Here is a 243,793-nt window from a genome sequence, read left to right as displayed (position 1 = left end):
CGAAGCATCCGAGGTAGCCAAATTCATCATGGAAGACATTGTATTAAAACACGGTGCCCCAAGGTCGTTAATTACGGATCGAGGGAAAGTATTTCAATCGAATCTTGTGACAGAGATAAACCGTCGGTGCAGCATTACTCATCACATGACGATTGCCTACCATCCGCAAAACCAACGGGCTTACTAAACGCCTTAATGAAACCTTGGCCCACATGCTATCAATGTTCCTCAATGTTGAGCAGAGCAACTGGGATGAGCTGTTACCTTTCGTGACGTTAACCTACAACACCGCCAAACAAGACACCACGGGATTTACGCCTTTTTTCCTGGTGCATGGGCATGAGGCGACTACGAGGTTTGGACACTGTGTTACCGTTACATCCTCATGACGTGGACGACGACTACATCGGCCAGGTGTTAACCAGAGCTGAGGAAGTACGGCACTTAGCTCAACTCAGCACGCTGCAGGCTCAAGAAAATGATCGCCGAAGGTACGAGGCAAGCCACCGCCCTGTTGTTTACCAGCCTGGTGACCTCGTCTGGATCTTCACTCTCCTGTGCGGAAGATTGGGCTCTCTGAGAAACTCCTCAGGCGCTACTTAGGACCTTATAAGGTTCTAAGACTGTTGTCTGATGTTACTTATGAAGTTGAAGATTTCGATCCCGACACAACACGACGACAGATCAGAGATACGGTCCACGTCCTTCGAATGAAGCCCTACAAGAATCCTGCGACCCAGGGTAAATTCGAAGCTCCAGCGACAGCCAAGATGGGGAAAGGTGGTGAAGAGCGTAGTGGCAAAGAAGTTCTAAGAAGATCACCGCCAGGGCGAGCATCAGTCATCGGGAGTCGAAGTATGCAGGACCGATGACTCGTTCCCGGACTAGGAGGACGTAACTCCGAGACGCTGTTCACTTAAGGAGAGAGCAGTGTCGTAGAAGAGCCTGAGTAGCACCGTGGTGTATGATTATGATACTAAACTGTTGCATGAAGGGTCGTAAGTTCAAACCTCACCTGGACTGTACAATCTTAATTTCTATATTCGGTTCGAGTATATTCTAGACGTATCCACAAATGTAAAGCATCATTGTACTGGAATGTTCTGTAGCTGTATATATACTGTATGTATGCTGGCCGGAGGCAGTTCGTTCCACGCTCTTGTATGTGCAAGTGCTGAATAAACCTTCGTTAAGTGAAGTTAGTGTTCGTCATTCATCTAATTACACCTTCTTCTATGTGACAATATGGCCACAGTGCGAAATGACCGACATCTCGTCCCCTTGGCCGTAATGGACAGAACAGCTTCGTCCACAATTTTGATGCCACTATGGAGCACTGTAACGAGTATAGACGTGTCTGCGTCGACGGCTGTCTTCTGCGGGATGGACTGGTGGCACGCATATCATTGCGTCGGCTTGCACCAATGCCGCAGACCGCAATAAGCGTGTGAATGCCAACATTGGCGTGCTGATTCCCGCATCAGCTAATTCTACATTGATAGCTACATACTCTTTCAATGTCCCCGTGGTGAACGCAATCGGGCAAAGTGTATTGTTGACTGGTATAGCGGGCAAACGCCATGTGTGATGGTTTGGGGAACCATTGCCTTTTTGTGTTGATTGCAACCTGAACAGCTACCACTAAGCCAGGGCGGTTTTACACCCGAGGCACTTCCCCTCCTGCAGGCCACTGCACAAGCCATTTTTCAGCAGGACAACGCCCGACTGCAGGTGGCGAGCGATTTTCAAGCCTTTTTCGAAGAACAACAGGCACCACTGCTTCCCTGCCCTGCCCATTCGCCTGGCATGTAGCCCGTCGAACATGTTTGGGATATGGTTGGTCGGCAACTTGTTTGTTCAGATCTCCTGGAACCACAGTTTATACTTTGTGAACACGCCTTCAAACCGCGTGGCAAAGTATTACTCAGCAACATATTCAGGCGCTCTTTGATTTCTTGTCACAAAGTTTAGCGGCTCTGATTGCACACATGGCGGTGCTACCCCGTACTGAATTTCCGCAGTCGCAGTGCGCGTACAGGTCTGTAATGTTAATCACGTATGTAGTGTCAAGTCCCTAATCGGTGAAAAAAAATCCGATTGTGATCTCATCTCTCGGTCTTGGTCTTTAGTGTTTACTAAATAGCGGTGCATAAAAAATGCCAGAACAGTTATATTAAGAATTAATTGAAAAAAGTATTAGAGTTTAAATTCTCGGCAATAGGAAAGGAAGGAAAGAAGCGAGGAAAGAAGAAAAATGAGGTGTAATGTCTCGTTGGTATCAAGTTCATTAGAAATGTAGTCTCTAAAAGAGGAGAGCAGGAAGCGTACACTTCATAATTAAGCAACGATTCCTCCCCTAGTTAGGAGAAACCTCATGAAACAACATTCAGGAATGTCGGACGGGGATTTTAACTCAATCTTTCATTAAAACAAGTACGGCGTAATAAACACTGCGCCTACGTGTTTACTAACATTTAACGAAAGAAAGTTAAAGTTAAGGTTCAGTCTGCACTGCAGTCCTTGCAAGCAGGTGTTATTATTCAGTTCACGACTGAATTATGTTTGACCTTGTTTATGGGGCCATACATCTGGAGTGATTTTGGAACACACACAATCGCAGACGTAAGTTTCAATCAGCTCGTTACTTATAGAAATCTAGTCTCTCAGATAATGCACCATCTTTTTCATTCCAAAAAACATTTCTGAAGCCATGGCTGAAAAAATCTGAGGCATTTATACGGAAGACAGTACTGTCACTGCTCCTTCTCTTCTGACATTCACATTACTGTCTCCATAGTTACGCAACCGCAAGAGACTAGGCTGTTGCGGCTGCTTTCTACATCTGCCTGTATCTATACTCATTAAGTCACGTTACGGTGTATGGCTGAGAATGCTTTGTGTACCACCGTCATTGTTCCCCTTTGCCGTTTCAGTAGCGATTAGTTCGCGGGAAGAGCGATTGCTGGTAAGCCGCTCTAATTTCAACCTTCGGCGAGATCTACGTAGGAGGAAGCAGATTAGTGGCTGACTCTTCTAGGGACGGAAGCTCTCGGAACTATAGTGGTAAACCACACCATAATGAAGAACGCCTCTCTTGCAGCGTCTGCTAGTGGAGTTGGTAGAACATCACCGTGACGCTTTTGTGCTTACTAAATGAAACTGTAACGAAACGCACAGATTTTCTTTTGGTCTTCTCTATTTCCTCTATTAATCGTATGTGGGACGGATCCAACACTGACGAACGATGTTCAACTATTAGTCGAGTGAGGGTTTTGTTAGCTTACTCCTTTGTGGATAGATTATACACTCCTGGAAATGGAAAAAAGAACACATTGACACCGGTGTGTCAGACCCACCATACTTGCTCCGGACACTGTACAAGCAATGATCACACGCACGGCACAGCGGACACACCAGGAACCGCGGTGTTGGCCGTCGAATGGCGCTAGCTGCGCAGCATTTGTGCACCGCCGCCGTCAGTGTCAGCCAGTTTGCCGTGGCATACGGAGCTCCATCGCAGTCTTTAACACGTGGACGTGAACCGTATGTGCAGTTGACGGACTTGGAGCGAGGGCGTATAGTGGGCATGCGGGAGGCCGGGTGGACGTACCGCCGAATTGCTCAACAGGTGGGGCGTGAGGTCTCCACAGTACATCGATGTTGTCGCCAGTGGTCGGCGGAAGGTGCACGTGCCCGTCGACCTGGGACCGGACCGCAGCGACGTACGGATGCACGCCAAGACCGTAGGATCCTACGCAGTGCCGTAGGGGACCGCACCGCCACTTCCCAGCAAATTAGGGACACTGTTGCTCCTGGGGTATCGGCTAGGACCATTCGCAACCGTCTCCATGAAGCTGGGCTACGGTCCCGCACACCGTTAGGCCGTCTTCCGCTCACGCCCCAACATCGTGCAGCCCGCCTCCAGTGGTGTCGCGACAGGCGTGAATGGAGGGACGAATGGAGACGTGTCGTCTTCAGCGATGAGAGTCGCTTCTGCCTTGGTGCCAATGATGGTCGTATGCGTGTTTGGCGCCGTGCAGGTGAGCGCCACAATCAGGACTGCATACGACCGAGGCACACAGGGCCAACACCCGGCATCATGGTGTGGGGAGCGATCTCCTACACTGGCCGTACACCACTGGTGATCGTCGAGGGGACACTGAATAGTGCACGGTACATCCAAACCGTCATCGAACCCATCGTTCTACCATTCGTAGACCGGCAAGGGAACTTGCTGTTCCAACAGGACAATGCACGTCCGCATGTATCCCGTGCCACCCAACGTGCTCTAGAAGGTGTAAGTCAACTACCCTGGCCAGCAAGATCTCCGGATCTGTCCCCCATTGAGCATGTTTGGGACTGGATGAAGCGTCATCTCACGCGGTCTGCACGTCCAGCACGAACGCTGGTCCAACTGAGGCGCCAGGTGGAAATGGCATGGCAAGCCGTTCCACAGGACTACATCCAGCATCTCTACGATCGTCTCCATGGGAGAATAGGAGCCTGCATTGCTGCGAAAGGTGGATATACACTGTACTAGTGCCGACATTGTGCATGCTCTGTTGCCTGTGTCTATGTGCCTGTGGTTCTGTCAGTGTGATCATGTGATGTATCTGACCCCAGGAATGTGTCAATAAAGTTTCCCCTTCCTGGGACAATGAATTCACGGTGTTCTTATTTCAATTTCCAGGAGTGTATTTTCTAATGATGCTTCCGGCGTATCTCAGTATGGCATCTACATTGCCCGCGGGTAGTTACACGTAGTAGTTTCTCTTTTAATTGTTTTAGACATTTTATGGATTTGACTGCTTCCGGTGGTGTTCTGCAATCGTGAAATGATACAATAATAGGTCTCTCTGCCTATTTATGCGCGATACGTCATCGATATTTTTTAATCATTCGGAATCACGTTATGGACAACAGTGGCTCTAGTTTGGCCGTTCCAGATTTCTGAAAGCTGTATGCAAGTGGAAAAAAAAAAACATACGGAAACTGTATATATATGGGCGGTCTTGATGTCACATTTTTAACGTAACGTCTTAAAAGTTTGTCAGAGTACTCTTCCTCTTTCTTTTAAACTGATATGTTGCTCCAAGCGACTACTAAAAACAGAATCGTATGTCATTTGCATACCTTTGTACTTCGTAGTAGTGATTGCTAGTTCTGTACTAAATGCGTGTCTTAAGTAGTGGTATGTCAAACCTCTTTCTTTCTGTGGAGAACCAGGCAATGAGTCTTGTTCCTCAGCTTACGTAATTAGTTTGTAACGGTGTCAGTAGTAACACTGGCAACCGCAGCAATTAGCTTGTTTGTCGTGTGCTCATTTGTTAGCTTGTCCCACGAGCATGTAATCACGTTACGGTGTTGAACGTGGAACCAGTTTTAACAAACGTTGATGGCGTACTGTTTACTGTTTACACCAGGCTTGTGCACATATGACAGTAAAATACCTACTACTGGAATAATGGCTCATTCGCCGGCTTGTACGCTTTCCAACAACGCACGAAAATACAGACACAAAAGCGCACGCACACATACACACACGCACACACACACACACACACACACACACACACACACACACACACACGCACATCAGGAAAGGAACTGTAGGTACACTTAAAATGAAAGTGCGAAATAAGTTATTTAACTTTCAGTACTGGTTCTATATTATTGTGATGAACTTGAAACACATGTCCTTCGTTAGCCCAAACGTCTTTTCTGATGTACCGAAACTCTTCTTGTCACTCCACTTATGGATTTGTTTGATGGAGTCGAATACTTTCTCAGAATCCTCAAATACTGGATATAAAGGTTCTTGAACTTGGAACGGTGGAGATATTCCCTATGTGATTAGGCGCTTGGAGAGGTTGCTAAAGAATAATATGCGAACAAAGACTGTCACTAACAAGACTCAATTTTATCATCATCATCATCATCACCATCATCATCATCATCATCATTTAAGACTGATTATGCCTTTCAGCGTTCAGTCTGGAGCATAACCCCCGTTATACAGTTCCTCCATGATCCCCTATTCAGTGCTAACTTTGGTGCCTCTTCTGATGTTATACCTATTACTTCAAAATCATTCTTAACCGAATCCAGGTACGTTCTCCTCGGTCTGCCCCGACTCCTCCTACCCTCTACTGCTGAATCCATGAGTCTCTTGGGTAACCTTGCTTCTCCCATGCGTGTAACATGACCCCACCATCTAAGCCTGTTCGCCCTGACTGCTACATCTATAGAGTTCATTCCCAGTTTTTCTTTGATTTCCTCATTGTGGACACCCTCCTGCCATTGTTCCCATCTACTAGTACCTGCAATCATCCTAGCTACTTACATATCCGTAACCTCAACCTTGTTGATAAGGTAACCTGAATCCACCCAGCTTTCGCTCCCATACAACAAAGTTGGTCGAAAGATTGAACGGTGCACAGATAACTAAGTCTTGGTACTGACTTCCTTCTTGCAGAAGAGAGTAGATCGTAGCTGAGCGCTCACTGCATTAGCTTTGCTACACCTCTCTTCCAGTTCTTTCACTATGTTGCCATCCTGTGAGAATATGCATCCTAAGTACTTGAAACCGTCCACCTGTTCTAACTTTGTTCCTCCTATTTGGCACTCAATCCGTTTATATTTCTTTCCCACTGACATTACTTTCGTTTTGGAGATGCTAATCTTCATACCATAGTCCTTACATTTCTGATCTAGCTCTGAAATATTACTTTGCAAACTTTCAATCGAATCTTCCATCACAACTAAGTCATCCGCATATGCAAGACTGCTTATTTTGTGTTCACATATCTTAATCTCACCCAGCCAGTCTATTGTTTTCAACATATGACCCATAAATAATATGAACAACAGTGGAGACAGGTTGCAGCCTTGTTTTACCCCTGAAACTACTCTGAACCATGAACTCAATTTACCGTCAACTCTAACTGCTGCCTGACTATCCATGTAAAGACCTTTAATTGCTTGCAAAAGTTTGCCTCCTATTCCATAATCTTGTAGAACAGACAATAACTTCCTCCTAGGAACCCGGTCATATGCCTTTTCTAGATCTATTAAGCATAGATACAGTTCCCTGTTCCACTCATAATACTTCTCCATAATTTGCCGTAAGCTAAAGATCTGGTCCTGACAATTCTCAATTTTATAGTTCATTATTTTTATTTTAAGGGTCAGTTATTCTAGGTGATATTATGAAGATTATGAAGATCTGAAAAGCCTGAAGGAAAGTTATTACGAAACTTAAATTAGCGAGGGACTAAGATTTAATCCATCTGGATAGTTACTAATTACATTACACTACAGCAATATTGCCACATTTTAACAATGGCTACCATTATTGACGTCCGTAAGCCTTGGCGTTGGTAAGATAAGATTCGTGTTTGACGACAACTCTCCGTTTGTCATCGCTATTCAGTGACTGAAAGGAAACTTGGGCACCTTTACAAATAGGTGCGAATCAGTTAGTGATTCCAATAATCAACTACAAAGTTTACTGTGCAGGACTGCCTGCTTGCAGAGTTCAAAGCTCTTTTCGCTAAAGTCTCTTGTCTGCTTGTCGCCTTTTATCGCGGCTGCTAATGACACTTGGCGGGTAGCTCCTCCAGAAACAGCGCAAACGCAAATGCAGACCGTTGTCTTCTAGCTGGCAAAAAGTTGTTTCCCTCTAATAAATTTCTCTTCCAGACGGACTTCAGTTTGTCGAACTAAGATGTTCCCACACTTGCGACAATCTCGTGATAAACGACACTTGTAATTCGCATACAGCAGTGTCATTCTGGTCAAGCGCACAGCGGGGTGCCAATAGGTACCATTTACAGTACCACTGAAGACATAAACAGACGTGTATCACAGCTTAACGATATATCGAGGACGGCAAACACTGTTGTAGAGAGACATCCCATCAGTGTTGTGTCGGCGAGCATGTCGTACTGATTGTTCTGGAAGAACGAATATTAGTGTTCAAGTTGTCTTCCACAAATCCCAGTCTTGGAACCCACAGACACGGTACATGAAGCTGAGTGAATGCTACTCAGAGGCTGGTCTGCAGTTGCACTCACCAATTTACACTACTGGGCATTAAAATAGCTACACCACGAAGATGACGTGCTACAGATGCGAAATTTAACCGACAGGAACAAGATGCTGTGATATGCAAATGATTAGCTTTTCAGAGCATTCACACAAGGTCCGCGCCGTTGGCGACACCTACAGCGTGCTGACATGAGGAAAGTTTCCAACCGATTTCTCATACACAAACAGCAGTTGACCGGCGTTGCCTGATAAAACGTTGTTGTGATGCCTCGTGTGAGGAGGAGAAATGCGTACCATCACGTTTCCGACTTTGATAAAGGTCGGATTGTAGCCTATCGCGATTGCAGTTTATCGTATCGCGACATTGCTGCTCGCGTTTGTCGAGATCCAATGACTGTTAGAAGAATATGGAATCAGTGGGTTCAGGGGGGTAATATGGAACGCCGTGCTGGATCCCAACGGCCTCGTATCACTAGGAGTCGAGATGACAGGCATCTTATCCGCATGAGCGTAACGGATCGTGCTGCCACGCCTCGATCCCTGAGTCAACAGATGGGGACGTTTGCAACACAACAACCATCTGCACGAACCGTTCGACGGCGTTTGCAGCAGCATGCACTATCAGCTCGGAGACCATGGCTGCAGTTACCCTTGACACTGCATTACAGACAGGAGCGCCTGCGATGATGTACTCAACGACGAACCTGGGTGCACGAATGGCAAAACGTCATTTTTTCAAATGAATCCAGGTTCTGTTTGTAGCATCATGATGGTCGCATCCGTGTTTGGCGACACCGCGGTGAACGCACATTGGAAGCGTGTATTCGTCATCGCTATACTGGCGTATCACCCGGCGTGATGGTATGGGGTGCCATTGGTTACACGTCTCGGTTACCTCTTGTTCGCATTGACGGCACTTTGAACAGTGGACATTACATTTCAGATGTGTTACGACTCGTGGCTCTACTCTTCATTCGATCCCTGCTAAACCCTACATTTGAGCAGGATAATGCACGATCGCATGTTGCAGGTCCTGTACGGGCCTTTCTGGATACAGAAAATGTTCGACTGCTGCCTTGGCAATCACATTCTTCAGATCTCTCACCAACTGAAAACGTCTGGTCAATGGTGGCCGAGCAACCGGCCAGTCACAATACGCCAGTCAGCACTCTTGATGAACTGTGCAATCGTGTAGAAGCTGCTTGGGCAGCTGTACCTGTACACGCCATCCAAGCTCTGTTTGACTCAATCCCCAGGTGTATCAAGGCCGTTATTACAGCCAGAGGTGGTTTTTCTGGGTACTGATTTCTCAGGATCTATGCACCCAAAATGCGTGAAAATGTAACCACATGTCAGTTCTAGTATAATATATTTGTCCAATGAATACCCGTTTATTATCTGCATTTATTCTTGGTGTAGCAATTTTAATGGCCAGTAGTGTACACTAGGAACGTCCTGCTCGAATGAAATTCTGTAGCTTTTCCGGTCAAATGTCGCAGCACTTAGGTATTTTTATTGAAGCTCGTTGTCTTATGATCTACCACTAATTTTACTACCAAAAAACTTTGCGTAGACTTATTATACTTAATAATTTTTTCCGTAGTAGAGATTAGTATTGCTTGCATGCTCGTTGACGAAGAGGGAAAGAAGAAGAAAAAGAAGAAGAAAAGACAAAGTAAAAGATTTTGAATGTACAGAAACTACAACAAGAAATGGTAATGAACTACAGACTTAGTTTACGGATTGGGTGGAAGCGACAAGTCGCTTTCAGTATTATCGAATGACTGCCGAGATATTTACATCTCTGCTTGACTTACTTTTGCTTGATCTAACCAGTCAAATCACGTTTTTCAGGAAGGTATTGTCATTCATGCTCATTACACAATTTTATTTTTCAGGAGGGATGAAATGTAAGAGAGCAGAAAAAACTTAGAAATACTGGGCTATCATTACATGACGTGAGATACCTTAAAAATTCCCCGAGAACGAGAGGAGGGCGTATTCTTACATTTGACCGTGAGATTCTATTTAATGATTTATTTTCGTATGAAACCATGTAGAGTAAGTTGCTAGTTTGACAGTCAGAGCTGTAAGAAGATTTAATATTGAGATGAAAGTAATGACAATTCACTGGTGTATTTTCGGCAACAGCAACGCACGTAAAGAAACATGTCATAAGAATAATATATGCAGACTTTTTTATGAATGTGATTATCATTATTCACACGATCTAAAATAGAATTTAAAAATTTCATTCCAACCTCCAGTGATTTTCAGACTGAGATATCTGGAAGTATGGATTCAGTCCGCTTTCAGTCCTAGAACTTTTTTTGTCACTAAGAGCTCATTTCGTCTCAGAGAATGATTTTGTGTTTGTGTGTGTGTGTGTGTGTGTGTGTGTGTGTGTGTGTGTGTGTGTGTGTGTGTGGAACGCAAAGATGAACTCTGGGGCTGAGTGCAGGTTAAACTGTAGGCTCGGAAAGGAAATCTAGAGGTCGCAGGGGGGCAGGGGCATACCAACTACTACAGGACCACGCATAGTAAAGCACTGTTGTGTCGGAAGTTGTAAACAGCGCTGAGTTTGTGCAACAGTTAATTTAAAGCAAATGGATTTCAGGTTGTTATGTGTATTAAGCAGAGGTACGTTATTGCGGCATGCCTGTACCTCAGCCGGCCGGTGTGGCCGAGCGGTTCTAGGCGCTTCAGTCTGGAACTGCGCGACCGCTACGGTCGCAGGTTCGAATCTTGCCCCGGGCATGGATGAGTGTGATGTCTTTAGGTTAGTTAGGTTTAAGTAGTTCTAAGTTCTAGGGGACTGATGGCCTCAGATATTAAGTCCCATAGTGCTCAGAGCCATTTGAACCATTTGAACCTGTACCTCATAGTGAGGCACTGGTTCTGGTTAGTATAGCTGCCCCCTATGAACGATGGATGTTGTGGGGATACGATGCCTTGCGTGCCTCACCGATACCGATTGTCGCATCGTAGGGTAGGTGCAGCCCACAACGGAGGGGGAGGGGGGAGGGCAGCCGGGGAAAGGCAAGACTAACCTATGGCCTATGGTTCCTAAAGAGAGACAGCAGACTTTCCAGTAGTTGTAAGAACAACAGTCTGAATGATTGACTGATACGGCCTTGCAGTTTTAGCCTCAATGATGTTGATGTTGATCTGCTGATATTACGAACGGCTGGAAGCAAGGGGAAAGTAGAGCCGTTATTTTTCCGGAGGGCAATCGGAAGTACTGTATGGTTAAATGATTATGGCATCCGCTTCGGTAATATATTGTAGAGGAAAAATAGTCGTCATCAGAAAAACAAAACAGGTCGGAGCATGTAGTATTAGATCTCTTACTCGCGGATGAAGGTTAGCTAATTTAAAAAGGGAATTGGAAAGAATGACGTTAGATATAGTTGGCGTTAATGGAGTGCGACGGCAGGAAGGACAAAGCTTCGGGTCATGTGAATACAGGGTTACAAATACAAAATAAAATTGGTGGTAATGCAGGAGGATGTCTAATAATCTGTAAGAAAATAGGTATGCAATGAGCTACTATGAATTACATGGTGAACGCGTTGTAGCCAAGATAGACACGAAGCCACAATAGTTCAAGTTTAAATGAGTACTAATTCTGGAGATGAATAAATTGAAACAATGTCTGTATTACCCAGATAGTTAAGGGATATGAAAATTTAATTGTGACGTGGGACTGTAATTCTGCCGTAGCAGAAGTAAGAGAAGGTAAAGTAGTAGGTGAATACGGACAGGGGGAAACGACAGAAAGAGGAAGTCGCCTGGTTGGATTTTGCACAGAGCATAGTTTAATCACTGATAACTCTAGTTTTGAGAAACGTGAAAGAATTTTTTATACGTGAAAGAGACCTTCAAGGTACGGGAAGATTTCAGATAGGTTATGTAATGGTAAGAAACAGATTTCGAAACCAGATTTGAAACTGAAAAATATTTCTATGGGCTGATATGAACTCTGACCATAATTGTTTAGTTTGAACTTCAAATTAAAATTGAAGAAATTGCAAAGCTGTAGGAAATTAAAGAGATGTGTCCAGGACAAATTGAAAAAAAAAAAAAACCAGAGTTGTTGAGAGTTTTAAAGGGAGCATTAGCAACGATGACGGAAAGAGGGGAAATAAATACGATTGAAGATGAGTAGTTAGGTTTGAGAGATGAAATAGTATTGAATGCAGCAGAGTATCAAATGGGCAAAGAAACGATGATCAGTAAAGACCTTTGGATAACACGGGAGACACCGAATTTAACTGAAGAAAGGAGAAAATATTTAAATCCAGCTAGTGAATGGTCTTTTAGACGGCAGATAAACAGGCAAAATGGCTAAGCGCGAATGGCTAGAGGACAAATGCAAGGTTGTAGATGCCTGCACGACAATGAGGAAGATAGCTGCCACCTTTAGGAAAATTAAAGACACATTTGGAGAAGAGATAAACAACTGTGTGGGTATCAAGAGCTCAGAAGGCAAGGTAATGCTAAGCAAAGAAGGTAAAGTTTTAAGGTGGCAGGAATATACACAATGGCTTTGCAGGGAGAATGAACTTGAAGACAATATTATGGAAACAGAAAAGGAAATAAATTAAGATGAGATGGGGGATACGATACTGGCAGGACAGTTTGGTAGAGCACTGAAAGACCCAAACCCTATCAAGTCCCCTGGAGTAGACAGTCTCTCCGAATTATTGAAATCCTAGCGGTGACAAATTTATGTCAACTGCTGCACAAGATATATGAAACAAGTGAAATATCCTCAGACTTCAAGAATGATTTAATAGTTCCAATGATTGTATGTGCTGTCAGGCGTTAATACTACCTAAACATGTTTAATAAATCATGGTTGCAAAGTCCTAACACGAATTATTTACAGAAGAATGGAAAGGCTGACCTAGAGGAATATCAATTTGAGTGCCGAAGAAATGTAGGAACCTGAGAGGCAATACTTCTATTCATGATGTTTATACAGTGTGTGTTTATGAGAGAGAGAATGAGCTGAAGTGAAGAGTGTTTTCTTGTGTTGGGGTGGCGGGGGTGGGTGGTTTGAATTGTATGGTGTTGAATATGAATGCACTAGCTGTTAGCGAGTGGTTGAAATCTTTGGTGAGAGCTGATTTGACTTTTCGTTTTAGTGTTCTGTGGAGGGGTTCGTGGATAAGTGAGTGTAAAGATGTTGGGTGGTATTATTATTATATTGGATGGTATTATTATATTAATCCTCTCTGGGAGCGTTATTCTATTATTTTATCTATTAGTGTAAACAGTGAATTACTTGGCATGTGTACTTGATCATTCAACAGCGTTTCCCTTTCTGCTTTGGTTTTCTGTATGTGGTAATTTTCTTGCAGGGTTAGAAGCGGTCAATTCTCCTTGTGTCCACACACAACAAACACAATAACTATCCATTTCCTACTAAGTAAAAAATTATATAAAATCACTAATAAATTTACTAACTATATTAGTCAGGAAATGATTAAGGAAGAGGAAGAAAGTCTCAAAGGGCGCGGAAATAAAGTAAATAAAGTGGCACATCGCTTACAGTGGCGGAAAACTACAGTACAGAGTTAACGCACTCTATACAAACAATCGAAAAATACACAAACTCTTAAAATAAAAAATTGCTAAAAACGAACAAACAAATAAATAGCTACATAAGAATACTACTGAACTAAACGATGTGTGCATTCTGTATATCAACTGAGAGTTACTGCAGCTGTACCCCGCGCTGCTCTATGATTGGTACTTTGTTATGGCACGAAGCCTGCCGCGATGATTTATGATACTCATCTATAAAAATGCAGTATTATATGTATGTTCTGTCATAGTTCACTGGTAAAAGGAAAATTGTTCAAGTGCCAGTCGTTTACAAGTCCTAACTTGTATATTTATTTTGGATTTGTCATATTTGTTCTCAGTGATGGCACAGCATGTCTACGATCACCATGCCAGATCTTTGACGCTAGTAGCATGTGTAATCAAACAAAATTATGCTTGATAATATATATCGATTCAGTCTATAGCAGTACTGGCTCTGTTTGACTTTGACTGTCAATTAAAATGAATAAAAACTTTTTATAGTAACCGCTACCAGTCATACCTAAGTATATTGTTTATATTTTTGTTAATACAACATATTTCGAGCTGAAAAACGTAATTATCAGGCAAGTAAAACATTTATTTTGTGTACAAATTATTTTTTCAGTTGTATCACTGTCTTGGCGCATGCTGTGGAATGCCTGGGGACAGAGACAATATTTAAGAAGTCGCTCACTTTGCTCGTAGCTACTGGATATCGTAATCGGGTGTACTTCCCATGCTCACCACTGCAGTCGTATAATTCACTAGCAGTAAGGTATTTACTGTACAGGTCACCACTGAGAACTAAAACTAAGATGGCGGACATAAAAGTAGTTATTTTACTTCACTATTGATGTGCCGACGAGGAACGCCTCCCTGTGGTATCATAGTCACAGAACGTGAATTCAGTTCTTAGGAAGGAAGATTAACTCTCTGACTTCCCATCGACGACGGGATCTTCCGAGACGTACCACAGGCTCGGTTTGGGATAACAAGGAAGGATAAGCCATCGTTCTCAAAGATGAGCATCTATACGTACCACCGCTTTATGCTCTTAACCCATTACCTAATCAACCGTCTAATAAAGCTGTAGGAAATTGTCACCGTGCTTGTTCTTTCTTTGGGTAATATTTTTCAGGTAGCCGGCCGGAGTGGCCGAGCGGTTCTAGGCGCTACAGTCTGGAGCCGCGCGACCGCTACGGTCGCAGGTTCGAATCCTGCCTCGGGCATGGATGTGTGTGATGTCCTTAGGTTAGTTAGGTTTAAGTAGTTCTAAGTTCTGGGGGACTGATGACCTCAGCAGTTAAGTCCCATAGTGCTCAGAGCCATTTGAACCATTTTTTTCAGGTATTTTTCTCGATTTTTCTCACTTTCAGTCGTTCCTTCGTATTTTATGTTGACTAATTACAACATTCTGCTGTAACACTACATCTCAAATAACGGCGTCCCCACATCTATTGAATTTAAAGTAAGTATTTTATTTGTGTAATTTTTACCATTTTCTACACTTCTGTAGTCCGTAAGATCTTGCCACCACTCTCAACTCATTGAGTCTGACTGGCGTATTATGTTCTTTGTACCACTATCCGTAAGCAATGCGCAGTATGTCACTGCCATTCGATAATGAACTTTTACAATGCTCAGCCGATGGATAGCCATTGCATGAATTCCCGTATTTTGTTTTACCAAGCGGTAAGCTTCGATGGATGAAACAGAGGTGTTCCGCTTTAAAGATAAGCAATTGCGATTTTTAAATAATAATATGCTGTATTCTTATATATAATTTATTTCGAAAATTTGTAACATCTTCGAAAAAAAATGTTGTTACACATTTGTGAACAAAAATGTTACATTACTGCCTTTGAAGACCTCTTCGGTAATACAAGATGAATTTTCTTCAATTTTGTGAGGTACAAGCAATATCCATAGATTATCACTATTATTTATTGAAAAAATTCGTTTCAAGGCATAAAATAATACCATTCTCATACTTTTTCCCCTAAATGGAAAAAAGTGCTATACCAGATGCTTAGAATATATGCCTCGGAACGAGTCGTCAATAATTTTCTTACATATAATTTAACGAGTGATTGCTGAAATATCGTTGGGAATGCATCTACGCATAATCAAGACCAAATGCTACGGAAGTGCTTTTTAAAGATCTGATAGCGAATTTTTGCCCTTTTCTTTACAGTTACGTAGCATGTTAAGAATACCCGCAACCTGCCGCAGGGGTTCAGCTGTTACATCACCTGCTTCGCATAAATCCATATCGCTATTTGGGAATTGTTTCACGTTATTTGAAATACTCCAAAAGTTTTGCCATTGATTTAGCCAGTAAACAAGTAATTTACGAATTAGTTGCTAGTTATGGATATTACTTGTATTCCCTGTCTTAAGCAGTCACTTTAGGCCTGAACAAAAATGTTCACACTTAAAATTTTCTGTGACACTTTTCTTGTTTTATGATTCTTGCAGTTCTGCGCAGTAGTTTACATACACATGAAATATCACTGTTTTTCATTGTGGTTAAAGTTTTTTTCTGTTTTTCAGTATTTCGTTCGATCCCTGCGATGGTCTGTTCCGTTCGTTTCTTGATCCATAGTGGAATGAAGAATACATCTCTTCCTCTACTTCATTTACTGGTTCCCTACCAAGTACTTTAAAACCTTACTAATGAACTCTCAATAAAATAACAAAAAGGGACAAGAATCGTTGTAAACAAAAATTTCATTACGCTGTGAAATGATAGTTTGAAACGCTCCCAATCATCGTGCCGGAAGCGAAATGCATTGCCAGCTGCAAAAGCGTGTCCGAGGTCTAACATCGCACAAAGTCCAGCATAACTTCACAAAGTCCCCACATCACACATTCTTCTTTTCGCCGCAGTAAGCTTTTCGGTAGAAGTCGTAGAAGAGGACGAACATAAAGGCGTTCTGCGGCACGACGACGTAGCCGACCCACTGCGGGTACCCGCAGTCCCGGAACAACAGCTGCGACGCGTGCACCGTGATCATCATGAACTGCGTCTGCAACAAGGCACCATCACATATAGTACTGCATGCACACGTGGCACGGGAGTCACGCGCTCTTTGAGATTCATTCACTGCAAACATCAATAGTTATTTAAATAAACACTAATTTTTAGTATAAGACGTTTTTAATTAGAACTAAAAAGTATAAAATGATTTTTCCTAGCCCTATACAAATTTCTAACACCATACAGATAATAATGAAAATGTTTGCTTCTGAATTTTTAATAGCATCCATAAATTATGTACTGCATGAGCCCCACGTCTTTCGTTCTAAATCTTGCAAGTATTGTCAGAGCTATTAAAAATTCACAACGACAAATTTTCAGGAGTATCTGTGCGGGGTTAGTAATTGGTGCGGGAGAAATTATTTTATACTTTTTATTCCAATTTAAAAACGTGTAATATAAAAAATTATTTTTATTTACACAAATATTTTTTACTTTTTAGTCTTGTGTGTGTGTGAAATTTTTCAATGGATTTTAAACATTTTAATGCCATATTATGTATTAGCTTTTTATATGTGGCTTCATATTTGTATGCGTATGTCATATATTGCGCAATTTTCCTCCTGTTCTTCTCTCTGTCCATCTCCTCTTCCTCCCTCTCTCTGCTCAGCTGTGACCATTCACTCACATACCGTCTGAAACGCATTGTGACACTACACTACTTCGGTCCTGCAGGACAACTGAGATGTCAGCTGTTACCAAACTTTCTCACCCCCACTCCAATCCTACAGGATAGACCGACAAGAGAGTGAATTAATATTCCATTTTCATGCTGTTCTCAGATATGTTCTAAATTCCAAGGTTCCAGCTTATCAGGAGCTTAGTTTAAAATTAATTGCAAAATTTTTACCAAACAGACAGACTGGCAAGAAAGCAGCCAAATAAAAACATGGTAAAAGGGAGCGAAAAAAGGTCAGAGTTTAATAACTGTTTTCGACGAGATTATTAGAAGCTAGCTTAGTTGTAAAAGGATTGGGAAATGAAGCAGTAGTGTACTTTTTCGGGAATGAGCCCTACATTCTCTCTCTTAGCAATTTAGAAACACATCAGACATGGAAGCGAAACTTCAGAAAATAATAACTTCATGGAAGGAACGTTTAGTGAACGAAATATGCATCACATACTCTCAGAAATGGAGCAGGTTGTTGTGTATGACACGTAAAAAGGTAGAGTTTAACATTTCTTCGACGTCGAGGTTAGTTAGAGTGAGCGTCGCATTGCTGTGCTTGAGAGACTGAAGTCATATTTGAGAAGTTCTGGATGCGGATTCCCAACCTGCATCGAGCTTTCGGTTTTCAGTGGTTTCCCTCGCTCACGAAAGCTGGAATGAGTCTTCAGAAATAAAGTTGCAACTGACTTCTCCATCCTTAACAGATCCGCACTTGTGCTGCGTATATAATGACCTCGGCATCGACGGGACATGAAACACTATCCTCGCTTCCTTATTTAGAGGTCGTTAGAAGCAGGGAGATAGCTCAGTATCGATGAGATGTCTGCCATTCCGTGTAGTCGTCACATTTTCGATCAAGATCGGATAAGTTATTTTATCTTCAGTTCAATGCCATTAGATGCCCATATAGATCGCGCTATAACACGCCATTACACGCTAGCGCAAAACCCTCAAGATTGACGAAGTTTCACAGAAGCTCTAACTGTAGCGCAAACTTCAATGCGAGATGCTTTTAATACTTTCCACAACGAAACTCTGTCTCGAACCCTGGCAGAAAATCCAAAGAGATTCTGGTCGTATATAAAGGACACCAGCGGAAAGACGTAATCAATACCTTCACTGCACGATAACATTGATGACAGAGCCACTAAAGGAGGGTTACTAAATACGGTTCTCTGAAATTCCTTCACCAAAGAAGACGAAGTAAATATTCCACAAGGAGTTTTTCGTTGCGACAGGATATTCTCATGAAATTTCAATCACCAATGTTCTCCTCAGAATGTGAAAATATTTTGTTGGCGACCGGATACATAGGGGAAGAATGATCATCATAATAAAATAAGAGAAATCAAAGCTCACACAGAAAGATTTGAGTGTTCGTTTTTCCCGCGTGCTTTTCGAGTGTGTAACAGTAGAGAAATAACTTGAAGGTGGTTCGATCAACCGTCTGCCAGGCACTTAATTGTGAATTTCAGAGTAATCACGAAGATGTAGATGTAGATATGAGCATACATGTACAGATGCGTAATTCTCAATATGCAGGCTTTGTTGTCATTCTAGTTCGCACTTTTTATTTCACGTGTGTGGCGAGCTTCAACATTGGCTTGGTACGGTGATTCATATCGGACAATTTACACACTGTTGATGACTACACATCACTTTTTTTGGCACCTCTACAGCCTTCTCTATAAAGGTCAGGTGGTGGAATTAGTCAAGTAGAGTCGATTACGATTTGTAGCTATATGAATAATACACCCTATCTAACAGCACCATAAATTTCACTCTGCTTTGATGATTCCTTTGGTCTTTCTCAGTTTCCAAAAATATGTTGGTACATCGCTACTGACTCTGTTACCATGCACCCAATGCTGAACAACAACAACAATCAATGTACATTGGAGGTTGTTGTAATATAGTGATGCAACTATCGAAGGCGTACTCTTGGAATGGCTGTTGGTCTATGTACGAAGTGACTCTTACCGAAGTGGGCCCAAAAAGTATTAGTATGAAACGTTTGATTTCCCCTTTTCAATGATAACAGGTGTTATATACACTGACTATGACAAAAGATAATGGAAGAGAGCATTTTTCTTCAGTAATATTGAGTCGACGTTTTTCTGTATATTACGTGCAAAAGGGATCGCCTTTTTAATTTAGTCTCGTTAGGAACGCGCCATGTGAAAATTGTTGATATAAACCGCAGTTCACACATTTAAAAAATATATATAAATAAATAAATAAAAATAAAAAATAAAATAAAAAATAAATAAAAAAGGCAAACTATAAGCCACCATGACGGCCACATCGTTATACTTTCTTACTACTGATTCCCCCTTCAGAGTACGTTTATAGGACTGTGCAGGCTATAAATTCCCAGTGACTGAAAGACATAGGAAAAAGATCGCGAACAATGAATCACTGGATCTCTAATTTCGATTCTATTAGGTGGATTAATAATACGCATATTTAGAAGGATGAAGATGGTAGATATGTTTTATAGCCATTCAAAGATACAAAAATGCTGTAAAATTTGCGAAATAGGTACAGAATGATCAGTCGTGTTAGGAACGTTCATTGCTATTACTTAAATGTACAATGATTTTACAAAAAATGTGCAATTTCAAATTGTCTTACCATTTGTAGCTGAGTGATATGTTTCTTCCACCAAATTGACTTCTTGTACTCAGGGTTGACAATAGTCATCAGGTAGTAAGTGTACATTATGACATGTACGAAGGTGTTCAAGAAACCCACGAAAGTGCCATGTCCTCCTGAAACAAGATTCATATAGTTGTTAAACTGTAAAAGAAAGGCTTACATATTGACATTTCAGAAAACTTGGCTTGTTGGCTAGGTGGATAAGTTTCGGCCTAGAGATCCGAAGTTTGGGTGTTCAGTACTAGACTGCGCCAAGAGAACAAGAAGAAGAAACAGAAGAACACAAGTCATTGGCGTGCATTCCGTTTGTCGGAAAAACCTCAAGAAAAATCGATAGAATCCTGGGGAAACACAATGTGAAATGTGTATTCCGACCCCCTGCAAAAACCTTGACTCTACTGGATTCAGTGAAAGATGACCTAGGCCTTCGAAAACCAGACGTTTATCAAATTCCCTGACAGTGCGGAAAACCATACATTGGGGAGACAGTCCGCACTGTAGAAGAGAGGTGCCGCGAACACAAGCGCCGTACCGAATTACGCCAGGCCACTAAATCAGGCGTGGCTGACCATTGTATAAAGACTGGCCATACTATGGACTATCAAAAAACAAAAATACTCCATCAATCCTCCTAGTTCTGGGAATGCGTTACTAAAGAGACCATCGAAATCCGACTACAGGACGATCTAATTAATTAAGACAGCGGCCTCGAACTTAGTCACGCTTGGAACCCTGCACTCAGCCTGGAGAGAAAGATGCGGTCCCAGAGATCGAGGACCGCCCCCGACGGCGGCAGCAGGGAGACTGCAGACCCCAGTTCAGACCCAGGCGCCGCTTCCCACACCACTTCCAGTACCCGTCGCGCCGGCCTCACCGAAGACACCAGAAGAGGAACGGTGGAGGGGGTAACGGCTAATATATATAGGGCGCCGAGAGGAACAGGACAGCATTCGTCAGGAACCACCTGAAGATGGCAGCGTGTACGTCTGCCGAAATATTGTGGAGAAATTACGACGCTACCCGGTCGGATACCCGAGAACTGTTCAAATTCAGTACTTTTTACCATTCAAGATTTTGTGTCAACAATTTTTGCTTTTACGTCTGGCAATGATATGCTATTGCCCAAAGTGTCAAGATAAACCGTGGTTCGGAGTCCACGTTAATCTGTAGGCCACCATATAAGTGTCTGGGTATGTCAGTTCAAATGTCGGATGAAATCAACTTTCGGACTGCTGACAGCTGTAACTCTAAACCATAAAATACAGTCTGCATTTCACTAGGATTTATGACCAATACACCAGAAAATTAATAAATACCGGAACATTTATAAAGAGAAAATATCCAAGAGTATGGAAAATGTGTCACAGAATTACGATATCTTATTTAAGCGTACAAATATTAGGCTTTAAAAGAAAAGAGGACAGAGGTAGTAGTTCCTGCAAAATATTAAGTACATTTCTAAAACACAATCAGTGAGTTAGTTTAGCATACTTCAACGTCAGAAACATCGTAGCATAGAAATCTTTCCTGGAAGCTCCAAGATTACCATTACGACACTGGTGTGCCAGTCCTAATAACGAAAGTAACTTTTGCATTATGTTTCATTGCCAAATAATATTGCTCTTTGAAAGTTCGGTCATAGATACAAAGAACTAATACAGTATAGTACAGAAGGTAACTGAAGGAAATATGCAATAAGACGAACGGAAATCACACATTTGTTGTTGTTGTGGTCTTCAGTCCTGAGACTGGTCTGATGCAGCTCTCACAGTAAAGCTGCATGCCCTCGGAAAAATTACGGCTGTAGTTTCCCCTTGCTTTCAGCCGTTCGCAGTACCAGCACAGCAAGGCCGTTTTGGTTAGTGTTACAAGGCCAGATCAGTCAATCATCCAGACTGTTGCCCCTGCAACTACTGAAAAGGCTGCTGCCCCTCTACAGGAACCACACGTTTGTCTGGCCTCTCAACCGATACCCCTCCGTTGTGGTTGCACCTACGGTACGGCTATCTGTATCGCTGGCCACAAGGCTGGATTAGGAGTTGTGGTAGGGCGTTCCGTTCCACCCCCAGCACAGTTGCTCTATCGAACACGCTAGCTTTGGTGGTCCAGTAGGAGGAGCTCCATTCGGCGAATGGACTAGCCTGGCCGTTCCCCTGAGCTAAATCCCATTGAGCATGTGTGGGATGTATTGTGGAGGCATATTGAAGCACTTGTACATGCACCAATGACCATCCAACAGCTTCAAAGCTGTCACTTTTAATGACCTAATTACATATGATCCGTTATATTGACACTTTTTACTTTAAGGACCGTCTGACTACAACTGAATGAAGCACAATTTTCGTGCCATAATCGTTTCGCCTTTATTCTTGCAAGGCATCTTCAGTGACCTGGAATATGTACGTATTTTTACTATTTAGTTTACCTTTTGGAGCAATGTACCTATAGGTTATAAACAGGTCTGGTGGCTGGTTTTTGCTATGATGTAGTAATATATAGAATAAACAACCATGACAAATACCTTATACAAATGCAAGAAAACTTCCACATTTAGAAAGCCATCGCTGAAAACAAACATGTGATAAACGAGCAAACACCCATCAGCACAGGCTCCCTACTACATTTATAAAAGAAGTGACAAGATAAAATCGTCCCTCCCACACATGCAGCCACAAAAAAAGAAGCATACCAAAATAAATATTATTTCACACACACACACACACACACACACACACACACACACACACACACACACATACACACATATCTTTGGGATGTTAGCTCGCAGGTGTGTGCAGTTGGAGTGATATGAGACTCCTGATTCGTCTAGGTACGACTCTCACAGGTGACATGTACATAGGCATCCTGTCTGATCACCTGCATCCGTTCATGCCCATTGTGCATTCCAACGGACTTGGGCAATTACAGCAGGACAATGCAACACCCCAAAAGTCCAGAACTGCTAAAAGAACACTCTCCTGAGTTTAAACACTTCCGCCGGCCACCAAACTCCCCAGACATAACATTATTGAGTATATCTGGGATGCCTTGCAAAGTGCTGTTCAGAAGAGATCACCACTTCCTCGTACTCTTACGGATTTATGGACAGCCCTGCAGGATTCATGGTGTCAGTTCCCTCCATCTCCATCTCAGACATTAGTCGAGTCCATGGCACTTGTGCGTACCTGTGGGGAACCTACACGATATTAGGCAGGTGTACCAATTTCTTTGGCTCTTCAGTGTACTTATATGTGTATTGACGGCACGCACTTTTGCTTTTGTACCAGCAACACAATGACCTACTTGCGCATTTTCTCTGCTACATCGGCTACACTTAGTCCTTGCCCGTGAACTACTGAGGGAGTTTGGCTCTACCAATGAACATTGAGGGCGTGGTCGCATTACTTGGACAGACTAGCTTTCGAAAGGAGGAAGGAGCAGTCAGAGGGTAGAAGTCCGGTGGAGTGTGTTTGTTGTTGTTGTTGTTGCGAGCATGCAGACCGTGTTGGCCAGAAAGTAGTCATGAGAAATTTTATGTAATGGCCAGACTGTTGTCTGATGTATTTTGTTTTATCACTGCTGTGTTTAGAAGGCGTGACACTGGTAAGAAGTGATAATGAGCTTCGCTACAATAAGATGCACTAAAAAGAAGAAAGAGAGCTATGCGTAAGTGCAGTAGTAAGTTCGTATAGAGGACGTGAGAGCAACATGCGTATATCGCTCTTCTTATTTGTCTGCTCAGCAACACAAGGTAATGTATACTTTTTCTTTACGACTTTGCGTGTTACATTGGAGTTTTGCAGTTGCTTACGTTTTCTTGTCAAATGTGTAGCAGTCTGGCATACATGGCTACGATCAGCTTGAGGTGGATCTTGCTCTGTTTATGAACTGAATTTACACTGATGAGCCGAAGCATTAAGACCACTGCCCACCGCGACGTTGTATGTCGACTGGTGGCGTTTCGGCGTGATGCGGTAGAAAAAGTATGTAAGCGGAACAGGTACGGATGAGGGATCGCCCTAGCGAAGATATGGGGTACTAATGGGGAAATCCATTGAAATAAGCGACTTTGGCAAACGGCGGCAGATTATTATTACGCAGAGCTGTGAACGAGTCTCTGGAAAACGGCGAAGCTGGTCGAATGTTCACGTGCTACTGTCGTGAGCATCTACGGGAAGAGGTAGCAGGACAGTGAAACTACACCTAGGTGCTAAATGGTTGGACGTCCACAACTCTTCACAGAACTGGCTAGAAAACAGAGGTTGAAAGGGCTGTAGCCACGTTGCCAAAAAAGAGAAGTTTTAATGTGTTGAAAAATATGAGATAAGTTTTCTCTAGGATATAAAATGTGTATAGATCCTTAAATATTTCTTAAGTATTCTTGAACAGCTCGAAAAAAGACGAATGTATGAGAAGAAGTACAGACAGTAAAACAAAAAAACAAAAATCTATGTTGCATCTGAAACGGGGTGAGCAACAATCTGCGGCTGTTTGCTGATGATGATGTGGTGTACCGGAACGTTTGGTCGTTGAGTGACAAGATACAAGATGAGTTAGACAATTTTATAGTTCGTGTGATGGATGGCAGCTAGCTCTAAATGTAGTGTGTCTCTTTCTTGATTAGTGCTCAGGTGTTTGTGATCCGTTTGAGGTCCGATTAAAGGAAGACAACGAAACAATTCAGGCACAGGCTGCTAAACCTGTTACTGGTAGATGCGGAAAACACATAAGAATTATTGAGATGCTTTGGGAACTCAAATGGAAATTCCTAAAGGGAAGGCGACGTTCTATTCGAGGAACGCTACTGAGCAAAATTAAAGAACCGGCATTTGAAGTTGACTGCAGATAGATTCTGCTGGCGCCAACCTACGTTTCGGGTAAGGACTACGAAGATATGATAACAGAAATTAGGACTCACACGGAGGCATGTACGTAGTCCTTTTTCCTTCGTTGTACTTGGGAGTGGTTCAAATTCAAATGGCTCTGAGCACTATGCGACTTAACTTCGGAGGTCATCAGTCCCCTAGAACTTAGAACTACTTAAACCTAACTAACCTAAGGACATCACACATATCAATGCCCGAGGCAGGATTCGAACCTGCGACCGTAGCGGCCGCGCGGTTCCAGACTGTAGCACCTAGAACCGCTCGGCCACTCAGGCCGGCAGGTATTTTGCAAATGTTCCATGCTCATAGCCATCAGATGGAGATACGCCATGGAGATTGTTGGGAAATTAGTATTGACACAAAAAAATGCAGTCTTTCACTGGGTTGTAGAGAAATGTTCATCTAGCTGTTAAGTAACATCTCACGTATTACGAGGTAAACAACTGTAATGGATGCGCATGACTGCATACATCCTTTAGCGCTGTCAGACATGAAACTGTGCTCACAGCCATCATCTAGGAATTTCTTCTTAGACAATCTGATTTGCCAGAGATTGGTATCGAGAGTAACTTTCTTTAGGCAACTGCCGTCTTTGAAGGCCTTCCTCTCGTGAGTTTCACTCAAGGTCACAATGCCCAATGTGCAACGCGTTATTTCCTGCTGCACTGTACTTCCCCGTATATAGAAAACGTCTACAGATTCTTTCCCCGAAGGTGACTGCCAGAATACGATACAGCCAAACGCAGAAGTCATTTGGAACCGCGCGACCGCTACGGTCGCAGGTTCGAATCCTGCCTCGGGCATGGACGTGTGTGATGTCCTTAGGTTAGTTAGGTTTAAGTAGTTCTAAATTCTAGGGGACTGATGACCTAAGATATTAAATCCCATAGTGCTCAGAGCCATTTGAGCCATTTGAAGCAGAAGTCATTGACCTAAAAAAAATAGCGTATTATAATTTGGAACTGCAGATGTGTAACACCCACGCATGTGGAGCATCCAGTAAAGGTCTGTTTGAGGCCTGCGTCATCAACGTAATTTGCAGAAAATGACATAGTAACCACTGTGCATGAGATGGCCAAGTCCTGCTAGAACGAAGTCGTCAGTATAACAATTATCAGATTCTTAAATGTATTGGTGTGAAGAGATTCTGTCAATGGAATTTCGTTATCAGAGTAGAGAGAGCGCCGCTGTATAATTCTAAGCTGCGCGGGATTTACCGAGCGGTCTAGGGCGCTGCAGTCATGGACTGTGCGGCTGGTCCCGGCGGAGGTTCGAGTCCTCCCTCGGGCATGGGTGTCTGTGTTTGTCGTTAGGATAATTTAGGTTAAGTAGTGTGTAAGCTTTGGGACTGATGACCTCAGCAGTTAAGTCCCATAAGATTTCACACACATTTGAACGTTTTTATAATTCTAAAAACCACTGGGCTGGACTAAATTCAAAAATTTTCCATTTGGCCAGAGCTCCAGATGTCAGCTCTTACACTTCGGCTGGAGCAGGATTCTTTCAGGTACCTAGTTGATCCTCCTCAGTTCCTGCTGTGTGACTTACAACCCAAAAATGTAATACAACGTTCTGAGAAACAGGTCCAAATTCGGAGGAGCGCACCTTTACTATTAACTTTGTTGATAAATCATGTGGAGCTCAAACATTAATTTACAGTTCGTTGATACCTAGTGTGGTACCATACTTGACTCCCAATGGCATTTTCTACTCAAAATAGTAGCTACACTCATGTTCTTAAGTTAAGAGTTCCTGAATATTTGTAATTATGTGTGGACTATATTGTGGCAGGATAACAATATGGTATTAAGGTATGAGGCTTTGTGTGGTTGCATAAGGCCGTGTGATCAGAAGTCTAGGGTATCGTCTTACTGACTGCATGCTGCGTCAAACTGTCACACATTAATAACGTCAACATGTTACGGGGAACATATGTGGATTACATTACGTGTGGACAGGTCATTAGTAGTATAGGCTACTCACAATCGGCATAGGATGAGTTAAGAGTTGAACCTGGGCTGTTCAACACTTCACGGTCCTGTAGAAGGCTTCAAAAGTGGGAAATCACGCAAGAGCAGCGCGAGCTATGTCAACTGTGTGTTACAACCCAGCACCATAAATATTTTCTTGCCTTAATACCTCGATAACATCCAATCAGCACAGCACCTACTCTGCCATAACTAGAGACTTTGCGGAAGCCTTTGAGTCTCCAGTCAGCTTTCTCCTCTCAAAAAATCTAGTAGTAGTAGTAGTAGTAGTAGTAGTAGTAGTAGCTTTATTCATCCGTAGATTTCTTTTTACAAGGATATTGGACATGCCAAAATATTTACAAGTTTAGACCAATTTAAAATAAGCTAATTCGTATACACATACACTTACAGACTTATAGTTAGAGGCAATCATTAGATTTACTCCTGGTATATATACTTTTTTTACAAATAACTTATTACATAATGTAACGCCACACTGTTCACTCATACCTCACTGCCATTCACAGCACACACTACCCACACACATTGTTTCATAACACTTCACTCACTACACACACACACACACTGGTGATCTCTGGGCCATTTTCGGTACCGCAACTTCCCATTTGCTATCATGAAAAAGTGAGTCAGCATTCCTCTATAATGAGTGAGATGTTGAGCTCAGAAAGAGGAAGACGTGTTAGTATTGTGCTATACATAGCTTGGGAGTAAGTTTTTCTAGAAAAGGCAAAAAAGAAGGGAAAAACATAATGTGAAGGTGTTAGGTGGAATACTGGATGTTTTATAATCATTATTATTATTTATTTGTGTAACTTTATTTAACCAGACTCCAACTCTGTTTTGTCGAAGTAATCCTTTAATGTATTAAATTTATTGCGTAACAGGTACTTTTTAGCTGCCTTTTTAAATGAGTGTATTTTTGCAATTTCTTTAATCTCTTTTGGTAATTTATTGTACAGTTTTATTCCTTGGTAGAAAACGCTGTTTTGAGTTTTATGTTTATTTTTTCTTGGTAACTGTAAGTTGAGTATAGCTCTTGTTCCATGGTCATGGACAGAGCTGTTTGTGCAGTAATTACCAATGTTATTATTGATGTGTACAACTGACTGGAAAATGTTTTCACACGGAGCAGCTAAAATCCCCAGTGGTTTGAACAGATCTTTACAATGAGCTCGACTACTATTTTTGATTATTATTCTTATGGCTCTTTTCTGGAGTCTGAAAATTGCGTTCATATTTCGTGCATGAGTGTACATATGAGTAGTATGTAACTAAAAGACGCTGCATGTTACACATTGATGATAGGATTCTAAGGGCATAACATGCTGATGGCATTCTGTTTGCAAGTACCTCCGTGTGTTCACACCACTTCAACTGGGAGTCAATATTCATTCCTAGAAATTTTGCATTTGTTACACAGCCTATAGAGGTACCATCTACATTTAATTTCATGCTGTCATTTTCCCCTCTTCAAACTGAAATTCATGACATTAGTTTTCTTTATGTTCAATGTCACTTTATTGCTTATTGATCAATCGTAAACTTCCTTGAGAGTTTCAGTTGCTTTCTCTGCAAGGAGTTCTCTTGTTTTGTCAGTTACTATAATATTGCTGTCATCAGCGAAGAGAATTTTTTGACAGTGAGTGGCACTACTGGGGAAGTCATTGGTGTATATCAGGAATAGTATTGGTCCTCAAATTCTACCTTGTGGAACCCCTATATTAATGTATTTTGGTTCTCGTAAGTGTTTTACTAAATGTTTAGATCTATTTAAAGTATGCGTTATGTCTATTCTTTGTACCCTGTCTGCTAGGTATGATCGAAACCAGTCATTAGCTACCCCTCTTATTCCTAATGCTTCTAATTTATTTAATAGAATCTTGTGGTCGACTGTATCAAAGGCCACAGAAACATCCAAAAATATGCCTGTGACACACTCATCTTTGTCAAGAGCATCAAGTACAACTTTTGTAAATTCTACTATGGCTGACTAGATGTTTTGGCCACTTCGGAAACCAAACTGTGATTCGCTTAAAAGATTGCATTTATTCAGGTAATTCATTAATCTATCTTTCATAATTGCTTTTATTATTTTTCAGAGTGGTGACAGCAGAGAAATGGTCTGGTAATTTCCTATGTCTTCTGCATTACCTTTCTTAAGCAAAGGTGCAACTCTTGCCTGTTTTAACTGCTCTGGAAATGTCCCTGATGTGAAGGGTTCATTTATTATATTTGTTAAGGAGCCTTGTATAATCTCTAAGCATTGTTTCAGTACACACATTGGTACTTCATCTTTTTTGAACAGTTTTATTGACTTCATTCTCTGTGGTTGGAAGTAACACCATTGTATTTAGTGCAACATTATTTACAGGTGTTATATTTGTTTTGGGGAATTTTTGCTGTAACTTCTCTGCAATTCTTGAAAAATGTTCTTTTACATAGTTTGCTAAGTGTTGTGGATCACTTATTACATTATCCCCCTCCCTTAGCAGTATGTTGTTCTGTGTTTGTTTGCCTCTCCCCGTTTCCTTTTTTATAACATCCCAGAATGCTTTGCTTTTATTCTCTGCATTGTATATTATTTTGTTATTAAATGACTGTTTTGCAGCAATCAGCATCTTCCTATAGATCTTTTTGTATCTATGATAGAAATTTAAGAATTCTGGATCATTGCGACTCTTTTTCATGTAACTAAGGTATTTAAGTGCTTGGGAGGACTTCTTAATACCTGCTGTTATCCGTCTGTTTTTGTGAGATGTTGATACAGACATGCATACTTTTGGAATGCCTTTTCAAAGTTCAATTTAAATAATGTGGAGAACTTAGAGAATTTCATATTCATCCCAGCTTTGTTTTGCTTGAAAAATCTTTTATTTTGATTTCTGATAGATTTCGTTCGTAGGCTTGTAGTTTAGGGACTGATTCGATGCCTGATTTTACTGTCGCTCTGACACATGGCTCGCTGAATGTGGTATCTTCCCCTCAGACCTACCTATTAACGGTTTAGTAGTCTCCTGTTCACTGACCAATTGCGGTTTAACCGGAGGAGTGATTCTCAATGTCTGTTCGTCTAGGTGGCACACTTCTTGCCACTACACTGAAACGGGACCAGTTCATCAGCGTCAGTCTTCTAGCCTTGGGTGGCAATAAGTGAGCAGCACGTGCACCAATGCACCTGCTACTATGGCTACTATAGCAGCTCTTGTCTGTATAGATAACATCCTGCAACGGTATGCGATGCATACGGATCTGGGCTCCATCTGACGGATGTTAATCCATGACGACAGAGGGGTGGCTTGGTGGAGTTCTTCTAATACACTTAGATGACAAAAGTCATGGGAATCTTCCTAATATCGTGTCGGTCCTCTCTCTGCCGGGCGTATTGCAGCGACTCGACGTGGCGTGGACTCAATAAGTCGTTGGGAGTCCCCTGCAGAAATATAAAGCCATGTGGCCTTTATAGCCGTCCATGACTGCGAAACTGTTGCCGGTACAGGATGTTGTGCACTAACTAACCTCACGATTGTGTCCCACAAATTTTCGATGGGATTCACGTCGCGCGATTTGGGTGGTCAAATCGCTCCTTAGAATAATTCATCATGTTCTTCAAACCAGTTGCGAATAATTGTGGCCCGGTGACACGACATCGTTGTATGTGAACATGAAATAGTCTCCAAGTAGCCGAACATAACCATTTCCAGTCAATGATCGGTTCAGTTTTAGCAGACGACTCAATCCATTCCACGTAAATACAGCCTGTCCCATTATGGAGGCACCACCAACTTGCACAGTGCCCTGTTGACGACTTGGGTCTATGACTTTGTGGGTTCTTCACCACACTCGAACTCTACCATCAGCCCTTACCAAAAGAAATCGGGGATCATCTGACTAGGCCACGGTTTTCCAGTCGTCTCTGGTTCAACCGATATGGTCACGAACACAGGAAAGGTGCTGCAAGCAATGTCGTGCTGTTAGCAAAGACAATCGCGTCGGTCGTCTGCTGCCAGAGTCCATAAACACCAAATTTCGCCACACTGTCCTAACGGATACATTCTTCGTCCGTCCCACATTCATCTCCTCGGTTATTTCATGCTGTGTTGTTTGTTTGTTAGCACTGACAACTCTATGCCAGCGCCACTGCTCTCCGTCGTTTCGTGAAGGCTGTCGATAACTGCGTTGTCCGTGGTGAGAGGTAACACCTGAAATTTGGTATTCTCGGGGCGCACTTGAGTTTTTGAATCTTCGAATATTATTCTCTAACCATTTCCAAAGTGGAATATCCCATGTGTCTAGCTCCAAATACCATTCCGCGTTCAAAGTCTGCTACTTCCCATCACGTGACCATAGTCATGACGGAAACCTTTTCACATGAAGTCACTTTGCGTACAAATGACACCTCTTCTAATGTATCGCACTTTAACACCTTGTGTACGTGATACTACCGCCATCTGTATAAATGAATATCGCTATCTCATGAATTTTGTCAACTCAGTGTATGACGATATCATATACCTGGAGTGTCCACTTTGCATCGCCGGCCTAAGACAGACAGAAAAAGCATGGGACACTCTAGGCCAGGGATGGCGGAACTTTGTACATCGTGCTATTTTTTCGAGAGAAATGTTTAATACGGCCATGCCATGGCATCAAACTAATCGTAGAACTAAATTATGATACCGCACATTACCCTTTTTTGTGTTCTTTTATGTATGTTTCTACCTATGATAGTGTATGAATGTATGCATTTTTAAGTTTTGATACTGCATAGAAGTTCTGCGTTGCTGATTAATGAAAAAAAACTAAATATTTCCAAATTAATAATCTTTATTTTCTACGAGAAATAGGCCTTTTATGCAGAAATCATAAAATAATTATTTTTAATTTATCTAGATGCAAGAAAAACTAATGTGATTTTCGCTGTTGCAAATTCGATGCCAAATAATTTATATTAGTTGCATACTTTGTAAGTATTAGCATAATGCAAGCTAAGCTCGAATCATTTGACAAAAAGTTTCTTAGCGAGTCTTTAATATTCAATTTAGAAAATAATGACTCAGAGGCATAGTTAGATGAAAATATTGTCAACACAGCAGACGCCAGTTTCTATAGAAAACTATACTGCATTTGTCTAGAACTGAGTTCCACTTTTCCATATTTTTTCTGTCGGCATGTCACTGGTGGCAAAGTTTGGAGTCAGACCAGACAAATTGTCCAATTTTACGAAACATATATATCAAGAATTTATTGTGCTTGCTAACTAACGCGGTGTGTAATTTGTGTGAGTGGGGAAAGTGATCGGGTAATATTTCTGGGCCGGTGACAGCTTGTTTCACTCGCAGGTGCTTAGCAGGTTTCCACAACCTCTCAGTTAATTTCGTCACTGTAATCATGTTCTTTAGAAGTGTGTGAACTGGACATATATTACAATTAGAGCGTGTCGTAACATGCTGTTCAGAAGCGGCATGATCACTTTGCGGGATAATAATATACAGAGATATATTGTGCAGATGATGACATTCAACATCTGTAACAAGTCAGTTTTGTGTGTCGGACCAGGAATCAAAACAGGATCCCCATTTTTTACCTGCTATGCGCTTTCTGTAGCATTACATACACCATGGGGCCGAGTCAAGGTTTTACTCGTCATTCGTTTCTCTCTGTACCATTCAAACTATGTTAAAGCTCTAGTACCTATAGAAGAAAGGATAAAGCGGGCCATTCGGCTTAACAACTGGTTTGATGACTTTTTTATACAGTTACAACTCGATGAACTTCTGTGTGCCGGACTGGGACACGATCCTAGATATCTTTGACCCTGTAATTCTCAGCTGTCCGGGTTGAGATCCAGGTCAGGTACATAATTTTAACGTCATAAATGTCCATTGCAGAATACTGTTAATCAAAGCGTAAAAAAAGTACATCTCAGATATCGACGTAGTTTCATCTTTCAAAAATACGAATTGGCTGAATGGCAGAATCATAGTGTGAAGCACGCTGTAGCACCGGATCATACACTATCTCATCAAAAGTATCTGGGCAACTGTTAGTGGACGTTATATGGGTGTACCCACCCTTTGCCTTTATAACGTCTTGAACTCTGATAGGGACACTGTCAATGAAGTGTCCGAAGATCTGTGGATGTGTGAAAGACTATACTTCCTCAAGAGCCGAGACCAGAGAAAGTAGCGATTTTGGACGCTAGCTTCTGTAGCGAAGTCGACATTGAAACTCATCCTGGGGTTTCCGCTGGGTCCACATCGGAGCTCTGGCCAGGTTAGTCTATTCCAGGAATGTCCGCAAACAATCGCCTCCCAGCCTACATATACTGATCCATAACGTCCATCATGCATTGTCACGCTGACACAATCAACCATCGTCTCCCAAATGCTCCTCTACTGTCCCGCGGTTCACAATGCTGGAAAATGTGTTCATATCACTCCAATATTTAGCATTTTCTTAAGCGCAATAACGGACCACGCACTCATCACGAAAAGCACCCGCACACCGTAACACCGCCTTCTCCGTAATTCACTCATGGCATCTACATGCACATCTACATGGACACCATACTCTGCAAATCACACTTAAGTGCCTGTCAGGGGGTTCACGAACCACCTTCACAATAATTCTCTGTTATTCCAATCTCGAACAGTGCGCGGAAAAAACGAACCCCAATATCTTTCCGTCCGACCTCTGATTTCCCTTATTTTGTTATGACGATCGTTTCTCTCTATGTAGGTCGGCGTCAACAAAATATTTTCACATTTGGAGGAGAAAGTTGGTGATTGGAATTTCGTGAAAAGACTCCGCCGCAACGAGAAGCACCTTTTTTTAAATGATTTCCACCCCAAATCCTGCATAATTTCAGTGACACTCTTTGCCCTATTTCACACTAATATGAAACGAGCTGCCCTTCTTTGAACTTTCTCGATGTACCCTGTCAATCCTATCTGGTAAGGATCCTTTATATATATATATATACATATATATATATATATAAAGGAAATGTTACAAAATACTCGAAAAGCTTTTACTGTAATTAACATTTGGACGGTCACAAGGTATGTGTTTTTAACATATATAATATGAAAATATATAATTAATATTGGAAGGGGAACGTTGATACCAAGAATTTCGAAAAGCCTCAGATTTTTACACGATACTCTAATGAACATTTGGACAGACATAGGCTAATTTTTTTACAATACATGTAATGTATAAATATAGCCTACATGTAATATATAAACAGGAAACGTTGTTACCAAACGTCTCGAAAAGTTCTTATCTGATCGACTTCAAGTTTTTACGAGGGCTATTCGGAAAGTAAGGTCCTATGGAGTGCGAAATGGAAACCACAGTCAAAATCAGATGACGCTTTGCACAGATGTATTGGACAGTGCCTCTACTATGTCCGTCGATCGCGTCACGTCGCTTTTTCAGTTCTGAGCACACAGTAAGCACGCAAAAGTGCTTAGAACAATGATGCCACCCGCCAAGTATGAGGGCCTGGTGTGAGATTTCGCCTGATTTCGTGCAGCCCACATAACATAGCTGTCATGCGTTTCCTCTGCATGACAGTTCTCGGTCGCACTCTGCAGGGGCAATGAAGATGCTGCTGCTGCATGTTTGATCACCCACAATAGAGCCCGTAATTGGCTCTCCCTGAGATTCGTCTCTGCTCACATGAACCGCTGGCTATGAAGACAATGTTGTGGCACAGACAACGAGCTGTAGACCAGTGTAGAGAATTGGCGGGAAGCACAGGTGGCTGCCTTCTATTGGAAAGTTGGTACAACACTACGACGAATGTCTAAATCGGAGTGGCAACTATGTAGAGAGGTAGCTGGCAGGTGTAGCTAACTGTTGCAAATAAAACATTTTTGATTTTCGCGGTGGTTTCCATTTTGCGACCGATCGGACCTTACTTTCCGAACAGGCCTCGTATGTGATACTCTTATGAACTTTAAGATGGACATAGGCCATATATTTCTTAATGTATATAAATATGCTTGTAATAGAGGAATGGTAAAAGTTCTAAGCAAAAATTTTGAAAGCCAATGTACTTCAAATTCTACACGATACTAAATAAAAATACAAGCAGACATAGGCTATATGGGGTGATCGTTATTAACGTTTAAAAAACCCCAAGTGACGTAGATGACGCTCAGACAAATAAATGAGGCCGAAAATGTCGGGAAATGCCGCAAAAGCGGATGACAAATGTTGAACGTGTGACGTTACCAAATGGCGTACCTCACTGCATGTGCAGCGGTGGAACCTATCGGTCTGTGTCACCGGATTATCCCCACCCAAGGCAAATAAGTATTCACGTCGGTGTCGCTCTGGTCCTATCTGTGCGACTTTAGCATGTGGGGCTCAAGGTTCGAGCCTTGCGTTTAGCAGTATCTTTTTTTTTTCCTTGCGTTAGACAATTATGTGTTTATATTGAGGTAAGATTTATTCTTTTATTTACTGCTCTCGCATTCTTCGCTAATTAACTGTAAATCACAGTATAGCAAAAACCTACCGTATTGCGTCACAAGTAAACAAGTATAAGCTTCCGAATCGTATCGCTAGCAGTAAATGACCTACATGTTCTTTCTAAATGCTGCCTGTAAACAAGAAAACAAGGGACAAAAGGAAGGAAACCCAAAATTAGAACAGCTTTTGCTTGATTAAGCACTGACAATAATTTTGTAACTTCTACGTCTACAATAGATCACATTTACACAAGGTATTCGAAAACAGAGTAGTCTAGCGGAGAGAGGTGTAGCAAGTCCCTTGCCGGCGAGTGAAAGATCGACGAGTCCAGTCACTGCACGTACAGCGAGATACGTCATCTGGGGACTTCACATGTTCAGCATTTGTCATCTACTTTCGGGATATTTCCTACTTTTGCGGCCCATGTGCCTTATATGAAATTACTTGTCTCAGTGTCATCTACGTCGCATCTAGGTTTTTTAAACGCTAATAAGAATCACCTTGTATATATTTTTTTTAAAATAAAGATGTATGGATTTGCTGTTAAAACTTACTGTGTGAAGGAAAATGCTGTGCTGTGCTGCGTTAATGTAGGTTTCATTTTCTTTCTTGTAGTAAGTTTCAACAACAATAGCAATGCATGCAAACCATTAGGTGAATTTTTCTCGCATAAACAGGGAAACATTAATAAAACCTTATGTTTTGCAGGCTGTGTGCTTGATGCAGCGTACTTTAAGGATTACTGGCGACAGAAATCCCATAATTGTGATGGTCTGCTGCAAACATTATCAACAGAACCTTCCTGATGAGGGAAATCCGCTACTGATAGTCCTTGCACTCGTTGCAAATTATAGGGATAGCAGCGGTTGTCATGCAGGATATACATAACCATACTTAGACTTACACCATGTTAGCGGGCCATATGTCTGGAGCTTGTACGCTAGGGTTCGTCTCAGTATTCTGTAGAACCCCATTCAAATCCGGTGTACGCACAGTCCGTTGCCTCCATGCGCGTTCGTCTGTGTGGAAGGATCCATCACACAAACGCCCAAAAAGGGCTTGAAATGTTCTGTGATGTATTTGGTGTTTGTGAGGGTACTTGTTTTGGTAATAGCCGCGCTGCCTGTCGACAGTTTCCATCTACTTGGCCGTACACGAACACCGTCTCGTCTTGTTCCCGACATGAATACCGGACCATTCTGCTGCTTACAGTACGCTGCGTCAATCACGCAGTCTGCAGCACACATGGAACACACAGCACTTGGCCAGCGGAACTTTCATTAGTGAACACCATCTACCAAGCCAACGAAGCATTTCCAGACGCATGTTCATAAGACCATTTTTCCTCCATTTCCAGTCAGAAATCCGTCCCTACAGTTTGTCAGTTTTCTTTATGTTCACCCTCTATATTCTTTCTACTTATATACAGGGTGAGTTACCTAACGTTACCGCTGGATATATTTCGTAAACCACATCAAATACTGACGAATCGATTCCACAGACCGAACGTGAGGAGAGGGGCTAGTGTAATTGGTTAATACAAACCATAAAAAAATGCACGGAAGTATGTTTTTTAACACAAAATTACGTTTTTTTAAATGGAACCCCGTTAGTTTTGTTAGCACATCTGAACATATAAACAAATACGTAATCAGTGCCGTTTGTTGCATTGTAAAATGTTAATTACATCCGGAGATATTGTAACGTAAAGTTGACGCTTCAGTACCACTCCTCCGCTGTTCGATCGTGTGTATCGGAGAGCACCGAGTTACGTAGGGATCCAAAGCGAACGGTGATGGACCTTAGGTACAGAAGAGACTGGAACAGCACATTACATCCACATGCTAACACCTTTTTATTGGTCTTTTTCACTGACGCACATCTACATTACCATGAGCGGTGAGGTATACGTACACACGTGGTTTCCGTTTTCAATTACGGAGTGGAACAGAGTGTGTCCCGACATGTCAGGCCTATAGATGTTCAATGTGGTGGCCATCATTTGCTGCACACAACTGCAATCTCTGGCTTAATGAATGTCGTACACGCCGCAGTACATCTGGTGTAATGTCGCCGCAGGCTGCCACAATACGTTGTTTCATATCCTCTGGGGTTGTAGGAACATCACGGTACACATTCTCCTTTAACGTACCCCACAGAAAGAAGTCCAGAGGTGTAAGATCAGGAGAACGGGCTGGCCAATTTATGCGTCCTCCACGTCCTATGAAACGCCCGTCGAAATTGTACGTCACCCGTCATGGTAATGTACATATGCGTCAGTGAAAAAGACCAATAAAAAGGTGTTAGCATGTGGACGTAATGTGCTGTTCCAGTCTCTTCTGTACCTAAGGTCCATCACCGTTCCCTTTGGATCCCTACGTAATTCGGTGCTCTCCGATACACACGATCGAACAGCGGAGGAGTGGTACTCAAGCGTCAGCTTTAGGTTACAATATCTCCGGATGTAATTAACATTTTACAATGCAACAAACGGCACTGATTACGTATTTGTTTATATGTTCAGATGTGCTAACAAAACTAACGGGGTTCCATTTAAAAAAACGTAGGTTTGTGTTAAAAAACATACTTCCGTGCATTTTTTTATGGTTTGTATTAACCAATTACACTAACCCCTCACCTCACGTTCGGTATGTGGAATCGATTCGTCAGTATTTGATGTGGTTTACGAAATATATCCAGCGGTAATGTTAGGTGACTCACCCTGTATAATTTTAAAACAAAAAATGTATACACAACAGTGTGCTGTTTTGTTGTGCTCCTTGTCGTCGGTTTTATAGGAAAGGTGTATTTGTGGATTATCAGCTTATGACTAGGCTACTGATAATCTGAATCGTACGAAACTTTGTAATCCTACCCATTCGCAGTTTAAAACTATGAAAAATATGCCACTGAACTTGATATCCACTGAGACTCAGCAGATGGAGGGGTCACTCTCATATCATGTTTGCCAATGAACCCAAACAATTTATTTTAAACAACACCAATTTCCAATAAAGATTTAATTAGCAATAACAATAAAGGAGGCTCAAGGTCAGAGAGAAGGGTAAGAGGACAGAGAAAAGTGGGAGGAGGAAATGGATAAACAGAGGAGGGGAAAGAGGAGATGGACAGAGAGAAGCGGAGGAGGTGATGCACACTGAGAGGGAGGGGAGGATGATGATGATCATGATATCTGGTTAGCGGGGCGCTCAACTGCGCAGTCATCAGCGCCCGTACAAAGTACCAATTTTTACACAGTCCAATTTTTACACAGTCCAGTCTAGCCACTGTCACGAATGATGATGGTGATGATGAAGATGATGATGACAATGAAATCATGAGGACAACACAAACACCCAGAACACAGACAGAGAAAATCCCCAACCTGGCTGGGAAGCGAACACGTGATCCCGTGATCCAGAGGCAGCATTGCTAGCCACTAGACCACGAGCTGCGGATAGGGAGAGGAGGAGGAGATGGGCAGAAGAGAGGAGGGAGGAGGAGGAGGAGGAGGAGGAGGAGGAGATTACGTCTTATATCCAATTCCCATACATATTTGTCAATTGCGAACCATTGCCGTGTTCGCTAGTGTTCTTATGAGTTAATTGTTGAAGTGAATTTTCGAAATGCTCGTGCTCCTTATGCAGAAGGTAAATTAGGCAATGCCATCATTCAGACATGCCACAGCCACAAATTATAGCTCAAAATACGCAGTTTCGTGAGTATGTAACGTCGGAAATGCATATCCTTCTATTTCCATCTATTGTACTACAATTTTTTTCCTTGTTTTGTTACCTCACGATGTGACATTTCTGTGTCTTTATATATTGTAATTGTTTTACTGTTTGTATATATATATATATATATATTTATGCATTTATGTTGGTTTTTTTATGAATATTATTTGTATTTATACGCTGGGTCTGGCCTAGGGAAAACTATGCTATCAAACGAATACATCGATAGGTCGTGTGGAGAACCGAAGTGTTTAGGATCTTTGGTAGTGTCAACTCTGTCGCGTGGAGCGCGGGCAGAGAGAGAGTCTGGCTGGGGTGGTGTAGTGGAGCAGGTGTGTTGTGTGAAGCTCCCGCGAGTTGCCGTGCTTTCGGGGTTTGGCAGAATGTAATTGCGCTCGACTTGCGATGGTAGTTTCTGACATGGTGTCGCGGACGGGAAGCATTAGCTGGCGCACATCAAGAGCCCGTTTCGTCTGGTGACCGTGTCGAGAAGAAGGTGCGCCAACATCCAGCAACAGCGACGGCCGACAATGAGAGACTGTCGCCACCTCCTCGATCGACGGCTTCAAACCTTCAATCAGCCAACAAGGAAGACTGGGAGCACGTAAAGTTTTAGAACTGTATGGCAGACCTCAGCTTTTCAAACTTTTAAAATTGTTGCATCACAAAATTACAGCAACTTAGCATGAACGTTTGTTGCTCATTGTCCCAATTGCATTACCAAGCAGGGTCCCTTCCTTTTCCGGAATGAACCCGAGTGTCGTTGAAATTCAAACGCCAGCATCATTCGATTTCACTGCTTTAATTTCAAAGTTCAGTTAAGGTATTCATAGCTGGCTACAATATTCAGATTACGCAAGCACAAATTAAGAGTGCGAGTTTTGTTACCGTATTTTAGCTTACCTGTGACTGCAGCTCAGCTTGGTACGTACTAAATTTTACTATTGTTAATTGTTCAGAATCATTTAATTCAAGTTCAAAGTTAAATCTCTTATTTCTAAATTGCGTAGATTCAAGTAGCTTTTGAAATGATTGTTGAGGTAGTCCAAGACTAACCGTATTTTACTGAATTTCGATGTGCTTCAGAAAGAAAGCTCACTATTAACTTCAGTCACTAAATTAACTTTCGATTTTCCTGTTTTATTAATTCTTTTGCTAAATTAAGTCAGAGTGTAGCGAAATTTATTACTTCTGACAAACTTTCAGTTTTCACACTGCACGTGTCAACCTTCAGTTGCCACGCTTCTAGTGCATATGTGTAATAACCTTTCTTTTTCAGTTACTATAGTAATTGTCCTTAGGACTGGCGACCGTAATTTCCCCCAAATCTCAAATATCTAATTACCACTAGTTAATTGTTAACGTAACGGCCGCACATTTACTTTCTTTATTAACTTTACCCCTTTTCAAAATTAATTTCCACCTGTTTCATTAGCATTTTTCCTTTCATTTAGATGTAACCCTTTCCTCTCTCTTTACCGACAGATTAACTTCGGTGATGATTGCTTTTCCCAAATTTCCATTAGGTACACGCGGTTCAATTTTTCACTGTCATTAAGGTCGATACCGAGCGGGGTGGCGCAGTGGTTAGACACTGGTCTCGCATTCGGGAGGACGACGGTTCAATCCCGCGTCCGGCCATCCTGATTTAGGTTTTCCGTGATTTCCCTAAATCACTCCAGGCACATGCCGGGATGGTTCCTCTGAAAGGGCACGGCCGACTTCCTTCCCAATCCTTCCCTAATCCGATGAGACCGATGACCACGCAATCTGGTCTCCTTCCCCAAACCAACCAACCATTAAGGTCGATAAGTGAGGGGGAAGTTACACGTGGCGACCTGGTGACAGGACAATCTTCAAATTTGAGGTTGTTCTGGACACGAATTTTGCGTTGTGCAAATCTCGTAACAAAGTACTGGTTACGAAATGGTCGATACGTCAGCGAGAATATTAGTGTGAGGAATCCTTATTAGATTTGAGATTTGGCATTTATATTGAAAATTATTAAAATGAGTGAAGGCAACAATTGCCAAAATTTGGTAGACTTGGATACCGAACAATCGGTCGAACAGTGGGAAACGCGCTCCGCGGTACCCATTGCTCAGGGGCAGGCGGCTAGCATGAAAGACGCGACCGCCGAAACGCAACAAAGAGCAGAAATGGAATTCCAAACTTTAGAAAATGTTCGGGAATCGGAAGTGAAAATCAAATCTGAATCCCTTGATGACGAATACGGGGGGACAATTAAAGAGGAAGCCGCTACGGAAGTAAAACCGGTAGTTTCCGGGAATTTAACTGATTTATTGAATGTTTTGATTAATGAAATCAAGAGTCAATCGGCAGAAATTAAAGCTCAGGCTGTCAAGCAAGAAGCTCAGGCTGAAAAATTGAACGGAAGCTAGATAATCAGAACAAAGCTGTTAAAGTTGTTAACAACAATGTTGGAGTTGTTAACACAAAAGTTGATAAAATGAAAGAAGATATTGTTGTAATTAATACCGAAATCGGTAATCTTAAACAGGAAATGGTAAGCGTTCAGGCGGAAATTGCGAGCATAAATACTCGTTTTAATTCCGAAATTAGCAGAATCGAGAAAAGTGTAGGAGAAGCAGTTGCTCCGATCATCGAGAATAAGGTGATGGAACAAATTCAATTAGTGAAAAAAGAGGATCAACAGAAGGTGGAAACTTTAAAGGCTTTAGTGTCCAAGGTTGATGCTAAAGTGACTAAGCAGGCTAATACCTGCGAAGAAAAAAAAAAGGGAAGTAGAAACGCTTGCGACAACCACTTGCCTAGTAATTACGAGAGTGTCGGAATTAGAAAAGAAACTTGACGAAAAACAGAGCTATGTGCCAATCTGTGCACATAGTTCGGAATTGTTGACGAAAGAGTAGCGGTTTGACCTCTTGAAAAAAGGCGGTATACACACGACGGATTTCATTAAAAATTGTGAAAGAGTTTTACCCAGATCATGGACTAATGAGAGAAAAATTAATGCGGTTATTGATGTGTTGGCTGGTGATGCCAAACGTTGGGGCTTAAACCTCCACATTACGAAGCTGACTTTTGACGAGTTTAAAAATTTGTTTCTGGCTGAATACTGGTCAGAGCAAAAACAACAAAGTGTCTGGCGCGAATTTGTCGTATCGACGCCTTTCGATGCGAATTCGCGTGGCACGATGAAGGAGTTTTGTGAGGGCTGGATCCGCAAGTTGGAATATTTGCGTGATCGCTGCACGGAATCCGAAATAGTCTGGGAACTCTACAAGAAGCTTCCAGATGATACAAAATGCTACGTAGGAAGCAATTACAGGACAATCAATGATTTCCTGGAAAGAGTTGAGGACGAGGACAATTGGCGCAATAATCGCGACAGTGGTAGAGGCCGTGGTAACAACAACGGGTACCACAGCAACCACAACAACGATAACCATGGGAATAATGCATACCGCAACCATGGCAGCAATAACAATAATGGTTCGGACCGTAATAACAATCGGTACAATGCAAATAATAACAGGAATGACGGAAACCAGTATCATACTAACGTGATACGGGCTTCACGGAATAGTAGTAACGCCAGAGGGTGTGATCAGCCGCCTCAGCAGCATCCGGGGAGCGTATCTGCTGGGACGAGACAGGGAAACCATTAGCCGCGCCGGTAAGGGGCCGACCGGGCGTGGAGAAATTTTGGAGGCCCAATAATAGGAGAAAACCCAGGTGTCGTCGTTATGAAAATTCCGTGTGGAATAATCAACGGCGGGAGAGTGTGCCAGTGTTAGGAGAAAGGAGTGCGCCCACAAGTAGTAGATCAGCTGTATACACGGCAGTAGGAAGTACATTCACTGTCAGTGAGAACAATTTAAGTAGTGTTCCGGAAATCGATTATAAAGTGGCAGCTGTAATACCCACAGCGGAACTGGAGATTGAGTTTAAGAATGATTCGCCAGTGTTGAGAGAAGATCAGATGTCGGATAAAACGTCCGTCATCGAGCGAGGGGATGCAGAGAGGGATGAGGTCTGGTTAAGGCAGTTCGGTCGCTTATACGACGAACTAAGAGATTATAGGGGCCTGTATGGGAGAATTGTTTATGGGGAGCGTCTGCAGGATTTTCCGCGTCTCGTCCCGCAGGAAGATAGTGTTTGTGAAATGATAGAAAGTTCTGGCCCTAACCGGCAGACTTTGCCAGAAACAGTTGATGTTAATGGGGAGCACGAGCAAGATTCGTCGTGTTTCGTCCCGCAGGAGTTAGATGTTGAAGTAGTAACGGAAAGTTCTGGCCCTGACCGGCAGACTTTACCGAAAGTTATAGTGGTAGAAGTGGCCGACCCATCCGACGCAAAACTCCAGTTTAAACATTGCGAGAGTATTAAGGAGAAAGATTGCGAAAATTTTAGTGATAGCCGGACACGATTGGTAGAAAAGCACATAGATTACAGCGTGTATGAGGTTAGAGCTGACATTATACGGTCAGACGATAGCAGTGTGGGTTGCGCAGATCTAGAGGAAGTAATTGCAGATACTACTGGGCACATTCCTCCAGGTAGATTGGCAGATGAGATCAATCTGACCAAAGAGGAATCAACGAAGGTGACAATTAGTTATTGATAGCAAAGCAACACTCACTAGTTGACGAATTACAGGAAAAGGTTTCGGTATTGGAGGCGAAGCTACAGACTAAGCCTCAGGACAAACGTGCTGAAATTAAAACTGTATGTGAACAGAGGCTGAAAAAGCCACCAGATAAGCCGGATTTACGATCAAAACTGGAAGGTTTTTTCTGGAATGACCTCGATATAGATGAGGATTTACTGTGGGAAAATAAAGAAACAGTCGAGGACAAATGTAGACAGATAGTAGTGCCTGTTAATATGCACGACCTACAACTAAACGTGTTGATTGACACCGGTGCAGTATTGAGTGTTGTATCTGGGAAAATATTTGAGTTACTGAAAGACAGACCTGGCATCGTAGTTATGCCAGTAACCGGAGTGAAAATTATCGGTGCTACTGGAAAGGCCAGTAAACCGGTCACAAAACAGATTTTTGTCAACTTCGAGATATGTGGGGCACGATATGAACAAGAGTTTGTCGTCGTGCCAGACTTAACTACGGAAGTAATTATCGGGTTAGATTGGCTATTAAAGTACCGTGCAGTGATTAATTGCGAAAGCAAAACTTCTAGACGTACGTCACAAGATAAAACAATAGTAGTTAGCTTTGACGGGGCAGGAGACAGTGTGCATAGGCAATACCAGCCTATACACATTGTTAACTGGCCGTATGGTATTGATGTAGGTATGAATTTGAACTACTGTAATGTGAGGAATCTCGACATTGACAATAGTGTAGAAAGTGAATTGGAAAGTATTGTAGACGGTGTGTCAAACGTAACACATGAACAAAGACGAGGCCTGTATGAAGTGATAATGAGGAATTAGAGTGTGTTTTCAGACAAACCGGGACTTGTGGAAGAAATAATCGAATTCCCTCCACGGGTTGACATTAGTGTTGGTGTGAAAAAAGATCGTTTGCGAGAAATAATGAAGCTAAAAGCCGATGCTCGCATACGTTTTGCTAAGTTTGCTAAGTTTGCAATCGGAGACTTAGTACTTGTAAAAGCTCATGAGAAATCGAGCGAGATAGACAATGAAATCTCTAAATTTAAGTTTGTTTATAATGGACCATATAAAGTCATTGGTACACCTCACACAAATGCTTATTGCTTAGAGTATCCAAGCTCTGGAAAACTATTAGGTATACGGAACATTGTAGACTTGAAATTGTACCAACCTAGGATTGATTAATACCACAGAATGGGTAATTTGTACAGCACGTAAATATAGAGTGTAAGTTTTAAGGATTTGCTAGGTTGCCATGCTTATGCCTGACCAAGAGGTCATTAATCAAGTTGTAATTAATAAGTAATTAATTTTGAATAATCAATTTAATTTTGATAAATCAATTGAAAAATCCAAGCTGCTAGTTTAAGTTTTCAGCTGAGTCACAGTAGATTAAGGAATGTAAATACGATTTTGTAACTAGCTGTAAGATTTCATGAATATGTGTTTCACTAGTCATTGCCGATGTACTTAGACGCTGTTTTAAGTTTCAGGCTAGTACATGCGTGTGATGATGGACAGTGTGGAGTTATCCACTGTGATAATGTTAATGGACTCCTTGAGATTACTCGGGAGTGAGTTTTTCCGAAAGAATTCAGTGAAACGGACGTTCTGGAAATGCCGTTACAAGGGCGAGTGAGATCAAGCGTGCCGCACAGGCGGGCGCAACAATAATGGCGAGGCGGGGCCGCTGTCGGCTCTTGTGCCGCTGTCGGCATTCTTTCTACTTGCGAGTACGGAAGGCGGAGTTGTTTTTCTTCCCGGACAGCTGATGTGAAAGAATTCTGCTGTCAATATTTATGTTTTTGTCGATCTGCTGTATATTATTTTCTTGTTTAGCGTTAAGTGGACTTTCATGGCGAGAGTATTAATTATGAAAAGGTTATATAAAATGTGTATTCTGTGTAATTAATTATTAATTTGCGTATTTTGATCTACCTGTTTTTATGACCATGTACTCTGATTAATTTTGTAAATAGTATTCCATTTCTTGATAGTGAATTTTGACGATTTTGGAATAGCTAAACCATTTTCTATGTTTTCTATGAATTTTAATATGTTGTCAACCTGTTTTATTTTGTGCAAGATGACAGAGTGGAATAAGATTAGGAGTGTCTCCACTCAATTATTATGGTCTAAAAACTGGTTTATGGTTAATCAGCCTATTGCTAAGTGTACTTGATGTTTTGAGCATATGCATTTCCGCTGTTTTTTTCCCTTTTGGGACATTTTCTGAGTCTGTTTACGTTACATGAACATTCTCAGACAATGTGGGGCACGTGTAACGCCGGAAATGCATATCCTCCTATTTCCATCTATTGTACTATAATTTTTTTCCTTATTTTGTCACCTGAAGATATGATATTTCTGTCTCTTTATTGTAATTGTTTTATTATTTGTATATACATGCATTTATGTCGATGTATAATTGGTTTGTTTTGTACATACTATTTGTATTTTTACGCTGGGTCTGGCCTAGGGAAAACTATGCTATCGAACGAATACATCGATAGGTCGTGTGGAGAACCAAAGTGTTTAGGATCTTTGGTAGTGTTAACTCTATTGCGTGGAGCGCGGGCAGAGAGAGAATCTGGCTTTGGTGGTGTAGTGGAGCAGGTGTGTTGTGTGAAGCTCCCGCGAGTTGCCGCGCTTTCGGGGTTTGGCAGAATGTAATTGCGCTTGACTTGCGATGATAGTTTCTGACATGGTGTCGCGGACGGGAAGCATTAGCTGGCGCACATCAAGAGCCCGTTTCGTCTGGTGACCGTGTCGAGAAGAAGGCGCGCCAACATCCAGCAACAGCGACGGCCGACAATGAGTGACTGTCGCCACCTCCTCGATCGACGGCTTCAAACCTTCAATCAGCCAACAAGGAAGACTGGGAGCACGTAAAGTTTTAGAACTGTATGGCAGACCTCAGCTTTTCAAACTTTTAAAATTGTTGCATCACAAAATTACAGCAACTTAGCATGAACGCTTATTGCTCATTGTCCCAATTGCATTACCAAGCAGGGTCCCTTCCTTTTCCGGAATGAACCCGAGTGTCGTTGAAATTCAAACGCCAGTATCATTCGATTTCACTGCTTTAATTTCAAAGTTCAGTTAAGGTATTCATAGCTGGCTACAATATTTAGATTACACAAGCACAAATTAAGAGTGCGAGTTTTGTTACCGTATTTTAGCTTACCTGTGACTGCAGCTCAGCTTGGTACGTACTAAATTTTACTATTGTTAATTGTTCAGAATCATTTAATTCAAGTTCAAAGTTAAATCTCTTATTTCTAAATTGCGTAGATTCAAGTAGCTTTTGAAATGATTGTTGAGGTAGTCCAAGACTAACCGTATTTTACTGAATTTCGATGTGCTTCAGAAAGAAAGCTCACTATTAACTTCAGTCACTAAATTAACTTTCGATTTTCCTGTTTTATTAATTCTTTTGCTAAATTAAGTCAGAGTGTAGCGAAATTTATTACTTCTGACAAACTTTCAGTTTTCACACTGCACGTGTCAACCTTCAGTTGCCACGCTTCTAGTGCATATGTGTAATAACCTTTCTTTTTCAGTTACTATAGTAATTGTCCTTAGGACTGGCGACCGTAATTTCCCCCAAATCTCAAATATCTAATTACCACTAGTTAATTGTTAACGTAACGGCCGCACATTTACTTTCTTTATTAACTTTACCCCTTTTCAAAATTAATTTCCACCTGTTTCATTAGCATTTTTCCTTTCATTTAGATGTAACCTTTTCCTCCCTCTTTACCGACAGATTAACTTCGGTGATGATTGCTTTTCCCAAATTTCCATTAGGTACACGCGGTTTAATTTTTCACTGTCATTAAGGTCGATAAGTGAGGGGGAGGTTACAAGTACTTTCATGTAATGTGTGCGTGGGTAGGGCAAAATTTAAGGTAGCGTAAAAGTTGTCAAATACGGCACAAATCCTGGAGTATGATGCTCAACGCTCACGAAGTTCTCTCAGCTCTTACGACAATTCCGGTGTAAGTTTCCTTGTCTGAGAGCGTACAGATCTCGAGAGATGGAGGTTGTCGTCTGCACCATGGGCCTAAACTCGCAGAGAGCGACTATCTGAGATCTTGCCCCACTCAAGGGCACAGCTGGCCAGCTGACTCTCGGCGCTGTTTACACGACTCATATTACTCGCTGTTAGCGAAACACTCTCACGTGTACATTTAGCTTAAGCCTGACTTTGATATCAGTTTTAGCAGAACTAAGGTGTTTTGACAAAACAGTGCAAATAATTAAGACATGAAAATAACATTCTTCGTTTTGGTAGAAAGATTAGCAACCTGATAATGTGTGAATAATATCTGTTCATAAAACCCCCATGGGATGACAATTAGTAAAACAATTAAAAAACATTTTGGCGACCCCATCTATGTACTGAGCAATGGCCATCGTAGTCGAATAAGAGAAATCAGAGCTCACAAGGAAAGACTGAGGTGTTCCTCACGCAGACCTGCATACCATTCAGCGGATGATTTACTTGATCGCACTGAATTGTTTAGGGGGCAAAAATATGAACTTAAGGTCAAAGTTGTTTCTGGATTCAGAATCTTCCTAGTAGATGGAACTGCAATACACAGATAAATTCTACAGATATATCCAGCTCACATGGAAATATTTAGGCGTTTAATACATATTTTTCCACGTGTTATTTCATAATGAAATGTCTGAGAAATGAGAAATAGTCTGCGAATCCTATGCCAATAACTTGAATGTGAACTGCAGGGTAATTTGCTACAGTTTTGCTGTAACATAGCGATGTATGGAGGAAATTTTCATAAGTTTTTTATTAGTTCTTCCAGGTGTTGATTCTGCAGTTGTTTGTTGAATTAACGAAAAATCACTCCAGCTACTGTTGAGATCTTCACTCAGACCACTACTGGTTTCAGCCTTTGCATTACGCCATTTTAAAATGGTTCTGGAAACTGCGATAAATATGATAGATGTATAGACAACGTATATAACACAAGATAAGAAAACAAGGTTTACATGTGCACATTATACAAAATGACCTTGCACCTTCATAGTGTAATCGCTACATAGCAGGAGCGTACTTTGTATTTAAAAAAATGAATTCCAACACATCCACAGAGAAATTGTTACATAGCAAGAGCGTTTAAACAACGAACCTCAACACCTCCACAATGTAATTTTTACGAGGCAGTAGTGTATTTGGTTTAAAAAATTAACCCCAAGACCTCCACAGTGTAAATATTATACATTAACCCCGAATGAGATTTTAACTCTGCATCGGAATGTGCGCTGATTTGAAACTTCCTGGCAGATTAAAACTGTGTGCCGGACCGAGACTAGAACTCGGGACCTTTGCCTTTCGCGGGCAAGTGCTCTACCGACTGAGCTACCCAAGCACGACTCACGCCCCGTCCTCACAGCTTTACTTCTGCCAGTACCTCGTCTCCTACTTTCCAAACTTTACAGAAGCTCTTCTGCGAACCTCTCCACAATATCCTTTCTTTCAGGAGTGCTGGTTCGCAGAAGAGCTTCTGTAACGTTTGGAAAGTAGGAGACGAGGTACTGGCAGAAGTAAAGCTGTGAGGACGGGCCGTGAGTCGTGCTTGGGTAGCTCAGTCGGTAGAGCACTTGCCCGCGAAAGGCAAGGGTCCCGAGTTCGAGTCTCGGTCCGGCACACAGTTTTAATCTGTCAGGAAGTTTCATTATACATTAAGTTGACAAACCAGAATAACTCGAAAAATAAGCTTCACTTGTGTTAACGTGCCACAGCAATGCCTCTGCGACGTGGTTACCGTCGTCGCTGGCGGCGCAGCGTACCTGTGTATCGCAGTTTGAAGGCGATTGATACTGACTTGGCTGGGCAGTTTAATAAACAGCAATTGATTGGAGGTCCAAATGTTTTTCGTGGACTCCATCTGAGGAAAGTTGATTATTTTCGAGAGGGACATCCGCTGGTGCTAAAACGAGCCCGCCACCCCAGCCCCCTGGAGGTGGGGCGGGAGGCAACTTTAAAATTTCAGCTGGAAATCCCAATTTTTTTATTGCAGAATAAGATTATACATAAAAAACTACGTAAATTTTGTCTTAAACATTTGTTTTGATTCTCGGTAGTTTGCTCTGTAATTCAAGTAAATCCATGTGCCCATTTTTGCGTGGAAAATGGTTACGGATAAATAAAAAATACTTCTTTACTTCGTAGGATATATGGTTAGTTAGTTAGCTAGACAGATGATTTGTTTGATAATTAAAAGTTGTGTGGCCTCATGACCAGAAAACAAACAAAACTTATCCGAATCTGAGGAAAAAATCAATATTTGGGTCAACACCTGTAAAACTAATTCCTCTCTCTCAAACCCCACCCTATGGGGAGAGAGGGAGAGTTTTAGTTTTAGCGAATCAAAATTTTCGAAGTAAATAAGTATTTTTTATTTATCCGTAACCATTTTCCACGCAAAAATGAGAACACGGATTTTCTTGAATTCAGCGGCAACTACCAAGAATCAAAACAAATGTTAAAACGAAATGTACGTAGCTTTTTATGTAGAATCTGATTCTGGAATAAAAAAATTGGGGTTACCATTTGAAATTTTAAAGTTGCCCCGGGGGGCTGGGGTGACGGGCTAATTTTAGCACAAGCCGATGTCCCCCTCAAAACTAATCGACTTTGCATTCTACACATTTTTTCGTGTGAAGTTTATTTTTCGAGTTATGCTGGTTTGTCAACTTAAAATTTACATCCCGTATAGCAAGAGTGTACTTTACTTAAAAAAGACGACTACACACATACCCTTAAAAATTGCTGCAATGTGTTACATTGCACAAAAACTTTTCCAAATATTTTTGTAAATAGGCCATGTAATATATAACTGTCAAAGAAGGTATTTCACGTGGGGTCTTTTTGAATTTCCTGGAATTTTACACTAGGTTATGTCCACTAGGGACAAAAGTTTTTGGGCAGCCACATTCGACCCTGGCTGGCATATTGAATGCTATCTTAGGTAACAAATTATAATAATTGTGTAATAAATTATACTAATTTGGTAACAGATTACAACAATCAGGATAATAAGTTGGATAATACGTTGGAGCCCAAATAAAGACCCTTATCTGCCATCCTGCCAACAAGATAATAACCTGCCATAATTGGATAATAAATTACAGTGATACAGATGGTAAATAAACACCAGTTCCAGAGTAATAAAGTTACCTAATTGCTTAATAAATAATAGCAATAAGTTTAATAAATTGGGTAATAAACTGGATCCTAAATAAAATACTTATCTGCCCTCCAACCAACTCTATACCAACACTGAGTAACAGCACAAGTGGCCTAAAGGGATGGCATTGAAGGGTGTGGTAAGGGGCAAGGGGGAGAGGAGGGTGTGACCTATGTATGATAGGAGGGAGAGGGGCTCATAAATCATTATGCTCTTTCTCTCATAGTTCAGTTACTTATGTGAGTCCACAGAACACCATATGTTCAAGCCAGCTTCTCTTCTATATGGAACAAAAGACAAGTATGGAAACATTTAGAAAAATCAGAGCTCCTACGGAAAGATATAGGTGTTCATTCTTTCGGTGCGCTATACGAGATTGGAATAATAGAGAATTGTGAAGGCGGTTGGATGAACCTTCTGCCAGGCACTTAAATGTGATTTGCAGAGTATCCATGTGGATGTAGATGTAGCCAAATCACGGATGAGAGAAAAAAACGGATAAATGTGAACGACATATTTACAATGCGATTCAGAGAGACCAAATACATACAAGAATTCGTAATTAGGAACATAATGTGATGGAACCAGCTTCTGTTTACTACAAAACAGAAATAAATGCGGAAAACTTTAAATCACTTGGTAAGAGAACGATATGAGTAAGTACTGGTAAATTTGTAGCACTCCAAGTGGCCTGGCAGCAAACCAAGGTGGTGTTACTGGAAGTCCCTATATGAATTCCAACCCCCTGATTATATAGCTCTGTGATAGATCACATGTCATACGGGATTACACCAGCAGAGAAGGTCCCTCGCTTGTGTGTGCCGTTCTTTTGAAATATACCATGCAGTAATGTTGACATGGACTTTTCTTGTTTATATGTTCATGGATGGACTTTCCTCGTTTCTTGGACAACCTATGCTGTTGTAAATCGTATTGGATGTATTAAGTATCCGGCAGTGGTTCTAAGTGCATGTTTTGTTGGAGTTACTGTACTACACTATGGATTGGCCTCTGTATTTATTTTTAGCTCACTAAATTAATTTGGGAAAGTGGCACAAAAAGACGTAAAACTAAACTATTCGCAATTGTCTTGGTGAAGGAGCTACATTTCCTGCTATACTCTTGTGTCTTTATAGACTCTTCTCTTTGTATTGACTACAGTTCTCGAATTTGCAGGACTCATTTACTAGGGCTATTCGGAAAGTAAGTTCCGATTGATCGCGAAATGGAAACTACTTTGAAAATTAGAAATATTTTATCTGCAACAGTTAGCTACAGCTCCCAGCCACTGCTCTACATAGTCACCATTCCGACTTACACATTTGTCGTAGCGTTGAGCCAACTTTCCAATACCCTCGTCATAGAAGGCAGCCGCCTGTACTTCCTGCCAATTCTCTACCTTCATCTATAGCTCGTTGTGTGTGCGAAAATGTTGTCTTCATAGACAGTAGTTAATGTGAGCAGAGATGAAACACAGAGGGAGTCAATTACGAGCTGTAGTGCGGGTGATCAAACACTTCTCATCGAAGACGCTGTAGGAGCATTTTCATTGTCCCTGCACATTGCGACCGAGAATTGTCACAAAGTAGGAACCGTATGACAGTTCTGTAACGTGGCTGCATAACATCAGGCGAAATCTCTCAACAGGACCTCATACTGGGCGGGAGACACTATTTTCTACGCATATTTATGTGCTCACCATGCGCTCAGAACTGAAAAGAGCGAAGTGATGTAACCGACAGGTGTACTAGAGACACTGGCGAACACATACGTGCAAAGTTTTATTAGATTTTCACAGTGGTTTCCATTTCTTGACCGATCGGAATTTACTTTCCGGATATCCCTTGTATTTGGAACACGAATTACAGCTAGGTAAGGTCTTTCGATGACAGTTTCATAGCCAGTGATTGTTTTTCTTGAATAAAGGTAAAACATTAGTCATAAATTATTAAATAATCCCACCGAATCCATACCACAAAGAAGATATGAATTACTGCGTATTCGCAGTAACCATGAAGTTTACTCAGTTCTTCTCTCATGTCTTGATTCTTGTAAACAATAGTTAATAATAACCTCCATCAGTATAATCCAATACAGTATTCTGTATTTGAAATTATTTACTACTCGTGAAAAAAGAGGGAATTCTTGATAGTGTGCTACCAAGCATTAACTTGGGACAAGAATATTAAGAATTATTTGGTGCATATAAGATGGCGTCATGAGGACTACTGCTTATCATTAAATATAAAGAAAACAGGTTCTTCGTCAGTCACTTGTCAAGTGACTGAGCAGGAAATTATTTTATTTCTATTGAGAGAAATAAACTTTTAACGGGGTCAAAAGTGGTGCAGTTTGTCTGACCATGTCTGTCACAGCTGAAAAATGTTTGTATTTGCAGCACTGAGATCTGGATTGTTCTAAGCAATATTCTACAACATAAGCTGCATTATGTAGCGAATGTGTGTTTGACATTCCCATTAATGTTTTATAGATAGTCTTTAATATCTTCATGAACGTTATTACCCAATTTGTATATTTGTTCAATGCTATGTACTTTAATACTTTCCTCAGTCCTGTGAGTCAAGCGTGTACCTGTAACTAATGGTTTGACTGTGATGAGTGTTACTTAATGATACTCTTGTGGTATGAAGGGTGATTATGAACGTAGTATGAAAAGTAGCAGTTTGACATATAGCATGACAACAGAACTATTCCTTGTTCAGTACATGCTTTTGTCATAACACAAAAAACAAACTAGTTCGCATGTGCAAGATGCATAAATTATTCCTGTGGATACAAAACAGATATAGAAAACGCAGTTTAGGTGCGGCATTGAGAACCATAGGATCATTGAGTATATAGTGCAGACATTTTTAAAACGTAGTGAGTGATCCTTCCGTGCTAGGCTTTGTTTCTGATGAGACATATTGTCGTCAGGTGACACATTGTCTGCTGCAACAGGAGATTTCATGAGATAGTGGCAGATGAAATGGTAAAATATCTTAAAACTTCTATGCACACTACCCATCTCACTCTTAAGCGTTCATGAGGATGTTATAGTGATGGTGCAATGTGCAATGTGGTTTGTATGGTTCAATAAGTATAGGATGAACTGAGTATTAAAAACCCAAGACACTTATACTTCAGCTGTATGTCTATAGTGGTTCAAACATACTTTGACCTTTGTCTGCATGCAAAGACATTGATGTCATCAGTACCCTTGAATGTATGATGACAAAGTGGTGGGTGGTGGGATATTTAAAAATCCAAGCTGCCATTGATGGTTCATTTCATAATACAAGATACCAGGAAATTAAAAAACAAATGAAAAAATCCAAGAGGGTGGAACTAGCCCAGTTCTGCTTTATAATAGCTCCCACTACGCTCCTCACATCTCTCCTCCAATCAGAACCAAATACTTCACAGACCATTAAAATGAAACAGCCCATCACAGTGGCACCAGCTTAGATGAGATCAAAAGTATCTGAAAACTCTGAATTTTTGCATCATAATCAAAAGTATTTATCCAAAAATTATGTAAAGGGTGTAGCTTGCATTATTTCCACACCTAAAATTACTCCACAGTATTGAAATTAAACAGGCAGTCACAATATAGCCATCTTGACAGAGCTCAAAAGTATCCAAGCTCTCTGAAATTACTTTTTGCTATGTTCAAAAGTATTTATTCAAAAAATTACTTAAATAGTCTAACTTGCAGTGTTCCAACTTCTAAAATGAAACATCAAAAAGCAATGCTCCATCTCTGCATGCTGCATTGCAGAACATACAAGGCACTACTGATCTATCTTACAGCTTAAAGCGCACTTCTCGATGTTAATGTCCAAAGTAAACAATAATATTATAATACCTGATTCATCGAAAAAACAGTCTCTAAATTTGATATCAAAGTCAGTCAAACATTATAGTGACCGTATGCTAGATATTAGCATCATTTTGCAGTTCAAAAGGTTTGTTATGTTGTGCTGTCACATAGTGGAAACTACATGACACGTCGACAAAATAGGATACTGAAGGTTAGTAATAACAAATGCGTATAGGTAACAGAAGAAGGTTGCCATGTTTCCAAATTCAGCAAAACATTATAGTGACTCCATAGAAGGGTATTAACTTTATCTCGCAGTACAAAATAATTTGCATCTTCTGCTGACAATGCCACACTTTTCAGTAGAGTAGTAAAGCACGTTCCTATAGAGCTGCTATGCTTTCAACAGTCCACTTGCAATGTCAGTCAAACAACATGGTCGCCCCATTGTAGGATATTAACTTTATCTTTCAGTACAAAATGTTTCTCTGTCTGTCTGTCTCTCTCTCTCTCTCTCTCTCTATCTCTCTCTCTCTCTCTCTCTCTCCAAAGTTGAGTTTTACTACAACTGTTATTCTGCAAAATTTCAAACTGTGAAATAAAATCAACTACTGATTTGTACTGGGTAAATTGGTAAATGTGTAACTGGTAGATGGGTAAATGGTAATGGGCACTGAATAAATGGGTAAAAGGTAAATAGGTATATGGGTAACAGGTAATGGGTAATGGGTGTTGGATCCATTATCATTTATTGTTTACCATTCGCCATTTTTCTGTTTACTTATTACCCATTACTTGTTACCTGCTTACATATTCCCATTTACCCAACACCTGTTTACCCATTTATCATTTACCCATGTACACATTAACCAATTTACCCATTAGCCATTTACCTATTATCGACTTTCCCATGGAACCATTTACCTATCACTCATTACTTGTTTCCTGTTACCTGTTTAGCCATTTCTCCATTACCTTTTGACCTGTTACCCATTCACACACTCACACATTTACTGGGTTTTAGATCCCAATTTAATAAATATGTATGTGTATGTGTGTTTGTGTGTGTGAGTGCATGAAACTTGTTGTGAACACTGCATTTTCTGTTGCCGACGTATTTTTGTAGACATTTCACACTTGTAAGGAACATTATAGCACTTGATAAACGTCACAGAACAGTTTAGATGCGGAAAATCATAAAGCAGCAGTCGATTTTATTTCGCATTTTGAAGACTTTTACAGTAGTAGTTGAAGAGAAAGTAATATTTGTCTACTATGGATTTCTAATTCATTAAATTACATAGCATAGACTAATGTTCGTTTTTAACAATTTATGGACTGTATTTTGTATACTAATTTCATATTCCAAGGAAGTTAACCTGCCTATTACGCGTGTTATTTGTAGCCACATTTGCTTAGACATGAAAAAAGCAATTGGACTCCTATTTTAGAGTTTACAATTACCTTTCAGGCATAAATTCGACGGATATGTGTGTGTGTGTGTGTGTGTGTGTGTGTGTGTGTGTGAGAGAGAGAGAGAGAGAGAGAGAGAGAGAGAGAGAGAGAGAGAGAGGGAAACGTTTAGTATTGCAAGACAAAATTAATACCCAAGCATGGGGTCATGAGAAAATTTGACTGACTTTGACAGTCAGTTGAAAGCATACCAACCCTCGATTCTTTGCTGTTTGACTCTGTATTACTACTGCACTGAAAAGTTTGGCATTCTCAGCAGAAGATGGCAAACGTTTTGTACTGCAAAATAAAGTTACTACCCCAGCATGGACTCGCTAAAACGGTTTGCTGTCTTTGAAAGCACAGCAACCCTCGTTTCTTGTACCTACTGTATAAGCACATACCATACCAATGTTCAGTATCCCAGTCCATTGAAGTATCATGTAGTTTACACTATGTGACAACAGAAGATCACAAACGTTTTGAACTGAAAGCAGCAACAGCAACACTCCGTCTTCAGGCCAGAAGTGGCCCATCGAGACCATCCGACCGCCGTGTCATCGTCTTTTGAACTGAAAGATGAAGCTAATATCGTAGCATGGGGTGACTTCAATGTTTGGCTGAGTTTGATATCGGTTTTAGAGACTAGTTTTTGACGAATTCAGAAGTGAGAATATTATTGTTTACTTTTGATAACTCTAACTGTGAAGTGCAACTTAAGCTGTAAGTTAGACCAGCGGTAGTGCTCATGTGTGCTTTGCAGTGAATCTTGGATGTCATATTTTATCGAGCTGAGAGTCAAATGCATTGGATGTCAGCAAGGCAAGATTTTTTGCAACAAGTAAAATGCTCTGTCAGGGAGTTCAGTCTTGCTGATGCCTGCATAGCTGCCTTGTGACACTAGAAAATCGTTATAGAACAATTTAGATGGTGTGCCTTACGCCATCTACGTACAGAAATCTAACTCTGCATGTATGTAACTCTGCTTTACATAACTATTCGATGAAATATTTTTACAGGGCGCAAAAATTAAGTGCGTTCACATACTTTTGAGCACAGCCAAGATGTATACAACACTGCTGGTTCTTTCATTTTAATGATTCTAAAGCATTTAGGATGAGTAAATATTGAAAGTTCGACTATTTATGTAATATTTTGGATAAATATTTTCGAACATTCTGAACATTCATGTACTTTTGAACATGGTCAAAAATACTCAAGTTACATACTATACGTAAATTTTTTGGGTAAATATCTGTGAATATGGTTCAAAGTGAAAGAAATAAGTGCATTTGGATACTACTGAGCACAGTTAGGGTGGCAACTTTGTGATTAGCTATTTCATTTTAATGGACTGTTAAATACTTTTAGGTGTGCAAATACTGCAAGCTGCACACTTTATGTAATATTCGGCATAAATACTCTAGAACACCGCGCAAAAGAAATTCAGAGTTTTCGGGTGCTTTTCAGCACAGAAAAAAATACGGCAAGTTACACACTTTACATAACGTCGTGTGTAAATAGTTTTGAACATGAAAGAAAAAAAAGAAAAACAAAGTCAAAGTTTTCTGGGTGCTTTCAAGCACGGCCACAAATACTGCATGTCACACCCTTTACGTAATTTTTCGGATAAATACTTTTGAATATGGCACAAGAAATGGGGAGCATGCAGCTCATTTGGATACCACTAAGCACCGTTAAGGTGGCAACTTTGTGATTAGCTGTTTCATTTTAATGGACTGTTAAATAGTTTTAGGTGTGGAAATACTGCAAGCTGCACATTTTAAGTATTTTACATAAATGTGCAGCATACTACTGAGCATGCCCAAGGCGACTACATTGTGTTTGGTTGTTTCAGGTCAAGGGTCTAAAGTACTAGGCTCTGATTGTTGGAGAGGGGTGGGAGGGGTGGAGAGGCGAAGGAGTTACAAAGCACAACTGTGCTATTTTTGCCAAGTTGCATGTTTTCCGACTTTTTATTTTTCAATCATCTTGCATTTTTAAATTTCCCACCAACGCTATTTTAGATTTTTAAACTTCTCGCCATATTTAACTTTTAAAGTGAGCTGAAAAATGAAAAGTCGCTGTAGACAGACTACTCACTTCAGTTCCAAGATTATTCACTAGTACCCCCTGCAAAGGGTTACAAAACGTGATGGAAAAAATATACTATCGGTGACCCTATCCAGACTAACTACCCACAAAGAAAAACAAATCTCCACAATTAAACTGAAGACGTAACGAACTATACAAAAACAGGGAACGATAAACTTATTTTAAACAGCTTTCATGCTCAAAAACAAAGTTCACATCTCTGCGCAGATTAGTGTTCAAAAATCCGCATGTGAAAAAATTAGTAATGTGCTGATATCCGTGGAAAGTAATTTCAGCACTGATATATATAACTTAAATAAACTTCATTCCACTTTAGGTACGTGACAATACACAGATGGTAAGAGTTGCAAAATTGTATATTTTGTCTGAACATGAGATATCAGAATTCAGTAAGATATTAAAGACCCACATGTTTCAGTCAGGGCTTCTGGTGGACATGCTATAAAATAAAAAGGGTCTGAATATTTCTAGAAATCATTTCTCATGCTCCCATGCTGTCTATATGCTCCTCTACAAAGAAAGAAGAACGGCTAGTACAGAATCACGACGAATAAGTCTTCGACCAATAATATATCAGAACACTCGTTCGATGGGCAACAGCACAACGTGTAGGTCAGGCAATCAGTGGTACACGAGGGTCTTCGACGAAGACAGGTTTATTCCACGCCGCATGTGGACCGACATTGCCCTGTAGAATTTTTGATTCAAGAGTTGAGAGGTCAAGCTTGATTTTTCGGCCAATAGATATAAACAATATTCGAGGCCCGTTTTCAATCGTTGCTTCGACGCTCCGCTGTATATGCTGTCGACGTGTGGCTTCTGTTCTTCTTCTACCAATGTTCCATGCACATCGGTATTTTCACTTGTACTATCAGAAATTTTGGGCCACCTCGATATTTTTCGCAGTATTCTCTGAGTTCTCACAATATTGTCGAAAACTTCACGTTACTTGATTGTCAGCTAACAAGTGAATAGGTTCTTCGTATCCGTTATCCCAAACGGCCGGTGAGTCGGGTTTATCTGCAGCGGGAACTCATTGGTCGGGAGCACCTGTCGTGGGCTGCTAGAAGATTAAAATGAAATTAACGGAATTCGAGGTCTTTTTCGCTTTAACTACGATCTCTTCTTGGAAAGTTACTTGCAGAGTCCTTGTAGACGCTTATTTGCAGTAAGAAACTTTACTTGCTTTTCCTTTTCATACCTTTTATGAAACTATTAATAAAAACGATATACTGGGCATTATCCTTATTTTTTGAAGCGCAGGTAAGGTAAAAATTGAAAATAATAAAAATTAAACATAAGAATTCGGTCCTACGATCCGCAGATTAACAGTCTGTACTCTACCCGCTACGCCAACCTCTGCCTGTGAGCTATGCTAATCTAAAATGGCCCATTCCTCACCCGGCCCACGCCAAAAATTATATTTTTTCCAAACGCTTGACCATCTGTAGCTCCCACTTTTGTCACTTCCATTTCTGACCAAGCCCTGCATATACCATAAATACCATAAATCTGGACGAAATCAATGACGACGGGAAGGCGTGGTCCCTTTGTAAGTCGCTGATGGGGTACCGGTTAATCTTCGAGTGTTACTGTCCCTGTTGATACATACCACTAAACCAAATATCGCACTGGACTAAATTGGGACCGTTATATCGTATGTACAAGGGAAATTTCGCTATAAAACTAATTTTGTCTGTAAGAGGAAACAAACCAACGTTACTCTTTGACACCAGGCGTCATATGAAACATACGGTAAAAAGTATTTATTTAGGCCGATTCAACCTACACCTTGCAAAACGGAAATCGCAGATAACTGCCAAAACATTGGAAAAAATGCGGTTGACGATTTTTAAGAGAGACCCGGTATATTTACAAAAAGAAGAAGAGATATGCTAATGTGCATTCCCTAGATCCCAAGTGAAGTGGTCTCATTGATGTGGAATAAGTCAAAAATCATCACACTCGGCGTTTGTCTTCCGTGCCGCACACCGGTTCAGTCTGGCTGTTTTGCTGTCGCCACGGTAGCGACTGATAGCTGTGCGGCAAATACTGCAGAACAGATAGAAGCAGGATTCGCCTGAAAATATTACTTTGCTCAGAACGACATTCTGTTCACGTCGAAAAGTGATTGACATGTGTTACACAATTGTTACTTATTACTGTGATTCGCTCTAGAAGAAACAAAAATAATTGTATAATATTGCTTTTTGTCAGTCAGCATACTGGCAAAGGCATGCCCATTACAGTCTGAAGCGTTTATGGATTCTGGACAGTGGAAGCCGACTCTGTGGCATGCGTGACATCCTTGCAGCGCAAAATACGACGGTGGTTTGAAAAGTTCTCAGAATCACCACGAGGGGTCAGCGCTAGCGCAACGAGTTGTTCACGTGATATTCATTGGACTGTTGCCTGTAAACATGTGTCACGCCAGTGCTCTTGGAAGAGAGGTGTGGCGGTGACGTGGCGCTGTTGTTGTTCCCGCGTAGTGATTTACGAAGATGGAAAAGATCGAGATTCTAGACGTGATTAAGTACTTCGTAAAGAAAGGAATGACAGCAAAGTACATTCAGGCCTATTTCCAGAATACACTGGGGGACTCTGCTCCTTCATATTCAACTATTGCCAAGTGGACAAATAAATTTAAATTTGGTCGGGAGAGCTTAGATGATGATCCGCGCAGTGGTCGGCCAAGATGTGTCACTACTCCAGAAACCATTGCAAAAACGGACAGAATGGATCGCCAATGGAAAGTGCCTAAAATTGCTCACGTTTGTCAGATGTCACCTGAAACGGTATATCACATTTTAAGTGAAGAATTAGAAATGAAAACATTACCTGCAAGATTGGTGCCGCGACACTTGACGCGAGCCCGCACACATGTGCCGTCGCAATGATAAAACTACACGAACTAAGGTATGAATTGTTGCCACAACCGCCTTATTCACCTGATATGGCTCCATCAGACTTCCATCTCGTCCCAAAACTGAAAATTTTTCTTGGTGGACGAAGATTCAGTTCAAACGAAGAATTGATAGCCAGAGTTGACAACTGTTTTGCAGGCCTGGAGGAAACTCATTTTCGAAATGGGATCAAGGCGCTGGAACATCGTTGGACCAACGGCATCAATCTACAACGAAACTACATTGAAAAATAGAAAAAAGTTTCAGTGATGTAAGTACTTTTTTTTTCATTCCGTTCCGAGAACTTTTCAAACCATCCTCGTAGATGCCTTCGAACCGCCGATGCAGAGAGGTACACACCTGTTCCAATGTTCTAGTGTCGAGCTAATATTATGGACGAAGCTGTAAGGTATGCTACGACCATGTTGATATGATGGAGGTCTGAAAGGCTGTGGACACTTTTCGTAGTATACTACCCACTTGTTACTCCATACGATCGTCTTACCAGAATTGTGTGATGAATCGTATCTCTAAAACAACGTATCATCACAAGAGCTACACAATTCCAATTTAGTTTGGTTGTTTATATTTCACTGCTTCATCAGTCAACAAAAGCTAAACACTGATTTTTCTGCCACCTGTCAAGATAAAAATAGATTTTTTGGGGACTTGTAAATTACTGTGATATGTTCATTAATGAAGAATGTAAGATTATAGAAAGTAAGGACGGAACTTCAAGGTATAACTTCTCGTAGTTGACTAAGTCGTTAGAAACTGACCACAAACTCATATTGCATAAAGATACAACAATGAATCGTATGCGCATTTTGAAAAAAAAATCCTAGGATTCTATGTATGTGCTTCGGAAGAACTACAGAAAAACTAAATCTGAAAGGTGAAGTAAAGATCTGAAGCCCGTTCCTTCAAAGTACTAATGGAGTTCTTTACCCACTGCATCAGGACTGTCCTTCAGCTGACTAACATGTCTATGTGTGTATTAAATGTGTTAACTTATGGTACCGTGGTCCATGATCTAATATTCTTTAAATGAGATTATTTGGGCATCATAGTCCTTATATTGTTATTTGCCCATGTTCTGTTTAACACTTATTTTACAAGATATGACTGTCAATAATACTCACATTCCGAGCACAAGTCTTCTGCTTATTCTTCGGCATCACAAAATTCTGAATATCGTGATCGAAACGGGTAAAACAGAGAACTTATTTGAGCCATCAGTTATAAATGGTATCCTACGTACACTACCTAACGTCGGAGCAATTCACTGTAGCAAGCAGTCTTCTAGTGGAAAGTGAGTTTCATTGACCAGAGGCAAAGACTTACCTGGCAAATACTTGGCAGCTATCCATGTCCCAATGACCATGGCCGCATGATGATACACATGAAGGAACGTTATTTGGTTGTTCTTCTTACGAAGTACGAAGAAAACCTGTATGACAAAGGCATAACAACCTAAATGAGTTCATTATGTTTTACATCGATTTTATGTACATGGAAAGATTATATTTCCCCATATATGGTGGATAAGGTATGAACATGTGTAAGAAAACAATATTTAAGCTCATGTTTGACGCTAAGATTCAACAATAAACTAAACCAGTGGTTTTCGAGCTACGGTAGGCGCGCTTTGTAAATATAGCTGTCCTCATTGTATCTAGTAAGAACAAGTTGCAATCACTTTCAGAATTTATCGTGGAAGCTAAAAAAAAATACAACATTAAAGTCAGACTAGTGGATGCTTTGGTCAGTGATTTTTTCATTCGTTTAGAAAAATAGTGTACAAAATTTTCACTCACTGTGTCAAGAAGGTCGGTCACCTTGACGATAAAGTACAGCCAGGTAATGGACGCCACCTGTAACAGACGTTTTCTACATTTGTGGTGTGAAGAGCTCAATTGGCTAAAACAGTAGGTGAAGCTGTGTTATGATGAAGTTTTCAGCAAACACGTATTACGTAATGTATTTTGTCGCATAACTAGTACATCTACATGGAATATATCACTATCTCCATAGGCCAGGACAGCATATCAGTTATTCTCAGAAGAGTTTAAGGCACGACTGATATCACTACACAAATAAATTGCGCAGCGTACTTACACAAAATAGGAATCATTTAAACTCTTAATACAAAATTAGTCTTCAATAAATGTGTATAAATTTGAATGTGTCAAGACACGTACCTAGTTGGGCTACGTAGCCCAATCAAAGCAATTAGCGATGCAGTCATGTAATCCTGATACATTTAGGAATAACATTTTGTCTGAGATATCTTAGAGTACAATTGTTTAGTATTATTATTATTATTAGAGGAAAAAGGCTACTGCATTCAAGTAGGCAGCTCCACTAAACAAATCACTGACAACTTGGAATTGATTCACGTAACGGAGCTCCAGCAGTCGTCGCAGTTCGGCGCTAGTGTTTTCTTTTATAGGAGAGGATAAGACAAAGACGTAACAGATACCGTTGTGGTGTTCCAAAGTGTTAATTTTGCTCTGTGAACTTGGTGTTAAACAAAAGCAGGAATTCGGAGAAGAACAGGTTTAAGTAGCTCCTAAACCACTGAAATACGCAGCAAAATGGATCTAAATTGCAGGGTACAGAATAGCAGCCCAAATTATCCGCTTTTACCTTAGTGAAGATGATCTATGTACCTAGACCATGGCGCTTGTCTAATTAACAACGCTGCGCTACAGCGCTCTAAATGATTCCTCACACACTGTTGATGGAGGTGCACCGAATATCGCCATTTTTTGATCTTAAAAAAAAAAAAAAAAACATCATGATTTAATGTTTAGCGTGGCAGACGATGAGTTCACCTCTCTCTCTCTCTCTCTCTCTCTCTCTCTCTCTCTGTGTGTGTGTGTGTGTGTGTGTGTGTGTAGTTTAGGGTACTCATCACGTCATTCATCTGTAAGGAGAGCATATATTGTGAAACCATGTTACATTTACTCTCGAACAGCCCTGTATTGCAGAGTTAGGTATTACAAAGACTAGGAACAAGTAACAGTTTTTAAATGCTGCTCCATCGGAGCTATGATAAACTTCTGTGAAAATCCTGGGGCAAAAAACGTGGGATGAAAATCGTAGTCATATTCATATTTGTAGAACGAGATGGATGTGCTTAAGCTCCAAGTGTCAGTGCCAGTCGCTGTTCAAAATTCTGTAAACAGAAATCTGATTTTGGAAAAGCTCTTTGGCCTACGTGTGGAGTCTAATTCACTTCTATCCCTCAAGCTCTGCCGTAACTTTCCCTCCCATCGCCTGCAGTCACAAGTACTGGTTTTAGGATGGAAGCGCTGGAGGAGCTTACTGGAAACACACGTAGAAAATTGCGTAGGCTGTAGGGAGTAGAATTTCAGTCTCTAGCAGATGCCGTAAATGAGGAGATATAAAATATTTTATGGAGTCAAGAAACGAGATTAAGAAGAAAAGATATCTTGTAGGGTGAAGAGTGTCCTAAGAGTATCCAAGACATAACTCACGCAGTTTCCACGCGGGAACTAACAGCGACACGCCATTATGAGCCCAATTGCCGTGAGGTGCACAAATGTTCAATAATAGCTGCCAAAATGCCACTGTTTGACAACGATTGCTGGAAAATGTCTCAGCATTCTTCCTAATTTTTTATTTTGTTGACCTTATGTGTGGTCTAAAAACCGTAGACGTATGACCACTTACATGTAAATGCTTGATGATGACCATGGGGTTGAAATTGGCCAACAGAAAGTAAACGTATTATATAAAATTACAGCCCGAGCTATGTCTTCATTTACTGTACACTCAATCATCAAGAAAACAACCAACTGTTGACACAGGGAAGATAAAGCCGGTTTTAGAGCGCATGTGACTCTTTTATTTGTAGTCAAGTTGCCTCCAGAAAGTTCCACTCTGTAGCACGAAAAAGTTTTACACGTAACTGATAAAGCCATGTTACAGAAACCCAACTCAAATGAAATAGGGAGGCGTGGACTGGCCCATATATGTGGGATAACGCAAGTCATTCGGCTTAGTAAACAACGCATTGCAGACAGGAGAAAATTTGTGCAAAATCGGCTTCAAACGAACAACTCTTATGTCAACATTTACAGTTAGTAGACATGACACCTCATATATTCGAGAGTAGGGATCAAGCAGAAGTGTGCAGGTAGGCAAAAAAAAAAAAAAAAAAAAAAAAAAAAACAGTTGGTCATTATGATTCATTCAAGTGAAACAGAAATAAGCCTCGATAAAATTTTAAGACCACAGTGGACATGGTTTCCTAAAGCTAAAAAGAAAGGCCCATGAACTTTCGGAGAGTGAAATTCAGCTGCATTATTAAATAGAAATTACGTGCAAAGCTTTTTGGGTGTCACGTTAAGCAATACATAAAAAAGTTAATACAAATGGTGCGAATGCTTAAAACAAGAGAACAACCGCAAATAAATCTAAGTGAATGAAAAGAAACGACATAACAGAAGAACACAATGAGAAGATCTTGTCGTGATCGTGAGCAAGAAAAAGTAAAATGTGTGTTTTTTCACATTACTTTCGAAAATACGACAGAAGAGAAATTAGTTGCTTTATACTTCTCTCAAACAGGAACTCAGTTTAAACAAAAGGAAATGAAATGTTTAAACAGAAGAAGCAATGAAGGTCTAAACAATAAAAACAGAAAGCATCTACTTTCGAAGCCCAACAGCCGACGGCAGTTACGGGATTTTTGAAGAGTAAAAAAAAGAACTGTAACAGGATGAAAGAAGCCCGTAAAAAAGCGCATGATTCTCTACAGTCTGTTTGAACAAACATTTCCCCAGTCGTGGATTGAACTAGAAATATCTTTCAGCTGGCTGTATCCCAAAATCTTATACCACTATTTTTTTCCGTGAAAGCTAAAGTAAATTTACAACACATATCGACTACTCCACCAACCTGTACTATCAGTTTCGAGATCGTTCTTTGTTTACACATATTTAAATAAAGATTTTATAAACAGCTCAAGGCGATAATCATGACATTTTCAAATATTTGCGAATTATGATGCATCATCTCCAGAAAAAGACATCGTTCTATTTACAAAATGGAGTTGAGGTACTATTAAACATTTAGCCTTCCATTTTTGGAATGAATGTAACAGCGTATTAATTTAACATTTCATGTGTAGAATATTGGAGGTGGTAGTTCTGGCTGCAGCGCACTGTGAATGTAATGTTGTTTCAGCTTTTGATGCCACGTGACTATATAGTGGAAGAGTGGGTGCGGAAACCGTTGCAACGAGTATGGGAGGTGTAGAGTAAGAGATATTTGACGTTTTTTGTGCTGCAGTGATAGACACACAGCCATTTGTCTACTAATAGCCGTTAATGCCAGCGACAACTTGATACTCATAGTACAGAGGAAAGATGACTAGTGGTTCTTTGCATAAGCATTACATTTAGATATTAATATTGTGTATAGGTCAAAACATACTGGGTATACTTTTAAAGCATGTTGTTGTTGTTGTGGTCTTCAGTACTGAGACTGGTTTGATGCAGCTCTCCATGCTACTCTATCCAGTGCAAGCTACTTAATCTCCCAGTACCTACTGCAACCTACATCCTTCTGAATCTGCTTAGTGTATTCATCTCTTGGTCTCCCTCTACGATTTTTACCCTCCACGCTGCCCTCCAATACTAAATTGGTGATCCCTTGATGCCTCAGAACATGTCCTACCAACCGATCCCTTCTTCTGGTCAAGTTGTGCCACAAACTTCTCTTCTCCCCAATCCTATTCAATACTTCCTCATTAGTTATGTGATCTACCGATCTAATCTTCAGCATTCTTCTGTAGCACCACATTTCGAAAGCTTCTATTCTCTTCTTGTCCAAACTATTTATCGTCCATGTTTCACTTCCATACATGGCTACACTCCATACAAATACTTTCAGGAACGACTTCCTGACAATTAAATCTATACTCGATGTTAACAAATATCTCTTCTTCAAAAACGCTTTCCTTGCCATTGCCAGTCTACATTTTATATCCTCTCTACTTCGACCATCATCAGTTATTTTGCTCCCCAAATAGCAAAACTCCTTTACTACTTTAAGTGTATCATTTCCTAATCTAATTCCCTCAGCACCACCCGACTTAATTCGACTACATTCCATTATCCTCGTTTTGCTTTTGTTGATGTTCATCTTATATCCTCCTTTCAATACACTGTCCATTCCATTCAACTGCTCTTCCAAGTCCTTTGCTGTCTCTGACAGAATTACAATGTCATCGGCGAACCTCAAAGTTTTTATTTCTTCTCCATGAATTTTAATACCTACTCCGAATTTTTCTTTTGTTTCCTTTACTGCTTGCTCAATATACAGATTGAATAACATCGGGGAGAGGCTACAACCCTGTCTTACTCCCTTCCCAACCACTGCTTCCCTTTCATGTCCCTCGACTCTTATAACAGCCATCTGGTTTCTGCACAAATTGTAAATAGCCTTTCGCTCCCTGTATTTTACCCCTGCCACCTTCAGAATTTGAAAGAGAGTATTCCAGTCAACATTGTCAAAAGCTTTCTCTAAGTCTACACATGCTAGAAACGTAGGTTTGCCTTTCCTTAATCTTTCTTCTAAGGTAAGTCGTAAGGTCAGTATTGCCTCACGTGTTCCAGTATTTCTACGGAATCCAAACTGATCTTCCCCGAGGTCGGCTTCTACCAGTTTTTCCATTCGTCTGTAAAAAATTCGTGTTAGTATTTTGCAACTGTGGCTTATTAAACTGATTGTTCGGTAATTTTCACATCTGTCAACACCTGCTTTCTTTGGGATTGGAGTTATTATATTCTTCTTGAAGTCTGAGGGTATTTCGCCTGTTTCATACATCTAGCTCACCAGATGGTAGAGTTTAGTCAGGACTGGCTCTCCTAAGGCTGTCAGTAGTTCCAATGGAATGTTGTCTATTCCGGGGGCCTTGTTTCGACTCAGGTCTTTCAGTGCTCTGTCAAACTCTTCACGCAGTATCGTATCTCCCATTTCATCTTCATCAACATCCTCTTCCATTTCCATAATATTGTCCTCAAGTACATCGCCCTTGTATAGACCCTCTATATACTCCTTCCACCTTTCTGCTTTCAGTTCTTTGCTTAGAACTGGGTTTCCATCTGAGCTCTTGATGTTCCTACAAGTGCTCCTCTTATCTCCAAAGGTCTCTTTAATTTTCCTGTAGGCAGTATCTGTCTTACCCCTAGTGAGATAAGCCTCTACATCCTTACATTTGTGCTCTAGCCATCCCTGCTTAGCCATTTTGCACTTCCTGTCGATCTCATTTTTGAGGCGTTTGTATTCCTTTTTGCCTGCTTCATTTACTGCATTTTTATATTTTCTCCTTTCATCAATTAAGTTCAATATTTCTTCTGTTACCCAAGGATTTCTACTAGCCCTCGTCTTTTTACCTACTTGATCCTCTGCTGCCTTCACTACTTCATCCCTCAAAGCTACCCATTCTTCTTCTACTGTATTTCTTGCCCCCATTCCTGTTAATTGTTCCCTTATGCTCTCCCTGAAACTCTGTACAACCTCTGGTTCTTGCAGTTTATCCAGGTCCCATCTCCTTAAATTCCCACCTTTTTGCAGTTTCTTCAGTTTTAATCTACAGGTCATAACCAATAGATTGTGGTCAGAGTCCACATCTGCCCCTGGAAATGTCTTACAATTTAAAACCTGGTTCCTAAATCTCTGTCTTACCATTATATAATTTATCTGATACCTTTTAGTATCTCCAGGGTTCTTCCATGTATACAACCTTCCTTCATGATTCTTAAACCAAGTGTTAGCTATGATTAAGTTGTGCTCTGTGCAAAATTCTACGAGGCGGCTTCCTCTTTCATATCTTAGCCCCAATCCATATTCACCTACTACGTTTCCTTCTCTCCCTTTTCCTACTCTCGAATTCCAGTCACCCATGAGTATTAAATTTTCATCTCCCTTCACTATCTGAATAATTTCTTTTATTTCATCATACATTTCTTCAATTTCTTCGTCATCTGCGGAGCTAGTTGGCATATAAACTTGTACTACTGTAGTAGGTGTGGTCTTCGTATCTATCTTGGCCACAATAATGCGTTCACTAAGCTGTTTGTAGTAGCTTACCCGCATTCCTATTTTCCTATTCAGTATTAAACCTACTCCTGCATTACCCCTATTTTATTTTGTATTTATAACCCTGTATTCGCCTGACCAAAAGTCTTGTTCCCCCTGCCACCGAACTTCACTAATTCCCACTATATCTAACTTTAACCTATACATTTCCCTTTTTAAATTTTCTAACCTACCTGCCCGATTAAGGGATCTGACATTCCACGCTCCGATCCGTAAAACGCCAGTTTTCTTTCTCCTGATAACGACATCCTCTTGAGTAGTCCCCGCGCGGAGATCCGAATGGGGGACTATTTTACCTCCGGAATATTTTACCTCCGTAATATTAAAGCATATAATTTCAAATTCCCTCGGAGCGTATTTTATCTGAATTTTTAATCTTGTTGGTGTGAAATTGTGACGTTTGCAGTACAACAAAAATTTTGTACAGATTCATTCTCGAGCAATACTGTTGCTACTACCACTCATTGTTAAACAGAAAGACTCGTTCCTCAGAGAGCCAGAATCCAACTCTCGAATATTTGGTGAAATTCTATAGTTACCTTAAGTGAATCAGGATCGTCTGAATAATCCACTGGCTCACACAGCCAACTGTACTTGTTGACCCATCCAAGCTGCGTGCACTGAAATAGAAGACAATTCTTTACTAAAGTAACGAAAACTTCTATGGTACCAATACATGTAAATATTATGCGTCACACTATAATGTCAATTAATACTCGTAAATGATATTCCAAGTAACTTTTTTTGTGATGGCGTACCTGGAAGGCTCTACTATAGGAACTACTTCAGTTGTTTTACTCACCGAAAAATTAAATTATTAGAGTGGATTAACACAACGTATCTGCTATGTGCTTGTGTTATATTTCTTTTCAATATTTTAAAATGTTTTCTCTACCAAGAGGAAATAGTAGAAAAAATGGCTCTGAGCACTATGGGGCTTAATACCTATGGTCATCAGTCCCCTAGAACTTAGAACTACTTAAACCTAACTAACCTAAGGACATCACACAACACCCAGTCGTCACGAGGCAGAGAAAATCCCTGACCCCGTCGGGAATCGAACCCTGGGAAATAGTAGATATTCATTCTAGATGATGATTTGTACGCTGACCAACCCAGATGTCATGGACACCTCTGTAGCGTGGGAATAAACACGCTTAGATCACGTGAGACAGATCCAAATGTTACGAAGAGATGTCGAGTGAAAGGGAAAATCATGTGGTTGAAATACTGTGCAATGAAAATTTAAAAATATAATGATTTCCACTAGTATAGTAAACGAAAAAGCAGTTCGGCACAAAAATCGTTCCTGCTGAAACTGAAGTAATGATGCAAAAACCGTTAGCAAACAGCAAGACTTTCGGCGACACTGGTCCGCCAGTATAAAGGAAGGCGGGGAGCAAAGTGATGTCAGTTGAATAGAAGTAACAATAGAATGAATCTATCATGAGGGCTGAGTGACTTCGAACGTTGACCAGTACGTGCGTCAGTACTGTTGCATATATACAGCGAAAATGAACGAAACCATTAATGTTTGAAACGTTTTAAATACTGTGATCAAAGTTAAGAAGGCGTCCTCCAACGAAACATGGTTTTTCCACGTAAAGGTGCGACATACAGCTCGTCATTGAAGAGACATCCATCTATGAAAAGCACATGGAACGTCGAGGTAATATTTGATTTCGTGGAGGATGAAGTAATGAATCTCCATTTCGAGGAAACAAGTCAGTCAAATAACTGGAGCTAAAACAATACATTCTATCGCAATTTGACATAGGAAGGAATGAAGGAATATATATTACTGCTGCTGAAATTTTGACCAATGCAAAAAGCAAGAGAAATGTGACACACAAAGTTTAAAGATTCTGATGCTTTCATAGAACGTCACGAGAAAGAATACAGAATGAGCTGTTGACACATCACTGCTTTCTTGACAGACAGAGATGTACAGGAAGAGCACTAAAGTGGAAAACAGAATTTTCACAGTGAGAATGCATTCTGCTATTCATAACCAGCTGGCTGCTCCAGCGTATCAGCCTATGCTTCTATATTCCTGGGAAACGGCTGGGTACAGTACTCCGACATATGTTGATGAATTGAAGAACGAGATTCAAGTGGCACTGGACTTCGCAGCTGAATATGATTCTGAGGATTGTTCAGATACTGCTTTCGACCAGAGTGCCTATTGTGATTCCGCATACTGTTTTATGCAGGTTGTTGAGGGAACCTCATGCACATTTTTAAAGTCTTATAGTGGGCAGCATAAGAGTAACACAATAAAATACTTTCACCATCCTAATCACAGTGGTACTTGAAGCTTCTAAATGTATTTGGAGCATCGAATTCCTGTTCGAGCCGAAAGACTTTCCTTGTGAGTAACAGATTCATCAGGCACATTTCAACCCTTCTAAAGTTTCCCAAGTCGACTGTTGGTGATATGACTGCCGGTGGAAATAGTAAGGAAGAACCATAGCTAAATTAAGACCAAACAGATCTCATGTACGGAGAGAGAAGAACCATCGACCATTTGAGGGCAGCTGCGAAAAATCCCATAAAATCAGCGGAGGATATCACTCATTAGTTCCAATGTGCTACCTGTAGTCCACTTCTCACAATGACTGCGCTTAGGGAGTTAAAAAGATAAAAAGAATGGAGTGTAATGGTCGACCAGCTCCTGATAAGCCACACCTTCTGTAGTCAGTACTAAGCGAAACTTGAGGTGGTGTAAAGAGCTGCTACACTGGACAGTGGATGACTGGAAACGAGTGATTTGGAGTGACTACTCACGCTATACGCTGTAGCTGCCCGATGGTAGGATTTGGGTTTACTGAATGCCTGGAGAACGTTACCTGTCATCATGTGTAGTGCCAACAGTGAAGTACTGAAGATCTGGTGTTACGGTATGTGGTGTTTGTCGTGGTTAGGGTGTGGTCCCTTGATTGCGCTGAAGAAAACGCTAAACGTAGAAGGATATGAAAACTTTTCATCGCAGCTTGGGGTTTGTACAGTACAGAGGAAGTTTCGGAGAGGATGACTGTTTGTGTCAGAATGACAATGCACACTGTTACAAAGCAGCATCTGTGAGGAAATGGTTAGCGGACAATAACATTCCTGACATTGACTGGCCCGCCTAGGGTCCCGCTATGACCCTAACGGAACAACTTTGGGGTGAGTCAGAACGTCAACTTCGCTCCACACGCCAGTATCCAACATCACTACCTTCTCTGGCTTCTGCTCTTGAGAAAAAATGGGCTACCACTCCTCCACAGACATTGGGACATCTCACTGAAAGTGTCCCTAGCAGACTTCTAGCCGCTATAAAGGTGAAGGGTCGACACAGTGTGTGTATCAATGTCCGCTAATAGGTGTCTGGATACTTTTGATCAGATAGCGTACTTCAAAAGTGTACTTCAAAAGTTAGTGTTTCACGCATGGCGGAAGACACACCGCATCAACATTAGTGCAGTCTCTGTCCTATTCCATTTGCGTGTGTATCGAGGGGAAAATTGTAGACCGGATGTACTCGTACATACTCGAATCTCTGCTACCTTACATTCATGAATCAATCACTAGACACACGATAGTAACGGTGCAACAGTTTCGTAGTGTACCTCTAAATGCACCCAACTATGTTTTGTGAGAAGAAGGCCACCTTTCGTCCAATTATTTCCACTCAAGTCTCCTGTGAAACTCTATTACGTGATCGTTTACTTTGTACAGACCTGCTACGATATCAACAACGCGTCACTGAATTTTTTCCAACGTTTTCGACCATATCGACTTTATAAAGACTTCAGAAACTACTGTTCTTCTATGTAATAAGTAATACTGTTAATAACTGTAGTCAGTCTTCCTCAGCTGTTACGTCAGTTATGTTTATTGTGCAGATGAGGAAAATTCGTTTTTTGCCACTGAATCTTTGTTTCTAACGAAACATGTTTCACCCATTTATACAAGGCATCATCCGTGGTTTTCGTAGGCATCAAGTACATACGAAAGAGCCAATGGATACAAGAAAAGGATAGAGAAATGAAAACCACTGACGATACCTACTATGAATGGGCTACTAGATGGCTTCAGAAAATAAATGGAAACATGAAAATAATAGAAAAATGAAAACCACTGATAATGTCTAATATGAATGGGCGAAAAATGTTTATTTAGAAACAAAGTCAACATTTATATAAAATATGAAATTTTTGTCATCTACAGGACAAACATAAATGCAATTAATGAGCGAACTTTCCTGTGAGCGGGAACTTGACCTTGACACTTAAGCTACATTTTATCAGTATTCTTCCTATAAAACTGCATGGTTTGGGCTGAAATATGGAAGCAGAGCGAGAAATGCGTGCTTGAGTATAAATGTAGATGCCAGCCGCGCCTACAGGTTGCTGTGTTGTATTTAACCACGAATGACACATGAGCAATGTACTTAGTCGGTACAGGTGTCAGTCGTGGTCGGAACAGAGTTCGGACTAGTTTGAGTCCATTAAGTCGGAGCTCATTGTATTCGAACGTGGGTAAATCGTTGGTGCTCGCATCTTGAGTCCTTCCGTATCCGAGGTAGCCAAAGTGTTCGGTGTTTCAAGAGGCATCTTATCGAAGATTTATACCGCATATGGGCAAAGCTGGCAAACATTAACCGCTGCCACAACGCAGAAGAAAGTGTGTGTTGAGTGATCGTCACAGATGGTCATTGAAGAGGACTGTGACGAAAAATAACAAGACGACAGCTGCCAGAATGATTGCAGAACTGAATGGCGCGCTCGTGAACTCTGTCAGCACTAAATCAACGCGAAGGAAATTCCAAGACGAGCTGGAATTCCAAAAGCACTCATCAGTGATGGAGATCCTCATAACAGGGAAACGTGGATCCGGAGCGGTAAAATAGTAATGGAAGAAAGTCACTTGGTTGGATGCTTCTTGATACACACTGTTCCAAGTTCTGGCCGAGTTTACGTCCCAAGAGCGCAATATGGCGGGCTTTCAGTGAGGGGTTGGGCCGCCATGTTGTGGTATTCCATGGGCCTGACGGTTACTCTGTCAAGGATTATGTGACCATTTTGGCGGACCAGATACATCCGGTGATACAATGTTTGTTCCCCATTGGTGATGGTGTGTTCAAAGACAGCAGGGCCCCTGTTCATACTGGTCGCATCGTCCAAGATTGGTTTTGTGAGCACGAAAATGAATTATCGCATCTCCACTGGCCACCGCAGTGACCAGGCCTCAATATTATTGAGTCCTTGTGATCTACTTTGGAGAGAAGGGTGTGTGATCGCTACCCACCTTTGTCATCGTTATTTGAACTTGCCATTATTTTGCAGGAAGAATGGTATGATTCCTTTGAAAAGAATGCAGGATCTAGATTCATCCATTCCGAGACGATTGGAAGCTGTTTTAATTGCCAACAGTTTCCCTACACCATATTAGACGTGGTAATGTGTTGGGTTGTCGGTGTTACCACATTCCCGTCCACATCTTCAATTCGTCGTCCAATGTTACTGATTACTCTTGTTCGTTGTATTTCATACATTGTCCTAAACATGTAATCGATGTAACAGGTTTTATAACCTTATTTGTAATGACGTAATCTGACACTATTCGGTTGGATTTATTTTTATATATATTATCTAACTTTTACACACTTATAAGGAGGATTTGCAATGAGTACACAACTTGGAATTACTCTTGAAGTCATAGTAAATTGTCTTGCAATCACAGTGACGTTACCTTCCTTCAGAGGAAACCTGATAATATTTTTAATCGTAAGCGGTCAACAGTTTAGGCGTTTTACAACTGTATCAGTACTGCCACTACGAACAGACGCACCTAGAGAATGGACAATGTGACAGTGGAAAGGAGCTACCTTCTTTCATTAATATCGATTTCCGTTACACCATGTCGATAACCGTATCATGTAGATCGTCTTCTAGGAACCAGTCAGGCCTGTTTGACAGATGCGTTGAAAATGCTCACGTAGTGGCGATAGTATAATGATGTTGTTGTTGTTGTGGTCTTCAGTCCTGAGACTGGTTTGATGCAGCTCTCCATGCTGTATAATGATACTAGGTGCATTTGCCTCGGCCGTCTGGGGCGAGTCTCACAGAAGACAAACCTGAACTATATCAGCGTTGATTCTGACTGTCATTCCTTCGTGAATGATGTCTTCCTCTTCGAACACTACGTTTTCCAACCAGGCGCGGATCCAGTGTTCGGTCCTTTGGAGGGCGGTGTATCACGTCTTTCTCCGTGTCCCCCTCTCCCCCTCCCAATAATATACAAGTTTTTGCTTAAGAAATAACTTCACAAATTAAACAGTTATATACTTGTTCTCAAAGAAACGGTTTCGTCTAGTAGTACACACATCCTTTCCAAAACACATTGCACTTCAGCTGCAGGATATGGAGTCATCCATGTTCAAATAAAAATAGTATCCTTAGACTACATGTATATGAAATAGAGAATGGGGAAACAAAGGGAAGAGATGGGAGGGGGAGGAGAGGAAGGGGAATTAGTGACTTCTAGCCGCACAGGGCACTGTGATAATGCAATGGCGAAAGTCGAACATTTGTGCCGGACGGGACTCGAACCCGGATTTACCGCTTTTCATAGGCGGTTGCCTTAACCTCTTTACCAATCTGGACACGGTCCGTAACCGACTCAAGTTTCCAACTTATCGCACGCTGAGATTCAGCGTTCCCGTCCATTAACCCCTACTAGTAAATTATTGATTCTCGTAGGAATTCGGACGACATTAGTGCATCCGCAATGAAACAAACGTCTAGAAGCCGTCGCGCTCTTACAGAAATGTGTGTATCTGAGTGGTATCTGTTCTGTCGGACATGTATACAGTGTGATTCCGTGATGACGGCACAGAGTTTTAGAGATGATGGAGACTCGTAAATGTATCAGTCCGGAAACGAACTAGTCGAAAGTTATAAGCTAAGATCGTTCTGATGCTGACGCGTAGCGCCGTATACCGATTCTGCCTTGGAGGTGGTTAAGTGGGAGATGTGTCTCAGAGCTGGAGAGTGACAGATGGTGACGCGAGACTGGACGCACACGTAGTTTATGTATCAGCCGATGGAGGACAATATTGAATATGGGGACTGTGATTTTAGTTTCCATTGTGCCCACTAGAATGCATTAAAGTAATAGAATGTTTTTCATAAACTGTTCTACTATTTTCATAAAGTGTTATTATGTCTTTTTGTGTATGTAAAATGTTATAAATGTGTTTTAGCAATATGAATGATGCGTGAGTGTGGTTTAAGGTTAATATGAAGATAATTGTTTAACGAGTTATGTAGTAGGATTTAGTGTGGGAACATTTCGAAGAAGTATATATATGGACAAAGGGGTTTTTTGTAGAATAGACTTGTAAAGTAAGTTTATGGTAAAGGGAAAGTTAATTCAGGTATAAATAACAATAGTAAATAACTTTATGCATAAGTAAAACTTCAGCATATTAGATAATTACGTCGGTAAAAAGTGCAATCGTTAGGTTTACTATTTTGCGATTGGTTATTGATGAAAAGTGCGGATTGACGCGGGAGAATGTTGTTTTGCTATTGGCTGTTGAGTAAACTGACCAATGGTAAAGCAATATTCTTCGCGCGCCTTTCTCTGCTGGTAGACAAGACAGAGTATTCTGGAGAAGAGTCGAAGCCTAGCCATGAAACAAATGGTTCAAATGGCTCTGAGCGCTATGGGACTTAACATCTGTGGTCATCAGTCCCCTAGAACTTAGAACTACTTAAACCTAGCTAACCTAAGGACATCACACACATCCATGCCCGAGGCAGGATTCGAACCTGCGGTCGTAGCAGTCGCGCGGTTCCGGACTGAGCGCCTAGAACCGCTCGGCCACCGTGGCCGGCGCCATGAAACAGTTCGGACATGTGTAATAGTAGTTCCGATGGAAATGATAAGTTGCCAGATCTAGCAGTGTTTCATACATCAAAAGTGTGGTAAAGTGACGGCATAATTATTCAGATGGGCGTGTAGAAATTTCGGAATTTTTAAGTGAATTTTGTGACGAGAAAAGACATATATTCCGCGTGGCGTATTGAGCAGGTCGGTGGCTAAAAACTGTGACTGCGTTAGGTACCGACATACTTAATATTTGGCGAGCATTCTCAATCAAAAACAATCAGTATTTTTGTAGCTATTATGTTTTCGGGAAATGCAACACCATAAACTTGCTAACGTGAGTGAAAGGGATTGTGAGTGACTGTGTTGAGACTAGCACGGGCTTGGCAGTGATACTTGTTCACCGAAGTTTCAGAATATATTAATTGAGGACAAAATTTCCAACCTTTCATTTGTGTGAAAACTTTCTCCCGAAACGTAGATTAGTGACTCCAATTGCAGCCTGGTTCACGTCGAAGTACAGTAGGTTTCACTCGGCTTTCCTACTGCTGATCTGCTGAGACAATGTTCACAGGTAGGTGCAGGTACGTCGTAAAGGGACGGAAAGAATCGCGTCGCCGCAATACCTCTGCCAGTGGATGATGCTAAGATTGTAGGGTTGGAAACTTCCAGAGGTGGTATTATGGAGAAAAATGAGAAAAAATGTTTAGTGAGCATTGGCTATAAAATGCACACCTGTGGAGCTAATACTACTTGTTAATTTTCTCTAGTGTTAACCACATCTCGTATGTTGACCAAGTACTCATAGCTCTTAATGTATGTAGTTTAGAGAACATGTTTACTAGACTTTTTCTCTCGTTTTGGTCCACAGTAGCACATCTGAAAGTTGCCTTCCCTTCAGTCTTAGCGACAACAGTAACTGTAAATGTATTCCACTGTCAGAGGTATCAGATTACAATTTTGGACTCATTCGTTTATGGACCAGGATACGCTACCTCACATTAATACATTCATCCTTCTCCATCGTCCCTGAAAGTCTGTAACATCATCACAGAATCAACCTGTATCTGCCTACAGGGTGTAAATAACTGAAGTTCTACTTTAAAAACATGGAGTCAAGGGGCATACGTGGAAAGATTTTTCGATTTAAAACCCGCTATCGTGGAATTTATAGGGGAAAAATGAATACAGGAAAGACAATCAGAGCATACGGAATGGATTGCTAACCTCACAAAAAAGTGGACTTGATTTCACACTGCCCTTAATAAAAATGGTTCAAATGGCTCTGAGCACTATGGGACTTAACTTCTGAGGTCATCAGTTCCCTAGAACTTAGAACTACTTATACCTAACTAACCTAAGGACATCACACACATCCATGCCCGAGGCAGGATTCGAACCTACGACCGTAGCGGTCGCGCGGTTCCAGACTGTAGCGCCTAGAACCGCTCGGCCAGTCCAGCCGGCACCCTTAATACGACACTGCAAGGTGAGAAACAACTTCTTTCTGATTTCATTGCATTTAAAAATAAAATCACGTTACAGAAGGGACAAATTCTCACAAGCTAACCCCAGATCTCTACGTTTACTGGCGTTAAAGAAAACGCGAGATTTGAAGAATTCATTGTGGCCTTGAAAGAATTACAAGGATAGTTCCGTAAACGTCTCGACATCACTGCCAACCTTACAACTGTTTTCGAGACCGTTTGCTGTTTCAGTTCAAAGCGCCCCTATACATGTAGGGATGCAACTGACTGATCTGCAATGTAAATCTCGTTTTAAAGACAAATCTTTTTAAGTTGAAACTGTCCAGGACACTTACATTGTTTTCCTCGGGTGGAGTCTCCACGTCACCATAATGTGGTTGCAAGTGTTACATTATTACGAACAACATGTGTGTGTGAAAGACCATTATTCCGTTATGGAACGAAGTCACGATTACGTGGAAACCTGAGGGTGAAAATCTGTGAAACTGTCCGCGTCTGTCCGTATGCCGACAGTTTGTACCAGATAAAAACTTTATTGTGCCCTTAGCGGCCAAAAAATAGTTAAGTAATACCGAAAATTTGTTTTGCTTGTGATCTATGTTGTTCAGAAATTTGAAATATAAAGCAAACTCGTATGCTGCGAGGCTGAGCGTTGTGACACTCGTCACAAGACACGGCTCGCGAATCGATTCTTTGTCGCCCTGTCGCCTGTCTGTCGTTAGGGTAAATCTCCTGTTCGAGTGCGAGAACATTTCCTAAATGTTTGCATGGCGTCTATCTGAGGCGGGAAGTTGGGGTAGGTACGGACTGCGCGCGAAAAGTTTTGCTATTAGTCCAACTGCGCGAGAACAGGTTTAGCATTACCTCAGCAAACAGGTCGACTGCGTGTGATGAGATATATTAGAAACAGGTCGAATGTTTTATTTGCCACTTGGTAATGTTTGCACTGAACTATTGGTAGCACTGGAATCATTAGTCACTTTCACCGAGTGCTGTGCTGTATGAACCAGTTCGCATTTCTCGTGTGTGGCTAGAAATGGATTATAACATTCCTATGGAGCATGTGCAATTTAAAGAGGCCATAAGTTGATCATTGTTGGAAGAAATAAATTTCAGGAAGCTAGAGAAACGCAACGTGGAGTAGCCTTAAGGTGCACAGTAAAAACAACACACATTCTGTTTGCTTATGAAGCAGTCATAACGATGAAGCCACCGATAACTTTAACAGGCAACTTCCAACAGCGTTAAACAGAAGGTTACTAACTTATGTGAGAAACCTTCAAAATGAATTCATAAAGGATATGCATCCAATGTACTCCAAAGTTCCAGCAAGACGTTGCTAACACTATGAAATGTATTTATCGGGCTAGAGGGTCTATTTTTCCGCCAATACCGAAAACATTAAGTGAAGCTCAGAGATGTGTGCAGGAAATGTCTATTTTAAGAGTAAAAAAAATATGCTTCTCATCAACGACTCTAACTTTAATATCGTGTGCTTTTCAACTAAAAGTAATTTACGACTACCTTGAGATAGGCATCTTCGGCTAATATTGCAAATTTTTCATCAGTTTTTTTTACAATTCATGTTTCAAACGGTGGTCAGTACATCGTTAGGTGGGCCGGCCGAAGTGGCCGAGGGGTCCTAGGCGCTACAGTCTGGAGCTGCGCGACCGCTACGGTCGCAGGTTCGAATCCTGCCTTGGGCATGGATGTGTGTGATGTCCTTAGGTTAGTTGGGTTGTAGTAGTTCTTAGTTCTAGGGGACTGATGACCTCAGAAGTTAAGTCCCATAGTGCTCAGAGCCATCGTTAGGTGGCTATCTTCCGATTATAAACACAATAACGCTGATGTAGGTAAATGTTTACATAGGATGTCTATTTTAGATTTTCTCCCTCCCGATGAAGTTGGAGGTGCATTTGCTGAAGATTTAATAGACATTAAACCCGTAAGTGAAAAAGTGATATGTTTGCTGATTATTTGAAAACGAATTTCACAGACTCAGAATGTGTGTTTACTTTCAAAATTTGGGCTTCCAGTACTTTAAGTTGTGAAACAACAAGTTCAAATGACTCTGAGCACTATGGGATTTAACTTCTGAGGTCATCAGTCCTCTAGAACTTAGAACTACTTAAACCTAACTAACCTAAGGACATCACACTCATCCATGCCCGAGGCAGCATTCGAACCTGCGACCGTAGTGGTCGCGCGGTTCTAGACTGAAGCCCCTAGAACCGCTCGGCTACTTCGGCCGGCAACAACAACAAGTGGTTGTGAGGTATTTCACATGGCTTTTCGCCTTAATTTTCAGAACGCACATCCACATGTTTATCATTTTATTGACGCTATCGTTCAAACTACAACCTACATTAAAATGTATGAATGTATGATAGAGATAGGACTCACCGATCTAACAATAAACGTGAAAAACGTGCGGTATATACAGAAAAAAACTTTAAAATACAAAAATGGAACTATGACGCATTTGAATGTTTTAAAAAACGTTGCTTATTACTATCATATGGAATGGAAAGAGTTTCTGTGTGTTTTTAGACGTCTTAGTAAATGCCTCATTACGGATATGAGTATTGTATAACGCATTTTAACCATACCTATGACAGGTCTACCTTGGCAGCCACAGATGGTCCTTAGCATCTGAAAATGGGAAGGATCATGATGTACTGCCAACGTAACTTGTTCTTTCTCTGCGCGCAGTTGAGTTGACTCAAAAATGTACCACCACGCGCAGTTGACCTATTTCGAAAAGAGACCGCGAGTGCAATTAACCACTTCAAGAGCAGATAAAATTTTGGGTCTGTGCGCAGTCGGGATCACCTGGACCGTGTACCAGATCGGTATTTACCTATTTGGATGTAGGAATCTACCTAAACTGGTATGCAGGGTTGCCGGCACACCAGCTCCCGTCGTTAATCCACAGGGCTAATTCTATTTGGGACCGATGCAGCTTCCAGAGTCGAGAAATTGAGCGCTTCACGCGCTCGGCTATCTGGGCAGGTATTTGACACTGTTTAGTAATTTATTTTAGAGTGAACTAAGGACAAATCATTACAGGAAATTATAGAATACATAGAGAATAATAATATTAAGCATTGTGTATATATTAAAAAACTAGGTGTTGTGTACTTCCTTGGATTAATTATATTTTAACTCTTACTTATAATTAATTTGCAGAGTATCCATGTAGATGTAGGTAAAGGCTCTGAAAATGATAAAATCTTTCTTGTTACTCCGTCTTATATTAATAATAATTTAATAATAAATGAAATTACATTCAAATCAAATGGACATTATTCCAAAGTATGGCTTACTTTCCAACAAGTCGACAGCGTAGATTTCAATGGAAGCAGTGCAATACTTATACTTTAACTTGGTTGTATGATAAATATTGATATTACACTGCTGTCAGCGCTGCGATGAATTTTTGGAAAGTAAATTATCAGTATTTCTGTGCGAAATAGAATTCTATGACTGCTTCACACACTTTTCCCTGGATTTTTCATTCAATATTTTGAAAATAGTCTGATTTTAATTAAAAATAATATGGAGACTCTTCAAATAATGTTATTCTTTCCTTTTCAAGTGACAGAGACCTGAAATTATTGCGAAAATAAGAAATCACTGTATGTGAGTTGTGGTCAGTGATTCGAACTCTGAATACAAAAGAGCACACTAGGGTTTTTATTTGACTTTGCAGTCTAAACAAAGTTCCACATACGGAAAATCACAATTGCGTTTTCAGCCAACAAACATCCGCGATGGAAGTATTTCATGGAACGAAAATATCAGTGAAATCTGAAGAACAGAATATCCACAGTGTCCAGTGTCCCTCTATTATTTCAAAAAACACCAACTTGGGAACTGTTAGAGAAAGAGAGTCGCATATGTTATAATTGTTTAGCAGGTTTCAAAGTTTTTATTCTATTTTTTCTGTTATGCTAGAATCTCAAGGTGTACCCACTCGTCGCTCGTAGAACATCAGGGTGACATTCGAGTTCTGCGTATGTACGGGTCAGCATTGTTGCATCAGAAGTTCTGATTGCTTCATTGATTCGTGCACGAACGGTAGCAGTGTTATTGTCTTGCGCTGTATACACACGATTCTTGGCGTGACCCAACAAAAAGGAAGACGAATGGAGTTACATCGGGAAAGCGCGATGACCATGCGATGGAACCTTAATAACCCATCCACCTCTCAGGATATGTGTCACTTAGAACAGCCCGCACTTTAGAACTCCAGTGTGATGGTCCCCTATCATGTTGGAAGACGGAGGTGAGCGGATTGTGATGATCCCGTAGTATGACCCCCTGTGCTCTACCCAAGTCATGGCTTCAGCTTTCTTTTGTGGTATTACATCAAGGATCGCGCATACACAACACTTCCCAACCCGATAATGGTCCCGGAATGACGAGAAATATGCAAGAATCGGTTGAACGAGTGGTTTGTAAGCCACTTCCTTCGTGGAAGACATACGTTTCCTTAGGATTCCATCAATGAATCGCAGCATGATATCTGCTTTTAATACAACTGCATTATTTGTGATCTTCATATTATTTAATGGTTTTCCCGTTTTATAATATTAAAAATGGAACAGCTGATGATATAACTGTCCTGCCATATATATTGCACGAGAGGCTCACCCTGCCGTAATGAATTCCTTGGAGAAGCCTTTTTTGTTGAGTCGATCGGTAGAATATTCAAAGGCAGCGGTGTATTACAAATGAGAAAAGTGTAGAAAAGCGAGAGCAATTAGGTATTATCTGCAACAACGGACAGATCATGTTGAGCAATAAATCAGACTGGGATATGTAGCTAATTTTGCGTTATTAACGACAGTTTCATCCATTCTTGACTAGGTTACGTGGTCTGCAACTATTAATTAAAGTGAAAAAAATATATCAAACGTCCACTAAAGACGCCAATGCAAAATGTCATCCGCCTGTCGAAACAAGTTGTGGATGAAGTAAAACCTTTGCAAACGACGCACAATTAAGAATATTTTTCTTTCCATTTTGACGCAATATTGTGTAATTTCACATAACAGGCCTATGCGTTCGTAAATATTGTTGTTGTTGTGGCCTTCAGTATCCCCGCCCCCTCCCCCTCTTCGGTGGTTCGAGTCCTCCCTCGTGCATGGGTGTGTGTGTTGTCCTTAGTGTAAGCTAGATTGAGTAGTGTGGAGGCCTAGGAACTGATGACCTCAGCAGATTGGTCCCATAGGAACTTACCATAAATTTCCAATTTCCTGCTACGTTGGAGAGACTGATACGTCAGTCTCTATTAGGCTGAGACAAAATCATAGAAGCTGGAGATTAAAGAGGCCAGATTCATCCTTTGGCGAACATTGTTTCAACGAAAGCCGCAAATACATAACAGATGTACGTAGAAGCCGTACACATATAGGGAAAGGCTGCAAAGCCCACTCAGTTAAAAATATCAGAAATTAAGAAACAAGCGTGTGTATCCCCACACTTACTATTTGGTAAGCAAACTCTATTCAGTTATTGACCCTTTTAAGGCAAGGCAACGTTACAACTTGTTATTTGGGTTCTTTATACCATTCCTGCACACACACACACACACACACACACACACACACACACACACACACACACACACACACTATGAACTATATAACCATATGCTGCACCCATCTTATTGTTGACTCTCGCCAATAATGCGATAGTTACAACCTTCTGAAAAAGGGAACTTAATGCTTGAAACCGGTTAAGAAATTACATATCTTTTATGCAACTAGTTGCTGATCATGACGATATATTGTTTATCTTTGCTTGGTTTCCATCTTTAGGGTCAATCGTGTACTGGAGAATGGGCTTATAACCTGAAACCTAGATCGTACGGTAATAACAAAATTTGTGAATAAAGTCTAAAAAAGTGTTTCGTTTAGTTAATACAATCTTAAATCCAGACCATTCCGTTCAACTGCTTTTCCAAGTCCTTTGCTGTCTCCGACAGAATTACAGTGTCGCCGACAAACCTCCAAGTTTCTATTTTTTCCGCTTAACTTTAAATCTCTTTCCAAATTCTTCTTTGTTTTCTTTTACTGCTTCATCAATGTACAGATTCAATAACATCTAGTATATGCCACCACCCTTTCTCATTCCTATCTCAACCACTGCTTCCTTTTCACTTCGTCTCTTATAGCCGCGCGGAATGGCTGTGCGGTTTGAGGCACCATTTCTCGGATTGTACGGCACCTCCCGCCGCAGGTTCGAGTCCTCCCTTAGACATGGGTGTGTGTGTGTTGTTTTTAGCATAAGTTAGTTTAAGTAGTGTGTAAGTCTAGGGACCTCAGCAGTTTGGTCCCTTAGGAATTCACCCACATTTGAACATTTGACTCTTATAACTGCCGCGTGGTTTTACCCATTCCTCTGCACATTACGTTGCGCAAAGTTAACGACAGCTTCAGTGATATGCGTCATAATATTCAAAATTTTAAATCCGTTTTAGGTAAAGCAACTTTATGAGCCATGTTATAGACGTTTCTGTACATAAATTTATCACTAAACTGTAAATACGAACAAGTGGTACTTACCATGTAAAATATGTAAAGATTTACCGCTATCTGGAAAAGATTGTATACTATCATGATACGCTCGATGCGGAAGGGCTGGACATTCTCCATAAGACGCGGGCCCAGACTGTTGACGAAGTAGAGATAGAGGCCCACCACTACCAGTATTGGCCACGGACTGCCCACCAGAGGCCACGTCATCGTGCGTGGATCTGTAACACCAGCCCACGCACATTCTACTCAGTACTTAAAATATATTTACTTGCAATTTTATGAAGGTGAAGGTATCATAAAGGTATATAAACAGTTATTCCTCTTCCTACGTTTTTCCTCATTTACGTCACAGGTTTTATCAAATGTGGGTAAATAAGTTGGAATCCATTGGATTAAATATGTGTAATATTGGCAACAGCGGGAGGAGTCTGACCGTCTTACTTTTAAGGGGCGATCAACAAGTTTCCGTTTGCGGGCATTGCTGCAGCATATATGCAACGTAGCGCGACTCCGATGCGGGTAAATAAGCACCGACATGGAGGCAAGGGATTAGGGGGGTATTCGTGCCTTTCCGACGTGCGTACAGCAAACTCGGAATCGTGAACTATGGAGACGGTATTACTAAATGTGTGCAAACAGCATCAATGTGCTGTTATTGTTTTCTTGGCTGCCGAGGGACAGCCGGCCGCGGTGGCCGAGCGGTTCTAGGCGCTTCAGTCCGGAACCGCGCGACCAGGTTCGAATCTTCCTCGGGCATGGATGTGTGTGATGTCCTTAGGTCGGTTAGGTTTAAATAGTTCCGAGTTCTAGGGGACTGATGACTTCAGATGTTAAGTCCCATAGCGCTCAGAGCCAGAGCCGAGGGACAGACATCGGTAGGCTTCCATCGGAGAATGAATAATGTGTGTGGGCAGTATGTCTGACGAAAACCACCGTTGTGGAATGGTGCGCCAAGGAGTACTGCTGCTTCATGATAAGGCACGTCCCCATATCGCAAATAAAGTAACGCAGAAGTTACGCCAAGTCAAGTGGGGCACACTCGAGTAGCCGCCCTACAGTCTTCATCTCTCCCAATGCAACTGTGACTCCTTCGCTCCCTTAAAAAAAGTCTTGAAGGACGGACGATTCCTGTGCAGCAGGCAGCAACAGGTTTCTTCATGCAGCAGGACACGGTGTCGATGGGATGATTGCTTCAACAATTAGCTTGATTGGCATACCGATTTTGGACTATACTGCCTTTGAACGGAAACTTTTTTATCGCCCCTTATAGTTCTTCAGGTACTCCATGCTCTCGCAGTAAAAGCTAAATCAGTTAGTGTGGCGCCTGGACAAAGGACTTTTCGAGGTCAAGGAAGGAAAGGTGTAGGTGCCTTGACTTCTTTCGGTGTTTTCCAACAAGCAAGCGAGTAGTCTGAATAGCATGTGTCGCCCCACAGCCCTTCACAAATCCCCATTGCTTGGTGACGAGATCAAGAATTTGTCGAGTTCTTTTATCTATGATGCGTTCAAGGACCTTCATCATGTGTGGCAGAAGACGTATTGGGCAATAGTTTTTACATTCAGCAGGACTATCGGATGAGTTTCCTGGTTCTGTAGCGTCTTTCCTGTTGCTGTAGGAGCATATCAGGGTTCTTCTCTCTCGCCTCTCCTCTTCCTCACAGTCATGGAAGATCAGTAGAAAACCGCATTCTGGGTCCAGAATGAAATTTTCACTCTGCAGCGGAGTGTGCGCTGTAGAGCACTTGCACATGAAATGCAGAGGTCTCGAGTTCGAGTTTCGGTCTCCCACATAGTTTTTATTTGCCAGGAAGTTTCGCATTCTAGGTGTTGCTGTATGCTGATGATTTATTATTGGTCTTTGAAGATAAGACTGGACTGCAATATCAAGTCCCAGCGGAAGTAGGCCAACGATTCAACATAAAGAATACGCAGTACCTCACCACAGATCTAAATCGGGTACCATCAGAATGAATGGTGTTTACTTCTCAACAAGAAGGACTTTCAAGTACCTTGGCTTGAAAACTGCTGCTGATGGAAATTTCAGCACAGAAATATCTAACTGTCTGAGCATCAGGTGGCTCAAACGGCGTTCTGTGACTGCAGTATTCTGTGACAGGAAGATTCTAAATAGGCTCAAGGCGAAAGAATACCGCAAAGATACTAAGCTGGGCATTTGGATCAACACTCCACAATCATGTTACAAATGATGAAGTTCAAAAGTTATATGGAGTGTCATCAATTGTGTACATCATGACGGAAATCTACGTACGATGGTACGAACATGTTCTTTGAACAGGTACACCAAAAGTGGCAAAAACTGCTTTTAGTTTGAGAGTAAATGGTAAATGGCCATTACAACGACCTAGGCAGCGATGGCTTGACACCCTGCACAAAGATCTCAAGATATTAAGCCTTCAGCCTCATGGGCACAAGATCTGATAAAATGGCTATAGCAGACACCGCAAACATGCAGGACAAACACGAAGGAAGAAGATGAAGAAAAAGAAGAAGTTGGCTACAACAGGAACGTCGTTTATTTGACAATGGCTTGCCGTTCGTGTGAAATTGTAGTATTTTTCTGGAGCAGAGTTGTCCACCCCAAGCCATACCCCAAATTTACGAGGTGGGGCTCTTCTGTTAGGTAACCGTATCAAAGTCAGATTTCCCTAGTTTCAAGATAACGCTAACTAGTCTGTCCTTCCACTGACTAAATTTCATCGGGACTGCACTGCTCAAAGACCTGGCTGCGCTCACGTTACAGCTATTGGAATTGGAATTTCGTCAGAGGTTCTATACAAATGCCGACAAAATCCCCAATGCTTCTTTCCTCAGATACCTGCATCAGAGCTCGGATCCGTCGGAGGCAAATTTTTTATGCTGCAGATGATCTACAGGAGATATGACCACTGGATAATTTACCAAGTCGTTATTTCGTGCTAAATCAGGACACGGCGTGCCAAACTTTATGAAGGCCGAGTGCGCCGGCCGCTTGCGGGCCACGGTTCGGCCTTTCTCGGCTGTGCTCGGTACTTCCCGGAAGTACTCGGTACAGCGCGACATTCAATTTAGTATTTGGGGGTGGCATCTTTCGCTCGGCACAATTCTCTTCATTTAGGCAGAATAATGGTGTCAGTGCTGTTAACCCTTGTTCGTGGTATAATGGACGTTCACAGGTCGAGTGTCGCTCTTAAAATGAATGTGAAAGACGGAAGGGAGGGATGAGAAATTACAAAATCTATTATGTAGTCGCGTTCTACGGATCGCAGCGTGGAATGTCAGATCCCTTAATCGGGCAGGTAGGTTAGAAAATTTAAAAAGGGAAATGGATAGGTTAAAGTTAGATATAGTGGGAATTAGTGAAGTTCGGTGGCAGGAGGAACAAGACTTTTGGTCAGGTGATTACAGGGTTATAAATACAAAATAAAATAGGGGTAATGCAGGAGTAGGTTTAATAATGAATAAAAAAATAGGAGTGCGGATTAGCTACTACAAACAGCATAGTGAACGCATTATTGTGGCCAAGATAGACACAAAGCCCATGCCTACTACAATAGTACAAGTTTATATGCCAACTACCTCTGCAGATGATGAAGAAATAGATGAAATGTATGACGAGATAAAAGAAATTATTCAGGTAGTGAAAGGAGACGAAAATTTAATAGTCATGGGTGACTGGAATTCGTCAGTAGGAAAAGGGAGAGAAGGAAACATAGTAGGTGAATATGGATTGGGAGGAAGGAATGAAAGAGGAAGCCGCCTTGTAGAATTTTGCACAGAGCATAACTTAATCATAGCCAACACTTGGTTCAAGAATCATAAAAGAAGGTTGTATACCTGGAAGAATCCTGGAGATACTAGTAGGTATCAGATAGATTATATAATGGTAAGACAGAGATTTAGGAACCAGGTTTTAAATTGTAAGACATTTCCTGGGGCAGATGTGGATTCTGACCACAATCTATTGGTTATGAACTGCAGATTGAAACTGAAGAAACTGCAAAAAGGTGGGAATTTAAGGAGATGGGACCTGGATAAACTGAAAGAACCAGAGGTTGTAGAGAGTTTCAGGGACAGCATAAGGGAACAATTGACAGGAATGGGGGAAAGAAATACAGTAGAAGAAGAATGGGTAGCTCTGAGGGATGAAGTAGTGAAGGCAGCAGAGGATCAAGTAGGTAAAAAGACGAGGGCTAATAGAAATCCTTGGGTAACAGAAGAAATATTGAATTTAATTGATGAAAGGAGAAAATACAAAAATGCAGGAAATGAAGCAGGCAAAAAGGAATACAGACGTCTCAAAAATGATATCGATAGGAAGTGCAAAATGGCTAAGCAGGGATGGCTAGAGGACAAATGTAAGGATGTAGAGGCTTGTCTCACGAGGGGTAAGATAGATACTGCCTACAGGAAAATTAAAGAGACCTTTGGAGAGAAGAGAACCACTTGTATGAATATCAAGAGCTCAGATGGCAACCCAATTCTAAGCAAAGAAGGGAAGGCAGAAAGGTGGAAGGAGTATATAGAGGGTTTATACAAGGGCGATGTACTTGAGGACAATATTATGGAAATGGAAGAGGATGTAGATGAAGACGAAATGGGAGTTAAGATACTGCGTGAAGAGTTTGACAGAGCACTGAAAGACCTGAGTCGAAACAAGGCCCCGGGAGTAGACAACATTCCATTTGAACTACTGATGGCCTCGGGAGAGCCAGTCATGACAAAACTCTACCATCTAGTGAGCACGATGTATGAGACAGGCGAAATACCCTCAGACTTCAAGAAGAGTATAATAATTCCAATCCCAAAGAAAGCAGGTGTTGACAGATGTGAAAATTACCGAACTATCAGTTTAATAAGTCACAGCTGCAAAATACTAACGCGAATTCTTTACAGACGGATGGAAAAACTGGTAGAAGCCCACCTCGGGGAAGATCAGTTTGGATTCCGTAGAAATGAACACGTGAGGCAATACTGACCTTACGACTTATCTTAGAAGAAAGATTAAGAAAAGGCAAACCTACGTTTCTAGCATTTGTAGACTTAGAAAAAGCTTTTGACAATGTTAACTGGAATACTCTCTTTCAAATTCTGAAGGTGGCAGGGGTAAAATACAGGGAGCGAAAGGCTATTTACAGTTTGTACAGAAACCAGATGGCAGTTATAAGAGTCGAGGGGCATGAAAGGGAAGCAGTGGTTGGGAAAGGAGTGAGACAGGGTTGTAGCCTCTCCCCGATGTTATTCAATCTGTATATTGAGCAAGCAGTAAAGGAAACAAAAGAAAAATTCGGAGTAGGTATTAAAATTCATGGAGAAGAAGTAAAAACTTTGAGGTTCGCCGATGACATTGTAATTCTGTCAGAGACATCAAAGGACTTGGAAGAGCAGTTGAACGGAATGGACAGTGTCTTGAAAGGAGGATATAAGATGAACATCAACAAAAGCAAAACGAGGATAATGGAATGTAGTCAAATTAAGTCGGGTGATGCTGAGGGAATTAGAATAGGAAATGAGACACTTAAAGTAGTAAAGGAGTTTTGCTATTTAGGGAGTAAAATAACCAATGATGGTCGAAGTAGAGAGGATATAAAATGTAGACTGGCAATGGCAAGGAAAGCGTTTCTCAAGAAGAGGAATTTGTTAACATCGGGTATAGATTTAAGTGTCAGGAAGTCGTTTCTGAAAGTATTTGTATGGAGTGTAGCCATGTATGGAAGTGAAACATGGACGATAACTAGTTTGGACAAGAAGAGAATAGAAGCTTTCGAAATGTGGTGCTACAGAAGAATGCTGAAGATAAGGTGGGTAGATCACGTAACTAATGAGGAGGTATTGAATAGGATTGGGGAGAAGAGAAGTTTGTGGCACAACTTGACTATAAGAAGGGATCGGTTGGTAGGACACGTTTTGAGGCATCAAGGGATCACAAATTTAGCATTGGAGGGCAGTGTGGAGGGTAAAAGTCGTAGAGGGAGACCAAGAGATGAATACACTAAGCAGATTCAGAAGGATGTAGGTTGCAGTAGATACTGGGAGATGAAGAAGCTTGCACAGGATAGAGTAGCATGGAGAGCTGCATGAAACCAGTCTCAGGACTGAAGACCACAACAACAACAACAGTCGCATAATCGATGGGTACTGCAAATTTGCTATGACATGACATCATGAAACCACGCAGAAACTATTTAAAGATTTTAATTGACACTGAAGGAGCAACAAATTTCAGCGATCGTCAGACGTGTTTCATTGTTCTGTACATCAAGAAGCATTTCGTGCTAAATTTGCAGGAAAGCAGCGCTTGAAGATATTGGTGGTCTGAACGGCAAAATTTCTGAAGTCGCAGGCATCATTCCACTGTCAGTTGCACCATTTTCCTTGGAGATTATATATTACTGCGAAGTATGTTTGTTATGTCAATGGTCAAGTTTTAGATTTAAAACTCGCTATTGTTGAATTTATGAAGGAAAAAGGTGCGCAGGAACGAAAATTAGAACACCCGGAAATGATCTCAAACTTCGCATTTTAAGTGAACTTGACTGCACACTGCCCACAGTAAGACATGGCAAGGTGAGAAGCAACTTCCTTCAGATCTAATGGGGACGCATTTAAAAAGAGAATCGCGCTATAGCAGGGACACATTCTGAACAAAAAAAACAGTCCAGTTCCTAAGCTCACTGCCTTTAAAAAAAATGCGAGGTTTAAAGAATTCATTTTGGCTTTGGGAGACTTAGAAGAATAGTGTTGTAAACGTTTTGAGGGCACAACCAATCTTAAATCCGTTTCCGAGACCGTTTTCCGTTTCAGTTGAAAGCACCCTGCCCATGTGCACATGTAACTCATTGACCTGGAATGTAATTCCCTTTTAATGACAAATACTTTTACGTTAAAATTGTCGATGACGTCTGCATTGTTTTCCTCAGGTAGAGTTTCCACGTCCCCATAACGAGGGTGCAAAAGTGCTACGATATTTCGAGCGACATTTTCTGTGGAATACCTTTTTTCTATTATGAAACTAAATAAGCCATGACTACGTGGTAACCGGAGTGCGGAAATCTGTGAAACTGTCTGCGTTTGTCTGTATGTCAAGTTTTAACCAGATAAAATACTACGTCTTCATAACGCCAAAAATAAATAATACTGAACATTTATTTTGTTTCTGAACTATATTTTTGAGAAATGTGATATATAAATCTAAGTCGTATGCAGTGCAACTGCACTGCCATTTAAATGCGGCGTTTCCCTCTCTTCTCAGCCTCACTCCCTTCCACCCCGGGCAGTTGGCGAAGTATGCCGTGAGGCTGAGCATTATGGCACTCGTGCCAGGGCATGGTTTACCAGCCGAATTCTTTGCCGCCCCTGTGCCAAATGTACACGTGCTCACAATCCACCAGAATCATTAAGCAGCTTCAATCAACCCTCTTTTCTGCAGATGTAGTTTTTTTATTCAGTTTAAACGTCTTACCAGAAAAGAGTTAGTTTCAAAATGAGCACATTCGTTTGACACCAGGTGAGAGGAGCAATAACTGTGGCATCACACTGCTTAAGGGAGCAGTATGATAAAGATACACCATTAATAACAATGAATAAAATCATTGTTAGAATTCTATTTCCCCCAGTAACATGGCCAATATTGTGGAACCATACTGCACAGTGTATTACCAAAGAACGGCACTCTCAGAGTCTTCCCTAAAATGTTTGTGTCAGGAGAGGAGGCGCAGAGGATAAAACGCTGGACTCATTGTCGGAAGAATCTGTGCTTAGATCCCCACCTGAAAATACTAAATTTTACTTCCCTGCTTCATTTGAGGTGAATATCACCAAAATAGTTCGTTTCAATATTTCTTTGTGTCCAACTTGGGTTGCAAGTGTTGCAACTCCTCTTTTTTCCATGTTAACTCTACTCGAAAATGACGCTAGTCTATAATCCCTGATATTTAACTTCTGTGTCCTTGTGGTTACATAGTATCAAAGAGCCACAGAACATCTATAACTTCAGAATTTTCCACGTCTTCTAGACGACAAGAAGCTCATCTACCTTATTTTTCAGCCACCTAACGTTCTGATGAAATAATCAAATTTTACTTTTCTAGAAACTATTACATATATAATGGTACTATTCTGTTCTAATTCCTTTCAAGACTGTCTGCGCTGATGCTAAGTAGGTGTTTAAGGAGACCAAAGAGCAAAGGACACCAGTCTCCTATTTAGCACCCAAACCCGAACCCATAGCCTAATCTGTATATGCATAGTGTAAATCCTGTGCGCAAGTGTGAGAACGTGTTCTAAATGCCTGTATAATGTTAGTCTCGGGCATAACATGAGAACCAGCCCAGTATTCACCTAGTGGGATGTGGGAAAGCACCTAAAAACTACATCTAGGCAGAACACACACCTAAACCTCGTCAGCAGTCCGACGGATGGATTCGATCTGGGACCGGCATACCAGCTCGTCCTAGAAACGGTCTTGTTAACATGTGCAGCTATCCAGGTGGGTGACTATCTGTTTGTAACCTGACTCTAACCTAAAAAAATGTTCCACTATGACTCCAACAATCACAGTGAGTTTGCATTTATACCAACCTGGTAACGCCTATGAATTCGTTACTAAAAAACTCCGTTAATTTGTCATATCAATAAACGGTTGTTGCATATTGTGTACAAAGCTTCTACATATTGTATTCCTGTACAATACATACTACTATTTATTCCTAAATGAGAGCCGGATCGTGGTTATATAATTCACAAATATTTTGTAATCTGTAATACTAATATTCAAGTTTAATTTCCAACCTTGAAAAGATCAGAAAATATTTTTTCTGTTGAATATATAAGTAAAGCTTGTTTAATGATTAAGTTATTTTGTATAACATGTAAGTTATTTATTTTCTTTCCATTATTAAGGTATCCATGCAATTTTTTTAAGTTTTTTGAAACTATTAGTGTTATGTTTGAAAAGTGTGCTCATTTATTTCATCGTGTAAATATCACATTGAAGTTACTTTATTGTAATATCTTATACAACAGAAATCAGCACAATTCGCAAGTATACTGTAAGTCTTACAAAATTCTACTTACTGCATATTATTATGTAACTGTGTATACGTCTCGCAGAAAATTCGCTAAATGCAATTAAGAAAGCACTACAATTTTCTCAGAAACGCGTTTATGGCGTTCTGACATAGTATTGAAGTTCCTTATTTAGCAACTGAAGCCCAGACTATGAAGCTGTGACTTCTAAATGTACATTGGCACAGTAAAAATGCTATTGAAAAGACAATAGGTGGATTTTTCTATTTAAGTTTACCAACATTACTTCCCCATTAAGAGCTTGTGCTTCATTTCCAATAACCGTCGTCGAAAGACCATTAATCCTGAGCTTCATTCATTCCCTTTTTCATCAATTCGGTTTATATTGCTGAACATCTTTTACCCATAGGTTTCATTTGAACTTTGAAATAGGATGAATAGAGACTATGTTTGCTGTATACGGCACAGGAGGAGCTGGCCACAGTTCACGAACAGCTGAAGGCGCTATTGGTCACGATCAGCCGTCTGCGGCTGCACCTGGGGGTTTTACGGTTATGCAGAAACTAGCCTTTCACATGAGCCATGTCGAGCGTCAGCTTTATTCGCCCGTTGACAATGCTACCAAGGCACCTTCCGGTGTAACCTACGTGGGGGAACTGCGCTCCTTTCTGCTTAGTTTGTATTTTTTGAGATTTTATACAGTTTCTTACACTGTGCTTATTGTTGCAGACACAAGGAGAATTGTCCACTGTCTAGAAACAGTTGGAAGCTGCTTCACCAAGGTCGACAGCTTCAGACTACTGCTCAAAGCTGCAACGTTATTGGGGCATAAGTGCCGAAAGGTGCGACATGTTTGGTGCTGTTGGAATCCCCTGGAAAGCCCGTTATCACTGATTCTTCCGATTCGAAATATCTGACCGGTTTGTCTTCACTCGAGGGTGAATGGCGGAGAGTGTTGGGTCGTGTATTTTTGGATGGGCGAAAGAAGAGACTGGTCGCATGGCTGCTCCAATACGTCTAAGCAACAGGTACGAGGTTCTGCCCAGTTTTGATAACACAGCTGAGCCAGCACGGGATGCGTCTCCGGTTGGCACAATGACCGATTTTTCTGCCCAATCTGAACAAGTGCAGATGGTGGGTATGATAGTTTTTGGGAGCTCCAGTATTTGGCAGTTATTAGAGCCCCACAAGGAAACAGCAGGCATGTTGGGAAAGAATGCCAGTGTGCACTGGATATGTTCGCCGGGAAGTCTTATCAGATAATGTGGAGAAGGCTCTGCCAGCCGTTATCGAACGCAATGGGTGCAGTTGGCTGCAAACCGTGGTTCATGTTGGTACGAATGACGTCTGCAACTTGGCTTCTAAGCCATCCTTGGTTCCCTTCGGTGGCTGACTGATTTGGTGAAGGCAGCAAGCACGTGGGGCACAAGCTCAGATCACTATTTATACAGGGCTATAACAAATGATTGAAGCGATTTCATAAATTCACTGTAGCTCCATTCATTGACATATGGTCACGACACACTACAGATACGTAGAAAAACTCATAAAGTTTTGTTCGGCTGAAGCCGCACTTCAGGTTTCTGCCGCCAGAGCGCTCGAGAGCGCAGTGAGACAAAATGGCGACAGAAGCCGAGAAAGCGTATGTCGTGCTTGAAATGCACTCACATCAGTCAGTCATAACAGTGCAACGACACTTCAGGACGAAGTTCAACAAAGATCCACCAACTGCTAACTCCATTTGGCGATGGTATGCGCAGTTTAAAGCTTCTGGATGCCTCTGTAAGGGGAAATCAACGGGTCGGCCTGCAGTGAGCGAAGAAACGGTTGAACGCGTGCGGGCAAGTTTCACGCGTAGCCCGCGGAAGTCGACGAATAAAGCAAGCAGGGAGCTAAACGTACCACAGCCGACGGTTTGGAAAATCTTACGGAAAAGGCTAAACCAGAAGCCTTACCGTTTACAATAGCTACAAGCCCTGACACCCGATGACAATGTCAAACGCTTTGAATTTTCTCATGGAAGAGGATGCGTTCAGTGCGAAACTTGTTTTCAGTGATGAAGCAACATTTTTTCTTAATGGTGAAGTGAACAGACACAATGTGCGAATCTGGGCGGTAGAGAATCCTCACGCATTCGTGCAGCAAATTCGCAATTCACCAAAAGTTAACGTGTTTTGTGCAATCTCACGGTTTAAAGTTTACGGCCCCTTTTTCTTCTGCGAAAAAAACGTTACAGGACACGTGTATCTGGACATGCTGGAAAATTGGCTCAAGCCACAACTGGAGACCGACAGCGCCGACTTCATCTTTCTACAGGATGGTGCTCCACCACACTTCCATCATGATGTTCAGCATTTCTTAAACAGGAGATTGGAAAACCGATGGATCGGTCGTGGTGGAGATCATGATCAGCAATTCATGTCATGGCCTCCACGCTCTCCCGACTTAACCCCATGCGATTTCTTTCTGTGGGGTTATGTGAAAGATTCAGTGTTTAAACCACCTCTACCAAGAAACGTGCCAGAACTGCGAGCTCGCATCAACGATGCTTTCGAACTCATAGATGGGGACATGCTGCGCCGTGTGTGGGAGGAACTTGATTATCGGCTTGATGTCTGCCGAATCACTAAAGGGGCACATATCGAACATTTGTGAATGCCTAAAAAAACTTTGATTTTTTGTATGTGTGTGCAAAGCATTGTGAAAATATCTCAAATAATAAAGTTATTGTAGAGCTGTGAAATCGCTTCAATCATTTGTAATAACCCTGTAGAATCGTACCCAGTTTGTTTTTTGGTTTTCTGCTCTGGATGGAGTGAAAGGTCAGAACCAAAGGCTCACACGATTCTTCGACAATATCGGATGCAAATTTCTCGACATCCCCGCTATCGGGTGTAGAATTGTAGCTGCCCCCTCCCCCCCTTTTATAAGCCAATCTTGCACTCCACACAGGAAGCGGCTACTACGTTAGCTGAGTAGTGTGGCGTGCTCATAGACGGTTTATAGCTTACCTGAACTCTTCTTTGGGACCAGTGACGAACTGCCTATGAAAATACCATTCTCAGAGAATGTTCGTCCTCTTAGTTCGGAAATAGAATATATTAACAGAATATTAGCAATCTGCAGGACCATCTGTGTTAACGCCCCAGAATTAGCGTCCCTTATTACATTTAATAATTCCCATATAGTATTAGGAACGGAAAGTTAGTTGAAACAGGAAAGGAATAACAACGAAATCGTAAATGCAGATAAATACCAGAAGGGTAGATTGGACGCTATTGGTGGCGACGTATTTATCGCAGTAAAGAATTAGATAATGTTGAAAATTTCTCGGGTATTCAGCCGGGTAGCGTCGTCTAAAAGGCGATATTTCGGCAAACCGACTTCTTGCCATCTTCAGGCGTTCTTGGAATCAGACACCAAGAACGCCAGAAGATGACAAGAAGTCGGCTTGTCGAAATATCGCGCCTTTTGGCCGAGAAAGTTTCAAGATTTCTGTACGCCGGGAAAACCTCAGATCACACAATTAGATAATGTTTAGTGATGTTATTGCAAATTCCGAATGTGAAATAATCTGGGTGAAATGAAGCGTCAAATGTGGTTCAAATGTGGTACTGTAATGCCATTATGGACCGCCTGTAATAAGCGGTGCACTGGCAGAGTGACTCAGAGAGAACTTGTAGAATATCGTGAATATATTACCGATTCACGCTATTGTAGTGGGGAGGGGGACTTGTCTTGTGCCACCTATAGAATGGGAGAGTCATGTGATCAAAACTGGTGCCAGAAACAGGGATTTGCGTAACACTATTCTGAATGCCTTGTCTGGAAATTACTTCGAGCATATACGAGTTAGTAGTTAGACAACCAACTCTAAAAGGAACTTCTTAGACCTCCTAGCAATAGACAGACCAGAACTTTTTTAATCAGTCAACATAGGGGAGGGCATCAGTGATCGTAAGACTGTGATTGCGTCAATGACTATGAGTGCTACAAGGAATGTTAGAAATAGTAGGAAAAAACATTTACGTAGAAAGGATGGTAGGATACACATCTATTAGTATTTGAGTAGTCAACGTGAAACATTCATTTCTGAGGACGAAGAAGTAGAGCACAACTGGATAAAATTTAAAAGCATCGTTTGACACGACGTATACTAGTACGTTCCGAGTAAGATTTTAAAGGACGTGGAGGATCCGTTATGGCTTAACCACTGTGTTAGAAATTTTATGCGAAAGCAAATAGAGCTTGAGGACAGATTTAACAGAAGTCAAAACCCAGCTTACATACAAAACTTTAAGGAAGGGAAAAGGGCCACAAGCAAAGCAATTAGAGAAGCTTTCAATGACTTTGAAAGTAAAATTTTGACAATAGATCTGACTAAACACGCGAAGAAGTGTCTGACTGGTGTAAAATCAGTGACAGAATCGAAATAATCTATTCAGTCGCTCATTGACCAATTTTCACACGAAAAGGGAAGCTCATAATGCGGTTCCTACTTTCAGTTATCACACGAAAACCGAAATGGCAGATGTTGATATAAGTGATCACGGAACATAAAAACACTTATAATCGCTTAGTAGTGAAAAGGCATCTGGAATTGATCAGATACCTATAAGATTCTACAGAGACTGTGTGGAAGAAATTGTTTACCGTACGTCACTACAGCAACGAAGCTTACCTAGCGACTAGAAAAATACGCAAATATTCCCGTTTTCAAGAGGGGTTGTCGGACGGATGTACGTAATTATAGGCCTATATCTTTGACGCCATATCTGTTGTAGAATTGTGGAACATGTTTTATGCTCACGTATTGTGACTTTTCGGAGAACTAAATATCATCTATTAAAATAAACACGGATTCCACAAATAGAGCTCGCTCTGTTCGTCCATATGTTCTAGAACGCCGTAGACATCGGCTCTCAGGTTGATGCCGTGTTCCTTAATTAAAAAAATGGTTCAAATGGCTCTGAGCACTATGGGACTTAACTTCTAAGGTCATAAGTCCCCTAGAACTTAGAACTGCTTAAACCTAACTAACCTAAGGACATCACACACATCCATGCCCGAGGCAAGATTCGAACCTGCGACCGTAGCGGCCGCGTGGTTCCAGACTGTAGCGCCTTTTTAACCGCTTGGCCACCACGGACGGCGTTCCTTGATTACACCAAGGCATTGGATGCAGTTATGCACTGTCATTTAGTGAAAGAAATACGAGATTACCGAATATCTGACCAGATATGTTTGTGGATTCAATTTCTCTTTGCAGAAAGAACTCAACGCGTCGACAGATGTAAAAATAATATCAGCAGTGCTTTAGGGACGTCTAAGATCCAGTGGATAACGTCGGAAGCTCCAAGAGGCTGCTAGCAGATGATGCGGTTGTGTGTAAGAAGGAGAATGTAGCAACACGAGAAACTGCAGCGAACTTCAAGAAGACCTGCAGAGGATTAGTGGATGGTGTAGGAACTGGCAGTTGATCCTAAACGTAAATCAATGTAACATACGCTGCTGTACAACCAGACCGTTGGTGACAAATCGCTGGGAAGGGTAAAATACATGGGAGGAACCATCCGGTGCGACCTAAAGTGGAATGACCACATCAAACAAAGTGCAGGAAAAGAAGATGACAGGCTGAGATTCTTATGTAGAATCTTAAGGAAGTGTAACTCATCCACGAAAGAAGTTGGTTAAAAACACTCGTTCCACAGATTATTTGCGTATTTCTCACCAGTACGGAATCCCTGACAGGTTAGTCCACAGCTCGTGGTCGTGCGGTAGCGTTCTCGCTTCTCGCCCCCGGGTTCCCGGGTTCGATTCCCGGCGGGATCAGGGATTTTTTCTGCCTCGTGATGACTGGATGTTGTGTGATGTCCTTAGGTTAGTTAGGTTTAAGTAGTTCTAAGCTCTAGGGGACTGATGACCATAGACGTTAAGTCCCATAGTGCTCAGAGCCATTTGAACCATTTTTGAACCTTACAGGTTAGATTAATAGAAGCGATAGATAGACCAACGAGGAGCAGCGTATTGCACCATAAGGTCGTTCAGTTACTCGTCGACAAGCCTGCCGTGGCAATAAAAGACAGCGAAATGAAAGCAGAAGTTTAAAATATCCTTAACGTCGGTTTGCTGTAGGATTCGTGAGCATTTGCGAAGTTCGGGTATAATAAATTTCCTTGAGCTTCTGTCCGAAAATCAGCGTGTATATAGAAAGCATCGTTCGTGTGAAACACATCTTGACCTTATTTCACACGATATCGTGCGAACCACGGATAAAGGACAACAGGCTTTTTAAATGATGGAACCCAGTGCATCCTGAATGCGAGTGCTCATGAGAGACAAGGTTATCGTCAGGAGTTCATCGGAGAAGTGTGACAGGGCCGCTTTTGCTCTCTACATACAAACTGTCTGACGGACAGGGTGTTTGTTGGTGACGCTGTGCGTACGAGAGAATGTCGTCGTTCAGTGACTGTAGGAGAACACAGGGTGACTTGTGTAGAAATTATATTTGGTGTGATGTGTGGCAGCTTGTTCTAAAGGTAGAATAATGAAAGTTAATGCAAATGGGTAGGCAAAACAATCCTGTAATGTTCAAGTACAGTATTAGTGGTGTGCAGTAGGAATGCAATGTCGATTTGGGCTCAGATCCACAAGACTAGCGCTCGAGAGGAGCCATGCCCCCAGTCGCCAACCCCAGACACATTACAACACCCACGATCAGCAGCAAAACTTCTGCTACACTAGTGAAAATTCTGCATTGCTAGCAAAACACACACACACACACACACACACACACACACACACACACACACACAAAATCATAGCCCAGTATTTTACCAGCCATGAAAACGAAACAATCACAATGTAGTCCAAGAGCCATCATCTTGGCCGTGAACAAAACTGTCTGTATGGCCTGAATTTTGCATTATGTTCAAAAGTACCCAAACAACCTGTACCATTTATCAGAATACGTTTAAGGTTTAACTTACAGGTTAAGCTGCAGTTGTAAGTGGGCATAGTTCGATTATTCTATCATACTTGGTGTAATGCACAATGGAGCCTCCACTTCTAAATTATTCTATAACAATTCAAAATACATATGGCTAAAATAACTTGATGCAGTAATCCGTGAGAGTTTCGCCAGTGACCATTGAGGCTATGTTAGTGGTACTACAAAAACTATGTATTATTTATCTAAATTATGTAAGCACACACACAGTGGTTCTGTCAACGTTATCACCACATCTAAAATGTCTTTATTATTGTTCTATAAAACATGTGTTAGCTAATGATAACGTTTCAGCTAATGGAAGAGAACACTTGAGCTGACGCTTACGCTTCACACTTAAAAAATGATTGTAGACGCCCAAATTAATTGCCACAAGTCTATTTCTATGTCGAAATTATTCTATAACAGCGTAAAACACATAGAGTAGACACTGCAGTAATATATGACACTTACTCCTATGCCTTAATGGGACTATGTCACTGGTAGTACAAAAACTAACTGACCAAGTTCTGTTTTAGCGGGAAGAAGATAATGCAACAGGGAAATAATAATTAACGTTATTAACTGACTAATACACTTTCTTTTTATTAATTTTGATCATGGACATACCTGTGGTAGCATGTTTATCCGACGAGGTCACTTTTCCTGATACTTTAGCACAGCAATACCTACTTAAAACGATGAGTTTTCATGGGATTTTTAATTAGCTTCATCATTTAAACGACATGTTTTCGTAATGTGCAAGGATATCTTCGTAATGCTCTAAATACGAAATGTAAGCAAAGGATGGTCAATGAAAATCATTGACAAAGGTTCCATAAAGAGGCGAAAGTCCGATGCATCGAAAATACGATCTTTACGCCAAAGTAAATTATTTATTACAATATGTAAAGATTTCAAGCACAAAACACACAAGGCATTAATGTTGTAACTTAATTGTTTTATAAGATTAACGAACATTACACATAGCAGGCATAGTGGCAATACTGAAATGTTATTTTTGAAGGATCAAGCTAGCCTAGATCGATAGCAATTCTTTTTATTACTGTGGCCAGTTTGAACAGATTTAAACTGTCATCATCGGATATTGTAACATTATTAGTTGTACATGCTTGTTATAATATTGAAAGTTATATAGCGATGTTGCATCAAATAGAATGTGGCAGAGAACACACAATTAAAATATATAACATGTTGTACTGATGTCCCAGTTTACACTGCTGTGACATCAACACAACATGTTGTGTGTTTTAATTGTGTGTTATTTTATTTGTAACGAACTGATGTTCCCTGCCACATGTTATTTGACGCAACATCACTACACGTAGTATTACAGCAAGCTTGTATAACTAATAACGTTACAAGATCTGATGATGGCAAAGTAGACCTGTCGAAACCGGTCATAGTAACGAAAAGATTTGCTAGCCGTCTTGGCTAACTTTATCCTTCAAGAATTATATAACATTCAAATCGCCCCCAAACTGATGCAGTGTCAAAAATATATAATACTAAAATAGTTTCATTTGTCAATGATCTTAGTTTGATCTTTATACTGAACTTTACAGAAATCAAAAATTGTCTGTCTTGTCTATCAAAAAAGGTACATAATTAATTCTAGAACAGTAAAAAACACTTTCTGATCGTTTATTGGCACTAGTGATCTAACTTACTGGTTAACTTGCACTTCTCAATGAGCATAATTCGACCATTGTAGCACCCTGTAGTATTATTTATCAAAATACGTAACAGTTTATTCTATAACATTACAAAACACATGTGGCACTACTGATATGCTGTAGCACAGAAAAACTACATGACACTTCAGTGAAAAAGCATACTGAACAATAGTAATACAAACTTGCATAAGTAAGAACGAAATTCCCTATGCTTTCAACTACAGACTTCCACTAGCTTTCAGACTCCATGCTAGGGTATTCACCTCCATGCACCACCATGTAAAATTGTTCTGAACTGTCCCATACGTCAACACGTTACAGAAAACTTGTAACAAATTTCCCCATACATCACGAACGCATAGTGGATGCTATTGGGACAGTGATGGCTAGTTGACATGATGATTACTATTAATCCAAAGACTCGGTGGATACTATTGTGGGGTAATGATGGTCAGTTGTCATAGTAACTGCCATTACTGTGATCGTGGTGACTACCATTACCGCAAAATGCAACTGAGGCAACGATAGTCATCTGACATTATCCAAGTCATGATGACTACCATTACTTCTTGTGTGTAGTGATAGTATACATATCATCACTTGACAGTGGATGTCAGCTACAGGATCTTAAAACTAATTTAACTCCATAATATGACAATAGGCACCAGCTACCGGTTCACAAATAGTGTTCTCAGTTACAGATAAGTGTCAAACAAAGTTGTAACAATTTGCCCCATATGTCATCAACTAAGTAAGCTGAGACTTGTTCCAACAAGTTGCCACTTGTTCCAGCAAGCAAAAACAATTAGTCAGCAAGCTGAGTCTTGTCGATGATGGCAAGTCAAGACTTGTTCCAACTAACAAAATGCTTAGTCAGCAAATTGAGACTGTTTACTACTCATATGTACATATCTTAGCACAACATCCCTTGCATCAACATATATGTGGTGTGGAGTGACTAGGAGTGATGGGAGTGGGTCTACATCTGTGTCACATAATCATTGTGTGTGCTTAGGTATTTCTGATATATAGTGTGTTATTTTTGTGTGCCAGTAATACAACTTCATTTAGGAATAGGAGAAACAGTGAAAAATTACTGCAGCAAGATATTTTGGCCATATGTATTTTGTACTGTTATAGAGCAATTTAGATGTGAAGGGTCCACTGTGCATTATACCAAGTGTGGTAGAATTATCGAACTATGCTCACTGACAAGTGCAGCTTAACCTGTAAGCTATACCTTAAACGTATTTTGATAAATGATAAAGTTTTTTTGGGCACTTTTGAACATAATGCAAAATTCAGATCATACAGATACTTCTGTACATGGCCAAGCTGGCCGCTCTTGGACTACATTGTGACTGGCTGTTTCATTTTGATGGCTGGTAAATTACTGTAAAGCAGTTGCGTGTGTGTGTGTGCTTTTCCTGACAAGGCAGAACTTTTGCTACTGAGGCAAATTTTTAGTGATGAACTTGACCATGGGCATGGCTGGGGATCATGTCTAGGAGACTAGTTATGTGGATTTGACCCTGAATTTTCACTGCGTTCCTACTTTTTGCTGGTTGACACAGTCACGTTGATTAAACATTCAGGCAGTAAAGTAGGAAAAATAATCCCGTAATGTTAGAATACAGTTTTAGTCGTGTGCTTATTGACAGTCACATCAATTAATGATCTAAGCGTATCGTTGTAAAGTGATATGTAGTGGAATGAGCACATGAGGTCGGTAATAGAGAAGGTGAATGATCAACTTTCGGTTATTGGGAGAAATCTAGGAAAGTGTAGTGCCCATATGAAGGAGACCGCATATATAACAGTTGTGCAACACATTCTTGGGTACTACTTGAGTCTACGACGTCAAAGCAAGTCAGAGGCATGCTGCCGGATTTGTTCCCGGTAGATTTGATCAGCATGCTTGTATTACTGAAATGCGTTTTGAACTCGAACGGAAATCCTTGGAGGGAAGACTAAGATCAAAGAAATTACAGCTCAACGGAACATATAGAAAGTAGTTTCTCCCTAGCTCCATTTGCCAATGGAACAGGAAAAGGGAACGACTAGTAGTGGTAACAAAGTACCGTCCGCCATGCACCATATGGTGGCTTGCAAAGTGTGTATGAAGATGTAGGTGTAGAAAGGAAACATGTAGGAGGTCGAAACATGAGCATATCATATAGTTCCTTAGCAACGTGTTCACCTCCTACCTTGCGTGTCAAGGTTCTGTAACTTTAAATGATATATTTTATCCTTACATGTTCAAACGACAGACACTGACCACTTCAAACGTGTCTGGGCTCATGTAAGGACGTGTATGTATGATTTATCTATAGTTTGGCTTTCGCCATCATCAGGTAGCGGGAACTATAAGTAAGCTGTTAATTCCTGTGAAATGAACGTACATATTGGAACATGAACCTTAATATTTTGATTCACATACGGTAAAGTGAGACCCAAAATGTTCGAAATAGATGAGCAGCTCTATGAAAAAAACTGGTTTACGTGAAAACTACGTCTGTTATTTACCGTATAATTTATTTGTTAACATAGTATAAGTAACAATGAAAGCCGATGAACCTGCCTTAGAATAATGACACAGAATGGAGTTACGGCAAAACTGGAACTCCTTCTACCCTACAATGATACGATACAAGGCCATTGTTTTACATGACGCTCAATCACGCGCCGGTGTGGTTGTTGGCTTAGTAGACAATCTCAAAGCAGAATGTCCACCAGATAAACCAACACGAAAAGTTCTCTTTCCCGTTGCACAGGGAGATGTTTCAGAAATAAATCTACATAAAACCTTAGTGAACACTTAACGAGGCATGCACGAATCCACGGCATTTGTTTGCACAAGAAGAATCACACAGTAATGTCTCAATCACCATGTACTCGACTGCTGGCAAAATTTCAACACCAAGAAGGATAGACAAAAAATTTAGCTATTATACTCAAACGGAGAATAGGAAGAAAAGATGATAAATTTGTATGTGATCTGGGGTACAGAGAGTGTTAAATTTAGTACACACGGCTGCCACCTCTAGCAGCAACAGTGGTTCTAATCCAGCTGAGCATCGAGTTGGACTGAGCTTGGGTGACAGATAAGAGTACGTTATTCCATTGTTTCAACTCTATGCCAGAGATCATTTCTTAATCTATCATAGTGGCTGGTGACTGGTGGCCTGCCAGTCTCTCGATAACCCATGACCAGATATCGTCAGTGGGTGAGAGATCTGGGGAACGAGATGGCCACGGCAAAAGCCAGGACGAAATGGGAAACATGTAATCTTGTGTTATATACACTCCTGGAAATGGAAAAAAGAACACATTGACACCGGTGTGTCAGACCCACCATACTTGCTCCGGAGACTGCGAGAGGGCTGTACAAGCAATGATCACACGCACGGCACAGCGGACACACCAGGAACCGCGGTGTTGGCCGTCGAATGGCGCTAGCTGCGCAGCATTTGTGCACCGCCGCCGTCAGTGTCAGCCAGTTTGCCGTGGCATACGGAGCTCCATCGCAGTCTTTAACACTGGTAGCATGCCGCGACAGCGTGGACGTGAACCGTATGTGCAGTTGACGGACTTTGAGCGAGGGCGTATAGTGGGCATGCGGGAGGCCGGGTGGACGTACCGCCGAATTGCTCAACACGTGGGGCGTGAGGTCTCCACAGTACATCGATGTTGTCGCCAGTGGTCGGCGGAAGGTGCACGTGCCCGTCGACCTGGGACCGGACCGCAGCGACGCACGGATGCACGCCAAGGCCGTAGGATCCTACGCAGTGCCGTAGGGGACCGTACCGCCACTTCCCAGCAAATTAGGGACACTGTTGCTCCTGGGGTATCGGCGAGGACCATTCGCAACCGTCTCCATGAAGCTGGGCTACGGTCCCGCACACCGTTAGGCCGTCTTCCGCTCACGCCCCAACATCGTGCAGCCCGCCTCCAGTGGTGTCGCGACAGGCGTGAATGGAGGGACGAATGGAGACGTGTCGTCTTCAGCGATGAGAGTCGCTTCTGCCTTGGTGCCAATGATGGTCGTATGCGTGTTTGGCGCCGTGCAGGTGAGCGCCACAATCAGGACTACATACGACCGAGGCACACAGGGCCAACACCCGGCATCATGGTGTGGGAAGCGATCTCCTACACTGGCCGTACACCACTGGTGATCGTCGAGGGGACACTGAATAGTGCACGGTACATTCAAACCGTCATCGAACCCATCGTTCTACCATTCCTAGACCGGCAAGGGAACTTGCTGTTCCAACAGGACAATGCACGTCCGCATGTATCCCGTGCCACCCAACGTGCTCTAGAAGGTGTAAGTCAACTACCCTGGCCAGCAAGATCTCCGGATCTGTCCCCCATTGAGCATGTTAGGGACTGGATGAAGCGTCGTCTCACGTGGTCTGCACGTCCAGCACGAACGCTGGTCCAACTGAGGCGCCAGGTGGAAATGGGATGGCAAGCCGTTCCACAGGACTACATCCAGCATCTCTACGATCGTCTCCATGGGAGAATAGCAGCCTGCATTGCTGCAAAAGGTGGATATACACTGTACTAGTGCCGACATTGTGCATGCTCTGTTGCCTGTGTCTATGTGCCTGTGGTTCTGTCAGTGTGATCATGTGATGTATCTGACCCCAGGAATGTGTCAATAAAGTTTCCCCTCCCTGGGACAATGAATTCACGGTGTTCTTATTTCAATTTCCAGGAGTGTAGTTGAAAGATAACGTTACGGATACCTCAAAGACAGGGCACAGCCACCAGGCTTAACGCGTGCGATTTAATTCTATTCAGTTCGCTGTATTTCTCGTAAATTCGACATCGAATGCGACCAGTCGATACATTCCAAATCGACTGCTTCAGATCAAAACTGTTTTGTTCTTCATAGCCTAAATTCTACGTAACAAGAGTTGATTCTGATGCAACAGAAAAGACATTTTCGGCCACTACACAGAATTTCTTGAAATTATCAGTCCTTTTTTACATTGATCCTTTTACTTACCTTTACTTTATCGGCTTTCATTGCGTAGTTAAAGTTTTTGTATTTGGTTTCTCTTTTATAAATTATCCCCAGCTTTACTAAACTGTATTGGAAGTCAGAAGCGCCTTGTATTCATTGAGACATTACAAATTTTGTGGAGGATAGTTTCCATCAACGAATCTAACAAACCCTGATGTGAGAACACTGCCCACCTTAATTTTGATACTTTTTTTGGAAAAGCCTTTTAAAGTAATTGATGTGTTACAATAGAAGCTGGAGGTCAAAATACCTCACTTATGACAACTTAACTTAAGAGACGATATTTTAGTTATTACTCATTAATTAAAACATCAATAAAGGAATATCAATAACTTTCATAATATTTTGCCTTGACAAAATTCAATCGCAGACTTACAGTCCTATGACCAAATAGAATCGTCTAATGTACATCATTATAACACTCTTCCAGATTCTTATTTTGACATATTTATAGTGATTTTTGTTTCCGTATGTTTTTAGCGTTTTCCGTTCCTTTCAACCTGGTTTGGTTGAAACTTTATAAACGCAATTTGCATGCAACCAGAACCGGCCATTTGTGAGCCATTCACAATGTCATTTTGATGCAATGAACTATACTGAAAAGCCAAAGACAATGGTGCACCTGCCTAATATCGTGTAGGGCCCCGTGAGCACGCAGAAGGGCAGCAACACGACGTGGAATGGACTCGACTAATGTCTGAAGTCGTACCTAGACGTATCAGGGCTCTCATATCACTCCAATTGCTCACGCCCTGCACCATTGCAGAGCCTCCACCAGCTTGAACATTCTCTTGCCGACACGCAGGTTCCATGGATTCATGAAGTTGTCTCCATAGCCGTACACGTCCATCCGCTCAATACAATTTGAAACGAGGCTCGTCCGACATGCAACATGTTTCCAGGTATCAACAGCCCAATGTCGGTGTTGACGGGCCCAAGCGAGGCGTAAAGCTTTGTGTCACGCAGTCATCAAGGGTACACGAATGGACATTCGGCTGCGAAAGCCCATATCGATGATGTTTCGTTGAATGGTTCGCACTCTGAAACTTGATGATGGCGCAGCATTGAAATCTGCAGCATTTTGCGGAAGTGTTGCACTTCTGTCACGTTGAACGATTCTCTTCAGTCGTCGTTGGTCCCGTTCTTGCAGGATCTTTTTCCGACCGCAGCGACGTCGGAGTTTTCTTGTGTTACGGGATTCCTGGTATTCACGGTATACTCGTGAAATAGCCTTACGGGAAAATCCCCACGTCGTCGCTACCTCGTGCGCCGACTATAACACCACGTCCAAACTCACTTAAATCTTGATAGCTTGTCATTGTAGCAGCAGTAATCGATCTAACAACTGCGGCAGACATTTTTTGTCATATAGAGGCGTTGCCGACTGCAGTGCCGTATTCTGCCTGTTTACATATCTCTGTATTTGAATACACATACACATGCCTATACCAGTTTCTGTGCTGCTTCAGTGTATCTTTTAATTAGCTACTAACTTAATTCAAATTTACATAAATATGGAGTCATAAGGCACGTCGTAGTTCTGACTTAGGGGCGTGTAGCATAGGAATGAGGTCATTAGCCCCTCGGGATAAGAAACAACCTCAGCTGAAATGTGGTTACTTTGATAATTGTTGTGGTGAGAGTCTTGACAGAGATCTAGCAGATGACGGATGTGGTTCAAATGGCTCTGAGCACTATGGGACTTAACATCTGTGGTCATAAATCCCCTAGAACGTAGAACTACTTAAACCTAACTAACCTAAGGACATCACACACATCCATGCCCGTGGAGGGATTCGAACCTGCGACCGTAGCGGACACGCGGTTCCAGACTGAAGCGCCTGGAACCGCACGGTCACACCGGCCGGCGACGGACGTGCGTTTGTTTACAAGATGGACTGCAGTGTTTTTGTCTGGGATGAAGGTGGCAGCAATGATTCACTCAATAAGTAGATCTCACTTAGAAGTTTAATGGCTGCCATCCAAATTACATGCTACTCAAACCAAAGATGATGGTGTTGTATACCCAATGGGACCCCATACCATCAAGCCCGGTATTAGACCCGTAAGAAAATGACGAATGCAGTATGGCAACGTTCGTTCTCTTCGGACACCCCACACTTCGATACGTCCATCGCGATACTGCACGCCTAAGTGTTACTCGTCTGAAAAGACGCCATGGTGCCATTACTGTGTCCAGCGTTGTCATTTGCATATCACTGTCGGCACGCCTCTCGGCCTCTATGCTGCCACGTCGACGGACGCTGCTTGAGTGGTTTCCGCGCTGACAGTCAATGGTGTTTCAGATATCGTAGCATTGTACATGTGGATACTTGTTTTGCTGCAGACGAGACCATTTCCTACCTGAAGGTACATCATGTGGTTATACAATCCTCCACGGGCGAATGAACAGTGTGTCTGTCCTTTCACGCGCCAGTCTCGTGGGGCCGTTGAGATCCAGTATAGCGTTGCGTATGGCCATCCTGAACTCATCGATCCATATTTGCATGACAGTGCTGGGATCCCAATCAACGCGAGCTGCATTATCGTGGACTGATAAGCAATCGAGATTCAAATGTGATTTCAGAATGAGAATCCTACTATACAGTCTCCTCTAATTTATAGAATGTAGATGGCTTTCATCTTACCTACTTTGTGCAGTTGCACTTAAAGGCTAATCATTTGCATATCCAAGCCTGTAGTACATTTCAAGCCAATTTGACGTTTGTTACATACCGCTTGCATCTCGTTGCAATTTTAATGGCCACCATTGTATTACAGAGATAAAGAACCAACTGACACAGATATAAAACATATTCGCAAAGAACGTTGCAACCCCGTCTATGAGAAAGAAGAGAGAAGTAGGTAATTATGTTAACGTAACATTCTGGCCACTTAGAGACACTGTTGACTAGTTATATGAAGAAATTGGTCGTTTAAGGGAATTCTTGACCTCCTACAGAACACCGTCATACTGTGACATCTGACACGCATGAGTCTGAGGGCAAGAAAATAAGCTAACATAAAGAACCAAGTCGCAAACCCACGAAACCTACAAAATCAAAAAGACCGAGTACTGGAAGGAGGGTGATAAAATTCAGAGACATGAACAAAAATTACAGACGTCAGGAAAACTGCTCAGTAAAGCACGCATGGACACAATTGAAGACAGCCATATCGAAAACAAAAACCTGTTAACATAGTGATAACGACGCTGAGATGAAAGAATGTATATCTCCCTTCCCGACCTTAGGGATACGGTAATAATTTGGGACAGTGCAAACACGCAGAACTGCAACACTGAATCTCAGTCGCATCAAATCTGCCGAGAAGTGAGAGAGCCTCCAAACACATCTAACCTCGGAGAATGTGGATACTGTAATCAGTCAAGAACTAGTAACGACTGACATCAACAATACACCCGGTTACTAGGAACTTTCTGAACAAGCCTTGAAAAGAAGTAAAGGACAGGATATTCTTCCACATTAAAGTTATACTAAAATTACGTATGGGTATGAACATAAAAGTGAGAACGGCCTTGCCGCAGTGACACCGGTTTCCGTCAGGTTGCTGTCGGGCTTAGCTAGCACTTGGATAGATGACCATCTGGGACTAGTGAGCGCTGTTGGCAAGCAGGATGCACTCAGCCCTTGTGAGTGCTACTTCATTAATAAGTAACGTCTCCGATTATTAAAGCCGACAACAGCCAGGAGTGCGGTGTGCTGACCACTTGCCGTCCATATTGGCATCCAGTGACACGTATCAGCTGATGGAGCTAAGATGAATTGAGTATGGTCATAAAAACACAGGACTTGCTGGTGGTGAGCACTTACACCATCACTAGCATGAAGAACAGAACCAGTGGCGATCGTTTCAGGCAAAATATTGTTAACTTTTTAACATACAAAGCCGTGCTGAAAAGTAAAGCCTCCGAATTATTTATGTGAAAGCTCTTAAAGCTTTTTAAATACACGAAACTTTATTAACATTCTACATCTATATTCCTCATTTCTATATGTTCCTTTCTCAGCATAGTCACCCTGGCGACGAACACATTTCTGGTAATGAGAGACCAGTTTGTTGCTACTGTCAATGTAGAATGTATGCAAAAACTACGATGTTTACATTGATATCCAGGACCCACCGAGCGAGGTGGCGCAGTGGTTAGACACTGGACTCGCATTCGGGAGGACGACGGTTCAATCCCGCGTCCGGCCATCCTGATTTAGGTTTTCCGTGATTTCCCTAAATCGCTCCAGGCAAATGCCGGGATGGTTCCTTTGAAAGGGCACGGCCGACTTCTTTCTCCATCCTTCCCTAGTCCGATGAGACCGATGACCTCGCTGTCTGGTCTCCTTCCCCAAACAACCCAACCCAGGGCCCAGTTGAGGTTAGCCGGCCGAAATGGCCGCGCGGTTCTGGCGCTGCAGTCTGGAACCGCGAGACCGCTACGGTCGCAGGTTCGAATCCTGCCTCGGGCATGGATGTGTGTGATGTCCTTAGGTTAGTTAGGTTTCACTAGTTCTAAGTTCTAGGGGACTAATGACCTCAGCAGTTGAGTCCCATAGTGCTCAGAGCCATTTGAACCAGTTGAGGTTAAGTAGATAAAAAAAAAAAAAAAAACTTAAGACTCAAATAAAGTAATGTACTGTCACAACATTGCAAAAATACGTCTGCAATGTAAAATAAAATGCAAGTTTATTTCCTCATATACACGTATACGCCAAATTAGTGTCAAAAATTCTAATTTATGTATTTAAATGCTAGATTTCCATGCCTAATAACAACTGACATTTTAAAGAGTTTGCACAAGGATTCGATGTCGTAAACCTATCCTAACCAGGATTATAACTGCGGAAAAACACACGTTAGCTAAAATACTACGCTAAGCAGGCAAGTATGGAAGCAAATTCAGTCTGAATGTTACTAATTACGCCTATTCTTGATGTAAGTCACAATACACCCACAAATTGATTATTTTCCTATTTAAATTGCTCTCAAGCACATTTTAGGACGAACTAAGATAATGTACCGTGTAATTCGCTAGAAAAAATAATCGGTGTTACTGATTGCCAGTTATTGCTATTATTACAGAGACACAGGCCAACTGAAGGCTGTATACAGTAACAGCAGATTGCAGTCTGAAGTATAATGGAAAGGCTCTCTAGAAGCTTTATAGACTGCATTATTATCCACAACTGTGTTGTCACCATACTCTAAAATACGTCGGAAAATGTAATATTAACGTTGTAGCATTATCTAAATACGTAAAGTGTGTATTCAATCAGTGCAGATGCATACTGGAGAAACTATGGGGCTTAAAAATAATAAAAATACCTCTACTGAACTACACCACACACAGACACATAACAATTGTCTTATTAAGGAAGCAAGACTGAGGTGCCTTGTTACGAAATATCGCTTAAACTGCAGCACGAAAGGGACAGTTCAAAAGCACATTACCCACGATGGTAACAGTGAGAGATGTAACGTTTTCAAACTCTTTTACATGAACGCTTTGTGTCTGTTTCCTCGGACATGTCCTAAAAAACAGACACCATGCGGCGCAGCTGTGATACATGATACGTAAACTGAAGATGGAGGGGGGAGGGGAAGAAAGGGAAAGGGATACGTGATGTCAGCTACATCGGGACATTACTAGGAATCAGCAGCAACGAGTGAAAGTGTGTTCTGGACCGGGATTCGAACCCGGGATCTCCTGCATATCAGGCAGTTACGTTAACTAATGCGCCATCCAGGATACAGTGTTTTGTCGCCACAACGCGGACTATCCCGGTACGCCTCACGGCCGACCCATGTTCCCATCGAACGCCACCTATCCGCTGTCCCTGTCCATTTCCTCCATGCTCGCTACTCTGAGAGTCCCACCGAAGGTCCGACGTACTACACAGAAGAAGGTGGATGCATTTCCCATCCAGGCGAATCAATTATCTGATTTAATTAATTGTTGTTGTTGTTGTGGTCTTCAGTCCATAGACTGGTTTGATGCAGCTCTCCCTGCTTCTCTATCCTGTGCGAGCTTCTTCATCTCCCAGTACCTACTGCAACCTACATCATTCTGAATCTGTTTAGTGTATTCATATCTTGGTCTCCCTCTACAATATTTACCCTCCACGCTGCCCTCCAAGACTAAATTAGTGATCCCTTGATGCATCAGAACGTATCCTACCAACAGATCCCTTCTTCTAGTCAAGTTGTGCCACAAATTTCTCATCTCCCCAATTCTGTTCAGTACCTCCTCATTAGTTATGTGATCTACCCATCTAATCTTCAGCATTATTCTGTAGTAACACATATCGAATGCTTCTATTCTCTTCTTCTCTAAACTATTTATCGTCCACGTTTCATTTCCATACACTCATACAAATACTTTCAGAAACGACTTCCTGACACTTAAATCTATACTCGATGTTAACAAACTTCTCCTCTTCACAAATGCTTTCCTTGCCATTGCCAGTCTACATTTTATATCCTCTTTACTTCGACCATCATCAGTTATTTTGATCCCCAAATAGCAAAACTCATCTACTACTTTCAGTGTCTCATTACCTAATCTAATTCCCTCAGCATCATCCTTTTTAATTTGACTACATTCCATTATCCTCGTTTTGCTTTTGTTGATGTTCATCTTATATCCTCCTTTCAAGACACTGCCCATTCCATTTAGCTGCTCTTCCTGGTCCTTTGCTATCTCTGACAGAATTATGGTACCACTGGCAAACTGCCAAGGTTTTATTTCTTCCCCATGGATTTTAATTCCTACTCCGAATTTTTCTTATGTTTCCTTTACTTCTTGTTCAATATACAGATTCAGTAACATCGGAGAGAGGCTACAACCCTGTCTCACTCCCTCCCCAACCACTGCTCCCCTTTCATGCCCCTCGACTCTTATGCCATCTGGTTTCTACACAAATTGTAAATAGCCTTTCGCTCCCTGTATTTGACGCCTGCCACCTTCAGAATTTGAAAGAGAGTATTCCAGTCAACATTGTCAAAAGCTTTCTCTAAGTCTATAAATGTTAGAAACGTAGGTTTGCCTTTCCTTAATCTATCTTCTAAGATAAGTCGTAGGGTCAGTATTGCCTCATTTCTGCGGAATGCAAACTACGCCGAGGTCGGCTTCGACCAGCTTTTCCATTGGTCTGTAAAGAATTCATGTTAGTATTTTGCAGCCGTGACTTATTAAACTGATAGTTCAGTAATTTTCACATCTGTCAACACCTGATTTCTTTGGGATTGGAATTATGATATTCTTCTTGAAGTCTGAGGGTATTTCGCCTGCCTCATACCTCTTACTCACCAGATGGTAGAGTTTTGTCAGGGCTGGCTCTCCAGAGGCTATCAGTACTTCTAATGGAATGTTGTCTACTTAGGTATTTCAGTGCTCTGTCAAACTCTTCACGCAGTATCATATCTCCCATTTCATCTTCATCTACGTCCTCTTCCATTTCTACAGTACTGTCCGCCAGTACACCGCCATTGTATAGACCCTCTATATACACCTTCCACCTTTCTGCTTTCCCTTCTTTGCTTAGAACTTCCATCTGAGCTCTTGATACACGTATTCATACAAGTGGTTCTCTTTTCCCTAAAGGTTTCTTTAATTTTCCTGTTGGCAGTATCTATCTTACCCCTAGTGATATATGCCTCTGCATCCTTACATTTGTCCTCTAGCCATCCTGCCTAGCCATTTTGCACTTCCTGCCGATCTCATTTTTGAGACATTTGTATTAGTTTTTGGCTGCTTCATTTATTGCACTTTTATATTTTTTTCCTTTCATCAATTAAATTCAATATTTCTTCTGTTACCCAAGGATTTCTATTAGCCCTCGTCTTTTTACCTACTTGATCCTCTGCTGCCTTCACAATTTCATCCCTCAAAGCTACGCATTCTTCTTCTACTGTATTTCTTTCCCCCGTTCTTGTCAACTGTTCCCTAATTCTCTCCCTGAAACTCTCTACAACATCAGGTTCTTTCAGTTTACCCAAGTCCCATCTCTTTAATTTCCCACCTTTTTGCAGTTTCTTCATCTTTAATCGACAATTCATAACCAATAGATTGTATTCATAGTCCACATTTCCTCGTTGAAATGTCTTACAATTTAAAACCTGATTCCTAAATCTCTCTCTTACCATTATATAATCCATCTAAAACCTTCCAGTGTCTCCAGACCTCTTCCATATGTACAAGCTTCTTTAATGATTCTTGAACCAACTGTTAGCTATGATTAAGTTATGCTCTGTGCAAAATTCTACCAGGCGGCTTCCTCTTTCATTCCTTACCCCCATTCCACATTCATATTCTTCAATCTCATCGTCATTTGCGGAGCTAATTGGCATATAAACTTGTACTACTGTGGTAGGCGTGGGCTTAGTGTCTATCTTGGCTGCAATAATGCGTTCACTATGCTGTTCGTAGTATCTTAGCCGCAATCCTATTTATTTATTCATTATTAAACGTACTCCTGCATTACCCCTATCTGATTTGGTATTTATAACCCTGTATTCACCTGTCCAGAAGTCTTGTTCCTCCTTCCATCGAACTTCACTAATGACTACGATATCTAACTTTAACCTATCCATTTCCCTTTTTAAATTTTATAGCCTACCTGCGCGATTAAGGGATTTGACATTTCACGCTCCGATCCGTAGAACGCCAGTTTTCTTTCTCCTGATAACGACGTCCTCCTGAGTAGTCCCCGTCCGGAGATCCGAATGGTGGACTATTTTACCTCCGGAATATTTTACCCAAGAGGACGCCATCATCATTTAACCATACAGTAAAGCTGCATGCCCTTGGGGAAAAATTACGGCTGTAGTTTCCCCTTGCTTTCAGCCGTTCGCAGTACCAGCACAGCAAGGCCGTTTTGGTTAGTGTTAAAAGGCCAGATCAGTCAATGTTCCAGACTGTTGCCCCTGCAACTACTGAAAAGGCTGCTACCCCTCTTCAGGAAACACACGTTTGTCTGGCCTCTCAACAGATACCCCTCCATTGTGGTTGCACCTACGGTACGGCTATCTGTACCTTCTGGCACGCAAGCCTCCCCACCACCGGCAAGCTCCATCGCTCTTGGGGGGGGGGGGGGGGGGGCGGGGTGGTGGAGGGGGGGGGGGCTCCGAAAGAACAGTCTATAAAGCTTTAATAGAGTCTTACCAGTATATTTCAGAATGTAACCTGCTGTTGCTGCGTACAGTCTGCAGTTGGTAAGCGTCATCAGTAATATTAGCAATAATTGACTATTAGTAACATCGATTACATTTTAGCCGGCCGGTGTGGGCGAGCGGTTCTAGGCGCTTCAGTCCGGAACCGCGCTGCTGCTACGGTCGCAGGTTCTAATCCTCCCACGGGCATGGATGTGTGTGATATCCTTAGGTTTAAATAGTTCTAAGTCTAGGGGACTGATGACCTCAGATGTTAAGTCCCATAGTGCTTAGAGCCAGACAGGGAGATTACATTTTTTTCAAGTGAATAACACGGAAAATTATGTCCACATCAAAAAAAGTTTTGCATCACTTCGATTCCGAGAGTTCCGGAACCTGTACAGAAAATTGGAATAGAGATCAACATAAACATCATTTCCGCTCTTTTTATTGCTCATGAAAACCGCACATTGCAAGTTGTACCACCATACAGCGAGGCCTTCAGAGGTGGTGGTCCAGATTGTTGTACCTCTAATACCCAGTAGCACGTCCTCTTGCTTTGAAGCATGCCTGTATTCGTAGCCGGCCGCAGTGGCCGAGCGGTTCTAGGTACTTCAGTCTGGAACCGCGCGACTGCTACAGTCGCTGGTTCGATTCCTGCCTCGGGCACATGGATGTATGTGACGTCCTTAGGTTAGTTAGGTTTAAGTATTTCTAAGTTCTAGGGGACTGATGACCTCAGATGCTACGTCCCATAGTGCAGAGAGCCATTTGAACCATTTTTTGTATAAGTCGTGGGATACTATCCACAAGTTCATCAAGGCACTGTTGGTCCAGATTGTCCCGCTCCTCAACGGCTATTCGGCGGAGATCCCTCAGAGTGGTTGGTGGGTCACGTCATCCATAAACAGCCCTTTTCGATCGATCCCAGGCATGTTCGATAGGGTTCATGTCTGGAGAACATGCTGGCCACTCTAGTCGAGCGATGTCGAATTTCTTGAAGGAAGTCATTCTCAAGACGTGCACGATGGGGTTGCGAATGGTCGTATATGAAGACGACAGCCTCTCCAATATGCTGCCGATATGGTTGCACTATCGGTCGGAGGATGGCACTCACGTATCGTACAGCCGTTTCGACGCCTTCCACGACCACCAGCGGCGCACGTCGGCCCCACATAATGCCACCCGAAAACAGCAGGGAACATCCACCTTGCTGCACTCCCTGGACAGTGTATCTAAGGCGCGCAGCCTGACCGGGTTGCCTCCAAACACGTCTCCGACGATTGTTTGGTTGAGGGCATATGCGACACTCATCGGTGAAGAGAACTGAAGCCAATCGTGAGAGGTCCATTCGGCATGTTGTTGGGCCTATCTGTACCTCGGTGCATGGTGTGGCTGCAAAGATAGACCTCATTATGGAAGTCGGGAGTGAAAAAAAATTTTTGAAATTTGTGGTAAGATCTTATGGGACAAAACTGCTGAGGTCATCGGTCCCTAAGCTTACACACTACTTAATCTAACTTAAACTAACCTACGTTAAGGACAACACACACACCCATGGCTGAGGGGTCCGGAGTGAAGTTCCGCATCATGCATCCTATTGCGCACACTTTGTATCGTAACACGACGTCCTGTGGCTGCACGAAAAGCATTATTCAACATGGTGGAGTTACTGTCATGGTTCCTTCGAGCCATAATCCGTAGGTAGCCGTCATCCACTGCAGTAGTTGCCCTTGGGCGGCCTGAGTGAAGCGTATCATCAACAGCTCCTGTCTCTCTGTATTTCCTCCATGTCCGAACAACATCGCTTTGGTTCACTCCTGAACGCTTCCCTTGCTGAGAGCCCTTCCTGGCACAAAGTAACAATGCGGACGCGATCGAACAGCGGTGTGGCCGTCTAGGCATGGTTGAGCTACAGACAACACGAGCCGTGTACCTCCTTCCTGGTGGAATGATTGGAACTGATCCGCTGCCGGCCCCTCTCTGTCTAATAGGCGTTGCTCATGCATGGTTGTTTACATCTTTGGACGGGTTTAGTGACATCTCTGAAAAGTCACAGGGACTGTGTCTGTGATACATTATCCACAGTCGACGTCCATCTTCAGGAGTTCTGGGAACCGGGGTGCTGCAAAACGTTTTTTGATTTGTGTATTGGTTCATCCTAAAATGGTGCTTGAGAACAAGTTAAATGCGGAAATATTTAATCTGAGGGTGTATTGCGACAGACTTCAAGAGTAGGCCAAATTATTTACCTTCAGACTGTGTTTGCTTCTATGCTTGCCTGCTTAGCATAGTATTTTGGCTAACATATATTTTCTGCAGTTATAAGACTGGTCAGGTTAGTTTTACGACACTGAAATCTTAGGCATACTTTCTAAAATTTCAACTGTTCTTAGGCATGGAAATCTAGCACTGGAGAACATAGTTTACAATTTTGGACACTAATTTGGCGAATATGTGTATATATGAATAATAACTTGCCTTTTCTTTTACAGTGATGACAGATTCTTGCAACCCTGTGGTATCATATTACTTCACTTGTGTCTTAAACTGTTTTTTATGTACTTGACCTCAACTGGGCCATGGATAATCGGTGTAAACATCGTACTTTTTGCGCTGCCTTTGTATTTTGCATACATTTGAGAATTTTTCAGTGGGATAGTATTTAAAGTAAAAATCACTTTCACAAATACAAATTCCTAAATTTTTGTTGATTTTGTATAAGTATACGTTGATGTTTTATATATTTATAGAGAAATATACTGTCTTCTCATTCCAATATCTAATGACAGATGAGACACAGATTCAAATGAAATTTGCCAATGTGGTTGGTGAGTTAGTTCTTAAATGAATTGTAGGACATTACGATATTGGACTGCCGAGTAGGGGTCACTCGTTGGCCTTGGCATGTGTATGGATGTGCTGCTCTTCATGTCATTGTTTCTGGCATGGCCTTGGAGGTACGAATGTGCTAATGATGATGTCAGCGCAATATAACATGAGCAGCAGTCTCTATTGTAATATGACATAGCAGATAAAAAAGCGTTTCTTCTGCAGTAACATATAGTGTCATAATACTAACACTGTCGACTGTGAAATCTTGCCACTAAACTTCACAAACTCTGCTTATCATATAACGATTTTCCATATCTGGCAGAAAACCATATCTCAGAATGTGGTAAACTGATACATATTTACTGAAAAATCTTTCATTTCCCCAAATAATTACGGAAACCTGAAGTACTGGACTGTGGAGAGAAAATCGATACAGAAATCGCGCAGTTTGGTGGTCGAATAGGCGAAACTACAGGTACTGAAGCGCATCGTGCAGTTCGCAAATCGTAAAGCCTACTGCCAGAAGCGAACGACAGGGTTTCAGTTTACTATTCAACGAAACTTATACAATCACGCGACACAACGTGGCATAATTACCAAAATAATACGCTACAAAGCAACAACTGCCGCTCAGATGGATGAAACAACAGGCAGGAAAAAGAGTACAAGCTCACACCCAAGGCAATAACAATGGTGAGTCTACTTCTAACATCACCTAATAACAGAGGCTGAACTTGCACAGCAAACGGCGCCAGTTCCCGTAAATCAAGGAGTGCGGAAAGAGTATCTTCTTGTATACGCTGGTTTACTACTGAAAAAGAGCTCTTACTGGAAAGTTATTGGACTTTTCTTTTAAGATTTAGAAACTCTGAATATTGTAATAGACTTTCATGTTTATTCTGCTGATGTCAGCAATGTAATTAATTCTAACGAGGAACTGGAGACAGCAAAACAAATAACTGGCGTTGTATCAAGACATATGAAGCTCCAAAAAATCTAAAAGTAAACAAAAAACAAAACAATGGGTCATATTGGTCCCAGAGCGCGTAATTTGGTCTTGTCTAGAAAAATACACGATCAGAAACAACTGTGAATTATTCTGAAACTCAATCTGACAGAAATTATTAAGAAAAACTGGAAGACTAAACTAATTGCATTAAGCACATCCCTTCAAGAACACAAGATACGAACCCTGACAGAATAAAAACGTGCACTTTGTAAACGGATTCGCCCCCAGTAAATTATACCTCATCGAGGCCATCCTACTGATATCATGAGTGATAGATCGGAAAATATGAGCCTTCAATTGCTGGCATGCATGGGAACACGGTATCTTTAAAGTTTCCTTACTGATGGTTACATTCAAGCCATACGAACCGTCACCTAGGTGTAAAGGAGACTCACATGCAGTGCATCACAATTATATTTAACACATACTACCGCAGTACTTCGAAGCAAACAAGATACGGGTTTAATGCCCCGTCGAAATCGAGGTGATTATAGACGGGGCACGAGCTCGGATTACTGTAAGGAACAGAAAGGAAACCGGCCGTGTTCTTTCAGAGTCCATCCTGCCAGGCCGATTTCGGGAAAACATGGAAAATCTATATCTGGCTGGCCGGAAGTGGATCTGAACCGTCGTCCTCCCGGATTCGAGACTAGTATGCTAACCACTGCACCACCTCGTTCGGTATAATACTTCGAAGCAATCACCCCGGGATCACTCAACCGCTCTGCAACATACTAGACCCAAATGGCAATGCCCATGCTGAACTAGAAGAAGTTCGTAGATTATGCACGGGATTAAGTTACATAAACAGCAATCTGCGGCATATAAACTATACAACCATATGTAGCGAACTTACAAACCGAGTTTCGAAAAATACAGTCGAGAAGAAACACCGCAACAGGAAATGGGAGAACATACGGTGGAAAATAAGTAATCTCACACTTCCATCGACAGTTTTCTCAGCGTGCTATGATGAGCTCGACGAAGGAACTCCTTATGGAGAGGAACTATAAAAAATCCACGCAAAGCCTCCACGATACTGCGACAGGTAAAATTTCGTTTAAATCTTGCCGCAATTGATAATGTAACAATGCCGGACTAGGTCACAAGCGACAAATCCCAAGGTCAATGCAAATAGTCGTTCGTGTCCTTCTCAAAGATACTATCCCGGCGTTTGCCTTAAGCGATTTACAGAAACCAAGGGTAGCCTAAACCTAGATGGCCTGACAGGGATTTGAACCTCTGTTCCCCCGAATGCGCGTGCAGCCGCGTGCAGTGTGCTAGGGATTGTGACATATCGCTCAGTACCCTAGTTGTAGCTGGAGACAGTCACAAGAGAAATGAATGGAGGGACGAATGCCCAAAAACAAAGATTAAGAACAGAGATGACACAGTCATTTAGGTACTGAAATTTCAATCGGGAGGATCAAGGTTTAGACTTAAAAAATTGTTCAAATGGCTCTGAGCACTATGGGACTTAACTTCTCAGGTCATCAGTCCCCTAGAACTTAGAACTACTTAAACCTAACTAACCTAAGGACATCAGACACATCCATGCCCGAGGCAGGATTCGAACCTGCGACCGTAGCGGTCGCGCGATTCCAGACTGAAGCGCCTAGAAACGCTCGGTCACTCCGGCCGGCTAAGGTTTAGACTCCCTCGGGTTATCCACACATTGGCTTCCATGGTTTCTTAAGTCCTTAAGTTAATCATCGGAATAGTTCCCCTGAGAAAGACACTTCTGGCTTTCCTTCCTACACCTTGTCGTTTCTGAGATGGAACTCCGTCTGTAACCGCATTTTGGTTGAATTCACGTTAAACCTTAATCTTTCTTTCCTTTGCAAAACGATAAACCTAGGCAGTCTATTGAAATCAACTGTGAAGTGAATATTTTACACGACTTTAACCAAACCCGAAGGTTCAAATGAGATGGCTCAAAGCTTAAGTCACTGGATTCATAGTAGTGAATACCAGATATCAGCTACCGATCGGTGACTTATTCATCTTGTTTGTGCTTTCCTCAAAATACTTTAGTCGAATTCCGGGATGTTTCCTTCAATAAGACAGCTCAGTTTCACCCCGACTCCTTGTTCAAAGGAGCAGGTGTTCGGTTTCCAACGACTTCAATGACTACGTGATATTAAACTCTAACACTACCACCCGCAGTATATCGTATAAATGCCACATTAGTATTTAGCCTCCAACAACTGAAAAATTAACGTTTAACATCCGGTTGACGATGAGGATCGCTAAATAGAGTTCAAGCCTTGGTCGGACAAGTGTGGGGATGGAAACCGGCCGCACTTTTCTCTGAGAAATCATCCGTGCATTTGCCTTAGTCGATGTAAGGAAACCACGGAATATCTACATCAGAATGGCTGAGCACAACTTTGAAACCAACTCCTCCCGATTCCGAGCTCAGCTGCACCATATCGTTCGGTTACAGTTTACAAGGGATGAATCTCCTGGACACATATAAACTTGTACATGCCATCTCAGTGTGAACGGTTTTGATGCAGCACACGATGCTATTCTATGTTGTACACGTCTTTTCATACCTACAAACACTGATCACCCAAAACATAATAATCACGTCCCACCGCTAGTTTTAATGCCGTCTGGTGGTGTTGCTCGGATGTGACGCGGTAAGGAATGTTCATCGAACGACTTTCGCACTGTTTCTCTGCCGTTCCACACACTAACAGCGTGCGAGAAAGCGAGCGCTTAAATCTACCCTTGCGAGCTCTGATTTCTTTTACTTCATTACATCGATCATTTATCCCTATGTAGAGGGGTGTTAACAAATATTTTCGAATTCGGAGGACAACGTTGATGACTGCAATTTCGCAACGAAAAACGCCTTTATTTTGGTTACCACCCAAACTCGTGTATCATATCCTTGACACTCTCTCCCCTATTCTGTGATAGTACAAAATGAACTACCCTTCACTGAATATTTTTGATGTCCCGCATCAATACTATCAGGTTAGGATCCCGTACTGCACAGCAATACTCTAGCGGAGGACCGTCAAGCGTAATGTAGGCCGTCACTTTAGCAGATCTGTTCTACCTCCTAAGTATTCTACCAATAAAAAGGAGTCTTTGATTCACCTTCACTACAGTATTATATGTTTGATCGTTCCAGTTTAAGATGGTAATTTTAATTTCTGGGTATTTAGTTGAATTGAGAGCCTTTAGATTTCTGTGATTTGTCGTTTAACCAAAATTTAACAAATGGTTCAAATGGCTCTGAGCACTATGGGACTTAACTTCTGAGGTCATCAGTCCCGTAGAACTTAGATCTACTTAAACCTAACTAACCTAAGGACATCACACACATCCATGCCCGAGGCAGGATTCGAACCTGCGACCGTAGCGGTCCCGCGGTTCCAGACTGTAGCGCCTGGAACCACTCGGCCACTCCAGACGGCCCAAAGTTTAACGGATTCTTTTTAGTACTCATGTGGATGATCTCGCATTTTCCATTATTTAGTGTTAATTGCCACTTTTCGCACTATACAAAAAATTTAATTAAATCATTTTGTAATTGGTTTTGATATTCTGTGGACTTTACTAGACGATAAGTGACCGTATCATCTGCAAACTATCTGAGATGGCTTCTCAGGTTGTCTCCTAAATCATTTATACAGATCAGAATCAGCAGAGCGCCTATGACACTTCCTTCGGGAAACCCAGATATAACTTCTGTTTTACTCGGTGACTTTCCGTCTGTTACTACGAACTGTGTCCTTTCCTACAGAAAATGACGAATCCAGTAGAGCAAGTGAGGCGATACTCCATAGGCATGCAATTTGATTATAAATCGTTTGTGAGGAATGATATCAAAACCCATTTGGAAATCTAGAAATATGGATTCAATTTGAGATACCCTGTCGATAGCACTCACTTTTTCATGTGGAGAACTTGTTGTGTTCCGCAACAACGGTATTTTCTGATTCCGTGCTGGCTGTGTGTCAGCAGAACGTTTTTCTCGAGGTAATTCATTACGTATGTATTCCAAAATCCTATTGCAAAACGGCGTCGGCGATGTAGGTCTGTAATTCAGCGGATTGCTCCTACTTCCTTTCTGTGAGAACGGGTGTGAAATGTGCAACCTTCCAGTTTTTAAGTATGGATCTTTCGTGGAGCGAGCGGTTGTGTATGATTGTCAATTAAAAACCTATTAGATCATCATACTCTGAAAGAAATCTGGTAAAGTACACGATCTGGAAGGAAGGATTTGCCCTTATTAAGGTGCCGTCTTGCAACGAGGATGTCTACTTATAACTTGCTCATGTCGGGAGCAGCTCTTCATTCGAGTTCTGGAATATTTTCTTCCTCGTCTTTAGTGAAGAATTTTCGGAAAACCGTATTTAGTAACTCCGCTTTAGTGGCACTGTCATCGGTAATATTACCATCGCTATCACGCAGTGAAGGCATTTACTTTATCTTGTCGCTGGTGTACTTCACATACGACGATTCTGAATTTGCTGCCAGATTTCCAGACAGAAACTATTCAAAACATCTTTCACTAAAGTGCACGCAAAATTTCCAGCTTATGTAAAACTTCACCAGTCTTGGGGATATTACATTGTTTTAAATTTGGCATGCTTTTTTCGTTGCTTTTGCAGCAGTATTTTGGCCTGTTTTGTGTACCAAGGAGACTCAGTTCTGTCTCCTATTAATTTATCCGGTATAAATACCTCCATTGCTGTTGATACTGTTTCTTTGAATTTAAGCCACATCTAGTCTACTCTTTCATAGTTAGTTCGGAAGGTATGAAGGGTGTCTCTCAAGAAGGTGTCAAGCAAATTTCTATCTTTTTTTTAACACATAATTTTTCTTTCTTTTTTGGTGGGCCTGCATGTTACGGTGTTCAGTCTCGCTACAACGACCTTGTGGTCACTAATCCCTATATGCGTCATAACTCTTCCCAATTGATTGGGATTATTTGTTGCTAAGAGATCGAGTATGTTTTCGCTACCATTTACACATATACCGAACCAACTGTTCAAAATAATTTTCGGGGAAAGCATTTAGTACGATTTCGGACCATGTTTTATGCCTACTGCCGGTTTTAAACATGTATTTTCGTCAACATATCGAGGGTGGTTTGAAGTCACATCCAAGTACAACTGTAAGAGTGGGTTACCTATTTCAAATGACACCCAGGTTTTCTTTTAACTGTTCAGCAACTGTATCAACTGAGTTGGGATATCGGTAAAAGGAACCAATTATTTATTTATTCAGGTTGAAAAGTATAACCTCTACCCATACTAGCTCATAGGAACTATCAACTTCAGTTTTGCTACAAGATAGACTAATTATAACAGCTAAAAACGCGCCACCACCGACAGTATTTCATTTATCCGTTCTGAACATCGTTAGCTCCTTTATAAAATTCTAGGGACAGTACGGACCGAATATGAAGAAATCCACTGACATAAGCTGTTTCAACAAACGGCAGAGTATTATGGACCAGTGCCTGGGAATGAGCATCGATAAGGTGCTAGACGTCCACATCTCATCACAGGATGTAGACGACAGAGGCTTTCCCTCTCTTTAAAACAGGTTAGAAGGCCATCTGTGTCAGGTCTGAAGACAGACTAAAACAATCTTTTCGGAGCACAGGGCCCAGCGCAAATAGTTGAATATGGGGTTACGTAGCAGACGACGGCTACGTGTTCCGACCCAACGACATTCTTACAATGAGAGTGTATCCCATTAACCTCTGTATTAAGTTAGTCAAGTTTTCTACACAGCTCTTTTCCCCCAAATTAGATCAAGTAACTGTTCATTAGATACTCACTGTGCCCACCTAACTTTCATCTTTCTTTTGTAGAACAACATTTCAAAAGCTGTTCAAATCTTGTGTGAACAATTTATTGTTCACGTTTCACTTCCTCAAGAGGATACACTCCAGACAACTTATTTCGCAAAAGACTGTCCAATAACTCAATTTCAATTCAATATTTCTCTTTTGCAGGATAGATTTTCTCGATGTTGAGCATATATTTTATATCCCCTTTAGTTCCGTCATCGTCAGATATTTTGTTAATCAAATAACAAAACTCATCCACTACTTTCATTTTTTCATTTATTAATGTAATTCAATCAACATCGCCTTTCTTAAATCGCTTCGCTCCATTACACTTGTTATAGTTTTGTTGGTGATCTTTTCAAGAGAGTATCCATTCCATTCAAGTGAACTTCCAAGACCTTTCCCATCCCTGGTAGTATTACAATATCATTGGCAAACTTTACAGTTTTTGTTATTTCTCTTGGAACGCTACTTCCAAATTTCTCCTGATGTTCCTTTTCTGTTGCTCGACTGCTAGACAGAATAAAATAGGATATAGGCTGTAACCTCTACTCACTTACTACCTCTGTTCTATGTCTTTAACTTATAGAATTACTCTTTTGTTTCTGTGTCAGTTATAGATAACCTTTCGTTCCCTGTATTTTATCCCCGATATCTTCAACAGTTCAAAGAGTCTATACCAGTCAGCACTGTCTGAATTTACAAATATTATATATATGATTTTTCCTTTCTCTAATCTGTCGTCCAAGATAGGTCACAGGGTCAGTATCGCTTCGCTTGTTTCTGCATTTCTCCAGAACTCAAATTGAGTTCTGTCCAGGTCGGATTCTACCAGTCGGTTCATCCTTCTGTACGAAGTTCGCGTTTTCTTCATTTTTTTTATTTTCAGCTATGACTCGTTAAATTGATAATTATATCTGCCAGCACCTGCCTTATCTGAAGCTGCGATCATTTCATTTTTCTTGAAGTCTGAGGGTATTTCGCCTGACTCAGACGTCTTGTAAACCAGGTGGAATAGTTTCATCGTGGATGATGCTCCCAAGGAGCATAACAATGCTGAGCAAATATCGTCTACTCCAAGCGCCTTGTTTGGAGTTAGGTCATGCTGTGATCTGTGATATTCTTCTCACAGAATCGTATCATCCTTCAACTTATCCATCTTCATCTAAATTTTCTTCTCTTTCCTTAATATTACCTTCAATATATTTATAGGCTTTCAATATATTCCATTCAGCCTTCTCCTCTTTGCTCAGTACTGGCTTGCCATTTGAGCTCTTGATGTCCATACAGCTACTTCTGTGTTCTCAAACTTCTTCTTTAATTTTGCTCTAAGTAGCATCTACCTACCCTATAGTCACGTATGCTGCTATAGATTTGCATTTCTCCTCTCACCTTTCCTGCATTTCCACTTGTGTATATTGAAATTTCATTTTTTTGCGTCTATGTTCCATTTTGAATGCTTCATTTGCTGTCTTTCATGCATTTTCTGCTTCCATCACTCAAATTTAATATCTCCATGGCTTTCTGCTGGGCCTTGCTTTTTGACCAGTTTTCCGCTGTGATACCTTAACTATATCCTCTCAAAGTACCCAATCCCCTTCAATTGTATCCCTTTCCCCCGTTTCAGTTAAACGTTGACTCTCAAGAATCTCTGGTCGTTTCAACTTACCCACATCCCTTCACATCGTGTAAATGAGGGGAGACGCGAGTATCAGCCTGTTATTTACCACGAAGGACGTAGGAAACCGCCTTCTACGTATCCAATATTTTTCGTAGTTCTTGAACACCTTTTTGAAATTTATTTAGTTTTAGGTTACATTCAATAATCAACGACTAATGACGAAGTCCATATCTGCTCGTTGAAATGTATTTCAATTGAAAACCCGATTTCCAAACTTATGTCTTACCATAATACAGTATATTTACAACCTTCCGATGTCCCTCGGTTTCTTGCACATATACAGTCGTTTTCCTTGCCTACACGGAGTTGGTACGTTAACCTGGATTTGGCAATGTGGTCAGGGCAACACTATTGAGCAAATTTAGAGAACATGTATTTGAAGCTGATTGCAGAATGATTCCACTGACGCCAGCACACACTTCGCGTAAAGACCACGAGGATAAGATACGAGAAATTAGGACTCGTACGGAGGTATATAGATAGTCGATCTTCCCTCGCTCTGTTTGCGAGTGGAAAAGGAAACGAAATGACTAGTATTGGTACAGGGTACTCTCCGCCACGCACCGTACGGTGGCTTACGGAGTATGTATGTAGACGCAGGTGCCCTTCCTATCGACAACCCTTCCCCCCTCCCCTCTCACCAACCCTTCGGACAGAATTTATATATCCTATCTGACTGCTTCAAGTGTCATCTCATGTGAAAGTATTTTCGAAGCGTCTGCGAATCATGTGAATGAGGCGAGAAGTGGGTACCAGCCTGGTAATCACCTAGCCGGATGTAGGAAACCGCCTTCCACGTATACTATATTTATTGCAATTGCTAAACAAAGCATTTTAAACGGTTAAATCCTGCTCTGTGCAAAATTCTACCATCCGTTTTCCCCTTTCGTTGCTGTCCCGCAGACCGTGTCAAATGGCTCTGAGCACTATGGGACTCAACATCTTAGGTCATAAGTCTCCTAGAACTTCGAACTACTTAAACCTAACTAACCTAAGGACATCACACACACCCATGCCCGAGGCAGGATTCGAACCTGCGACCGTAGCAGACCCGCGGTTCCGGACTGCAGCGCCAGAACCGCTAGACCACCGCGGCCGGCTACAGACCGTGTCCTCCAGCTATTTTTCCTTCTCTCTGTTTCCACACTATCGAATTTCGGTCTCTGCAACAATTAAAATGTTCTTTTCCTCAGTAATATGCATATGTATTTAGCTTTTCACACTTTTTCCAGTGTCTTTCACATCTACGGAGCCAATAGGCAAGTGTACCTCCACTACTTAGGGGTCGTGAGTTTTTTACTATTTTGCATATGATAATCCGACAATATGTAACAGACATTCTGTGACTGGCAGTTTTACGGATTTTGTGCAAAGAAATTCGTGGTTACATCTTCTGCATTATCGTACACGTGTTTTTTTTGTATTTCTTTTTGAGTACAGTAGTCATCAGTTCAAAAGAACAGAAAGAAAAATATGCTCTACATTGATTAAGATCTGTAAACTGTGGGGAAAGGACATTACAAGGCTAAATCGCACAAAGACTTCACATCCTGCACATCAGTGAAATGGAAACATGATACCAATAATAAGTCAGAGCCCAAAAGAGGTGCATATTAAAGAAATAGAAGAAACGTATGAGAAACCTTTCGTTATGTGTTAATGAGGACAAAGATATTGACCTGTATCAAAGTTTCTCCCCAAGTAAGTAGCTTATAATGATTTTAATAGCATTGCATTTCGCGGCTGACGATTGCGGAAATTCACAAGAACCTCAGCAAATCTACATAGATGATGAAAAGCCTGTGATGAAGATCTGGCTATGGAGAATATGTGAACACCATTTCTATAGAGTCTATCTTAGTATTTTTGAAGAAGTAAAGTGCTGAGCTGCACCTCATTAACAAATTATTTTCGAACTTAATCGATTTCTGAACCACAAATCCGATCTACATATATTAATTGTTGGATCACCAATACGATTATGTCGCTTGCATGTTAGATGATGATATAACTGATCTGGATGCTTTTTGATCCAAAAGGTAACATCTGAAGACAACATTAGTAATTTCAAAATTCACGTTATTCTTAAGTTAACTGATTTATAAAGTTGCAGCTGTTTGATAGTTCCATTGTTTCCAATATTTCACAGCTGCGGGATCTGCCTGCTCTTCAGTCATATCATTGAGACAGAGAAAGTATCTAGCTTAGTACCTTACCCACAGCTCCACTAAATTAGAATATAACAGATATACAAGAGGGGAGTCAAGAGGTAATACGCTACGTAACTTAACTCAATTCTGAGACTTCATCGTTATAAAATGGGAACATGGTGGCAATGTATGAGTTTACATGTCTTTTCAGGTAGCCATTTTTTCAGAAAGAATGGGCATAAATTTCATTTCTGATTCACCTAATGCTCCGACAAGCATTAAAAAAACGTACCCATGTTAATACACTTTATCTTATCTGTGATTTCGGTGGCGCCATTTCCATTACAGGAGAACTCGTTTAAAAAGGTAATAACATACCTGTACCAGCAACCTCCTCGCTACTCAGTGAACATTCATAATGATGCCAGTGATCATCAGAATCAGTTTGTCTAATAGGTTCCGTCTGTCAAACTGATCCTTCAGATCCAGACTAGACTAATGTTATGTGCGTTGTTTTGAATGAAAGGTCAGCACCATCCAGGAGGTCCGCCCCTGGTAGCTGAGTGGTGAGGGTTAGCTGCCTTCTATAATAAAAGAACTGAGTTAATGGATCAACGATGAACTAAAACGGGTGTCTTGCGACGTCCGCCCTGAGCAGATGCAACGAACAAAATGAAATTAAAAAAAAGTGGTCTGTGCGACAGAGTATCAATCCTAAGGGACCGGGTTCGATTCTCGGTTGGGTTGGAGATTTCCTCCGCTCAGGGACGGGTGTTGTGTTCTCGTAATCATCATCATTTCATCTCCATTGAAGCTCAAGTCGCCGAAGTCGCGTCAAATCGAAAGACTTGTACCTTGCGAACGGTATACCCGACGGGAGGCCCTGATCACATGACATTTATTTATTACCAGCCAGGAAAACTTAAACCAAGCTATTTGCTGCTACAACTATATTACATTTGTTGTCATAATTCATTCTATGGAAGTTTTTCAAGATTATTACGTGTTTAATAAAATGTTCAAGAACCATGAGTGCATATAACAGCAGTCAAGTAAATCTCATCCCTGCATAATGAACAAGTTTTAGGCTTCACAGAAGTTTAGCATCTGCATGACTTATGGCTTTCGTAAAAGTGGTATGCACGTTGAGAGGAAACGACACCGAAAAAACTTCGCAAGACGAGCTCACAACATCGTACAAAATATCAACTCCTAGGTAAATATGCTGCGAATTACATAATTATCGGTAACTAGTTAAGAAAGTTCTTTTGTAGTAAAACAGTTACAATGATTTTCAATGTTTCTGTGAAATTCTAACAATTTTTGAACGCTAAGAGTCATAACACAAAATATTCTGGAGGAAAAATACAACTGGTGATACAGAATAAAATGACATAGTAATTTAGGGAAAATGTTTATCAGTGGGACAAGGCTGGTCTTTCGAATTTTACGTGAGATAATATGATGGCAGTATGACGTACTAATCAGCTTAAAACATAATTTCATTAATTGCGTATCTAGATTATATGATAAAAAACTGATAACAAACGTGTCTACTAGCCACTGAAAGCATGCATACGATCCTAGTGAATCGTACGTTTTTACACGGCGTTCATATTGATAAAGTTCACCAATCTCATTAACTGACAATAAGAAAACGTAATTTGAAAAAAGAAAGTCGAAAAGAAGTCCCCATTCTTCCGTGATGTTATAACTGAATCTCACCTAATTTTGCTATGCACAAGTCAGAAAGAAAAGCAGAATTAACTGTAATGGAAAATTTGTACAAAGTGATTTACAACAATAACGTTTACAGAGAGAAAAAAATAAATAGGACCTGCAGTAAAATAGTTACAAACATTTCATTATAAATTTTGTGCACCAGTGGAAATCTGCCTGTTTTCCTCCAAGACAAGGATTTATTTAGATAAAATAAAGCCACTAAACTAAAACAGAATAAGTAATATCCTACATATAATGAGTGGTATTATACCGAATCTATACTAACATACTCAGAGAGTAAGTATAATGAATTCCGAACATATCCACTGTACGTGACAAAGCGCCCAGAACACACGGATATCAACGACCGGTGAAGGACACTGCGCCCCTAATAGCCCGCAATTCGTTTCTCATTCTGTACTTCAGGAACACGTGGACGTGATAACTTTTTTCGACAGAACGCTACTCACCAGAAATTTCACTGTTAATGAAGTTGTATCCACTGTAGATCCTCTCTATCGCTGTCTCCATTGTGAACTGTGATGCGTTGGGTCCAGTAAAGGTACTACCTGGAACAAGAGTAGTTTAGTTGTCTTAACACACATATATCTAGTGCTGTTGACCAACAACCTCCTAATATTGTCAGAAAACATTCGAGAAGAGAAAAACCTAATCAACTTCGTAATATGTGTGGAAATACTTGACAGCGGGCTATGCTCTAAATAAAATAAAAGCTTACGTCTGTCAAATAAAGGAATTTACGGCGACACAAATGCTGTTCTGATCTATATGTTCGTTCACTTTCTCATTGCCTTTCTCTTTGATCTTACTTAAGAAAACACAGTAAGAATGATATGAAGAAACTAACACTTACCTTGAGTCCGAGCGGTGGCGTTGTCAAAATGCACACAGAATTCGAAAGCACTGCACTCGGACTAGGATAGCTGAACGCTCTTTGTCCTAGAAATAGAAGAGAGTGGAAAACTATAAACGGCACTGCATTTAAATCCACGAGAAGTTAGTGTTGTTAAGTGTCAAGATATAGCAGGCTTGAAGGATACAGGGAGTTTGAGGTGATGCAAGGGATGGCAACCGCGACTAACCTAGATAGGAGCAGTAGTGACGAGTGGCGGTGGAGGGGGTAGGCGTAGTGGGGGAAGCAGCAGCTACTGACAGCTCATGAATTTCTTCGTTTGTGCTGTATGCACGTAGACACTCATGTCCGTTCGACATTGATGTAATGAATCACCTCACTAATCTATTGAGTAGGCTGGTATTTACTTTTGCGTTCTTGGGAGGTACTAGGTAGTGGCATTGTAAAGTTTGGCGAAGATCGAACTACCCGTAATGCCTGAGATATCGAATCTGATGGGAATTTAAAAAAGTTAGGAGAAGGGTTCAAGATAACGAATAATTAAAAATTAAAAATATGGATCAATATCACTTATAACACGGGCAGTGTGATTCCCTTATTGCGTTTGATGTGTAATCTGCTGGTGTTTTATTTTGTTTTTAAGATGACTGATGTCAGCTGAAATGAGATTTTCTGTTGAAATTTTGCGCAATTGCGTCAGTAAATAAATAAGTAAATAAATCCACTGCATAGCTTTACATGTAATAGTTATCATTTGAAAGCCCAATGGGAGTCCCTTGAAGAGTATTCGAAAGGCCGACACCTGTTTCTAATCAGGATTAGGAGAACTCAGAATTATTCAAAGCGTATTTTTAGTTTCTCATGTCACGAAAGCACGTACAACATTCGTCCATCGATTATCTGTGAGTAAAAATGAGATTCACTTAAACTAAAATGGGTTTGGCTGTGGTATACAGTAATAGATTACAGCTGATCGTAATGTCGTCTATTGCTCAGGAGTAGTATGTGAACTGCGAACAGCCGGCCGCTGTGACCGAGCGGTTCTAGGCGCTTCAGTCTGGAACCGCGTGACCGCTACGGTCGCAGGTTCGAATCCTGCCTCGGACATGGATGTATGTGATGTCCTTAGGTTAGTTTGGTTTAAATAGTTCTAAGTTCTAGGGGACTGATGACCTCAGATGTTAAGTCCCATAGTGCTCCGAGCCATTTGAACCATTTTTTTGAACTGCGAACAAACAGAAGTGAAGTATTAACCGAATAATCTAATAACAAGTTCTGAAACGTATTTTTAAATAACTAAACACATTTCCATAGTATTCAATTGCGTGCAATAAGAAAAATTTCCCCTTAGTATTCAGTGTATTTGATACATTGAGAGTACATATTTGTACATTAAGTTTCGTTGTCAGGTAGTTTACCGAAGAAAACTATTACGGTCGAGTACATCACAGTAATTTCGTTGGGGATGTGTTACTAGAATCAATTTTGTGCAGCCTGTTGACAAATTTCTTCAGCTTTTCACTTGATCGCTCTGTTGGTTTAGTGATTTGTGTTATGCCAAAAATGTTTCACACAAGGGACTCTGGGTGGTTTAGTTTGAATCCATAACTTACAGAAAATTGGCATTAGCGTTCCGACGGTATTGAGCGGAGTTTTCCGCATTCGTCTGGGCTAACGGTGAGGTGTTTGCCGCCGCCATTACCGAGGGTCTTGTTGAAAATGACTGGCATCTTTGGGCTGTTTCTTCCTGCCTGCGTATAATAGCCGGCCGGAGTGGCCGAACGGTTAAAGGCGCTACAGTCTGGAACCGCACGACCGCTACGGTCGCAGGTTCGAATCCTGCCTCGGGCATGGATGTGTGTGATGTTCTTAGGTTATTTAGGTTTAAGTAGTTCTAAGTTCTAGGTGACTTATGACCACAGCAGTTGAGTCCCATAGTGCTCAGAGCCATTTGAACCATTTTTTTGCGTATAGTACATAGCTCCTGTGTCATGCAACATATAATTCTGAGACATGGTGCTCATTTTATGCTGATGCAACATACTGGATGTACTGACTCGGTTTATGCCACTGCTGTTTGCTTTAAAGTCTGACTTCCGCATCAATGTACGTCAAAAATATGTCAATACCTATGCATCTTCAGTTACACAGTTGACGTTCTCACTAAGCAAACATGTTGTTCATAACATTAATCACAACCGTATCTTGACATAACAGCTTTGTCATCTTCATGTTGAGTTAAATTTAATTAACACGAATAAAGGAAGCAGAGAAGATTGTGTCAGCAACACAAAAAAAAAAAAAGAAGTAAAACGTACTTTACTACGGTATGAATTCCGTACCTAACAAACAAACCGTGACGTGATGTGACTTATCCTGGTCAGATATTTCCCCAGCCTGTTAATCTGAAAACACAACGATTTTTCTTGTATTTCGCAGCTGTTTCTTTTACAAGCGATTTCCGTGCTGAAATTTGTTATTGATAACGGAGGGTCTACGTCATTTAAACAAAGAAATTTATTCAGTAAGGGCCTCAGTGGCAGAAATAAAACTGAACACTAGTAGACACTTTTTACGCTCTAATGCTTAATCCGAGCGACGCGATGCAGTCGTTGAGGCACTGAATTCTTTGTAACTGAACTCTCAATTTCCCGTCCGGTCATCCAGACTGACGTTTACTCTGGTTTGTCTAAATCATCTGAGACGTGCTAGTTCTTGACATAAGAACACAGGCAGTTTCACTCAGAGCATTTTGGAATCCAAGCACGTGTTCCGTCTCATCTAAAATTATCGTTTTCTCTACGATTTAACGTGCAGAGTTCATATTTCAAACAGCTCAAAATTTCATCCCGGATGCTGACAAAATTTAACTGCTATTATCTTGTTGCTTTCTATCCGGTCTGTTCCCCAGATGACAGCAGAAATGAGTATTTTACAACAGGCTAAGGGAATGCGGTATGCCAAAATACTCTGTCCACTTATGCTTCGTTACGTGCACAATCAGTTTGGACTGTTTTGAACTCTCCCAAATTTCCCTGCTATGCTCCACTTCTGTGTATCTGCTGTCATAGCTAAGGACACAATGAAGCATTTTCTTCTCTAAGGCTTTCTCCTCAGTTTGAGCCTCCATCTACATTTCATAGTTATTGAAAGGCATAAGTCTCTTACATTCATGTTGAGGCATTATTTTTATTGGGGTTAACTGTTCGTCGTAACTGCTTATTCTCAACGTAGTATAATGAGTTTGATGTCCGTTTTCTTCAGCGCGTTTCAAGCAATTGAAGGTGATGCCGTCGAGAGTTATGTGGTCTGAAGATATCTGCATACCTCATAAGTCTGAATGGGGATTACAGCCTACCTTCTCTGTGGTGCAGACGAGACAACTTAAATGAAACAAAATGAATATAGTTAGTAATGTACGACAGTTAATTAGCTTCAGTTACCTTATTTATTTTGACTGCATAATTGCGGCCATAGTTATGTTATGATAAAAAAATACATGTTTCGACTTTCAGTAGTAACTCAAATGTTCATTGTTGATGACACATCCAGATTAACAGGACTTGTTATTCACATATTTGTTCTTAGGCGAAGGTTCTGAATAGCACGTATCTACATCTGCAGTGAGAAAATTACAATGACGTTCAAAAAGTAATGTAATCTGTTCTAATAGTATTTGTCCATCAGAAAAGAAGAGATTTATATTGTCACTGCTTTCCACATTAAATCGTAAATGTTCCTACAGTGTGTCCGAGAATGAGAATTATAACATACTGCAGGTAAAAAATCGCCTGATAGATGGGTACACGAAGGTCAGTTGCAGTCTTCTTGATAGCTGACTGAGGATAGGCTCAATTATAAAGTGATTAAAGTACATCGTCCATTTATCTCAGGAACAAGTAGTGCAAATTTTCTCTGGCTCTGCATGTGCTGTATTTCATCTGGTATTGACTATAACGGTCGATGAAAATTTCAAAAATTAAATGTCATTCCGAACTGCATCTAGACTGATGTAGCACCAAAGAAAACTGGAATTTTGATAGCTGGAACGAGACATTGCGCTGTTCTCACTTGATTATGTGATGTGAATTTTGAAGTACGAAAGTGTACGTAGGTCATCGTGCAAAAACAAAATTCGTTTCTAGAGTTTTCTGTGTTGGTTTGATTTACTTGAGGGGAAGCGAATGTACACTCTCGAAATAATTTGAATTTTTTGTCAATTCTCTGAAGTAACTAGTGATATTGTTCTCAACAGCAGTTTTTACAGACCAGTTCCTGTTTTTATTTTTTAAATTCAGTTTATTTTAACCATTGGAGGAAAAATCACTAACGTAGAAAGTGGGACACGTTGTGTACACCACACCATCTAAGGAGGTGGACAGAGATACTTATCTTTCCTCTGGCAAAAACCCTCAAATTGCTAATATCTAGGTCCACTAAACGTTTATATGTGTGTGAAGTTCACTAAAAGGAATGTACAATACTAAAAGGAATGCACAATACTATTCATACAGAGGTACAAAAATAGTACCTGCCCATAAAAATGTTCTCAGCATTTCATGACAACGTAACCAGTTTAATCAATTTCTGTATCAACTGCAAAAGTTGTGTCGCTGACACGATGATGAATCGCAAACAAATAAAATAGTACTAAAAGGTAAAACTTGCTTCTCTCTCATTTTCCTTTATTTTTCAATGAGGTCTTATTAACCTATAATAAATAATTGAACAAAAAATCTTTTTTGTAGTGTCCTAGGTAAAAAAAAACCACGAAAAAACGATGAAAGCGAAGCAGTAAGGAACGTGCTGCTTCTGCTGTTACGGAATGTTAATGAAACGACAGCACAGCTGCAGCATAGTGTTCGCTTCATGGCACGACAATTTCAGTAAAGACTTTCTACGAATATCTTAAAGTCGTACTAACTACCTGGCTTCTTAAAGAGAGCTGCGGTTTGCTGGTTCCCGGCAAACATGGTACGTCAGGCAGAGAAGGCCTGCTTCTAATGACCCATGTGTCTACCAGACGTGAAGCAATAAGATACGCGAGCGATTTATGGCAGCGGTAGTTGAGAAATGGAGCGCCGGCGCGGACGTCTTTCTAAATGGAGCATTTCCATTGGTGCTGTTGGCAATTTAAAGAAACCGATTTCAGCAAAGAAACTATTCCTCATATCTAGACATAACATACAATATACGAAGTCGCAGAAACAATAAATAAGATCTTTTAATTCTTCGAACTGACGACTCTTAACAACCTGCTACAAATATTCCAATTTCTAAAAAGTATTATAAACAGTAATCTTCAGTTATTTTCTGAACTTCGAAATTCGTTTCGTTATTCAAGGTGGAATATGTGGTCATAATGGTATTGATTAAATGTAATGTTTGTTCTCCTCTAGTGGCTGATAACGGAAATTTAGAACCTCTAGTTTCTGACTTAACAACGGTTTAACTGTGTAGTATGTCATTTTGCTGTATTATTTGAAACTGGGTGCTCATGTACAAATGCATTTACCTCATGGATTACCGAATGTAGCCTCAGAGTTGTATCGCAGATAAAAAAACCATAAAGGCTGAAGCCAGGTTCTGGTTTGTAACCCATACTTGCTAAGGACAAGCTTTCATATACCCAACCCAAAAGGCGATCATTATCAGGTGTGTAGTACGAAATGCGGAGAAAAACATCAAAATTTCGGTACAGGGACTTCTTTGATTTTGGGTTGCAGCTTCCATATGTAACTTAAAAGTCAGCAGTTCGTTATGATTTACTGCAGTCGAAGTTGACTTGCGCATTACTGGTACTGACACACACTCATCCAAAATGCTCGTTTCTCGCTAAAAATTCTGAAAAGCGAATGGAATTTTTTCCCAAAAATATTTGTTCTTCAGTTTGATTGTGTTCGGATCATGATCTACTCCCTTACATATGTAAAAGTAACTTTAAAACTCCAGTCATGCGAATGTATTTCGGTAAAGCGAAAGATAAAACGATAAGATTCATTTTGAGGTGTTGATCTTATTCTGCGGGCTGTTCGAAAATGGAAAGAGTCACTCCTAAAGACTAACAAATGCTGAAATGATAGATAGATTGAATGTGGAAATTATATAATATATAAATTATTTCTACTACAGTGCAAGAGGTTCCTGCGCTCATCACTATTCACATTAAGATAAATACTATTAAGTGTTGAGAACAGAAACGCAAATAATATAAGCTTGTTGGCTGTAAATATCCGTTAGGCACATTAGAAGTCGAGGTATCAGATATTTCTCATGTTGGAATATTTGATTCATTTGCTGGTGCGTTAAAAAAATCTGACAATGGCTACAGACAGTCAATTGAAAATGGAGAAGAAGCTACAAATGCACATTTAAATGACAACCTTGTAGCTAAGTCTGAGACATCTACTGCAACTGTTAACAAATACTGAAGATTAATAGTATGAAAAATAAACGTCAATTGCGGTAAAAAAATGCAGATTTGCTTAACCGTCGGCAACTAGGTACACTTCAGTGTCATCTGCAACATTGAAATACTGCAAAAAATTGGTAAACATTAGTGAGCCAATATTAAGGAAACGGAAAAAGCATTACTGAACAAATATTAGAAAATTACCTGTCTTCGTAATTGTTTTCTCAGAGCGTATAGATTAAAAAGGAACACGACAACTGAGATTTCCCTGCGAGACGTGTAAAGTAGCCATTACTGTCGGGTAAGATAGATTAGTCTTACACTGACTTTGTGTTTTGTGCCATACAAACAAAGCTAAAATAACTTTGTGTGTACGTTCGTATTATTGTGAAACAATGACACGACAAATCTGTCTGACTCACGGATGATGGTGGTATCAACGAGGAAGACCCTCGGGCTGAATAATATCTGTAACAGCCAAATGATTCACACAACTGTATGTACACATGAACTGTCCTCCTATGGGTGTAGGTGCTAGAGAACTGATTATGCATTAGTGTCAATAAGAAAAGATCAGCGAAATATTAGCACAAAAACTGGTTGCTACTCCGCAGTGTGTTGCTGGTGAATGTCCTATTATAGTTACGTCTGTAATGAGCTAACGAACTTAATGTATACGTTGGCTGGTGCTTATGGTACCATAATCAATTAAATGTAAATGTCGTGTCACTAGGGCCTCCCGTCGGGTTGACCGTTCGCCGGGTGCAAGTCTTTCGATTTGACGCCACTTTGGCTACTTGCGCGTCGATGGGGATGAAATGATGATGATTAGGACAACACAACACCCAGTCCCTGAGCGGAGAAAATCTCCGACCCAGCCGGGAATCGAACCCGGGCCCTTAGGATTGACATTCTGCCTCGCTGTCACTCAGCTACCGGGGGTGGACCGAAATAAACTTGTCCCTTCCCTATACCAATAACAGGAGTGGGAGTGACCGCACCCTCAACGCAGAGGTTACCATCGGCCATCAACATAGTGGTGGGCAGGAAAAGAACTGTATTCCCATATCCTCTTTCGATCAGAGAATTAATTCGCCCACAAGTTACAGTGTGCTATGTAGTTCAGTGATCAGCTGTTACGAGGTGCAATATGGTATTTACCACCATGCCTTGGCCTAGGCAAAAAATATGAATTCCAGAAAAAATATTAATCGTAGACTTCCAAAGCTGCAGGATTTTTTTCTATACACCTTGCTGCATGACACCTACAGCATCGATGAAAGATTCCACGTGAAATTATGGATAACTAATAATGTATTTCAAATAGTATTCTGCCAGACAAAGTCTGCAGGCGTAGTGAGAATAATCATCCGCACGAAGCGTAATTATAGTGAATGAAATAATCCATTGATGCATCTGCAAAAAATGTAGCTCAACAGCCCTTTTCCATTTGAAGAGTGCAGTTCCAATGAACGATTGTAACGGCTAAGCACTGATAATATAGGTACGGCGACATCTGGAAATATGATAAAATATTATACATTTCTGGAGATTTGCTCGAGAACTGCCGACTACATTACGAGGACGGTCAAAACTTTTTGAAAGAGTTATTCCCACTTGATGTTTGACATACAGTTAGTTTGCATAAGAATACACGTCTTAGATATATACTGCCTGTTATAATACAGATATCTACATCAAGTTACTTCTCTAAATAATTACGCAAGTTTAAAAAGCTATTCATGAGTACTTTGTTGTTAGAAATCTTCATAGGTTCATCCTCAGTGTGTTCGAAGGTGCAGACATGTAACCCGAAATACAGACTACTTCAGTATCACTCCCATACAGATGACGCCTTATCTGTATTTTTCGACATTTCAATCATACTGCCGTATTTGTCACAGCACGCTCCACTGATTATGTTCTTACCTATAGACTGCGTACTCGTACATCTGGAAACTATGATATTTCCCCCGAAAGACACTTTGACATAGAACTGTGTGTCACACTATATATCTTTTTATTTTTTCTGTAGTGGTAAACTACACATTTTCACATTTGATTAATTTTAATTTCTGACAATTACATTTTCTTTCTATCCCGGATGTTTTTATTTTAACCTCCTCCATATAAGCTTCTTTATTACTTCTGACTTCTTTCATTCCTGTTATCAGGAGCTACGATTCGCATTCACAACTGAGAACTATACAAAAGTTGACAAATTCCTTTGTCCCAGTTGTAACACAAAGCTGAAATTAGCCGGCCGCGGTGGTCTAGCGGTTCTGGCGCTGCAGTCCGGAACCGCGGGACTGCTACGGTCGCAGGTTCGAATCCTGCCTCGGGCATGGGTGTGTGTGATGTCCTTAGGTTAGTTAGGTTTAAGTAGTTCTAAGTTCTAGGGGACTTATGACCTATGTTGAGTCCCATAGTGCTCAGAGCCATTTTTTGAGCTGAAATTATTACTTCTAGTAGAAGCTATGGGAAGAAACAAACATTATAATACTTTCATTAATTCGTCACTGACGTGTTGTTTTAATATAATACCTTGTTCAAAACGAAATGCAATACAGCAGCGCTTATGGGTGGCATGGATTTTTAGTCTGTTTCCGGAGGTATGTGGCACCAATCGTCTGCGTTCAGGTCAGGCAATTCCGGCATATTAGGAGTCGATGGTTTGAGGGCGAGAAACTAGAGCCAATAGCGTCACAGATGATTCTCATCAGGTTCATATCAGGCGAATTTGGCGACCATGACATCAACGTAAGTTCACTCTCATGGTCCTCAAATAAACTGTAGCACAGTTGTAGGCTTGTGACACGGACAGTTATCCTTCTGGAGATGAGATCGTCGTCAGGGAACACATCAAGCATGAAGGGATGCAGGTGGCCCACAGTAACGCTCTCGTTGCCCACAGTTTTCATGGTGCCTCCGAACTTTACCACAGATTCCATACAATTCCAGATAAATGTACCACCCTTGGATAATACGGCCCCCACTAGTCTGCTTCAAGTGGTGTGATGCATGTTCCGAGAAGACGTTCGCTTGTTTGTCGGCGTATTCGGACTCGACCATCGAGCAAATTTACAAGAAACGTGATTCATCTGACCAGTCGACATGTTATCATTGATCCTTGGGCTAATCTGGATGCAAGCATGACATCAGCGAAACAAGATTCTGACGCATTTTTCGACACTGTAAGCGCAGAACAGGGAATTAGTGATCATAAGGCCGTTGCAGCATCGCTGAAAATGGAAGTAAAGAGGAATATAAAAAAAGGGAGGAAGTTTTATCTATTTAACAAGAGTAATAGGAGGCAGATTTCAGACTACCTAACAGATCAAAACGAAAAATTCTGTTCCGACACTGACAATGTTGAGTGTTTATGGAAAAAGTTCAAAGAAATCGTAAAATGCGTTTTAAACAGGTACGTGCCTAGTAAAACTGTGAGGGACGGGAAAAGCCCACCGTGGTTTAACAACAAAGTTAGGAAACTACTGCGAAAGCAAAGAGTGCTTCACTGCAAATTTAAACGCAGCCAAAACCTCTCAGACAAACAGGAGGTGGCTTACAAAACACTCGTTCGACCTATACTTGAGTATTGCTCATCAGTGTGGGATCCGTACAAGGTAGGGTTGACAGAGGAGATAGAGAAGATCCAAAGAAGAGCGGCGCGTTTCGTCACAGGGTTATTTGGTAAGCGTGATAACGTTACGGAGATGTTTAGCAAGCTCAAGTGGCAGACTCTGCAAGAGAGGCGCTCTGCATCGCGGTGTAGCTTGCTGTCCAGGTTTCGAGAGGGTGCGTTTCTGGATGAGGTATCGAATATATTGCTTCCCCCTACTTATACCTCCTGAGGATATCACGAATGTAAAATTAGAGAGATTCGAGCGCGCACGGAGGCTTTCCGGCAGTCGTTCTTCCCGCGAACGATACGCGACTGGAACAGGAAAGGGAGGTAATGACAGTGGCACGTAAAGTGCCCTCCGCCACACACTGTTGGGTGGCTTGCGGAGTTAGATGTAGATGTAGATGTAAATATCCCTGGTGGGTTTAGAATCACATCACAGGCAGCTACAATTGTGGCAACTAATTCCATCTCCATATCCACTGTGGTCTCATACACAAGTGACTTTAGATACGCCCATAGGAAATAATGAAGGGGATTCAGGTCAGGTGACCTCGCAGGCCATGGAATAGGCACTCCCCTTCCAATCCAGCAACCAGGAAATACGGCATTGAGATGGTTGCGGACATCCAAACTGAAGTGAGGCGGCGCACCGTCATGTAGTATCCACATCCTCTCGTGAGCAGCTATTAGTACGTTCTCCAACAACTCAGAACTCTTTGCACAACCCTGAAGTACAGGTGACCATTCAAAAGGCCAGATTGAAGATATGGCCCAATGAGATTGTCGCCTACAGTGCCGACCCAGATATTCACAGCAAAACGAACGTGATGGTGTGACTCTGCTATATCGTGGAGGTTTTCCTCATCCCACACACGGGTATTCCTGCTGTTTGAAATACCATCGTGATCAAATGAGGCTTCATCAGATTTGGAGGAAATCTAGTTGATTAATCCGAGCAGCCACTGACACAATGCGACCCTTTGTGCAAAGACAGTCACAAGCATTGCATGGATTCGTTCTGGGTGATATGGGTGTAAATCTTGTTTGCGGATTACTCGCCACACGTTAGTAAGTTCAGCGCCCATTTGACGTGCAGTACGACGAATACGTGTAGCGGGGTGCGCCGATACACGTTCCAGCACCTCCTCTTCAAAATCGGCTATGCCAGTGGTTCTCATGTTGCCAGGTCGCCCGTTTCTTTTTTCCAATGAACCTGTTCCCTCGTCCGTCGATCGAGAGAAATAAAGGATGACGCCTGTTTGGAAATCGTTCCCTGCCCAGCTTTACAGCAGCGAGAGAATTGCAAAGTACTTTCCCAAACTCAAGGCGCAAGTCAGTGAGTTTTGCGAAACTGTGCCGATACTGATCCATAGCATTGTACTGTACGTCTCTTAATGGCACTGAGTAATTAACGGATCTGTTGTTGACTCAAGCACTTACTGATATGGGTGAATGTAAATGCAACAGAGCCGTCTTATGGATGGTTCAAATGGCTCTGAGCACTATGAGACTTAACATCTGTGGGCATCAGTCCCCTAGAAATTAGAACTACTTAAACCTAACTAACCTAAGGACATCACACACATCCATGCCCGAGACAGGATTCGAACCTGCGACCGTAGCGGTCGCGCGGTTCCAGACTGAAGCGCCTAGAACCGCTTGGCCACCCCGGCCGGCTGAGTTTTCTTTACTAACATCGTTAGGTTTAAGTAGTTCTACGTTTTAGGGGACTGATGACCTCAGGTGTTAAGTCCCATAGTGCTCAGAGCCATTTGAACCATTTGAACAAGTAAAGTAAACAAAACCTACAACATGACTTCATACTAATCAGGGTCGTCCTCCTTGTTTCCTTGCAGGAATTAAAGAATGTACATGAAAATGAACAACACAGTACGGGTAAACTTGCACCCATGTTAGTTGTAAATAAGATGGGAAACAATAACGCTAGACAAAGCGGTAGACAGGTTTACTTTCCTATTTACTTAAGATGGCTTCTCCAACCACAGATTCTCTACCTCAAATTTCTTAGTGGAACATTCAATATGTCCTGTTATGTTTTACACGTTCTTACGGAAACGACCTGTATATACACAGAAGCGCTAAAGAAACTGGTATATGCATGCGTATTCAAAGACACAGGTATGTAAACAGACAGAAATACGGCGCTGCGGCCGGAAACGCTTGTATAAGATAACACGTGTTTGGCGCAGTTGTTACATCGGTTACTGCTGCTGCACTGGCAGGTTATCAAGTGTAAGTGAGTTTGAACGTGGTGTTATAGTCGGGGCACGAGCTATAGGACACAGCATCTCCGAGGTTGTGAAGAAGTGGAAATTTTTCCGTACGACCATTTCACGAGTGTACCGCGAATATCAGGAATCTGGTAAATCATCAAATCTCCGACATCGCTGCTGCCGGAAAAAGATGCTGCAACAACGGGACCAACGACGACTTACGAGAATCATTCAGCGTGACTGAAGTGCAAATTTTTCGCATATTGCTGCAGATATCAATGCTGGGCCATCAGCAAGTGTCAGCATGCGCACCATTCAACGAAACATCAGCAATATGGGTTTTCGGAGCCGAATTCGCACTCGTTTCCCCTTGATGGCTGCACGACACAAAGCTCTACGCTTCGCCTGGCCCCTTCAATACCGACATTGGTCTATTGATGACTGGAAACATGGTGCCTGGTCGGACAAGTGTCGTTTCAAATTGTATCGAGCGGATAGACGTGTACGGGGATGGGGATAACCTCACGAATCATGGAACCTGCATGTCAGCAGGGAACTGTTCAAGCTGGTGGATGCTCTGTAATGGTTTGGGGCGTGTGCAGTTGGAGTGATATGGGACCCCTGACATGTCTAGATACGACTATGACAAGTGGCAGGTAGGTAAACATCATGTCTGATCACCTGCATAAATTCATATCCATAGTGCATTTCGACGGACTTGGGCAATTCCGGCAGAACAATGCGACACCTCACACGTCCAGAATTGCTACAGAGCGGTTCCAGGAACACTCCTCTGAATTTAAACACTTCCGCTGACCACCAAACTCCCCAGATATGAACATTATTGAGCATATCTGTTATGCCTTGCAACGTGCTGTTCAGAAGAGATCTCCACCGTCTCGTACTGTTGCGGATTTATGGACAGCCCTGCAGGACTCATAGTGTCGGTTGCCTCCGGCACTACTTCAGACTTTAGTCGAGTCCATGCCACGTCGTGTTGCGGCACTTCTGAGTGCTCTCGGGGGCTCTACACAATATTAGGCAGGTGTACCAGTTTCTTTCGCTCTTCAGTGTGCATTCCTCATCTACCTATTAGTTAAAATCGTCTCAAAATATAGTATTTCTTAGGATTAGTCTCCACATATGAACAGAAGGAAATATCGGGAGACTGTAATTTATAATATGTACAGATATATATAGATACTTAATTGGAAGGAAAACTTGGATGTAACTGAAGAAGAATTCAAACCAAAAGACATCACAACTTTATACCCTACTAGACAGAAATTTTTAAGTAATAATCATAGTTATAAACATTATCACAAGAATATACTACAAGAAATTATGCATTACTTACATTATTTTTTTGATATTAAGAGAACTCCATTAGCTGTTGTGCATCACACTATCTATACATTTGACATGACAAACATAGCTTCCAAAATTTATGTGCATTTTGGGAGGCAGCCTTAATGAAAAATATAGCTTCAAATATTATGAAAATTAATAGTGTTTTTGGTATCTCGTTATTTCAGTTGTTCTTTATTATTTCATTTGAACTTTGTAAAAACTGAAACGATTTCTTTACATATGAACAGTAAATTACTCAATTATGTTCGAAAGCGGAAGACAGTACTCAGCTCCCAAAGTAGAATCCCTGCTTCATCTACGAGAAATAAATGATGTTATTTTCTTTGAACTTCAAAGGATATATGGCAAACATATTGTATAAATTTAGTATTTTATACATCCTCAGCAACTGTAGTCATGAATAACGAAATAATAAGCAACCAGTAGAAAAAAAAGTTAATTTCTTTACCTGTTTCTGGCAGTTGGTGCCCTTCTTCAAAAGGGTTATACCTACCGCACTATTTTCGGGTGTCAACAATAAGATGCGTACAGAAAACTGCCATTTTCATGTAGTTCATAGTGTCTGTACAAAAACAGTAAACTAATTTCGTACTGACACTATAATCCACATGATCAGGGTATTTTGCTACATGCATATTATTGCTAATACTTGTAAATAATGTGATAGGTATAATCTTCTGAAGAAGAGCAGTAAGCGCCCGAAACCGGTAAGGAAATTGAATTTCTTCTATGCAACCGGTTGCTTATTAATTCATTATTCATTGTATACATGAAGACCAGAGCACGTTATATGCAGGTTACCATACTTTTGGTGGAAAAGGACTAGCCTTGTGACTCTGTGAGGCAACTTCCACGCATGGTTCCTAGACATCTCTCGCAATGATACAAGAACACAGTCGTTCACCCCAAACCGAAAATATACATAGGTTTCCGTAGAACGTGTTGAAATATTGGGGTAGGTTCTCACTTTTTTGCGTGGTAGGGTAATTATGGTGTACGCGCACATGGAGACAGTGTTTGCGCAGCAATCGCCGACATAGTGTAACTGAGGAGGAATAAGGGGAACCAGCCCGCATTCGCCGAGGTAGATGGAAAAACGTCTTAAAAACCATCCACAGGCTGGCCGGCACACCGGACCTCGACACAAATCCGCCGGGCGGATTCGTACCGCGGACCGGCACGCCTTCCTGCTCGGGAAGCAGCGAGTTAGACCGCGCCGCTAGCCGGGCGGGCTTAAGGGGAGCCAGAGGTGCCTATGCTGCCCATGTTAAAATCACTAAGTTTGAGGAACATTTATAAATAAACTACCAAAAAGAAAAATTTGAATTTTTTTTACATATAGAATGGTTTAGTATTGCAGTTATGACAGAGGGATTTTGGAGTATCTTTTCTAGTTACCTTCCAATTATTTTTTTATTAATGACCCAAATTTTTTTAAAAATAATTGCTGTATAATTAAACTGAAATGAAACTAGTGAACATATTGCCAAATGGCTGTGTTACAATATAAGTTTGACCACTAGGAGTGCTGTATAAAAATTTCATCTCTCTAGCTTGAGTGGATTTTGAGAAAATGTTCCTTATATTCGAAAAATTCTAATTTACGGGGAATGGCTATCAAAGTTTCTCAATACATTCCTGCACTATAGGATGGATTATCAGGGTCTTCTTCTTCATCATCCAAAAGCTTCCTCTTCTGTCTTCTTATCTGGCCTGTTGTTCCATCATACTTCATATGCCTCTCTCTTGTTTCTGCTCCTCTTATCCTTTCTCTGTCAATATTTCTTAGTGCTCGTACAGTGTTCACCCCAGCTGTAAATCCTAATGCCTTCAGAACTTCACACTTCACACTGTTCCCTTGGTTGTAGGTTGCTATTGCATCATAAATGCCAAAGTGCAGTGTTTTTATGCTTACAAACACCCTTTTAGGAATCACTTTCCAAATCAAATTGTTTACACTCTCATTAGGATTCTGCGTCTTTCCGTGTAGACATTTGTGTAACAATTCTGGCTGTGCTAAGTCATGAAAAATTGGTTTTATTGCATTTATCACAGCTGCTGGCAAACCATGTTTGTGAACATAGTCCATTTTAGCATTATATTTGCACCAGGAATCTTTTGGGCACAGGCTGTGTTGAGGGTATTCATTGGAAGAGGCAGTATGAAGGAACAATGCCCACACTGCTTTTCGCATGTCACTAATATTACTAGTATTTTGCCTTATAGCGTACCCATAGTATCTCTGTAGACGTTCAATCACCTCATCAGTAAGCCTGCCTCTCCCTCCTATTGTCTTTCCATCACTGAGCTTACTTGAACCCAAAGTTTGTTTGAGCCTTCGAAGCAGTGCACCCATACGCTTTTGCACATGCCCAATGCATTCCAACTTTCCAACTACAAATTCATTTCCATATGGTTTCAGTTACTCTATAGTCTTGAAACCTTTGGAGTTACCATCCCCAAGGTAGTATTTGCTAGAAGATGTCACAGGGCTATGGCCGGCCATGTGTTGCTTAGCAGAAGAACGCACTGTTTCAGTAATTGTAGTATCGCAACTTGGTATTAGTGTTAATTTTCTTTTCCCTACGTTCTTCCTCTTCTTATAGACACGGTTACTAATACGTGGCATCGTGACCAGAACAACGCTTTACACAAGAAGTATAATACTACCAACAAAGGCACAACACTGAACTAATTCGAAACGGTAAACAGCAAAGAGACGATGTTCCGCGCTCTTAGCGCTTCATTTGTCACAGAAAACAATGTAGCCAACCCTTGCACACTCGCTGTATGCGTAACATAAGGCGCTGTATGCGTAACAGGCCGAGAAAATCCCAAGCAGTTCGCCAGGAAGTCACGAGAGGGTGTTAGATGCATTCAGCGGCCGCCCACTTCCTCTGCAGGCGTGGGGGAAAATGGTAATAACTCCACTTCTAGGGCGAGTAGAACAATAATTCAAAGTATACATTAAAGAGGAATGTTCCAATTAATTTTCGGTAGCAAAAAAAAAAATCGTAATTTTTTTGGATTTGACAACCTCCGGCTCCCCTTAATGAGATGAGTACTTATGCGGTTGATTGTTGTTTTTGTGTGACCTTGGAGGACTATAAAAATTAAATGAAGTGTAAGAAAGAAATCTTTTATGGTCTTAGTCAGGAGAGCGATCCAACTTCGTCAATGTGACCAAAGATGTAACACAGTACATGAAAAATGTGATTGTTTATTTGTGACACTTATGATTTATGTCAATTTGTTTTTAACTGACCGTTTACGCCCGTTTTTTAAAATATTGTTTCTGCCTTACTTAAATGATCTTGTGTGATTTCCCAGTGTATAAGTTAAATAAAATTAATAAACGATAAGAATAGCGTTACGACTCTCTGCCCTGATACTGCCGTGTAAATGGACAAACCTCTCCATGTGAACCATGTTCACAGTTTCATTCCTCAATCTGAAAGTTTCTTCATGGGCATTCAAGCATATTTAGGTCACAAGATATTCTATGAATGCCTCTCGTTGCAGTATACCGTGATAGACTTTGAGTCTTCAATGCATAAAACTTTCATGGATCAAAACACGACGTCGGCTGGTGCTCAATATTTATCAGTGTCATGTATCACTTACACTAATCCATGGTTTACTTCTCTCGTAGTCATCAGTGACGGTTCTAGTTACAGATACAGATGTAGAAAGAATTCATGTGGTATAGGTGCCAAACGTAGGTTTCCCATTTATCAAAGAGAGTATTACGAGGGTCGACAGTGTGTGGAGATCAAAATGTATGATCGGTCTGCTCATTTTCGGAAATGTGCGTTTCATCACGTTTCAACCTCCAACCACAATCTGTAAGGCACTGGGCACGTATTTGATAAGATGACAGTTCAAACCCCGTCCACCCATCCAGATTTAGGGTTTCTGTGATGTCCCTGAATCACTCAATGGGAATACTGGGATGGTTCTTTTGAAATGACACGGCAGATTTCTTTCCCATCCTTCCGCAATACGAGATTGAGCCACGCACTTGATGACAGGACGGGACGTTAAACACTTTCTTATTTGAAACTAAGACCTGAAACAACTGACAGTATATTTAATAAGGCTATAACGTGCCGCTCTCACTTATCGTACTTATGGATCTTGATCACTGAACTATGTTGAAAGTTCGTGAGCTCCTCAGTATAGTACATACAGCTTCTCGAACTGTCTTGTTACGAGTGCGGACAATATTTGTATATTTCATAGAACAGACGTCACTGAATACACAGCACTCCTTTCGGATAACAACCAGATATTTTTCGTCAGACAGTGTATGTATGAAAAAGTAGGGGTCAGACGCACAGAATTTTAACTATTTGTTCATCTTAATTTCGAAGAAAGGAAATAGATTCTTTAGTTGTTTTCTCAGTAACCTCGAAATTCAAGAGTATAAGTAGTACCGTAGATTACAAATTTTTGCACTTATGATAAGCTTGGTCTTGTCATTATGGTTAACTGTCGTTGCGAAATCATCTGTGTGTGTTTTTGAATAATGATTCTCTGTTAATGTTTTCCATTTTATTTACCTAATCTATCGTTGCAAACAACTGGATCTTTTTATACAGTGTGTCCCAGCTATCTTGTCCACCCAAAATATCTCTGGAACAATAACAGCTATTGGAAAACGACTTTCACCGGTATCAATGTAGGGCTGGGGCCCATGAATGTACATATTTGGAAACATTCTAAAACGAAAGCATATGTGTTTTTAACACAAACGTATGTTTTTTTTAAATGGACCTCCTATATTTTTTCTTCAGCAATCCATAGCATGACAAAGCACATACACAATGGTGTTGATTGCATCGCAATATTCCCATTACATCCCGAGATATTGAGACTTGAAGTTGACGCTTGAAACACCCGACATGCGCTGCTAGCGCACGTCCTGAGGCTCAGGCGTGAACCCCATGCTGCCCGTAATCGCGATGTGATTGACATGCGTAATCACACTTCCATACTTATCAAGAGGTCCGAAACGAATAATACGGTCTGCTGCCATCCTGCATTAACGTCGTACATTCCAGCAGGTATTTATCCCATAGGCTAGGGGTGATGCTGTTCTGTAACATATCTGTGTACCGCAACGTTAGTCACAAAGTTAACTTCGCTTATCGTTAATCCGTTACTAAAAAGGTAATGCCGTTCAACGTTAAAACTTTACTTTACTGTAGATCTAGCGCAAGCGACAGTTAATCATTCACTCGTAATAGTAAAATTCATGTTGATGGTTTTAGTGAAACGAGCAAGTGGACTAAAAGTTTTACCGTTGTTTAGGTAAAAATGTTTTGATTTGGGAAGTTCAGGTAGGACATAGAAGATGAATGTAAACATGTTTAACCAATTAGTTTTATTATCACATAATTATCAATGTTATGTTTATCTAATGCGTTAAATGACAAATTGTTGCAAACAAATGTTTCTTAACATCACTGGGTAAAATGGCCCTTTGTAGAAACTTCCACTGTGATACCAGCACTACATACTAAACATAGCGTTCACATCTCATGCTCAAAGTGATGCCCATTGGCTTGCATACATAGTGTCAATCTGCGGATGAAGGATGCCCTACTTCGTGCTACTGTTTCCTCTTTGATGGCTGTACAAGCATCAATAATGCGTTGCTTCATGTCCTCTGTTGTTGGTTCATGTTGGTAAACAGCATCCTTCACTGCTCCCCAAAGAAAATAAACCAGCGGTGTAAGGTCCGGAGATCGGGCAGGCCACCTAACTGGGCCACCTCGTCCAATCCACCTACCAGGGAACTTACGGTTCAGAAGTCATCGTGCTCGTAAGGCGTTATGTGCAGGGCATCCGTCATGCTAATACCACATGACCATTCTCCGGTTCAGAGGTACAGTATAACGTATTAGATAAACCTTATTTTGGGTGTGCAGGATAAATAAGACAACCTGACGGGTGTACACCGGTCGGTACTGGTTCATATTGTGTACGTAGATACGTAAAACGTGCAAGAGGGAAACCATTATGTGCTTATGTGAGTTGATGGCAGCAGACCGTATTATTCGTTTCGGACCTCTTGATAAGTATGGAGGTGTGATTACACATGTCAATCACATCGCGATTACAGGCAGCATGGGGTTCACGCCTGAGCCTCAGGACGTGCGCTAGCAGCGCATGTCGGGTGTTTCAAGCGTCAACTTCAAGTCTCAATATCTCGGGATGTAATGGGAATATTGCGATGCAATCAACGCCATTGTGTATGTGCTTTGTCATGCTATGGATTGCTGAAGAAAAAATATAGGAGGTCCATTTAAAAAAACATACGTTTGTGTTAAAAAACATATATGCTTTCGTTTTAGAATGTTTCCAAATATGTACATTCATGGGCCCCAGCCCTACATTGATACCGGTGAAAGTCGTTTTCCAATAGCTGTTATTGTTCCAGAGATATTTTGGGTGGACAAGATAGCTGGGACACCCTGTATAATAGTGAAATATACCGGCAAACTTAATTTTATCATTATCTGTACATCGTGGCATGACACCATATCTCACAAAAGTATTGCGGAATTAAAAGTGGCAATCTGTCTAACTTCTCGTATCACAGTGGGTTTGTTCAAATGTGTGTGAATTCCTAAGGAACCCAACTGCTTAGTTCATCGGTCCCTAGACTTACACACTACTTAAACTAACTTATGCTAAGAACAACACACACACTCATGCCCGAGGGAGGACTCAAACCTCCGGCGGGAGTGGCCACAAAGTTCGTGACATGACACCTCAAAATGAGCGGCCACTCCGCGGGTCACAGTGGGTTTAATGCCAGACAGATAAAGAACATAATATTGGTAAAAAATGCCAGCTTGTAGAAAATTCAAGTTACTTATGTCACCTAATACAAAATTATAATTACTTTCTTAAATTTTCATTAGACTTAGGAACAGTGATCATTAGGCTTTGTTTTCCACAGAAGTCACCCTCCTAGTACTGCATATTCTTTCATTCATTTTATCCTACCAAAACTAGCGCATCTGCTGAATGTCGGCTAAGGTTGAACAGCAACAATTGAAAAAAAAAAAACGTTAGACCCGTTAATTTTGTACTGATGTAGCTCTAGACAGAGATGTGCGTTTTACGGCTGTCATTTCGAAACCAGCCCTTCACAACTGGTAGGAGAAATAGTTATGCAATCACTTGGCAAATACGGAACGATTTTAGAGATACCTGAAATTTTTAATTTGCAATACCATATTCATTACTATTCTCTGTTGATTTAACAAGCCTGAACCCTATCTAATATATAAAACTAGTGCCACCGACGCTTGTCACTGAATAATTCAGGGTGTTACAAAAAGGTACGGCCAAACTTTCAGGAAACATTCCTCACACGCAAAGAAAGAAAATATGTTATGTCGACATGTGTCCGGAAACGCTTACTTTCCATGTTAGAGCTCATTTTACTGCTTCTATTCAAATCACATTAATCATGGAATGGAAACACACAGCAACAGAACGTACCAGCGTGACTTCAAACACTTTGTTACAGGAAATGTTCAAAATGTCCTCCGTTAGCGAGGATACATGCATCCACCCTCCGTCGCATGGAATCCCTGATGCGCTGATGCAGCCCTGGAGAATGGCGTATTGTATCACAGCCGTCCACAATACGAGCACGAAGAGCCTCTACATTTGGTACCGGGGTTGCGTAGATAAGAGTTTTCAAATGCCCCCATAAATGAAAGTCAAGAGGGTTGAGGTCAGGAAAGAATGGGGGCCATGGAATAGGTCCGCCTCTACCAATCCATTGCTCACCGAATCTGATGTTGAGAAGCGTACGAACACTTTGACTGGAATGTGCAGGAGCTCCATCGTGCATGAACCACATGTTGTGTCGTACTTGTAAAGGCACATGTTCTAGCAGCACAGGTAGAGTATCCCGTATGAAATCATGATAACGTGCTCCATTGAGCGTAGGTGGAAGAACATGGGGCCCAATCAAGGCATCACCAACAATGCCTGCCCAAACTTTCACAGAAAAACTGTGTTGATGACGTGATTGCACAATTGCGTGCGGATTCTCGTCAGCCCACATATGTTGATTGTGAAAATTTACAATTTGATCACGTTGGAATGAAGCCTCATCCGTAAAGAGAACATTTGCACTGAAATGAGGATTGACACATTGTTGGATGAACCATTCGCAGAAGTGTACCCGTGGAGGCCAATCAGCTGGTGATAGTGCCTGCACACGCTGTACATGGTACGGAAACAACTGGTTCTCCCGTAGCACTCTCCATACAGTGACGTGGTCAACGTTACCTTGTACAGCAGCAACTTCTCTGACGTTGACATTAGGGTTATCGTCAACTGCACGAAGAATTGCCTCGTCCATTGCAGGTGTCCTCGTCGTTCTAGGTCTTCCCCAGTCGCGAGTCATAGGCTGGAATGTTCTGTGCTCCCTAAGAGCCCGATCAATTGCTTCGAACGTCTTCCTGTCGGGACACCTTCGTTCCGGAAATCTGTCTCGATACAAACGTACCGCGCCACGGCTATTGCCCCGTGCTAATCGATGCATCAAATGGGCATCTGCCAATTCCGCATTTGTAAACATTGCACTGACTGCAAAACCACGTTCGTTATAAACACTAACCTGTTGATGCTACGTACTGATGTGCTTGATGCTAGTACTGTAGAGCAATGAGTCGCATGTCAACACAAGCACCGAAGTCAACATTACCTTCCTTCAATTGGGCCAACTGGCGGTGAATCGAGGAAGTATAGTACATACTGACGAAACTAGAATGAGCTTTAACATGGAAATCAAGCGTTTCCGGACACATGTCCACATAACATCTTTTCTTTAGTTGTGTGTGAGGAATGTTTCCTGAAAGTTTGGCCGTATCTTTTTTTTTAACACCCTGTATACCGATACTAAATGTAATTATGTTTACCGATCGTAAATAGCGTAGCCTACAGTCTCTTCTGCTACAGGGTACGTAACTGTTAAAACATTTCTCCTATGACAGAGAAGATGTCTCCTTTGGTGGAAGTCACTGTAGGCGGAGTTGCACTTGCGTCCATATGTAAGTTACGAAAGTTCTGGCGACTACTAAAAGAACTTATATATGCTTTTTGTCATTCATGTATCAACAAATGTGAAAGAACTATTGCGAAAAATCTGGGCTGCAGAAAACGTGTTGAGGTATTTTCCAACAATATCCTTGAACCTCAGTGGTAACGACTTATGTGTGAGACGACGTTCTGATGAATCATGATAATGCAGTTCGACGGCATTCCACGGCATTATGTCTTTATTGTGTTCTTCATTTCGAAATAGTATGTCTTCATAGATTTGTACCCCGACTATAGCATCTTGCTAGGCAAAAACTTTGAACAGTGGGCATTGGAGTCGATAAGAAATTAACCGTGTCTTCCCAATTCTTTAGTTCGCTGATTTGGATTTGCAGACCATGAAAGGGATCACCGTCTTTCCATTATTGGCCTTTTTTTTGGTTGAGACGCAATGATGATAGGTTATTGATACGGAAGTAAATATGTCCTTATTTGAGTCTGTAGAAGAGTACCCAACAGTAGGACATTATTTCGCTATCTGAGGCGCTCTATGATGATACCGTGTATGCAACGATTACTTAAAAAGTAAAGTGCCACAAGTGTAGAAAAAGGTTGTCTCATTTGAATCATTTGAAGTTGAGCCGTGAAGGACGCCAGTATGTTGCAGCTAAATGCGGTTCATGGCGTGAGAGTAGAAACGACATCTAAGCAGTATCTCTTAGACACATCTCTGAGACCATGGCGGCACGTCGCGTGGTCTACTTTGAAAGTGGGATGATAAACGGTGCAAGATAGATGGGTCATAGCGTTTCGGAGATTACACTGGAACGAGGATTTCTAAGAGCATCAGTGTCTAGATTTCATGTCTCCACCACAGAGCCATGCGGAGCGATGGTGGCCTTCAGTACTTCCAGTCATCACTGTCTCGAATGTGGGACGTCACGAACACAATTCTACCACTACTGTATAGAGACAAATCACCGCATAGGCTTCAACACACGACTGATATCGCATCCAGAGCTTTCCCGTGACTATAGCCACCCATTCGTGTAACAACCCATTATTTTCTCCTTCTGTGAAAGATCGATTCTAGTGGATATGTCTATACGGTCCGTCCAAAATGTTCCGACACTGATAATCCTGGCGTATAAACCACGTCAGCGTAGTAACTACGGTGGCAGCTTGAATTAACAACTGCAAGCAACCTATGTCCATTCGACCAATTAGTTCTGAGCGGCAGCGCTAAGCAGCGAACTTGCGGCTGTAGTGTGTCAACATTGTTGTGCCACAAATCGCAGAGGAGCAACGAACAGTGATTCGATTTCACGCTTTACTCAGTAAAACGGCTACGGAGACAGTTAAATCGGTGATAAAGGCTTACGGTGATAATTGTTCAAGTTGTGCCCGAATATTTGAGGAGTTTAAATCTTTTAAAGGAGGATAGGTGTCGCACGAGGACAACGAGAGGTCAGGGCGCTCCAGCTCAAGTTTATCTGGCGGAAGCAATGAGAAAATTCGCGGTCGTTTGAAAACCTGTCATCTCTCATGCCGAGCTATCGCTGAATAATTAAAAGTTTTGAAGGAGAGTAAAGTGCGTGTCAAGGTGTATCCAGCACACAGTCCAAAGAAGGACTTTTACGACAGCTTCACATGTTGATGCGAACGTACTGAGCGTTGCACTAAAGTGGGGGAGACTATGTAGAACGCCTGAAGCATTACAGCCGCCACCTTAACTTTACTCTGTTTTTTTTATTTCTTACGTCTCGAAGCCTTTTGGACTGACGGGGAATGCCGAGCCCTCCTTGGAATCAATGACACACGTGTCAGTCCCCTAGTGTTCTTCTTATACAACGGTTAATTGATGTGTATAGTCAACTGGAATCAGAAAGCGACTTCACTGGGTTACACAGCTGATGTTACCAGCCTCCGTGTCCAAATGTGAATGGAACGGGTTCGAATTCTATTGATTGAAGAGTGTTTCATGGCCAGTTTGTAAGTAATTGTAAGAGATGTAAACGTGCTCTGTTCCAATTACCAAACTACGCACTAAAGTCCCAAAACTCCCCTCAGTGTTGCACTAAATGAGGGCATGTGACATTGTTGATGACGATCAGCCTGCCTGATGGGTGCTTTAATCTGCGTGAACTCTTTGGTGGTATTCGAGAGGAGTTGACTGTGTGACGACATCGGAATTCAATCGGTCTCTTCCTTTTATTTGGATAATCAGCCTCAAGAGAATCTCTCATGTAAAATGTAGCTGTCGACCCAACCTTACTTTATCTTCCGCTAAAGAGATAACTGGAAAGAGATATGCTTGATAGGATTCGCGGTTACTAGTGACGGCTTTTATCACGGGGCTCAGTAGGCATTGCTCGAATCCTATTACAAACAGGAAAGTCTTGCCTCTGCTTGATATAGCAGCCGGTGTCCTTATAATGGCTGTTAAGTAATGTGGCCGCTCAGGCAAGGAGTCGGCCGCTAAACTCGGAGCCAAATAATTTAGTTTCAATTGACCATTACTGTCGAGCTTCCTATTCTAACTTTCTTTCTTTATTGGCTGCTCCAAGCAAGAACGTCTAGACTCAGCACGGATCCATGGACGTTCTTCAACCGATGTTAAAGTGGGCAACAATATAAATGGAAACGAAAACTGAGGAATTACAAACAAAATATATGGATATAGGTTGCATAACGTTCCATAAGAAAAGGGACACGCATATGGAGGAATCGTTAATTTAAGTATCCAAATCTCTTTAAGACAGGTCATACAAGTTCCTATACGATGCTTTTAATAAGAATGCAAATGATTCTATCCCGTATCTTTGTGCAAATAGATCCCCTCGTGGAACGACCTCTAGGGACGTCTTATCTCACTGCGGGTAAATCCACGTTAAATTAATGCAACACACTGACATCAACACAGCAGACCAAATGAACAATAAAGGTCTGCAAACAAATTAGAACTACACGGATTTTTCTATTTATTTTACATGTTAATGCTGGTATGTGGATATTGTTTAGTTGGTTATCTTTTAATTGTAGTTAATCTCACATTTTGAAATGGGGATAACTAAAATGAAGTTAACACTAAGAAGTGACAAGTAGCCACGCATTGAGAAAGACTGTCACTGGCATACCAGTTCGAGCAATATATATGATCTGATATATTCAAGAAAATTTTTAAATTACAAGTTCGAGTAACGTACAAAACATTTATTAAGCTTGTGCCATAAATCATCTGAGTAAATATTTTTTCCTAAATATTACATTTTATATTTTCTACTCATCTGTTATGTACCACACGCAAGCTTTTCCGCCAGTACAAACTACCTGACGGATAAAATATGAAACTTATCTGAAGGTAGTAAACCTATGATAGTTTTAAAGAACATCAAGTCTATTTTATTTATTTTTTGTTTATCGAGTTCTTAAATATAGCTTCGAAAATGTTCATAGTAACTTTCTTTCTCGAGTAAGTTGCTCTGAATCAATGATTTCAGTCTGTCAAACATACACACAGAATGCGCGCACAACACAGACACTGTGTTGTACTTTAAAAAGAAATGATATAATACTGTGTATGTATACGTAATATTTTATTCGTTTCGCATAATAGTGACATTTCGCATATATCATCAATGGAACGTTCAAGTGACTAAAGTAAATGAAAGAAAAAAATTGGAATATGGGACTACGACATTATGGTATTTACTATATTAGTCAACAAGCTACTATAATCCTTTTAAATGTTTCGTAATAAAATTAAATACAGGAAACAGTTTCACAGTATGGAGCAGAAAATGCATTATTCCGTTTTCGCTTTTTATTTCTCGTTCATTTCTTGTTTGCTTTATATTGCAAATCATCAGGAGCCAGTAACACATTATTCCTTCAGATCTGCATTCTTCTCGAAACAGTTTGAGTTACTCAAACGATTTATAGTGAATTACATCGTTGGACGAACGACGTTACTTTAGGAGACGTAAGAAATGCTTCAAATACTTTTAATGTTGGAGCATACCTTCTACAAGAGTCCGTGTTCACCATAAAATTTCTGATCCACGACGATAGCTTTCCAAGCTCGAGACACGCGCTAAATCCTTTTACTCACTATTTAAACAACTGTCAAATCTTAAAATTGGGACATCCGAAACACACAAGCTGAAATTTCTGTGTCTCTAGTGAACTACTGCGCAGACTGCACTGCCGAAAGGAACTGGCGAAAGGCTAGACCCGAGTTTTACATATGGAAATGAGCCCAAAACAATAGACTTATTGTACTGTCCCAATTACCAATCGTTCACTCCCACAAACAATTCCAGCGGATTAGTGAACCGCTGTGAACTTCGCACATTGCTCGCATAGCGTCCCTTCGTCGCAACACGCTTCAGACTAGTGAAAAGCGAAAAATTGGGACTCTGCGTAATTACCCATGTATGTCCCGTTTTATAAGCAAGGATAGAACTTCGGGACTAACAAAATCTGAATGATCAATTCTTTTAGACACATCTCACAATAGATAACATTAGAGGATTCAGAATAAGATTACCACTCTGCAGCGGAGTGCGCGCTGATATGAAACTTCCTGGTAGATTGAAACTGTGTGCCGGACCGAGACTCGAACTCGGGACCTTTGCCTTTCGCGGGCAAGTGCTCTACCAACTGAGCTACCCAAGCACGACTCACGCCCCGTCCTCACAGCTTCACTTCTGCCAGTACCTCGTCTCCTACCTTCCAAACTCAACAGAAGCTCTCCTGCGAAACTTGCAGAACTAGCACTCCTAAAAGAAAGGATATTGCGGAGACATGGCTTAGCCACAGCCTGGGGGATGTTTCCAGAATGAGATTTCCACTCTGCAGCGGAGTGTGCGCTGATATGAAACTTCCTGGCACATTGAAACTGTGTGCCGGACCGAGACTCGAAGTTTCATATCAGCGCACACTTCGCTGTAGAGTGGAAATCTCATTCTGGAAACATCCCCCAGGCTGTGGCTAAGCCATGTCTCCGCAACATCCATTCTTTCAGGAGTTCTAGTTCTGCAAGGTTCGCAGGAGAGCATCTGTAAATTTTGGAAGGTAGGAGACGAGGTACTGGCAGAAGCGAAGCTGTGAGGACGGGGCATGAGTCGTGCTTGGGTAGCTCAGTTGGTAGAGCGCTTGCCCGCGAAAGGCAAAGGTCCCGAGTTCGAGTCTCGGTCCGGCTCACAGTTTCAATCTGCCAGGAAGTTTCAACATTAGAGGAGTCAAGTAAGGATAGGAATACCGAGGACTATGTTAAAAGGACAGCTACGACATTCGTCTAAGCAGACGCAAGTAAACCTCCGCATTCATCTACATCTACATCATACTCTGCAAGCCACCTAATGGCGTGTGGCGGAGGGTACTTTCGGTACCACTAACTGATCCCTCCAACCCTGTTCCACTCGCGAATAGTGAGTGGGATGATTGATTGTTGGTAAGCCTCTGTATTGGCTCTAATTTCTCGAATTTTCTTCTCGTGGACAATACGCGAGATGTATACATGTATGTGGGGGGAGAGGGGAATTATATGTTGTCTGACTCATCCTGAAAAGTTCAGTCTCGAAATTTCAATAGTAAATATTTCCGTGATGCACAACGCCTCTCTTGTAACGTCTGCCAGTGGAGTTTGTTTAGGATTTCCGACAAGCTCTCTCGCCAGCTAAACGATCCCACGACGAAACGCGCCACTCTTCGTTGAATCTTCCCTATCAGTCCTGCCTGATAGGGATCCCAGTTAGATGAACAATACTCAAGAATCGGGTGAACAAGCGCCTCATGAGCCACTTCTTTCGTGGATGAGTTACATTTCCCTAAGATTCTTCCTATGAATCTGTGTCTGGTGTCTGCTATTCCCACTATCTGTTTTATATGGTCATTCCACTTAAGGTCGCTCTTGATAGTTAGCCTAGGTATTTTACGGCAGACGCTGTCTCCAGCTGTTTGTCATCAATAGTGTAGCTGTACAGTAGGTCCGCTGTTCTTTTCTATCTACATAAATGATCTTTTGGATAGGGTGGATGGCAATGTGCGGCTGTTTGCTGATAATGCTGTGGTGTACGGGAAGGTGTCGTCGTTGAGTGACTGTAGGAGGATACAAGATAACTTGGACAGGATTTGTGATTGGTGTAAAGAATGGCAGCTAACTCTAAATATAGATAAATGTAAATTAATGCAGATGAATAGAAAAAAGAATCCTGTAATGTTTGAATATTCCATTAGCAGTGTAGCGCTTGACACAGTCACGTCGATTAAATATTTGGGCGTAACATTGCAGAGCGCTTTGAAGTGGGACAAGCACGTAATGGCAGTTGTGGGGAAGGCGGATGGTCGTCTTCGGTTCATTGTTAGAATTTTGGGAAGATGTGGTTCATCTGTAAAGGAGACCGCTTATAGAACGCTGGTGCGACCTATTCTTGAGTACTGCTCGAGTGTTTGGGATCTCTATCAGGTTGGATTGAGGGAGGACATAGAAGCAATTCAGAGGTGGGTTGCTAGATTTGTTACTGGTCGGTTTGATTATGACGCGAGTGTTACGGATATGCTTCAGGAACTCGGGTGGGAGTCTCTGGAGGAAAGGAGGCGTTCTTTTCGTGAATCGCTTCTGAGGAAATTTAGAGAACCAGCATTTGAGGCTGACTGCAGTACAATTTTACTGCCGCCTACTTACATTTCGCGGAAAGACCACAAAGATAAGATAAGAGAGATTAGGGCTCGTACAGAGGCATATAGGCAGTCATTTTTCCCTCGTTCTGTTTGGAAGTGGAATAGGGAGAGAAGATGCTAGTTGTGGTACGAGGTACCCTCCGCCATGCACCGTATGGAGGATTGCGGAGTATGTATGTAGATGTAGATGTAGTGGATTTCTTTTCCTATGTATGCGCAATTTGTGAATTTTTTTTTTTTTATTTTGTTGTTACTGTTTTGTGTATATCGCAATTTTAGTGTGTAGATTTACGATGTTTTTGCGGTCTGATAATTGTTTCACGTTTAGTCTTCAGCAACTTTGCTTAGCACATTTGTTGATGATATACGAGGGTGCTTTGGTAAGTCTGGCAAAAAAAAATGTTGTTTCGTAAAAACTCTTTCTACTTCTTTGAGGGATATACACTTACACGAGCGATCCTCCAGCTGTTTCATCACATCGGAGAAATAGGTTCAGTCAAACTCTGCAAAATATTCGTTGACTGCAACAATCAATTTGTCATTTGATGTAAATTTCTTCCTAGCAAACCAAAGTTCCAAGTTAGGGAACAGGAAGAAGTCTCTTGAGGCCAGCTCTGGTGAATAGGATGGATGAGGAACCAATTTAAAACCCAGTTCATGCATTTTAGTGTTTGTTATCGCTGATGTGTGGGATGTTGCACTATCCTCGTGAAAGAGCACTTTTACGTGTGCCAAGCTTGGTCCTTTTTCAGGCAACTGGAGTTTCAATCGATCCAAAGTTGAAGCGTAATAGAGTCGAGCTATGATTCTGTCTCTCCCTAAATAATCTGTAACGAGTATTCCATGCAAAGAAAAAAAAAAGAAAAAGACAGCAGGCATCGCCTTACTAGCTGGACGAAATGGTCTTCACCATTTTCGGTGTACTTTCGCCAGCCTTTGTCCATTGTTTTGACTGCCGTTTTGACTCTGGTGTCTAATGATGGATCCAGGTCTCATTAACAGTCACAAACTGGCGCAAGAAGTCTTGCGGATTGTGACTAAACATTGCCAGAAATTGTGTTGAAATGTTGTGCCGGATGCGCTTTTCGTCGACTGTGAGTCATGGCAGCGCCCACCTCGCACGCAGCTTCTTTGTAGCCAGTTCTACGTGCAGAATATTATGCACTCGCTTACTTGAGATGCCTACAGTCCCAGCAATTTCACGAACCCTTTTTGGTGGTCTGGCATTACCATATCATGGATGTTGTCAACGGTTTCCTTTATGGTGAGCTCAACTGGACGGACGGAGCGCGCTTCGCCTTTGATGCTTGTCCGACCACGTTTAAATTCATTAATTCAAAAGTAAATGGTCTTCACTGATGGTGCAGGTTCCACGTGAACTTCTTACGATTCTGTTTTGATTTGTGGGTGAAAATTTTTTATAATAGCATGAAACCCGTTTTTTTCAATTTTCAGTCGCAATCGACACACTGACCAATTTAGACGGCTGTCAACAACTACTGTGACTATACATTGTTGAACTTCTTAATAGGATCCTTCAAATAATGAAGCTTACCAAACGAATGTGTAACAAAAACGTTTCATTCTTTCGTGGAAATTTACCTAACTTATTAAACCACCCTCGTGATGTAGTCGTGAGTAGAATGGAATGAAAAAGGACTCTGGTCGTTGTGTATACTAAAGAAGAAAATCGAAAGTGAGGGGCTGGCAGAAGTGAGTTTGCGTAGTGGCGATAGGCGTATGAAGGTACACGCCGCATCGTTGTCCCCTTACACCGTAGCAAAGGGTATGTGGTGCTGGCCAATGTTGATGAAACATCTGATACACCACACAATGTCATATCTGTTGGGCCAGCGATCTATTTTCCTACCAAGCAGTACCTAGCACTGAGGCTGGCCATGCCGCTCATTGGGAACTCCAACGTTTCCTCTCAGCAAAACGACAGGTAGGTCGAGACTGCAGAACAGGATGCATCCGATATGTTTGCCGGGAGGTCTAGTCCATGATGCAGAAGACGCTATTGAACGCAGTGTGTGCAGCAGACTGCAGATCGTTGCTGACGTCTGCACGATAGACGCCTGCTGCCTGGGTTCCTGTAGACGGCTGGCTGAAATGGAGAAGTCTGCCAGACTCGTGCACGTGGGCTGGAAGCAACCTCACTACCTGCAGCACCATAACCAGAACCGATCGCTGCCTTCTGGTTTGGAACCAAGTGGAAGGCCTAAACCGAAGACACACACGATTCTGCAACGATCATGAATGCACAAATCCTGATCTCCACTATCGCAAGGAGAAAATGTTTGTATCACTTTTTATTTTTTCGAAATATGGTTAAAGGAACCCCTCCTTAGGGTCAACGCTGAATTATCTACCATAATCGGAGAAATATCAGCAACGGTACTTTTGGAGGATCACGTTTGAAATTATTATTATTCTTAGCAGATACACTACTGGTCATTAAAATTGCTACACCACAAAGATGACGTGCTACAGACGCGAAATTTAACCGACAGGAAGAAGATGCTGTGATATACAAATGATTAGCTTTTCAGACCATTCACACAAGGTTGGCGCCGGTGGCGACACCTACAACGTGCTGATATGGGGAAAGTTTCCAATCGATTTCTCATACAAAAACAGCAGTTGACCGGCGTTGCCTGGGGAAACGTTGTTGTGATGCCTCGTGTAAGGAGGAGAAATGGGTACCATCACGTTTCCGACTTTGATAAACGTCGGATTGTAGCCTATCGCGATTGCGGTTTATCGTATCGCGACATTGCTGCTCGCGTTGGTTGAGATCCAATGACTGTTAGCAGAATAAGGAATCGGTGGGTTCAGGAGGGTAATACGGAACGCCGTGCTAGATCCCAACGGCCTCGTATCACTAGCAGTCGAGATGACACGCATCTTATCCGCATGGCTGTAACGGATCGTGCAGCCACGTCTCGATCCCTGAGTCAACAGATGGGGACGTTTGCAAGACAACAACCATCTGCACTAACAGTTCGACGACGTTTGCAGCAGCATGGACTATCAGCTCGGAGACCATGGCTGCGGTTACCCTTGACGCTGCATCACAGACTGGAGCACTTGCGGTGGTGTACTCAACGACGAACCTGGGTACACGAATGGCAAAACGTCATTTTTTCGTATGAATCCAGGTTCAGTTTACAGTATCACGATGGTGGCATCCGTGTTTGGCGACATCACCGTGAACGCACATTGGAAGCGATTATTCGTCATCGCCATACTGGCGTATCACCCGGCGTGATGGTATGGGGTACCATTGGTTACACGTCTCGGAGACCTCTTGTTTGCATTGACGGCACTTTGAACAGTAGACGTTACATTTCAGATGTGTTACGACCCGTGGCTCTACCCTTCATTCGATCCCTGCGAAACCCTACATTTCAGGAGGATGATGCACGACCGCATGTTGCAGGTCCTGTACTGGCCTTTCTGGATACAGAAAATGTTCAACTGCTGCCCTGGCCAGCACATTCTCCAGATCTCTCACCAATTGAAAACGTCTGGTCAATGGTGGCCGAGCAACTGGCTCGTCACAATACACCAGTCGCTATTTTTGATGAACTGTGGTATCGTGTTGAAGCTGCATGGTCAGCTGTACCTGTACACGCCATCCAAGCTCTGTTTGACTCAATGCCCAGGCGTATCAAGGCCGTTATTACGGCAGAGGTGGTTGTTCTGGGTACTGATATCTCAGGACCTATGCACCCAAATTCCGTAATAATGTAGTCACATGTCAGTTCTAGTATAATATATTTGTCCAATGAATACCCGTTTATCATCTGCATTTCTTCTTGGTGTAGCAAGTTTAATGGCAAGTATTGTAGTTAGGGAACCAGCCCGTGAAAACCACGTATTACATCTCCTAGTATCTAATAAACCTGAGGATCTAACGGCTAAATGTAGAGGAGGGGATATTTGACCATACTGCAGAAAACGTTCTTAGTGTCATTTCTTCACAAAACTCGATTTCAGTGCTATCGTGGTCTCGTTATTGCGTTGTATGTCCCTACACTTGACCCAAATCTCAAATTCAAATTGAAATACCCTTTTGAATGATAAGTTAGTCTTCAAATGTAGTGGTGTTTTCAATGCCGTAAATAATTCGATAATATCAAGTAAAGTTGAAACAGACTCCAAATGTTAAATAATGTGAAATAATTTGCATGAAGATGAGCATGTGCGTTGGATAGAACATAGTGATCATCTTTTTGCATAGGCAACTTGCCTCAGGAACTGCAATGGCAGAACGCTTTAGAGAAAATATGGAGAATTGCACTGACACATATCCTCCTCTTGCTATTGTTATAGAGGGAGACTTTTTTTAGCCAGCTATAGAATGGCAGAGTTAATCGGTTATAACTGGTGATAGTAACACAGATTCATGTGAAATTGTTCTTAACATTTATTCTGAAAAGTATTCTGAGCAGATAGTTAGGGAACCAACACGTGAAGACGACGTATTACATCTCCTAGTATCTAATAAACCATAACATAGAACGACTTAATGTAGAGGAGGGGATATTTGACCATACTGCAGAAATGATGTCAGTGGCTACAGGTGTTATGGGGTAATGTTCAGAAAGGCAGAAAAACATTTGTCTTAGTATGATCAACTGAAAAAGATTATATGAGCAGTCAAAATCAAATATCCACTTCTGGAGGATAGACATGGTATGCAAATGTACGAAATTCAGAAGCGTTAAACAATTTGACTTACTTGAAACTTCCTGGTGGATTAAAACTTTGTGCCGGACCGAGACTCGAACTCGGGACCTTTGACTTACTTTCGGAGAGCGATTGTGAGGCATGGAACCGACCTGCCGAGGGGTTTCAGCCCTTTAAGAAAGTTGCTTGGAAAAGAATGTGTTTATCGCCAAAGGTATGTGAATTCAAATCCTGTTTACCCAGAGAAAGTTGAACAAAATCAAAATGAGCCAAGCAGAGCAATCCTATAAGAGTTCAACGATACGACAGTCAGTTTTTGCTAACCGAACTGACTAAAATTCATTGGAAGCTTTTGTCTTGAGTAAAGCCATGAAACGGATTAAAATCGTCAATGACCATACTGGCACCGAAACGGAATATGACGGACAGATGAGCTAAATGCTGAAATACGTTTCCCGAAACTGAGTCAAGTTGGAAAACAGCAATACTGATTTCAAGAAAGATCTTCGGGTAGATGCAAAAACCTATGTGACTATATCACTACAGTCGGTTTATGGAACACGTTTCATGGTCAAATATTATGAACTTTTTGAAAACCGTAAGCCTTTTCCTTAGGAATCAACCTGGATACCCCGCAAACAGAGACCTTGCGGAACTTACCTCACACTGTCCATGTACAAAATCCAGAGAACTGTAAGCAACGGCCGGCCGCGGTGGTCTAGCGGTTCTGGCGGTGCAGTCCGGAACCGCGGGACTGCTACGGTCGCAGGTTCGAATCCTGCCTCGGGCATGGATGTGTGTGATGTCCTTAGGTTAGTTAGGTTTAAGTAGTTCTAAGTTCTAGGGGACTTATGACCTAAGATGTTGAGTCCCATAGTGCTCAGAGCCATTTGAACCATTTTTTGTAAGCAACGGCTCCCAGGTTGGTACCGTTTTCCTTGACTTCCGGAGGGAAGTCGAATCGAGACCAGCTGCCTACATGAGTAACTTAGAAGTAGGTATCCTCAGAGTAGTGAAGCAACTTAAATCTCTTAGTAAAAGCAACTCTTCCCGTCCAGACAGTGTACCAGTTAGGTTCCTTTCAGAGTATACCGATGCAATAGCTCAATACATATACAACGGCTCGCTCGAAGAAAGATTCCTCCTCAAAGACTGGAAAGTTGCACACGTCAGTCCAATATTCAAGAAAGGTAGTAAGAGTGATCCAATAAGTTGCAGGCTCATATCATTCACGTCGATATGCTGCGGGATTTTGGGACATAATTGAGTTCGAACATTATGAGTTACCTCGAACAGAACAATCTGTTGACAAACTGTAAGCACGGATTTAAAAAACATCGTTCCTGTGAGACGCAACTACCTCTTTCTACACACGAAGTGTTGAGTGCTATAGACAAGGGATTTCAAATTGATTCCGTATTTCTAGATTTCCAAACGGCTTTTGACACTGTACCACACAAGCAGCTTGTAATCAAATTGCGTGCTTATGAAATACGGTCTCAGTTATGTGACAGGATTCTTAATTTCCTGTTAGAGAGCTCACAGTTCGTAGTAACTGACGGAAACCTTAATGAAATGAAATGAGCGTTTGGCGGCATTGACCGGGAGGCCCCTTATGGGGCAGGCCCGGCCGCCTTGGTGCAGGTCTTATTACATTCGACGCCACACAGGAAGACATGCGCGCCGGATGGGGATGAAATGATGGTGAAAACAACACAACACCCAGTCCCTGAGCGGAGAAAATCCCCAACCCAGCCGGGAATCGAACCCGAGCCCCTTAGGACGACAGTCCGTCACGCTGACCATTCAGCTATCGGAGCGGACAAAACAGTAGTGATTTCTGGAGTTCCCCAAGGTAGTGTTATAGGACATCTGCTGTTCCTTATCTATATAAACGAATTAGGAGAAAATCTGAGCAGCCGTCTTAGGTTTTTTGCAGATGATGCTGTCGGTTATTATCTAGTAAACTCATCAGAAGATCAAAACTGTTCAGAACATCAAAACCTTAGAAAATAAATCTGAATGGTGCGAAAATTGTAAACTGACCCTAAATAATAAAAAGTGTGAGGTTATCCCGATGAGTGTTAAAAGGAATCCGTTAGATTTTGGTTACCCGATAAATCAGTCTAATCTACACGCCGTAAATTCAACTAAATACCTGGGAATTCAATTATAAACATTTTATATGTAAAAGAACATATAGAAAATGTTGTGGGGAAAGCAAACCAAAGACTGAGTTTTATTGGCAGAACACTTAGAAGATACAACCTTCTTTCATGAAAGAATCTTTCATGAAAGAAGGTTGTAAACATGGAAGAATCTTGGAGATACTAGAAGGTATCAGATAGATTATATAATGGTAAGACAGAGATTTAGGAACCAGGTTTTAAATTGTAAGACATTTCCAGGGGCAGATGTGGACTCTGACCACAATCTATTGGTTATGAACTGTAGATTAAAACTGAAGAAACTGCAAAAAGGTGGGAATTTAAGGAGATGGGACCTGGATAAACTGAAAGAACCAGAGGTTGTACAGAGTTTCAGGGAGAGCGTAATGGAACAATTGACAGGAGTGGGGGAAAGAAGTACGCTAGAAGAAGAATGGGTAGCTCTGAGGGATGAAGTAGTGAAGGCAGCAGAGGATCAAGTAGGTAAAAAGACGAGGGCTAGTAGAACTCCTTGGGTAACAGAAGAAATATTGAATTTAATTGATGAAAGGAGAAAATACAAAAATGCAGTAAATGAAGCAGGCAAAAAGGAATACAGACGTCTCAAAAATGAGATCGATAGGAAGTGCAAAATGGCCAAGCAGGGATGGCTAGAGGACAAATGTAAGGATGTAGAGGCTTATCTCACTAGGGGTAAGATAGATACTGCCTACAGGAAAATTAAAGAGACCTTTGGAGAAAAGAAAACCACTTGTATGAATATCAAGAGCTCAGATGGAAACCCAGTTCTAAGCAAAGAAGGGAAAGCAGAGAGGTGGAAGGAGTATATAGAGGGTCTATACAAGGGCGTTGTACTTGAGGACAATATTATGGAAATGGAAGAGGATGTAGATGAAGATGAAATGGGAGATACGATACTGCGTGAAGAGTTTGACAGAGCACTGAAAGACCTGAGTCGAAACAAGGCCCCGGGAGTAGACAACATTCCATTAGAACTACTGATGGCCTTGGGAGAGCCAGTCCTGACAAAACTCTACCATCTGGTGAGCAAGATGTATGAGACGGGCGAAATACCCTCAGACTTCAAGAAGAATATAATAATTCCTATCCCAAAGAAAGCAGGTGTTGACAGATGTGAAAATTACAGAACTATCAGTTTAATAAGTCACAGCTGCAAAATACTAACGCGAATTCTTTACAGACGAATGGAAAAACTGGTAGAAGCCGACCTCGGGGAAGATCAGTTTGGATTCCGTAGAAATATTGGAACACGTGAGGCAATACTGACCTTAAGACTTATCTTAGAAGAAAGATTAAGGAAAGGCAAACCTACGTTTCTAGCATTTGTAGACTTAGAGAAAGCTTTTGACAATATTGACTGGAATACTCTCTTTCAAATTCTGAAGGTGGCAGGGGTAAAATACAGGGAGCGAAAGTCTATTTACAACTTGTACAGAAAGCAGATGGCAGTTATAACAGTCGAGGGACATGAAAGGGAAGCAGTGGTTGGGAAGGGAGTGAGACAGGGTTGTAGCCTCTCCCCGATGCTATTCAATCTGTATATTGAGCAAGAAGTAAAGGAAACAAAAGAAAAGTTCGGAGTAGGTATTAAAATCCATGGAGAAGAAATAAAGAATTTGAGGTTCGCCGATGACATTGTAATTCTACCAGAGACGGCAAAGGACTTGGAAGAGCAGTTGAACGGAACGGACAGTGTCTTGAAATGAGGATGAACATCAACAAAAGCAAAAAGAGGATAATGGAATGTGGTCTAATTAAGTCGGGTGATGCTGAGGGAATTAGAGTAGGAAATGAGACACTTAAAGTAATAAAGGAGTTTTGCTATTTGAGGACCAAAATAACTGATGATGGTCGGAGTAGAGACGATATGTAAACTGGCAATGGCAAGGAAAGCGTTTCTGAAGAAGAGAAATTTGTTAACATCGAGTATAGATTTAAGTGTCAGGAAGTCGTTTCTGAAAGTATTTGTATGGAGTGTAGCCACGTATGGAAGTGAAACATGGACGATAAATAGTTTGGACATGAAGAAAATAGAAGCTTTCGAAATCTGGTGCGCCGGCCGAAGTATCCGTGCGGTTAAAGGCGCTGCAGTCTGGAACCGCATGACCGCTACGGTCGCAGGTTCGAATCCTGCCTCGGGCATGGATGTTTGTGATGTCCTTAGGTTAGTTAGGTTTAACTAGTTCTAAGTTATAGGGGACTACTAACCTCAGCAGTTGAGTCCCATAGTGTTCAGAGCCATTTGAACCATTTGAAATCTGGTGCTACAGAAGAATGCTGAAGATTAGATGGGTAGATCGCATAACTAATGATGAAGTATTGAATAGAATTGGGGAGAAGAGGAGTGTGTGGCACAACTTGACAAAAAGGAAGGACCGGTTAGTAGGACATGTTCTGAGGCATCAAGGGATCACAAATTTAGCATTGGAGGGCAGTGTGGAGGGTAAAAATCGTAGAGGGAGGCCAAGAGATGAATACACCAAGCAGATTCAGAAGGATGTGGGTTGCAGTAAGTACTGGGAGATGAAGAAGCTTACACAGGATAGGGTAGCATGGAGAGCTGCATCAAACCAGTCTCAGGACTGAAGACCACAACAACAATAACAACTTAGAAGATGTAACAGATGTGCCAAAGAGACTGCCTACACTATGCTTGTCCGTCCTCTTTTGGAGTATTGCTGCTATCCTTAACAGATGGAATTAACAGAGTACATCGAGAAAGTTCACAGAAGAGCAGCATGTTTTGTACCATCGCGAAATAGGGGAGAGAGTGTCATGGACATGATACAGGATTCTGGATGGACACCATAACACAAAGGCGTTTCTCGTTGCGGCGGAATCATCTTACGAAGTTTCAATCCAGAGCTTTCTCCTCCGAATGCGAAAATATTTTGTTCACACCGATCTACATAGGCAGAAACGATCATCGTAATAAAATAAGGGAAATCAGAGCCCACACGGGAAGATATAGGTGCTCGTTTTTTCCGCGAGCTGTTCGAGAGCGGAATAACAGAAGACTTGATAAATGCAAGAATAAAACAGAAGTGATATCTGGCGTTCCTCAATAAAGCGTTATAGGCCCTCTGCTTTTATTAATCTGTATCAACGATTTACGAGACAATCTGAGCAACCCTCCTAGATTGTTTTCAGATGATTCTCTCATTTGCTGTCAAATAATGTCACCAGAAAATCAAAGCCAATTTCAAAATGACTTTAGACATAATTTTTTTTTTTTTGTGAGAAAAGTGACAGCTGTGTCTTGAGTAAGGAAAAGCGTCATGTCATCCACATGAATACGAAAAGAAATCCGTTAATTTTACACGATAAATCGCACAAATCTGAAGGCCTTCAGTTCAACTAAATACCTAGAAATTACCGCTGTGAAAAACCTAAATTGGAATGGTCACATCGTTAATGTTGTGGGGAAGTCAAACCAAAGACTGCATTTTTCTGACAGAACACTTGAAAGATACAGCAAGTCAACTTGTAACCTCCCCCTCACTTATCGACCTTAAGGACAGTGAAAAATTAAACTGCGTGTACCTAATGGAAATTTGGGAAAAGCAATCGTCACCGAAGTTAATCTGTTGGTAAAGAGGGAGGAAAGGGTTACATCTAAATGAAAGGAAAAATGCAAATGAAACTGGTGGAAATTAATTTTGAAAAGGGGTAAAGTTAATAAAGAAAGTAAATGTGCGGCCGTTACGTTAACAATTAACTAGCAGTAATTAGATGTTTGAGATTTGGAGGAAATTACGGTCGCCAGTCCTAAGGACAATTACTATAGTAACTGAAAAAGAATGGTTATTACACATATAATTAGCACTAGAAGCGTGGCAACTGAGGGTTGACACGTGTAGTGTGAAAACAAAGTTTGTCAGAAGTGATAAATTTCGCTACACTCTGACTTAATTTAGCAAAAGAATTAATAAAACCCAAAAATCGAAAGTTAATTTAGTGACTGAAGTTAATAGTGAGCTTTCTTTCTGAAGCTCATCGAAATTCAGTAAAATACCGTTAGTCTTGGACTACCTCAACAATCATTTCAAAAGCTACTTGTATCTACGCAATTTAGAAATAAGAGATTTAACTTTGAACTTGAATTAAATGATTCTGAACAATTAACAATAGTAAAATTTAGTACATACCAAGCTGAGCTGCAGTCACAGGTAAGCTAAAATACGGTAACAAAACTCGCACTCTTAATTTGTGCTTGTGTAACCTAAATATTGTAGCCAGCTATGAATACCTTAACTGAACTTTGAAATTAAAGCAGTGAAATCGAATAATGCTGGCGTTTGAATTTCAACGACACTCGGGTTCATTCCGGAAATGGAGGGGACCCTGCTTGGTAATGCAATTGGGACAATGAGCAACAAACGTTCATGCTAAGTTGCTGTAAATTTGTTATGCAACAATTTTAAAAGTTTGAAAAGCTGAGGTCTGCCATACAGTTCTAAAACTTTACGTGCTTCCAGCCTTCCTTGTTGGTTGATTGAAGGTTTGAAGCTGTCGATCGAGGAGGAGGCGAGAGTCACTCATTGTCGGCAGTCGCTGTTGCAGAAGCTGGATGTTGGCGCGCCTTCTTCTAACCACGGTCACCAGACGAAACGGGCTCTTGATGTGCGCCAGCTAATGCTTCCTGTCCGCGACACCATGTCAGAAACTATCATCACAAGTCGAGCGCAATTGCATGCTACCAAACCCAGAAAGCGCGGCAACTCGCGGGAGCTTCACACAACACACCTGCTCCACTGCACCACCGCAGCCAGACTCCCCTCTGCCCACACTCCACGCGTCAGAGTTAACCCTACCAAAGATCCTAAACACTTTGGTTCTCCACACGACCTATCGATGTAATCGTTCGATAGCATAGTTTTCCCTAGGCCAGACCCAGCATAAAAATACAAATAGTATGTACAAAACAAACCAATTATACATCGACATAAATGCATGTATATACAAATATTAAAACAATTACAATAAAGAGACAGAAATATCATATCTTCAGGTGACAAAATAAGGAAAAAAATTATAGTACAATAGATGGAAATAGGAGGATATGCATTTCTGGCGTTATAGGTGTCCCACATTGTCTGAGGATGTTCGTGTAACCTAAACAGACTCAGAAAATGTGCCAAAAAAGAAACAGCGGAAATGCATATGCTCGAAACATCAACAAAATTTAGCATTTGTCTAATTAACCATAAATCAATTTTTAGACCATAATAATTGAGTGGAGACACTGCTAATCTTATTCCACTCTTTCATCTTGCTCAAAATAAACCAGGTTGACAACATATTAAAATTCACAGAAAACATAGAAAATGGTTTAGCTATTCCAAAATCATTAAAATTCGTAACACTATCAGGAAATGGAATAATATTTACAAAATTAATCAGAGTATATGGTCATAAAAACAGGTAGATCAAAATACGCAAATTAATTATTGATTACATATTATACACATTTTTATGTAACCTTTTCATAATTAATATTCTCGTCATGAGAGTCCAATTAACGCTAAACAAGAAAATAATATTCAGCAGATCGAAAAAACGATAAATATTGACAGCAGAATTCTTTCAGCTGTCCGGGAAGAAAAACAATTCCGCCTTCCGTACTCGCAAGTGCAAAGAACGCCGACAGCGGCACATGAGCCGACAGCGGCTGCGCCTCGCCAGTATTGTTGCGCCCGCCTGTGCGGCACGCTTGATCTCATTCGCCTGTGTAACGGCATTTTCAGAACGTTCGTTTCACTGAATTCTTTTGAAAAAACTCACTCCCAAGTAATCTGAAGGAGTCCATTAATACTATCACAGTGGATAACTCAACACTGTCCATCATCACACGCATGTACTAGCCTGAAACTTAAAACAGCGTCTAAGTACATCGGCAATGACTAGTAAAACACACATTCATGAAATCTGACAGCTAGTTACAAAAGCATATTTACATTCCTTAATCTACTGTGACTCAGCTGAAAACTTAAACTAGCAGCTTGGATTTTTCAATTGATTATTAATCAATTCCTCTTAAATCATTTAGTCAAAATTAATTACTTATTAATTACAACTTCTTTAATGTCCTCTTGGTCACGCAAAAGCATGGCAATCTAGCAAATCGTTAAAATCTTACACTCTATATTTACATACTGTACAAATTACCCATTTCAACAATATTCCGTATACCTAATAGTTTTCCAGAGCTTGGATACTCTAAGCAATAAGCATTTGTGTGAGGTATACCAATGACTTTATATGGTCAATTATAAACAAATTTAGAGATTTCATTGTCTATCTCGCTCGATTTCTCATGAGCTTTTACAAGTATTACGTCTCCGATTGCAAACTTTGCAAAACGCACTTTAGCGTCATGACGACGTATGCGAGCATCTGCTTTTAGTTTCATTACTTCTCGCAAACGATCTTTTTTCACACCAATACTAATGTCAATCCGTGGAGGGAATTTGATTACCTCTTCCAATTCACTTTCTACACTTTTGTCAATGCCGAGATTCCTCACGTTACGGCAGTTCAAATTCATACCTACATCAATACCATCCGGCCAGTTAACAATGTGTATAGGCTGGTATTGCCTATGCACACCGTCTCCTGCCTCGTCAAAACTAACTACTATTGCTTTATCTTGTGACGTACATGTCAAAGTTCTGCTTTCGCAATTAATCACTGCACGGTACTTTAATAGCCAATCTAACCCGATAATTACTTCCGTAGTTAAGTCTGGCACGACGAAAAACTCTTGTTCAAATCGTGCCCCACATATCTCGAAGTTGACAAAAATCTGTTTTGTGACCGGTTTATTGGCCTTCCCAGTAGCACCGATAATTTTCACTCCTGTTACTGGCATAACTACGATACCAGGTCTGTCTTTCAGTAACTCAAATATTTTCCCAGATACAGCACTCAATTCTGCACCGGTGTCAATCAACACTTTTAGTTGTAGGTCGTGCATATTAACAGACACTACTATCTGCCTACACTTGTCCTCGACTGTTTCTTTATTTTCCCACAGTAAATCCTCGTCTATATCCAGGTCATTCCAGAAAAAACCATCCGGCTTTGATCCTAAATCCGGCTTATCTGGCGGCCTTTTCAGCCTCTATTCACATACAGTTTTAATTTCAACACGTTTGTCCTGAGACTTAGTCTGTAGCTTCGCCTCCAATACCGAAACCATTTCCTGTAACTCGTCAACTAGTGAGTGTTGCTTCGCTATCAATTCACTAATTGTCACCTTCGTTGATTCCACTTTGGTCAGATTGATCTCATCTGCCAATCTACCTGCAGGAATGTGCCCAGTAGTATCTGCAATTACTTTCTCTGGATCTGCGCAACCCACACTGCTACCGTCTGACCGTATAACGTCAGCTCTAACTTCATACACGCTCTAATCTACGTGCTTTTCTACCAATCGTGTCCGGCTATCACTAAAATCTTCGTAATCTTTCTTCTTAATACTCTTGCAATGTTTAAACTGGAGGTTTGCGTCGGATGGGTCGGCTACTTCTACCACTACAACTTTCGGTAAGGTCTGCCGGTTAGGGCCAGAACTTTCCGTTACTACTTCAACATCTAACTCCTGCGGGACGAAACACGACGAATCTTGCTCGTGCTCCCTTTAATATTAACTGTTTCTGGTAAAGTCTGCCGGTTAGGGCCAGAACTTTCTATCATTTCACAAACACTATCTTCCTGCGGGACGAGACGCGGAAAATCCTGCACAAGCTCCCCACAAACACTTCTCCCATACAGGCCCCTATAATCTCTTAGTTCGTCGTATAAGCGACCGAACTGACTTAACCAGACCTCATCCCTCTCTGCATCCCCTCGCTCGATGACGGACGTTTTACCCGACATCTGATCTTCTCTCAACACTTGCGAATCATTCTTAAACTCAATCTCCAGTCCCGCTGTGGGTATTACAGCTGCCACTTTATAATCGATTTCCGGAACACTACTTAAATTGTTCTCACTGACAGTGAATGTACTTCCTACTGCCGTGTATGCAGCTGATCTACTACTTGTGGGCGCACTCCTTTCTCCTAACACTGGCACACTCTCCCGCCGTTGATTATTCCATATGAAATTTTCATAACGACGGCACCTGGGTTTTCTCCTGTTATTGGGCCTCTAAAATTTCTCCACGCCCGGTCGGCCCCTCACCGGCGCGGCTAATGGTTTCCCTGTCTCGTCCCAGCAGATCTGCTCCCCGGATGCTGCTGAGGCGGCTTATCGCACCCTCTGGCGTTATTACTATCCTGTGAAGCCCGTATCACGTTAGTATGATACTGGTTTCCGTCATTCCTGTTATTATTTGCATTGTACCGATTGTTATTACGGCCCGAACCATTATTGTTATTGTTGCCATGGTTGCGGTAAGCATTATTCCCATGGTTATCGTTGTTGTGGTTGCTGTGGTACCCGTTGTTGTTACCACGGCCTCCACCACTGTCGCGATTATTGCGCCAATTGTCCTCGTCCTCAACTCTTTCCAGGAAATCATTTATTGTCCTGTAATTGCTTCCTACGTAGCGTTTTGTATCATCTGGAAGCTTCTTGTAGAGTTCCTAGACTATTTCGGATTCCGTGCGGCGATCACACAAATATTCCAACTTGCGGATCCAGCCCTCACAAAACTCCTTCATCGAACCTCGCGATTTCGCATCGAAAGGCCTCGATACGACAAATTCGCGCCAGACACTTTGCTGTTTTTGCTCTGACCAGTATTCAGCCAGAAACAAATTTTTAAACTCGTCAAAAGTCAGGTTCGTAATGTTGAGGTTTAAGCCCCAACGCTTGGCATCACCAGCCAACACATCAATAATCGCATTAATTTTTCTCTCATTAGTCCATGATCTGGGTAAAACTCTTTCACAATTTTTAATGAAATCCGTCGGGTGTATACCGCCTTTTTTCCAGGGGTCGAACCGCTCCTCTTTCGTCAACAATTCCGAACTATGTGCACAGATTGGCACATAGCTCTGTTTTTCGTCATGTTTCTTTTCTAATTCCGAAACTCTCGTAATTACTTGGCAAGTGGTTGTCGCAAGCGTTTCTACTTCCCTTTTTTTCTCTTCGCAGGTATTAGCCTGCTTCGTCACTTTAGCATCAACCTCGGACACTAAAGCCTTTAAAGTTTCCACCTTCTGTTGATCCTCTTTTCACTAATTGAATTTGTTCCGTCACCTTATTCTCAATGATCGGAGCAACTGCTTCTCCTACACTTTTCTCGATTCTGCTAATTTCGGTATTAAAACGAGTATTTATGCTCGCAATGTCCGCCTGAACGCTTACCATTTCCTGTTTAAGATTACCGATTTCGGTATTCATTACACCAATATCTTCTTTGATTTTATCAACTTTTGTGTTAACAACTTCAACATTCTTGTTAACAACATTAATAGCTTTGTTCTGATTGTCTAGCTTTCGTTCAATTTTTTCAGACTGAGCTTCTTGCTTGGCAGACAGAGCTTTAATTTCTGCCGATTGACACTTGATTTCATTAATCAGTTAAATTCCCGGAAACTACCGGTTTTACTTCCGTAGCGGCTTCCTCTTTAATTGTCCCCCCGTATTCGTCATCAAGGGATTCAGATTTGATTTTCACTTCCGATTCCGAAACATTTTCTAAAGTTTGGAATTCCATTTCTGCTCTTTGTTGCGTTTCGGCGGTCGCGTCTTTCATGCTAGCCGCCTGCCGTTTCCCACTGTTCGACCGATTGTTCCTTATCCAAGCCTACCAAATTTTGGTAATTGTTGCCTTCACTCATTTTAATAATTTTCAATATAAATGCCAAATCTCAAATCTAATTAGCATTCCTCACACTAATATTCTCGCTGACGTATCGACCATTTCGTAACCAGTACTTTGTTACGAGATTTGCACAATGCAAAATTCGTGTCCAGAACAACCTCAAATTTGAAGATTGTCCTGTCACCAGGTCGCCACGTGTAACTTCCCCCTCACTTAACGACCTTAATGACAGTGAAAAATTAAACCGCGTGTACCTAATGGAAATTTGTGAAAAGCAATCTTCACCGATGTTAATCCGTCGGTAAAGAGGGAGGAAAGGGTTACATCTAAATGAAAGGAAAAATGCAAATGAAACTGATGGAAATTAATTTTGAAAAGGGGTAAAGTTAATAAAGAAAGTAAATGTGCGGCCGTTACGTTAACAATTAACTAGCAGTAATTAGATGTTTGAGATTTGGAGGAAATTACGGTCGCCAGTCCTAAGGACAATTACTATAGTAACTGAAAAAGAATGGTTATTACACATATAATTAGCACTAGAAGCGCGGCAACTGAGGGTTGACACGTGTAGTGTGAAAACTGAAAGTTTGTCAGAAGTAATAAATTTCGCTACACTCTGACTTAATTTAGCAAAAGAATTAATAAAACCGGAAAATCGAAAGTTAATTTAGTGACTGAAGTTAATAGTGAACTTTCTTTCTGAAGCACATCGAAATTCAATAAAATACCGTTAGTTTTGGACTACCTCAACAATCATTTCAAAAGCTACTTGAATCTACGCAATTTAGAAATAAGAGATTTAACTTTGAACTTGAATTAAATGATTCTGAACAATTAACAATAGTAAAATTTAGTACATACCAAGCTGAGCTGCAGTCACAGGTAAGCTAAAATACGGTAACAAAACTCGCACTCTTAATTTGTGCTTGTGTAATCTAAATATTGTAGCCAGCTATGAATACCTTAACTGAACTTTGAAATTAAAGCAGTGAAATCGAATAATGCTGGCGTTTGAATTTCAACGACACTCGGGTTCATTCCGGAAATGGAGGGGACCCTGCTTGGTAATGCAATTGGGACAATGAGCAACAAACGTTCATGCTAAGTTGCTGTAAATTTGTTATGCAACAATTTTAAAAGTTTGAAAAGCTGAGGTCTGCCATACAGTTCTAAAACTTTACGTGCTTCCAGTCTTCCTTGTTGGTTGATTGAAGGTTTGAAGCCGTCGATCGAGGAGGTGGCGACAGTCACTCATTGTCAGCCGTCGCTGTTCCAGAAGCTGGATGTTGGCGCGCCTTCTTCTCGACACGGTCACCAGACGAAACGGGCTCTTGATGTGCGCCAGCTAATGCTTCCCGTCCGCGACACCATGTCAGAAACTATCACCGCAAGTCGAGCGCAATTACATGCTGCCAAATCCAGAAAGCGCGGCAACTCGCGGGAGCTTCACACAACACACCTGCTCCACTGCACCACCCCAGCCAGACTCCCCTCTGCCCGCGCACCACGCGTCAGAGTTAACCCTACCAAAGATCCTAAACACTTTGGTTCTCCACACGACCTATCGATGTAATCGTTCGATAGCATAGTTTTCCCTAGGCCAGACCCAGCGTAAAAATACAAATAGTATGTACAAAACAAACCAATTATACATCGACATAAATGCATGTATATACAAATATTAAAACAATTACAATAAAGAGACAGAAATATCATATCTTCAGGTGACAAAATAAGGAAAAAAATTATAGTACAATAGATGGAAAGAGGAGGATATGCATTTCCGGCGTTACAAACTGAAGAGGCTGTCTGCATCGAGCTTGTCTGTCCTCTGCTAGAGTATCGCTGTCCAGTATCGGATCCTTACCAGATAGGATTGACAGTGCGAGTGTAAAAAGTACAGAGATGATCAACTCGTTTTTATTAACACGAAATAGGTGAGAGAGTGTCACGTGTATGACAAGTGAGTTGGGGTGGCAATCTTTAAAACAAAAACGTTTTCGTTGTAGCGAGCCCTTTTCACGACATTTCGATCACCAACTTTCTCCTCTGATTGTGAAAACATTTTACTGTCGTTATCCTTCATAGGGAGAAACGATCGTCATAATAAAATAAGAGACGTCAGAGCTACTGCAGAAAAATTTAAGTGTTCATTCTTCTTGCTCGCTATTAGACACAAGAACGGTGAAGTGGTACTTTGAAGGTGGTCGTAGAATCCTCTGCTAGGTACTTAAGTGTGAATTTTTAAATAGTCATTTAGCTGTATGTGTGAAAATCAGCAGAGGATCGACAACTGAGTTGGGGCTGGTAGTTTACCCTGAACATAAATAAATGGAACTCATTGTGCATAAATAGATGAAGAAATCTATTACTGTTCGATTATGCAGTTGGCTATAGACCACCGTAAACAGTAATATTCTCCTTCTTCCTGGCACTATACCGTATCTCAACAGCATTAGCATGTTAAGTTTTGGATGTGGTAATTTTTGTGGCAGAGGGTGGCTGAATGCCCTTCCCGCTGCCACGCCTTTCCCACAGGACGGAATTTGTGTACCCCAACAGTCTGTTTCAAGTGATATCCTAAATGTTTGCGAAGCTTGTAACCCAGGTGGGACGTGGGAACCAACACGTTATTCACCTAGACGGATGTGGGAAACCGCTAAAGTACCACTTCCAGGCGCATCAGCACTCCGGCTTCGTCGTTAATCCGGTGCACCTTCCCGAACCCCGAAGCGCCGTGCAAACGGGGTTCAGCTATCCGGGCGCCTACCGTAAAACGCGATAATCGTACAAAACCAGAGAGTGGAAGTACGGAGTGACCTTCGGAGGAGTTTACATAAAACTAGCACGAAAAGTAGAAACTAGGCTGCAAGAAACTGACTGTGATGTACACTGAAGAGCCAAAGAAACTGGTACACCTGCCTAATATCGTGTAGGGCCCCTGCGAGCACGCATAAGTGCCACAACACGACGCGGCATGCACTCGACTAATGTCTGAAGTAGTACTGGAGGGAATTGACACCATGACTCCTGCAGGGCTGTCCATAAATCCGTAAGAGTACGAGGGTGTGGAGATCTCTTCTGAACAGCACGCTGCAAGGCATTCCATATAATGTTCATGTCTTGGGAGTTTGGTGGCCAACGGAAGCGTTTAATGTCAGAAGACTCTGTTGCAACTTTGGACGTGTGGGGTGCCGCACTGTCCTGCTTGAATTGCCCAAGTCTGTCGGAATGCACTAGGGACATGAATTTATGCAGGTGATCAGACAGGATGCTTACGTACGTGCCACTTGTCATAGTCGTATCTAGACACGTCAGGAGTCCCATATCACTCCAACTGCACACGCTCCACACCATTACAGAGCCTCTACTATCTTGAACAGTCCCCTGCTGACATGCAGGGTCCACGGATTCATGAGGCTATCTCCATACCCGTACAAGTCCATCCGCTCGATACAATTTGAAACAAGACACGTCCGACCAGGCAACATGTTTTCAGTCATCAACAGTCCAATGTCTGTGTTGACGAGCCCAGGTGAGGCGTAAAGCTTTGTGTCGTGCAGTCACCCAGAGTACACGAGTGGGCCTTTGGCTCCGAAAGCCCATATCGATGATATTTTGTTGAATAGTTCGTACGTTGACACTTGTTGATGGCCCAGCATTGTAATCTGGAGCAATTTGCGGAAGGGTTGCATTCTGTCACCTTGAACGATTCACTTCAGTTGTCGTTCTCTTCAGTCGTCTCGTTCTTGCAGGCTCTTTATCCGACGGCAGCGATGTCGGAGATTTGACGTTTTACCGGATTCTCAATATTCGCGGTTCACTCGTGAAATTGTCGTACGGGAAAATTCCCACTTCATCGCTGCCTCGGAAATGCTGTGTCCCATCGCTCGGGTACCGACTATTTACCACGTTTGAACTCACTTAAATCTTGATAATCTGCTATTGTAGCAGCAGTACCCGATCTAACAACTCCGCCAGACTCTTAATGTCTTATATAGGCGTTGCAGACTGCCTATTATGCCTGTTTACATATCTCTGTATTTGAATATGAATGTCTGTACAAGATTCTTTGGCACATGAGTGTAGTTCATCCATGAAACACATGATTTACACCCACAAAAAAGTTGTGCTGAGTTTTGTTTGCTGTTGTGGAACACTTATCTACAACATTAATAAAAAAATGGAGAAGATATAACGAAGAGTGCTAAGTTTCGTTATGAGGTTGTTAACTAAGTTCGAGAGCATAGATGAAATGCTCATTATATTCCAGTGGCCGATGATACAAGAGAGGCGATCTGTACCACAGACAAGATTACCTTTAAAATTACGACAGCATATGTTCCAAGAAGAGGTATGTAATACACAGTACATCTTTTGAAACAACTACGATAAGAACCTTAGAGCAATTAGCACTCATTTGGACGGTTACCAACAGACGCTTATCACACGAATAATTCGTAAATGAAACGGAGAGCGTTGAAATGATAGTGGAACCGGAATTACTCTCCACTGTACCGTTCATCTATCTTCCAGAATATAGGTGTACATCATCTGATCAGAGCAACCGGACACCCTTGTGTAATGCGGAATTGACAACTAGATATTATGAGAGGTGGATTTTCCAGTGTAAAAGAGAGCCGGAAGTACACTACTGGCCTTTAAATTGCTACACCAAGAAGAAATGCAGATGATAAACGGGTATTCATTGGACAAATATATTACAAATGTGATTACATTTTCACGCAATTTGAGTGCATAGATCCTGAGAAATCAGTACCCAGAACAACCTCCTCTGGCCATAATAACGGCCTCGATACGCCTGGGCATTGAGTCAAACAGAGCTTGGATGGCGTGTACAGGTACAGCTGACCATGCAGCTTCAACACAATACCACAGTTCATCAAGAGTAGTGACTGGCATATTCTGACGAGCCAGTTGCTCGGCCACCATTGACCAGACGTTTTCAATTGGTGAGAGATCTGGAGAATGTGCTGGCCAGGGCAGCAGTCGAACATTTTCTGTACCCAGAAAGGCCCGTACAGGACCTGCAACATGCGGTCGTGCATTATCCTGCTGAAATGTAGGGTTTCGCAGGGATCGAATGAAGGGTAGAGCCACGGGTCGTAACACATCTGAAATATAACGTCCACTGTTCACCGTGCCGTCAATGCGAACAAGAGGTGAACGAGACGTGTAACCAATGGCACCCCATACCATCACGCCAGGTGATACACCCGTATGGCGAAGACGATTACACGCTTCCAATGTGCGTTCACGGTGATGTCGCCAAACACGGATGCCATCATCGTGATGCTGTAAACCGAACCTGGATTCATCCGAAAAAATGACGTTTTGCCATTCGTGTACCCAGGTTCGTCGTTGAGTACACCACCGCAAGTGCTCCAGTCTGTGATGCAGCGTCAAGGGTAACCGCAGCCATGGTCTCCGAGCTGATAGTCCATGCTGCTGCAAACGTCGTCGAACTGTTAGTGCAGATGGTTGTTGTCTTCCAAACGTCTCCATCTGTTGACTCACGGATCGAGACGTGGCTGCACGATCCGTTACAGCCATGCGGATAAGATGTCTGTCATCTCGACTGTTGTGATACGAGGCCGTTGGGATCCAGCACGGCGTTCCGTATTACCCTCCTGAACCCACCGATTCCATATTCTGCTAAGAGTCATTGGATCTCGAGAAACGCGAGCAGCAATGTCGCGATACAATAAACAGCAATCGCGATAGGCTACAATCCGACGTTTATCAAAGTCGAAAACGTGATGGTACGCATTTCTCCTCCTCACACGAGGCATCCCAACAACGTTTCCCCAGGCAACACCGGTCAACTGCTATTTCTGTATGAGAAATCGGTTGGAAACTTTCCTCGTGTCAGCACGTTGTAGGTGTCGCCACCGGCGCCAACCTTGTGTGAATGGTCTGAAAAGCCAGTCATTTGCATATCACAGCATCTTCTTCCTGTCGGTTAAATATCGCGTCTGTAGCACGTCATCTTCGTGGTGTAGCAATTTTAATGGCCAGTAGTGTATTTTGATGTCAGAAGAGAAGCAGTAACAGCAGAACAGGGTGGTGAGGAGAGCTCAGTGACATAGAGCGTCAACTTCTCATTGGATGTCACCTGAGTAACAAATCCATCTGGCATTTTCAGCCCTTCTAAAGCTACCCAAGTCCATTGTTGGTGATATGATGTGAAATGGAAACGCGAAGGAAAAAGCACAGCTAAACCAAGACCGGGCAGGGTTCGTCTACTGACAGACAGGAACCGTCGAGCATTATGGGAGGTGGTTGTAAAAAAATCGATTGTAATTAGAGGACGAAATCACTCGTCAGTCCCAAAGTGCGACCAGCAGTCCAGCTAGCGCAATGACTGATGGCAGGGAGTTAAAGATAATGGGGTACAACAGTCGAGCAGCTCCTCATAAACCGCTTATTTCTGTACTCTATGCTAAGTGACGCTTGAGGTGGTGTAGAGAGCAACGCCACTGGACCATGGGTGACTGGGGTGGTGAATCACGCTGTACCCTGAGGCAATTCCATGGAAGGGTTTGGGTTTGACGAATGACTGGAGAATGTTACCTGCGATCATGTGTGGTGCTAACAGTGAAATACGGAGGAGGTGGTGTTATGGTGTCGTGTTCTTCATGAGTATGGTGTTCTTTTTGTAATAGGTGTGTGGTCCTCTTATTGCGATTAAGAAATCAGTAAATGTGGAAGGATGTGAACGTACGAGGGTGGTTTGAAAAGTTCTCGGAATGGAGCAGAAAAAAAAGTACCTACATCACTGAAACTTTTTTATTTTTCAATGTAGTCTCCTTGTAGATTAATGCACTTGGTCCAACGATGTTCCAGTGCCTTGATCCCATCTCGAAGATGAGTTTCCTCCAGGTCTGCAAAATAGTTGTAAACTCCGTTTATCAGTTCTTCGTTGAAGTGAATCTTCGCCCACCAAGAAAAATTTTCAGTGTTGGGAAGAGATGGAAATCTGACGGAGCCATATCAGGCGAAAAACGCGGGTGCGGCAACAATTCACGCCTTAATGCGTGTAATTTTGCCATGGCGATGACACATGTGTGCAAGCGCACATTGTCTTGATGGAAGATTACTTTCTTCCTTGCTAAACCTGTCCTTTTTTGCGTACCTTTTGTTGCAATTTGTCCAGGAGGTTAGCATGGTGTTCTTCAGTAATTTTTAGCCCGGTTGGGAGATAATCTACAAACAGAGTCCCCTTCGTATCCCAGAACACTGATTCCCGCCGAAGGAATTGTCTGTGCTTTCTTCGGTTGCGGAGAATCAGAATTCTTTCCACTTCTTTGACTGTTATTTTGTCTCTGGGTTATAGTAATGTACCCAAGTTTTATCTGTGGTCACAAAACGGCGCTGAAAGTCTTGTTCGTTTCTCCTAAATAGGGCCAAACATTTTTCCGTTATGTACATTCTCATGCGTTTTTGATCCAGCGTCGAGTCTCGGCACCCATCTTGCAGATAATATTTTCATTTCTAATTCTTCAGTTAAAATGTGATATACCCATTCAGATTACATCTGGCAAACGTGACCAATTTCATGCAATTTCAATCGGCGATCCTGCATTACCATTTTGTCCACTGCGCAATTGGGTGCATAGATCCTGAGAAATCAGTACCCAGAACAACCACCTCTGGCCACAATAACGGCCTCGATACGCCTGGGCATTGAGTCAAACAGAGCTTGGATGGCGTGTACAGGTACAGCTGACCATGCAGCTTCAACACAATACCACAGTTCATCAAGAGTAGTGACTGGCATATTCTGACGAGCCAGTTGCTCGGCCACCATTGACCAGACGTTTTCAATTGGTGAGAGATCTGGAGAATGTGCTGGCCAGGGCAGCAGTCGAACATTTTCTGTACCCAGAAAGGCCCGTACAGGACCTGCAACATGCGGTCGTGCATTATCCTGCTGAAATGTAGGGTTTCGAAGGGATCGAATGAAGGGTAGAGCCACGGGTCGTAACACATCTGAAATATAACGTCCACTGTTCACCGTGCCGTCAATGCGAACAAGAGGTGAACGAGACGTGTAACCAATGGCACCCCATACCATCACGCCAGGTGATACGCCCGTATGGCGATGACGATTACACGCTTCCAATGTGCGTTCACCGCGATGTCGCTAAACACGGATGCGACCATCACGATGCTGTAAACAGAACCTGGATTCATCTGAAAAAAATTACGTTTTCCCATTCGTGCATCCAGGTTCGTCGTTGAGTACACCACAGCAGGCGCTCCTGTTTGTGATGCAGCGTTAAGGGTAACCGCAGCCATGGTCTCCGAACTGGTAGTCCATGATGCTGCAAACGTCGTCGAACTGTTAGTGCAGATGGTTGTTGTCTTCCAAACGTCTCCATCTGTTGACTCACGGATCGAGACGTGGCTGCACGACCAAATTTAAATTTATTTGTCCACTTGGGAACAGTTGAATATGAAGGAGCAGAGTCCCCCAGTGTATTCTGGAAATCAGCGTGAATGTCCTTTGTTTTCATAACTTAATCTCTGCTCGAATATCGATTTTTTTCCCTTGTCGCAAATTACTACGCGGGAACAGCAACAGAGCCACGTCACCGCCACAGCTCTCTTCCAAGAGCACTGATGTGGCACGTGTTTACAAGAAACAGTCTAATTAATATCATGTGAACAACTCGTTGCACTAGTGCTGACCTCTCGTGGTAATTCCGAGAACTTTTCAAACCACCCTCGTACTTTATAGCATTGTGTACTGCGTAGAATAGAGGAATGGTATGGAGACGATGATTGTATCAGCAAGACAATGCACCCTGTCATAAAGCAATAGTTTGTGGGCAACAACAATGACCAGCCTGCACAGAGTCCCGGCTTGAAACCACCGGAACACATTTGGACTTACTTAGAACGTTGACTTCGCTCCATACACAAGCATGCAGTATCACTGCCCTCTCTGGTTGCGGCTCTTGAGGAAGAATGCCAGTCGTCCACAGGCATTTGGACACATCACTGATAGTGTTCCCAGCAGTTTCAGCAGTCGTAACGGTGAGGGGTGGACACACCCTATATTAATGGCCAAAAATCTGTGTACGGATGCTACTGATAATGTAATGCATAGGCACGATTTTTGTTGAAGACGAGCACATTATTCGGTAGTATTCTCCTGAGAAAGATAATTGAAAGTTTTTTGCATTTCTGTGAGCGACCTACTTTGTGTGTAGCCTTAAACTGTAAGAAGTGTTTGGAAATTGTAACGCCATCTTGTATAGTCTAGTAACTATTATGAAAATAACAAAAACTGAGAGACAGACAATAATTTCCGGCTCATAAGGTACTGGTGTTGAAAATTACCGAGGGGGTTAACTATCATAGCTTTCCTATCCGATAGACGTTTCTCGACCACCAGGATTTTATGACGTTAATCGTCTGGGAGATCTCTGAGATTTTACTAAGGATTCAAAACACGTCCGGAACAGTAAATGAACTAAGTGACGCAATGGGTAATGTACTGAATTCGTGTCTGGAATGAGTAGCGTTCGATGTTTTGCTAACTCAACTCAGTTTCGCCAAAAAGTCTAGGACAGATCTGCTTTTCCTTTCTTGTTCAATTTATATAGTTTGTATTCCATCCGTAACGACTTCTTAGTCGAAAGGACGTTGATCTCTGTCTTCTTTCCTTCATCGCAATGGTCTTCCTTCATGCTAACGATCAAGGCCGCCTAAATGCGGCACTGAACAGTTTTAACAAAACGAATAACCAAACCAGCTAACAGTGAAATAAACATGAGAGTAAAAATGTAACTTAAATGTGGTGGGCAGAGACGCTAAAATTCTGTAGCATTCTGTCACTCAGATAAAGTCACAGATTAATCGTCTTCACTCCTGAGCAATGTTTCAAATGGTGTTAGACTGCGTTACATTCTTTGTGAATACGGTGCTGAAATGCTTCAAGTTCTGGCAACAACTATGATAAGATATGAAGCTCCAATATAATAATTAAAGACAATCATTCTGTGTCTCAAGTGAAGCTCGTGCCTCAGTATGTGTTACACAGCTCACGTCCAAATTCTTCGTAGATAATTCGCACTAGGAATGGTCTCTACTGCTTTGTCCAATATAGAGAAAGTAAAGTACTCGGTGCATAGGTGCCTGGGCTGGAGGATTGTTTATATGGATATAGCGGCAGAGAAAGAAAGTGGAAAAAGCGGAAACTGCATATGGAATTCTCACACAATTTTACTTCATTCAGTTTTCAGTTATTCAATGTTCGCCGGCCAGTGTGGCCCAGCGGTTCTAGGCGCTACAGTCCGGAACCGCGCGACCGCTACGGTCGCAGGTTCGAATCCTGCCTCGGTCGTGGATGTGTGTGATGTCCTTAGGTTAGTTAGGATTAAGTAGTTCTAAGTTCTAGGGGACTGATGACCTCAGCAGTTAAGTACCATAGTGCTCAGAGCCATTTCAACCATATTCAATGTTCAACAAATTAAATGGAAACAGAGTAACCTGGCACGCTCTCTGTTATTCAGATCAAAAGTTTTCTGTGGTTAGAAACGGTATTACAGCGCGCTGTTTCACACGCACCGGTATAGTTATGTTACACACCCCCATGTTCAACGCTTCATTCGGAGCCCTCTTGCAGCAGAGGGCTGTAACTATCATCAACCGAATCCGGCAAATCGAGCGAGTAATATGCGTGACATGTAATACTTCAACCTGTATTGAGAACAGAATAAAAAATTTAGGGGCATTACTTTTCACCACACTCTCCTACATTTCCCATTTAATTATTACTTTCTGATTGGTTTTTATACAATTTAGTTTTTTTCTATACACACTTTTCATTGAATTTTTCTGATTTTTTAAATTCAATTCACATTTCTTTTTGCACAACAATAATCGTTTGTATATACAGTTGTCACTCTTATATACAAAATTTATAGTGCACAAGAAATGGGGACTAGAAGTAACAGATGAAGAAAGCTTTCTCTCCCTCTCTCTCTCTCTCTCTCTCTCTCTCTCTCTCTCTCACACACACACACACACACACACACACACAAGCTAGTGACACAATAGACATATCATATATACACAATTTACAGGCACACAAAGACGAACCATTTGTCTTCATGTCACAACAGGCCGACTTTCAGTTGTGTTGAAGTATGTACCACATGGACTTACAACCTAAAGACTTCCTGACGCACCATATGTCGAGGTAGAGATCGAAGAGTGGCAACGCCATCAAGCAGACAGCTCCTGTAATCTTCGACCACGAGAGCCTTGAGGGACGCACGATGCGCACCCTTAGCCTGCCTTTGGGTGGCACATGTACCTTCATGGCCATTAATTGAAGGTAGTGGCCCACTTAAAATTTGGCGTGGTGATATAATCCTATGCACCATAACGTTTCTCCCAACAGTAAACTAAATTAACCGATGGTTTCTTACATTTTCCACGTATTCTCAGAAAATAGACTTATTCATTAACTACAAAAGTCTTTTCAAAATGACACACTGCGAGAGCCCTATTTACAACGATGTACTCTATCAGCCAGTGAGACTGAAGGGAATGCCATAGTGACTCTAATTGTCTTCATCCCTACACTGAAACACTGCCGGATGCTTCTGTAGTGCACAGTGTATCTCTCTTTATTCCCAAGCATCGTCACCAGCTAGGGGATGGAACCAATGTATAGGACTAAATTGCTCCAGACACAGCGGCAAGTCACCGTACATCTCCTGCAAAATCAGTAGGATCGCCACGTTTGACTCCACGACAAATTCTTCACCAGAATTTGCAGCCACATCTTGAAACAGATCCAGTCTAGAAATTTTCTCATAGGACTGCTATCGGAATCTTCGAATTTGCTGAGACTGTTGCATGGTGTGCTCGTATAAGCTGTTTACATCCAAGTTTTGTATGTAACTCGAATCATCAGACCTTTTACTCCTTCTCACTCATTTAAGGGTAATTTGTCTCGGTGTACCTATCCAGGCACTGCGTCATTAGTGACATCGATTATTAGTTTGATGTTGAATTTCTCATAAATTTCTGTGAATAGCTGTATGTCAGTTTTCATGCATGATCCAGCATATTTTGTTAAATTAGGGTGTTTAACTCCTGCCAAACATTCAGCACATGCCATACTCTGCATCTGTTATGACAATGCATGTGAGTTTACTGGTGAATGATGCTATGTAGGTCAATGTGGGGTTTTTGGGTCTCTCCTTTGAATCCAGCTATTCATAAGGAAAGAGCCCTTGTTAATCACAAGCTAAAACTTTCTATACCCAGGATGGTGGTATGCTTATCGTCCTGATGCATTGTCTCAACGAGTTTCTGAAGAGACTCATGCATGAGACATAATGAACCCAGGAAGAACAGCGTTATTCTTGGTGTAATCCGCTCGGAAAACTAGTTGAAGTTTTCATCGGCCTCAGGTAGGACACTTACCTAACCTTATTCCAAACAGAAATCATCTAAGTGTACAGAAAAGAACATTAGCATCATTCCCACTAAAATTACGGAGGGAGATGGGTATGTGTCATGTCAGTTGGTATTGCGAGTTGTATGTTGGCTGCACCACGGAACTTCTCGTATAGATAACAGTGGACTCCACATGAAGTTTCCATCTGTCTGCAACCGCCAGCTCATATAAGGCATCATTCTCATGGGAATTGTTCATAGGAATAATTTTACTATAAATGGCATCAACAAACCATGCCAGGTTTCTGAGCTCAGAGAGCAACCATCTCATGGGAATATCCCCAACATATCAATCAATAAGATCGAGGTCAGAGTCGTATGAGCATACAACTTGATACATCACTGCATATGGTATGTGTCATTCTGTGAAGATAGTATGGTACATAGTGTGCCACAGAAGTTAAGAGGCACTCGAAATCCACATCAACTACAAAGGCGCAGTGCACCTAGTGGTGGGATTCTTATACTTTAACAACATTTTGGCCAGTTAGGCATTTCCACACATACTGGTTGCTGTCTAGTGAAATCAACCAGATGATTTTCTGTGAGGTCGTGCTGAAAAGTAGTGCCTCCCATTTCTTTATTCTTTTCTCAATATTCTTTGAGATACATGTTACGCATATTACTCACTAGACTTTCCCATTTTGCTGACACAAGCTGGAACCCTCTGCTGATAGACAGCTCCAAATTTTAATGTGCAGATTGGCAGATTGCAACATAATTATGTTATTACATGAGAAAACTGAAAGCAAGAATTTGAGGAGTTCCTCCACACCCAGAAAACCCTCTCCTTCAACCTAACAATTCCAGACCCCACACAAGCACTGCAAAATGTGCAACACTCTGACACTTTTGATGCACAGCCACCGATAATCCTCTGTACAACCCCAACTTGGCCCCATCCAATTTTCATCTGTTTACAAAACTTTAAGAACACTTTCTACGACTTCTCTTTGGTAATGATGAAGTGGTACATAAAGACGTGAAGTTGTGGTTCTGTTAACAAAGTTAAACATTCTAAGATGGTGATATCAACAAACTTGTCTCTCATTGGGAGAAATGTTTTCAACACCAGATTTAATATGTTGAGTAATAAACATGCAGACAGGAAGAAAAAAGATGTTTAATGTTAACAAAGCTTGTTTAATTTAAAAAGCTATAAGAAGTTTCACAGAAGTAATTCGGGGGCATTAAATTTCAGCACAACCTTCTAGATGCTCACTAACAGTAAAGGAGTTGAGTCATTTGTGACAAAAATGCTATTAATGTTTATGTTTACTCAACTGGTAGGAAAGTAGGTGAGACATATTTCTGATCCAGATGTAATTTTGTTTCTCACCCTCCAACAATAGCAACAAAACTACACGTTAAGACACTGTGCAACTACCATGGAAAACAAGAGAAATCTGACTGTTTTATACTTTACGTCCTCCTGTTTGTTCTGCATAATGTGCTCCTCGTCATCTTCTGGCTTGCTTTTATCTACCCTCAGGATGTAAACATGATCAGAATAATATGGATTCTGTCACTCTATTTTAGCAAGTCCTGGAGTTTAACAGGAAACGAATGCCATTGAAGTTATAATACTTGCAGACAATAAATTTTTGATATGTACTCATATGTATGATTTTTGATATGTAGACATTTATACATTTGTAGTTAGTGGCAATATCTTTAGGAAGAGGGTTAGAAACTGGCCCCCCAAATACTGGATCACAAACATGGGAGTACAGATCGAGAAAGACTACACCACTGAGTTTCTTACTGGATCCTCTTTCCTGCATTTGGTATAATTGGCGTAGTATGACACTCTTGATACAGCTTCTGAACCATTCTGCAATCGATTCTCCCCTCTATACCACACCATTAGCCAAACAAATGTAGACAAAGGCTATTTCTTCATCACCATTGCTACCTTTTTTCAGAGTTGGGTGAGCTCGCAGCACAAAATAGCATTGCACTCAATGAAGGGATGCTGTGATTCGTTGGTAACACTTGGAAGATTCGTTTCCAAAACAGAATCACATGCGTTGTCGAAAGAGATAGGATCTCGCTAGCATGCATTAGAGTTATCTATGTGAGCTGGTTCCCAATAACACATTGTCAGTGGCCCTGGTGGAGGAGAATGCCGTATTTGCTGATCCGTGCATGGTGCTGGCAGGTGCGGTGAATGTCTTATAATCGCCAAACCTAGCTGGGTTGAATGCATCACAGTCAGGTCTGGTAGTGGAGTTTCTGACTGAGGCGAATGCATCATTCATGGGCCTACACACAGTGAATACATTGTAGATGAACACAGGTGGGGTGAGTGCTTCAGTATGTGATCTGGTCGTAGTGTTGTAAGTGCAAGCCCATCTTCAGAGCCAAAAAAAGGAACTCTGCAATTCTGCAGAGGAAGGAAAAAACAATATTGGTTACTTTCATGTTTAACTATTCTGAAAAAATGGTGATGATGATGATGATGATGTTTGGTTTGTGGGGCGCTCAACTGCGTGGTTATCAGCGCCCGTACAATTATCCAATCTTTGCTCAGTCCAATTTTGCCACTTTCCTGGATGATGATGAAATGATGAGGACAACACAAACACCCAGTCATCTCGAGGCAGGTGCAAATCCCTGACCTCGCCGGGAATCGAACCCGGGACCCCGTGCTCGGGAAGCGAGAACGCTACCGCGAGACCACGAGCGGCGGACCTGAAAAAATGGTTCAAATGGCTCTGAATACTGTGGGACTTAACTTCTGAGATCATCAGTCCCCTAGAACTTAGAACTACTTAAACCTAACTAACCTAAGGACATCACACATATCCATGCCCGAGGCAGGATTCGAACCTACGACCGTAGCGGTTGCGCGGCTCCAGACTGTAGTGCCTAGAACCGCTCGGTCACTCCGGCCGGCTATTCTGAAAAGACATATGCATATGTCTATAACAATTTTTAGTACGTACATTTAAAATACTTGAGGCCCGTATTATTCTACTGGGATCTCATCATATCATTATCATCATTTGCTATGATATTGTCTAATACCTTATCCAGCACTGTGCAGGGAACCACATCCATCTCAGACAGAGCAATGTTACTACCGAGAGCCTCTAGAAAAAAAAAGTATCTCTTAAGTAATGCAAGCAAGTGTGTGTAAAACATAATCATTGTATAAGAGAAAAATGAAGTGCTACTACTTACATACACTCTATGACACAAGAAAACGACGTACCACGAAGGAATTATCCAAATTGCATCGAAATCGTTCGATGTGATGTACATACAGAGAAAAAAGAAAGATTACAATTTCAGAAAAATTAGATGTCCTATTCAAGAGAAAGAGTGTCACAAACTGAGCACATTAATAACGTAATGGTCCAGCTCTAACCTTTGCGCTAGCAGTCATTCGGCTTGGCATTGACTGACAGCGTTTTCATATGTCCTCCTGAGGGATATCGCGACAAAATCTGTTCAAATGATGTGTTAGATCATCAAAACCCTCAGATGGTTGGAGGGCTTTGCTGACAATGCTCCAAACATTCTCAGTTGGGGAGAGATCTAGTGACCTTGTTGACCATGGTACGGTTTGGCAAGCATGAAGACAAGCAGTAGAAACTCTCGCCCTGTGCAGGTGGGCATTGTCTTGATGAAATGTAAACCCAGGGTAGCTTGCCATGAAGGGCAACAAAACGAGGCGTACAGTATTGTCAATGTACCGCTATGCCGTAGCGGTCCCGCGTATGACAAGAAAAGGTGTCCCACTATGAAATGAAATGGCATCCTAGACCACCGCTCCTGGGTGACGGCCTGTACGGCGAGTGATAGATTGGTATGCCGCCACGGTCCACGGCGTCTCCAGACACGTCTTCGACCTGGAATCTTATTGACCAGAGTATGGTTGCTTTGAGTGATGAGTCCTCCTTCGAAGTGAGCCCTGATGACTAGTGAAGACATGTGTGCCGACGCCCGCCGACGCCCCAGAGAGTGGTGGGGTACCAACTTGACTGTCAGCCACCATATTGGCCCAACAACCAAGAGTGATGGTCTGGGGTACCATTTCATTTTATAGGAGGACCCTTTTGGTTGTTATTCGCGGTATCCTTACAGCACAGCGATACATCGACTATATTCTATGACCTGTTTTATTACCCTTCATGACAGACAATCATGGGCTTGCATTTCATCAAGATAATTACCACCTACACATGGCGAGAATTTCTACTGCTTGTCTTCGTGTTTCCCAAATCCTGTCTTGGCTAGCAATCTCACAGTATCTCAACCAACTAAGAACGTATGGAGAATTATGAACAGGGCTCTCCAAGCATCTCGGGTTTTGATGATCTAACTGGCCAGTTAGACAGAATTTGGCAAGATACCTCTCAGGAAGACATCTAGCAATTCTCTCAATCAGTGTCAAGCCTTAGAACTGCTTACATAGTGGCCAGAGATGGACCAACACGTTATTGACTCGCTCAATTTGCGAAGCGCTTTCTCTTCGATAAATCGTCCAGTTTTTTTCTGAAACTATAGTCATTTTCTTGTCTGTACGTGATGTAAATCACATCTGTGGATTCCATCGCATCCAGATAACTCCTTCAAGGTGCTTTTTTTTTTAGTTAGTGTTATTGCCGTCATCCTACACAAGGTAACACTGAAGAATAGGGCCATGGGCTGGCACGTGTCATTTCACTGGATATACATCACTCATGCGTCAACTAATCCCCCAATAGCCACATCGCCATGGAGTTTACGTACAAGCAAACAAAAACATCTCATAAGTAATGCATGTAAGAGTATAAAAAAGTATTATCTTTGCAGAACAGAAAATTGCGTTATTCCCCATAGCTCACACTGTGGAGAGAAGTTGGCTCAATTAGATGGAACTCTGATACAGATGAACTATGTGTTGCATCAATTTTAATTGTAGGTTGCAGCCTGCATGCACTTAAAGTGTACAGTTATAGGACTGGACTGGATTTCATTCTTTACCACGACACAGCCTCGTTGAAAATTCTACAAGGAATAGAAAAAAATATTGCCTAAGATAACCATATTATTCACACACATAGATAGAGAGGATGAGAAAAAAATTTAATAAAAAATAATACTTACGAGAGCATATTTCGCTTGTTAAAGCTTGTGGTTCATCAGTTCCAAAACATCCACCATCCTCTGAGCACGAATAAGAAAACTGGAAATGGAAGAGATCGGAACCAAAAAACGAAAACTGGAGTATATAACGAAAAAACTGCCATACAGGTAAAATATGAATTGCTGTTGTAAAAAAAAAAAAAAAAAAAAAAAAAAAAAAAAAAAAAAAAAACCACCCTCCCTATTGCAGACGTCCAGGCAAGGCTTACGTATGCTTTGAACAAAGTGTTATGGCGCAATCTGGGTACGATTGTTGAATATATAATGTCTACAGTTACAGTTGCTGTTAAGAGCAATGGTAAGTGACCAGGCGTTTGAGTCGTGGCCAGAAATGATGGAATGGAGCATGTTTAGTACATTAAAGGACACATGAAAAATCTGTTTATAAAGCTCCATTCCCACTTAGTTCTGCTTACACAGGATGGCAACATTGTATCTAAATGTGCTTGACTGGATACTGTGCACCTAGCAACAGAACAATCGTTTACAGAGCTTGAAATAATGATGCTTAATGACCACTAGTCCACAAAAGTTGTAAACATGAAGTACTACACGCAAATTCCACAAGAATGTGCAGCAGAAGCCCTCACCCTGGGAAATGTGGAGTGTTGTAACAATAGTGTTATGCAGGAAATAGAGGTAAAATAAAGATCTATGAATGCTATCTCCTGGAAGAACTCCTGGAAGGAACAGAGCTAATTTTTAAAGCCAGAAAAAGAGACATTTTACAGCAAAAAAATTAGAGACCTACTGGAATTACAGAACATACTTCCTTTGTACCTGTCAAAATAATGACTATGGGAAGAAAAAGAAGAGTCCAATGCAGATTTAAATTATAAGTTAAAAATAAAGCAGGATATTATTGAAACTAAACCAAATTAAAATAAAAGAGGTGTTTTCTGTGTGCAAATGTGCGTGCAAGAATCTCTACCGCCATTTCCAGTTGTGACCCACTAAAATTTAGAACACGTTAGCCTCCACATCTACAGCTACATATCTGAAATTTATAGAGAATAACACCCCTTTAATACGTGTTGCAGCATTTGTACACTTAGTGTATGGTTGTATACCGAGGGTACCCTAAAAAGTGACAAGGATCAGTGCTTTTAATGTGTAAATAGCGTAACAAGTAACTTTATACGTAAATATACAAGGTGTACAACTTTGCTTCCGCTATTTGCCGATAGGTGGCGACAACGGTAAGAAGCGGTCGAAAGAAACAGATCGCAGACGTCAGGCAGTTAGCTTGGACCTCGGTCAACAGAACCTCATTCGAACATTAGTCGATTTGTGTCCGCATCATAAAGTTGTTCTTGATTGAAAATGTCAGTTTACGAGCCTAATTCTCGTCATTTGATGGAGGTGTTACTGTTTTGTTTCAATATGAGGAAAACAGCGGCTGAGTCTCATCGAATGCTCTCAAGTACGTATGGTAAGGACGCTATTAGTGAAAGAACGTGTCGTGAGTGATTTCAACGGTACAAGAACGGCGATTTTAACGTCATAGACCGGCACAGTGGTGGAAGAGAGAATGTTTTCGAATATGCGGAATTGGAGACATTGCAGAGTGAAGACTCGTGTCAAACTCAAGAAGAATTGGAAAGATTAGTGGGAGTGACACAGCAAGCCATTTCAAAACGTCTCAAGACTATGGGCGTGATTCAGGAAGAAGGAACTTGGGTCCCATGTGAGTTGAAACCAAGAGACGTTGAACGGCGTTTGTGTGTTTGTGAACAGTTGCTTCAGAGGCAAAAACGGAAGGGATTTCTGCATCGCAATGTGACCGGGGAAGAAAAATGGTTTCATTACGATACTCCTAAACGCAAAAAATCATGGGGATAACCCGGGCATGTTTCCGCGTCGACGGCCAAACCGAATATTCACGGCTCCAAGATCATGCTCTGCATTTGGTGGGACCAGCTTGGCATCGTGTACTATGAGGTGTTAAAACCAAGTGAAACAATCACAGGTGCTCGTTAACGAACGCAGTTAATGCGTTTGAGCAGAGCATTAAAAGATATACGGCCGCAATACAGCGAGAGGCACGAGAAAGCGATTTTGCAGCACGACAACGCTCGACCCCACGCTGAAATAGAGGTCAAAACGTACTTGGAAATGATAAAATGGGAAGTCCTACCCCACCCGCCGTATTCTCCAGACATTGCTCCCTCTGACTATCACCTGTTTATATCAATGGCGCATGGGCTGGCTGACCAATACTTCCGATCTCATGAAGAAGTCACAAATTGGATCGATTCGTGGATCGTTTCAAAATATGATCAACTTTTTCGATGCGGGATTCGCACACTGTCCGAAAGATGGGAGAAAGTAGTGGCCAGCTTTGGAAAATACTTTGAATGATACATGTTTAACCAATTTGTTTAATTAAAGCCTCAAATTTGGGGAAAAAACGGCAGAAGAAAAGTTGTACAAATGGTACAATACGGAGGAATTAAACCAGAGTCCACAAAAATTTTAGTTGTATGCACTTACATGGATTTAAAGCTGTTAGAGAAGTTTTTCATGCTCCTAGTACATTCAGCACCTGTAGCACCTCGGATCGTAAATATCATGAAGATAGTAGGAGAAATATTCTGGAATTACTCTTCCTGTAAACAGGTATACTTAACAGAAGTAGCGCCTCTTCAGTATTATCTATTCTCTAGCGAAATTTATCAGTTTGACAGTATCAGTTAAGTCCACCACTCAAAATACTAACAGGTAAATTGTCCTAAAAATATATCTTTAGCCCACAAAGGAGAGAATTATATTGCAATAGAATCTAATGGCCTCTTATTCAGCGAAACACACAGCCTCAAATATTGCAAAACAGTATTCAGTGAATTACACCCGGAGTCTTCCCATAATTCCTGAATTTTAAACAGAAATAAGCAGCATGTAATTTTATGACCTCTTTTTTCAGCGAAACAGATTGTCGCACATCATGTAAAACAGTATTCAACTAATTACGCGAGGGATATTTCCATAATTGCGTAACTTTAACCAGAAATAAATAGCACGTAAAGATTAACATTGGTTCCGATTTCTTTCAGACAAAAACATTCTTTGAAGTATTGTTTACTTAAACAGTAATGGGAAGTTAGCCAACGTATTTCTGTGCTCCGTCAGGTAATAAGCCAATTAAATAACTTATATTCGAGAAAATTTACTTTATTCTTTGTTATTATCGATGCAATCAAATCAGAGCGACTCATAATTATCCTAGCATGTATGTAACTGTAAAGCTGAACAGATACTGTGAAACAGCAACAGACGCTATTAACTTTTTCAGTTATTACCGATATCTACTGTCTAAAGTCGTAAATCAACAATAATGTTTATCACCAACGACCGTAAATTCAAAAAATAGCTGTGTTCACACAAATATTCTGTTTGTAACGTCGCACAAAAAGTGTTTGCTCGTACAGTTCAGACACAAACAGAAGAAGAGCAATCTTCACAAAGACATTGTGTTACTTGACTCTGGGAAGACTAAAAGTATTCCTCTGCAAGGGGTTACACGTAACGTGGGATACAACACAAGTACATGTCTGCAAATACAATCGTCTATTGACTTATTTTATTTGGTTAGCATGTCTGCGTTTAATCTTTAATTCTTCATCAACACATAGATGTTCAGAAATCGATTTTGTGCCGAGAATTAATTAGAAAGTTTACGAGACAATATACAGGAAGTTCGAGGGAGACCGACAAGAAGCAAAGAAAACACAAAAGGAACAAAAATCTCAACGATACATTGCTAATGAATATTTTTTAGAAGACATCAGTAAAAGATCTTTAAAAGACATCTTTGTCACCTTTTCTTGAGAAAAGACGTGAAGAGTATTTCTTAGAGGAATTCGGTATTAAATACGATGTACAAATAACAGCTATTTGACAAGTGTCCTGGCCTGGCATATTCCCATATAAGGAATGTCCCTGGAATCTCACTCACCTAACACCTGATACTCATATAATTGAATTTACAACGCGTCATCTCATCTTCAATGTTTCATTGAGTTGTTTAACAGCTGAAAGAAGACTATATTTATTTCGTATAAAACTGAAAAACACTCCAATTTGTCATTAATCTTGAGCACTAAACACCCAAGCCGACAAGAAGTACATTTATCGCTCGATATCTTGTGCTTGAAATATATAAGCAAGTTTCAATAACAAATATATATATCACATATGCAGAAGAGTCTTCACTGCCTAATATGCATTCTACGTAACGTAGGAAATTATCAAACGATTAGAGAGCATCATCGTTCACACTTGGCCCCAAATTATATGGAGCCAGAATTCTTAATGTGAGAATTATAGAAAACATAATTCATAATGTTTAAGCGATGTACATGCGTAATCCGATGAAACGAAGGGTGTACATATTAACATACGAAGATACGCAAAACGTTGAGCATCACGAGCATTACCATACGCCATATTAAACTGCTCGAAAGCAAATGTGTTCCGACTACTCATGCCACATATCAAATTAAATAATATTTAAATGGAGAGTTATTATAACAAACATCGCTGCACTCAAATGCGAAAGATCTACGCCAAAATAAGTACTTTTCAGAAACTGAATATCAGGTTATTTGGCCGAGGTGACTTGAAGAAGCTCCTTCTCTCACTCAAAAAAGAGGTTCATGCCAAAATACTAGCGATTCTGAAATCTGATGGAAAAGACCACAAGTAAACTCTACAGTTTGAACACCAATAGGAAAACGAGTATGCAAAAATAAGTACACTTGAAACGTTTAATACTTAGGACAAACTCAGAAAAGTGTTCTGCAGGTTCAGTAAACGTTCACCTTGCACAAACAGTGGCACGAACTTCTAGAGCTTATAGAAAGACGAGCGACAGCAAAGAGGCTGGTGATTCAGTACCACACCTACGCTTATTATCTAAAGTACGAAAGTATGGGGTATCAAGCGAAATTTGTGACTGGAGTGAGGATTTTTTGGTAGGGAGGACGGAACAGTTGTTGTAGACGGAGAGTCATAGACAGATGTAGAAGTAACTTCCCCAAGGAAGAGTATAGAGTTTCTTGTTGCTAAAGTTGTACATTAACGACCTTGCCGACAATATTAATACTAACCTCAGACTTTTCGCAGATGAGGCAGTTATCTATAATTAACTGCTGGCAGAAAAAATGCTTCAGAAATATTCAGTCAGAATATGATAAGATTTTAAACTGGTACACAGATTGACAACTTGCTTTAAATATTCAAAAATATAAAATTGTGCACTTTACAAAACGGAAAAACGTAGTATTCTGTGAAAAAAGTATCAACGAGTCACTGCTGGAATCGGTAAACTCACACAAATACCTAGGTGCAACACTTTGTAGGAACATGAAAGGGAACAATCACATAGGCTCAGTGGTGGGCAAAGCAGGTGCCAGATTTCTGTTTATTGGTAGAGTGTTGGAGAAATGTAATCAGTTCAAATGGTTCAAATGGCTCTGAGCACTATGGGACTTAACTTCTGAGGTCATCAGTCCTCTAGAACTTAGAACTACTTAAACAAAAAAATGGTTCAAATGGCTCTGAGCACTATGGGACTCAACTGCTGCGGTCATTAGTCCCCTAGAACTTAGAACTAGTTAAACCTAACTAACCTAAGGACATCACAAACATCCATGCCCGAGGCACGATTCGAACCTGCGACCGTAGCGGTCTTGCGGTTCCAGACTGCAGCGCCTTTAACCGCACGGCCACTTCGGCCGGCGAACTACTTAAACCAAACTAACATCACACACATCCATTCCCGCGGCAGGATTCGAACCAGCGACCGTAGCGGTCGCGCGGTTCCAGACTGTAGCGCCTAGAACCGCTCGGCCACCCCGGCCGGCTGTAATCAGTTGATAAAAGAGATTGTTTAGATATTACCCGTGTGACTCATTCTAGAATGTTGTTCAGTTGTGTGGGACCCCTACCACATGGGACTAACAGGGAAGATTGAACGTGTACTGACGAGGGCAGCACGGAAGGTCGCAGGATTATTGTTTGACCCGCGAGAGAGTTTCATAGAGATGTTGAAACAGGCACCCACTTGAAGATAGACGTAAAATATCCCGAGAAAGCCTCATTAAAAAGGTAAAAGAATCGGCTTTAAATGATGACTCTAGGAATATATTTCAGTTACCTACATATCGCTCACATAGGGATCGTCAGGACAAGATTATTTTAATTACAGCAAGCACAGAGGCATTTAAGTACTCACGCTTCCTACCCTCGATCCGTGAAGGAACGGGGGAATCGGTTAGAACTGGTACAATGGTCCGGACGTATCTTCTGCCATGCACTTATCAGTGGTTTGCAAAAAATAGTTGTAGAGATAAATGCAGAGGCAGAGTATGCATATATTCTTCTTTAGCACAAGAATTAAAATTTTGCCCTGTTGATAACGCGTTGACATCATTTCAGCTAACAGTATATGAGCATTCTACCACTAGCTTCAATATACGTAGGTGAATTCTCGTAGAAAACGAAGTAAGGATCATTTGGCGTTCAGCGGATTCTCGAAATTGCGATCATTAGAGAGTTACCACGAGGTTTGTTGTGCAAGGATGAAGGAAGAAATAGGCAGTGACCTATTGAGTGAGACCATCTAGGAACTCGCTTGAAGAGAATTACGGAAGACTTGCAGAACGGGGATTTTGAACCGCGCTGGTTCCGAACAAAAGACCAGTGTGTGAACCACTGCCTCACATCTTTCAGTCGCCCTCATACATATAATAGTTATGAGAACAGAGTAAAAATTGCATGAATCATTCTGCCTTAAGTTCTTGGTGGTGCGGTTTGTATAGTTTAGTCGTCATAATACTTAGTCGCCTCACAGCAAAAATAGGCCAAATGACAGCTCGGACCTCACCACATTCTCTAAAACATACTACTGTTTGCAAATTACATGACTGGAGATAAGCAACGCGTGGACAATAGTTGTAAAGTTCGAGAGCTCACTTGGAAACGTACTGCACTCAATGGCGACATGCCCTCTACGCCCGGTCAAAGTCGTCTGCTCCGTGTCAGACTGTAGAGTTACGTCAGAAGATGAATAGGCGAGACGCGATTCAAACGAAATTCACCTATTAAGAGTAGCTAGTCTACGAAACAGAATGAAGCAAAATCCGCACAATAACAGGGAGCGATAAACCTGTTTCATTTATGCAGCATCTGGAGCCTTACATTATCGTCGGAAAAAAAATATATTGCTCAGGTTTGGAATAGAAGCACAACGTCCGATTTGATTTTTAAGTTACCACAATTGAAATGAACGAATGCTTCGCTATTTCAGTGTGTCTTAAAGCTGCTATTACTTTTCAGCCAGCACATTCACAAGATGCCATTCTCCCCATGGAAACGTTCTTCGTCTAACGTGATTCTTCGAACTCGGTCGAGTATAACGAGTATATACACTGAAGAGTGAGTTGCGCTAAGTTATAGCGAGCAATGTGGCGAATTTTCTAGCGAAGTCAAGTAATCTTCAACGTTTACAGTTGCCGAATTATCACACCCATTTTTTTGTAGTGAAATTATTTATTTGTTCCCTCTGGCATTAGAGGAACCTCGAAGTTGTCTGCAATCAGAAACATACGTGGAACTTGACCAAATACTAATAAGATAACAGCGTAACAAACGATCGCCCCGCCGTCAGGAGAAATAGCCTATAATATTTTTCCTTACTGTACTGTTGCACCACGACTCCGTCGGATGCGATGAACTGCTCTTGCGATTCCCAGCAAAACGGCGTCGTACAGAGGGAACCGAGCGGTAACGTGAAGCCCAGACACAGTTTCACAAGAAGGTACAGGCTGGTTGTAACTAAACTTTATCTACTTGGGCCAGTGTAGATGGAAAAGTATTTATCGTATGGGTACCCAACTTTATAAGAAAGAAGTTCAGACCGTAAGCTGCAGGATTTGCGCTTTTAGTAGTGTTAGTGTCATGACTTAATGTGAGGCGCCGGTACTGTTAAGGCGACGTAGTGTTGAAACACGAGCATCAGTGTGGATGACAATTGCAGACAGTCAACATGACTCTGGGCAATGTGAGCAGGGCTTCACTCGTAAAGCTGTTTTATCAAAACAACGGCAGTAGTGCTGCTGCTCTTCGTGAGTTCATTATTGGTCCATTTTTCTTTGAGGAACTCGGATCTCAAGGACTAAGGACAAGCAGCGTGAACGGTGCACCTTATTGTGATATACTTCGCCAACACGTGATCCGTGCCCTGAGGGAGAGAGATACTCTGGACTCAACTGTTTTGATGAACAATGGGGCTCCACCTCACATCGATCGTGAGGTCACTATTACTCCGCAAAATTTTTGGAGAAAACCGTTTCATTGACCAATCGCGCCGAATTGCGTTTCCACCAAGATCAGCTTATTAGAAACCGTGTGATTTCTGTTCATGGGACACTGAGACACGTTAGAGGCTGAAGATGAGCATAGCGAAGTAGGTAGCAAATCTCCCACCAGAGATGTTTCGGTTAGAAGTAGAGCAATCTCTAATGCCATTCCTAGCTGTGGAGGATACAGATGGTCGTCACATTGAGGAACGTTTGAAGCGTGAAACGTAAATATGCCATGCAATTAACATATGTTACCCCCTCATGTGAAAATTAAAATGTGTTTATTTCAGTGGTTTATTCGTTATTTCTTTTCGGCACATCCTTAAAAATTTTTCCACAAAGCTTCATTGCCTTATGATGACGCGTGTTTAAGGGGGCCCTCTCAAGTACTGAAAGTTCAGTTATAGTCACCGTGTATATTCAAGAAGCAAAGAACGCTTATTCAGGGGGCTGACGAGGCGGAAGAATATTTTTTTCAGACAAGTGTTAATAGCATCGATATTCTTCGTTAAATGTATGATGATACAGTTTTGTAAATTATTTCTTCACAATCGGTTTCAGTCATAGATCATCTTCGTAGTGCTGTACACACCGACGAAACAAATGAGAAAATAATATGGTAGCTCTAAATGTAGAAAAATGTAAGTTAATGTGGATGAGTAGGACAGAGAAACCCATAATGTCCGGAAATAGCAGTAGTAGTGTCATGCTTGACACAGTCACGTCCTTTAAATATCAGGGTGTAACCTTGAAAAGCGATATGAAATGAAATGATCATGAGAAGATTGTGGTAGGGAAGGCGAACGGAAGAGATCTTGTAGTTGAGATGGAACCAACGTACCATACGGAATCTTCGTTAGTAGTGTACTCTCCGCTATACTCCAAGTCTTCCAAGCCAAAATGTTTGCATCAGGAAAAGCTTCAAGGCCACCATAGTCTGCATGACTGGCCCGTACGACAGCCAAGGTCAACCATGCACTGTCTCCAAACACTGCCGATACATCACAAGTGGACTGCATTTTAAGTCTACGAAAAACACTAGGCCCACCAATAAGCTGCTGCTTATTAAATTGCCCAGTAAGGTCAATATTGATTGCTTTCAATGACCTATATACAGGAACATACTACCGATAGTAACGACGATAATAACGTCGACGAGGCACTACAGCGATACGTTAACACTCAGTGAACGTTGCAACGTTTATTGGGTGAATTCTAGGAAAGGGTGGTTCATCTGTAGAGGAGACCACATATAGGACGATAGTGCGACCTCATCTTGAGTACTGCTCGAGTGTTTGGGATCCGTACCAGGTCGGATTAAAGGAATACATGGAAGCAATTCAGAGGCGGAGTATTAGATTTGTAACCGGTAGGTTATAACAACACGCAAGTGTGTGTTACGGACGTGCTTCGGGAACACAGATGGAAATCTTTGGAGGGAAGGCGACATTCTTTTAGAGGAGCAATACTGACAAGGGAATGGTCCAATAAGATATCTCGAAACCTACCCCGAAATTTTTTACACAAGAAATGCACTGTCAAAATTTTAGCTGCTAAGAGGCACTGCAAGTTTAAAAAAAAAAAAAAAAGTGCTGAAACTTGCCAAATTCGTAGCGCACCAGGCGGCGGTAGAAATGTACACCCACCGGCGCTGTAGCAACTGCGCATGCGCAGCTAGGCACACACACACACACACACACACACACACACACACACACACACAGCCGAGGTCGGCGGTACATTTGTAAACAGGAAACACGACATAACCCGATCGTAATTTGTAAAGGACGTTTCATTGATAGTTTCTCTGACACTACAGTGCACAGTTGCTATTCTCTCGAATTAGCCACTCAAGTAACATCAGTTACAAATTATCAGTTGCTTTTTGCAGTATTGGTAAGTATTGAAAATACAGATAAGGCTGACTTAATATTTATTGTGCTTTCGTAAGGCACACCTGCTAATAGTACCTTTATTTTCTCTCTTCCAGTTTCACAGTAACGTTCTCAATTTAGCAATGATGAAATACCAAGATCGTGGTTTCTGGCCGAAATCACCTACATCTCCTGAGGACGTACATATGTCCCACTGCGTCAGCTGCCCAGTAACAGTTCTGAAGAAGAATACCTTCCGAGCCTTAAAAAAAAAAAAAAAATTACTGCAACAGTTTTCAGTGACAAAGAAATGGCAGTGAAATATTGGTTAAACAAAGGAGGGAAAGAAAGCTAGAAGTTACTCAATGTGCAGAGACGTTTTCGTTTCGTAAAATCGGGGAGTGACTGTACAAATGGAAGAATGAATTACATGAGGTAAGAAATACGCGCCAAACGGAAGCCCCCCGAAACCGTTCGATAGATGTAGAACCGCTCGTGAGAGGCTATGCACCGTTACCGATGGAGATCTACGAGACTGGTCTATCCGAATTGCATCGGACATGAACATTGCTAAATTCCACGCTTCGTCGACCTGGTTACGCAGGTTCAAGATATCGTACAGAATAGGAAGTCGCAAAATTACCAAATTTACATCACGTAAACATGTAGAGCAGCTACCAGTGATAGACTGTGGTATAGAGAAATTCATAGATGACGTAAAGACGAAACTTGCTGTTATCCCCCCAACTGCTGTTTATAACGCTGATCAGTCAGGTTTCGTGAAAGAACTGCGTGCACACTGCACTTTATCATTTCGGGGTGAAGAAAAGACCGAGTCGGTTGCCCAGTCAATGAATGCAATGACACATTCATATACGATAATTCCAGTGATAAGTATGAGTGGTTTACTGTTCCCGCAGCTGTATACGTGTCTTCAAGAACCGAAAGGGAAATTAGCACCAAAAATAAAAAAAATTACTGTTTAGCTGCAAAAATCTTGCAATAGACGTACCAAAATCTGGAAAATTGGTTCAAAAGGCTCTGAGCACTATGGGACTTAACTTCTATGGTCATCAGTCCCCTAGAACTTAGAACTACTTAAACCTAACTAACCTAAGGACAGCACACAACACCCAGCCATCACGAGGCAGAGAAAATCCCTGACCCCGCCGGGAATCGAACCCGGGAACCCGGGCGTGGGAAGCGAGAACGCAACCGCACGACCACGAGATGCGGGCTGGAAAATTGGGAAAGAATATTTTTCAACATTTCTTTCGAAACGTATTCCTACCAGTTGTGGAAACTAATTCATTGCTTTTGTTGGATTCATGGTCTGGACATAACGACAACTCTGTTTTTCTGGAGGACGACGAAAAATCTGTAAATGTAATGTGATTTCCGCCTGGAACTAGTAGTGCGATTCAACCTCTCGATAAAGAACTTCTTCGACAGTGGATATCATTTTTCCGGAAACTGTCAGACAAAATAATTTCCGATACCTCTCTCTAATTTCAGTTTTATCAGCGGAACAGTATTCTTAACCTCCAGTCATTTGTGCATTACCAGTTTTCTTCGCCACCCTTTACGGATTTGATCAAGTGTGCCTGGTATGCAGCGCAATATGCAGAACAACGGCCGAGACCATTTATGACTCCATCCAAGTTCTGTCATTTAAACTAGTGGTTACTGCGAAGTGCCTGACTGCGTCAATTATCCTTCATCCGGTTTGCCTGGTGCAAGAAAAATGTTTGTTTATGCCATTCAATAGACACTTAACATTTTTGTGATGACTACAGGGAATAAACAAAGAATTATTTCATTGATAGTCAAATGTACAACAGTCAAACATTATTATAAGGAATGGCCTACAGGAATTTTTATAAAATGTAGTACAGCAAGACATATTTCATTTCAACAAATTACAAGTCCTCGTTGATGGAAGTCGTCTGTAACGTCAAACAGTGCCGTGATTTTAATTTCTCTGCTAGCCTCTTATCAGAATCACATGTACAAGAATTGAACTGTCAATATGCAGTTATTAAAAAAAATGTTTGTATATTTTATGCCGAGTTTTCACTGTAAAAAACAAGCTGAGAAGCACGAACTAAAGAGAATTGTGTCCGGTGTGCCCTGTAGGCCTCTTCCAGGCCTTTCAGCTGGACGCCCCAGCAGCTACTTACATGTCCTCAACCTTCCCAGTTACCTAATCGGAAACTGGAGACCTGCAGTTTAACGTGGAATCCGAACCATGTGTCTTCCGTGACCACTCCAACGTCTGTGAGAAATGAATGCTCGGTTAAAAGTCGTCTGAATCACGAAGCGCGCGCTTTGTCACTCGACACTTTTTTTTTAAGAAAAAATAATGGCTATTTCACCTTATCCGCGTAGACGTAACGCTAGCTGTGTCACCTCTTCAGATGATGCTCGACGTTGGTAATTAATGTTCGTTTTATAAATTTCCCTTCAATGGTAATGAGAAGCCAGGGAAGAATGGCAGCCGACATAGGGACCTACAAGGAAAATTTTGGACCTGTACTAAGGAGAGATGGAGATTCAATTCCGTGTGAAGTGCACAACCTCCAGGCATGTTATGCTTCCATACAAATTGAAACACTTAAATTCTTCTTTCCCTGCGCCATTTTGCATACTCCATCAAGAACAATACGCTCGCCATGCAAAATAATCCTCACTGAATAGCAAAGTTTCGCATTGTGGCTCTAACAAGATAGAGTTGTATCCTGTATGGCGAAAATTAGCTCGAAGAACTAAAAGCTAATTACACAGCCTTCATAGACAATGTTCGCTACCTCGTGTTCTCTTCCGTTCCCCCTAGTATAAACGATTGTACACCTATACAATGGAATGGTGGTGAATTTTCTGCAAATGCTCATTCGTACGTGTTCGCTTCCATTCGCTCCATTGTAAACCAAGATGATTCTACCCACATAGAAGCGAATGGTAGTGAATTTTCTGCGAATACTCATTCGCACGTGTCCGCTTCCATTCTCTCCACTGTAAAACAGGCTTAACGTGCTTAAAACTTGTTGTTCTTTGAACTCCGGATGATTCCGCTACGTGGCGCTGCGTGAGTGATTGGCCGAATCGCGCTCTAGGTGGGCAAGGCTGTACAAACAGCTGTTATAAGCTGTTCTTCGCACAGCAAAAATGTGTAACTTAAAAATTGTTTACAAAATACTTACAGTGCCTCTTAGCAGTTAAATTTTGGCAGTGCATTGCTTTCGTTGTCTTCTTTCGGTGTAGAAAATTTCAGGGTACGTTTCGACATTGGACCATTCCCTTGTAAGACAATTTACAGAACCGACAGTTAAAACTGACTGCAGAACGATTTTATTGCCTCCAACACACACTGCGCGCACTGACCACGGAGGTAAGCTACGAGAAATTAGTGCTCGTACGAAGGCATATGGATAGGGGTGTTTCACTCACTCTGTTTGCAAGGAAATGGCTAGTAGCGGTACGGGTTACCCTCCACCACATGCCGTACGGTCGACTGCGAAGTATCAGTGTAGATGTAAAAGTCAAAAACGTAATGTATCCAGTATTAAGTACTATAGCAATGGCTCAATCATCAAGTGAAATATTGGGAGTCCAGCATACAAGTATAATCCAAGAGGTCACAAAACTGTAAAATATTATACAACCAAAGACAAAAAAGTACAAACTAAGCTGCAACATAATGCTGTAACTTAGGATGACTTAGGAACTATAAAACAATGAAAATTAGCTGTTATGAACACAAGGATTTCACATGAATAGCTTTTCTTTTGGTTGCGCACAAGAAATTTGGAAATTTGTGGGATGGACTATGGGACCAAACTGCTGAGGTCATCGGTCCCTAGGCTTACACACTAATTAAACTAACTTACGCTAAGGACAACACACACTCACACACACACACACACACACACACACACACACACACACACACACACATGCCCGAGGGAGGGCTCGAACCTCCGACCGGGGGAGCCACGCGAACTGTGACAGGACTCCTCGACCACACTGTGCACAAGAACAACGACATGTATCAAAGGACCAAATACAGCTAAATAATATAGAAAGATCAATACTCGAACTAAATTACTTTCAAATGCCTCAGGAGTACAATGAACAGAACAAATTTCCATACGACACCATAAAATAATTACATATACACCTGCATTGAAAATATAAGTATTAGTCGCACATTCTTGTAGTGAAATACAAGAGGTCAAAACAAATAACAAATACAAATGATGTCTGTATGTCAGCCCTCCTTTGTGTCTATACTTTGTACAATGTCTCTTAGCCAGTTATACGTCCAAAAGTATACACCAGATCTAATCGATTACCACGTAACAGAACCCAAAAATAAGTAAAGATACACGTAGTGTTGTATACCCATTGAACTGCACCAGCATAATACACGTCTGCGGGTGGATGCAGAGGGTTGAAAATAAGCACCTTGTGCTACACATACTAAAAATGGTTGTGGATACACACATATGCATTACGCTCAACTCTAAGAAAAACTATTGAACACGTAAGTCAACGCAGTAAGTACCAAAATTAGATTTAAATGGCAATAAATTATACAACTCTCAAATTGTGGAAGCAAACCTCATACTCAGTGAAAAATATAAAAGAAGAAGTGTGTACACAGTAATGCATCATTATGTACCGACACAAAATTCACTGATTTAATAAACATCATTGAATAGCGATATGCACATATACAGATGACGGTAGTATCGTGTACACAAGGTGTAAAGGATCAGTGCATTGGCGGAGTTTTCATTTGTTCTCAGGTGATTCATGGGAAAAGGTTTCGGACGCGTTTATGGCCGCATGACGCGCATTAACGTACTTTGAACGCGGATTGATAGTTGGATCTAGATGCATGGGACATTCCACTTCGGAAATCGGTATTGAGTTCAATATTCTGAGATCCACAGTATCAAGAGCGTACCGAGAATATAACATTTCAGTCATTACCTCTTACCACGTACAAACACGGTGGCCGACGGCCTTCACTTAACTACCGACAGCAGCGAAGAGTTGTCAGTGCTAACACACAAGCAACACTGCGTGAAATAACGGCAGAAATCAATATTGGCCGTACAACGAACGTATCTGTTAGCACAGAGTGACGATATCTGGGGTTGATGGGCTATGGCAGCAGACGACCGAATCAAGTACCTTTGCTAACATCACGACATCGCTTGCTGCGCCTCTCCTGCGTTCGTGACCATACTAGATGGATCCAGGACGCCTGGAAAACCGTGGCCTCGTCAGATGAGTCCCGATTTCAGTTGGTGAGAGCTCATGGTAGGGTTCGAGTGGGGCGCAGACACCACGAAGCCATGGACCCAAGCTGTCAACAACGCACTGTGCAAGCTCATGGTGGTGGCACCGCAATAGTGTGGGCTGTGTTTACATGGAATGGACTGGGTGCTCTGTTTATGTTCGGCAACTTGGAGCCCATTACCAGCCGTTCACGGACTTCATGTTATCAAACAACGATCACAGTTTTATGGATGACAATGAGTCATGTCACTGGGCCACAATTATTGGCGATGTGGTTTGAAGAACAACCTGAAAAATTCGAGCCAGTAATTTGGCCCTCCAAATAACACAACATATTTGAGAGGTCGGTTCGTGTCAAAAATCCTGCACCGGCAACACTTTCGCAATTATGGACGGCTATAGAGGCAGCTTGGTTCCACATTTCTGTAGGGGACCTCTTACGACTTGTTTAATCGATGCCACATCGAGGTGCTGTACTACGCTGGGTGGAAGGAGGTCCGACACGATATTAGGAGGTGCCCCTTGACTTTTGTCACGTCACTGCTGTCAGTCTTCAATGAAACCATTATTAAAGGCATCAAACAAGAAAGAGATCTCAACTTAACTGGTCCATCTATGTAATTAAATGTATAGAACCAACCTTCCAAAAGATTCATGATTCGTACTACATCACATTGCGATTGTTTCAAACACGAAACCAAATTATACACTATGCAATAAAATCTAAGGCTTCATGTGAAGGCAATGAAATAAAACTAGGAAAATAGTGCATATAAAGTACCTAAACACACGAATACAAAATATTTAAAAATAGTTTTATAGTCATCTGTACAATAATGTGGCCAGAAACTCCATAAGTGCAAATGTAGGTGGACATATGAGTTGCATACGAGGTGTGGCTAGAAAAAAACCGGACTAGTACTGGTGAAACAATAAAACGAATGCAATAAGGCTGAAAGTCGCGTGGCCTGTCACGTGACTCTCGCTCCACCTACTGCTCGAGTTTCATCTGCCTCCTGCACTCACAAGGGGAGGCCGCCAATTGTGAAATTCAGATTCGACTCATACTGCGCATAATAAAAGCTCATGGCCAGAGGTGTAATGTGGCAAAGCACCAAGATGCACTTCTCAGCCGTTGTCGACAAAATCGACAGTTAAAAGAAACCGTTGCGGTGAAATACCCTCTACGATTAACAGCTTTCTACAGCGTCGTGGCGTAGCGGTAAGCGCTCGGGTTCGTAATCCGAAGGTCGCCGGATCGAATCTCGCACCATGCAAGTTTTTTTATTATTTGTTTTTTTGTAATTAAGATATATATATATATATATATATATATATATATATATATATATATATATATATAATTCCCCGCAATGAATTGCAACAATTATGCATATAATAAGTTGTTGAAAGTCGTTTCTCGTGGAAAAATAAAACTTGAAATAAAACACAATATCACAAATAATATTCAAGAGGATACAATGTATTGATAAGTTCGGTATACACTCGCACATAATTAACAATTAGTGACCAGAAGTAGCTGGAGTATCGCACAAACCAGAGTGATAGTTATCATAGAAACATGGAAAGCAGAAAACAGCACGACATCGAGCACATCTGATAAACGATGCGTTTTTACAAGAACAATTGTTTTTTAAATTATCTGTTGGGAAACACACCTGATTGACATTCTGAAAAATTGTTCTATCGTTCGTCAGGTTTGATGCATACCACGCGTATCGTATCATATCGGCAAAAATCGGAGTAGACAATTAGTGGTGGACGATGGATTGGATTTATTTCAAGTGTATATATATATATATATATATATATACACTTGAAATAAATCCAATCCATCGTCCACCACTAATTATATATATGTGTGTGTGTGTGTGTGTGTGTGTGTGTGTGTGTATGTGTATTTGAATTACAAAAAAAACAAATAATAATAAAAAGTTGCATGGCGCGAGATTCGATCTGGCGACCTTCGGATTACAAACACGAGCGCTTACCGCTGCGCCACGACGCTGTAGAAAATTGTTAAGCGTAGAGAATATTTCACCGTAACGGTTTCTTTTAACTGTCGACTTTCTCGACAACGGCTGAGAAGTGCATCTTGGTGCTTTGCCGCATTACACCTCTGGCCATGAGCTTTTATTATGCACAGTATGAATCGAATCTGAATTTCACAATTGGCGGCCTCTCCTTGTCAGTCTGCCCGTGGCGTCTGTTCTAAGTAGTTGACGTTTCGTCTGTGCGTCGGAAAATGTTGAGTGTACAGAAAGAACAGCGTGTTAACATCAAATTTTGTTTCAAACTAGGAAAATCTGCAAGTGAAACGTTTGTAATGTTACAACAAGTGTACGGCGATGATTGTTTATCGCGAACACAAGTGTTTGAGTTGTTTAAACGATTTAAAGATGGCCGCGAAGACACCAGTGATGACACTCCCACTGGCAGACCATTGTCAGCAAAAACTAATGCAAACATTGAAAAAATCGGTAAACTTGTTCGACAAGATCGCCATTTAACAATCAGAGCAGTGTCTGAGTTAACAGGAGTTGACAAGGATCTTGTCGAACAAGTTTACCGATTTTTTCAATGTTTGCATCAGTTTTTGCTGACAATGGTCTGCCAGTGCGAGTGTCATCACTAGTGTCTTCGCGGCCATCTTTAAATCGTTTAAACAACTCAAACACTTGTGTTCGCGATAAACAATCATCGCTGTACACTTGTTGTAACATTACAAACGCTTCACTTGCAGATTTTCCTAGTTTGAAACAAAATTTGATGTTAACACGCTGTTCTTTCTGTACACTCAACATTTTCCGACGCACAGACAAAACGTCAACTACTTAAAACAGACGCCACGGGCAGACTGAGTGCAGGAGGCAGATGAAACTCGAGCAGTAGGTGGAGCGAGAGTCACGTGACAGGCCACGCGACTTTCAGCCTTATTGCATTCGTTTTATTGTTTCACCAGTATTAGTCCGGTTTTTTTCTAGCCACACCTCGTATGTCACCCGAGCATCAAACCATACGTAAGTGCATGCCCATAGCTATACGTTATTGAAGTGAGAATTAAATGTAAGTATAGTGTAAACTGCGTAAGGGTGGTGTGGAGGGGAAGAGAGAATTCCGTAAGAGTAGAAAATAAATTCTGTAAGATAACACATGACAAAAATATATACTATGTGTAATAATATATCGGGAAACATGAGCAAACAGCAAGACATAAACTGGAAAGTAATTAAGTTATGCATATCCAACGTAAGATTTTATCATTACACAAGGTTTCGTTAGTTGCTTGAGTCACTAAGGAATCTTGTCAAAGCTAAATTCATTCAGATACAATTCCAGGGATCTAGCCATAACTAAATTCATTCTCATAATATACATTTTACGAGGTAAAATTAACATGTAAATTTAAGGGTCTCAGAGGGGGAGAACGTTAATAAATATTAATCTTGACTGTAAAACATAACTTGTTTTATATAGATTTCAGAACACTGATCAGAATATTTACACTATCACAGAAGTACACTGACAATTACAGCTAACATAGATTAACATACAGGGTGAAGAAAAAATTCTATACTTGGTGGTCGGCAAGCAATTCCTCGTCCTAGTTGAATACGAAAGTGTGACTCTCGAAACTTAGTCCCACCATTAGGTTTAACAGAAATGTGATTTAAAAATGCCCTGGGAACGCTGTGACTGCGCGCAGGGTGGTCAAGAACAGGTAGCATGAACTCTGCACTCTTTAAGAGGTGTTAGTGAGACGAAGCAATGCCGTTGGCAACGATTTTCAAGTCGCGTTCGCGTCATACATTTTTTCAGTTAACCCATCAAATTATGTCCAATTTACGCATTCCACAATGTGGTATCTCGTGTATTTTTCTCTGCTGCTATTACCTTTATTTAAACAGTAAGATATAAAATGAAATTCTTATAGGCGTAAACAACCACTTTGTTTCGGCCATGACACAAATATTGCCAACAGAAAATAACAGTAGATACAGTAACATCGTCTGTATCCAATGAGGTTCAAAAATCGCAGTAGGTAGGCTACACTAGATTGCATGTTATAGTACGCACAATAATTGCATTCTGTATGTTTGACATTCAGGTTTATCTTCACAGAGCTGGTATGTACACATACGAGCAACGTTCACTTTAGAGATGATGTTCAAAAAGGCCACCTTGCGTTTGCACACACTTCGCCACTTCCTGGATCACATTTTGCTAAACCTACGGCAACAAACAGGCAACCACCATTGCCAAAGCGGCATGTAAGCGAGCTATTTGGTCGTGTGCGTCCATGAGCGGAGTACTTTAAACTTGTTCCTTTATGTGTATCCATAAATTAAAATCTAGTGGATTAAGGTGAGATGGACTTGGAGGCCAGAACATCGGATCTCCAAGACCATTCCAATTCCCTAGAAAAGCTTCATTTAAATACAGTAGTTACGCACATTCATTCCTAAGTGCACCGTCATGCTGAAACCAGAGATGTCACCGAACACCAAATGGAACGTTTTCTAATGAGTCAGGCAATTATTGCAAAGAAATTACAATACAGCGTATTCAACTTGTCCGGCAACAGGTAAGGGCCCAAAAACACTCCTCCCACGACTTCAGCACACAGGTTTATGCCAAAGAGTGCCTGAAAGCCACGTTCACGGGTGACGTGTGGGTTGGGTTCCAGCCAATGATGGCTGTTTAGAAAGATAGAAATTTGGAAGTTTGTGGTAAGTTCCTATGCGACAAAATTGCTGAGGTCATCGGTCCATAGGCTTTTATACTACTTTATCTAACTTAAACTAACTAACGATAAGGACAACACACATACTCATGCCCAAGGAATGACTCGAACCTCCCACGGGGGGATCCGCGCGAACCGTGGCAAGGCGCCCTAAACATCGCGGCAATCTTGACGAGTAAAGCTACATCCGTCATTTATATCACTTTATTTATTTGCTTGGTGCAAAAGCCATTCACAAAACTATACTCGCCGAATGAGCTATTCTGGCATCTGGTGTTGAGTTACTGTGTGATGATATGGATGCAGTTCTTCATCGTGTAACACTTCAAAAACCTGTCTTTGAGACATCTGGAACAAAGGTTTCAAGAATCGGATCCTCTGTTTGTGGAGCACGTCTAGTCCTTGGACGATCTCTGTCCATTCCTTGTTGACGAAAATTACCGGTATCTCGACGGCGTTATTCCAGGCGATAAAAAACATTCTTACTTGGATAGCGTCTTTGAGGGTACGATGCAATACACACACGAGCAACATGCAGCTTGGTTATCGGATGCACCCAGCAGCAAAAAGCATATCGACTTATTCATCGGGAACCGCCACGCATGAACTTGACAGCACCCGTCATGGTTGTGCACTACGCGGTTACTAGACACATGCGTGCAGTTTAATAGATCCCACCGTCATGTGAAAAGCTATTGCCATATGACAAAATGGTGTCATGCTTATAAACGACGAGAACTAGGAACGAATGTCTGAAACATAAAGAAGGGAACTGAAGAGAATTCGAGCCATAGCTTCAAGGTCTATGTGGGTTTAATGTCGCAGCGGTCTACTCACAGAGCTACGACAACTGGTACGGTAGTCCGCGGTGATATACGTTCCTCTGTACATTTCGATGCGCTGAACGATGTCACAATGTTGCCAACTCCTCGTTTTCGTACGTATGTTTTCAAAATGCACCCGATCTGCTTACGGTAGATAAACTTTTGCCTTGAATCTCGATGAGGAATCGAGTGCCGACCTCCCAAGTACGGCATTTTTTCTTCACCCTGTATAAATACTACAGTCGCAAGTGCTTCAGATAATATGATATTATTTAAGAACATTGGACAAAAAATTACTTCTCACAGTCTTTCCTTCTTTTAAATTTACTTATGTAAGGGTAACCTATCAATGGAACAGGTAACAAGCTCAAAGTATGCTATTCTGCCATATTGTGGAAGAGTCTCTGATAAGAATAAGCAGCTAATTAAGAAAACTAACATCGTAGTGTCATTTCAGACTGACTATAGTTCGGGGTAAAAACTGTAATATGGTACTGAACATGAGTCTATTTACAATCAATCAAGGGTATAGAAATCAGTTGTCTACAATATGACAAAATCTCTGTTATTGAGAAAGACAGGAAATTAAGGATAATATATAAAGAACATGCATAGTCTAGCAAAACATCTGCTTTAGGCACTCACTTTAAAATACAGAGTCACGCCCTGATCAGATGGAATTATTATATAATGAAGATAAAGGTGTCTGTATGAACTTGCTGGAGGATTTGAGATTTTCACTACTTGGGTTACAAATCCAGACAGTGTGTTTAATCAGCAGACTGACCTGAAGAATAAAAAAGATCTGAAAAACCTTATAGATGTGTTCTAACGTATAATAGGGGCCATCAAGGGTGTGTCCATGTGTTAAAATATAAATGATATAGTTCTCACGTGATATCATGCAGTTTTAAATTTTAGACTTACCTTAAAGCGTTCCCCCCTCATCTCTGATACTTTATCCTTACATACATTGATTCAGAAGAAGGAAAGAACGTTAAAGAGTAATTTTCAGTCCAATGTTCTGTAAAAGTTTGTATTTAAATAATATCTTTTTTTAACTGAAGCAATTTCAGCTGTAGTAATTACATGTTGGTCAATGTAAGTTCTACTTTTTAATGCACATGTGTGATAATGTAAATATTCCCAACACTGCTCTGTAAGCTATATACAGTACTGGCCATTAAAATTGCTACACCACGAAGATGACGTGCTACAGACGCGAATTTTAACTGACAGGAAGAAGATGCTGTGATATGCAAATGATTAGCTTTTCAGAACATTTACACAAGGTTGGCGCCGGTGGCGACACCTACAACGTGCTGACATGAGGAAAGTTTCCAACCGATTTCTCATTCACAAAGAGCAGTTGACCGGCGTTGCCTGGTGAAACGTTGTTGTGATGCCTCGTATAAGGAGGAGAAATGGGTACCATCACGTTACCGACTTTGATAAACGTCGGATTGTAGCCTATCTCGATTGCGGTTTATCGTATCGCGACATTGCTGCTCGCGTTGGTCGAGATCCAATGACTGTTAGCAGAATATGGAATCCGTGGGTTCAGGAGGGTAATACGGAACGCCGTGCTGGATCCCAACGGCCTCTTATCCCTAGCAGTCGAGATGACACGCATCTCATCCACATGGCTGTAACGGATCGTGCAGCCACATCTCGATCGCTGAGTCAACAGATGGGGACGTTTGCAAGACAACAACCATCTGCACTAACAGTTCGACGACGTTTGCAGCAGCATGGACTATCAGCTGGGAGACCAAGGCTGCGGTTACCCTTGACGCTGCATCACAGACAGGAGCGCCTGGGATGGTGTACTCAACGACGAACCTGGGTGCACGAATGGCAAAACGTCATTTTCTCGGAAGAATCCATGTTCTGTTTACAGCATCATGATGGTCGCATCCGTGTTTGGCGACATCGCGGTGAACGCACATTGGAAGCGTGTATTCGTCATTGCCATACTGGCGTATCACCCAGCGTTATGGAATGGGGTGCCATTGGTTACACGTCTCGGTCACCTCTTGTTCTCATTGACGGCACTTTGAACAGTCGACGTGACGTTTCAGATGTGTTACCACCTGTGACTCTACTCTTCATTCTATCCCTGCGAAACCCTACATTTCAGCAGGATAATGCACGACCGCATGTTGCAGGTCCTGTACGGGTCTTTCTGGATACAGAAAATGTTCGACTGCTGCGCTGGCCAGCACATTCTCCATATCTATCACCAATTGAAAACGTCTGGTCAATGGTGGCCGAGCAACTGGCTCGTCACAATACGCCAGTCACTACTCTTGATGAACTGTGGTATCGTGTTGAAGCTCCATGGTCAGCTGTACCTGTACACACCATTCAAGCTCTGTTTGACTCAATGCCCAGATGTATCAAGGCCGTTATTATGGCCAGAGGTGGTTGTTCAGGGTACTGATATCTCAAGATCTATGCACCCAAATTGCGTGAAAATATAATCACATGTCAGTTCTAGTATAATGCATTTGTCCAATGAATACCGGTTTATCATCTGCATATCTTCTTGGTGTAGCAATTTTAATGGCCAGTAGTGTATGATGTTTGTTGCGTTATATAGCCACGCATAAGACACTCCTGGAAATTGAAATAAGAACACCGTGAATTGATTGTCCCAGGAAGGGGAAACTTTATTGACACATTCCTGGGGTCAGATACATCACATGATCACACTGACAGAACCACAGGCACATAGACACAGGCAACAGAGCATGCACAATGTCGGCACTAGTACAGTGTATATCCACCTTTCGCAGCAATGCAGGCTGCTATTCTCCCATGGAGATGATCGTAGAGATGCTGGATGTAGTCCTGTGGAACGGCTTGCCATGCCATTTCCACCGGGCGCCTCAGTTGGACCAGCGTTCGTGCTGGACGTGCAGACCGCGTGAGACGACGCTTCATCCAGTCCCAAACATGCTCAATGGGGGACAGATCCGGAGATCTTGCTGGCCAGGGTAGTTGACTTACACCTTCTAGAGCACGTTGGGTGGCACGGGATACATGCGGACGTGCATTGTCCTGTTGGAACAGCAAGTTCCCTTGCCGGTCTAGGAATGGTAGAACGATGGGTTCGATGACGGTTTGGATGTACCGTGCACTATTCAGTGTCCCCTCGACGATAACCAATGGTGTACGGCCAGTGTAGGAGATCGCTCCCCACACTATGAGCCAGGTGTTGGCCCTGTGTGCCTCGGTCGTATGCAGTCCTGATTGTGGCGCTCACCTGCACGGCGCCATACACGCATACGACCATCATTGGCACCATGGCAGAAGCGACTCTCATCGCTGAAGACGACACGTCTCCATTCGTCCCTCCATTGCGACACCACTGGAGGTGGGCTGCACGATGTTGGGGCGTGAGCGGAAGACGGCCTAACGGTGTGCGGGACCGTAGCCCAGCTTCATGGAGACGGTTGCGAATGGTCCTCGCCGATACCCCAGGAGCAACAGTGTCCCTAATTTGCTGGGAAGTGGCGGCGCGGTCCCCTACGGCACTGCGTAGGATCCTACGGTCTTGGCGTGCATCCGTGCGTCGCTGCGGTCCGGTCCCAGGTCGACGGGCACGTGCACCTTCCGCCGACCACTGGCGACAACATCGATGTACTGTGGAGACCTCACGCCCCACGTGTTGAGAAATTCGGCGGTACGTCCACCCGGCCTCCCGCATGCCCACTATACGCCCTCGCTCAAAGTCCGTCAACTGCACATACGGTTCACGTCCACGCTGTCGCGGCATGCTACCAGTGTTAAAGACTGCGATGGAGCTCCGTATGCCACGGCAAACTGGCTGACACTGATGGCGGCGGTGCACAAATGCTGCGCAGCTAGCGCCATTCGACGGCCAACACCGCGGTTCCTGGTGTGTCCGCTGTGCCGTGCGTGTGATCATTGCTTGTACAGCCCTCTCGCAGTGTCCGGAGCAAGTATGGTGGGTCTGACACACCGGTGTCAATGTGTTCTTTTTTCCATTTCCAGGAGTGTAGTTATATATATATTGCTGCGGAATCCCTCTCTCTGATATCTTTATACTTACACTATGTGATTAAAAGAATCAGGACACCTGGCTGAAAATGACTTACAAGTTCGTGGCGCCCTCCAACGGTAATTCTGGAATTCAGTATGGTGTTTGCCCACCCTTAGCCATGATGACAGCTTCCACTCTCGCAGGCACACGTTCAGTCAGGTGCTGGAAGGTTTCTTGGGGAATGGCAACCCATCAATCCTTGCTGCACTGAGGAGAGGTATCGATGTCGGTCGGTGAGGCTTGGCACGAAGTTGGCGGTTTCAAACCATCCAAAAGGTGTTCTATAGGATTCAGGTTAGGACTCTGTGCTGGCTAGTCCATCACGGGGATGGTATTGTCGTATAACCACTCCACCAAAGGACGTTGCATTATGAACAGGTGCTCGATCGTGTTGAAAGATGCAATCGCCATCCCCGAATTGCTCTTCAACAGTGGGAAGCATGGAGGTGCTTAACCTCCATGAAAAACACGACCACACCATAACACCACCGCCTCCGAATTTTACTGTTGGCACTACACACACTGGCAGATGACGTTCATCGGGCATTCGCCTTACCCACATTCTGCCATCGGATCGTCACATTGTGTACCGTGATTCGACACTCCACACAACGTTTTTCCACTGTTCAATCGTGCAATGTCTACGCTCCGTGCACCAAGCGAGGCGTCATTTGGTATTTACCGGCGTGATGTGTGACTTATGAGCAGCCACTCGACCATGAAATGCAAGTTTTCTCATCTCCCACGTAACTGTCATAGTACCTGCAGTGGTTCTTGATGCAGGTAGGAATTCCTGTGTGCTGGTCTGGATAGACGTCTGCCTATTACACATTACGACCCTCTTCAACTGTCGGCGGTGCCCGCATCTCGTGGTCGTGCGGTAGCGTTCTCGCTTCCCACGCCTGGGTTCCCGGGTTCGATTCCCGGCGGGGTGAGGGATTTTCTCTGCCTCGTGATCGCTGGGTGTTGTGTGATGTCCTTAGGTTAGTTAGGTTTAAGTAGTTCTAAGTTCTAGGGGACTGATGACCTAAGAAGTTAAGTCCCTTGGTGCTCAGAGCCATTTGAGCCATTTTTGAACTGTCGGCGGTCTCTGTCAGTCAACAGACGAGGTCGGCCTGTACGGTTTTGTGCTGCACGTTTCCCTTCACGTTTCCACTTCACTATCACATCGGAATCAGTGGACCTAGGGATGTTTAGGAGTGTGGAAATCTCGCATACAGACGTATGACAGAAGTGACTCACAGTTAATAAGAAGTTCTAATGTGTGTGAAAACCTTATGGGACTTAACTGCTTAGGTCATAAGCCACTAAGCTTACAAACTACTTAATCTAAATTATCCTAAGGACAAACACTCACACCCATGCCCGAGGGAGGACTCGAACCTCCGCCGGGACCAGCCGCACAGACCATGACTGCAGCGCCCCAGACCGCTCGGCTAATCCCGTGCGGCTGACTCACAGTCACATGACTATGTTCGAAGTCCGTGAGATCCGTTGAGCGCTCCGTTTTGACCCCTCACGATGTCTAATGACTACTGAAGTCACTGATATGCAGTACCTGGCAGTAGGTGGTAGCACAGTGCACCTCATATGAAAAAGGTATGTTTTTGGGGGTGTCCGGATACTTTTGATCACATAGGGTATATGTTATTTTTACCTCATAATATATTATATGAATGAATTTAGTCACGGATAGATCCCTCATATTTTATCATAGCTAGATTTCTAATAGACACAAATAACTAACGAAACCTTGTATATTGGTACATCCTGGGCATTCAGTTCACACAAGCATAATCAGTTTACTACTGGATAGTTAATATCTTATGTTAGAGATACGTAAATGAATTACTTCCCAATTTATGTCCAACCCCACGACGTCTGGACGTGGCTTCACCTCGGTTTCGCCACTTGTTGAAGACACGCACCACAGCACTCTTCGAACATGCGACAAGTCGTGCAGTTTCCGAAATGCTCGTGCCGTGGCTCCGGGCCATCACAGTCTGCTCTTGGTCAAACCCAGATAGATCGTGCGCCTTCCTCATTCTAGACAGGGACAGCACGACGACTGATACCACATGCACCGTGCGTGTGTCTGACTAGCAGTCATCCCTCGCCAGGTGAAGCTGCTACCACCTTGACGGTTTTATATCGATTGTAGGTATATGGTCATAATGTTCTGGCTGATCAGTGTATTTTGTCCAATCTTAATAGTGCCAGAGCCGGGTAATTTTCCTTTTAGTGGGGGTCTGTGCTTCCTCAGTTGCTCCTCACTTCTTTGTTTTTATTTTTGACATCTTATTCAGCTTTGTTTCACAGTACGATATGGGTATGGACTGTGCTCTTTGTGAGCGGAAACAAGGAAAATAGGCTGCTGTATGTAAACAGGTAGAAACTGCGGTGACCACGTTCGACAGCCTTCTGGCTGCTACTCGAGACAGCGGCAGCATCACGGGGCCGGTGACGAAACTTTCGACAGGCTTGGTTTCACTGGACTCTCATATTCCCCTGTTGACCAGGTTGTCGCTGCGTCTTCAGATACGCAACATCTCACTGGTTTATCTTCGCTCAAGAGTGAATGGCGGACAGTGGTGGTTTCAACGTGTCGTCGGGCGGAAGGCAAAAGAGGGAACGGACCGCACGGCTGTCTCCTTACACCTTCGCGATAGGTACGAGGTGCTACCCAGTGTTGATAATACCTCTGAGTCAGCCCGGGATACCTCTCCTGTTGGTCCAAAGACCGACTTCCCTGCCTAGTCCAGACAAGCGCAATGGTCGGGTTTGCTAGTCGTAGTGAGCTCCGGTCTTAGGCTGGTAATGGAGCTCTTCGGGGACATAACATATTGAGCGGAAAAGACAAAGCTAGCACTCGGTATGTTTGCTCGGGATTCTCATCCACGATGTTGTAATGGTTCTTTATTTACGTGACCATTACGGCACCCCAACCCCAGTTCTCGAAACCAGTAATATCGCACTACTTTTCTGCGAAGTAACAGACATATTTTTGTGACAATATTCACATTTGGTTTTATTAATGTATAGGCACTCCGATGTACCGATATATTACAGTGATATGGTTCTTGTGTGTATTCATTTCTGTGAGACTTTCATAATCTTTGACTCACTTGTAACCGTTTTGGTGCGAATGCGCACAGAGCAGTCTTTGTTTCACTCTGCAGAATTTAAGTTGTTATTTCGCTTTGTAAAAGAATAGTCAAGTCTTGTGTTTGGTTAAAGTGGAAATTAAATATATGAAGATTGATACAAAACTGTTTTCTTGATGATGTGGCGATTAACAAGAAGTAAATGTGAATTTACAAGAAGTTTAATAAAAATGTGGATCGTGAACACCAAGTCAAAAATTATTTCTACCATACCATTGTTCTGATCTGGGATTGTTTGATCATTAAGAATTTCCTGAAAAACGCATTTGTTAGGTCTTCAAATATTGCTAAAATACAGATCTTGACCTTCTAACAGTCAAAGTGGAATCACCCTAGAATCAACAAGATGAGCCATAACAACTTCGACGAAATCTACGTGGGAATCCATTCAAGGTAAGTGCCAAAATTAATAACTTTTTTACAGTGACTTCATTATTTCCATTCTGACGATACCATCCACAGTCAATAACTTTGTTGTTGCCCGATAAAGCGAACATATGCTGCGTGAGCAACATTATTAATCTGATTTCTAATCTACTTTGCAAGTGGTGGTATTGTTAGAATGTGGAAAAGGTCGCGTTGGCGGCTTCCAAGCCCACTGGATTCAACCGGCTACAAATAGTGGCATATATCGGCACGAATGACGCCTGCTGCTTGGGTTCTGACGTCATTCTCAGTTCCTTTCAGTGAATGATTGAGTTGGCGAAGACAGCTAGCATAGCACGTGGGCTGCAGGGTAAGCTGATTATTTGTAGCACCGTATCCAGGTTCGATCGTGGTCCTCTGCTTTTGAACAGAGTGGAAGATGTAAACCAGAGGCTCAGACGACTCTGTGACAGTAACTTACACGAATTTCACCACTTCCGCTACCGGCTGCAGAATTAGGGTTCCCCTTAGTAAGTCAGGAAAGCACTGAACGCCGGAAACGGTTACAAGAGCAGTAGAGTAAATGTGGCATGTACATAGCAGATTATTAGGTCAGAGAAACCCCACTTAGAATCAGATACGAACTGACTGCCAAATTTGAGGTCATATCAACCTAATATGATATCAGTAAACTGAAGGAGCAGCAAAGGAAAGATCCCGGAATTAGTATAGCTCATTCAAGTTTATAATTCACAGATATTATGAGGAACAGAAAGTTTCTTGAAATCGGAAGTTTAGGGCAACGAAATCCTTAGACAGGAGCATTTATCGTAAAGATAGATTAGTTGTCAATGGTGGCAGCGTATTTACTGCAGTAGAGAATTCGATAATGTATGGCGAGGTTAACACAGATTCCAAATATGAATTTATGTGGATGAAGTCAAGCATCAACGGACGTTAAAAATGGTTACTGGATACTTTTATAGACCGCCTGGATTAGGAGCTGTAATGGTAAATCGGTACAAAGGGAACTTGCAGACTATCGTTAATAATTTTCCTGATCATACCTTTTTAATAGGGGGTGACTTCGTATTGCCAGATATAGATTGGGAGGTCATGCCACCAAAACTGGTACCAGAAATAAGGATTCGTGTGAAATTATTCTGAGCTTGTTGTCCGAAAATTACTTCGTGCAGATAAGTAGAAAACTAACTCCTCGAGGTAACGTCTTAACCTTCGTTGCAGCAGACAGACTTGAACTTACCGAATCAGTTAAATTAGAGGACGGTATCACTGATCATAAGGCTGTGATAGCAAATATGGCTTCTGGATTTAAAAAGAATGTTAAGAAACGTAGGAAAATATTTTTGCTCTGCAAAAGTGACATGATACAAACCGAAGAGTGTCTGAGTAGTCAGCATCAAATATTCAGTGCTGAGGATTCAATAGAATCTTTCAATGTGCATTACGCAGATATATTCTGAGCAAGGTCTTAATGTATGGGAAAGACCCACTGTCGTTTCATAGTCGTGTTAGAAAACTGCTATGTAAACAAAGAGAGCTTCATCACAGATTCAAGAGAAGACAAAAGCCAGCTGAAAAACAAAGATTGAACCGAAGCGAAAATAAGAGTAAGGAGGGCAATGAGAGGGGCATTCAGTGACTATGAAAATAAAATCTTGTCAATCGATCTGAGTAAAAATCCTAAGAGGTATTGGTCTTAGGTAAGATCAGTAAAGATTCGGAAACATCTATTGATTCACTCAAAGACCATACTGGCACCGACACGAAAGATAACAGAGAGAAGGCCGAAATACTGAATTCGCTCTTCCGAAATTGTTTCACGGCGGAAGATCGTAACACGGTCCCTTGTTTCAATCATCGCACGACCGCCAAAATGGCAGATATTGAGATAACCGATCGCGGAACAGAAAAGCAACTACAATCGCTTAGTAGTAGAAAGGGATCAGGGCCGGACGAGGTACCAATAAGATGCTAGAAAGATCAGACGAAACAAATTTCTCACCTTCTAGCAGCAGTTTATCGCAGACAGCTGGAGCAAGGAAAGGTACGTACTGACCGAAAAAAAAAAACCGCAGATCATTGCCGTTTTCAAGAAGGGTCGTAGGACATTTAATGTCCTATATCGGTGGCGTCCATCTGTTGTAGAACAATGGAACGTGTTTTACGCTCAAGAATTGTGACGGTTTTCGAGAACGAAACATCTCCTCTATAAAAATCAACAAAGGTCCCACAAACAGACATCTTGCGAAACTCAGCTCGCTCTTTTCCTCCCTGAGATCCATAGCGTTGCTGACACTCTTAAACATTCCTTGATTTCACGCTGCCATTTCACAGCTTCCCGCACTGCCGTCTAGAGAAAAAAAATAATAGTATCGTACCAGATTTGCGACTGGATTCAAGACTTCCTCGCAGACAGAACGCAACTTGTAGCTCTTAACGGGACAAAATCGAAAGATACACTATGTGATGAAAAGTATCCAGACACCCCTAAAAGACGGCCGCTGTGGCCGAGCGGTTCTAAGCCCTTCAGTCTGGAACCGCGCTGCTGCTACGGTCGCAGATTCGAATCTTGCCTCGGGCATGGACGTGTGTGATGTCCTTAGGTTAGTTAAGTTTAAGTAGTTCTAAGTCTAGGAGACTCATGACCTGAGATGTTAAGTCCCATAGTGCTTAGAGCCATTTGAACCATTTTTGAACACACCTAAAAACATACCTTTTTCATATTAGGTGCATTGTGCTGCCACCTAATGCCAGGTACTCCATGTCAGCGACCTCAGTAGTTATTAGACATTGTGAGAGAGCAGAATGGGGCGCTCTGCGGAACTCACGGACTTTGAACGTGGTCAGATAATGGGGTGTCACTTGTGTCATACGTCTGTACGCTAGATTTCCGCACCCCTAAACATCCCTATGTCCACTGTTTCCAATGTGATAGCGAAGTGGAAACGTGAAGGGACACGTACAGCACAAAAGCGTACAGGCCGACCTCTTCTGTTGACTGACAGAGACCACCGACAGTTGAAGAGGATCGTAATGTGTAATAGGCACACATGTATGCAGACCATTACACAGGAATTCCAAACTGCATCAGGATTCACTGCAAGTACTATGACGCTTAAGCGGGAGGTGAGAAAACTTGGATTTCATGGTCGAGCGGCTGCTCATAAGCCGCACAACGCGCAGGTAAATGCCAAACGACGCTTCGCTTGGTGTAAGGAGCGTAAACATTGGACGACTAAGCAGTGGAAAAACTTTGTATGGAGTGACGAATCACGGTACACAATGTGACGATCCGATGGCAAGGTGTGGGTATGGCGAATGCCGGGTGAACATCATCTGCCAGGCTGTGTAGTGCCAACAGTAACATTCGGAGGCGGTGGTGCTATGATGTGGTCGTGTTTTTCACGGAGGGGCCTTGCACCCCTTGTTCTTTTGCGTGGCACTATCACAGCACAGGCCTACATTGACGTTTTAAGCACCTTCATGCTTCCCACGAGCAAATGTTCATAATGCAACGGCTTGTGGTGGAGTGGTTACACGACAGTAACATTCCTGTAATGAACTTGCCTGCACAGAGCGTTGACCAGAATACTGCACAACACCTTTGGGATGGTTTGGAGCGCCGACTTCGCGCCAGGCCTCACCGACCGACACCGATACCGATACCTCTCCTCCGTGCAGCACTCCGTGAAGAATGGGCTGCCATTTCCCAAGAAACTTTCCAGCACGTGATTGAACGTATGCCTGCGAGAGTGGAAGCTGTCATCAACGCTAAGGGTGGGCCAACACCATATTGAATTCCAGCATTACTGATGGAGGGCGCCACGAACTTGTAAGTCATTTGCAACCAGGTGTCCGGATACTTTTGATCACATAGTGAATATTGGTCAGTTCTCAATTTTTTTCGATCTGTCATTCTACGGAACACTTAAGAATGGACTGTACTCATAGACGCCCGCTACTGCTTTCTCGCGGGGGGGGGGGGGGGGGGCAGTGGGCGGTGGTGACAATCTTGATACGTTACCGAGCTATACAGTCGCGGGCATGGTACGACAACTCCGGCAGATGGCACAAGCAGACCAAGTAGAAGGTCCAGTTCCTTTTGCACAACGTTAATAGTGAGACACAGGAACAGATGGAGGTTACTCTGGCTCAGTCACTCCCATCAGAACAGTTACAGGCAACAAACTGGAAACACCAGTTGAAGTGGAAAGTAATTCGAGGGAGTTTCCAGTAGAGTAGGAGGCCTCTTTACCTCCGCCAGAGTCTGGCCGAGCGGTTCTAGGCGCTACAGTCTGGAACAGCGTGACCGCTACGGTCGCAGGTTCGAATCCTGCCTCGGGCATGAATGTGTGTGATGTCCTTAGGTTAGTTAGGTTTAAGTAGTTCTAAGTTCTAGGGAACTGATGACTTCAGCAGTTAAGTCCCATAGTGCTCAGAGCCATTTGAACCATTTTGAACCTCCGCCACCCCCACTGTCAAAGGTTTCCACAGACAACAACAAATTTCGTAAGAGGAAGAGCAGAGGTAATAGTGGCAAAGAACAGAACCTGGATACGTTGCTGAACACCCCTGTATCAGAAAGTGGAAGTGAAACAGAACGTCAATCCTTGTGTGCTCTGCATGTCGAGATGATCGTTCGGCAAGCCCGCATCTGGGAACAAACCGAACACCTGAAGGCACCTCTGAACACGCAAAAGAGCAGGCAGCGACGCCGCTAAGAGCAGAAACAAAGTAGCAAGCAGCTGCCTTTCGCACACGTAGACATTCGGCTACGACAGTGCAGGGCTCCGCCCCTAGCGGCGGCCAGACAGCTACATCGATCGACGTAGCCGCAGACTTCGGTGGGAATGGCAGCTCGCGCTCGAACGAAATAAGGTAGCAACATTCCCCTGCATCGTCGTCGTCTATCGGGGAATAAATGTTTTATACAAATGATTAGTAATCAAGTAGTAACATGATTTCAGTATTTTTACAGTGTAATATCTATTAGTTTTGCCAACCAGTGTGTCTTAAGTGTTTTCTGCAAAGCAGGAATTTTAAGCCAGTTTTTACTTTTACGCCAATTTTTCTATCTAAACCGGTCTTACTTATAGAAACAAATAATGACACAGCACATTTTAACAATTTCTTTATCGCCTTACAGCAAGTCCAAAATCTTAAATTCCCACTAATGACAGACAGTTGAAAGTATTTCTATTTTAACACTCAATATTAATGAAATTTCAACTCTATATAAAATAGTGTTCAACCCTGCATAAAATTGTGTCTTTTACTACGCGTGCGTCTTATTATTTTGCTCTCTGTCTTAGAACCCACCAACTCTTTGGCATCCACCACCGGGACGAGCAAACAAACCTCGACACTAAATGTGTCACGGAAAATCTGCATAAATACGTGCTTCCGCCAACAGACATTCAACAGTTACCAACGGCCGCGTTATAGCAGGGCGCAGTTTCATAATATTGATACGCCAGTTGCCACTGAGAACGGGCGCGCCGCCGGCCGCGGTGGCCGAGCGGTTCTAGGCGCTTCAGTGCGGAACCGCGCGACCGCTACGGTCGCAGATTGGAATCCTGCCTCGGGCATGGATGTGTGTGATGTCCTTAGGTTAGTTAGGTTTAAGTAGTTCTAAGTTCTAGGGGACTGATGACATCAGGTGTTAAGTCCCATAGTGCTCAGAGCCACTTGAACCATTTTTGAACGGGCGCGCCAGGTCACCCTTTTTTAATCAGGATGTCGGTCCCTTTTTGTTCCACGACCCACCCGACAGTCAACGGCGGCGATTTTCGTTGTGTAACGGCCTCGGCTTACTAGCATCCTACGACTACTGGATGTCCCGAACTCGTGGAGATCTTGGCTACTAAGGAACGATTGGACACATGGTGTCATTTTCAATCAACTTCGACGCATTTAATGCATAGGCCCCATCTATAACGGCGGTGCCAGTAGAATCGACAGGAACTGTGTCTCAGAGCGTCTTAAAGACGATATACAAAGTGATCAGTCATCTTTTGGCTGTTAGTGACCAGTAGTCACTGCAAGGTGGTAGTTCCGTGACCGCTTCGATTTCTGGAAATACAGTCAATTCATCTCGCTGCAACCAGTCACCGTGCGGATGTACATCTTGTGTGGCATCACTGCATACAAACAATAGGCAGTTTTACCTCTACCCACGAGTGGTGGACTGATCTTGCGAAGCAGCAGCTGGGTATTCCTACGCGGGGCTACAGTCGCGAAACATCCTTCTGGAAACGGAGCACGTCTGCATTTTATCCTCAGTGTCTCCAAGATGCATTCGACGCCACTGTAGATCAAGACACAAACCTTCGTCTTTGCCTCAGTAAGATCAAAAACAAGGTCCTATGCATCTGTAGTGAACAGGCGACATAGATCCTGGTCCGCAGCCGTCCCCGGTGGACTTTGGCGACGAGGTAGCGTCAACTTATCACTTGGCACGTGAAACACTGCAGACGCGCAGAAGACAACTTACAACGGTAGTAAAGGATGTTGGTGCCCGCCTCGCTGAGAAGACCGCTGTTGTAACTCATGTCACGAATTACCTTATCAACCTCTTTCGCGCTACCGACGGTGATAACGCGCTATACGCTCTTTGTTGAAAGGAAAACGCTGCATTATCTCTGATTCTATTGACATTGCATTAGGCGAGGAAGTGACGCAGCACGACGTCGGGACGGTGTTGAAAGGGTGACCTAAAGGGGATTTTATCAGGCCTTTTGCGATATCAAAAATGATTCAAATGGCTCTGAGCACTATGGAACTTAACATCTGAGGTCATCAGTCCCCTAGAACTTAGACTACTTAAACCTAACCAACCTAAGGACATCACACACATCCATGTCCGAGGCAGGATTCGAGCCTGCGACCGTAGCGGTCGCGCGGTTCCAGACTGAAGCGCCTAGAACCGCTTTTTATGGACAAAGTCATCTGCCCATACCGCTCATGTGGAGTCAGTGTCGTAATATCTTCCACGCTGCATCTGCATACAGAGACGCAGTCTCCTACACTGCACTCAATAGGCTATCCGAGGGAATGCTGTCAATTGACTTCGCTAATGCCTTCGAACACATCAGCCACTTATAAATTGTAGAGTGCAGCAATCAGTCGTCCTTTTTAAGATTTTATTACGCAAATCCAGATTTCGGCTTGTGGCTAGCCAATCTCAATCCGGTTAGCCACTAGCCGAAATCTGGATTTGCGTAATGAAATCTAAAAATGGACGACTGATTACTGCACTCTATAATTTATAAGCCACATAACAGTCGCTCAGCGCACCCACTTTCCGAATGGAAGGTGACCTGACATCAGCCACTGCTATCTATCATGTGTCATGGCTAAAAACTAGGCTTTGGTCATCAGATCAACAAGAACTTCCTCACAGGAACGAGGTCTGTGCTGATCCTTAACGGCCGGAGAACGAAGCGCATTGCTACACAACGGTCTGTTCGACAAAGCTGCCAGTTGTCTATGTTTTTCTTCTGATTGCGATTAACCCTCTGGGGCGAGCCATAGGCCGCACGGTTGGTGACGTGATGATACAACACGCCACTGTCAAGTGCGCAGCGTATGCTGATGACGTGGACATCTTCCTAGAACAAACAAATGACGCTCGTTTGATTCGTCAGTCACTCAGTTAGTACGAACGCGCCTCTGCTGCGGCACTCAGTCGCCGGTAAAACAGTCCACCTTCCGACTGGCCAGGAAGCAACTGACGACAGACGATCTTGGTGCCGTGTCGTGCAAAAGCACACGATAATGGTGCTCGATGTCACTACATGCACGCAACAAACATGGGCACGAGCCTGGCGACGAACACTTGTTGGGTCTTTGCAGAATCCACGCTTAAAAAGGTGATACTAATAAATACGTTAAACCTACTCAAGGTCTGATAGTTGCTCAATTGTACCACAGCTTCTCGACAGGTCAGTCTCGCAAGTTTTACATTGGCTGTTCTGGAGACACGAGATTGTTTAAAGTCAGTGCGGCGACCTGATTTGGACGTCCTTGAGGGACTCGACTTAAACGCAAGTGCGCGGCGCTGCTGGTCCACCGCACAGCCATCTAGCTGCCCGGCAGCCCGGACAGATCGATAGCGGCACTTCGGCAGTCTATCGATCGTACTCCGAGCGGACCCCGGCCGCGGCGTCGGCCATCCCATTCCAGATGCCTTTTCTACTGGTGTACTCCCTCGCCTGGAGTTAAGTTTTACGGGCGGCGGCCACCCACAGGCACACGAAGGGGCGGCGACTTTATGCTGCCATGCTCTGATGACCTCAGGCCCACAAGCTGTAAATTCGGTAGCATACACCGGATTGGCAACAGGTGTGGAAGACACCAGATGTTCGCGCGCTGTGGTACGAAGTAGTGAATAACACATTGTCTACGAACCAGCGATTGGTGGACATAAATCTGCGGCCATCAGCTGCTTGTGGAAGATGTGGTGACGAAGGCACACGGGAACATCGATGCTGTTTGCCTCTGTCATAGCAGTGTTGGAAATCTGCCAAATCATGGTGGCATTCCTCAACAGGGCGACTCCTGGAAATATGACCGTCAGCAGTGTTATCCTGCAGGATTTTAAGCCGTTTCCAAAGTTGAAACATGAGACGACAGTGTGGCTATTTCATACTTTGTGTATTTACCGGAACACTATTTGAAAATTAAAAAATTGACAAACATCGAGAGTTCTTTGCCAATTTTTTGTCGGCTGCACTACATCATGGTTCTCACTAGGCTCCTCGCAATTTATCCTAGAATCAGCTTTCTAGAATGAATCCATTTGACTATTTTGTTGCTCTGGAGTTACGTTAATTGTGGAAAAGTTCTAGCGCTCAGTAGAGGAGAGTTTTCTGTTTTGCAGAACAGTTTTCCTTGGTTTCGCATTGGACTTTATCGTTTTAGCGTTATATTTTTCCTCAGGAGGTTTCTACACTCCTGGAAATGGAAAAAAGAACACATTGACACCGGTGTGTCAGACCCGCCATACTTGCTCCGGACACTGCGAGAGGGCTGTACAAGCAATGATCACACGCGCGGCACAGCGGACACACCAGGAACCGCGGTGTTGGCCGTCGAATGGCGCTAGCTGCGCAGCATTTGTGCACCGCCGCCGTCAGTATCAGCCAGTTTGCCGTGGCATACGGAGCTCCATCGCAGTCTTTAACACTGGTAGCATGCCGCGACAGCGTGGACGTGAACCGTATGTGCAGTTGACGGACTTTGAGCGAGGGCGTATAGTGGGCATGCGGGAGGCCGGGTGGACGTACCGCCGAATTGCTCAACACGTGGGGCGTGAGGTCTCCACAGTACATCGATGTTGTCGCCAGTGGTCGGCGGAAGGAGCACGTGCCCGTCGACCTGAGACCGGACCGCAGCGACGCACGGATGCACGCCAAGACCGTAGGATCCTACGCAGTGCCGTAGGGGACCGCACCGCCACTTCCCAGCAAATTAGGGACACTGTTGCTCCTGGGGTATCGGCGAGGACCATTCGCAACCGTCTCCATGAAGCTGGGCTACGGTCCCGCACACCGTTAGGCCGTCTTCCGCTCACGCCCCAACATCGTGCAGCCCGCCTCCAGTGGTGTCGCGACAGGCATGAATAGAGGGACGAATGGAGACGTGTCGTCTTCAGCGATGAGAGTCGCTTCTGCCTTGGTGCCAATGATGGTCGTATGCGTGTTTGGCGCCGTGCAGGTGAGCGCCACAATCAGGACTGCATACGACCGAGGTACACAGGGCCAACACCCGGCATCATGGTGTGGGGAGCGATCTCCTACACTGGCCATACACCACTGCTGATCGTCGAGGGGACACTGAATAGTGCACGGTACATCCAAACCGTCATCGAACCCATCGTTCTACCATTCCTAGACCGGCAAGGGAACTTGCTCTTCCAACAGGACAATGCACGTCCGCATGTATCCCGCGCCACCCAACGTGCTCTAGAAGGTGTAAGTCAACTACCCTGGCCAGCAAGATCTCCGGATCTGTCCCCCATTGAGCATGTTTGGGACTGGATGAAGCGTCGTCTCACGCGGTCTGCACGTCCAGCACGAACGCAGGTCCAACTGAGGCGCCAGGTGGAAATGGCATGGCAAGCCGTTCCACAGGACTACATCCAGCATCTCTACGATCGTCTCCATGGGAGAATAGCAGCCTGCATTGCTGCGAAAGGTGGATATACACTGTACTAGTGCCGACATTGTGCATGCTCTGTTGCCTGTGTCTATGTGCCTGTGGTTCTGTCAGTGTGATCATGTGATGTATCTGACCCCAGGAATGTGTCAATAAAGTTTCCCCTTCCTGGGACAATGAATTCACGGTGTTCTTATTTCAATTTCCAGGAGTGTAATTACTTCGTACATGAGTTATCTTTGTCTTGCAGAAGGCAAATATTTTTTAATTTAAGACTGTTGCAGTATGGTTTTATTTCTTCTTCGTTCGTTTCCTCGTTTATGTTCCTGGTGAAGCCGCTCTTTTTCGTCAGAGAAGAGTCAACTGTTTCAGTTTTAGAGTCAGAAAAAAACACTTTTGACGTTACTCTTGAGGAGCGTGAGCTGACGCTCCGTTAGGTATCAGTGTAGCGGGCGGGCAACGCTGGCTAAGAAGGGGACCGAGCCTACTCGTCATCAAGCATTTCGCCCAGATTTATGGTGTATGTAGCGCCTGGCTAGAAATGAAAGTGACAGAAGTGGGACGTTCTGCTGGCCAACCGTTTAGGACAAAAACAATATTTTTGCGCGGGTCTGGCGATTCTTGAGCCGTTTTATGTTAGCGTAGTTTACAGGAAGTTGTTGGAGCAGTAGAAATAGTATAGAACGGTAATTCGAAGGTCGTGGGGTCAAGTCCATATGCGCAGTTTTTTTTATTTTCAATTTTTTCTTTATTTAAACCACAAATAAACGAAATAAATGTATTAATAATTATTTTCAGGAAAGAAAAGGCAAAGGAAAATTTAGGATTTCAAAGACATTTCCAGAAAGGGATTGTAAGGCGCACACGAGAACTTCTAATGTGAAATTAGATACTGCTATGATTTAACAGTCGACGATGTACACAGGCTGGGGTAATGTTCATCGTAAAAACAGGGGAAGCAGTAATTTTTTCGGCATCTTGCACACGTTATAAATGCCACATTTTTTCAATTACCTGTATGTATTACACTTTCTATACAAAACTGGCTTTGTTTAAACTCATAAAAGGATCCCTCTCACCGCACAGTTTGGCAACAAACCACGCGTAACGAATCATTTCGCCAAATATACTTCAAATGATCATGCATGTAAATGACCATGAATAAAAGTTATATTAAATCACTATGGAAGTGCGAATAATAAAACGTAATCCATTTGCATGAAGGAACATGCATCTACGCTGATGAAAAAAATTAATAATGAAGAGTACTGAAATTCCAAGAATACATTTATCTAGGTAACATACACTCCTGGAAATTGAAATAAGAACACCGTGAATTCATTGTCCCAGGAAGGGGAAACTTTATTGACACATTCCTGGGGTCAGATACATCACATGATCACACTGACAGAACCACAGGCACATAGACACAGGCAACAGAGCATGCACAATGTCGGCACTAGTACAGTGTATATCCACCTTTCGCAGCAATGCAGGCTGCTATTCTCCCATGGAGACGATCGTAGAGATGCTGGATGTAGCCCTGTGGAACGGCTTGCCATGCCATTTCCACCTGGCGCCTCAGTTGGACCAGCGTTCGTGCTGGACGTGCAGACCGCGTGAGACGACGCTTCATCCAGTCCCAAACATGCTCAAGGGGGGACAGATCCGGAGATCTTGCTGGCCAGGGTAGTTGACTTACACCTTCTAGAGCACGTTGGGTGGCACGGGATACATGCGGACGTGCATTGTCCTGTTGGAACAGCAAGTTCCCTTGCCGGTCTAGGAATGGTAGAACGATGGGTTCGATGACGGTTTGGATGTACCGTGCACTATTCAGTGTCCCCTCGACGATCACCAGTGGTGTACGGCCAGTGTAGGAGATCGCTCCCCACACCATGATGCCGGGTGTTGGCCCTGTGTGCCTCGGTCGTATGCAGTCCTGATTGTGGCGCTCACCTGCACGGCGCCAAACACGCATACGACCATCATTGGCACCAAGGCAGAAGCGACTCTCATCGCTGAAGACGACACGTCTCCATTCATCCCTCCATTCACGCCTGTCGCGACACCACTGGAGGCGGGCTGCACGATGTTGGGGCGTGAGCAGAAGACGGACTAACGGTGTGCGGGACCGTAGCCCAGCTTCATGGAGACAGTTGCGAATGGTCCTCGCCGATACCCCAGGAGCAACAGTGTCCCTAATTTGCTGGGAAGTGGCGGTGCGGTCCCCTACGGCACTGCGTAGGATCCTACGGTCTTGGCGTGCATCCGTGCGTCGCTGCGGTCCGACCCCAGGTGGACGGGCATGTGCACCTTCCGCCGACCACTGGCGACAACATCGATGTACTGTGGAGACCTCACGCCCCACGTGTTGAGTAATTTGGCGGTAGGTCCACCCGGCCTCCCGCATGCCCACTATACGCCCTCGCTCAAAGTCCGTCAACTGCACATACCGTTCACGTCCACGCTGTCGCGGCATGCTACCAGTGTTAAAGACTGCGATGGAGCTACGTATGCCACGGCAAACTGGCTGACACTGACGGCGGCGGTGCACAAATGCTGCGCAGCTAGCGCCATTCGACGGCCAACACCCCGGTTCCTGGTGTGTCCGCTGTGCCGTGCGTGTGATCATTGCTTGTACAGCCCTCTCGCAGTGTCCGGAGCAAGTATGGTGGGTCTGACACACCGGTGTCAATGTGTTCTTTTTTCCATTTCCAGGAGTGTATTTAAGTGATTAACTTTGCAAGATCGCAGGGTAATGTAAGCACGAGGTAAGCCATTCTAAATGTAAAAAGCTGGTACATCAACAGCCGATGTAACCTCCAGAATGTTGAACACAGGCAGGCAAACGTGTATACATTATGACGTACTGGTGCCGGATGCTATTTTCTGGGATGGAGTTCCATGCCGTTTGGAACTGCTCGGTCAACACAGGGACGGTTAATGCTGTTTGTGGATAACGCTGGAATTGTCGTCCGATGATGTCCCTTATGTGCTCTGTTGAAGACAGATCTGGGGACCGAGCAGGCCAAGGCAACATGTCGACACTCTGTAGAGCACGTACGGTTACAACAGCGGTATGTGGGCCAGTGGTATCCTGTTGGAAAACACCTCCTGGAACGCTGTTCAAATGGTTCAAATGGCACTAAGTACTATGGGACTAAACATCTGAGATCATCAGTCCCCTAAACTTAGAACTACTTAAACCTAACTAACCTGAGGACATCACACACATCCATGCCTGAGACAGGATTCGAAACTGCGGCCATAGCAGCCGTGCGGTTCCGGACTAAAGCGCCTGAAAGTGTTCAGGCGCTGAACTAAATAGGTACCTAGTAAATAGTGTATTTTTTGGTCCTCTGCTTCTTCCTTGAAGTTCCAGGCTCTTGTTCTTCTTCGAATACTTCTTCCCCAAATAGTAAGTCGATAGCTATATCCGTACCACTGTTATGATGTGAAAAGTCGGGATCTGACTCTGAAGAATAACCAACAGACTGTTTGATCTGCCCCGTTTCTTAATTTTACTTTTAATAATAAGATTAGGTCATTTTGCTTCTTTAGCATATTCTTTTCTTCGTTTGATACGTTTTTCTTTCTTAGTAGCATACCTTTCTTTTGACGTGTATTCTTCTTTCCTTCGTTCCTTATTTGGTGACGACGTTAGAAACACAAATTTCAGTGCTGCGTCGGAAAAATTCCTATAAATCTTTGTTTTAGATAGCGAAATTATACTTTCGGGTGAGTCAATCTCATTCAGTGTGTTTTGAATGTCTTCTTTTGCGAGGATTATCATTCAAGAGTTGTGGTCACATTGTTTATGCTCCGGGGATGTATCGCAAAACACATGCGGGGATTTGCCCTACTTTGCCATTTTCTAACAAAAGCGACTTTCGACGCGAAAGTGAAGCTTAAATGCGATAGTGTCAAGAAGTAATTCGTTGATTTTTCTTTTCTAGACTTACATTATACAATGTTGAAGTTAAAAATCGTAAAAGTTACATGTAAGTGGTAAAAAAAACTTACCCCATTTTCTCAGCTTTGGAGCGACCTGCTGGGACGAACTTCTGCGGAAACATAAGTTACAATAAGACAAACCTGCCACTTGTTGGTCAACTCCTAAGATGATAACAGTCAGTTCAAGAACTCGGTGCGGGTTTTTACGCCAAGTGGGGCTTTACCGATTTCTACGATAATCCCACGGAATTAATCCATGCAGTTTACTTAATTATAAATTATTTTGCTAACGTACCTACTATACTGCCGGAGAAAGAAATTAGTACACTTGGAAAGACGATATCGATTATGATCCGATGACGGCATATGTCACCTGCGGGTTAATAGATGAACTGATAATGGTTTCACCGTCGTCCTCCAACAGATTTAGTAGTGGCATAGCTACCAGAGCGCCATCCGTGTCTGCCCTTTAGTAGGGAAATGCTTACAGACAAAAGGCTCAGTGTGCTGCAAACGTGTGAAGGAAGCAGGCAACCACGCCACGGAGACGTGCTCATGCTTCCTACAGCCAACAGAGTTTCAAATATGTCAAATTGTGGCCCTCCAAATGGTGGGATGGTCCTTTCGGAGAATTGCCATACAGGCTGGATGTGCTGCGTCAGCTGTGCAACGATGCTCGTATTGGTGGTCACGTGAGTATTCTGACAACCACAGAACGAGGTTCTGGACGTTCACACAACACAGGTGCCCACCGCCGTATTGTTAGGACAGCAGGGGTAGATCTTACAGCTATCGCAGCACAGATAAGAGGGCTTGTGAACACAGACATGTTTCGAACCAGTTATTAGCAGTGGGACTGCGGGCACAAGCACCTCTACCTCGTCTTCCACTCACTCCACAGCATCGACTTGCACGGCTCGACTGGTGCCGTTAGTGGATCACTTGGAAGATGGAATGACCCGCCATGGCCTCCAGCGATGAAAGCAGATTCTGCCGGAACACAAGTGATGGTCGTTTTCGTGTACGGTGTAGACCTGGTGAGCGCTGTTTCTTAAGGCCCATTCGTCCAAAACAGACTGGCCCCACCCCAGACCTTCTAGTGTCAGGTGCGATAAGCTACAACTCTCGTTCACCTTTGGTGTTGCTGGAGGGGACGCTAACCAGCGCTCGGTGCATGCAGAATGTTGTTATGCCCGTTCTTTTGCAGTTCTTGCAACAGGAAGGTGACATTGTTCCAGCAGGATAATGCTCGCCCACACACTTCCCCTGAAACTAAACGTGCTCTGGAAGATCTGCAACAGTTTCCCTGGCCAGCACGATCTCAGAAATTGTATCTAATCGAGCGTGTGTGGCATATGATGGGGCGAGAAGTGATTCGTGCTACTCGTCAGCCATCAACTCTTACAGAACTACGTGAACAGGTCGACCAGGGGTGGCATAGCGTATCCCAAGACAGTGTTCGCCATCTGTATGATCAACAGGACCCCCCGAATCAGAACCTGCACCCCAAAACGGACTAGTGCTGCAACTCTAATAACCTGTACGTCATCAAGACTCAAATATTTCTCTTTCTCTGTTCAGAATTTTCTGACAGTACGCTTCCTAAACGTTTTCTGGGAATTTAATGCACTGGCAGTTATTCATCTACATGAAACCGACTGTCTTGGCAACTTAGCTCTGAAAAAAAAAACGCAGAGTACTTTACCGACAAATGATATTGATTTTGTCTTTAGTGACTAGTGCGTCAATTTCATCATACAATTCCATGTCTACAGTGCGCAACACAATCACAGGGTCATTTTTTCAGAACCACATAATTGTCCTCATTGCAATGCAGAGGTTTGAAATTTGGCTCAAAGGTGCTTAAAACTTTCCTCTGTAATGGTGTGAAAGCCTGGTGCCCTGCAACTTCACCTTCGGGCTAGAGGACGCTTCAAATAGCATGGTGTCGATACATGCGAAAAATAGGCCAGAGCTCAGGAGTTCTTGTGAGGTGTGAGGTGGGTTAATGATGCCACATTGGCATCAAATTTCAGCACAGTTCTGCCCAATACCACCAAGAAATCGAAACACGACAGCTCATAACCACATTTTATACCTCCTCTTGACGCCTCTGGAATGGAGGTCAGAACCACGACGCCCAGCGTTGAAATCACGCGCTTTTCTAATGGGTGGCTAAGGAAAAAATTTGAGGCACACCCATGTTCAGAATAGACACGAGAAGTCCTCAGGTGGTGGCATAAAGGGCGTTAATAGAACCACCTTGCATTGGGGAATTAATCTACACACATTTCGCGGTCGGAAACGACAGTTTGCAGCACAGCTTGTAATAGAAAGACCTTCTCGACAACCTTTGAAATTGATAGCACCACCCGGGCAACTCAAACATTCTCTAAGGCCATCGTTCGACTGCAACACCACAGAACGTAATCTGACCCCTTTGGAGCGTTGCGCGACCGCAATTTTTGCTCTGTTACACAGAGTGGAACCACTGGGGACCTTTCAAAACCATTCGAAAAAATTTGAACGGGATCTGAAGCTGCAAAGGGTGTTTATATATTTTCAGGCCTTCTGTTTCACACCCTCCTATGGCATGAGCATGATGGAGTGGGTGAATAACATGGAAAACAGTCTCTCTACGACCCCTCAGTCTGGCAACACACTCGGTGCCAACCGCACTCTTTTGCTGACCACTTTGAAAATGTTCCTTTACAGAAATGGCCAATCACTGATTCCCAAGTGTCGGCATGACAGGCTTCCCTATCAAAACCCCCTTAGATTTCGCATGCGCCCAGCAGGCGCTAGTTCAGGAATGTACCACCACTGATGTGTGTCTAAATGGTTGCGTGTCACACCAATACCTAGGAACCAGTGAATACGTGTCTCTGTACAAGAATCATTTTTACAGTATCTAAAAATAACGTGCGCGGGAGACGACGAGTGTGTTGTCGAATATGGGAAGTCTTAGAGAGACCCTTTGCCATTTTATGTAGCAGTGTCATCTCCCCCCACCCCCACTCCCTCCCACTCACCCGACACCCCGTTTACATCCACAGTAGGGCTTGAAATAGGAGGGCTTAAAAAGCGAATGCATAAACACGCTTTGCTGCTTCGGATTCGGATCACGTTCAAATTTCGTGGAACGGTTTTAAACGGTTCCTAGTGCTTACACCCAGAACATCAGAGGAACAAGTGCATCCGCATTGCACTCCAGAGGGGTCAGATCACGTTCAATAGGCTCACAGGCACACAATGTCTTAGAAAAGGGGTGAATCGTCCAGGGACAGTCAGCGGTATGAGAGGTTGTCTAGAACGTCATCGTGTTGCTTATCGCACCGCGAAATGTTGTTTTAGACCGCGAAATGTGTGGAAATCAACGCCCCAAGTGAAGGGGTGGTTTCATTGACACCTTTTATGCCACCCGAGGCGGCCTTTTCGGGTCGGTTGTAAAGAGCGGTGTGTTTTAAGTGTTGAAACGCGTGGTTCCAACGCTGGGAGTCATGGTTCTGAGCTCCATTCCAGAAGCGTCTAAAGAAGGGGTGAAATGTGGGTAAGAGGGCATGTGAAGACCTTCTCACCGTGTGACTCATCAATAGTGGCGTTGGGGAGAATTTTGGTGGAATGGGTGCCAATGGGACACAATCACGGTGTTTCGCAAAAGTGACCCTTTAATTATTTTGCACAGTGGACGAGTCACTGTCGAATTATGCAATGAGTCTAAGAAAACTTTTCTACCTAAATATCCTCTAGCTCTAAATACTCCATTATAAATCACCAACTGAAGCACTGTGTGGTGTCTTATCGTGATAATTTATAAACAAAGGACTGTGAAATATCATTATAAGGCTTCAGAAATATGACTTATGAGGAGTTACTCGACAAATGTAACCTTTTCTTTTTAAATCCCTAGGAACCGTCACTGTGGTAGCTGAACTGTT

At 42.1% G+C, this 243,793-nt stretch overlaps 1 protein-coding gene across 2 annotated transcripts; it reads right to left on the bottom strand.

The window, feature by feature from the left end:
- Positions 1–15,425: 15,425 nt before the first annotated feature.
- On the bottom strand, positions 15,426–160,200 carry LOC126183545 (elongation of very long chain fatty acids protein AAEL008004-like). Of its 2 annotated transcripts, XM_049925616.1 has the most exons (9): positions 160,020–160,200; positions 133,282–133,367; positions 132,878–132,976; positions 85,314–85,504; positions 69,916–69,996; positions 63,058–63,114; positions 62,585–62,690; positions 19,989–20,125; positions 15,427–16,673 (listed from the first exon to the last, which is right to left on the bottom strand). In XM_049925616.1, the coding sequence occupies exons 3-9, from the start codon at positions 132,936–132,938 to the stop codon at positions 16,509–16,511; spliced, it is 798 nt and encodes a 265-aa protein (XP_049781573.1). In that variant the 5' UTR covers positions 132,939–132,976; positions 133,282–133,367; positions 160,020–160,200; the 3' UTR covers positions 15,427–16,508. The 2 variants fall into 2 exon arrangements, with proteins under 2 accessions (XP_049781575.1, XP_049781573.1); XM_049925618.1 differs by lacking the exon at positions 160,020–160,200 and having other exon boundaries at positions 15,426–16,673; positions 133,282–133,341.
- Positions 160,201–243,793: the final 83,593 nt, after the last annotated feature.

Source organism: Schistocerca cancellata, chromosome 4 (assembly GCF_023864275.1).
Source record: "Schistocerca cancellata isolate TAMUIC-IGC-003103 chromosome 4, iqSchCanc2.1, whole genome shotgun sequence".
NCBI lineage: Eukaryota > Metazoa > Arthropoda > Insecta > Orthoptera > Acrididae > Schistocerca > Schistocerca cancellata.
Note: the sequence above shows the minus strand (reverse complement) of the source record. Positions and strands in the feature narration are given on the sequence as shown.

What these genes read in the sequence shown, in the direction of transcription:
- LOC126183545 (XM_049925616.1), bottom strand. Translation starts at nt 132,938, where the DNA reads ATGGAGACAGCGATAGAGAGGATCTACAGTGGATACAACTTCATTAAC. An exon ending in CATTAACAGTGAAATTTCTG is followed by an intron (nt 85,505 to 132,877) that starts GTGAGTAGCGTT and finishes CTGGTGTTACAG; the next exon opens with ATCCACGCACGATGACGTGG. An exon ending in ATCTTTACATATTTTACATG is followed by an intron (nt 69,997 to 85,313) that starts GTAAGTACCACT and finishes CTTCTATTTCAG; the next exon opens with TGCACGCAGCTTGGATGGGT.